Source organism: Mustela putorius, unplaced genomic scaffold (genome assembly GCF_011764305.1).
Source record: "Mustela putorius furo isolate JIRA1106 unplaced genomic scaffold, ASM1176430v1.1 tig00003858_pilon_pilon_pilon, whole genome shotgun sequence".
In the NCBI taxonomy this organism is placed as follows: Eukaryota; Metazoa; Chordata; class Mammalia; order Carnivora; family Mustelidae; genus Mustela; species Mustela putorius.
In genome coordinates this window covers 17,008,001-17,279,270 of record NW_025422010.1, presented here as the reverse complement: position 1 = coordinate 17,279,270, position 271,270 = coordinate 17,008,001, and the positions used below count along the sequence as shown (strand labels likewise).

The 271,270-nt window shown below is 41.8% G+C and overlaps 1 protein-coding gene, 1 long non-coding RNA gene and 1 pseudogene across 2 annotated transcripts; 2 read left to right on the top strand and 1 right to left on the bottom strand.

Annotated features, from left to right (window-relative positions):
* Positions 1-54,342: 54,342 nt before the first annotated feature.
* On the bottom strand, positions 54,343-247,950 carry COLEC12 (collectin subfamily member 12). Its single transcript, XM_004742808.2, has 10 exons — positions 247,710-247,950; positions 230,773-230,823; positions 96,519-96,641; positions 89,253-89,351; positions 87,032-88,078; positions 74,510-74,998; positions 73,420-73,556; positions 71,860-71,969; positions 65,952-66,097; positions 54,343-55,794 (listed from the first exon to the last, which is right to left on the bottom strand). The coding sequence occupies exons 1-10, from the start codon at positions 247,714-247,716 to the stop codon at positions 55,775-55,777; spliced, it is 2,229 nt and encodes a 742-aa protein (XP_004742865.1). The 5' UTR covers positions 247,717-247,950; the 3' UTR covers positions 54,343-55,774.
* LOC123387624 lies at positions 71,966-73,414 on the top strand. Its single transcript, XR_006602065.1, has 2 exons — positions 71,966-72,310; positions 73,117-73,414. It is a non-coding gene; the product is annotated as an uncharacterized LOC123387624 (long non-coding RNA).
* On the top strand, positions 167,875-169,255 carry LOC123387623 (annotated as a pseudogene).
* Positions 247,951-271,270: the final 23,320 nt, after the last annotated feature.

Below are 271,270 nucleotides of genomic sequence, written 5' to 3'. Positions count from 1 at the left end.
AAGCTGTATATAATGTGCCTCCAAATTGCCTGCCCCCCAAAAGGCATTTATGCACTGACTTCGAATCTCTAGTCATCAAAGGCTGACTTATAGGCCATTGCTGTTGTGTATGCAGGAGCATATAGAGTGTTCCCACAGGGTTTCTTGAAATAGCGCAATACTGGAGAAACCTTGAGGCAGAAAAAGAAGATGTATGATGCAGCCGAGGTGAATCACTGTGTGGAGCTGGCTGTCAGCAGTGACGAGAGTAAAAAGCAGGTCCAGGGGACAGGAGGCAGAACCAAGGATGTCCATATAAGGGAGAAAATGTGCTGAATTCTTAATCATACATAAGGGGAACCAAAATAAAACTATTTAGTTGGGTCTTAGCCAAGTTAAAAAAGTACATTAAATTATATAGATTTTAAAAACATAAATGATAACTCTTAGTAGAATCTAAGATAATATGTATACCCCCAGATCACTGGAGAAGATAATAAGAAAAAAAAAGTTCAAATTAACAAGAGTTAGAAGACTGGAACACTGCAAAATCTCATTCCTTCCCTTCCCTTCTCCTTCCCTCTGTCTCCTCTTCCTCCGTCTCCCCCTCTCCTGCTCCACCTCAAGCTCTCCTGTGTGTGTGTGTGTGTGTTTTAGATGGAGAAAGAATGAGCATATGTTTAAGTATATACACATGTATATCTAGTAAATTAAAAATTATGATGGTAGAGACAAAAATAGAGATACATAAAAGGAGGGATGGATCGAGCCTGAAGTTTATACAGTTTGGTCTTTAAGGATAATAACACAAAATTACAAATTTTGTAATTACAGAATTACAAATAAAAAATTAGATATGAAGTGAATATTTACTTGGAATGAGGGGGAAAAATAACAATCCATTACAGATGTCACAAAATCATGAAATTCAAAGTAAAATTAACTATCTAATAATCCCTCCATAATGCTTTCTCCTACATTTTTGAGGCAATAAATCTGACAACTTTTTAAATTTTGGAAATTTTTTATGAAACACAGGTTACCAAAACTGACAAAGAAATAAACATATAAATAGTGCTATTTCTGTTAAAGAAATTGAATGAATAAAAATCTATATAAAAACATTTCCTGAGAGCAAACTCCAGGTCTAGAGGGCTCCACTGGTAAATTTTATTATACAAGAAGTAATTTTATACCAAGATCTTTTAGAGAATGAACCATGAATAGATATTTACCAACTTGTTTTATGAGCCTAGCATAATTTTGATTTCAGTTTTAGAAGTACATTATAAGAAAATAAAATTACAGACTAATGCCCCTTATCAACTTAGATACAAAAGTCCCAAAAGAAAAAACTCAAATCCAGCAATATATCAAAAGGTGAGTGAGTACATCATTAGCAAGTAAGGAATATAAGTTTAGTTTAATATTATTATTAATATATTTCATATTTATATTTCATAAATATTTGAACTATATATTTGGTTTAATATTAGAAATATATCACCATGTTATCAGAATAAAGGAGAAACACAAAACAAACAGGGTTGCCAGGGGGAGAGGGGTAGGGAGAGGGTGGTTGGGTTATGGACATTGGGGAAGGTACATGCTATGGTGAGTGCTGTGAAGTGTGTAAACCTGGCAATTCACATACCTGTACTCCTGGGACTAATAATACATTATATGTTAATAAAAAATAAAAATTTAAAGAAGAATAAAGGAGAAAATATATAAGCATTTCAGTAGATACAGGAAAAATGATAAAACAACATCCATTCATAATTTTTTAAAAAATCCACAAACTAGGAATAAAAAGAAAATGTTCAGTCTGATAAAAGGTATTTAAAAAAATCTTCAGCTAGGAGCATCTGGGTGCTTCAGTGGATTAAAGCTTCTGCCTTCGGCTCAGGTCATGATCCCAGGGTCCTGGGATTGAGCAACACATCGGGCTCTCTGCTCAGCAGGGAGCCTGCTTCCCTCTCTCTCTCTGCCTACCTCTCTGTCTACTCGTGTTCAAATAAATAAATAAAATCTTTAAAAAAAAAGTCTTCAGCCAACATAATAATAGTAAAATATGGAAATCTTTGCCCCTAAAATCTGGAAGATAATGATGTTCAGAATCATCACTCTTATTCAACATTATAATGAAGGTCCTAGACAATGTATTAACACACACAAAAAAACAACGACAAAAGACAAGAATTCAAAAGGAAGAAATACAGGTGTCTTTATCTGCAAATGGCATGATTTTTTTAATGTAGGAAATTAAAAGGTATTAAAAAGTATATTAAAATGAATATTAGTACTAATAAGAGAGTTTAGCAAGATTATAGGATATAAGATCAATCTAGTTTTCTTTCTTTGTAATATTCTTAAAAGTTTGGAAAATAAAGTTTAAAAATACATTTTTAATAGCATAAACCCCATCAAATACCTAGGGATGAATTTAATAAAAAATGTAAAAATTTTAAAACATTGCTGAGAAAAAGAAGACATGAATAAATGAAAAGACAAATAATGTGGCTGGATTTGAAGATTCAGTACTGAAAAAGTATCAATTCTTTCCAAAATGGTCTTCCAAATTGATCAATTTAACCAGTTGTTGAATTGGTTCAGTAAAATCTTAATAAAAAATCCCAGCAAATATTTTGTAGAAATTGGTAAGCAGATTGTAAAAAAGACATCCAAAAGATTTAAAGTACCTAGGATAATCTTGAATTTAAAGTACCTAGGATAATGTTTATTTATTTGACCATGAGTAGGAACTACACGACCAGATTTGGAGATTTTCTATAAAACTATTGTAACGATGTCAATAAAATAATAAGGATAAAAAAAGTAGACCAGAGAAACAGAAGAGAGTCAAAAAATAGACTCAGACAGTTGGCCACTTGATTTTTGAGAAAGGTGTAAATGGAATTGGAAATGGAAGATTTTTAAGATTTTATTTGTTTGAGAGAGTGAGAGTAGGAGAAGGAGCAGAAGAAGAGGTAAAGAATCTCAGGCAGACTCCCTGACAAGCATGTGGCCCAAGGTAGGGCCTATTCCAGGACCCTGAGATCATGACTTGAGCCAAAACCAAGAGTCGGATGCATAACAGACTGAGCCACCCAGGTGCCGTGGAAAAGGAGGGCCTTTGAATGACTTGGAAATTAGGTGAAATAGAGAATAGAAAAACAATAGGAAAAAAAATCAGTGAAACTAAGAGTTGGTTTTTTTAAGAGATAAAATTGACAAACTCTTAGCTAGACTAAAAAGGCTCGACATCAAATTAATGAAAGAGAAGACATTGCAATTGATGTCAGAAATAAAAAGGATCATGAGACTTTAATGAACAGTTAGACACCAAGCCTGAGAACCTATAAGAAATGAGTGAATTGGGAGGCCTGGATGGCTCAGTAGGTTAAGCCTCTGCCTTCGGCTCAGGTCATGGTCTCAGGGTCCTGGGATCGAGCCCCGCATCAGGGCTCTCTGCTCAACAGGGAGCCTGCTGTCCTTCCTCTCTCTCTCTCTCTGCCTGCCTCTCTGCCTACTTGTGATCTCTGTCTATCAAATAAATAAAATCTTTAAAAAAGAATGAGTGACTTACTAGAAACATGAAACTTACCAAGAATGAATCATGAAGAAATAAAGTCTAATCAGACCTGTAACTAGGAAGGAGATTAAATCCATAATCAAAAAACCTCCCAATAAGCAAAAGCCCAGGACCAGATGGTTTTACTGGTGAATTTTACCAAACATTTAAAGAATTAATGCCAATCCTCAAATTCTTCCAAATAATTGAAGAGGAGGGAACGCTTCCAAATGAGACCAACATTACCTTGATACCAAAACCAGAGAAGATCCACAAGAAAGAAAACTAAAGGTCAATATCCTTAATGAAGATAGATACAAAAATCTGCCATAAAATACAAACCAAATTCAATAGCACTAAAATTATTATACACGATGACCAAGTGGAATTTATTCCTGGGATGCAAGGGTAGTTCAATACATGCAAATGAATAAATGTAATAAATATACCACCTTAATGGAATGAAGGATAACATCACATGATAATTTCAATAGATGCAGAAAAAACATTTGACAGTCAAAGATTCAATATCCTTTCATGATAAAAACGCTCAATAAATTAGGTATGGAAAGAATTTACCTCAACATAATAAAGGTCGTATATGTAAAACCCACAGTTATCATACCTAATGGTGAAAAGATGAGTGCTCTTCCTCTAAGCTCGGGAACAAGACAAAGATGCTGGCTTGGTCAGGAGCTCCTCCGTAGCTTGCCAGTTGTAATCTGAAACCGACCCCCACAGAAGGAGGGCAGAAAAGACTGAAGAAATAAGCAGGCCACTCCAGATTGGTAGGTGGCAGGTTTAATAGGCAAGGGAACTTCTATATGAAGTTTGATTTGGATGGCAGCAAGAAGAGTAGATCTCCATACTTGGCCACCAGATCTTAAAATTTATATAAAGGCCTTAACTGGGTTCATTCACATTTATCATCCAGATAGTCTTTTTTTTAATAATTAAAAAAATTTTTAATAAACCTATAATGTATTATTAGCCCCAGGGGTACAGGTCTGTGAATCACCAGGTTTATACATTTCACAGCCTCACCATAGCACATACCCTCCCCAATGTCCATAACCCAGCAACCCTATCCCTACCCACCGACCCCGCCGGCAACCCTCAGTTTATTTTGTGAGATTAAGAGTCTCTTATGGTTTGTTTCCCTCCCGATCCCATCTTGGTTCATTTTTTTCCTTCCCTACCCACCCCCCTGAATCCCCCACTCTGCCTCTCAAATTCCTCATATCAGGGAGATCATATGATAATTGTCTTTCTCTGATTGACTTATTTCGCTCAGCATAATACCCTCTAGTTCCATCCATGTCATTGCAAATGGCAAGAGTTCATAATATTCAATTGTATATATATTCTACCTCTTCTTTATCCATTCATCTGTTGATGGACATCTAGGTTCTTTCCATAGTTTGGCTATTGTGGACATTGCTGCTATAGACATTCGGGTGCACGTGCCTCTTTGGATCACTACATTTGTATCTTTAGGGTAAATACCCAGTAGTGCGATTGCTGGGTTATAGGGCAGTTCTATTTTCAACATTTTGAGGAACCTCCATGCTGTTTTCCAGAGTGGTTGCACCAGCTTGGAGGATTCCCCTTTCTCCATATCCTCTCCAATATCTGTTGTTTCCTGACTTGTTAATTTTAGCCATTGTGACTGGTGTGAGGTGGTATCTCATTGTGGTTTTGATTTGTATTTACGTGATGATGAGTGATGTGGAGCATTTTTTCATGTGTCTGTTGGCCATCTGGATGTCTTCTTTGCAGAAATGTCTGTTCATGTCCTCTGTCCATTTCTTGATTATGTTATTTGTTCTTTGGAGGTTGAGTTTGATAAGTTCTTTATAGATTTTGGATACTAGCCCTTTATCTGATATGTCATTTGCAAATATCTTCTCCCATTCTGTCAGTTGTCTTTTGATTTTTTTGACTGTTTCCTTTGCTGTGCAAAAGCTTTTGATCTTGATGAACTCCCAATAGTTCATTTTTGCCCTTGCTTCCTTTGCCTTTGGCGATGTTTTGGCTGTGACTGAGGAAGAAGAGATTGCTGCCTGTGTTCTCCTCAAGGATTTTGATGGATTCCTGTCTCACATTGAGGTGTTTCATCCATTTTGAGTCTATGTTTGTGTGTGGTGTAAGGAAATGGTCTAGTTTCATTTTTCTGCATGTGGCTGTCCAATTTTCCCAACACTATTTGTTGAAGAGACTGTCTTTTTTCCACTGGACTTTCTTTCCTGCTATGTCGAAGATTAGTTGGCCATAGAGTTGAGGGTCCACTTCTGGGCTCTCTATTCTGTTCCATTGATCTATGTGTTTGTTTTTGTGCCAGTACCATACTGTTTTGATGATGACAGCTTTGAAATAGAGCTTGAAGTCTGGAATGATGATGCCACCAACTTTGGCTTTCTTTTTCAACATTCCTCTGGCTATTCGAGGTCTTTTCTGGTTTTATATAAATTTTAGGATTATTTGTTCCATTTCTTTGAAAAATATGGATGGTATTTTGATAGGGATCGCATTAAATGTGTAGATTGCTTTAGGTAGCATAGACATTTTCACAATATTTGTTCTTCCCATCCATGAGCATGGAATGTTTTTCCATTTCTTTGTGTCTTCCTCAGTTTCTTTCATGAGTACATTATAGTTTTCTGAGTACAGATTCTTTGCCTCTTTGGTTAAGTTTATTCCTAGGTATATTATGGTTTGGGGTGCAATTGTAAATGGGATTGACTCCTTAATTTCTCTTCTTCTGTCTTGCTCTTGGTGTGTAGAAATGCAACTGATTTCTGCACATTGATTTTATATCCTGATACTTTACTGAATTCCTGTACAAGTTCTAGCAGATTCGTAGTGGAGTCTTTTGGTTTTCCACATAAAGTATCATATCATCTGCAAAGAGTGAGAGTTTAACTTCTTCTTTGCTGATTTGGATGCCTTTAATTTTTGTTGTTGTTGTTGTTGTCTGACTGCTGAGGCTAGGACTTCTAGTACTATGTTGAATAGCATTGGTGATAGTGGACATTCCTGCTGTGTTTCTGACCTTAGGGGAAAAGCTCTCTGTTTTTCCCCATTGAGAATGATATTTGCTGAGGGTTTTTCATAGGTGGCTTTGATGATATTGAGGAATGTACCCTCCATGCCTACACTGTGAAGAGTTTTGATTAGGAAAGGATGCTGTACTTTATCAAATGCTTTTTCACCATCTATTGAGAGTATCATATGGTTCTTGTTCTTTCTTTTATTAATGTATGGTATCACATTGTATCACATTGATTGATTTGTGTATGTTGAACCAACCATGCAGTCCAGGAATAAATCCTACTTGGTCGTGGTGAATAATCCTTTTAATGGGGTGCCTGGGTGGCTCAATGGGTTAAAGCCTCTGCCTTCGGCTCAGGTCGTGATCCCAGGGTCCTGGGATCGAGCCCCATGTCAGGCTCTCTGCTCAGCGGGGAGCCTCCTTCCTCCTCTTTCTCTCTCTTTTCCTGCCTCTCTGCCTACTTATGTTCTCTCTTTCTGTTAAATAAATTAATTAAAAAAATAATCCTTTTAATGTGCTGTTGGATCCTATTGGCTAGTATTTTGATGAGAATTTTCACATCTGCGTTCATCAAGGATATAGGTCTGTAATTTCCCTTTTTGATGAGGTCTTTGTCTGGTTTTGGGATCAAGGTAATGCTGCCCTCATAAAATGAGTTTGCTAGTTTTCCTTCCATTTATATTTTTTGGAACAGTTTCAGGAGAATAGGTATTAATTATTCTTTATTTTTTTAAAATATATTTTTAAATTTATTTATTTTCAGAAAAATAGTATTCATTATTTTTTCACCACACCCAGTGCTCCATGCAATCTGTGCCCTCTATAATACCCACCACCTGGTACCCCAACCTCCCACACCCCCGCCACTTCAAACCTATACTCCACAAATAAGTGAAACCATATGATAATTGACTCTCCCTGCTTGACTTATTTCACTCAGCATAATCTCTTCCAGTCCTGTCCATGTTGCTACAAAAGTTGGGTATTCATCCTTTCTGATGGAGGCATAATACTCCATAGTGTATATGGACCACATCTTCCTTATCCATTTGTCCGTTGAAGGGCATCTTGGTTCTTTCCATAGTTTGGTGACCATGGCCATTGCTGCTATAAACATTGGGGTACAGATGGCCGTTCTTTTCACGACATCTGTATCTTTGGGGTAAATACCCAGGACAGACACTTCTCCAATCAAGACATACAAATGGCTATCAGACACATGAAAAAATGTTCATCATCATCAATTATTCTTTAAATGTTTGGTAAAATTCTCCTGCAAAGCTGTCTGGCTCTGGGCTCTTGTTGGGAGATTTTTGATGACTGCTTCAATCTCCTTACTGGTTATGGGTCTGTTCAGGTTTTCTATTTCTTCCTGGTTCAGTTTTGGTAGTTTATATGTCTCTAGGAATGCATCCATTTTTTCCAGATTGTCAAATTTGCTGATGTGTAGTTGTTTATAATATGTTCTTATAATTGTTTGTATTTCTTTGGTGTTAGTTGTGATCTCTCCTCTATCATTCATGATTTTATTTATTTTGGTCCTTTTTCTTTTCTTTTTGATAAGTCTGGCCAGGGGTTTAACAATCTCATTAATTCTTTCAAAGAACCAGCTCCTACTTTCATTGATTTGTTCTACTGTTCTTTTGGTTTCTATTTTATTGATATCTGCTCTGATCTTTATTATTTATCCTCTCCTGCTGGGTTTAGGGTTTCTTTGATGTTCTTTCTCCAGCTACTCTAGATGTAGGGTGTGTACTAGAGACCTTTCTTGTTTCTTGAGAAAGGCTATCACTATATACTTTCTTCTCAGGACTGCTTTTGCTGTGTCCCACAGATTTTGAACAGTTGTGTTTTCATTATCATTTGTTTCCATGAATTTTTTCAATTCTTTAATTTCCTGATTGGCACATTCATTCTTTAGTAGGATGCTCTTTAGCCTCCATATATTTGAGTTCTTTCCAACTTTCCTCTTGTGATTGAATTCTAGCTTCTGAGCATTGTGGTCTGAAAATATTCAGGGAATGATCCCAGTCTTTTGGTACTGGTTAAGACTTGATTTGTGAACCAGGATGTGATCTATTCTGGAGAATGTTCCATGTGCACTAGAGAAGAATGTGAATTGTGTTGCTTTGGGATGGAATGTTCTGAATATATCTGAGATGTCCATCTAGTCCAGTATGCAATCTAAGACCTTTATTTCCTTTTTGATCTTTTGCTTGGATGATATGTCCATTTCAGTGAGGGGGGTGTTAAAGTCCCCTACTATTATTGTATTATTGTCGATGTGTTTCTTGGGTTTCATTATTAATTGGTTTATATAGTTGGCTGCTCCCATGTTAGGGGCAGAGACACTTAAAATTGTTAGATCTTCTTGTTGGACAGACCCTTTGAGTATGATATTGTGTCCTTCCTCATCTCTTATTATAGTCTTTAGCTTAAAATCTAATTTATGTGATATAAGGATTGCCACCCCAGCTTACTTTTGATGTCCATTAGCATGGTAAATGGTTTTCCACTCCCTCACTTTTAATCTGGAGGTGTCTTGGGTCTAAAATGAGTTTCTTAAAGATAGCATATTGATGGGTTTTGTTTTTGTAATCCATTCTGATACGCTGTGTCTTTTGATTGGGGCATTGAGCCCATTGACATTCAGGGTAACTATTGAAAGATATGAATTTACTGCCATTGTCTTGCCTGTAAGTTGACTGTTACTGTATATTGTCTCTGGTCCTTTCTGGTCTACTATTTTTGGCCTCACTCTTTGCTTAGAGGACCCCTTTCAATATTTCCTGTAGGACTGGTTTGGAGTTTGCAAATTCTTTTCATTTTCGTTTGTTCTGGAAGCTTTTTATCTCTCCTTCTATTTTCAATGATAGCCTAGCTGGATATAGTATTCTTGGCTGCATATTTTTCTCATTTAGTGCTCTGAATATATCATGCTAGTTCTTTCTGGCCTGCCAGGTCTCTGTGGAGAAGTCTGCTGCCAGTCTAATATTTTTACCATTGTATGTTACAGACTTCTTGTCTTGGGTTGCTTTTAGGATTTTCTCTTTGTCCCTAAGAGTTGTAAATTTTACTATTAGATGACAGGGTGTGGACCTATTCTTATTGATTTTGAGGGGGGTTCTCTGCAACTCCTGGATTTTGATGCTTGTTCCCTTTGCCATATTAGGGAAATTCTCTCCAATAATTCTCTGCAATATACCTTCTGCTCCCCTCTTTTCTTCTTCTGGAATCCCAATTATTCTAATGTTGTTTGTCTCTCTTTTGCTCATCTTCTTTATTCCCCATCACTTGGTCTTCTATATCAGTAATTCTCTCTTCTGCCTCATTTATCCTAGCAGTAGCAGCCTCCATTTTTTATTGCACTTCATTAATTCCTTTTTTAAATTTCAGCTTGGTTAGATTTTAGTTCTTTTATTTCTCCAGAAAGGGATTTTATTTCTCTAGGGTTTGTCTAATATCCTCCATGCCTTTTTTAAGCCCAGGTAGCACCTTGAGAATTGTCATTCTAAACTCTAGATCTGACATATTACCAATGTCTGTTTTGATTAGGTCCCTAGCCATTGGTACTGCCTCTTTTTTATAGTGAGTTTTTTTTTGCTTTGTCATTTTATCCAGATAAGAATGTATGAATGATAGGGGCGCCTGGGTGGCTCAGTCGGTTAAGCCGCTGCCTTCGGCTCAGGTCATGATCTCGGGGTCCTGGGATCGAGTCCCACATCGGGCTCTCTGCTCAGCGGGGAGCCTGCTTCCTCCTCTCTCTCTCTCTGCCTGCCTCTCTGCCTGCTTGTGATTTCTCTCTGTCAAATAAATAAATAAAATCTTAAAAAAAAAAAAAAGAATGTATGAATGATAGAATAAAGTACAAAAAGGGTGGCAAAGACCCCAGAAAAATGTACACTAACCAAATCAGAAGAGACCCCAAACTGGGGGTAAAAAGAAATTAAAAAATATATATATATATATTTTATATAATATATATATATTTATATATTAGACTGGTGACTAGAACAGAGCCACCCTCTTGATTTTGATTTTGATTTTGGTCTCTTAGAAGAAACTACCTCCCAAAATTTTAAAGAAAGAAAAACTTATATATATACAAAAATAAGGGTAAACATGACCAAAGGGTAGAATATGACTGTAAAGATGAGAATTTTAAAAAAAAATTCTAAAAAAGGAATTGATAAGACAGTTGGAAAAAGAAAGAAGAAAAAAAGGCAGGGGAGGGAGAGGAAAGAATGGGTTCAGGCTGGAAACTAGATCAAAGCCCTAGGCTAGATTTAGGGTATATTTTGATCTATTAGAAGAAATTGTACCCCAAAATTTTTTAGGAAAAAAAAACCCTATATGTATACAAAAAATAAGGTTAAATATGAGGAAGGATAAAATATGACTATAATAATGAAGGTTTAAAAAGATTTTTTAAAAATATTTATTTATTTATTTATTTGACATACAGAGATCACAAGTAGGCAGAGAGGCAGACAGAGAGAGGGAAGCAGGCTCCCCACTGAGCAGAGAGCCCGATGCAGGGCTTGATCCCAGGACCCTGGGATCATGACCTGAACCAAAGGCAGAGGCTTAACCCACTGAACCACCCAGGCACCCCTTAAAAGATTTTTTTAAAGAAAGGTGTTGTTAAGATAAGCTACTTAAAAAGTGTTAAAAGAGGAAAAGTTAAAAAAATAAGAATAAGAAAAAAATACAATTAAAAAAATTTAAAAATTTAATTTAACTTTGCAAGACTAAAGGATCATGGGGAGGAAGCCAGGAATTCCATTCACTGCTTTCCCCTATCTCTGGAGTTCCGCTGTTCTCATTGATCAGTCTGCTTGGTCTTGGCGGATGTTCTTGCTGATCTTTGGCGGAGGAGCCTATTGTAATGATTTTCAAGTGTCTTTGCCCCAGGTGGAATTGCACCGCCCTTGCCAGGGGCTGGGCTAAGTAATCTGCTCAATTTCACTCTGTGAATGTTATGTTTCCTGAATGCTTTCTGTAGAGCTCTGGAGGACAGGGAATGAAAATGACAGCCTCCCAATCTCCAGCCTGGAGGAGCCGAGAGCTCGGGGCCTCACTCCTCAGTGTGCCCTCAGAAAAAGGGGTCGATCTCTCCTGTCTCCCTGGTCTCCAGCTATGCTCTGGGCTCACCCAGCCTGTGACCGAGTGTTTTGGTCTCTGGTGCATGGCCCTGTTTGGAGTTTCCAAACCCAGCAGATTCCTGCCTCCAGAGGACAGTGAGTCTCCCTGGATCTGCCACTTGTGGGGTCCTTGCTCAAAGAGCCGTGGTCTGACTGTGCTGCGGATCACAGTTTAAGGTAACCCTGAGCTGAGAGCTCATTCCTGGGCTCTGTCTCTGTAGTTGGCTTCCCCACTCTGATACCTTCGAGCTCTGCTACCAGACACCCCCAATCTTTCAGAGGACCTTATGGGTCCTGAGACCACACTGTCCCTGAGAGGCCTCCACTTATGCTTAGCCTCTGGAGTGACGTCCTTCAGTGGAGCAGACTTCTAGAAGTTCTGGTTTTGTGCTCTGCTGCTCCACTGCTTGCCAGGAGCCGGCCCCTCTCCCTATGGTCTATCTTCCCATCACTTCAGATTCACTTCTCCACATGTCCTATATTTCAAAAAGTGGTTGATTTTCTGTTTCTAGAATTGCTGCTCTTCTTCTCTTCTATCTCCTGTTGAGTTTGTAGTGTTTGGAATTGTTTGATAACTATCTAGTTGAACTCCTGCTACCTGATGTCATTTCAGTCCACTATTCCTCTGCCATCTTGCCTCTTTCTGAACCTGAAAGGTTTATTTGTCCCTCCTATATGAGTGCAAATTAAACTTAGTTATCAGAAAAAAAAGTCTTTTCCACAAATCTTGCAGATGAAGGACTTTTACAGGAACACATTCTTTTTTATTTTTTTAAAGGTTTTATTTATTTATTTGACAGAGAGAGATCACAAGTAGGCAGAGAGGCAGGCAGAGAGGCAGGCAGAGGGAGGAGGAAGCAGGCTCCCTGCTGAGCAGAGAGCCCGATGTGGGACTCGATCCCAGGACCCTGAGATCATGACCTGAGCTGAAGGCAGCGGCTTAACCCACTGAGCCACCCAGGCGCCCCTACAGGAACACATTTTTTTGGTCAAAGCATCAGTTAATAATTGTAAATGACAAAGACTTAAAAATGGCCAAGGTTAAAGATCTGATGAGAGTCCATTTTAATGTAAGGAATTTTGGTTACTACTGTGATATGTATTTTAAAATTATGACTAATGACATTATATTAGGACCTAACAGATTTTTAGGAATTTCATACAAATAAGATAGAAACTTTAGTGTCACTTCTTATTTGACAGTACTTACCATGAGATTTAACATCTAAAAAGTTATAGTTGTAAAAACTTAGCTCTCTTAATGGAGAAGACTCTGTTTTCTTAAATATTCAAAGACCTGATAAAGGCAAAACACAGATTTTTTTTTTTTAGGCAGATTACATTAGAGATAAAGAAAAGCATTTTTACAGGTTCCTATTAAGAGCAGACCAAAAATCTAAGAAAACTTCGTCCTTTTAGTGGAGAGAAAACCAAATTCTAATTTTGTACCAGTGTACTTTTGGTATTGAAATTCTCTCTCTCTCTCTCTTCTTTAAAATTTTTAACTCTGTGGGCAGTGTTTTGGTTGTTTCCTGGGGTTTACTTTTCAAAGATTTACAACCTCAAGGAACAGAAAAATAATATATATTTTCTTCTAAGAGTTTGCCGGTAATTGCTATTTAAAATATTCCCTTATATTAGGGGTCAGTTGGCTTGGACGTGAGTCTATTTCCTCATCAATCACCACATCTTCCTCTTCCTTCTCATTACTTTCCCTGAGATTCTACCTCTTAGCATCTGAATCAGGCTTTATCCAAAGAATCTTGTGTAAAATAGTTTCCAACTTATTACCCTGGTCTCCTCCCAGCCTCAAAGCTAGCAGACCAGTAGACACTTGAACCTCCCTTCTCTAACTTTAGCTCTTCTAACTGTCTAACTTGAGCTTCAGCCTTTAGTTGGGCATGGTGGCCAGCCCACCGTGGCAGCCATGTTTCCCTTCTTTGCCACAGTGTGCTATGTTCGGTTTCTCAAACAAGCTCATTAAAGCAGCCAGTGTTTTTATGGTATTCCTGTACTCACATGGCAGTCCACAAGCATCAGATGCATAGGATACACCAGTTACAGAGAGGTCAGTGGCCAACTTGGGATTTTCCCTATGGATTCCTCTTTCCCAAGGCTTGTGTCTTTGGTTTCCTGGCTGGCTTACCAATTGTTGGTTCACAAGCTCCTTGGGAGCTTCCCATGTATGATCTGAAGTATATGTTTTCAAAATATATGGCAAAGTTACAGCAAACAAAATAATATGGCATTGGCATTATAACAGTCAGATAGGCCAACTGAACAGAATAGAGAGCCCCCAAATGAATCTATGCATATGTGGTTAACTGATCTTTAACAGGGATGCCCAAGATACATGATCCTGATGGGGGAAAGGATGATCTTTTCAATAAATAGCATTGGGAAAACTGGATATTCATATATAGAAGGATGAAACTGGTCCTTATCTCATACCATATACAAAAACTAACCAAAATGGATTAAAGACTTAAATGCCACAGCTAAAACTATAAAACAGCTAAAAGGAAGCATAAGGAAAAAGTTTCTTTAAAAAATATTGATTTATTTTTAATTTAGAAAGAGCATGGGGGAGGGAAGAAAGAACTTCTTGCTATTTGTGTGAGCAATGACTTTTTTGGATATGATTCCAAACCACTGGCAAGAAAAGCAAAAATAAATTAGGAGAGCATCAAACAAAAAAAGCTTCTGGACAGCAAAGGAAACAAAAGTAAAGAGCTTATGGAATAGCAGAAAGCATTTGCAAGCCATACATCTGATAAGGTGTCAATATTCAGGGTATATATGGAATTCAGCTCATCAGCAAAAACACAAAAACAATCCAGTTAAAAAAGTGGGCAAAGAACCTCAACAGCCATTTCTCCAAAGGAAGCATAAACATGGTTAGTAGGTACATGGAAAGGTGTTTTAACATCCCTAAGCATCCTTTCATCAGGAAAGTGCTAATCAAAACCTCAGTAGTGAGGGGCCTGGGTGGCTTAGTCTGTTAAGCATAACTTTTGATTTTAGCTCAGGTCATGATCTCAGGGTCATGAGGTCAAGCCTCATGTCAGGCTCCAGGCTCAGTGCAGAGTCTGCTTGAGATTCTCTTTCTCACTTTGTCCCTCCTCCCGCTTGTGCTCTCTATTTCTCTCTGACGTACATACATACATACATACATACATAAATTGTAAAACAACAACAATAACAACAACACAAAACCTCAGTGGGATATCCCCTCACACTCGTTAGAATGGCTGCTATCAAAGAGTCAAAAGATAACAAGTCTTGGTGAAGATGTGGAGAGGCAGGAATCTTTGTCCACTGTTGGGGTATGCAAAATGGTGCAGCCACTGTGGACAACAGTATGGCGGTACCTCAAAAAATTAAAAATAGAACTACCACATGATCCAAAATTCTACTGCTGGGTATTTATCTGAAGAAAACAAACACTAATTCTAAAAGATACGCACCTCTGTGTTCGTTGCAACATTATTTACAATGGTCAAGATATGTGTTCATCAATAGATAAGTGTTCACCAGTAGATGAATATAAAAGATGCCTGTGTGTGTACATACCCACATACATATGATGGAATATTACTCAGCCATTAAAAAGAATGAAACCTTGCTATTTATGACAATATGGATAGACCTAGAGGGTATTAAGCTAAGTGAAGTAAGATCAACAAAAAAAGACAAATACCCTGTGGTTTCACTTATATGTAGAATCTAAAAAAAAAAAAATTTAAAACAAAACAGAAATGGATTCATAGATACAGAGAACAGTCTGATGGTTGCCAGAGGGGAAGGGGTGGGAGAATGGAGGAAATATGGGAAAGGATGAAAAGGTACGAACTTCTAGTTATAGAATAAAGACAAGGGGATTCAATGTACAGCATAGGGAATATAGTTAATAATATGTAACAGATTTGTATGGTGACAGAAGGCAATTAGATCTATCATGATGATCACTTCATAATGTATCTAAATGTTGAATCACTGTGCAGTATACCTGAAAGGAATATCATATTGTATGTCAGCTACACAAAAACAAGAAAGACTTGTATACTTTATACAACTTTTGTCAATTATTCCTCAGGAACACTGGAAAAAATTAAAAATTACCCTACCAGATATCAGTTTATTATAGCCATAGAAATTAGATGCTGTAGTAATAGTTTAGGAAAAGATAGAGTAATGAAAGACTATATCCAGGAGCCTCCAAACAGACCCACATATAAGTAGAAACTTAATGTTTCGTTGTATCTCATTAATAAGATGCTGTGACTAACAGTGTGTATGGAAATGGGATAAATCATTCTGTGAGAATTGGTTATTCAGATGTGGAAAAAAATAAAAATGGATCCCTTTTATTATATAGAAAAATCCAGGTGAATTAAAGATATATTATAAAATGCAAAATAAAGTTATTTAGAAAATATCCTAAATGCCTTAGAGTTGGAAGAGATTTTTCAAAATACAAAAAACATAAACCATAAAGGAAGAATTGATAATGTTGGCTACTTTAAAATTAATTTCAGCTCATCAAAGACATCATAATAAAAATGGAAAGATGGAACTTAGAGTGGTAGAAGATATTTACAACTCATATCATGAACAATTAATGTCTAGCATGTATTGAAATCCTTAAAATCAATGAAAAAATGGCAAACAACCAAGTTAAAAATGGCAAAAGATGTAAACAGGAAATTCATAGAGAAGAGGAAACATGAAAAGCTGCTAACCTCACAAAGAATCAGGGAAATGCATAAAATAATGCTGTTATTATTTTCTGATCTGTCAGATTAGCATAAGTTAAAAAGCCTGATGAATTGTTGGTGAGTAAGTGGGGCTTGTATATTCAACCGATAGAAATGTAATCTGGTCCAACCACTTTGGAAAAGAACTTGACACTCTAGAAGGATCGAAGATGTAATACCTTTCAATCCAATAATTCCACCTGAGGTATAAATACAAAAGAATTTCCTACACATGTATACAAAGAGATGTGTATAATAATGTTTCTTGTACTGTTAGTGATGCTGCAAGACTAGAAATACCAAATGTCAATCAGTGAATTTAATAATTTCAATAAATTTAAATAAAATTTAAATAGTCAATGAGTGTGTAAGGCAGGAAAAATGAAGGAACTACATGTACTTGTTTCAGTGGGAATAAATCTCTTTCCCTAGTGGGAGTGATCATGTTTTATAATTTTCAATAGGAATATAATAGACAAAATGAGAAATACTGTGGAAGAAAGAAAGAAAGTTCTGTGCATCTCCAAGGAAAAAGCATTTTGTGGATGAAGGGTGTTTTTTGTTTTTTGTGTTTTTTTTGGTGGGGTTTTTTTTTTTTTTGGCCTTAAAATATGATCATTTAACTTGCTTTGCCTCTTTCTATCCATAATCCATTATCTTAAATTCCATTGGGTACTTTCTTTGAAGTAACTGGTTTTGACCACAAGAGGTCAGCATTTGCATGGAAATATTTCCCCTGTAGTCCTGTAGTGAAAAAACTGAGACCAAAAGAAGTGAACTTTTTGTATTTAGATGTATTCCTGCCCAAAGTGGATTCTGGTCCAGATCTTCAACTGCCTTAGTCAATGCAAATTTTAAGTAAGTTATTAGAGAGAATGATGGACTAGTGCTGCCTTAGAATACTTGATTCTTGTTAGTCCTGAGCATCTAGCAGTTTTAGGCTCACCTTGATGGTGTTTTTCTTTCAAGGAGTTCCTCTAGGGCCAGTTTAAAAAATAAGTGATATGTATCTGTACAGGAGCAATTACAAAGTTATGATTGTTGCATGAGGTTTTGTGATTTTCTCACTAGCATTGTTCTATTCACGAGTACCTCGTAGAGGAAAATGAACCACATTAAATCCTTCAGGGCTGGAGAAGGTCTCCGCAGCTTGCTGGATGTCTCTGCAGCTTGGTTAGACTTTCCGCTACAATGTGTCTTCACCCAATGCCAGCCGACTTCCTTCCACCCACTTTGTAAATGGAAAATAGCAAGGAGTTTCCTGTTTTGAAGTTAGACCTCCAGTAAATTGTCAGTGTCAATGGCAATGAATCATAGGGAATCTAGATAGCATTTTCATTGGAACACTTTCCCCACAGTGCTTAGCACACTGCCTTGTACTTGAATGTCTGCCCTAATGAAAACAGAAACCTGATCAATCCATTCCCAGCTAAAAATCCGTCAGTGACTCCAAATAGCTTTCAAGACCTGGTTGAATTAGCTCCACATTCAAAACTATTAATAATGTGGCCCTGACTAATCTGTCAGCCTTGTGCAAAAGGTACAATAGTCATATATATTCCTTAGAAATATATATGAATATTAGTACTTAGTTACTATATTATATATAAATATTAATACTTAGTTACAATATGCTGAGCATACTTATGATATTTTCTTTCATATTATATATATATGATCTCATTTATTCCTTTTTGAAATATTGTATGCAAATGAGGAAACCAAGACTGAGAACGTAAATCTTTACAACAGCTAAAGTTTGAACTGGAGTGTTTTTGACTCCAAAGTCATTATGACACTTCTCTCATCTTGCTTCTTCTCATAAGCACATACTCTGCAGTCAGACTGAGGTACTCTCAGTTCCTTTTATGTCTAATAACTTTTGCATAATCTTTACTTCCTCTAGAATGCCATTCTCCTCTCCTCCAACTAGTCAAATCCTTCTTGGGTTTAAAACTTAGTTTTATCACCTGCTGTGGTTGTCCCTCCTTGGTTTATTCAACTGTGTTGGTTGCATCTGCTCTGAGTTCCAGTGCTGAGTAGTTTTTCTAGAATGTGTGTGAGGGAGTGGGGCAGAGGATGGGGGATGTAATTTTGATGCATTATGCAGTGTGGAACTCCATTTTTAACTTGAATTACAACAAGAAAATGATTCTTCCTTCCAAACGGAGCAAAATAAATCCATCTCCTTTGACCCCAGAATATAGTTAGAGAGAGAGAAAAAAAAACTGAGGGAAACAGTAACTAAAGTTCCAACTCTGAACTCCCTAGTTAGAGGGCATAGAAGAACACAGGGCTAAGAGAATAGAAGATATTACCTGGGTTAACAAATCAAATGAGCAGCTGTATTTAAAGGCTAGACTTTGGGGCACCTGGGTGGCTCAGTGGGTTAAAGCCTCTGCCTTTGGCTCAGGTCATGATCCCCCACATTGGGCTCTCTGCTCAGCAGGAAGCCTGCTTCCTTCTCTTTCTCTGCCTGCCTCTCTGCCTACTTGTGATCTCTCTTTCTGTCAAATAAATAAATTAAATCTTTAAAAAAGAAAAAAAATAAAGGCTAGACTTGGAATGAACTTTGAGCTTTTGCAAATGTAAAGACCAAAAGGGCCTTGAAAGTAAGGAACAACAACCCCCACCCAAACTACTACAGGGAGAATCTGGGTGCTCAGAATGGGCAATTCTAGAGAAACAACATTCCTTTTTTAAATTCTTAAGGTAGCGTACTGCTATTTGAGCATGCTGTGTAGGAGCAGAAACTTTGATGGAGTCTTTCTTCAACATTCCCTTTTCATTTCTTCCTCAAAAATTGGAAGCTAGATTTTCCCATAGATTTCTAACATGAGCGTTGCTTTTCTTACTTATTTAGACTTTCTTATTGTGGTTTCTTCCTCTTTTCTCTTTGTGGGTTGAACCGTTTTCTAGTTGATGAGACTCTAGAAGTTTCCAGGCAAAATATGGTTCCATTTTCTTGAGAGGAAGGAATTCTTTAAAGAAATGGCCTTATTAGTTTATCATTTCAAGTATTTTCTTTTTATCACTCATTTAAAAAATGTTATGGGAAAGGGAAGTGCCAGATGACGCATTGAAATGCCTTTCCTCATTTAATTCCAGACACGGTCCCTATGATGCTATTATCCCCATTTCATAGAGGAGGGGATAGATTCCAATAGAGATTGAATAACCCAGTGGTAAGTGGGGGAAGCTGAGATTTGAATAACATTAAGTCCAATCAGCTATGCCCGAGTTTCCTACATTTGAATGAAGAATAAACTTTTTTAAAATTTATAGTATATTTTAATAGCTAGATGAGCTTCAGCAATGATTGACGCTCACTAGACCTCTGTCTTTCTTTTTTCTTTTTCTTTCATTCCCACTCCCTATTCCCCCCATAGCTCTATCTATGTCCCCTCTGGTAACCAATGGCTTGTTGTCCCTATTAAGAGTCTTTTTCTTGCTTTGTCTTTTTCTTCCTTTTTTTCCTCCTTTGCACATCTGTTTTGTTTCTTAAATCCACATATGAGTGAGTGCATATGGTATTTTTCTTTCTGTGACTGATTTCACCTAGTGTCATACTCTCTAGTTCCATCCATGTTAGATTTTATTCTTTTTTATGACAGAATACTATTCCATTGTGTATATCTACTACCTCTTTATCCATTCAGCAGTCAGTAGACACTTGTTCTGCTTCCATAATCTGGCTATTGTGAATAATGCTGCAATAAACATAGGCATGCATATATTCCTTTGAATTAGCGTTTTTGTTTTGTTTTGTTTTGGGGTAAATACCCAGTCGTGCAATTCCCAGATCACAGAATAATTCTATTTTTAATTTTTTGAGGAACCTTCATACTGTTTTCCACAGTGGCTGCACCAGTTTGCATTCCCACCAACAGTGCAAGAGGGTTCCTTTTTCTCCATATCCTTGCCAGTGCTTATTGTTTCTTGAGAATAAACTATTTTTTTAAGAAAAATATTTCTGCAGACACTTCATGTTGGCTAAAATTATTTCATGTTTCTTGAGTGAATAAACATAAAACTAGAAGTAAATATCTCATGCATATGGCATTTATATAACCACAGAACTAAAAACAAATGTATACATCTAATAGAATAAAAAATTCAGATAATATTGATAATGAACAATTAGTATAGTTTTTTTGCACTAAAAATGAGGCTTGCAGTATAAATGTAATATTGATTTTTACTGTGCAGGCTCTTTTCAGTTTGGTGTTTCTATATGCTGTGTGATGATTCTATTTTAACATTATTGTTTCTCTTCGAACTACTGTTAAAACCCAAGATTTTTGCAGAACATTGTGATATGATTTAGCCTTTACTTGACCTAAGTGATTATTTTGTTATGAAATTCACCTCTGTTCTTCTTTAGCTCATGACAATAAAAATAGGACTATGTTTTTGGAATATTCATTCTTTGAGGGTGGGTCCTCTGTCTGTCTTCCTTGTTGTATTCTTGCTGTGTAGAATAGAGTCTGGCACATAGTAGGTGCTCAAGAAATGTTTATCAAATAGAGGAGTTAATAAACAAAAAAAATACTTGAAGCTAATACATTATTAGGTCCTGAAATGCAGGTCCTGAAATCTCATGGTAATAGATAACCATCTAGATGATTCAAAATGTGCTTATATTGTGAGAGAAAATATTGAGTTATTTCTTGATTGGTTTCTGTGTTATCTCCAGCCCTTCTCTTTCTTCTTACTTCAGCCACTCAAGCAGGCACTTAGGGTTCTATTCCTATGACCTCACAGAGAGAGCTGATGGGTCAGAGAAGCAGAGACTATTTATAAGCTTTCTTGATTTTTGTTCCTTAAGCCTTCCAATGAAAGAACCAGTTTTGAGTATACTATTCTTCGGTGTAATAACTTTTCCTTCATTCGTACCTACAGATCTACTCTCCCTTTTCCTTCAACTTCATCAGTGCTCTTGGGGGCTGATCCTTACGAGCTACATGACTGGGCCCTCTTGACTTTTGGCTTCTTCAGTTTGGTCAGTGGGAGGCAGTGGCATGAGATCGGAGGGTCACACCTTAGTGGCTTCTTATTTGGACAGATGTCCTTCCTCCCATATAGCCCCCCACGTGTTGGTGTTTGGGTTCTGCGAAGGGTTGCAGAGTTGGGACAAAACCCCGGAGATGTGAGGTGAGGGGAGCAAGGAGACTTGAGGTGGTCTGGTTTCCTGGTGAAATGGTGGACTCAAGTTAGAAATAAGTTTAATTATAGAAAATTAAGCAGGAGGGGGTGCAAGATGGCGGGCAGAGTATGCGGGCCCAAGCTTACCCCCAGCCATGTTTACAACTAGTTACCCCTCACCTCTGAGTCAGTAAACCAGAGAGCAATTTGAAGACTAGCGGAACAAACTCCACAACTAAATGTAGAGAAGAAGTTGCACTGGAGAGGTTCGGAAGGACAGAAATGGTGGTTGGGAGCTGCCCACGGGAGGTAGGGAGTAGCAGGTGGGACAGGGGAAAGCACCAGGAAGCCCTTACAGGGAAAATGAATCTCCATAACATTGGCCTTGAAAACCAGAGGGGCTGAATTCCATGAGCTTGTTTAACCAGCAGACTTGGAGCCTGCTGGGGCTTAAAAAGTCACCTGAGGGGGCGCCTGGGTGGCTCAGTGGGTTAAGCCACTGCCTTTGGCTCGGGTCATGATCTCAGGGTCCTGAGATCGAGTCCCGCATCAGGCTCTCTGTTCGGCAGGGAGCCTGCTTCCCTCTCTCTCTGCCTGCCTCTGCGTCTACTTGTGATCTCTCTCTGTCAAATAAATAAATAAAATCTTTAAAAAAAAGTCACCTGAGGCTACAAGAACACTAATTCAAAGGGATTCATGCATCCCTGAGTTTATTGCAGCATTATTTACAACGGCCAAGATATGGAAGCAGCCCAAGTGTCCATTGATTGTTGAATGGATAAAGACATGGTATGTGTGTATATGCGCGCATGCGCGTGCGCACACACACGCACCCAGTGGAGTATTACTCAGCTCTGAAACAATGAAATCTTGCCATTTGTGATGACATGGATGGAATTAGAGGGTACCATGCTAAATGAAATAAGTCAGTCAGAGAAAGATAAATGCCGTGTGAACACAATGGTGTTGCAAACAAGCAAAGGGAAAAAAAATAGAGACACAGCAAGAAACAGACTCTTAACTACAGAGAACAAAATCATGGTTACCAGAGGAGAGAGGGGTAGGGGGATTGTGAAATAGGTGATGGGGATGGAGGAGTGCCATTCTCGTGATGAGCACGGGGTGATGCGTGGAACTACTGTTACTGTATTGTACATCTGCGACTAATACAACACTGTATGTTAACTAACTGGGATTAAAATGAAAACTTAAAAAGAAAAGTCAGCTGCCTCAGCATTGGGTATGCCAGGAGGGTGATTGGCAGCTGGGTTCCCACCCTTAAAGAGACAAAAAAAAAAAAAAAAAAGAGGGCGAGAGAAGATCAAGCAATATATTTTTTCCATACACAGTTTTGCAGACTGAGATTCATCCCCCCCCATGAAATATTTCTAAAAGGTTATCATTATGATAGAAACTCGAAAATTTTAAATTGTCATCATGAATTCAGCAGACCCCGGCTAAGAATTCACTTTGAGATACACTATGTTATGTTATGCTAAACTTTGGTTTATAAAATTCTAAAAGCTGGTTTCTGTGTATATGAATGAAAGTTGTGTTTAAAAGTTATACTCAGGGAGGCAACAGAATATAGTGGATAAGAATGAGGAATCTGGATTCAGAATCTAGCTCCGCCACTTATGAGCTATATGACTTTCGGAAGGTTGCTCGCGTCTTTCTGTGCCTCAGTTTCCTCATCTGTAAAAGAACACAAAACTTGGAAGATTAAATTAAATACTATGTGTAAGTAACTTAGAAAGGTACACACAGTAAGGCTCCCAATAAATGTTTTTATTATTACTATTTTTAAAAAAAATATTTGAGAGAGAACGAGAGAGCAGGAGAGGGGGAGGATCAGAGGGAGCCCGAAGTGGGACTCGATCCCAGGACTGTGGGATCATGACCTGAGCCAAAGGCGGTCGTTTAACCAACTGAGCCACCCAGGTGCCCAATTATTACAATTATTGTTGTTCCTAGGATTTCGGTATCACTCAAGGCTTCCTTGTCTCACAGATGTTTACTTACCACCAGCCCGGCAGTGCACAGCAACAGGTACTCGTGCAAAAAGGATTAAGAGATTTATCTGCTTCTAAGCAGAGGCTTGCCATTAACCAAAAAATCCATTTCTTCTTTTTCTTGGGTGTGCACCTACAGCTCTTATGTGCCCTTGCAGGTTGGCATAGAATGCAATAAGTTCTAGCCAACGGTTTGTGAGTGGAAGTGTCCATGTCACTTTTGAGCTAGGGTTTTTAAAAGGCAGGTGTGCCCTCTTCATACTTGTCCCCTTTAGTGTCTCTGTGTCGAAGGTGACAAGACTGGCGATGACACAGCCCCAATACGATGCAGCCTGAGTTCCTGAGTCGGCATGTGGAAGAGAGCTGCCAAACGACTAGGAATCTCCCTCCCACATTGAATTATGCGCAAGAAATAAACTTCTGTGTTCTTTAAGCCATTGTAGTCTTTTTAGAGGGGCTGTTTGTTAGAGCAACTAGGGTGATCCGAATTAATACGCAGTCAAACAGGTTGTTTGGTTGGATTCAGATTTTCAGAAGGAGGAGGGAAGGGAAGAGGCTAGAAAAATGGAAAGCCTTTGACATCTTGTTTTCTTTCCTTAAGGCAGACCCTTTCCAGGTCCTCCTGGTCTCCCCATTATGTCTCACCCTGGGCAGTATTCCCCCCCAACCTCTTCTCCATCATGTTCTTTGTCTTGCTCCCAGGCAGCAGCCTCCTCAACTCAACCATGAATGGCATCCACTAGGAGTGCTGGCCCCTTTTTAGATCTGGGTCATGCTTTGTGTGTCTTTCCCCATTAGTGTGATAAAGAGCTCTTCCTGACCTTCTGGTTCTTTTCCCAAATGATCCACTGGCAATTTGTACAGTGAAAAGTTGGCCTTCCAACAGTCCAGAAGTAATGTGACTTATTCATCGAAGGAATTTCACAAGATACAGGGCACTTACATTATTTCATTTTCATTAAATAAGTTGTATTATTATTTCTTGGAAACATTTTTAAATTCCAGGCGAGTTGTATATCTATCTCTCGAGACAAAACACCTTACTTTCAGTCGGCACTTTTCGCAGTGAAAGGCTGACACCTTCACTAAATGGCCGAAACAGGCAGTGTCCCATGGTATGTTATCACCATCCTCCAACCTAAATGATGGACTTGGCAGAGGTACTTCTCAGGACCCAGACCAACACCCTTTTAGCAAATCTGTGGGTACCCCTAGACCAGACCACCAGAGTGGGCACAAGTGAAGAATGGTTCTGAGCATGTTGCCCTAAATCAGATCTGACTGAGGGCTGCACAGGGAGGCCTGGTTTGGGTTGATTCCAGCATGGTCCTGTTCCAGGCTGTGTCTGGAGGCCTTCCCAGAGGGGAGGTGGGGGTGGTGTCTGGTTCTCTCCCTCCTCTAGGGCACTGCCAGTCTGCATCCTTGGCTTGAAAGGTGTAATAACACAACTAAAAACAAATCGTAGACACATTTCTACCTGGAGTTGCCAACTGTCCTGGATTGACCGTTCTCATCCAAAACGTAAGCCTGGATTTTAGAGAAAAATAAGCACTTCAGAAGCATTTGGAATTCTCCCTCAGTCTCCTTCTCTTAAAACTTTCAAAGCCTGAAACCGAAAGAAGGCAATTCTTCTTAAGTTGCTTTATGTAGATTCAAGCGCCAGCATCGAGAATATTTACTATCAGGACTTCATTTTACATTTTAAAATGATATTCCAACTCTGAAAAAATTATTCTTTTGGCGGGTTTTCAGGAAATAAATGTTTACCATGTGAGATTTTAGGGGAAAAAAAAAAGGAAGGGAAATTAGTCACTCAATACTTCAAGCATCCAGCAACTTCAAAATCCCTGGAAAAATCAACACAAAGCAGACCCCTTACAAATTTCTTCACTTTTCTGTTCTCTTAGGAATGCCAACCCCTCAGCTCTCTCGCAAACACAATTTGTGAACCAGGATTGGCCCAAACCAAACTGTGGTTTTTCATTCTCCTATCGCAATTGCACTCAAAGGGGTAATCACAGCTGCAGCTTCAAGTGAGTCCCCCAAAACTGGACAGAGTGAGGGTTTGGTGCCCACATATTTGTGTGACCTGCTCCGTCCGTGGAGGCTGTCCCGTTCTGGCCAGTCACTAGAGGAGGAGTGACCACCCACCGGGTAAGCGCTTATAGGATGAGACCATGTGTTCCCCAGCCCAGGGCTGCTCTCCGGGTTGGCAGGGTAGGTCGCCAAGGAAAAGTACAGACTTCAGTGCCAAAGAGCCTCACTCCTATCACGTCTCTGCCCGGAACCTACCACAGCAGAGAAGTTAATCAGCCATCTACCACCCGTTTACCAGCACAGTGGAAGAGAAGGATCGCAGGATCTCTGTGCTTGCTGGGAATGGACCACTGCCATGTGAGAACCCCTCTCAGGGTGGCCTTAACAGAAAGTGGCAATGGCAATTGTTCCAGTGGGCAGAGATACAAACCACATACTTGGAGGCTCACTTTATGAAAAGGGAGAAGCAGCTTGAGATACAGATGGCTATGAACTGGGTTACAAGGGTAAATTTCTTGGCTGCTTGGTCAGGTCAGGGCCCTGGCCCTGAAGGAACCAGATTGGAAGGTCCGTGATAAGATAATCTGGGGAACAGGGATGAGACTGTGGGCACAACCAAGTTTGTGTTGCTTTGGATCCTACCTTAATGCCCACCAGAGAACTTCTGCTGCAGGGGACGCTCTCAATAAATGAGCTAGACAAGGGGTCTTGTTTTGTGGCGGTGGGGAACCCATGATGAGCCTTGAGGACACCAGACCACCCACTGGGTGGCAGGGGGATTTCAGTTTCAGTTAGTCCATACTGAATTGACACCTGCCTTGCCCACGTGTCTCTGTGAGAACGACCATCCAAGGGCTCAGACAGTTCCTGATCTATAGTCGTGGCATCCTGCTTAACTCTGTCAAAATGGGTTCAGGACCAGAGAGCCACTGGTCTTACCAGGTGGTTGCTTAACCAGGAGCAGCTAGTCCAGTGGGACAGTGAAGATATTATTGAAGGCTTAGCCAGGGGCCTTGAGGGCAATAACCTGTGGGGCTGGAGTGCGGCTGTCTTAGTGTGTAGTATTTTCACTAAACCAGTGGCTCTATGTTCCCAAGACTTAGAATTAACAGAGACAGGAACCAAGGGGAGGAAGTAGGTGTGGAGCCTCTCAGTCCCTGCTTCTCAAGCTTGCAACTTCAGGCTCTGCCATATTAAAGTTCCTGGTTCCCACAAGGGAAACACTAGGCTGTGTGTGAACTTGGGTGGGTCATTTTAGTCTCTTCCTGTCAGTGGAAGAACTGACAAAAAAGAAGATTATTGCACTGGTGGGCCGAATTGACCTCAGTTACCATGAGGAGTGGGTTGCTCCAAAATAATAAGAGCATGGAGGAATTGACTAGAACCCAGAGGACTCGTTTAGGTGTGTCTTGGTGCTTCCATGGGGTAAAAGTAACTGGGCAACTTTGAAAGCTAGCTATGGCTTGATGAGGGCAAGGCAGCTCAGGGCTCAGGCTGAGGTGCTGGCTCATGGGCCCATCAGGCAGGCAGCCTCGGCTGTCTGGAGCACTGGCCAAGAGCCACAGAAACTAGAGTGGGTGGTACAGAAGGGAAATGAAGACTATCTTGAGATCTGCTTTCCAGGGAACTCAAGAGAGATCCCTAGCACCTGACAAAGGTTCTGAACCAAAGCCAGGAGGTCCTGTGTGGTTGACTCTATGAATCTTTGGCGACTATAGGATTGCACGACTGCTTTGCTTTCTGTCGTAAAGGAGCTCATGTTAATTCACGTTTGAGCCGTGCTTGGGGAGCTCGGGGCAATGTCAGTCTATTAGCACGTGGCACTCCCAGCCAGTTTCAGCAAGGTTCACTGACCGTCCGTGCCGCAGAACCAGGGTCTCGTGGTGAAGGCTCACACACAGCTTTGGAAACGCACCAAACCACCTCTGTGCTTGCCTCCCCGAGCCACTGTGTCCCCAGCAGGAACTCATTATTCCTTCAGCGTCAGAGCGAATGACAGAGAGAAATACAATCTTTCGAGCTTAACCATTTTCTTTCCCCAAGTCAAAAAGCCAAGTCGCACATGGCTACAATTTGGGTGCTGTGTCACTTTCCCACTTTATTGCCCCACACATAAACCAGTTGAATGTTTTGGTAACTGACTGACTGAATTTAGTTTTTCAATTATCCCGTGTACCTTACCCCAATAAATTATCAAAATAAACAGCAAGCGTAATATAATTACAACGTCGACAGTGGTCTGAGGCTTAGCAAAATGAAAAATTGCTCTCCCTCCACCCCTTCATTGGTCTCTCCTGGGATCGGCTGCTGGGAGATGAATTCTCCAACATGGGAGCTATCTTCTTGAAATGCAGTCATAGGCGTGGGTGAACTGGGAAGTGTTTTTGCCTAACCATGAAAGACTCTGGTTAAGGTCAACAATCTATTAACCTCTTAACGCTTTCCCCATCTTTCTCACATTCTCTTAGTTTTTGACATTTTGACGGTCTGGTTCAGTGACTCACTACCTTTTGGGTTCCAGCCCTTTCTCCCATTATAGAATTTTGGTGGCATGCATGAAGGGATTGAAATACTCAAAACAACAGGAAACAAGCCATATATTGGACGTGATCACTGCTAGGGGGAGTGCTTGCCGGTGGGGTCTGGGAAAGCCTTCACAATTCTATGACTTTCACCTGGCGGTTTTTCAGACCCATGTGTTTGTTTGAGATGACCTTTTCACGGTCTTGGTCTTTTGCTCACATGTTTAAGTTATCATAACATTTGCCTTTAGTATTGGATTGATTAAAAATCTGTATTTTACTGCCTGACTGTATGTTTCACATAGCAACCGTCTTACTTCTGTGTTTCCTCTTTTGAACAGCTCTGTAACATGAGATATTCTGGTTGTGCCAAAAAATTGAAATTTACAGTATTTGACTTCATATTAGCAGTGGGTTTGCAAGATGCCAATGTCCTTTCTATGACTCATCAGTTAGAACCACGGATCTAGCTAGTCGTGGTGATTTCTGTGAAGAAAACAGTATGTGTTACCGTTGTTAAGAGAAAATGATGCAAAACTTGGAAATAAAGTAGGATGAATTTCTATGCATAGGCAGATGGTTTCTCTCTGGCTGGAGAGATAACCCCAAAGATTGTAGCCTTATTGCTCTGAAGTGTAGTTTTTGTAGCTAACTTAGCATCTTCAATCTTTTAAAGAATAGACTGTGTTTTTTAAAGATTTGATTTATTTGAGACAGAGAGAGAGAGAGTCTAAGAGAGAGCGAGCATGAGCAGTGGGGGAGGAGCAGAGGGAGAGGGAGAAGCAGACTCCCTACTGAGCAAGGAGCCTGATACGGAACTCTATCCTAGGATGCTGCAATCATGACCCAGCACCCTAGACTCTATTTTTTTTTTTAAGATTTTATTTATTTGACAGAGAGAGAGAGATCACAAGTAGGCAGAGAGAGAGGGGGAAGCAGGCTCCCCACCAAGCAAAGAGCTTGATGTGGGGCTTGATCCCAGGACCCTGAGATCATGACTTGAGCTGAAGGCAGAGGCTTAACCCACTGAGCCACCCAGGCACCCTAGACTGTATTATTTATAACAGTTTTAGATTTATGGAAAAATTGAGAAGCTAGTGCTGAGGGTTCCCTTGTATCCTGTATGAACCCACTTTTCCTTATTTTTAACATCTTACGTTAATAATAAAATACATGTGTTATAAATAACAAACCAATATTATTACCTTATAATTCGGCAGACTCCATATTTGACTTCGATTCCCTTAGTTTTGACCAGATGTCTCTTTCTATCCCATGATCCCACCAGGATACCACATCCCATATAATGGTCAAGTCTCTGTAGGCGCTTCTCGGCTGCGGCAGTTGCTAGGTCGTTCATTATTTTTGATGATCTTGACAATTTTAAGGAGTCCTGATCCCGTATCTATGGGAATGCATCCAGTGTTTTTGCATGATTAGACTAGTTTTATAGGCTTGGGGAAAAGACCACAGAGATAAAGTGCCATTGTCATTACACCCTATCAAGGGTACATCCTATCAACGTTATATCAAAATGATATACAACTGCTAATGTTGGCCCAGAGCACCTGGCAGAGGTAGTGTTTGTCACGTGTCTCCACTGCACACATCTCTTTTCTTCCCCCTTTTAACTCTGTCCTCTCTGGAATGTAGTTCATGTACCATGGCATGTAGTCCATCCCTAGAGTCCCGAGTTTTGCTCTGCCTCCTTGAGGGTGGAGGGTCTCCATAAATTGTTTGGAATTCTTCTTCAGGGGGGTTTGTTTCTCCCCCGATTGCTAATTTATTGAAACATTTATTTATATCCTTTTTATAGGGACTCATGTCTCCTAGGCGCCAGTTTTTTGGGTTGTTAATGGGGTATTGTTTCTCCTGAACCCTCTCAGCTGACAGGAGGGAAATACATGTATGTATATTAACGTATACACACACGTATATTATATATGTGTGTATATGTACACACATGTCTGTGAATGTTTCTGTATGTAACCCTCTGTAACCATATGAAACTGAACATGAGTTCTTCTGGATGTCTCCAATTCCAACCACATGAGTCATTCTGGCCTCCTCCCCTGAATTCCCCGTAAATTCTCACTTCAAGAGTGGGAAGCCTGATTCCTACCACCCACCATCCATTCATTTAAGTGTTCAATTCTAAGATTCACGTAATGCAACATCAGAATTGTTAATCCATGCCCCCATGGGAAACCATTTCATCTGCTGGGGTACAGTGTTTACACCCAGCTCCTTCTGCCTTTAGTCTTACAGGTTCCACTCATTTCCAGTGACTTAGGTCAGTAACCCCACCCCTGACCCTCCTCCCCACCCTCCCTGTCCAGTGAGGTTGTTTCCCATGTTTGTCATACAGCCAGATTCTCAGGTCATGGCCAGCATTCCATCCTGGGATTCCCCCAAGCACCTCAATGATTTTTAAAACTTTTCCACACATTAGGATGCCCTCTTCATGCTAGAAAGCTTTATGGGCTTTGATAAATGTATAATGTTAAGTATCATACAGTTTTACTGTCTTAAAAAAATCCTCTGTACTCTACCTATCCATTCTTCTCTCTTCCCTTCCTCCTGGCAGCTGCTGATCTTTTTACTGTTTCCACAGTTCTGCCTTTTCCAGAATGTCCAATAATTGGAGTCCTATAGTATTTGACCTTTTACTTAGCAGTATGCATTTAAATTTCCTTCATGGTTTTTTTGTGGCTTGTTGCTCATTTCTTTTTGTCACTGACTAATATTCCATTGCACAATGTAGCACAGTTTGTTTATCCATTCACTTACTGAAGGACATCTTGGTTGCTTCTAGTTTTTGGCATTATGAACAAAGCTGCTATATTTCTGCTAGCAGTCCTTTTCTTCATTGCCTGTATGTATTCATTTCTTCTGTATGCCTTTCAGCCAGTTTTTCTGTCTTGCCAGAGCCCTCATTAACAACATGTGCCCACTGTATTATTTGCATGAGAATTATGTTTTTAATCTTTGGGCAGTCCTACATTGACATGCTCTTTTTATAAAATGCCTTTGGGAAGATGTATTCCTTCTGCAGCTTGGGGCACATTGCTGTATAACCCACCTCATTTCCATAAGTGTGACCCTTGATGTGGCCTTGGGTTGGGTGAGCACTTCTAAGGGTGAGCCGAGGCGAGCATTTCGGATGAGTGGTGCTGTTGTGGTTACACAACAGAATTTATTGAAAAAGTACTACTTTGTTAATGCTCCTTGAGAAGATTTTGAGTCTGTTGAGACTTTCATCAGGTCACGAGGGTCACCTGAATGGGTCAGTTAGTTGAGCATCCAACCCATGATTTCATGATTTCAGGTCAAAATCTCATGGGTCATAGGTTTGAGCCCCTTGTTGGTCTCCTTGTTCAGTAGAGTCTTCTTGTTCCTTTCTCTATGCCCACCCCCCACCTCCCCCAATCAGTCAATCAGTCAGTCAATCTTTATAAAAAAAAAAAAAAAGACTTCCATCAGGTCATGTTGAGGATGTTATTCATGTAAGGAACATGGCAAGTGAGGGGGATGGAAACAGCACTGGGTTCGAGGACTTCTCTGTTATTCAGCACCAAGTCCATTAACACCTAGAACCTCAGCTTCCTAATTGTTATAAGGTTGGAAACATGTAGCAACACAATGATGCTATGGTGGATAAAATATCCTAATCCATTGAGATGTTTGTTTAAAGTTAATGAAATTACGTGTGGGAAATACATTCTAAGCTCTATAAAAGTACGAGTTGTTACTGTCTAGTACAGTGGCTGGCAAACTTTTTCCTTGAAGGATCAGACAGGAACTATTTTCAGCTTTGCAGGCTACATGGTCTCGCTGCAACTATACAGCTCACTGTGACAGTTCAAAGGCAGCCATAGTTGGACAACACATAAACCAATGAGCATAGCTGTGTTCCAATAAAACTTTGTTTTTAAAAACAAACAGTGGGGGCGCCTTGGTGGCTCAGTGTGTTAAGCCTCTGCCTTCCGCTCAGGTCATGATCTCAGGGTCCTGGGATCGAGCCCCTCAGCGGGGAGTCTGCTTCCCACCCCCCATCCCCACCTGCCTCTCTGCCTACTTGTGATCTCTGTCAAATAAGTAAATCAAATCTTTAAACAAACAAACAGTGATCCGTATTTGGGCCATGGGCAGTAATATGCTGACTCCTTGTGTAGAATGAGTGTGGAAAGATAAAAACTGCTTTCTCCTCTTTTCCGTCCCAAATCTCTTCCAAATACAGTGCCGAGGAGGACATCCAATCATTTACTGAGGGTCTTGAGTCAGAGACTGCAAATTCTCTGGGTGGGTTGAGTTATTTGTCAGCCTCGCTCTTTAAAAACATGATTTCGTCCCTGCTTTCTACCCAGGGTCCCACCTTCTCTGTGGGTAGGTCTTACCCTGCTTCTGCGGGAACCGCCACACTCCTCTGTCCATGAATCTGCTCAGCTGCTCTCTGGGCCATATTATTAGGTGTCTGGGAGGATTGAAACCCTGTTATTTCTTTATCTGAGCCAGAGAACTGAAAGAAAGTGCCACAGGAAGGCAACACCAAGATCTTTGCCCCTTTAAAACTTGCAGTTATTCTGGGGCACCTGGGTGGCTCAGTGGGTTAAAGCCTCTGCCTTTGGCTCGGGTCATGATCCCAGGGTCCTGGGATCGGGCCCCACATCGGGCTCTCTGTTCCGTGGAGAGCCTGCTTCCTCCTCTCTCTCTGCCTGCCTCTCTGCCTACTTGTGATCTCTCTCTGTCAAATAAATAAATTAAAAAAATGTTAAAAAAAAACTTGCAGTTATTCTGTGAAGTAGGTTTTGGCGCACCTATTTCACATTTGACAAGTTCAAATTTTAGAGTGAGTTCACTTGACTTTTCGTATAGAAACATTTCTTCAGAAGTCATGACATCTCAGCCTCCACAAAGAGCAGAAAATTTCATGTTGTCAGCTCAACTCAATAAGTGCAAGTTCCCCCGTCCCCTCCTTCACTCCTTGTGTGTGTGTGAGGTGAGCAAAGTTTCTGGGGTGTTGGTGTATATGACATCATGGTGGGGAGGGGTTGACATCAGCCTCTGTCTCCTGTGTTTCCTGAGAAGTTTGTCTTTTCTAGTCTATGTGGTCTTCATGGTTTCCTATCATATATGTGACAATCACACGTTCCTCCCTCTTTGTGTCCCAAACCCTGGCTCCTTTGGGACTGTGGCTTGTGCTCATTTTCCTGTTCATGGAGGGGCTCACAGGAACCTTTTGCTCCTGGTTCTATGAGGTTTTCCTGTGGTTTACCTGACCTGGAAATTTCCTTAGTCATTGTCAGGCTGGCCTTCTGGGGCCATTTTGGACATGAGGCTTTTCTTCAAGACTTGAATTCTGAGCTACTCCTTGGGAAGCCAGACAATGGGCTCTTTGGCTCTGGACAACCTTTAAGGTTATCTGGGATTTCTCTCCAAGGTTTTAGGTCCGTGGAAGGGGCCACTGGACGGGGCACTTCTTAAGGACCTAAATGGATTGTAACCTTGCTTACTCTTCATCCTAAAATCATTGAGACTCCATCTTTGTTTTTCAAGTAGAGACAAATGTTGTAATGTCATCCTACATTTTTTCCTGTTCTTTAGTTCATAGTATACACTCTGCAGAATTCTCAAGGATCCTAGTTCAACATTTTCTGTCCCAAACATTTTCTCTTTCAAACCCCCTGCCTGCTGTAACAAAAAAGTTTTGTTTTCAAGATAATGTCTCTGCATGAGGCTCTAACAAGAATCCTTCAGAACTCACAGTTGAGCAATTACTTCTTTGAGTTTAGCACATTTGTCTTCCCTCTAAGAACAGTATGTATGCAGAACTGCTTTCATTTTGTTTGGTTTTTCCTAGAAACAAATATTATGAAAAGCTTAAGATCAGATTGAATACAGATTAGTATAGGATCCTGTTTCTTTGTCTAAATGGTTAAGGGAAGGGCACAAGGGAGGAGGAGGAGGAGAAACGTTGGGTAGTATCTCAAAATATCAACTGTGCATCCTCAGAGATGAGGAAGCAGAGGCCCCAAGAGGCCAGGCACTGGCCCAGGGCATACCAGAGAGATTGGAGGATGTGGAACTCCAAGACAGGTCAGTGGCCAGGCCTGCCTGATTTCAAAACAAATCTGAGGAAGGGGGACAGTTGTAAAAGGAAGGAGTTCTCCATTTTAGCAGGTCCAAATGCTGCAGAGAAGCCCAGAGAGGTAAGAATGAAGACAGAGGTTTTTCAAATGCGACCGAGGTTCAGATAACCATGGACAGGTTTGCTCTCTGCTGGATTTTGTCCCCCATCACAAGACTGCAGACTCTGAAGTCTTGATCCATTTGCTCCACTGAGGTATTGCTGACTGTTAAGAGCTCCCAAGGAGTGTACATCCTTAAAATATTTTTTTCTGGGTGTCCAGTGGGAGAAGGTTCTAAGCAAGGATATATTGTACTTGACCATTATATAAATGATATATGGATAGAGGAAGGTGCCAATTGAAGAACACGGGAAAAAGAAGGTGTTGAAGTGAGTGGAAAAAAGGGTTTAAGTGAGGATATGAGGGTTCCTCCAAATTCTGTCGGTGTCCCAAAATTCCTGCAAAAGAGAAGAGCCAAAAGGGCTGCCCCTCTGAAGACAGGCTAACAATGGCCATCCATGAAAGAATCCTTTTTTAGATTCTTTGTAAACTTTTCTAACTAAGTAGTGTCAGTTTGTAAGCCCTCCCTAGCTGTGCGCTAAGCATGTGGAGTCTTTGTTATCTTACCCTGGGAGGGCTGGCTGCTACCTGTATCTTGGAGGACAGATTTTAATTCTTTTTTTTTTTCTTTTTCTTTCTGGAACTGCTTCCTAAATGCCTTGTGACAGCCAGGTTCCCAAGGCAAATGGCCTCACAGAGCTCTGTTCCTTCTTGGACCTCAATGAGGTGCCTCACTCTACCTGTGCAGGTGGAGAGAGGCAGCCTCTGGGGGCTGGCTGACCTCTGTTGCTGTGACAGACCGTTGACTGCTTGTTTCCTTTCTCCTTGAAACAAACATTATGAAAAGCTGAAGTTCAGATTAAATAAAGATCAGTTAGGATTCTGATCTGGTTTTTTTTTTTTTAACTTTTTAAAATCTTCTCTTATTGTGGGAACTCTCAACATATTTTGCTGAGATGTAATTGACACATGATGTGTCAGTGTTAGGTGGATGACATCATGATTTAATATTGTAAAGTGATCACCACAGTAAGTGTAATTCATATGCATCTCCACCTCTTAACCTTCTTTAAGTGCACAGTATTGTTGTGCTTACAATATTGTTGCCTTTTGGCTTGATGTTGGCCAACAGACCTCTCAAGAACTTACTTCTCTTGCTTAAGTGAAACGTTATGCCTGTTGATTAGTAACTCCCTACTTCCCCCTCCTCCCATGTTCCTGTCTTAATTCAATTTGACTCCTATGTATCCAGCGCCTCTGATATACAGAGCACAGTGGCCAGTGACTATAGAAATGTGAAAGAGGGAAGTCCCAGCTCCCGCCTCAAGAAGTACCTATCACCTGTGGGGTAGGGAGGTAGACAAATATTCAGATAATTGGCACAAAGTCAGTACCTTAAGAGAGGAAAAAAGGGGCATGGCAGGTTAAATTATTTCCCACTGGGGTCTTCATGGGGGACCTAGCATGTGAGGAAGAATTTGTAAGGAGAGCCCAATTTCATTGGGTGGATGGATGTGTGGCTAAAAAGTAATCTACCTAGGGAAGTTCATCACACATATAGAAATTCTGGGGTTTTGCTCCTCTGTGGACCTCAGACCATCTAAAATTAGAAGCAGATCCCAGGGGGGCCTGGGTGGATCCTGATTAAGTATCCAACTCTTGATTTCAGCTCAGGTCATAATCTCAGGGTCCTGGGAGGGAGCCCCTCATTGGGCTCCCCTTTTAATGGGGAGTCTGCTTGAGGATTCTCTCTCTCTCTCTCCCTTTGTCCCTCCCCCACTCATGCAAGTGCTCTTTCTCTTTCTAAATAAATCTTAAAAAAAAAAAAGCAGCAGCAGATTCTGGTTTATTCCTCTGCCTTTTTTAGCAGGACTGCCTGGACTTCAATTATTGTATAAATTATTTTTTCCCAACTACCTCGAATATCAAAATAAACCAAAAATGCTTTCCTGGAAAGACAGAGAATTGGCCTTGAGAAAACGGATGAGTAATAGGTCTTGGAAGGGAAGAGAAGAGGGGCAGAACAGACTTTATAGGTATAAGAAAGAGGTGGTATTTTCTCCATAAGGTACTGAGGACCTCTTAATGCCACAGTGGACCATGAGTTAGAAAAAACAGGAATCTGTGCTACAGATGAGCATCAGGAGAGAGCAGATTTGAGGGACCAAAGCCGAGCTATAGTTGGCAGCTACGTGCTTCTGCCTCTTGACCTAACAACAGTCTCATCAACCAGTGGGTGCGTATGCGAAGTGCCAGTTGATGCATACATTGAGTTGTGAGGAGCTCAGGCCTGGACATTTGGGCTCTTTCTATAATCAGAGGTGGCCAGGTCCCTGGGAGCATAGCCACAGATGGAGGCACAAAGGAAATATCAGTGTGGCAGAGGGAAGCAAGTGAGGGCAGGATGATGGATGAGTACTAACAAGCAGAAGTACTCATATGGGCCAGATTCTGGGCACTAAAAGCCTTATCTGTATTTTCTAACTTAATCCCCACAAAAATGGAGGCAGTTGCTGATGACTTTGGAGAGTACTTTTTCCAGAGAGCAGGGGGAGAGGGAGCCAGGTCTATAAGGCATAAAGGAGTGGGAAGGTAGAGGGGAAGTGGAGGCTTCAGATCTAGGCCATTCTGAGAAGTGTGTCTTTAGTAGGAGATGAGGGAGATAGAATAGCAGTTTGAGAAAGAGAGTTACTTTTTATATTTTTACTTCCCTTAAAAACATTGGGGGGTGGTGGGATATGAGATAGATGGGGAGGAGGGGAAGGAGCAAGTATCAGGAGAGGCTGAAGATACTAGAGAAGGGTTTCTTGAATGGTGTATTCCCAGGGCTGCTGAGGTGATGTGCCTCCCTGGGGTGCAGTGAGTTGGTTCTGGGAACAGGTGTGAATGAAGTCAAGGACACAAGGAGATAGGAGGGCTGTGGCCCAGGTGGGAGGGACTTCTTCCTCAACAAAGAAGGAATGAAAAGGGGAAGGCACAGAGAAGTATTAAAATGGGCAGGAGGAAATTACTTGAAACCATGAAATTCCTAAAAGAAAACATAGGCTATAATGTTTGACATAAGGTGTAGACACATTTTTCTAGATATGTATCCCCAGGCAAAGGAAACAAAATTAAAAATAAACTATCAGGACTCTACCAAGGTAAAAAGTTTTTGCACAGCAAAGGAAACAAGCAACAAAGCAAAAAGTTAACCTAGTGAATTGGAGAAAATATTTGCAAATGATATATCTGATAAGGGATTAATATCTAAAATATGTAAAGAATTTATACACCTCACCACCAAAAAACCCCCAAAATTTGATTAAAAATGGGAAGAGACCTTGAATAAACTTTTTTTCCCAAAAATACTCACAGATGGCCAACAGACACATGAAAAGATGCTCAACACCACTGATCATCAGGGAAACGAAAATCAAAACCACATCACCTTACACCAGTCAGAATGGCCAGAATCAAAGACACAGGAAATAACAAGTGTTGGCAAGGATGCAGAGAAAAAGGAACTCTCATACACTGTTAATGCAAATGTAAATTGGCACGGCTCCTGCAAAAGACTGTATGGAGGTTCTGCTCAAAATTAAACATAGAATTACCATGTGATCCATGTAATTCTACTACTGGGTATTTACCCAAAGAAAATGAAGACACTAATTCAAAAAGATACATGTAGCCTATGTTTATTGCAGCACTGCTTACTTACAATGGTCAAAATATGGAAGTAATCCTAGTGTCCACCAATAGATGAATGGATAAAGAGGATAGGGTGAACATCTATAACACAAACACACAGTGGACTATTGCTCAGTCATAAAAAAGAATATCTTGACATTTGCAACAACATGGATGGGCATAGAAATTCTAAGTGAAGTAAGTCAGAGAAAGACAAATACCATATACTTTCACTCGCATGTGGAATTTAAGAAACAGAAAAAAAAATGAGAGGAGTAGTGGGCAGAGGGATGGGTGAAATCTATAAAGGAGATTTAAAAAATGGGCATGAAGTTTAAAGAGTGCAATTTGAATGGCCTCAACATTTAAAAAATTTTTTTAATTAACATGTAGTGTATTATTTGCCCCAGGGGTACAGGTCTGTGAATCACTAGGCTTACACATTTCACAGCACTCACCATAGCACATACTCTCCCCAATGTCCATCACCCAGCCACACTAGCCCTAGCCCTCAACCTCCCAGCAACCCTCAGTTTATTTCATGAGATTAAGAATCTCTTATGGTTTGTCCCCATCCCGATCCCATCTTGTTTTATTTTTTCCCTCTCTACTCCCAGCAACCCCCACACTGCCTCTCAAATTCCTCATATCAGGGAGATCATATGATAATTGTTTTTCTCTGATTGCCTTATTTCGCTTAGCATAATACCCTCTAGTTCCACCCATGTCATCACAAATGGCAAGATTTCGGGGGTTTTTGATGGCTACATAGTATTATTCCATTGTGTGTATGTGTGTCTGTGTGTGTGTGTGTAAACACACACACCTCATCTTCTTTATCCATTCATCTGTTGATGGACATCTAGGTTCTTTCCACAGTTTAGTATTGTGGACATTGTTGCTACAAACATTGGGGTGCACGTGTCCCTTTAGATCACGACGTTTGTATCTTTAAGGTAAATACCCAGTAGTACGATTGCTGGGTCATAGGATAGCTCTATTTTCAACTTTTTGAGGAACCTCCATACTGTTTTCCAGAGTGGCTGCACCAGCTTGCATTCCCACCAACAGTGTAGGAGGGTTCCCCTTTCTCCGCATCCTCGCCAGCATCTGTCATTTCCTGACTTGTTGATTTTAGCCATTCTGACTGGTGTGAGGTGGTAACTTATTGTGGTTTTGATTTATATTTCCCTGATGACGAGTGATATGGAGCACTTTTTCATGTGTCTGTTGGCCATTTGGATGTCTTCTTTGCAGAAATGTCTGTTCATGTCCTCTGCCCATTTCTTGATTAGGTTATTCTTTGGATGTTGAGTTTGGTAAGTTCTTTATAGATTTTGGATACTAGCCCTTTATCTGATATGTCATTTGCAAATATCTTCTCCCATTCTGTCAGTGTCTCTTGATTTTGTTGACTGTTTCCTTTGTTGTACAAAGTTTTTGATCTTGATGAAGTCCCAATAGTTCATTTTTGCCCTTGCTTTCCTTGCCTTTGGCCATGTTTCTAGGAAGAAGTTGCTGTGGCTGAGGTCAAAGAGGTTGCTGCCTGTGTTCTCCTCAAGGATTTTGATGGATTCCTGTCTCATATTGAGGTGTTTCATCCATTTTGAGTCTATGTTTGTGTGTGGTGTAAGGAAATGGTCCAGTTTCATTTTTCTGCATGTGGCTGTCCAATTTTCCCAACACTATTTGTTGAAGAGACTGTCTTTTTTCCACTGGACTTTCTTTCCTGCTATGTCGAAGATTAGTTGGCCATAGAGTTGATGGCCCACTTCTGGGCTCTCTATTCTTTTTTTTTTTTTAATTTATTTATTTAAAAAAAATTTTTTTAAAGATTTTATTTATTTATCAGAGAGAGAGAGAGGGAGAGAGAGCGAGCACAGGCAGACAGAATGGCAGGCAGAGGAAGAAGCAGGCTCCCTGCTGAGCAAGGAGCCTGATGTGGGACTCCATCCCAGGACGCTGGGATCATGACCTGAGCCGAAGGCAGCTGCTTAACCAACTGAGCCACCCAGGCGTCCCTGGGCTCTCTATTCTGTTCCATTGATCTATGTGTTTGTTTTTGTGCCAGTACCATACTGTCTTGATGATGACAGCTTTGTAATAGAGCTTGAAGTCTGGAATGGTGATGCCACCAACTTTGGCTTTCTTTTTCAACATTCCTCTGGCTTTCCGGGGTCTTTTCTGGTTCCATAAAATTTTTAGATTATTTGTTCCATTTCTTTGAAAAATATGGATGGTATTTTGATAGGGGTTGCATTAAGTTTGTAGATCGCTTTAGGTCACATAGACATTTTCGCAATATTTGTTCTTTCAATCCATGAGCATAGAACGTTTTTCCATTTCTTTGTGTCTTCCTCAATTTCTTTCATGAGTACATTATAGTTTTCTGAGTACAGATTCTTTGCCTCTTTGATTAGTTTTATTCCTAGGTATCTTATGGTTTTGGGTGTAATTGTAAATGGGATGAACTCCTTAATTTCTCTTTCTTCTGTCTTGTTGTTGGTGTATAGAAATGCAACTGATTTCTGTGCATTGATTTTATATCCTGACACTTTACTGAATTCCTGTACAAGTTCTAGCAGATTCGGAGTGGAGTCTTTCAGGTTTTCCACATAAAGTATCCTATCACCTGCAAAGAGTGATAGTTTGACTTCCTCTTTGCCAGTTTGGATGCCTTTTATTTCTTTTTGTTGTCTGAATGCTGAGACTAGGACTTCTAGCACTATATTGAATAACAGTGGTGATAATGTACATCCTTGCCATATTCCTGACCTTAGCGGAAAAGCTCTCAGTTTTTCCCCATTGAGAATATTTGCTGTGAATTTTTCATAGATGGCTTTTATGATATTGAGGTATGTGCCCTCCATCCCTACAGTTTGAAGGTTTTTTTTATTTTTTCCAGTTTGAAGAGTTTTGATTAAGAAAGGATGCTATACTTTGTCAAATTATTTTTTTGGCATCTATCAAGAGTATCATTTGGTTCTTGTTCTTTCTCTTATTAATGTATTGTTTCACATTGATTGATTTGCGGAGGTTGAACCACCCTTCTAGCCCAGGGATAAATCCCACTTAGTCATTGTGCATAATCCTTTTAATGTACTGTTAGATCCTATTGGCTAGTATTTTGGTGAGAATTTTTGCATCCATGTTCATCAAGGATATTGGTCTATAATTTTCCTTTTTGATGGAGTCTTTGGTTTGGGGATCAAGGTAATGCTGGTCTCATAAAATAAGTTTGGAAGTTTTCCTTCCATTTCTATTTTACAGGACAATAGGTATTAATTCATCTTTAAATGTTTGGTAGAATTCCCTGGGAAGTCATCTGGCCTTGGGCTCTTGTTTGTTGGGAGATTTTTTTTTTTAAAGATTTTATTTATTTATTTGACAGACAGAGATCACAAGTAGGCAGAGAGGCAGGCAGAGAGAGAGGGAGAAGGAGGCTCCCTGCTGAGCAAAGAACCTTACGTGGGGCTCTATCATGGACCCTGGGATCATGACCTGAGCTGAAGGCAGAGGCTTTAACCCACTGAGCCACCCAGGAGCCCCATGTTAGGAGATTTTTGATGACTCCTTCAATCTCCTTATTGGTTATGGGTCTGTTCAGGTTTTTCTATTTCTTCCTAGTTCAGTTTTGGTAGTTCATATGTCTCTAGGAATGCATCTGTTTCTTCCAGATTGTCAAAAATGTTGGTGTATAGTTGCTTATAATATGTTCTTATAATTGTTTGTATTTTTTTGGTGTTGGTTGTGATCTCTCCTCTTTCACTCATGATTTTATTAATTAGGGTCCTTCTTTTCTTTTTGTTAAAGTCTGGCCAGGGGTTTATCAATCTTAGTATTTCAAGGAACCAGCTCCTACTTTCATTGATTTGTTCTACTGTTCTTTTAGTTTCTATTTCATTGATTTCTCCTCTGATTTTTATTATTTCTCTTCTCCTGCTGGATTTAGACTTTCTTTGCTGTTCTTTCTCCAGTTTCTTTAGGTGTAGGGTTAGGTTGTGTACTTGTGACCTTTGTTGTTTCTTGAGAAAGGCTTGTATTGTTATGTACTTCCCTCTCAGGACCACCTTTGCTTGTCCCAAAGATTTTGGGTTTTCATTTTCATTTGTTTCCATGAATTTTTTTCAATTCTTCTTTAGTTTCCTGGTTGGCACATTCATTCTTTAGTAAGATGCTCTTTAGCCTCCATGTATTTGAGTTCTTTCCAACCTTCCTCTTGTGATTGAGTTCTAGCTTCAAAACGTTGTGGTCTGAAAATATGCAGGGAATGATCCCAATCTTTTGGTACTGGTTGAGACCTGATTTGTGACCCAGGATGTGATCTATTCTGGAAAATGTTCCATGTGCACTAGGGAAGAATGTGTGTTCTCTTGTTTTGGAATGGAATGTTCTGAATATATCTGTGATGTCCATCTGGTTCAGTGTGTCATTTAAAGCCTTTATTTCGGGGCACCTGGGTGGCTCAGTGGGTTAAGCCTCTGTTTTCAGCTCAGGTCATGATCTCGGGGCCCTGGGATTGAGTCCCGCATCAATCAGCTTTCCCCCCACCCCCGCCTGCCTCTCTGCCTACTTGTGATCTTTGTCAAATAAATAAATAAAATCTTAAAAAAAAATAAAAGCCTTTATTTCCTTATTCATCTTTTGCTTAGATGATCTGTCCATTTCAGTGGGGGGGGGTTAAAATCTCTTACTATTATTGTATTATTGTTGATGTGTTTCTTTGATTTTATTATTAATTGGTTTATATAATTGGTTGCTCCCATGTTAGGGGCATAGATATTTAAAATTGTTAGATCTTCTCATTAAACAGACCCTTTAAGTATGATATAATGTCCTTCCTCATCTCTTATAGTCTTTGGCTTAAAATCTAATTTACGTGATATAAGGATTGCCACCCCAGTAGTTGTTTGTCTCTCTTTTCTTTATTCTCTGTCATTTGGTCTTCTATATCACTAATTCTCTCCTCTGTCTCATTTATCCTAGCAGTAAGAACTTCCATTTTTTATTGTACCTCATTAATCGCTTTTTAAATTTTAATTTGGTTAGGTTTTCTTTGATTTCTCTGGAAAGGGATTTCCCTTCTCCAAAAAGTGATCTCTAGTATCTTCCATGCTTTTTTTGAGCCCAGCTAGCACCTTGATGATTGTCATTCTGAACTCTAGTTCTGACATATTACTAATGTCCATATTGATTCGGTCCCTAGCCATCAGTACTGCCTCTTGTTCTTTTTTTTGTGGTGAGTTTTTCCACCTTGTCATTTAATCCACATAGGAATAGACAAATGAGAGAACAAAATACTAAAAGGGTAGCAACGACCCAGAAAATATGCACTAACCAAATTGGAAGTGACCCAAAACCAGGGGTGAAAAAACAAAGAAAAAAATACGTATATATTAGACTGGTGAATAGCACAGAGCCACATGCTTGATTTGGGGTGTATTTTGGTCTGTTAGAAGAAACTACATCTCAAAATTCTACAGAAATGAAAACCTATATATATATATATCTACATACACACACACACAAATAAGTGTAAACATGATGAAGGGATGGAATATGAGTGTAAAGATGAAAATTAAAAGATTCTAAAAAAGGAATTGGTAAGATTAGACGTTAGCTGCAAAAAGAAAAAATAAAGAGCAAAGAATGTGATCAGGCTGGAGACTAGAACAAAGCTATGTGCTAGATTTAGGATATATTTTGATCTATTAGAAGAAACTGTATCCCAAAATTTTAAAGAAAAAAAAAACCCTGTATGTATTCAGAAAACAAGGTTAAATATAAGGAAGGATAAAATATGACTATAACAATGAAAATTATAAAAGGTTTTTAAAAATTGATAAGATAAAATAGTTTAAAACATTAAAATAGGGAAAATTTAAAAAATAGAATAAGAAAAAAATAAAATTTAAGAAATTTAACTTTGAAGGACTAAAGAATCATGGGGGAAAAAGCCATGAATTCTATATGTTGTTTACGTTTAGCTCTGGAGTTCCGCAGTTCTCATTGATCAGTGAACTTGGTCTTGGCTGGATGTTCTTGCTGATCTTTTGGGCGAGGGGCCCATTGCAGTGATTCTCAAATGTCTTTGCTGGAGGCAGAATTGCACTGCCCTTGCCAGGGGCCAGGCTAAGTAATCTGCTCTTGGGAGCTTTTGTTCCCTAAATGCTTTCTGTACAGTTTTGGAGGATGGAAATGAAAATGGCGGCCTCCCAATCTCCTGCCCCATAGGAGCAAAGAGCTCAGGGACCCACTCCTCAGTGCGCCCTCAGAGAAAAACAGTTAATCCCTCCCATCTCTCTGGTCTCTGGCCATACTGTGAGCTCACGCAGCCTGTGACCAGGCATTTCTATCTCTGGCACACGACCCCATTGAGAGTCTCTAAACTCAGAAGATTTCTGCCATGCTGATCCTCCCTGAGGAAGAAGGTGAGTCTCCCCAGATCTGCCACTTGTGGGGTCCCTGCTCAAAGAGCAGTGGTCCAACTGTGCCCGACTGTGGATCACAGTTTAAGGTAACCCTGAGCTGAGAGTCCCCTCCTCAGCTCCGTTTCTGTAATTGGCTTCCCTGCTCTAATACCTGGGAGCTCTGCCACGCTCAGACACCCCTGGTCTTTCTGTGACTCTGCAGGTCCTGAGACCAATCTGTCCCCGTGAGGGCTCCACCCCTGCTTAGCCTCTGGGGTGATGTCCCTCAGTGGAGCATGCTTGTAAAAGTTCCAGTTTTGTGCTCTGCTGCTCTCACACTTACCAGGAGCTGATGCCTCCCTCTGCAGTCTATCTTCCCATATGTCGCCTTGGAGTCACTTCTCCACACATCCTACCTTCCGGAAAGTGGTCAATTTTCTATTCCTAGGATTGCTGCTCTTCTCTTCTATCTTCTGTTGAGTTTGTACGTGTTTAGAATGGTTTGATAACTATCTAGCTGGACTTCTAGGACCTGATGATATTTAGGTCTACTCCTCCACCATCTTACTCCTCTCCAGATCTGGCCTCAACATTTTTAATAAAGTGGGACAAAGAGTCATTTACTAAGAATGAAGGAGGCATGGAGAATGTTTGGGGCTGGATTGTATCCCCCAGAATTCATATACTGAACTCTTAACCCCTAATACCTCAGAAGGTTACTCTATTAGGAGATAGAGGTAATTAAGGTACAATAAGGTCATTAAGGTGGACCTTCATATGACCATGTCCTTCTAAGAAAAGGAGGTGAGGATGCAAACACACACAGAGGAGAGATCATGTGGGCTCCCCACAAGAAGATGGCCATCTGCAACCCAGGGAGAGATGACTTGGGAGAAACCTGTCAACAGCTCCATCTAGCCTCCAGAACAATGAGAAAATTCATTGCTGGTGCTTACACCACCCAATGGTACTTTGTTGTGGCTGCCCAGCAGATGAGTACAGGGAAGAATGGAAGACTCGGACATGTAGGAAACATTTCTAACAGCCAGGGCAGGGAGTACCGTAACGAGTGAAGACGAAGGTGGAAGGAATGATTGCTGAGGGGTGATTTGTGTATAAGTGAGTTCAGATGCTGCTATGGGTAGGCATGGGATTGCTCAGCTGGGCTTCATGTGTGAGTCTGTGTGTGTGTTTGTGTGTGTCTGTGTGTGGTATATATACAAACACACTGGTATATATCAGGTTTCCAGTCATCTTCCATTTGTAAAGATGTGATACGAACATGTTTAATTTAGGAACTTGTCTGGTGATCAATGCACACATAGGATAAGTGATTAATCTGAAAGCTTTGGAAAGTATTACAGTAGGGCTCTGAGATCCTAGCTCAAAGGAAAAAACAAAACAAAAACCCACAAAAAAACAAAAAACACCCCAAATGAAAACAGGGTGCACTAAGTATCTTCTCCTTCCCCAGCTCTCAACCACTTCTTCTGCTCTGTTCTATTTCTACCTGCTTGGCTTCACATTCAGCCTTCCCTTGGGAAAGGCAGATCCTCAAAGAAAACCACCATATGATGATACATAATGTGAAGAATCTTTGTTTCCTGGTGATCTTTGGGGGGTTGTCTGACCTTGGGAGAGGATAAATAAGCCACTGGCTTTGCTTCTCTGCTCCTGAGAACTGTCTTGGGGACTTTTCTCTTCCCTGCCAGCCCCCCGAGACCCTCCCAGGGCTGGCTTTAAGTGTAGGGAGTGGCCGTGGAGCAACTATGCAGGACTGAGCTCTCCTTGAGGGTTCAGGGTTTGCGTGATGTCAGTCTTGCCACTGAAAAGGGAATCCAAATGATCAAATGTGATTTTGTGGGGTCAGTAGGGGAGTCTTTTAAAGTTCTTCTTTTTTTTTCTTTTCAGGACACATCTCCAGATTTTTTTTTTTTTAAAGATTTTATTTATTTATTTGACAGAGAGAGATCACAAGTAGGCAGAGAGAGAGGAGGAAGCAGGCTCCCTGCCGAGCAGAGAGCCTGATGCGGGACTCGATCCCAGGACCCTGAGATCATGACCTGAGCCGAAGGCAGCGGCTTAACCCACTGAGCCACCCAGGCGCCCTCACATTCACAGATTTTAGCAAAAGTCTTTGTCAGATCTCCTGTTCTGATATTTTGCTCATCAAGCATGTTTCATTTATAGGTAAAGTACAGGATTTTTAGGGCTGTGAAACTTCTGTATGATCCTGTGATGATGGACACCTGTCTTTGCACATTCTATGGATTTCGACAAGTACATAACACAAAGAGTAACCTTAATATGAACTATGGGCCTTAGTTAAAATAATGTATCCATATCGGTTCATCATCTGTAACAAAGGTACTACTACACCAAAACAAGATGGGAGGGAGAGGGCGCAGTTTCTGTACTTTCTGATACATTTCTCTATAAATCTGTAACTGCTCCATAAAAGTAAGACCTGTAAAAATAAGGGGAAAAAAAATCAAGGTTCATGTATAAATGTCACCCCCTCCTTTTTATTCCCTATCTCCAGATTCTTCCCCACAATAACTGAGTCCAGCTTTGGAGACATGCTTCTTTGGGTGAAATGTCCACTTTCTAGCCTTTTAACTAAGTTTTGTCTTGTCCCTCCTTACCCCTTCCCCCTCTTCTTGTATTAATGGCTTTTGGGGTGGTTATTGGGGTTGGTTATTCTGGTTCAGACCCCTGTGGAGAGATTTTGGAATCTTGCCTGAAGGCTGAGGTCTGCTTTGTATCAACAGCCTGAGACGAGTGTCCCTCAGGGTGGATGATGGGTCTCTGTAAGCAGGGGAAGGGCACTTCAGGGGGGTAGGATGTCTGCAAGGTGCTCTTGCAGTCAAATGCTCTACCAAAGAGCTATACCCCCTGCAAGGTGCTCTTGGATGGGAGGTTTTAAAGGTGATGCCTGGAGGCAAGCTGGAAGTAGAGAGGGAGAAGTCCAGGTGAGACTTCTTTACTCTGGAATCTTCTGTGGACAGTCAGCTCTGGTCATCTAGCCATTGGTTCCTCTTTGTGACTATTTGCCTCTTATTGTGCTCTGGACTTTAGTTCAAAGACTTTCTCAGAGCTCCTAACCTAGAGAATGAAAGGACGGGATTTGATCCATACTTGGGTATGAGTGTCAAAGGGGCAACACTCCCCTTCCTATTGTGATGAAGCAGGTACCCATGTGGGCCCTACGAGAATGTGAAGCTTAGGAACATATAAGGCTGTGGCATCTGGGACATTATCTTACTGATCTTGAGGTATTGATTTATTTTCTTATGAGAAGTGGTCTTTTCTTACATAATCTCTTATGTTAAGAGATTATATATTAAGTACAAGATTCTTTCTCAGAAATCACAAAGAGGCTGGACCAGAAAGGATGAGACCCTAGAGTTCATTCATACACAGTAGAGGTGACAGCAGAAGATCAACCTTGCCTGCCTTTCATAGATGCCAAGTGCCTTCCCATGGGGGTTTTATGTTGCTGGGACCAGCCTACCCCTACACATCTCCTCCTGGAGCTACCTGCATTTGGATAACAGGCTGGGTTCTGGGCTTCTCCTGCTCTGGTCTCCCTATGTACCTGTTGTTTCAGAGTAACAGGTCAGTGAGCTGAGTTACAGGGGAGGAAAATTGTCCCCTTAGGAGGAAGGAAGCAGCCATCCCAAAAGCCAGGGCCAGTTGGCCAAGGCACTAGTTCTTACTGTAGACTGTGAAAAATGCAATGCATGTGATCTTGTTGCCTGTGAGAGAAACAGAAAAAGGTAATTTCTGGAGGGTCTGTAACTTCCAAACACTATAGTTATGGAGCTGAAAAGTAAGCAAAAATGATTTGAGGCAGATGAGGTTTTCATGCCCTCAGGAAGGTATGTGCCATGCAGCCAGCTTCTCCGGATCTAGGATAATCTAAAACTTGGGTGTGGGGAGCAAGTGAAGGACTGCAGTGGACTTGGAGGGCAGGGCTTCTTCCACTGAAAGAACTCTTTCAAGTGGACTCTGGATTGAAAACTAATAGCTTTCTCCTAGCCAACCCTCAATCTCGGTCTTTTTCTCTCTCTCTCTATATTTCTATCTATATTTATCTTTCTCTTATATATCTCTTATTTATATCTTATATATCTCTTATTTATATTTATATTTCTCTTTCTATCTATATCTATCTATCTATAGCTAGCTATCTTTCTACCCATCTGCACATCCATCATCTAATTTTTCTGTGTTTTTTTTTTTTTCCTTTTCGAGAAATGTCAGGGTCTGTATGAAGGTGCTATTCACTATTCCTTGTGCCTGTTGATTCAGGACTCTTGGTACATTTCACTCTGTGAAGCTGTAGATACAAAGTTGAATCAGGTGAAGTTCCAGTAGGAAATGATTACTGCTTTGCAGTGTCTATTAAGTGGCACCTTATACAACCTGAAATCCAGACTATTTTATAAAATGGGTCTCAAACTATACCTTTGGAGAAAAAAACCAGCTTCTTTTCACATGGTATTATTCAAATGAAGGCATAGCAAATAGTTATTTAGGAACAAGTAATTGCCACCATCAAAAACAAGGTAATATGAGTATGACAACACATATAAGCATTGTCTATGCTGATTTGATTAAGCAAGAGAAAAATGATTATTCATTTTGCTATCTGTGAACATCCTGGTAGAATTGGGAAACATGGTTGGAGCTTGGAAATATTGGGGGGGTAAATAATAGTTTTTTGTTTGTTTGTTTGTTTGTTTGTGAGAGAGAAAGAAAGACAGTGAGTGGCAGGGAGGGGAGGGGAGGAGAGGGAGAGAGAATCTTAAGCAGGCTCCATGCCCAGTGTGGAACCGAACATGGGCTCGATCCCACAACTTTGAGGATCAAAGTTCAACTGTGCTGAAATCAGGTGGCTTAACCAATTGAGCCACCCAGGTGTCCCCAGAATTACAGATTTTTAAAGACATGTTTGCTATGGGGACTCTTACTTTTCACAGATCTGAGCAGGAGTTCCCCTAGCTTCAGGCTTCTGTGCCATTCCTCTTGCATCCTTTCCCCCTCAGATCTCCGTCAGTACAATCTGGGGCTGCTTAGTGCAGCTGAGTTCAGCCAGCCCTGCCCTTATCCCTTGTGACCTTCAGCTTCCCTTTAGTTGACCTTTTGGAGTTTAAAGTTTCAGGAGAGATACTTTCAGGGGGATTTGTGTAGGAGCAAAAAGACATGTTCCTATAGATCATGAGCAAGTAGGTAGAGCCTGTGAAGAAACTGCTTATGATGAGGCCAGAACCTTCACATACATGCTTCCATCCATCTCTCTATCCATGGAGGCATGTATCCATTCATCCACTCATGCACGCCATTCATCTACCATCTGTGCACCTGCCCACCGATGCATCCATCTGTGCTTCAATCCTTCCATCTATCCATTATCCATCTGCCCCTATAGCAAAGGGAGAACACAAATTCCCTGATTTTGGAGATATTTAAATTGATTTTTCTGCCTTTTGAGTAGCTATGACTCAATGCATAAGACATTAAAGATTAGTGTACTGTATCAAAATTTTTAACTTTTTTTTAAACAGTGAACTTCGGAAGAAACCTCATATACGAGATAAATACATAGCCATCTGAAAAGGCATCTGGATCTCTGCTACACAAATACCCTCCTCTCAACTACTGTGGCACCTTCACAAGATCCTTTAGCTACCTGGAGCACAGCTTACACACTGCTATGCTTTGGTATAAAACAAAGTATTGACGGTGTGGTTTCAGCAATTGATCTTGGGGCGATAAGGGAAGGGAGAGGTCACTGGGAGGTAGAGATTTTGGAGGAAGTGTTTTGAAAGAGGGGTTGTGCCTTGAAAGGGAAGTCACATTTTGATCCATGAAGAGAAAGTGGGGAACACACTGCTTGGCAGGGTAGAGGCATCGAGGTGGAGATGGGGTAGAGGAAGAAAGGTTATCAGTCAGGGTCCAATGAGGAAAAGATGGCGCAGTAAAGCTGAGTAATTGAGAGTGTATTAAAGGGGTAATTGACAAAGCTACAGCAGGTTTGGAGAAGATAATAAAGGATAGTGTGGAATCTTGAAGTTGGTACAGCTTTGAACAATTATGGGGGAGGGTGTGTGTGTGTGTGTGTGTGTGTGTGTGTGTGTGTGTGTGTTGGTGTTGGTGTTGGTGTTGTAAGAGGAATTTGTCACTTCTGGACCCAGAGAGAGAGCTGGACCACCTAACAGGATGTGTGGCCTTTAGCTGAGGGATGCAGGGAGAAGTTCAGCAAGTAGGTCAGGGAAATAAATCGCCCACTTTGCTCTTTCTCTCCTGCCATTTCATTGACCAAACCAATTGGAAACCAGAAACCAATGAAACCCATAAAGATTTACCTCCCAAAGCCCAGGAGAATGGTGGAGAAGGGATCTGGAGGGACAGACCAAAAATAGCCATATATAGAGTAATTGGGTTAGAACCCAAGGACCTATTATCAGTTAGCTCTTGCTTCAGTAATGCTGTGTAATAAACAACCCCCAAATCTCAATGGAACATACGTTTCATGGGTCTGTGGGTTGGCCAGGTAGCTCTGCTGAAGGCTCTGAAGGTTGAGGTGGCTTTTCTACTCACTGTGGGTATGTCTTAGTTGGGGCCATTTTGTTCCATGTGTGTTCTCTCTATAGCCCAGGCTGCCGGGGCAGCAGATACCCAGGGGAGGCTTGTCAGGCCTGGCGTGGCTCCTGCTCCATGGCACAGGAATTGATTTTATTTAAAAAAAATATTTCATTTATTTATTTGACAGAGATAGAGAGCACAAGCAGGTGGAGCGGCAGGCAGAGGGAGAGGGAGAAGCAAGCTCCCTGCTGAGGGAGGAGCTGGACGAGGGGCATGATCCCAGGACCCCGGGGTCATGACCTGAGCTGAAGGTAGCCGCTTAACCCACAGAGCCACCCAGGTGCTCCAGGAATTGATTCTAAGACACCTATAATTCCCTGTAGTTTCCAGCCATGATTCGGTGGGTCACGGCAATGGGTGACATGTAAAGAGTAAAGTAAACTCTGGCACCAAAGATTAGAAGACTGGCCAAAGGACAGTTCTCCATACCTGGTCAAGAAGACTAAATCGAGATCCTTTGGTTATGCCCATTTAAAAAAAAATTATATATATATATATATATATATATATATATACACATACACATACATATATATATACACATACATACATATATATATATTTAAGAGAGCGAGGGCTCATGAGTAGGAAGGAGGGGCAGAAAGAGAGGAAGAAGCAGGCTCCCTACTGAGCAGGGAGCCCGAAGTGGGGCTCTATCCCAGGACCCTGAGATCATGACCTGAGCCAAAGGCAGAGGCTTAACCAACTGAGCCACCCAGGCCCTAAAGTTGGTTTGCTTAAGCTTGCTTTTTTTCTGGACTTTTGCCCAACTGGGCATGCTATGTACTTACTTGAACAAGAATATCTAGGAGGCGAGCAAAATCTTTTCAATATCTCCTTTGTGATTTATAGAATAAATATGATACCATTCCATTAAGGGATTATTCCTAGGAAAATGGAACTATTGTATACAGCAACATCTCAAAAACACTGGGAAGTCCACCTGTACTTGTAAAATTGTTGAGTATAATAGCAAGAGAAGAGATCCTTGATCACACTGCCATTTAGAAAAAGTTTCTAAAGCTTTTCCCAGACTCAGGGCCATACTTTGGTAAAAGGATGAAACTGTTTTATCATCTGATTTTTTTCAGTCTATCTTCTTCCATTTATGTTGATGGAATGACATGTATAATATACTTAGATCCAATATATGGATGTATAATAAGCAATTATGAGTAACATGAATTCCTTTATTTCTCTTGCTTGACTTCTCCCACTCTTTGGTGCTTTTATGATTTTATAACTGACTGGCCACATTCACTTTCCTCTCTTCTAATTCAGTCGTTTTTTGGTCTTGCAACTAATCTGTATACCTCTAACCAGGGAAGGAGTTTTATTGTTTCATCCAGCACACTTGTGCATAGTGTTTGGCGTGGAAAGAGGAATCAGCTCTACTTTCAAGGTGCGTTTGTTGGGAAAGGAATCAGGCAAGAAGTGATGCTTGGGCTGAGTCTTAAAGAAGGTTCTTTCCAGGAAAAAAAGATGAGGAAGGAGTCAGTTGAAGTGTGGGGGTGAGAAAGAGCGTGGGGTAAGTGCAGCTGGCTTGGAAGGCTGTTTGGGTGCCTGTGGAAGGAGGGTGGGGTTGCAGCCAGAGGAAGGCTGGAGGTGTGAGTGGGAACTCGTGATTCTCTGTAATGTGCTAGGCTGAGGATTTGGGGTAGGATGGACTTGGATTTTGAATTAAGAATGAGGATCCGGATCAGATTTGCATTTTTGAAGGCTACTGTGACAGCAATATGGGCAACAACAGGTCTTCCAAGTAGTCCCTGTTTTCTAATTTCTAAAGTAGGGACAAGGGGCCCCTGAGAGGTTCCATCGGTTAAACCATGGACTCTTGATTTCAGCTTGGGTCATGATCTCAGGGTTGTGAGATCGAGCCCCCATCAGGCTCCATGCTCAGAGGGGTTCCTGCTTGAGATTCTCAATCTCCCTCTCACCCCACTTGTACTCTCTGTCTCAAATAAATAAATCCTTTAAAAAGATAAAGGGCAATAGGTTTTGTATGAAGATTAGAGGAGATAATGTAGGTGAAAATGCCAAACATATTTAAACTGATATTCTTCTTGTGTGACTTCTTTGAGTCATGAATGAGTTAATATGCTTACTTTTTCAAGAAGAGACCAGCTTTGTCATCTGAGGCAAAAAGGATATGCTCGGTATTGTTACCTGACTTATATAGCTTCCTACTTCCTTAAACATCTGGGTTTTAAAATAGGAGTGGCTATTACTGTTTGTTGTCTGATTTAGCTTAAATTTTAGCTCCTTCAAATTGGAAGGGTGGTGGGGGAACAGACGAATATTTGTAAGAGAAGCAGAAAGGGTTTCCCCTCCCCCCCCTCCTGGTGTGGATTCATCCTTTACAAGAGCCAGTAAGGAAGAAAAAATTCCCTTCTCTCAGCATGTAGGAAATCACGTGCCTGAAGACATCATAGTTCATTAAATCTCTCCTCCCAAAAGAGCATCAGCTGTGAGTAGGTGAACAGAAGCCTGGTGTGTAAATAGCTAAATGCACAGAGAAGCATGTGAGGCATCTTATAATGTGAGATACTCAGATCTGATTTTATTCAGGGTGGTATTAAGAAGGTCCTTGGTTTCTAAAGAACATTAGATCATTTTCAGAGCTCAGATCTGAATCCTGTCTCACTGGTGATGGTGTGACCGAGAAAATGATGTCATCTCTTCTGATCCTCCCCTTTTCTGTCAGTGGGGAGGGTTGAAAAGCCTGCTTCATAAGGCTGCTGGGAGGAGGACATGAAATTGTCTGACTCAAGCACTTGCTGTAGTGCTTGACAACGAGAGCACTGTAAGTTCAGGGCTAGGACAGGAACAGTCCCAGCTGTGGGAAACACCTATTCCCTTCTCATGGGGGCAGAAGACATTTAAGTTGCTTTTAGGCATGAATCTTAATTACTTAAACAGGAAAAGGACAAACAGGCGATTTGGTTTAGTCTCTGAAAGGTCTTGAGGGATTGGGTTTCATCTATGAATGGTCTTGAGCCTGACTAAGTACTAGAATCCAATGCTTGCCTTGTATCATGGGGCCCAGATGCCAGTGGGTCCTGTCCACCTGACCAGGCTACATGGACTGGGCATCAGGGCATAAAGGTGCTGAGGAGATGGCCACTTGGGGCTGCAGAGATGGGAGATGGCATGGATGGTGACCAGGGGTAAGACAACATAGTCCACACAGCTACAGGTGTGAAAGTCAAACTCTGTCTTTATTCTTTTACCATTTTATTTGGGATACGTAGCAGCATTGCCTGGGAAGCTCCTTGGAAGGGGAGGAGAGGAATTCTGTTGGATAGAAATCTTACCTTTGAGAATCAATGATATCTAATGCCTATTTTCAGCACATTTCTTGTTAAACTTTTCAATGGCAAGTCAAGGAATAGGAGGAGGATGGACTCAGAGGAAAGGTTCCTTGCAGTCGTTCAATGTAGTGGCCAAAAGTTGACTCTTGCATTTCATTATGCATGTGCCTTGGAGTTATGCTTTTGGGAAGGTGAATTAAGAAAACACAAACTTTCCAGATAGCGTATAGCTTTCCCCATCTTTCTTGTATCTCTGTCCTTGGTTGACAGGATGCTATACTTTCCTGACAATCATTAGCAACTCTATTATGAGTCTGATACCACACACATTCATACCGTAGCCACAAAACAAGGCTTTCTAGGTGCTCTGTCTTTTCCAACAGATACCTTTCTACCACCCCTAACGTCCACCAAAATGAAGCAGAAGCACATCCTGAGTTGACCACTTCCTCCGGGCCCAGCCAGGCACACAAGAATGCTGGCTGGTGATGGACTCGATACACAGCCCACCTGACTGAGCCATGTATATGTTCAGGCTTGACCGTACCCTGGAAAAATCTGAAAGGATATTTGTAGACATTTCAAGTGATTGACTCTTCTGAGGAAATGCTACATTAAAAAATATATACACATATATATTTAATATTTTTTTAAAACCACAATTGAAAAAAAATTTTTTGCCATTGGGTAGAATTAAATCTGACAAGAAACCCTAGGAGTTTTTTTTATTAGTACCATTATTGTTTTCTTTGGCTCCATGTATTATATTGGTTAAAGGACAAAAAAAAAAAAAAGGAAGAAAAGGAAAAAATTGTAAAAAGGCAAATATTTTGTACAAAAATACAAAGTTTTAAAAGCTCTTTAAGTATATTTCATATTATCACTAAGAGTTGGCCTATATATCTGTATGTCTGCATATTTTTCTTATGTCTGGGATTTTAGAAATGTAAGGTACTGTTCACACAATACAGTTTAAGTTCTTAGAGCTCAACAACCAATGATAGCCTTTTTTCTGATTGGAGCAATCCATACTTTGGAAGATGTGATTTGCATAATTATACAGTTACTGGCTGAGAAACATCTATGTGATTCAGTCCATTTGCATACTGAAAATCAATATATCATACTGGGGGAACATTTCGGTTCTGAAGTCCTTGAGTAAAGGAGGATGGTAGAGATAACCAGCCGTCAATCTTTTCAGAAACTGGTTTTCAGTGCTTTTTTTCCCAATCTGGAGAGAAGGTGATACAATCAGAAAGCAGTATCCTTTCCCTTTGAGAACCATCCAGAAGTTAGCTCATGTTATTACATCATAGTCCATTATAATGCAGATGATAGTACTAAAAGAGAGGAAAAATAATGGGCATTTAGTTTTTCTTAAAGAACACCATTAATGTACAATTCAAAAAAAAAGGAACATGTATTTTTATAGGAAAAATTAAAAAATACAACATTCAGTTATTTTTTCAAAGAAATGCCTGTAAGGTCATATTCAGATTAACTAAAAGGTAAATTTCCTTTTGAAGAAGCCTATTCTGGGCTCCACTCAAATCCCAAGTGGCCAAACAAGGCAAACAAATGACAAGTCTGGGTGACTTCTCACCCTCTACTTTAATTTCTTTTTCTTTTTTTTTTAAAAAGATTTTATTTATTTACTTGAGAGAGAGACAGTGAGAGAGCGCATGAACGAGAAGGTCAGAGAGAGAAGCAGACTCCCCATGGAGCTGGGAGTCCGATGCGGGACTCGATCCCAGGACTCCAGGATCATGACCCGAGCCGAAGGCAGTCGTCCAACCGACTGAGCCACCCAGGCGTCCCTCTTTTTTTTTTTTTTTTTTTTTAAATGAGGTATAGCTGACACACCACATATTAGTATGTTTCAGGTGTACAATATGATTTGGTAATTGTTTACATTCTGAAATGATCACCACAGCAAGTCTAGTTAACACCTGTCCTCACATTTAGTTAGAAAAAGAATTTTTCTTTTAACTTCTTCAAGTTTTAATTTTAATTCCAGCTAACACAGAGTGTTATATTAATTTCAGGTGTATAATACAGTGATTCAACAATCCCTGGTGCTCATCATGATAAGTGCACTCCTTAACCTCCATCACCTATTTTAAATGCCCATCCCCCCCAGCCTACCTCCCTTCTGGTGGCCATCAGTTTGTTCTCTATAGTTAAGAGTCCATTCCTTGGTTTGTCTTTCTCTCTTTTTCCATGTGTTCATTTGTTTTGTTTCTTAAAATCCACATGTGTGTAATCATATGGTATTTGTCTTTCTCTTCATGATTTTGCTTACCATAATACCCTCTAGCTCCATCCACGATATTGCAAATGTCCAGATTTCATTCTTTTTTGTTGAATAGTATTCCATTGTATACATATAATACATCTTCTTTATCCATTCATCTATTAATGGAGGGTTGGGCTGCCTTTCATTTTTTTCTTTTTTAAAGATTTTTATTTATTTATTTGACAGAGATCACAAGTAGGCAGAGAGGCAGGCAGAGAGAGAGAGGAGGAAGCAGGCTCCCCGATGAGCAAAGAGCCTGATGCGGGGCTCGATCCCAAGACCCTGGGATCATGACCTGAGCCGAAGGCAGAGGCTTTAACCCACTGAGCCACCCAGGCGTCCCCCTTTCATTTTTTCTAAAGTTTCCTTTGCTGTGTAGGAGCTTTTTAGTTTGATATAGTTCCAATTGTTTATTTTTGCCTTTGTTGCCTTTGCTTTTGGTGTCAGATGAAAAAAATCATCACCAAGACTGATGGTCAAGGGGCGTACTGCTTATGTTTTCCTCTAGGGATTTTATGGTTTCAGGTCTTAAGTCTTTAATCCATTTTGAGTTAATTTTTGTGTATGATGTACACTTCATGATTTTGCATATGGCTCCAGTCTGCCTAACACTAGTCATTGAAGATACTGTTCTTTTGCTGTTATGTATTCTTGGCTCCTTTGTCAGTTAATTGACCAGATATGTATGGGCTTATTTTTCTATTCTGGTCCATGATCTGTTCCACAATCTACATGTCTGTTTTTATGCCAGTACTATACTGTTCTGTTCTCATTACTGTGCCTTTATAATAGAGTTTGAAATCACATTTCAAAATGCTTCTAGCTTTTTTATTCTTAAGATGGCTTTGGCTCTTTGGGGTCTTTTGTGGTTTCATACAGATTTTAGGATTGTTCTATTTCTATGAAGAATCTCTATGGAATTTTTTTTTAATTTTTTATTTTTTATAAACATATATTTTTATCCCCAGGGGTACAGGTCTGTGAATCACCAGGTTTACACACTTCGCAGCACTCACCAAAGCACATACCCTCCCCAATGTCCATAATCCCACCCCCTTCTCCCAAACCCCCTCCCCCCAGCAACCCTACACTGTTGGTGGGAATGCAAGCTGGTGCAGCCACTCTGGAAAACAGCATGGAGGTTCCTCAAAATGTTGAAAATAGAACTGCCCTATGACCCAGCAATTGCACTACTGGGTATTTACCCTAAAGATACAAACGTAGTGATCCAAAGGGGCACGTGCACCCGAATGTTTATAGCAGCAATGTCCACAATCGCCAAACTATGGAAAGAACTTAGATGTCCATCAACAGATGAATGGATCTCTATGGAATTTTGATAGGGATAGGACTGAATTGCTTTGGCTAGTATGGACAGTTTAAAAATATCCTTCCAATCCATGAGCATGGACTATCTTTGCATTTATTTATGTCATCTTCAATTTCTTTCATCAATGTCTCATAAGGTTTCAATGTACAGATCTTTCACTCCTTGGTTAATTTATTCCTAGGTATTTTCTTTGACGCAATTGTGAGTGGAGATGTTTTCTTAATTTGTCTTAGCATTCGTAATTAGCGTATGGAAATGTAACAGATATTGGTATACTGGTTTTTTATCCTGCAACTTTACTGAATATATTTACTAGTTCTAATGGGTGTTTTGTTTGTTTGTTTAGTGGAATCTTTAGGATCTTCTATATATAAAATCATGCCATTTGTGAATAGTGACAGTTTTACTTCTTCCTTTCTAATTTGGATGCCTTTTCTTTTTTCCCTCTAATGTCTCTGGTTAGGACTCCACCCCACCCCATACACTTGAAAACACTTTTATCTTCATAAAAAAATATGTTAGTTGAATGGGATTTTTAAAAATTTAAATTCAACATATAGTATATCATTAGTACATACAGTACAACATAAAGCCAACATATAGTACCTTATTAGTTTTTGGTATAGTGTTCAAAGATTCATTAGTTGCATATAACACCCAGTACTCATCATATCACATGCCTTCCTTAATGCTTTTGTTCAATGTAATACTACATTGAACAAAAATGGCAAGAATGGGCACATCCTTGTCTTGTTTCTGATCTTAGACAGAAAGTTTTCAGCTTTTCACCATCGAGTATGATGTCAGCTATCGGCTTATCTTCTAAGACCTTTATTATGTTGAGGCCTCTCTATTCACTTTGTTGAGAGTTATTTTATTCTAAATGGAGGCTGAATTTTGTCAAATGCTTTTCTGTATCTATTGAGGTATTATTTTGATCCTTCATTTTGTGAATGTATCCCACTGATTGATATATGGATATTGAACCATCCCTGCCTCCTTGCAATAAATCCCACTTCTCATGGTGTATTATCCTTTCAACATATTGTTGAATTCAGTTTGCTGATATTTTGTTGAGGATTTTTGCATCTATGTTCATCAGAGATATTGGCCTGTAATTTTCTTGTGGCATACTTCTCTGGTTTTGGTATTGAGATAATGATGGCTTTGTAAAATTAGTTTAGAAGTAGTCTCTCTTCTCTTTTTTCGAAAAGTTTGAGAAGGATAGTATTAATTCTTTGCATTGTTTGATAGTATAAAATCAGATTTTATACTGGTGATAGAATGCACCAGTAAAGCCCTCTGGCTGTGGACTTGTTTGTTGGGAAGTTTTTGATTACTGATTTAATCTCCTTACTACTAATCTGTCTGTTCATGTATTCTCTTTTCTTTGTTATTCAGTCTTGGTAGGTTTATGTTTCTAGGAATTTATCCATTTCTTCTAGCTTGTCAAATTTCCTGTCAATAATTGTTCAGAATAGTCTCCTATGATCTTTGTATTTCTGTGGTATTAGTTGTAATATCTCTACTTTCATTTCTGATTTTACTTAAAATTGAGTCTGCTCTCTCTTTTTCTTGGTGAGTCTAGCTATAGTTTTGTCAGTTTTATCCTTTTTAAAGAACCAGCTCTTATTTTCATTGAGCTTTTATGGTGTCTTAGTCGGCATTGCATTCCCTTCTGCTCTTGTTTTTGTTATTTCCTACCTTCTGCTAACTTTGGACTTCATTTTCTAGTTCTTTGAGATGTAAACGTAGGTTACTTATCTGAGCTTTTCTTGTCTATGGAGGTGGGTATTTATTGCTATGAAGTCTCTTAGAACTGCTTTTGCAGCATCCTGTAAGTTTTGGTATGTTGTATTTCCATTTTCATTTGTCTCAAGGAATTTTTTGATCTCTTCTTTGATCTACTGGTTTATTTAGTAGCATGTTGTTTAATCTTCACATATTGGTGAATTTTCCAGTTTTCCTTTTGTAATTGATTTCTACTTTTATATCACTGTGGTCAGAAAAGATGTTTGGTAGGATTTCAGTCTTCTTAAATTTAATTTAACTTGTCTTGTGGCCTAATATATGTACATTCTCAAATGCTTCATGTACATTTGAGAAGAATATGTTTTCTGTTGATTTTTTTTTTTTTAGATTTTATTTATTTATTTGACAGAGAGGTCACAAGTAGGCAGAGAGGCAGGCAGAGAGAGAGAGGGGGAAGCAGGCTCCCCACTGAGCAGAGAGTCCAATGCGGGGCTTGATCCCAGGATCCTGAGATCACGACCTGAGCCGAAGGCAGAGGCTTAACCCACTGAGCTACCCAGGCGCCCCTTCTGTTGATTTTTGATGGAGTGTTTGGTATATCTGTTCAGTCTATATGGTCTAATACATTGTTTAAGGCTGATGTTTCCTCATTGATTTTCTGTCTGGGTGATCTAGCCATTGAGGTAAGTTGGGTAATAAAGTCCCCTGCTATTGCTGTCTATTTGGTCTGTTAAATCTTTGTTTCATATATTTAGGTGCTCCTATATTGGGTTCATAAATATTTATAAATGTTATAGCCTCTTGTTGGACTGACCCCTTTATTATTATGTAATGTCTCTTATATAGTCTTTGTTTAAACTCTGTTTTGTCTGATATAAAATAGCTATCCCCTCTTTCTTTTGGTTTCTGTTTGCTTGGTATATCTTTTTCCATTCCTTCATTTTCAGCCTGTGTGTATCTTTATGTATGAAGTGAGTCTTTTGTTGGCAGCATATGCATGGGTCTTGTTTTCTTATCCATTTGGCTACTTCATGTAGCTGATTTTGAGGAAAATTTAATTCATTTATTTAATTTATTTCATTCACTTAAAGCAACAGTTGATAGGTGTATACTTAGTCATTTAAAAAACTGCTTTTTGGTTGTTTTATAGTTCCTTTCTATTCATTTCTTTTGCTCTCTTATTTTGTGACTTGATGACTTGCTTTAGTGGTATGCTTAGATTCTTTTTATCTTCTGTGTATCAACTACAGGTTTTACTTTATTGTTACCATGAAGCTTACATGTAACTACTTATATTTATAACTGTCTATTTTAACTTGAAAACAACTTAAGTTTGCATTCTAAAGCTCTACATCTTTACTCCCATTTCCCACATTTTGTTTTTGATGTCACATTTCATCTTGTATATTCCTAATTTTTGTAGTTATAGTTATTTTTACTACTTTGTCTTTTAACCTTCTACCAGATTTATAAGAGCTTAATCCACCACTTTTACTATTTATCCTTACCAGTAAGATTTATACTTTTGTATGTTTTCTTGTCACTAATTAGCACTTTTTTTTTTAAGCTTAAAGATGTCCCTTTGACATTTCTTGTAAGGCTAGTTTAGTGGTGATGAACTCCTTTGGCTTTTGATTATCTGGGAAACTGTGTTTCAATTATGAATGATAAGGCTTATGGGGTTTCCCTTGCAAATACCAGTTTTCTTTTCTCTTGATTTCCAACCACCAGATTTTTACTTAAATTCTGGTTAGTTATCATATATGGTAAAATTGGTTTCAGGTGTAGAACTTAGTGATTCATCACTTACCTGTAATACCCACTGCTCATCACAAGTGCCCTCTTAATACTCATTACCCACTTAGCCCATAGATTCTCATTATCTTTTAATTGTTATGTGTCTTGGTGTAGATATCCTTGGCTCCATCTTGTTAGAGGCTCTGTGTGCTTCTTGGGCCTGGATGTCTGTTTCCTTCCTTAGATTAGGGAAGTTTTCGAGTAAGTATTCTGCCCTTTTCTCTCTTCTGGGATCCCTATAATGTGCATGTTATTATGCTTGATGATGTTACAGAATGCCCTTTAACTTACTCTAATTTTTATTCTTTTTTCTTTTTGCTGTTCAGCTTGGCCACTTTCCATTACCCTGTCTTCCAGACTGCTGATCTGTTCTTCTGCATCCTCTAATCTGCTTGATTCCCTCGAGTGTATTCTTTGTTACTGAAATCTTTCCATCCAGCTGGTTCTTTTTGTATTTTCTATCTCTTTGTTGACATTCTGAGTTCATACATTCTTTTCTCAAGTGCAGAGAGTACCTTTATGACCATTGCCTTGAATTCTTTATCAGCCATATTGTTTATGTCCATTCATTTAGCTTTTTATTGTGATTTTATCTTGTTCTTTTATTTGGGACATATCCCTATGGCTCCTCATTTTGTCTGTTTGTTTCTATGTATTAGGTCAGTCAGCTTCAATTCCTGGTTTGAAAGTAGTAGCCTTGTGTAAAAGAGGTCCTGTGATGTGCTATCATGCAATCCCCCTGGTCAACAGAACCAGGTGCTCCAAGGGCATCCCCTGTGTGGGCTGCATGTGTCCTCCTGTTGTGGCTGAGCTAACTGCCTTCAGCACAACCAGCTATGATGACCCACTTTGCCTGCTGTGGGTGCACCAGGCAGGGTTTGCTCCCTATGGTGTTGAGAGGCCTGTCAGCAGCCACCATGAGTTCACGAATGGGTGGGGCCAGCAGTCAGGCTAGCTGCCTGCATCAGAGCAGGCCCACCAAAGGATAGGCTTGTTCCCTGTGCAGCTGGCTGTAGGAATATCCCCTCATCTTCCCAGGGCAGGAGTCACTTTGGAGTAGTGGTATCCAGGCCAGGGTTGCCTCCCAGGTGTGGCAGGGTAGGACCTGCTCTGGAGGGATGCTTGCTGAGATGGGTGGGTGTGCTGGTTGGGAGGCAGGGGGTCTGGAGAATGCCAGGGCAGAGCATGTAAGGTAGATGGAGAGTGTTAGCACTGGCTCCCCTTCGCTTGCTACCCTTGGCTTGCCTTGGCTATCTAGGCTGGGAAAAAGAAATGGTGCCCACCAGTACTTTGTCCCTAGAGAAATCTTCAGATCCCTGCCCTTCCAGCACATGTTCTAAGGTAAGTCCCAGGTGTTTTTTTTTTTTTTTAAAGATTTTATTTATTTATTTGACAGAGAGAAATCACAAGTAGATGGAGAGGCAGGCAGAGAGAGAGAGAGGGAAGCGGGCTCCCCGCTGAGCAGAGAGCCCGATGCGGGACTCGATCCCAAGACCCTGAGATCATGACCTGAGCTGAAGGCAGCGGCTTAACCCACTGAGCCACCCAGGTGCCCCAGTCCCAGGTGTTTTTCACTACTGCTTCTGTGCTGTGTCTTGGGTAGAGTTACGTATGCTGACATTTTAAGGGTAGGGACGCAGTTTCCCTTTGCTCTCCAGGTGCCTGGCGTGGGGTTCTATCCTCTCGCCTCACCATGCTTGTGATGTCCCTCCCATTTTCTGTTAATCACAGTGGGGGTTTGGTTTCCAACCACACCTCTGTCCCTCCCTTCTCTTAGGATGTGACCTCCTCTGTGTGATTAGCTATGGGAGGTCTGTTCTGCCAGTTTTCAGTTAGTCACATGGAGGTAGATGCTCTCTTGGGTGTCTTTGCCACAAGGTGAACTCAGGATCCTCCTATTCCATCATCTTCCCCAGTATTCCAGTGAGCAGCCTGATGGCCATTACCGTGAGCACTTTATCAGGGAAGTTACTTATCTCCACTTTATGAAGGGCTCCCCCCTTGCTGCCGAAGTTTTATCTTGCTCTTTTGTTTGGAACATTTTCCTCCGTTTCTTCATTTTCCTTGACTATCTGCTGGTTTCAATGCATTAGATGAGACCACCTCTCCCAGTCTTAAGGAGCGGCCGTGTGTAGGAGATGAACCTTACCGTTCAAACCCACTCTAGCTCTTGGTTGTCTCTCAAACTTTCTGATTGTCCAAGCAGACTATTTTATTTTATTTTATTTTTTATTTTTTAAAGATTTTATTTATTTATTTGACAGACAGAGATCACAAGTAGGCAGAGAGGCAGGCAGAGAGAGAGAGAGGGAAGCAGGCTTCCTGCAGAGCAGGGAGCCCGATGCGGGGCTCGATCCCAGGACCCTGAGATCATGACCCAAGCAGAAGGCAGCAGCCCAAACCACTGAGCCACCCAGGCGCCCCATATTTTTAATAGCTCCCCATAGTTGAGGGTGTGCCAAGGTCAGTGTCCCAAAGGAGAAGATCACAGTCAGCACCTAGATGCAGGCTGATTGGAAGTCAGACCTTCAGGCAGCAGTGTTTAAAGACTACAAATAGATAAAGTCCTGTGGGACCACATGTGTAAGCTCTGAAGGCCACCAGGGCCAGATGATCTGGAGGGGTCATTTGCAGAAATACCTGTGGGCACAGGGAGAGCACAGAGATGGCATCCCCCAGCCTCTGTTCCCGAGGAAGGCCTCAGATGTATGCCAACCTGATAGGTCCCCTAGCCCACCAGACACATGCAAGAGCTCCTCTCCAGGAGATGCTGGTGCTCTGGAGCACAGCAGAGAGAGCGCATAGAGATAGTGATTGTCCTCCAGACCTCTGGAAATGATTACATTCAGGCCTTACAGGTGTCCTTCATCACAAGCCTGTACCTCAGGCTGCAGTCTGCAGTCATGGTGATAAGCAGACAGGTGTCCTTCACAGAAAGTGGAGCTCCTGGTTCTGTTACCTCTTGCTGTGTCCTGGAGGGGGGTGGTAGCTGTGTAAGAACTCTTTCTCTGCTGGTTACAGTCCTGCGGGATCCATGAGTATAAGACTCACAGGCCACTGGAATCAAGCCATGTAGAGATGGCCCCTGGTGACAGCTGCAAACACGGGTGCACTGGACAAGGGTCTAAGCTCCTTTCTGGGAGATGCCAGTGAGCTTAAGTGAGTCTGAAGGATAGTGTGCAAGGGCTGCAGCCACTACCCTCCGTTCCCGAGGAACACACCCACAGGCCCCTAGATGTGGTCTAAACTGGAGGCCGCCCCTTAGGCCAAAGCCCCTGGACAGGAAACTAAGCTGCTGTTGCTTCTGCAAGCAGAGACTGCATGTGTGAATGGTTGTGGGGGGGGAGGTGGGAGAGAGAGAAAATCCGCAAGCAGACTCCCCGCTGAGTGCAGAGCCCACTGTGAGGCTCAAATCAGGACCCTGAACTCATGACCTGAGCTGAAATCAAGAGTTAGACGCCTGACTGTTGAATGGATGTATGGAGAATCTGTGCCCCGGTTACTACCAACAATAGTTTGAGAAAATGTATTTGAGGTTTTTTTGTTTGCCACTACCACTTTCATAAAGGTTTTATGAGACATAATTCACATATAAAATTCATCCACCTAAGGTATACAGTTCAGTGGTTTTTAGTATATTCACAAATTTGTACAATTTAGAAGTACCTAATTTTAGAACATTTCATCACTCCACAAAAAATTCATACTTATTGGGATTCACTCCCCATTTCCGCCTACTCCTACCATAAATGTTTAAATCTAGTCCTGATGAAGAAAACAAAGATGTCCCATTCTGAAAAGGGTCATGTATTATGTGAAGCTTTAGATAAGGATCTTTTAAAATAAAAAATAGATACATCCAAAAGCTTCTTCGGCTTACAGGCTTTTCAGGGGTATAGACCATCTCCTTCCATTATCTAGCATAGCCCCTGGCCCAGATTAGACACTCAATAAATACACGTGGACTTGAACGGTTGGCCGCCTAAAATCTCCGTGTGTGGAATCTACAAAAGAGGCACGACACTGGTACCAAATTTGTTAACTGACAATATTACAAGCTAATGACCTAGAACAGTTAGTCTAATACCTCCTGTACGTTTGAGGCACATTTATTAACTTATTTAAGCTCTCACAACAACCTCATGAAGAGGATACTGTTACTATTTCCCTGGGGTTTACAACCTTCCCCTCTAACAAGCGGCCTAACCAGGACTAGAACCCCATTGCAGAGCCTGCATTCAAAGCCCTTACCCTCCGTATATGTCACCCTTGAACAGGAGGTAGGCTCTGCAGCCCACTCTCAGATCCCCGCTCCTGCTTACCTGTCTCTCTGTCCTTTTCGCAAATGAAGTTATTGATGTCTTCACACTGGAAGTCATTCCACTGCCCAGCATAAATCAGCCCAGCACAGTCTTCTCCCGGCCCGTGGCCATGACCCCAGTTATCTGGCTGTCCAGCTTTCCAATTTCTTTTAATAAAACAGAAATTGAGTGTTATTTGCAAGTCACACCACAGTTTTCTTTACCCAAGAGCAGCAGAGAAATGTAACAAACAAAACTGCATCCTGTCATTTGCACTGTTTAAGGAGTGTTCTTATTCAGGGGTGCCTGGGTGGCTCAGTGGGTTAAAGCCTCTGCCTTCAGCTCAGGTCATGATCCTGGGGTCCTGGGATTGAGCCCCACATCGGGCTCTCTGCTCAGCAGGGAGCCTGCTTCCTCCTCTCTCTCTGCCTACTTCTGATCTCTGTCTGCCAAATAAATAAATAAGATCTTAAAAAAAAAAAAAAAAGAAGTGTTCTTATTCAGAATAAAAAGCAGCTGTTTTGCAGGGTAGTGGGTAACAGCATCTCCCTGAAGGCTTGTTATCTTTGCCACAGAGAAATCAACTCACTGAGCTGCTGCATCAGAATGCTGAGGGAGTGAATCCTTCTGGCAACATGGTTAGATGAGTAACCTTCCAGTGTGTGTGTGTGTGTGTGTGTGTGTGTGCATGTATGTGTGACTATACATGCACTCAATGGACATGATACACACACTCTCTCACTCACAAGAGAACCAGGGGGATTCTTGCACATTTTGATACCTTGCCCGTGACCAGTTAGAGTGTCAGGCAGGGAAAGTGATGGACTGTTGATATACATTTCTGAGAATTTACACCCACCAACCCTGGGTTATGACAGCCTGCTTTAGATAGAAATAATAATTTAATCTTACTGAAAATGACTGATCCATTTCCCTGCCTTTTTTGGGAGGGAAATGCTCAAAAACAAGTTTTCTTTAGGATGCGTTCACTTGGGGGCTTGTTAACTTGGATGCTGCAGCTCAAAACACCACTTTGCCTGAGTCTGCACTTCTCAATTCTGTTTCTACACAATACATTAGATGTGCTTCTAGGACTCAAAACTTGAAAGCTGAATTTTCTATAAGAAGCAGGTTCTTGCATAAAAGCTTGTGGTTACTGCCTGAGAAGACAAGCTTGCCTCATGTGGAGGGTCTGAAAAAACATGTGCGGCGGAAGGTTCTTCCCATAAACAATTACTCATTGTCCTGTCAGCCATAGGGTGTCCTACGGTCACCTGAGGACACAGCCCCTATTGCCCTATGTCATTTTTTTCTTTATCTATATCATATCTGTATCTATATCTATATCTATCTATATATAATGTATTATTTGCCCCAGGGGTAGAGGTCTGTGAATTGTCAGGCTTATACCATTCACAGCACTCACCATAGCACATACCCTCCCCAATGTCCATAACCCAGCCACCCTATCCCTACCCCCTAACCCCCAGCAACCCTCAGTTTATTTCATGAGATTAAGAGTCTCTTATGGTTTGTCTCCATTCTGATCCCATCTTGTTTCATTTTTTTCCCTCCCTAACCCATGACTCCCACCCTACCTCTCAAATTTCTCATATCAGAGAGATCACATGATAATTGTCTTTCTCTGATTGACTTATTTTGCTCAGCATAATACCCTCTAGTTCCAGCCACGTTATTGCAAATGGCAAGATTTTAGGTTTTTTGATAGCCACATAGTATTCCATTGTGTGTGTGTATATATGTGTGTATGTATGTATGTATGTGTGTGTGTGTGTGTGTGTGTGTGTGTGTGTATACCTCATCTTCTTTATCCACTCATCTGTTGATGAACATCTAGGTTCTTTCCATAGTTTGGCTATTGTGGACATTGCTGCTATAAACATTCAGGTGCACGTGCCCCTTTGGATCACTACCTTTGTATCTTTAAGGTAAAGACCCTGTAGTGCAATTACTGGGTCATAGGGTAGCCCTATTTTCAACTCTTTGAAGAACCTCCATACTGTTTTCCTGAGTGGCTGCACCAGTTTGCATTCCCACCAACAGTGTAGGAGGGTTCCCCTTTCTCCATATCCTCTCCAACATCTGTCGTTTCCTGACTTGTTAATTTTAGCCATTGTGACTGGTGTGAGGTGATATCTCACTGTGGTTTTGAGTTCTGTTTCCCTGATGCTGAGTGATGTGGAGCACTTTTTCATGTGTCTGTTGGCCATCTGGATGTTGTCTTTGCAGAAATGTCTGTTCATGTCCTCTGCCCATTTCTTTTAAGCTTTTTTTTTTTTTTTAAAGATTTTATTTATTTATTTGTCAGAGACAGAGGGAGAGAGAGCGAGCGAGCACAGGCAGAAAAAGAGGCAGGCAGAGGCAGAGGGAGAAGCAGGCTCCCTGCCGAGCAAGGAGCCCGATGTGGGACTCGATCCCAGGACCGAAGGCAGCTGCCCAACCAACTGAGCCACCCAGGCGTCCCCTCTGCCCATTTCTTGATTGGGTTATTTGTTCTTTGGATGTTGAGTTTGGTAAGTTCTTTATAGATTTTGGATACTAGCCCTTTAGCTGATACGTCATTTGCAGATATCTTCTCCCATTCTGTCTGTTGTCTTTTGGTTTTGTTGACTATTTCCTTTGCTGTGCAAAAGCTTTTGATCTTGATGAAGGTTGAAGCAGTCATCAAAAATCTCCCAACAAACAAAAGCCCAGGGCCAGACTGCTTCCCAGGGGAATTCTACCAAACATTTAAAGAAGATTTAATAACTATTCTCCTGAAACTGTACCAGAAAGCAGGAATGGAAGGAATAGTTCCAAACTCATTTTATGAGGCCAGCATTACCTTGATCCCCAAACCAAAGGCCCCATCAAAAAGAAGAATCATGACCAATATCCTTGACGAACACGAATGCAAAAATTCTCACCAAAATACTAGCCAATAGGATCCAACAGTACATTAAAAGGATTATTCACCACAACCAAGTGGGATTTATTACTGGGCTGCAAGGTTGGTTCAACATCCACAAATCAATCAATGTAATAACACTACATTAATAAAGAAAGAACAAGGACTATGCCCTACATCTTTTGACAGGAGTATCAGGTACGACCAGAGGGTAGTGGGAAAGGATGGGTAAAATTTACAGTTAAAGGGTGAGAAGATGAGGTAGAATTGTCTCCCCCACACTAAATATATACATATTGTGATTTTTAAAAAATGAAAAGTAATCTAGTGACAAATAGATAATCTAGATGAAACCATCAACTGAAGAGAGTAAAAAAGGGATGATACTTAGGAGGGAGCAAGAGTGAGAAATGAGAGCGAGAATGAGAAATACTCATTCACACATTCAGTCCAGCAGATCTCCCCAGAGCACCTACTATGTGCTAGGATGAAGCTACATGACGGCAACCCTGCAGTGCAGGGAGAAGACAGAATTCCAGCCTTCATGGAACTTACGTCATCGACAAGAAACAAGTGAATTAAAAATCTCCATGAATTAAAAATCGCCATGGTGATGCCAGCGAGAAATGAGGTTGGACGGAAAAAGAGGTTACTTTCACGGCTGCTTTTCTGTGTGTATTTCCATTAACCTTGTGGGACCCCTTTGGCCATGTCAACAATGCCTGAGCTGCTGGATCCTGCTGATGGACGTTTGCCTAATCCCTGCCAGCAACGCAGGGGGTTTGATTCCAATTTTGTTTACAGAATTTGAGATCTGTGATTCCTGAATGTATAATGATGGGACATCTGATAGTCTTTATCTCACTTTACTAGGAAGTTGTATAAATAGGACTTTTGGAGAGAAGACCTGCTTAGTATTATTCCCTTGCGTATCCTTCCATTTAAATAGATAAATGGGATTTAGAGAAGAGACCAAAAGATAACTGACTGATAAGAGAGGAGGTGGCAATCTTGTCTAAGACCAGTTTTATCTTTTTCCTTTAATAACGTCCGTCTTCCATCTCTACCGCTGACCTTTCCAACAGTTTTGAGTCTCCTGAGGTATTTAATTGTGCTGTGCTGGGTGTTCTTCTTTGACCGCCAGCTAACCCCCCGAGTGCCAGGGTGTGCTATAGCTCCCTCTCCCAAAGGACAGGTGCAGAGGGGGCACACAGGATATGTAGTTGGCCCAGCAGGAAGATAACCATTTGCCTTGGGAGAACTGCGAGGCTCACCCCAAGCAGACTGAAAACCTTCCAGTGTTCCATCTTGATGTTTAGTCACTGTTCTGTAAAGAAATGGCCTTACTCTGGTTTCTGCCTCTAATCTTGCTTGTCATATGGAAGATTTGTATCCCTGTGCCCAGATACATGCACACAGAAACATTTTTTTGTTTTTATTATTTGACAGAGAGAGAGATCGTAAGTAAGCAGAGAGGAAGGCAGAGAGAGGGGGAAGCAGACTCCCTGTTGAGAAGCGAGCCTGATGTGGGGCTTGATCCCAGGACCCTGAGATCATGACCTGAGCTGAAGGCAGAGCCTTTAACCCACTGAGCCACCCAGGCACCCCTGGAAGCATTTTTTTAAGACTTATTTAGGGGTGCCTGGTGTTTCATTCGGTTAATCATCTGCCTTTGGCTCAGATCATAATCCCAAGGTCCTGGGATAGAGCCCTGAGTTGGCAGGGGATACCTTGGCTCAGTAGGGAGTCTGCTTCTCCCTCTCCTTTTGCCCCCACTCCCATGCTCTTTCTCTCTCAAAGAAATTTTAAAAAGATGTATTTATTTTTTAGAGAGCACACGTGAGTGAGCAGGGGACAGAGCGGGGAGAGAGAATCTCAAGCAGACTTTCCTTGGAGCTCAAGCTCACTTGGGGCTGGACCTCACACCCTAAAATTGTGGCCTGAGCTGAAATCTCAAGAGTTGGATGCTTAACCTGCTAAGTCAACCAGGCGCCCCCACAGAAACATTTTAGACACTCACTCTGGCTTCTCCACCACCTCTGGCCCTGGCTCCCTGTCCTTGTCCACAACAGGACAGGCCAAGCCTCAGTACTCCCGACACAGTCTTAGCCTGAGGCACCTCACGGTTTCCTCCCCATGCCGTGATAGTGGCTGCCTCCAAACCTCCAAACCATGTCGCCCTCATGCCTGCTTGAGCCTCTGCAGGGTCTGCCTTCTCTTCTCCAGCAAAGGAAAGGCTGGTTATTTAGAGGTGAGTTTTCATAAATTCTGCTGCATGTGGTACCATGTGTGGCACATTTTCACATTCATTAGAGGCAAAACAGGAGTTGGAAGAAGTGAAATTCAAATTGGTACAATTCAGCCATCTCCTGGCCCTGGGGTCGTATTAAGGAAGGAGTGGAGAGGACAGCCCTAGCGGTTGAAAAGAGGGGCCCAGAAGTCTCCATGAGCCTGGGAGCCTGTGCAGGTATTGTAAAAGGTTTCCATTCTTTGTTGCTGCCTTTATAGAATTCAGGTCACACCACACTAACAAGGACTTCTCAAACACATAGAGGATGATTATCTCCCACACACCACATCTTTGTTCCTGGTGCATCTGTCACAAACTTGTAGTTCATAAATCACACTCTGGCCAGAAGCCCAGCTGGGGTCAGGGCCACTGACAATGTTGTTATCCTGAAGCGAGCTCCCGGCCCTTGAAGAGGGGCGAGCTCTCATCGTGCCTGGTGTAGTCTTATCCTTCACAGCAGCAATGGAAGAGAACACCTCACCACAGTTACCCTACTGCGAGATGTTACGAGTCTCTGATTTTTTTTTTCCATAGGAATGAAAAAAAATTCATGCCATGAAAAGAAAAAAAACAAAAAACAAACCCAAAAAGTAGTTTATAGCATACTGATTCTCAACCACACATGGAAATACACAACGGGTAGCAGACACAGGGTGTTTAAAGAAGAGATTGCAAGGGGCCAGAGAAGGGGTGAGAACCAGAGAACAGCCTGGAAGGCTCTGAACACTCACTTATACTCTGGAGATGTCCCATCCAGCCACTTCCATTCGTTTTCATGCTCTGAGTCTGTGAGGCCAATCCAGTGGCTCGCTCTCCCTACCATCTGCTTCTTTATCCATTGCTGAAACACAAATCAGTGGCAGTGTGTCATTATTGGGGTGGGGGGGAGAAACAGGTATCTGGAGGAATGCCCCCTTCCTTGCAACATTTGGGGAAAAGAAAGAACGTTTATTTTATTTATTTTTTAAGATTTTATTTATTTATTTGACAGAGATCACAAGTAGACAGAGAGGCAGGCAGAGAGAGAGAGAGAGAAGCAGGCCCCCCGCCGAGCAGAAAGCCCGATGCAGGGCTCGATCCCAGGACTCTGGAATCATGACCTGAGCTGAAGGCAGAGGACTTAACCCATTGAGCCACCCAGGCACCCCAAGAAAGGACGTTTAAAAGAGAAGGTGTGTTACGGTGTGTACATGCTTCTGCTTTTTTTTTTCTAATTGCACCTGGTTTTTTTTTTTTTTTTGCAGTGGTTGGGGGCTTGGACACGTTTTCCTCCTATAGGTTTGTAAATGATATTTAAGGGATGCTCCTCTTCTTCTAAATCACCCAGACAACTTAATGAATCCCACCAGGCTCCATTCCTTTCTATCACCTGTCGCTCCAGTGTTCTGATGACACAAACAGCCATGGCGTTATCGAGCGCTTCCTCGGGCCAGCTCCCATGGCCACGTGCCACAAACCTTTCTGTAAGCTTCCCAGCAACCAAGGTAGTGAGCAGCTGAGCTGAGACGGAACCCAAGTCTGCATATTCTAAAACCCAGGCCTCTGACTGGATGCCCAGCCCCAGTTAGTGCAGGAAACATCCGTTGTCAGGGCTGCGTCTGCTGAAGATACTTAGGGAAAAGGAAGGAGGTCACTGGAACAGTGTGGCACCAGAGAGCACTGGCATTGTTGCTAGAGGGACCTCAGTTTCAGTCTCAGCTCTGCATTTACTTGTCATCCTATGAATAAAGCCATTAAACCTTATGGGGCCTCAGTTTTCTTATCTGTAAAAGGGGGATAATAATACACAGGTTCTGGGCTTGCTGTGAGGTTTAACGGAGAGATGCCTTGTACAGTGCCCGGCCCATGGTAGGGGCCTAGGGAGTGGTCACCAGCGTGATCATGAGGGAGCTCGGCCCTGGGGCCTTCTCTGCTGCTGAGGCCACACACCTCATCCCCTGCACCCACCCCTACATAGTGCTCACGCCCCTTGGCTTCTCTCTCCACAGGTGTCTGGTGCCAGCCAGCGGACTTCTCTTCCATATTACAGCTCTTCTGGGAGAAGCCACTGGGAGGAGCCATCCTCTCCAGGCTTAATACAGCAGTATCTTCCAGGTGGAAGCAAGAGGACGTTAATTCCCATGCCACGAATGCTCTTGTCACTGGATAAAGCCCAAATCGCCAGAATGCGGCCTTCTGTGTTTATGTGACTTACGGATTTTTGATACTTTTGAATCCCCAGATAAGCATGCAATTTCCAGATGTAAACAATCCTTAAATGATAGTTTTCTCCAAGCATACTGCAAACATACCTGTTCCTCTCTTGTGTTTATGAAAACGAGATGTGAAGACTTGTCTTCGCAGAAGAGTTTTGCATCCTCAAAAATTTCTTTCTCAACCGAAAAATAATAGCATTTGTCCGTGAAGTTCTTCCAGTGAGGGGGGCAGCCTAGGAGCACAGACGTTTAAAATATTAATTAAAAAAACCAACACACATACAAAACACTACGCCCTTCTTCAGTTATATTTAAGAGGCCGTGGCTCTGGCCTTGCTTCCCTCCAAGGCCAGGAGCAGTTCGCGCGTCCATGTGTGCGCCTGCCCGTGCTGGACAGGCTGGGAGCAGACGCTAGTGGGGAGGAGGGCGGCAGGCCGCAGAGGACACAGTAGTAAGAACTACAGAGCCTGGAAAGTTACGGACACTGGGACTTAGTTCCTCTGCGTCTGGATTAGTCTTTAGAATGACAGAACAGAAACAACAAAAGGCTGAGCATCCACAGATGTGCCACATCAGTCTGGAGTCCTATGGAACCCATCGATAGAGGGGAGAACCCACAACCAAAACGGGGCTTGTGGAAAAAAACGAAGACGACCAGAGTCGTGCTTAAGGAAATCAAGTGGAATTGGGTGTGATTCAAAGGAGACAAAAATAGGCTTAGTCACTAACCAGACATTGAGGGTTTTGCCAAATTATCCAAATTTGGTAATTGAATTTAAAAAGGTAGAAGCACCAGAACACCCTCTCAAAACCAGGCAGTCTGGGCTTTAGTGACAGAAAGTTCCATCTACACGGTTACTGAGGGGCATACGATGAGAACAAGACTGGCTGGGGGGAGCCAGCCTCAGACTTGCATGGAGGGGATGCATTTGTCCCCAAGGGCCTGACTCGTCTAAATAAACAAGTGTGATAGAACATGATGGCGTTTACAGAGAAGCACAAAGTGCCCAAGAGACCCCACCAGGGGCAGAGGTCTGTGAGAGCGGCCAAGGCCATGTGCTGCCCTCACAGAGCCTTCAAAGCCAAGCAAAGTGGGGCACGGGGGCACACGGGGCTGCATGCTGGGGCTGGCCATAAGTGCACAGAGCCCCCCTGACCCCGGGTGTGAGGGAAGTCTCAGACTTACCATTAGCCTCAGGTGTGGGGGTTGGCTCGTTCTGCAGGGCTAGGGGCATCGCTGCCCCCGATGGGCCTGGGGGGCCGGGGGGACCCTTTGGGCCCGGCATGCCAGGCACCCCAGGCAAGCCTGGCAGCCCCCGTGGTCCAGGCACCCCTGGCTCTCCCACGGTGCCCTGCAGTCCCTGGAAGCCAGGAGGGCCCTGAGGGCCAGGGGGTCCATCCTTGCCGGTTGGGCCAGGGGGGCCTGGGTCCCCACTGGGGCCCTGAGGGCCAGGCTTCCCGGGGGATCCACGGGAGCCTTTGGGGCCCTGCAGGCCCTTGGAGCCTTTGCCGCCACGTTCTCCAGGGGGGCCGGCGGGCCCAATTGGGCCCCTCTCACCGGCGGGGCCAGGTGGACCAGGCTCCCCCTTCTCTCCTTTCTGTCCTTTGTTGCCAGTGGGACCAGGGGGTCCCTGCTGTCCTCTGTCACCTTTTGGACCCCTGGGGCCAGGAGGACCTAAAATATAAAAAAGCATACGTGGTGTGAACATGAAATCCACTGTGAGTAGTGGTGAAGAATTTATCTTCTTAAAAACTCTCCAACTAAAAAAATAGATTTTTTCTGAAGTATATACATTAAGGAGGGCTACTTGTTTCACCATACTGTTGTTGACGGTTTTTTTGTTTGTTTTGTTTTGTTTTTTTTTTTAATGGAAAGTTTTCTTTACTAAGTTCACCCTTTCTGATCCAAGCATTTAGAATATCTCTTAATGGCACACAGCCCTCTGGTGTCCACAGATGTCTTTTTCCCGCCGACCCCACAGCAGTGATCACACCATTAACCTGGGTTCCCTTAGTCGTCTGGCACTTTTCTGTCACCAGCAGAAAAACTGTGCAGGTTGGGATTGGGGGATTCCCTCCCACAGATTTCCCCTTCTTTTCATTAATTTGACAAATATTTATTTATTTTGGGGGGTACATTATTATCATCTTCATTTTTTTCCCTTTATTTTTTATAAACATATAATGCATTTTTATCCCCAGGGGTACAGGTCTGTGAATCGCCAGGTTTACACACTTCACAGCACTCACCATAGCACATACCCTCCCCAATGTCCATAACCTCACCCCCCTCTCCCAACCCCCACCCCCCAGCAGCCCTCAGTTTGTTTTGTGAGATTAAGAGTCACTTATGGTTTGTCTCCCTCCCAATCCCATCTTGTTTCAATGTGACTAATATTTATTAACAACCTGCTATATGCCAAGTGCTGTGCAAGGGGCTATGGGAACAAAGTTGAAGAAAGATGCCATCAAATGTTGAGAGGCACCAGCCTGCTAACTCCCTCAGCACACCAGGTGCCAGCCTCTTCTCTGTCCTGTCACTGCTGGCCCTTTTGTCTCCTCCACTGTGCTGCTGAGCATCCCTCACTCTTGGCTCAGAGGGTCTTGGTGGGAAAGGGCTCGACGGGCTGAGCTGAGAAGAGTGTCCTCTCTCCCAGCTTGTTAGTCTAATAATGCAAACAGGGAAGGTGGGCTAGAGAAAAAAAACAGGTGACCATCAAGTTGAGCAGGCAAGGGAAAAAAAGGACATCCTTTATTCCCAAAGGAAGAACGCAACTATCTGCTTTTCCCTTATCATCCTAGAGAAGGTCACGTAACCTGAGATTGTTTTTCCTGTAAGTTCTCAGGGGCAACAGGGAACTGCACGCAAATACACCACAACCAGGATTTATAGAGTGAATGAGTTTTCAGGGTACTTTCACATACATTATGTCACCTGACCTTCATCTATGACTTTTGATTCCCAGAGCACATGTGAGGATAGGTAGAGCCAGAGACGCCAAACTTCTTACTCAACACTAGCTCGTCAAGACAGATACACCCAGGAGGATGAGACGTGGACAGTCACAGTCTAGCTGTGGAGCTGGCCCAGGAATTCCTTCTTATGTGGAAACAACTGGACCTGGGAGGACCCCATTCTCAAATATTCTACTCTCCAGAATTCTTGAGTTTCTGAAATCTCACGGTTCTACAGGAGTTAAGTGAAAGAGATCAATACTCATTCTTTCCATAGAAGTAGAAAGCCTTTCAGGCTGGCTGGGCAGAAGTGCTGGGGAGATGAAGCGTGCGTGGGGCTCCCACCCTATGTTTTTCTTGATCCCTCTTACCCAGTCGTCCCCCACCAGCTGGACAAGACAGAACAGTGACGTAGGCCTTCCTGCCTCCGTAGGGCGATCTCTCTGACCCATTCCCCTTTCTAAGCCTCAGTGGACATCCACTGTACCCTCACACTATCCATGGCCCCAACTAGTCCACCCATCTCTGTTCTCCCTTAGCAAGAACCTTGGCGCTGGACTCAGCTTTCCTTATTTAAGGCTTATTTCCTTATTTAAGGCTACCCATGATGTCGTCCTTGGATTTATTGGCATTCTACTGAGCTGTAACAGAGTTTATGCTAATGGTTCGGACTGGTTTCAGTGTGTCCCTTTCTAGGGTTATCTGCTTCATAAGCAAGAGACTTGAGAAGACTTTGTGATGAAAAATTTTCTCTCTGAACCCAACTCACTGACTTCTGTCCCCCAGTTCCTGTTGGCGCTTCTCAATCGTCAGCTCTCCTGGTCCTTATCTCATAGTCAGGTGGTCCCCCTTTCTCTGGGATGTCTTGCCAGCACCTGCAACCTGGCGTGTCTAAAACGGACCTTATCCTCACTTTACTGTTACACCTTTCATGACGTCATCACAACCATCTCTTCCGTCACTCATCACGACCCAGTGTGGGTGCTAACCTCTTAACTGCTCTTCCTACCTTTGATTCCTCTCCCTTGACTCCACTCCACATGTTTCCTACATTTGTCCTTCTTACTCAATGATCTGATCTCCACTTGCTCTAGAATATTCAGCCCCCACTACTTGGTCACCCGGTGTTAAATCAAGGCTTTCACGGCCTGGTCTTGCATGTGTTTACTCCATCCTCCTCTGCCCTTCTGCAGCTCAGCTCTTACAATTTCCTCTGCCTACATCCATCTGGAAAATTCCGGTCCGCCTACCATACAATCCTCCCAGGTGGAAGTGGTTCCTTTTTCTCTCAACTTTTAGTTCTTGTCTGTTCTTTGAGGGCACTTCCCCAACTAGCAGCTAGCAATGTCTCATGCATACTCGTTTTTCAGACAGGGTTTGCCAAATGAATGTGCGTCACAGATCCAAAGACCTAGCGCACTAATGCCAACATTTTGGGTCCCAGGAGAGACCAAAAGGGAGAGGTTTCTGGAGGAAAATGGCCTGACTGGTATCCCTCACCTTATTCTAAGAAGCATAGCTCCACTCAGTCTACATCTCAGGATGACCCTGGCTGCTACTATGAAATGACCCTGGGGAGACTGGTCTCTCTTGACTCTACTCACGTTTAAGAATTGATCCAATGGTCTCTGCATCTACAATCCGAGGGTTTTTTCTTTTTCTTTTTTAAACTGAAGAGGCTCATTAAGTGTATTAGTAAAGATAAGGAAGGTGGATTTTCACTGCCAAATCTATCTTCTGTGAAAAAGGATCTTAGTTCCTTTGTGTAGTCGAGAAATAGCAGCCTAGAGATTAACAGTGGGAAGGTGGCGCATGCATTCCTACATAATGGTTGTAGCATTGTGGAAGTTCTAGTGGAACGATACTGACAACGGGCCAAAAAAAAAAAAAAATTCTAATTTGTTAGAATAATAGCAAAAATAAAAGTACCTTTTCTTCTCACCTATTTCTGTTTAATGTTCTACGTTCAGCCTTATGGAATCTAAATAATGGAGAAGGTCTGTTGGGAAATTCAAGGGTTTTAGAGATTCTTTATCCTTATTCTTTTTATGGGTTTTGCCAACAATCAGTGTTTCTCAATGGCTCACAACTGGGTTTGTTACTATACTTGCAGGTGATGGGAAAGGAGTTTACCTGTGTGCTTGGAAGAGAGACTGTTCAGGGGTCTGTCTACCTAATGGGACAGACCAATGTGACAGGGAGTTCTGTTTCTCCCAGAACACCTTCCACTGGTTTCTGACAGACCTCCAAAGACACACGGTTCTCTCTTCCTCTCCTGATATGAATCCAAGACCTACCTCATCTAGGATGACCACTTTTCATTAATCTTATTTCTTTCTGGGGTTGGGTAGTTTATGGTATATAGCTATTTCCTTCTGAAGTGCTGCTCAAATGTCCCTACTCACTCCACACAAAAGTACTGGCTTATTTTAAGAATGGCACCAACCATGGATCCCACAGCCAGTGCAAAGTATCGGCAGATGCTAACTTCTAGATCTTGGGGAAGAAAGAAAAAGATGTCAAAAGATGATGCAAGTTGTTGCCTTTGATAAATCTTACTTGCGAGGCATTTGCCAGCTGGGTAAGCATAAAAACTGATTTTTTAAATTAATTAATTAATTAATTAATTATTGCATGAAGCACTACATCAATCACAAATCAGTTATCTGACTGTTTTAATTAGTTTGAATACTCATCACTGTGGATAACCTCCTGGCAAGCACCGTGTTACTGACTTCTTCATCCACAGCTGCCCCAGCCTTGGGAAAATCGTCTTGGTGCTAGAGCAGGAAGCTGGCCTTCCAATGCTGAGCTAAATAAAAACATATTCTATGTGTCCCCCATATGTAAGAGGATTCAGTTGATACTTACATATTCAGTAAGACCATACTTTGCTCATTAAGACCTAGATGTTTCCTACTTATTTCTTTTTAAAAATTCTTGAGAAAAAAGAGCTAAAACCACTCGAAAAGCCAGTACTGGACATCCAGAAAAACAGATTATTAATGCTCATAAAAGAGATTATTAATGGGTATATCTTCCTCTAGGACACAGGATGGTAGTATCGCTTGTTAGCATCTGGATGATCCCAGACTTTGAGGTCTTACATGCACCTTTTATTGGGCAGCTGTTGAAGTGAAAATAAAATGAAATAAAAGACAAGCCACCCCTAGTGCCTTAAAACCAAAACAGTGAGATAAATAACACAAGAGTATTTCTAAGCATGCATAGTAATGACTTGTCCTCAGAGTTGAGAATGTGTTAGCTCCCAGGTGGAGGCATGTGTGATGGCTCTCTCAAAAGCAAATTTGAGAGTTGCTTTCAAGGCCAAGCGAGTGGCTCCCTGGTTCCCATTCTGAAATGCCAGGATACACACTGCGGTACTGGCAAAGCCAGCCCAAGCTCCCGAAATGTCTGAGTCTGACTTAGACCAGGCCGGGGAGCAGCCTGTATTTCACTGCTGGCAAGGCCTCCCCGTGTTCCTCTCCTTCCAGAGCAGGGAGCCTGAGACACCGGAATCCTCCAAACAAGCTGTTAGAAGAGGACAGATGATTTTTAAATCGCTGCGCTGTTTCTGTTTTGGACACCAAACTGTGGACCTTGGGGAGGGCCCAGCCCTGTGTCCTACCCTTGAGATAAGTTTCCAATTTATTTGCCAACAAGACAGAAAGTAGAGAAACCGCTTTGATTCTTACTGCCGTCCAAAGTTTTGGAGACTTGATTTTAGAACCTCTAGCTACCGGTAAGTTTGGAAGCTAGAGAAAATTAGTAATATAATTGGAGACATTCTGCTTCTCATTTAAAAAATCTAAATTAATCAAACATTTACTAAATACCTACATTATGAAAAAGTCATCCTGTTTCACTGAGGTACTTTCAAAGCCCTTATTTCACTAGGAAATGGACAGGATATTATTTGGCAATCATTTTGAAAATTAATTCAATTCTTAACCTCACGTTTAAGAGCCTTGTGGAAATCCCCAGAGGCTCTTTCTCCACAAACACACCCTTGTCCACAGGGTATATTTAAACCACCATTTCTCACCCCCTGGCAACAGTCTGCTTCTATGCCTTCCAGTGCCTGCTCTGAAGGGTCCTCAGATAAACGGGTTTGTTTGAGGAAGCGTGGCAAGAGTGGACAGGGTTGGCAACAAGAGAAACTGAGGCCTCCTGCCTGAGCCTTTCAGTCCTCCTAGCAGCTCAAATGTCAGTCTCTTACTTAACCTCTACCAATTGCTCTCCTGAAAATAAAGTCTCCCACATTTCAACTTCTCAACATGCCGTCTGTTCTCTTTCATTATCACACGGCAGCGGGGGGTCATGTGGAAGCACGGCTTTGGGAACTAGAAAGATCCAAGGTTAAGCACTGACAATTTACTAGCTCCTTGACCTTGGAAAAGTTACTCGGGCTCTCTGTGCCATGGTTCCCAGCCCTGCAAATGGAGACTGCTGGTAATTCCTACCTTAAAGAGATGTAACAATGAAAGCAGACCCCTGAACCCAGGGCTCAGCAGTATGCCTGGCATATTGAAAACACGGGACTGAAAAATGAGTTGAAGCTGGCTGTCAGCACCACCTGAGTCTGAGTCCTCTCCAGGGCTGGGCCGCAGGCTACCAGCAGTAAGCACTGTTAGACCCAAATCGAGGTTGACCTGCTTCTGTACAATTTTATTCCTTGGGCACATGAAGCTGTTGTCTTCCACTGTGATGTAGCGGCTGCGGCTGCAGAAGAGGGGAAATCTTGCAGAGGTGCTGAACTTACACTTGGGTATGAATATTAGCCCACCACCTGCTAGGCACTGCACTAAAATCTTTATTTACATTATCTCCTTAAGTTCTCATCACTTGAAAGGGTAGATGCAGATGAGGATGAGGAACTTGTGGTTTGTGTTTGGGTCTGTCCCATTCCAGAATTCTTGTTCTCACTTACTGAATCTGATGCCTCTCTCAGAAGAGCAGGGGAAGGGGGCCCTCTGCCTGGGCGAGGAGGGGGCAACTTCACATTCTCCGCATTATGCATTATGACATACGAAGTCCTCCATATACATAATGAGCTTAAAAATATTTATAGTATTTGTACCAAAAAATAAGGCATTCTTAGTAAGGTTTGTTTTGTTTTGTTGGTTTACAGGTACAGAGATAACTGTTGCTGGGATTCAACATGGAGCTTAAAGTCTATTTCCACATTACCACCTAGTTTAGTGCAAGCCGTCAGCTTCCGCTTCTATTTTGCAATGAGGCCAGTGTCTCTTGTGAGCCATCCCGTAGGCATGAGGGTTCATGAAGTGCGAGTCAAAAGGATGTCCCAGAAAGCATGAGAGCACTCTGAACCTTGCAGAGGCAAGGCCAGCATAATCCAAAGTGAATCCAATCCTGGCTCCTCCCTCCTGCTTTGTCCTGTCTCTCCCTCTTCCTCGGGGAAGAGATCTGCTTGGAGGAAAAGGCGAGAGGGAGCAAGGAAGTGCACTGGGAAATGGAGCCCTGCCCCCAGTCTCTTGTTCTCTGGGAACACCTCATGGACAATCCTGTTCTATAGGAAGTTGAACAGACGGAACAGAAGGGGGCAACTAGAGATGTTTCTGAGGTCAATTCACAAAAAGCACAGGTAATGAAAAGACCAAGGATGAAAGTTTCAGGAGAAGGCAAATGAGAAAAGGAAAATAGCATTCAGAAGCCAGGATCTCCAGTGTTTTAGAAACAGAGTCAGAAACCTCCTCCTCGTAGACATGTTCCACTTAATATGTCTAAATGGGCCTCTCTTCCGGAACCTCCCCAGACCTCCCCAGTCTGTCCTTCCTTGAGCCTACGTGCTCAAGCTAAAAACCGAGAAGACGTTCTGCTCCTCTCTTTCCCTCACCCTCCACTATCGATCCACCATCAGCCTTGTCCAATCACATACATCAGCCCCTGACCCTGTGTTCCATTTCTGTCCACACCCCTCCACAAGCACCAAGGCTTTTTAACTGAAGATTTAGACCCTGGCTTTCAATTAGGTAATGTTTCCACTATTGTGATTATTTTTATTCACTAATATTGAGTGTGGATGCACTGAGCACTTGATGTTCCATTTCTGTGTTCCATTTCTGTCCACACCCCTCCACAAGCACCACAAGCAAGCCAAGGCTGCTCCTCTGGGCTAAGAACACGTTGGGTAGGAAACTCCAGGATCCTGAGCACCAAATGGGGTCAAGAACAGGTTGATGTGAACTCTGAATACTCCTATCCCCTTCCATCTGTAGGTTCTTCCCCTTGGGGAGCATAGCTGGTTAAAGCCAGTCAGGGTCCTGATGGCCAAGGAAGGACAAGCCTGCCCTTGGGTCTGCCTATAACACTCCTGAGGAGACCCATTTCTCTTACCTCCAAGTCACCCATAACTGTCCCAGAGCCCCGCACTGGACCCTTGTCGCCCTGCTTGCTCCCTGTAATCTATCTTTCTTCCACCTCACTCCCCTCCCCACACCCAGAATGACCTTTTAAAAATGTAAATCAGATCATGTCCCCACCATGCCTAAAACTTCCCTGCCGAACTTAGAATGAAATCCCAGCTCCCTGCCCTCACAGACTCCAGGGGCACCTGAGGACGGAGAAGAAGGGCATGTACTTTTGGTGATCCAAGATGGGGTTAACAGCATGGGCCCTGGCACCAGAAAGCCTGGGCTCAGATCCTGTTTAGCTGCTGCCATCTCTGTGAATTTGAGCAAGTTCCTTAAACACCTCTCCAAACCTTAGTTTCATCTATAAACTGGTGATAATCTTGTAAGTACCATCTTACTTGGGATGCCCAGGTGGCTCAGTTGGTTAACCGTCACGATCTCAGTGTTGTGAGACTGAGCTCCACGGTGGGCTCCGTGCTGGGCATGAAGCCTGCTTCAGATTCTCTCTCTTTCATGCCTTTCACCAAACCCCTCCCTGCCCCTGGCTCACACACACTCTCTAAAAAAAGAAAGAAAATCGAGGCACGTGGGTGGCTCAGTGGGTTAAAGCCTCTGCCTTCACTCAGGTCATGATCTCAGGGTCCTGGGATCAAGCCCCACATCAGGCTCTCTGCTCATCAGGGAGCCTGCTTCCCCCTCTCTCTCTACCTGCCTCTCTGCCTACTTGTGATATCTATCTGTCAAATAAATAAATAAAATCTTTAAAAAAATTAAAAAAGAAAGAAAATAAATAAGTACCTGTCTTACAGAGTTTGAATCAAGTTCTCAGTGCATCCACACTCAATATTAGTGAATAAAAATAATCACAATAGTGGAAACATTACCTAATTGAAAGCCAGGGTCTAAATCTTCAGTTAAAAGCTTTTCGTACACTTCCTTAGCTGCCAAGCAACACTGTCTACACACTAAATATGTTAGAAGTTTACTTGTAGAAGGCAAGCTAGCAACTGGATGGAATAATAAAACTGTAAAACTTATAGCTAGAAAATATCCAGAGTACTGCAACAGGATTTTCTAAGGTTTCACAGTGCCAAGAGAAATTGAGAAAGCTCTTAGTTTATGTGGTTGCCCAACTACAGAGATCTGCCCTTCTTTTGAATTTAGGTTGAGAAAGAATAGGAAAAAACTAAAGCAATCACTGGAGAACTTTGATTATCTGAAAGCCTGCCCCTTATTCAGAGTAGGACTCATACCCACGATGTCTGTCTACTCTGGAGCTGAGACACCAATATTGCTCAGGGAAGCCACTGTATTTACAGGCAACACCAATTTTTATAAGGAACATCACATAAAACCAAAATTTGTTTTCTATTCATGAATACCCACTAGTCCTGTTTCAGCCTCCTCAGATGTCACATGAAATTTCTTCCGCGTAATAGTCTTTTTTTTTTTTTAAGATTATTTATTTATTTATTTGACAGACGGAGATCACAAGTAGGCAGAGAGAGGAGGAAGCAGACTCCCTGCTAAGCAGGGAGCCCGATGCGATGCGGGGCTCGATCCCAGGACCCTGGGATCGTGACCTGAGCCAAAGGCAGAGGCTTTAATCCACTGAGCCACCTAGGCGCCCCCCACATGATAGTCTTTAAATACCTGTAGATAGCTGCCCTGTCTCCACTAAAACAGTGTCTCCTACAGGTTAACGTTTCCGGGTCTTGCAATCCTTCCCCAACCACATTTAGACTCCATAATCCTGGGTGTATTTTTCTCGAGCATGCTGGTCTGTCACTGACCCTTTGAAAGAGGTCCCTCAAAGTACACACTATCCTGCAGGGGTAGTCTTGCCATACTGAACAGCGTAAGGTATCACCTACTATCATTTTCATTGATATAATCAAAGATCACATTAGATTCACTGCCAGACACAGTGACTTGCTTACAGTCGATTAAAACCACCATGCTTTTCATGCACATGTTCTTCCATCAACATCTGTCTGTCTGGCCTTTTCCAACCTCAAGCGGGATTTTACAATTCCCTATCTCTTCCATTTTGTTGGAAGCTCTTAACTATTCTAGCCTCTCCAGGTCATTTTGGATTATGATTCTAGCATCCATGGGCTAGTAAATGTAGTTTCATGTCACACAAGTAGTGGATTATCAGGTTATCTATATCCTCATGCTAGTCACTGATAAAGCTGTTGAATGGGGCTCTGCCTTCTGCCATCCAGACCTGCTGCCAGCCCCCCAGGGGCTCACTGAACTGCCATTCTTTATGCACATTCTGTGGAAGACACACCCTAGGGTCACCCCCAATGAGTCATGCCCTTGTATCATTTCTTCCCCTTGAGTGTGCAACCTGTGACTTGCTTCTAACCAACAGAACATGGCAAAGGTGATGGCATGTCACTCCCCTGACTTCCATTAGATGAGATTACATTACATAACACTGTCTCAGAAGACTGGAATGAGAGACTCCCCTGCCGGTTTTGAAGAAGCTGTGGTGTGGTTGGATGGTCACATGACAAGGGGCTGCAGGTGACCTCTAGGCCAGTACCCCTTCTTGCCCCCAAAAGACTCCAAGAACCTCAGTCTCACATTTGCAAGGACATGAATACTGTCAAGCACCCAAGGGAGCACAGAAACGGAATTTCCCCAGTCAAGCCTCTGATGAAACCTCAGTCCCTCAATGACAGGGGCAGAGGCCCCAAGCCTTACCCAGACACCTGATCTACAGATACTATGAGATAAGAAATGGGTATTGTCCCTTGCTGCTGAGTTTGCACTTTGTTACATAGCATAGAAAACCAACATCACCAATAAATTCACCCAACTGCGCTGTAATTCAGTAACTACTTTCTCCATCTTGTTCTAGACAGCATCAATGACAAATGTCTTCGTAAAATCCAGATATGCTATTTTTTTATTCTTCTAGTTTTTAAAAAAATTTTATTTATTTATTTGAGAGAGAATGAGTGAGAGAGAGCATGAGAGAGTAGAAGACCAGAGGGAGAAGCAGACTCTCCAAAGAGCTGGGAGCCCGATGCGGGACTCGATCCTGGAAGTCTGGGATCATGACCTGAGCCAAAGGCAGTCGCTCAACCAACTGAGCCACAGAGGTGCCCTTATTCTTCTAGTTTAAACAATCTAGCAACTCTGTTAATATGCAGAAATAAGATTATTTCTGCCTTCTTTTTAGTGAACTCACTCTGATGATTGCTGCTTTCCCAAAAGCTCACAAATTATCCTCTTAACAACCTCTTTTCAGCCTTGAAGACCAATTCCCCATTCTACACAATGTGGCTATGCATCCATTTCCTCTTTTTGAACATCAGGATTTCTTTGCTTACAGGCAATCTCCTGATACTCTAAAATTCTCCTGATTTTAAGCTACCTGAGGGCAAAGACCATCTGGGCCTCTCTGCATGCCCCAGAGTGCTTAGTACATCATCTTTCACATAGTACTTTCAACATAAAAGCAGTGAAAATAGTTCATGACTGAAAAATGCTATTAATATATGGTTGCCCCAAATCTTCAGAAGGAGAGTTAATTTGAGCCAAGAATCTTCAATTTACATGGGTGACCTGGATCGGAGTAAAACTCAGATTTTACACACAGGTCACATTCTTTCTGTCCTCTGTGGCTTTACGGTTACTGTGATGGCCAACCATCCATCTGCTCGTCACACTTAGAAACGGGAATCCCTGTGACCTACACAAATTAATCCTGCTTTCAAAGGAGCCCGATTTATAATGACATTGAAAGAGCAAGGCGCTGAGAAAGTCCAAATTCAGCAAATAGTTAATGGACTGCCTTTGAGTGCTGTCCACAAAGTCACAGTTAAAACTCTTTTCAAGATGTGGAGCTTAATCTACCTGCCCCTTGAGTGTGGGTTGGACTTAATGACATTTTTAAAGAGCAGGATATGATGGAAGTGATAGTATGTGACTTCTGAAGCTCGGTCATAAAAAGCATGTGGCTTTTTCTTGTGCTTTCTCCTGGGTCACCTCCTCGGCAGTCAGCCAGCTGCCATACTGTGAGAACACTTAAGCAACTTCCCATCGCCAGGATCGAATATCTCTTGCCAACAGCCAGTAGGGAACTAAGGCCTCCTGCCAAGAGCCATGTGAATGAGTTATCTTGGAAGGAGGTCCTCAGTCGCAATTAAGAGTTCAAGATGACTGCAGCCCTGGCCAATATCTTGACACAACCTTACAAGAGATACCGAGCCAGAATCACCCAGCTAAGCCACTCCTGAATTCCTGATCCACACAAACTGTGAGATGGCAACTGTTCGCTGTTTTTAAGTTGCTGACTTTTAGGGTGATTTGTTATATACCAATCAGTAACTAAAACGAGTACACTCAGAATTTTCACTTACCTTGTAGTATTGTAAAGTTCTTGATGAGCTGACCATGCTTGGAGTCTACCAGCTTCATTTCTTCCATAATCACTGATAAGTTGGCTACTTCAGTGTCTAACCTTGACCTCATCATATCTTGCTGCATCCTGAGAGAAACAGAATCCAAACGGATGTTGGCCAGTGTGTTATTCAAGGAGGTCAGATCATCTGTGTGTTTGGTCAGTGTATCAGTGCACGTGGTCCTGACTTCATTCAGATTGCTGGTCAGCGTCCGCAGGTAGTGGGCAGTGTAACTGATGTTGCTAATGATGTTCACTATATCCGTCTCAAAGAGCTGGAAGCGTTCCTCCAGCTGGCTGAACTTGATGGCCGTCCTGTTCTCCGCATCCTTGTGTACGTCCTGCAGGTCTTTCAGGTTCTGCTCGTTGGCTTGGGAGGCTGTGGTGATGTTGTCCATCTGCCCCGTGAATGAATTGAGCTGGCTGTTCATATCCTCCAGGGTGTCGTTGTTAGCTTTGGCCAAAGCAGAGTTATTGGCAGCCAGTGTCTGTAAGTTCTGCACTTTCTCCTTCAGCCAATCAGTGTCCTTCTTGGCTTGAAGGAAAACCTGCTGCAGATTTTGGAAGTCATTCTTGATTCGCTGGATGGCCTGGCTCGTGTCATCCACAGACCGCTGCAGATTGGTGATGAGGTTCCTCTGCTGCACCTGGGTCAGGTTCAGGTTGTTGAGGTTCATAACGACCACGTTATGAGAGTACATTTGGCTCTGCAGGTTGCCCTGCAGCACGCTGGTGTCTTGCTGCAGATTTGTGACATACCCATTATACGCCTGGAGGGTTTTGTTCACAGTGGTGATGAGGAAAGAGTTATTCTCCAAAGTTTCTTTCAGTTGACTCTGCCTGTCCACCAGGGCATCCCCACTTGCCTGTAACTTCTCCAGAGTGTCTTTGTTCTTGCTGGTTTTCTCTGTGATCTCACGTAGCTGCTGACGAAGATCCAGTATGTCTGATCTGAAGGTAGAGAGTTCTGAGTTGGTGCTCACAGCTTTCTTCCCAGTTTGGTCCCCTGGAATAAGACATATTTATTACTTAGACTAGTGGTATGGAGAAATGCTCAGGTGGAGTCAAAGATCCCAAAGAGGGGCACCTGGGTGGCTCAGTCATTAAGCTTCTGCCTTCAGCTAAGGTCATGATCCTGTGGTCCTGGGATCAAGTCCTACATCAGGCTCCCTGCTCAGCGGGAAGCCTGCTTCTCCCTCTCCCACTCCCCCTGGGTGTTGCCCCTCTCTCTGTCTCTCTCTCAAATAAATAAATAAAATCTTTAAAAAAAAAAAAACCAAAAACCAAAAAGAGAACCATAAAGATCCAAAAGACACTTAACTGTTATGAACTGTGTGTCAAAAATAAAATTTGTGGTCTATGCAGAGTGTTTTGCATTAGTAAAACCCACGTATCTATTCAAGGTGGGTCCTGGGAAGTTGGGAAGGGTGCTAACTTCCTAAGCACTTTTCTCAAAGAAGGAGGGGGATTTTATCAGATTTTAGAGCACTGGGCAGGGTGTCAAGAAGGAAATAACTTACTGTTTATTAAATTTACCATTAATCCCTTCCTAAAAAAATGAAAATAAAAATCAAAGTATAGAAATATGTTGGAATCTTTTAATTTTTTAAATTGATTTCTGTAGCTCTTCTATGCAGCTTAGAATATTTCAAGTACAAATTTACTGAACATTTTATAAAGGATATTTTTTTGTTTTTTTCTCTTATTATTTTTTATTGAGATGAAAATTATAGCATATATACAAATTTTAAACTTTAAAAATTACCCTAGGTTCACATCTCAGCTGTTCTTCTTCCTGGTTAAGTCACCATTTTCTCCTGTATAAATTAAGGATGACAATACCAATATCCACCTTGCAAATACTTAGAAACTTTCTCTGTAGGTTTGCTCTAAAGAGCTTTTACTAAAATCTATGTGTGGTCCTTTTTGATCAGGATTGATCTTCAGATTTTAATTGGCACACAGAGTGGTTTTTTGGAGAAGAACTCCAAAATTGCTCCTTAAGGTTAAAATGTAGAAGCCTTTAAATAAAATCATGAGTAAAGACTCAGCACACAGCACAAAAATTTACATCCTTCTGGGTGAATGTGAATTTACAGCAGTATAGTTCTAAAGAGTGGCGGTCATTTAAGATGGAATTAGAGGATTCAGTTTAATGATTCATTCTTATTGCAGATTACCTAATTTTTTCAGGTCGCTTTCCACTGCTGTAAGCTTGTCATCATAGGTCTGGCGAGATGTCTCCATGCCACCCGTAACATTGTCCATTTTTTCTACAACTAAGATTTAAGAATTAAGGATTAGTACACACACCTGCTCACATTTTATTTTTCCAGTTTTAATGAAAAAAAACATTTCATTAGGGAATAAAAGAAAAGATTGAAACAAAAAGTATAAATGAAATAAAATATGGGGGAAACGCGATTCTTGAAAAATAATTTACTCGTTACAAAACCCAGTGGTAGGTTATTTTGTTGAGAATTGTGTGTTTTAAAGATTTATTTATTTGACAGAGATCACAAGTAGGAAGAGAGGCGGGGGGTGGGGGGCGGGGCAGGCAGGCTTCCCACTGAGCAGAGACCCTGATGCGGGGCTCCATCCCAGGACCCTGGGATCATGAATCAGAGCCAAAGACAGAGGCTTTAACCCACTGAGCCACCTAGGTGCCCTGAGAATTGTATGTTCTTAACTGTACTTAGGATTCTGTAATGCCTTGGATGTGTTAGATGTTATCTGGAGCTCGGCTTTAATTTTTATGTATTATATAAATCCTCAATCTGTATTGTTTTCTAAAGTAGTTTTCATAGATGGAGGTATACCACTGTGATCATTTACAAAGTTTTATCACTCATCACACTCCCTACCATTCCTGGAAGGTGGTATACATTTATGTGGAAGAAAAGTCTGTAGTAAAGAATACGTAGCTACTTCAATAAATAGTCTTTGTAATAGGAAGGGAAAGAAAGTCAAGAGCATTTGCCACTCTCTTTCATGAGGCCTTGAAAAGTCTGCTTTTCCTCGGTGACAAGCCAATCTGTCCTTTGTCATTTCCCAAGAAGAATCCCTACATGGATTTCCAGACAATTATTCATGAAGAAGACTTTTTTTTTTTTTTTTTTAGCATTTTCTTGATTGTACACGGAAAGAGTGACACGGTGTTAAATAAAAGCTTCTGCTCTTATTTGTTCTCAGACGGCAGCTCTTTATGGGTGTGAATACAAGTTTCTTTCTAAAATATTGCGTAAGAGCATGTTTCTCCCAAAGTGACTCCTGCGACATCCAACCTCTAGCAACTCAAGATCAAGTCTGTCTTGGTATCGATGGCTTTCTGAAAAGAAGAACTTCATTTTTTTTTTTTAAGCATGAAATCTATTTTGTATATTAATTGTGAGGTAACAGAGCCAATTTATTTTTATTCTTCAAGTGTTCCATCCATGCGTGATTGTATGAGAAGATTCTTCTGGCTCCTTTCAGGAAGCAGAAGTATGCTCCCATGTGTCTGTATGACCCAAAGTGAACCAGCCCCCTGGCTTCTAGCACCTTCCCTGGGGAAGCTTGTCCTGCTGTCCCCCTCACGCTTCTAGAGTGTGGCTATAATGAAATGGGTACAAGGCACCAAATGCTCTTTCTCACCCAAGCCCTTCCACGTGCTCTTCTTTCTACCTAGAACGTTCTTCCCTGGACTCATTGCCAAGTTAAGCCCTACTTGCTCTTTGAGACTCAGCTCATCACCTTCTGTGGGAAATCTTTGCTGCGGTGTATCTTTCAGAAATTCTCTTGGCAAGCAGTCCTTTCTCTGCCATAGGACTTACTTCACTGTGTGGTCCTGGCTTGTTTACTATTAGATCCTTGAAGGCAGGAAAATTTGCATTCAGTTTGATCTGTAGCTCTTAGTGTGGCACTTAGTAGGTGTTCAACACATATTTGTTTATTATGCTATTTATTTAAATTGGTGAGAATCTGCCCCTTGGCTACTGAGGCCTGTGAAAAACTGGCTGAGCTAGAGGTCCTGCAAACAGATTTACAAATCAGCCCTCCCCACCCCCACACCCCAAGAAGAACAACAGCCAGCTGAATTATGAGTCCTTTTTTTTTAAAGTGACTATATAGACAAGAGGGGTATTGTTATAATAATCTATATCTTAGGACTGTTAGATAGTCATGCATATTTGTAAATCCCCCCAAACTCTGAGGAACACAATGTTTCATCTGTAATTTTGCAAAGTTAAACTTTAAAAAAAAAAAAGCATAAAATGTTGATGAGTTAAGATTCAGTTTTGATTCTCAAATCAAAACACATGGCTCAGTCTGTCCTCAAACCACACACAGTATCTTAAGTCCTGCCCATTTTTTCCCGGAAGCCGAAGAAACTTCTAAATATGCTGACAGGCAGTCATTTTCTACCCTCTCTAATTTTCCTTCCATTTTAGTTTTAAAAAACACAGAACTGTCATGGACAGAGAATTCAGGTTTGTGTAAAGGCAATAAATACATTTGTTAAAAACAGAATGAAAATCTGTTAGGTTTCTCTTTGGTGCAGCAAGGAAGCTATTGGCTTGGCCACAGGGGCTAATGATCTGGTTACATGCACTGGGGCGTGTGTGTCTGCATTTTAAAAATAGGATCTGTGTCTAAAGCTGCAAACTTCAGGGCTGCAAAGCTGGCAGCTTGCTACTGCATAAAAAACACCAGGCTGATGGGCATCCAGAACAACACCTGCTGTAATAGCACACAGCATTTTTGTTGGTTTTTACTCTTAACCTATCAGCACAAGTTGTCAATCAGGAAAACAGTGACAGAGCCATCCTCCCTTACCCTAGAAACTCCTAGTCTATTGATGCAGATCTCGGTCTGTAGATCCTTCTGATATGAGGAAGATGCACATTAAACGGAAAAGTTCCTAGCAGTCTGTTTTTTTCATGGGCTCCCCTTTATTCTTTCTTTTTTTTTTTAAATTGTGTTATGTTAGTCACCATACCGTACATCATTAGTTTTTGATGTACGTGCTCCATGATTTGATGTACGTGCTCCATGTAGTGCTCCATGATTCATTGTTTGCATACGACACCCAGTGCTCCATGCCATTGGTGCCTCCTTAATACCCACCAACAGGCTCACCCATCCCCCACACCCCCTAGCAACTGTTTCGTCAGTTTTTCTTCAGAACATTACTGCTTCGGAAATCATACCCAAGGAGTTGGCCCTCTTCAAGTACCCAAAGCCTAATCCTCGTGGATAATCTGACAATCATACCTTTTCTATAAAAGCCTTTTGGTACCGTCCCTTGGCCTGGGCCATGAACCTCCTTCTCCCTTGTCATGATTCCACCCGTCCTTCAGGGTCCACTCCACTCTCACCACCCCAACGTGCTAAGCCTTCCCTGACAATTGGGTTTTATACCACACTAATAATAACAGCAATAACAGCCTCTGTTTACCAAGTGCCTACTCTTTGAAAGGTACACTGCACCATCACCAAAGTTAATCCTTAAAACTGCTGTTTTACAGATGAAGATACTGAGGCTCAGAGATGTTCAGTAACTTGCCCAGGGTTACACAGCTTGTAAAGGACCAAGTGAGATGGCAGTCCAGGAAATCTAATTCCAAAATGAATGCTTTCTCTAGAATTCCACATTATCTTGTATTTAGTACTTCATTTTCCTAAATATGGTCATCTCTCATGAGAGACATAGTCCATGCTCCAGGCCCTGAGGACAAGGAACAAGGGCAGGGCGAAGAGCTCCTGCCTAGTGCTCATGCGTCTCTGTCCCAGATGGCAGTATTGAGGGGGGAAACCTGTCCCTGCGTGGGGACCTGGGAGTTCCGGAAATACCAGCTGCACTGCCCTGGAATGCAATCAAGGCATTTCCACCTTGAATGCTATTTCGGGTCTCACTACAAAAGTACAGAAGATCTGGCTGTTGGGTGTTATGCTGGCTTCTCACAGGAGCCCCCCAGTGTGACTTGATGCCCATGTGGAAAGCCTACCGAACCAGCTGTCTCTGCTACTTTAGCAGAGCTTAGCAGCAAGGTAGACATTCAATGACTAGGAATGTTGAGTTAAAGGAGATTTGTCTTGAGAAAGATTCAGATTTCTTTCTTCTCTATCCTAATTCCCTTGAGATGGATGCCTGCTGATTTTCCTGTTCCGGAATGTTCTGGAGGAAACATGACCCACTGAACTTAGGAGATGGCGTCTGCCATGGCAGCTCCATGACGGAAGGAGAAGAGCCCAAGGCAGAGAATGCCCCAAGCTGGAATTATCCAAGAACATACTTTCTGTACAGCAGCTGATGAGCCTCTAGGGTCACAGTCACTGTACAGCCCTGTGGGGGTGACTCAGCAGTTCCCCGCCTTATGCAGCAAATTCTCCAGAAGGAACTTTAGTTATATCTTAACTCGTGGTTGTGTAAGTGACATAAAAGGAGAAGTAAAAAAACTATTCTAAGGAAAACAGTATGGAGTTGCCTTTGCCAACTTTGATACATAAAGCACTTTCTATTGTACTTCCTAACTTCTCCTTCAGAGAAAGATCTCCTTTGAATATTCTTTTTCTTCTTTTTTGAAATGGAAAGAGTTTCTCTAGACTTCAAAGGGAGATGTGGGAAAGGAGAAACCAGGTCTTATCTTTCTGCCCCTTCCCCTGTGGGGTTGCTAGACTCTTATCAGCAAGAAAGAAGACCTGCTGTACAAGAGAAAACACATCTGGAAAATACCCACATTTTAGTTCATTCAGACTATGCTTGGGAACCAAAACTGCATGTGGTTATTATTTTGTATTTGTTAGTAGATGCCTGAGGGATGGGGGCCCCTTCAGGAGGGAAAAGGAGTAAGACCATCTCCTTGCATCCACTCCTACTTGCTCCCTCAGCACCTCCCTGCTTCATCCTGGGTGGATTACACCCGCAGAGAGCAGGCCATGCTGATCTTTAGGATTTTAGACTTCCAGGTAGGGCTCTGAGTGGTAGCAATGCCTTAAATGCAGAATGGTTTACAGGTCCCTGGGCACTGACTTATTCTTTACAGAAGTCAGCCCTGATCTACAATCCATCCATTCATCCATCCATCCATCCATCCATCCTCCCTCTCATTAATTTATCCAGTAACTTTAACTGGTGCCTAATGAGTACCATGAGTCTAGGTGTTAGTGGAAGATATGACAAACTAAAGATAGGAGTCTCTTGTTTTCATGGAGTTTAGAGTTTGGGTGGTGGGACAGACAAGCCCACTGGCCATCATGACTGAGTATGACAGGGGCTAAGTGTAAATAAGGGAATGCTTTGGGAACAAACAGGAGGGCCTAACTCAGCCTTTGGGGCTTCTTATGGGATAAATGTCCGAGACATGAAAGGAAAGGAGTCCTTTTAGGTGGAGAGCTGAAAAAAAGTGTTCTCAGCAAATGGGCCAGCACGTGCACAAGATGCCCGAGCTGAGATGGGCTTTCCAATGTCATAAAAATGGAGGAAATATTTGGAATAACTTTAAAAACATACCAAGGGGGAAAATCCCCTCTGCTTTGGAACTGCTGTACAATTCTAAAGGCACAAAGATTCTAGATCTTATTTCTCTGCAGAGAGAAAAGTTATAAAATACCATATGGTAATATGCTCTTTAAACCTTTGTCAACTTTCTTCCAGTAGTTGTTTGCTTTCATGATATCACACAGTAGTGAGCCCTAAAGGTACTTATTAAATGGCTATTTGAGCTCAAGACCCTCCTTTATCTGGGTTCTCTGGGAAACGTGGAGAAGTAAGTAGTGTTCTAAATAACCTGGTAAAGGAGGAGAGCCAGTCTGACTCACCCAGGATATAACAGACCCCACCTTTCCCCACTAGACTCCCTACCCCACCCCTTGTCCTGCCTTGCCACAATTTAATAACCTTTCGTAATGCTTACTTTGTTAGTCTTAGGTTGGATTAACTAATCATAAATGGATAAAATGACCTGGTAAGTTTCTAGATTTCCACTGCTCAAATTCATCAGTCAACACCCTAGAGGATGCACGCAATTTTCCATGCATTTGGCCTCAGAAATGGGACTTTCAAGCTTCAACTATACAAAGTATTTTTAACATTTTGCCATTCTGCTCTATAGCTGTATAAATGCAGTTATGAAGAAGCAAGAAACACAGAAACATGGCCACTATCTCCGAGAACCAACTACTGGACAGGTTCAATGACATCGTCTTTGCTGATTCCAAACTCCTTGAAAAGTGGTATTACTGTCATTGTAAGAAATAGGAAACTCAAAGAGGGTATGATTCATACCCAGGTTACACAGCCATGTGGAGGACTTAGCGTGATGCCCAGCATGTCAGCAAACATTGAATAAACTCTCCCAATTGTTTTACAAATAGAGGAATCGAGAGTTAGCTTGGACCATCTGGCTCCAAAGCCCATTCTCATTTTAATACATGGGGTTTCCTCAGGAAGCCTCTAGACACTTGGGGAGAGGCAAGAGGAGTTATAGGTTGGAGGGAATTCACTTCTCTCCCCAGGGAGGAGTGTCTATGAGCCAAGAAACAGAGAAGGGAATACGGGGGAATTCTCCACTGTTAACCTGTCAGTTCTGAGGGAAGGCAGCCGGGATAGGGGTTGAGTGAAGGTTTTGAAGATTAGCAGCCCCCATGCCTGCCTCTTGCTGAAACCAGACGACACATCTGTGTCATGTATCTTTGATGGGAAGGCTTCCATGACTGTTTTCTATAAAAAGGTTTATGCAGCTCGTGATTCTGAATCATGACACCTTCTACCTGTGGTGTCTGGGAAGGGTGGGGTGGTGGGGCGGGGAGGGGAAGAAGGAAATCCACTTTGTCTGCAAGTCTGAAGGATTTAGGTAAAAATCTTCCACTGACCTTAAACAAGACATTCTGAAAGAATACCTAACATCCCATAAAGTATTATTGGGGTGGCGGTGCTCCCTCTATGTTTAACTTCTACAGGGCAATATTTTTACGGAGCTATATAAACAACAGTGGTCACGGTAAATGTGCTGAAGAAAAAAAGGGGAAAAAAAGGGAAAAAAAGGAAAATAGCTGCCCAGTCCCTGGGGTGAAGTAAGTCGTATCTCTGGAGATCTTGTGTTTGGCTTACCCTCTGTCAGTATAATTTTCCTGTGTGCTGACTCCAGGGTTTCCACAGGACCTCTTAGAGATAAGATGAAAAAAGATTGAGGAAGAGGGTGGAGCTAGAAACAGGTAGGAAAACACAACAATGAGGAAAAAGCTTTATAACTCATAGAGGACCTTTAGGATTGTGGAAATGCTTCAAAAGGACTCAGATCCCACAACTACACGAAGCGCAAGACACAAAGTTTATGATGTCGCTTCCTTTTGCGTTTGAGTTGTATTAATGACATACTTCATACTTGCAAACATGTTTTTTTTTTAATGTTTAAATTAATAAAGGGAAATGTGCCATTTGGAAAGAAAAAGGAGAGAGTACTTACCTTTGTATCCCAAAATGGCTACTGTGATTGTTAGCAAGGCACACAAAACATATAATAATATGATAGAAAACTTCAGTGCCCAGTTATTTTTACATTTGGTACACTGCGTTCCTTCCTGAATACCTGTAAGAGAAGTCAAATTTTAATAACAGTAACCAGAGATATCATTTCCAAAAGTATCTTTCTGCATGTTGCCCCGAATACTATGATGGAGACTCATTTTCCCATATGCCTTCCCATAGGATGAGTGGTATTTTAAACATACCATTTTAGCAACATAAGCACTTTAAATATCACCATTATGTTGGTGTAGTTTAATGTCGCTGTATTTAATAATGACTTGGAAATGGCATGTGACTTTGTGTCAGAATAATTTCAAATCCATTATCATTAGCGTTTCAATAAAAATCTCTACATGATCAAAGATTTTAAACACCCAAATTGACTTGTTTCAGCTCTTATTGGACCTATAGCAATTCAAACACAACCAACCAGAAAAACTGGACTGTCCCTTGATGTCTGTTTCAGCAGTATGCTTGAGCTAGTTCCTACTGGCTTACAAGAACCAACTGTTACATTTGTAGGAATTTGGGGAGCTGGTTGTCAAATTGCTGGAAACCTAAAATCAGTTCCGGAGAGAACTGGAAATGGGCGACTACCACATACTGTGATCCCGCCCCCATCCACACTGTTTTACAATGTCCCTGGCTGTAATGCTCTATAACCTATAGCAGAAAATAGAGGTAATTTTATGATTAAAATGCTCAGTATATAATATTTTTGGATATCATATGTATATAGAAAACAGATACTGACCCTTACTTAAATTATCATAGTGATTTGAATAACAATTAGGAAACTAAAAAAAAGGACATTTTTGATGAGAGGAGGTAAATTTTGACTGCTCACTATTCAACTTTTTGAAAAACATTCTAGCCTAAGTGGTAAACCACTATCACTTCCACAAGCGACTCCAGAAACTAACCTATAAAAAGGGAACTTTCCGTCACACTGATTAGAAACACAGAAGACAGAGACTGTGGACATTTTAATGTGAAAATCACATTGTAAGGAATATCGGGAGATCCCTTATTTTCCTATGTACATTTTACTAATAGCGTCTCACAGGAGCAACAGCACATAAAGGACTGATCTCCTATAATTGTGCTCAATAACTTTTGATGGGTAAATCGTGAGGATTAAGCCACAGCGAAAGTTCCCCCCTTTCAGTTTATAATTTTACGCATGGTGCCCTTCTTCGGTGAAAAGAGTTCTTCAGCTGTGTTTAATGCAATATGATGAGAGAAACAGCAAAGAACAATGACTCCAATTTAATTTTCAGGGTTTAACCAATCTCTCTGGTGTTCTGAGCTACAAACTCAAGGGGAGGGGGTTCACTCCATCTGTTCCATGATTTAGAGCAGTGGTTCTCAAACTCTGGGGTGCATCAGACTTGTCAGAACACAGCCTTTCTACCTCAAGAAAGACATCTGGGAAGGTGCCTAAGAATTTGGATTTCTAACAAGTTCCCAGGGCATGCGGACATTGCTGCTCTGGCCGCCATGCTTGAGAACAGTACTTCTCAAACTGCAAAGTGCTTACAGAACACACTGTGAAATGCAAATTTCTGATTTAGTAGGTCTGAGACAGAAGCTAAGATTCTGCATTTCTCCCAAGGTCCAGAAGATGCCTAATTAGAGAAACACATTTTGAAGAGCTAAAGCTTATTGAGAAGATGGTCATGCTGGATCAAACTTGGGTTAGCCAGCCCTCTGAAGGTAAAGCTGTAAAATCTGACTCAAACAGACCAAGAGTAAATCAAGTTCTCTGGATTGGTTTTCCCATTTCTTTTACTCTATTTCCTTTCCGTCCCCCTTTAACTGCCCTTTGGATGTCTCAGCACCACCTCCCTATCCAATACCACCCCCACCAAACCAGAACTCCAACTTCCACCCTAAATACTACCATTATCCCAATCCCCCACTCCAAGACACCTTCGAGTTTTCTCTTATATTCTTTAATTCACTCAGTTGCCAGGCCCTGCTAATCTTCCCGTGAGACATTTTTATCACAGTCATCTCCTCCGTAGGTTAATCTGGTACTGTCTATGCTCTACCAGATTCTGAGCCAGGTGCTTTCCATACGGCATCTTTATTCACGAGCACCCTTCAAGGAGTCATGGCAGTGACAGCTGCAATGATATCCCACAGACACCATAGGCAGGATTCAAACTTGGATCTGACTGACTTTAAGCACCATGCTCTCTCCGCTCTGCCATGGTGACTCTCTCTGGTTGTCCCTTCCTTTCTACTTCACTACCATGGTCCTCAGTGAGAACTTTTCATCTCAGTGGGAGCTTCGTCTTCCACTTCCACTGGAATCTAGCCTCACCCTGTACTCAGACACTGCTATCCTCACGACAGTGCCAAAGAGAAAAAAACAAAACACTTTAACAACTCCTCCTTAAATAATGAACACACACACACACACACACACACCCATCAGCTCTTAGACTCTCTATAATCCGGCAGCTTAAAATGAAACAAAGACCCCTTATGTCAGTCAGAGCGAAACTATTTTTGGAACTGGGATTGGGGGGAAGTATAAGTAGACCCACAAACATGCCACATCTCCTGTCCAGAACCCAGAAACTTGCTTTGATGACAACGGTAAGCACAGAAGGATGATAGACACAGCGACATTAGACTGAACTCCCTTGGAAAAGACTGGCTGACACTTTTGTGGTTGATGTGGGGGCGGGGGTTGGTTACCTTCCTTTTGGATTTTAGGACGGTAGGTGGGTGAATTATTTATGTCTCTCTAGGGCGATTTCTTGCATTCCATTAGAAGAGCCTCAGAAGATTTGGTCACAGGGGAGGTTAGGGTAGATAAGAGAATCTCGGGTGAGAAAGCTGCTTGGAGGTCATCTGGTCAAGTGTCATTGTGTTATTGATGGGGAAAGTGAGGTCAGTGAGGCAAAGCAAATCCCAAGCCACGCGTCTGCCCTCTCAGGGTGAAGGTCCTTCCCTTCTGCTCTGCCGTGTGTGCTGCTATTGGGTTTGCCGCTGGACCTCCTGGGCATGATGTCTTCATGCAGATTGGTCGAGGACAGTTGCACTGGTTCATATTCTGAAGAGCAGGGTCACTTCCTCGCGATGTGCCTTTCTCGCTGCTGACTGTATCAAGCATTTAATCAATATCAGATGGCACCGCCTGGCCTTCCTTTCCACTTGACACACGTTCTGTGTCTTGTTTCTTCTCTCCCCAGAGACTTATTTTTAATAAGAATTCTGTTTTATCTTTCCCTCTCTGCCCTCCGCTGGGAGGACATCTGGCCAAACATACAGATGCCTACTACAAAGAGACCCTGCTGGCTCACGAAGCTGGGGGACCCCCTCCTCCGTGAACCTAGATGGTCACAAAAAAACATTCGAGAGAGATATCCCCCTGTTCCCCGCCTTTGTACTGTTTGTTTTCTCAGCATTACTTTCCAGAGACTGGGGGCTTTGTTCCTGTGGGCTGGGGTGGGGTGGTGGGAAGGGCAAGGGAATCAACCTGCAGGCTGCTGTGGATAAGACATTCCCGCGCAGGAAGTGAAGCAGCCTTGCCCCTTACCGGGAGAATTCATGTATCAAAAAACCTGGCCCGAATAGCACATTTGCAATTCAGCACGCCACAGACGGAACGCGCCTGAAGGATCCCTGCTTCTGCATTGGTTATCCCTCTCAAACACTCTCCCGTTGAACTTGAGTCTTGGCTCATGTTTTAAATGTATTTTCTAGTGTCCAAGTATTTATTATGCAAAAAGAAAAAGAAAAAAGGAAAAAGAAAGTCTGGGGGCCCAGTGAAATCAGAATCACTCTGGTTAACTCCTTGGGTATTCCACGGAAGTTCAGAATAGGCTGACAATTCGGTCCCCAGGGCTCAAACTCCGGGTTCCTCGGGTTGCCCTGTTTCCAATAACACATGTTTAGAGTAAGAAGAGTGGGGGCCGGGTGGGGCCACTGATCAGGGGGCAGCGGTTAGCTGGTTGGAGAGAATAATTGAAATACTGTAGGAATGACAGTGCAAAGGGCCAGAAGAATTCAACAGCAGAGAATTCCTTTCTGCTGTGGTTCTCCATAAAAAGCCCTCCCAAGTGCTGCGGTCCAGGCTCCAATCCAGTCTGTTTTTCCAATCTTTTTGGAGAACAAAAGTGTCTCTTTCCTTCACTATCGTATTTTTCGGCCATCACCGAAGGATCGCTTGTCTTTTGATATGGACTCATGCTGATCCGTCCCCTTTCCTGTCAGGGGAAGCCTGGCACGGTGGGCAAGTGTGGGACACTCCTGGTCTGGCTGAATTATCACAAATGTCTACAGAGCTCAGTGGTGTTGCCGTAAAGATCATGTTACTGGAGAGAAGCTTCAAAAAGCTGGTGGGTTGCAAAATCCAGAAAACCACAGGTTTTGATCTGAGATTTGCAGTGACCTTTTCATGTGGTTTTTTTATAGTTATTAATCTATTGCCTGGTGGCATATATTCCCATAAGCCCACGAGAATGATTTGGCTCTAACAGTAAAACTGATGATTCAAATGAATTCCTATAATTAAAATGCCCTTAAAGGCAACAACATAGTAAGAGTTAACAACCTGGTTAGTTATTTGGATGTTATGTAATATCACTAGAACAAAAGTTAAATACATAAAATACTTTAACCCACAAATAATTAATTTTTCCTTATTATAAAGGCCATTTGCTAAATGACAGAATATGGATTTAGTTAGCAACAATTTTTTTTTATTAATCAGCAATTTAGTTGCCCAAATATTAATCTCAGCGGTGGACACCTCATTAGGCCAAGTTTCCTAAACGATGTGGAGAAGTATGAAAACAGAAGCAGGACAAGACCGAGGAATGAAATAACCTTCTGCACAAAATAAATGAAGCCTCATTGCATCCCTGTATTCATAAAAGTGTCCTCAAACCAGAAAAATTATTTGGAAGAGAGTTTTAGGAGTCTGAAATCTTCAGCACTCATTCTGAGCTTATATTAATAACTTGCACAGTCAACAAGGGTATAGTTTTTTTTCATTAAAACATTTATACATGGCAGTCAGTTCTGGTTTGATATTTAATGTTTAAAGAAGAGTATGTAGTATTTGTTTACGATTTATCATTTATACCCTGCCTACTGAAAAGAATTATAGGCAAAAGCCAGATACAATGAGCCGCTCAGAATATACATACAGAGTCTCCCAGAATATATAGTGTCTCAACAGAACACCATGATTTTTGGTTTTTATAAGAAGAAATCCTTTATTATATGAACTGTACACAAATGCTTTGAATTCTGAGGGAAGGAATCCTTGGTCCTCGGGGAGCTCAAGCATCACATCTCCAGCAGTTGTCTCTCCTCGCTGGCCCCCTTCCTCTTGGCTCTGTTCCTACTCATTTTATTCTAGGGACACAGCGTGAACTGTCAACAATCCTGATGATATATTTCAGCAGCTCTGACTGCTTCATTATCTGGTACTACCAAACAATGTCCTTCTGTGATTAGGCACTGAGTCTTTTAATGGAAAGGACTTACGAAAATGCAGCCCCAGCTCTGGCCATCAGAGTCTGTTGTATAGCTGAGCTGGACACGGACACTGCGCAGGTATCTGAGGAAGGCCACTGGACGTTTGCTTAGTGGGTGAGAGTCTGCCGCGAATGCAAGGGGAACTGCTGGGGATGGCTGCTGGTCCTGAGGCCCTGAGAGGTGCCAGGCATCTTCTCCTGGTTACTTACAATGCCTTCAACGATTCTGCAAAGTAGGAAAGCTGGCCCTAATTTTGGGAAGGTGCCCGTGAAAGAGGTTGACTCTCCAAGCCAGTAAGTGTCTGAGCTGTAAGATGAACTTGGGGGGTTATCACATGCTGCTTCTCCAAGCTTACTGACTTCCAGAAATGGAAAGCAAAACAAAGCAAGATTAAGGATGCCTAACAATGAGTGCTGTGAAGTGTGTAAACCTGGCGATTCACAGACCTGTACCCCTGGGGATAAAAATATATGTTTATAAAAAATAAAAAATTAAAAAAAAAAGGATGCCTAACAAGATAAACCATAGAAAGCTGACAGGTTAGGCTTCTAGAAGTATTCTGTCAAAATAAAGGGGTGCAGAAACACCTTTTCAAACATGGATAGAAGATGCCTTTCTCAGAAATGAGCAGTAAAATTCAGTCTCCAGTAAGTTAACTATTACAGGCCTGGGGCTTCTACAGGCTGTAATTTCTGACTATTCTGTGGTGACATACTGAGCAGCAAGTTAATTCCACACTAAATGCTCATTATCTCTGTTAGAGGTCAGGATTGTCTTGGAGGTTGGCTGGTAAGGTCTCTTAGCCCTTTATGAGAATCATCCCCCAATGGCGATGGAATTTTTGGAATGGGGTAGGCTGGGAAGAGAAGATAGTTTTATAATTTCAAGGCAAACTGTGAGACATGCAGGGGGCTTGCATGGCTTAAGTCCAAAACCAAAACAAGTTTGTTGTTCCTACTGAGGATTCTTCCGAGCTTCTAATACGTGATATAGTAGCCACAAAAGCCAGTGTCCAATGGCTCATTCATCTGTGGATGGTGGTCCTTACCTCCAGAAGTTGGGTGAGATAAGACAGTGGAAAGAAGGCAATGAAAGAAGGATTTATTAAATGGCGATTAAAAACATTAATTTATCTCTAGCCTCTTATACCCCCTCAAACAAAAAATTCTGCCTGGAGTACACTGGCAAAAACCTCTTACAACACCAGCTTGAGCCCATGTTTCAGAAAACCATGGTCAATCTCCACTGCCACAGTAAGGTCCAGGTGGCTCACAGCAGATTCCAAGATGCACAGCAGCTGGCATCCTCTAACTACGCAGGTTCAAAGAACCTCAGCACTAGGAAGAAAATCGGCTGTCATCTTGGCCAACATCCATCTTACAGTGAGGAAACTACAGTCCAGTGAACTTCACGGTCTTCCCCGCTCACACATGAGCCAGGCCTGGCTTTCGGCTTCCCGGTTCCTGATTCTCCTCTGGAAATCTAATTTAGTTCCTGAACCCTGCCCACTTTACCATGCTTCTTTCTTGGTCCATCCCATTATTCATGTATTCAAGAAATAAGTATGGAGGGGTGCCTGGATGGCTCAGTTGGTTAAGTGTCTGCCTTCAGCTCAAGTTCTGGTCCCAGGGTTTTGGAATTAAGTCCCGCATGGGGCTCCCTACTTGGAAGGGAGTCTGCTTTTCTCTCTCCCTTTGCTGCTCCCTCTGCCAAAAACAAATAAATTTTTTTTAAAAAGGAAAGAAATAAATATGGAGCACCTATTATGTACAAAGCACTCGGTATAACGTTCAGCAAAACGGACAATAATCTTGGTCCCTGTGGAACTTACACTCCAGTAGGAGGCTATGGTAGAGTACCAGGAGGTGATAAAACACTTTGGAGAACAATAAAGCCAGAAATAGGCAAAGAGCATGTGGGAGGGGTGGTGGATAGCAGTTTTAAAACAGTGGTCGGAGGAGGCTTCAGAGAGTAAATCAGAAGCAAAAGCTTGGGGGAGTGTGGGAAAGAGCCCCAGGACACCCACGCGGAGCTCACACTGCACCCTCCAAAGGTCTGCTTAGTCCTTCCCCAGGTCTTGAGATTTGCCCTCCTTCTCCCCACAACAGTTTTCCTCCCCATGAAATGACTTCTTTTGAAACCTTCGCTCACCCATCTCCTCCTCAATGAATCCTGTCCTAACATCAGCCTCGTCCCAAGCCCAGCTGCGCCTGAACCCTTTAGTACCTGTGTGATTCACACCGGATAAAGCTAGGTATGTGTGTGAGTGTGCGTGCGCGCGCGCGAGCGTGTGTGTGTGTTTTAAAGGCTGTCTGCATGGCCACTGCATTGCAGTGGTGTGGGAATTTTATTTCTCTGCACTATTGCTTTTGCATTTCTCTAAACACACCAGGGAGTTCTCTAGAGCTCTACATGTCAAGCAGTTTAACGAGTCCATGACTGCAGTGACATAGATCCCAGCAGGGGTAATCATAGGCTCTGTCACTCCCTCAAGGACTGTGTCACACACACGTTGGAAGCAGCATGCCTCCACCAGCTCTCGGATGCCTGGAACTCACGACCTTCCTTCCCACCTTTGGGTCCAGCTTTCTAGGTGACGAGGGACATGCCCATCTGTCTTGTTGTCCGGGGGTAGGCGTACTGGGAGAGCATTCAGCTCTGAGGCCCGACAGTCAAAATGCAGACACTCGCGGGGAACCCCTGCCCTCCCAAATGATCAGGTACCCACTGCCTGAAGGGAAGAGTTTTCTGTTCACCTCAGGACGTGGGGAGTGTAATAGGGTTTACTATCCCCGGGAACGCAAGGCATTCTTTAGACCCTGGCCCAGCCCACAGCGAACCCCAAGATCTAAAGCAGGAGGACAGCATTTCTCCACTTTCTGTCCTTTAGCACTTGTAAAACTAAATCCGACAGGGCCAAGATGACAAATGTAAACCCACAATTCAACACCTGCCTTGAATGCTCCTGCTTTAAAAAGTGTTCTTTTGGGGGCAGCTGAGGAGCTAATACCAGGATGAGGGGAACCCTGCTGAGCTGGCGGTTAAGGGGGCAAGTCGCAGTTAATGATAGTGTGTTCGCTGTTTATCACCGAAACAGTGTTGGGACATGTGGAAATTATGTGTGGGGCAGGTGCTGGCAGAAAGAGGAGACTAATCTACCTCTCTCACATACCTACTTGGTCTCTTAAACCAACAGAACTAGTGTTTTGATGGGGGAAAAAAGGGCCTCCATGTAAATGAAAATATCAATCAGCCTGACAGACATTCCTCATTCCTTTGTGAATAGGTGTTTTTTACTTTCTTCAAGCGAAGACTATAGTTGAGGACACTTAAATTAAGGGAAAAGGGAGCCAAGACGGAGCAACAGATTTTACTGTCGGTGTTTTAAAGTAATTATCTGCTCTGCACTGAATGTAGCCTCAGTTCTCAACTGTGATGAGAAATGGGTCAATCAGCTTGAAATGACCCACATGAGGAAAGGCTGGCAAATAAATAATGAGGGAAGCAGGAGGGGTCTATTTTAGGGACAATGGCCCAGCAGGGAGAGGAGTGAGGTCCCCAGGTTCCGTGAAGAGCCCCCTGTTCACCAGCTTCTTATTCATACTTGTTATTAAGTCTGGACAAAGGACGGAGAGAGCAAGAAATGTTTCCATGGGGCAGGCAGCTACGGTTGTGGAGGCCAAAGGAATATAAAAATGGAAACCTGATACACAACAAGAAGGCATGTGACCGAATTAAAATGGAATAGAAAGTAAATGGGAAAAGGTATGCTTATTAAAATTTTCCATGACTTCGTAAAAAATTCATAGAGGACAGAGTTAAATTTAGAAAATGATCTAAAACTGAAATAACTAGATAAAAATGGGTAAATGCACATATTTGTATAGACACACACACCCGCAAACAAAGTGATTTCCTTGACAGTGAGAGAGGTTTAAAAAATAGATTTCTAAGTCACGACTCAAATTCACAGTTTCCCAGATTCCTCAGGGATGTGCTGGGACCAAGTGATGCCGACGAGTAAGAACCAAGTGTTTGTATCTCTTCGCAACTCCATGGTCAGTGACTTTCCATTGGCAGCTTGGAACTGGTCATGCCAGGAGTATTTACACCAAAGAAATCAGCACATGCTACAAAAATCAGGGCTTTTGCCTCCTGGAGGCCCACCTCTCAACCTGTTGCAACTGACCCACCCCATTTAAACAAATCAAACAGCTCCGTCCAAATGGCATAATCGCAAGAGAAGTTCAGGGTTACTGGACAGGGTGAAGGCTATGCTGGACCTTTGTCATTTCTTTTCTCTCCCTAAGGGTTACAGAGATCATATGTGCATTCTTAATAGTGCTATTTGTGCACATTAGATGTTTTGGAATTCAAAAGTTCCAGGGACACTTAATATACTTCAAATTCACATCTCTGTGGGGTGTGATCATCTTAGATTCCTGGTGAAACTGACAACGTTCGGGGCTCAGGTCCCATGTGTCTGTTAACGTCATACCACAGATATAGGTTTGACTTAACTCTGACCAATCACCCTGGAAGTGAATTTCCCTCTTGCTTGGGGGATGATGTACAGAGTACTGGCCTGATCTGTTACCTGCATGAAGTTAGTATGGCAAAGTTACGAACACAGATGAATCAGCCTAAGGACAGGCAGTGGTGGAGAACACACGCAGATTCAGAGGAAGGAATCACCATGGCGGAAGGGATTTCAAGTGAGAAGCCTCAGTCTGGAAGATATTCTCTTTACCTCCTACATTCATGCAGGGATTAAAACTCCAGCTGTCAGACAGAAAAAATTCAAGAGTCCAAAGGAGCACAAGACCTTGGTACATTCATGAAATGTACAAATTTCTGACAGCAGCAACCAGACCTGGAGACAGAAACGGGAAAACATCAGAAATATACCAGTGGAGTTGCCAACAGTGGAGGCAAAATACCTTTTGAACTTGACCTCTTGTAGCAGAAAACTGCACAGTCTGGTCCAGGCCACATTAGCTCTGGTCTATTATTCATTGGAGATAAGAGATGCAGGAGATAAATACACAATTTCACCAATATGAATTTCTTAGTTGATATAATCACTTAATTCTATTTCATGCTCAAAGAAATGCATCTTATTGCTAAATGGCCAAACAGCTTCTAATTCGATCTGTAAACTGGGGAAACAGGTGGAAAGAAAAGGCTTAGGACAAGCTCTTAACAATGCTGCTCACCCCACACCTAGATCAGGGTTTTCTCCTTTACCCCAGTAAATATGGAATTTGAAACCTGTATCAGAACCACCCAGTCAGGAGTCATTCATGTATTTCATTTCTAATTTGTAGCATATATTCATTTACATTAATTCCTCCTAAGATGTGTGAGTTCATTGCTTTTTATTTTCTTAAAATATCTTGTGGTTCCTTCCAGTTAAGAAGTACTTGTCTTTTTCTTTCTTTTTTTAAGATTTTGTTTATTTGAGAGAGGGGGAGCACAAGTGCATGTGCATAAGCAGAGGGAGCGGCAAAGGGAAAGGGAGAAGCAGGCTCCCCACTGAGCAGGCTCCATCCCAGGACTCCAGATCATGACCTGAGCCAAAGGCAGATGCTTAACGGACTGAGCCACCCAGGTACCCCAAGAACTGTTTGTCTGGATTGGCTACTTCACAATGGGATGCCAGGCATGGATGCAGCTCAGCAGACCAAGGACACACACCCCTTCTAGAGCAGGGTCTAAGCAGGGCTTTTCCTTCCTGGGCCAGCAAAACTTCCCCAGGAAGTCTTGGAAGTGTTGGAAATGCTCTCATCCTATTGCTGACAGGTGGGCAGTGTGATCTTGCAATTGAAACAGTGCTGTTTCATTCCTCTCACAACATGCATGGCCCTCAAGAGGCACTAAAAAAGAAGGATTTGGTCATTGACAAAGCATCCATTCCTAAATGAGGAATCAAATCAAGTCTGGACTTAATAACCCCAGCTACTACACAATGCTCCTTCCTGCCAGAAAGTAGTTGTGTTATGGCAGCAAAGCTAGTAAAGACAACCAACCACCTGTAAATACAGTCCACCGGTTGCCCTGAAACAATCTGTCACTTTATACAGCACTTAGGGGAGACAACACCTAATAAACAACACCTAGTAAAGCACAGGAACATATACTCCAGTAAAAGGAAAAATCCCACTTACAACTGTGGTTATGACAGTGCTTATAAAATTAGAAGCACTAATTTACTAGGGTATACAGAGCCCCCAATGACTATGTGATTGTAGATTTACTCAATTCTATCTATAGGACTACGAACGAGAAGTAAATCTTCTCGGCTTTGAGCTTGGTGGGAAGATCCGACAATTTCCACACTTGCTCACTGCCCAGACGGACATCACGAGTGGCACCAACCACCTGTGAGAAATGTTCACTCCAGTGGGGCCAGGAGAGTCAGGGCCTCAGGGAGGGCTCTTTCTTTCAAAGGCTTCAGCTGTACAGGCCTCAGGGAGGATGGAAAGGCTCTCAGAGCAGGGGAAAAGAAATACCCACCCCCATTTTTTTTCTTTTTCTTTTCTTTTTTAGGAGAGCAAAGATTTGTGATTATCTAGAAATAACATAAGAAAGGGGAGAGCTGTGGCAACAGGGAAAGGAAAATAAGCCACAACAGGCCTTGGGAAGGACACCATAAGGAAGGCTGCCACCACTGAGTGCTCTGTGGCCCAGCCACCTGGGAGACTCTGAGGGGGAAGGTCTGTGCCTCACGCCCTGGGACACAAAGATGACAGAGATCATTTCTGTTGATAATGAACAGTGGGTTCTCGAGAGTAAAGGGAAAACAAACCAGTGCATGAAACAAGTAGTGTAACATTACTTGGGACATCAAGGGCACAACGAAGCAAGTCTGTTAGGTAAAGAAAGGAACACCAGTCTCGCTCCTGCTGTTACAGCGTGGGGACTTTCTCCCAAATGGCCAGTACCAAGGCTTGAGATCTAGCAGCATACCTGTCCTCAGAGCAGGGCGAGACGTCGGCTTCCACGCAGCTCCCTCCCGCTCCACCCCACTGACCCATGGCCACGTGGCCTCAGGTGGCCCCCAACCTGGGACCCAAACATGGTGGCTCAGCACAGACGCCAGACGCCACCCATCGGGGGTGCTATGTCAAGACAATGAAGGTATTCTCTCTTGGTAGATGCAACTCAGAGTCCTGCCTCAACCTCAATGCCTCTCCCTCCTCCTTCCCTCATGAAACAACAAAATTGAAGAGACCAAACCGACTTGGCTTATTTTTCCTGCACTATCCCATTTCGAGTAAGTCAAGCACCATGGTTCTGAGTCCCTGTGCCCCTGCTGGGAGAGGTGTTCATGCAGAAGTGGGTATAAAACAGTTTCCCAGCTGCATCATTCTGGAGGGTGCACCCGACACCGGGTGAGGCAAGGGTGTACCTCAAGCCACTTTCTGCCAAGGAGACATGGAAATGTACTGATTGCTCACACAGAGGAGATCCAGGTTTTGGTCTGATCTTTTAGCAAACAGGTTAAACCTCCTCCCATCGGTCCAGGAAACACAGAGGACAGCTCAGTAGCAAAAGATACTGAATGCCTCTGAGAGACTGGTATCGTTAAAATAATTGGACAAGGAGGTCGTCAGACTGAGGTGGCTCACTCGTCCTGGTGGCCCACAGGAGCAAACCAAAACCTAAGTCTGTAAATGCCTCTAGGTTACAGAATCGACATCTAAGGACAGCCAGTCACACAACAGGCAACAACTAGCCGAAGCATTAGCTAATCAATTGATGTCCTTTCCTTGCTGCTGGGCACCTTCTCCACAGAAGTCTCTCCCCTGGCTCCTGTCGTTGGAGCGTTTCTAACTACTGCTGATTTGTCGCTGTCCTGATTTGAATAGATGTCTGCTTCAGCCCTCAAAAAAATTTTTTTTAAAAGATTTTATTTATTTATTTGACACACACAGAGAGATGACAAGTAGGCAGAGAGGCAGGCAGAGAGAGAGGAGGAAGCAGGCTCCCTGCTGAGCAGAGAGCGCAACAACAGACTCGATCCCAGGACCCCGAGATCATGACCTGAGCCGAAGGCAGAGGCTCAACCCCCTGAGCCACCCAGGTGCCCCAGTCCTCAAAATTCTTAATATGCCCCAGTTTATCTTCTAACAGTATATAGTCAGGTTAGAGAGGAACAGAGGCTAGGGCTCCCCTGTGGCCAGGACAAAAACTGAAATGTTGCCCGTGCTGGCAGACAGAAACACAGACTGAACCTGTAGCAAGTATCCTTGTCATAGTTCTCCTCTTAAAATTTTCATCTTGATAAACAATGTGAAATTTCTATGCAACTGAAGAACAAAATACATAGACCTCTGTTTCATAATTTGTATGGCGGATCTTCTCTACTTCTAAAATATGAGCTTATTGCATTTGATCATGTTTCTATCATATTTGATCATAGCCCTAACTTCTTCCCCACCACAGTGATAAACGGGGGAGGGGGGCCTGCGGACGCTTCTGACCCTGATGTGAGAGGCAGACGTCGCTTCCGTCAGTTGACACTAAACAGCGGGGGAAGGGGCAGTGGGGACATATGGAAGCAGATTCAGACAGGACCAGAACTATTTCCTTAGCCGCAATGATGAAGGGTTTTTTACCAGTTCCTTTAGTGAGGAAGAACTGGAACCTGATATCAAAACCCACTGTATGTCCTTTATAGTTTATTGTATATAATTACGTACCATAAACTGTGCGGGCTTTGCATTCCAGGGCGTGGGATCAGTCATTCTCAACAAATCCTTTTGTTGACTTCTCTAAGTCCTGGCTAGGAACCCCTGGAAGGCTTCTCTGAGCTGGGCCCCATGGACTAATGTGTCCCCAGGATGCACTGAATCCCACCTTGAGGTACTCTGCAGATGCACACCCTGCGTCTGGAACCCAAATGTGTCTGCAGGTGCCAGCATGGCTTCAGAAACGTCTCTTTCCAGCACCGACTGTTGCAAAGTCACTAGGCTTCCCTGTTAAGTTGTTCTCTTTGTTCGCCTCTGCAGCTGGGACCTCATCCTGTATGTGAGCCCTGTTCCACGAAGGACCAGAGGGGATGGTGGGGGAAGGGTTCTTCCAAACACTTAAGGCCTAGGTTGTTGTTTTAAACGATTTGGCTCATGAGCATGTCTGTAAAGCATTGCTAAAATTGGAGGTGTTTCAAAGGCAATGAGGAGCATATGAGAATAAGTGATCTAATACAGCCGGGGAATTCCTAGCAGTTTAGTCACTGAGCAAAAGGAGGCAAAACAGACCCTGTGTGACAGCACACCTGATGCCCTCAAAAATACATTCCATGTCTTCTAAGAGACTACGACTTCTCTTTCTGTCTTGGAAACCCTACAAGTAACGTTTGTTAAATAGAGATATTACAGATTCTTAATATTAGGAAGCTAGGCCCCTTCTTCAAAATGTGTACATTGTCCCCTGGTTGCATATAGGTTAATGCACTAGCATATCCAAGGTTGCAGATATGGCTTGCAGTTGTGATGAAGCCATTCTAGGAAGAAGCAGCTAGAAAGTCATGACCTCTCCCCAGAAAAATGCACTCAGACATATATTTGGACTTTACTTCAGGAGGTCTCTGGGCTCTAGAAGCTCAGAATCTGTATTGCCTAGCCACTCACAGGAATATCAGGATATCATAATCCTCTCCCAAAGGAATTTACAGGGGCTAGTGAGTTCTTGGTCACAAAGGGAGCAAGTCCATTGACAAACATCTCCTTTGTCATCCTTGCGTTCCATTGGTTGCCCTGGTTGCCTGGCCAAGGTAGTATTTATCTGTGAGTCCCTGGGCCAATAACTAATGCAAATGGAACTCACATCACGAATCACAAGTGTAGACCACAGGCGTCTATGCAGCAACTTTAGTAGCATCCTCAAGACAATCCAATGCGGAGAGGCAGCAAAGGATGGAATCCTCCCGAGGGAGGAGGCTGGACGCAGATACAGGGGAAGCTGGGGAAAGTTCATCTGTTGTTAAAATCAATAAGGACGATGTTGACAGTGGAGGCCCAGATGTCCTGTTAAGTAATGTCCCAGTTAAACAGACTCAAAAAGTTGGCAAATATCCTTGTGGGAACCAACAGCAGGGGCAGCAGCTGTAGTGAATGAATCAGAAGTGTGCTTTCTACACATCTGCTTCAACTTGATCATGCCCCTCGTCTACTCAAGCTCTTCTGGTAGCTTCTCTTCTCACCGAGACACGGCGCTGAGGCCCATGAAGCCCCATCCAGTCCACCCTCCCCTGACCTCTCGAACCCATCTGCTCTGCCCTCTGCTCCTTCAGCTCCAGCCACACTGGTCTCTTCACCGCACCCTGGATACACCAGACACGCTGCTAGAGGGCCTTCACACCTGCCTTTTCCTCTGTCTAGGACTCTTTCTCCTGGATATCCTCATAGCTTCCTGCGCCTTCCTCCACGCCACCATTTTCTGAAAAAGCATTTACTCAAATACCGTCTTGTCAGAGAGACTCTCCCTGATCATTCTTTTGAAAATGACAACACTACTCTCCTCCACTTCCCAACCCTGTTTTGTTTCTCTCCATGGCACTAAGCACCATTTATCACATTATTTATTTTACTTCTCTTCTGTCTTTCCTCAAAAAGAACATAGGTTTCACAAGGGCAGAGAACTCTGTCAGTTGCCACTCGCCACTGTATCCCCAGGGGCTAGAACATGGCCGGCCTGGTGCCCAGCCCACGGGGCTGTTGAGAAGATTAAATGAGTTACTACATGTAAGACACCTCACACCACAGAGCATGTGATAGGAATTAAAGAAAGGTTGGCTATTATTCTGAATTCTGTTTTAAACTTCACGACAACCTAATGAGTAGTTACTACCATGCCATTTTACAGATCAGGAGACTGAAGTTCAGAATAACTCCCCTGAGGTGACATATTAGTAGTTGGCGGAACCAGGATTCAGACCCAGATCTGACATTCAGTTCTGTGCACTCATTCCCCTCTCTTTGCTTTCTAAGTCCTGGGATAGCAGAGGGGGCAGAGAACCATTCGTTCCGGAACAAGCCCAATCCCTCAGAAGGCTCCAACCCCAGGGTTTTGGGGGGCAGGGAATAGAGTTTCCAGGATCCAGAGACCTTAGTGCTACGTGAATCTGAAATGGCATGTGGCATTCTGTTTACTTCCTCACTTCACCAAAAAAATGTAATCGAGCCTGCCAATTAAAAAATGTTTTCATGACCCCAGAAAATCCATGTATTGAAGACATTTACTTTAAACAGTCATTCTACCATAACAGGAAAAAGAGGTAGAGCAGAGGCCTTTATTATAACAGCTGCTTTCATACCCCAAACAAGGTTTGGCTGTTTTTGGCAGGTTGTACTGTACTCGTGTTGGCAAGAAGCGGATGGACTGCGTGAGTTTCCTTTCAAAAGATCATTTTGCTTCCTCAGAGAAACCCATGACTGGACTATCTAGTGTGAATTGCAGATGTTTGTTCCTCCTTTGCTCCTCGGTCCCCTCCTGGGGCTTCCAGCCTGCCGAGGCCTAAATGGGGCACGAGCCTGTAGAGCAGAAAGAGTGTGGGCTTTGGAATGGTGAAGGTCTTGGTTAGAATCCAGTGTTTCCTTTCTTAGCAGTGCAGCTCTCGGAGACGTGGTGTCCCCAGCCACAGGGCTGTATGAGGACTAAGTAGGGCAGACGCTCCTCCTAGCTAATTACCAGGTACCCCTGGCAGCGATTATTGCAACGTAGTTATTACTGTGACTTTAGGTGGCTAGAGGCTTGAGTCCCCATTTCTTCTGAGGGTTCTCCTGAGAGATTCCATTGTACAAAATGCACACAGCAGAGGAAGTAAAATCCAACTCCTTTCCTGGGGGCTTTTTAGAGTCGCTGTTTAGAGTGACTTATTTGCATCCCCACTTCAAACCTACAAGGTGGGCGAGAAATGACACAAGGATAGATATCAGGACCTCCCCTTGCCCCCACAAGGATCACTGCTCTTGAGTTCCAAAAGGGGAGGAAGAGGCAGAGATAGAAGGGGACCTGATGATCCTGATGATGGCCTGGAGGGTAGGGCTTCACTGGATTTTAAACTGGAAATCATACAGGAAGTAAAGGGCTCCTGGCTCCCAGAACCAGGGCTGTGCTGGGCTGAGCCTCTTGCGACACCGAGTACACAGCACACAGCCGAAACCATTTCAATGCTAATGGCTTCCAGATGGCAGGAGAGCAACCAGCACACGATGCACTCAGCACAAGTGAGCCCAAGGGATCTGATGCCCATCAGTCCTGCTCGTGGCCCAAACTCATAAGAACCCATGTAAGTCAGAACTGGACCCCCAGCAAACTTGGAAGCCCTAGCTGGACAGCACCCGCTGCCGTATCCCAGTAAGTTACAGACTCCTGTGTTCCACAGAGTATCAGTCAGCACAGAAGCCACCTCCCTCCAACCTCCAGGAATGCCTGCTCCCCAGCATCCAAGTCTGAGACCCGAACACAGCATAGGTCTTGCTGCGCAAAGGAAATGAGCTTCGCCAAGTATTTGGGAGATGTGTGCTGGGCTGGGTTTTTGGACCCACACTGGAGAGGAGGGAATCTTTGGCTACTGCTGGCAGTTTTGAAGACCTATTTTTGACTTCAAAGGCCTTTAATCCTCTGTCTATTCAGAGCCTGAACTTGGAGCATTTGCCTTTCAAAGAAAGACGGGGGGGGGGGGGGGGGCAGTGAGCGGCACTGGGAACTTCCAGCCCTGAGCCCCCCCTGAGCTGGGCACATTTAAGTCCTTCTCCTGAGTTCCAACCTGGCAATGAGTGGGGTTGGGAAAAAGTAGGTGGGGGGTGGCTATGCTCCTTCCCCAATGAGATGGCGATGGGCAGGGGTGGGGGGGTGGGGAGGGGAGTTTAATTCATATGTCAAAAAATCCCATAGTCTAGTACCTGTTCAACCAGAAGGAAAGACCCTGTACAATTTCAGCCTCAACCCCGTATCTAGGGTTGATAGTCCACATATTTAATCAGTGCTCTGGCATGGGCACTGATCAGTCAGAAGGGATATACCATGGTGCTCCCCCTGCTGAACGCCAGCCCTGCCTACGTCCTGACAGAGACGTTTTAAAAATACCACGGCAATTACTTGTGGGTGGAATATCCCGGAGCAGCCCACACACTTTCCACTGTTGACACAGAGCTCTCACTGCCTGGAGCCTTTCCTGGAGGGCACTCCGCTCCATGGAAGCCCGGCCACACAGTGCTGATGGGACATTAGAAGATGAACTCCATGCCCCAGCTGTGAATGAAAAACAAGTTCTGTTACAAAAGTAGGCAGATGAATGGCTATTTTAAGTTGTTTCACTGTTTTGGGAAAGTGGCTCCAAGGACAGGTGCCAGGCCTTGAAGAATATTCTTCCATTCCTGTCAAACTGTGTAAAAACCCTAAGAGTACCGCTTTGCGAACCCAAAGACTATGCAGCCACCACAGATCCTTCAGCAGAAGACCAACATGGAGTCCTGAAGGGCATGGCTCGAGAGGGAGAAAGAATGAAGCAAAGAGCACCCAGTCCCCACCCTCCAGAAACTTACAATCCAAGTCTTTGCAATTTTTGTCATAGTTTTAGATAACTAGCTCCTTCCACGTAGCAGCCGGTACTGCTCTCTGTGGGGAAATTCTGAGTGCCGTATTTTGTTTTGTCCTTTCAAGACTCTTCCGACACGGTGTGTTTCTTCCCAGTCTATTCTCCCTTCTCGTCTCACTCCTAGAATGCTACCTCTCAGTTCTCACCTTTCTTTTCCTTCTTCCCCCATAGCCAGCTCTCTGCAGCAGACCCTTTGATTCTTAGCAGTTCCATGTCCTTCTTCTGGTTCTTTCTTTCCGACAGTGCCTTCCAGAACCTTCCCCCAGGACTGCCTGGAAGAACTCTGAGTGCCCCTGACTGAGGAGGGAGTGGGGCAAGGTGGAAATGTGCAGGATGGTTTCCACCACCATGCCCACATCAGCCCAGAGCTGCCCAGACTAGTCATTCTTTTTCACAACATAGATCCTCACTGGGAGAAAAAGTTAGAACATGCAACCCAAAAATTTTGGAAAAGGAAAAAAAAAAAAAAGAAAAAAAAGGGGGTTGGAATTGGAGAGGAAAAGGAAGAAATGAAAGGAATAAAGAGCAGAAGAGAAAGACTCAACTTCAGAGTGATCACATTGAACTCAGGTCAAAGTTCAAAATACTAAAACTGTTTCTAATGTTCCACTAAGTAGCAACCTCTCAGTGCCTCTGACAAGTGATTTAAGAGAAGTGGTCTGTTCCCAAGGGGGCCCATGAATCTCCATGCATGATGGTTCGATCAAGAGAGTCTGGAGTCCCACAGTTGGGAAGGTGGCAAAGCAAAGGTCAGAAGGACAAGGGAGGAGTTCATTCATCAACCCTGACAGGCGGGCATGCCCAGGATGGCGCAAAGGACAGGAGCCATCTGGTAGCTTTGCTTGCAAGACCCGATTAAGAAAGTACCAGCCCAGAAACCACAAAGGAGAAGACGAAGCTGTATTTCCGGAAGAAAAAGCAAAGATTTCTACCCAAAGCTGAGGTAAGAGCTTTATTTATTTTTTTTCCAATGATGAAGAAAGAATCCTACTTCCCTCTGATTTGAATTATTTTTAGCATACATGCCTCAGCTTTGATGCCCAACACGTCTGGCCATGTCTCTCTTCCCCTGCCTGAAATTTTTCAGTAGCTTCCCAGTGCCTAGAGTATAAAATACAACCTCCACTGCATGGCTCCTAAAGGCCTTCATGAAGGGACCTCCGCCCAACACTTCCTGTCTTCTTCCTGCATTCTTAGCTCAGACTTCAGAGGACTCGGGCCTTCCAGAATACACTAACACCGTCTCCTGCTTTTCCCTCTGCTTGGAACACCTTCTCCTGTTTGCCTCCCTGCCTGTCTGCCTGCCCAAATTTTACTCATCCTCTCTAACCCATCTCAAAACTCCAGCTCCTCTGGGAATCCTGACTTCTACAGGGTTCCCTCTCCTGGCACTTGAATGCCATCCCATTACATTAATTATCTTTTACTGTAATCCAGACTAGAACTGTACCTTCCATCTTCTTGCAACCAGTGCCTCGCACACAGCAATTTCCCCAGATGTGTTCAGACTACTCAGATGATCATTTGTTTGCATTCTATATGTATACATATCTCTCTCTCTCTCTCTCTCTCACACACACACACACAGACACACACACACAATGTCATCACCTTATCACCTCCTGGGTCTCTAGGATTGTGGGATCTAGGTTAGGACACTGGTTAAAAGTTAGGGCCCCAAGGTTGAGATGGACGTGAAGAAAGAGTGAGTCATACATCAGAAATCAAGTTAGAAGCCTAGAAATGAATGGCTTCAAGTGCTTAGATGTTTCCCATCCACAGGCCTCAGCTTTCCACTCAGGCAGAATATATGTATGTTTGCAGAGAGAGGGTGGCTAGAGCAAAGTGAGTGAGAGCAGAGAGAGGGGTACAGGGTCTTGTGCAGAGTCTCTCTCCTGGTCCCTTTCCAGGCTTCTAGGCAGTGGTTCCAGCCCCTGGCTAGTGGTTCCATACAAAGAGTCATATATTATTTCCACCCATTTAAATTTCATTTTTAATTAGCCCTTTCCCAAAGAACCACAAAATGTCCAAGGTGCTGAGGTAAGCAGTTGAGACGTTTATAAGTGTCAAAGCCGGTGGAGCCAGACTCAGAGAAAGGCAGGTAAATGCAAGGGGCCCCTTGCATTCCAAAACATGTGCAGAAAAGTGCAGAAGTCAGTATTTATGGATGGAGGAATTTTTGAAATAGTCTATTGCACGGAGACATAATTCTGCTCCAAGACCTCAATTTTCACTAAGTCTGGCATGGAACGGACAAGCAAAGAACCATCTAGATACTTGAACTCAAAAGTTCTGTAGTTCTGAAATTTGGTCTAGTTTGTGTTCCACTAAAATTGTTTGCCTCTCATCAGGAAAATAATTTCTGGATTAGCAAATGTCAAGAATGGGCATGTTAAACAAGCATACCAGGTCTGTGATCTTCTAGAGATCTTAAAAAAAAAAAACTAAACAAGAAGGGGGTGGGATTATGGACATTGGGGAGGGTATGTGATTTGGTGAGTGCTGTGAAGTGTGTAAACCTGGTGATTCACAGACCTGTACCCCTGGGGATAAAAATATATGTTTATTAAATAAGGAAAAAAAAATGGCTTTTTAGGGAAAATATACTAAAAATTCTGAAACTTGAAAAAAAACAACAACAACAACAACAACAACAACAACAAAACAAGGCAAAAAGCCACTGCCACCCCAGGGGAGATAGGAGCTTTGCTAGGAATTAGCAATACACTGCTATAATAATCTGTAACATGCTCATGCTGAAGTTGGGAGTAGTGTAGTCACAATACAACCAGGTAGGCAGCAGGTTAAACAGGCGTTGCAGATAGCCAGAAGATGAAATATTATTTCTAGGGCAAAATGTATCTTTAAAATGATCAAACATCTGCTTTACAAATCACCCTTCCTGTTCCAAATTAGGAACCACCTGTATAAATCACTCAGACACACTGATGAAAAATAAATCCCCCTCTTCTTTCTACTTTTCATGCACAGAGTCAGGGATATAGGATCAATTAGTTTCTCCAGGGTATGGTCTGTTGTACTACTTTACATAGCACGTTGCTCAAAGGCAGGTAGAATGTCTCCTAAGCATTCTGCATTCCATCACAGTGGAGCAGGTTTTCCTAACTTAGCCAATGCATGCTATGCACAAACAGGACTCAGAAAGACTGAAAGCCTGCAACTCTGGGGTGAACCCAACACAGTGAAATTCAACATCCTTAGCAGGATGGTGTAGGGGGGAAAGGCATGGCACACATTTCCATCCTGACACCCCAATTATTAGTGCTTTGCCCTTCTAAGCACCAGCTTCCTCATCTATAACATGGCCATCCTTATGTGCACATCACAGAATTTTTGGACAGATTAAGTGAAACCGTGCATTTACAATGATTATGGTCAATGTGGTACATATTGGGTCAAAACATCACAGTTGCTTCTTCTTCTTTCCTTGTAAAATGCAACTACCTTTTTAGGGTGTCTGTTTGCTCACAGAGGGCACACTTTTTCTCCATGTAGCACGTTCTACAAGCCAGTCCCCACATAAGAAGTCTATGGTTTTCTAGTACCGCCTGTGGGAAAGTCCAGCTAATTCTGGAGTCCACGACTGAGAAACTCATTGTGGCGGCACACCTAAGCCACATCCTCTGACCTTGCCTTTATCAGTAAAAGTGATTTTTTAATTAAAAAAAAAAAAGATTGTCAAAATATAAGATGGAGGTAATGGCTGAGAAGGTAGCATGAGGAGGAGAAAACTAGGAGTCTTTTTTTTTTTTTTAAGATTTTATTTATTTATTTGACAGAGAGAGAGAGAGATCACAAGTAGACAGAGAAACAGGCAGAGGGAAGGGGAGAAACAGGCTCCCCACTGAGCAGAGAGGCCAACGCGGGGCTCGATAACCCAGAACCCTTAGATCATGACCTGAGCCGAAGGCAGAGGCTTAACCCACTGAGCCACCCAGGCAGCCCGACTAGGAGTCTTTTTTAGGTGAACAGCAAATTCACAATTTGCGAGTGCTCTCCTGCAGCGAATGTGAAGAATACAGTGCGGCAGAGGCAGAGAGAGGGAGAGAGGGGCGGTATCTCAGGAGGGGGATGATGCACCCCGCCTCCTGACTCCCCAGATGTCTTGTCATAACATCCAGAGAGAAAAAATATCTACTAGAAACACGATAAAACGTGAAACAGAAACACCATGAGCTCACCTAGCTCAGCTGTGAAACTTAAGTTATGATTATACTGGTTTTGTATCAACGTAAAATAATTCAAGATGAAAGCCTAAAAGCCAAATAAGAAGTACTAGTTCCAGCGTAAGGAGAGACCTGCCAGTCCGACAAAAGGTTGCAGCTTCTCCTCCACCCTAACCACCCTCCCCATTCCTTCTCTACACTCAAACCATGCAGCCAGCAATGCCTCTGACTGGTAAAAATGAGAAATAGCGGTACTCAGCCTCCATTGCCTTTGACGTACCCCAGAAGCCTGGACAAATCTTGACCCCAGGTCAGTGAAGTCCAGGGGACTCCAACATTTAGCCAAGGTTGAGAACAACTGCTCCAGAAGGCTGGTCCCCCTTCAACCCAGGGGATGGTACCAGAGAGACTTGGGAGCCTGCTCAAAGGGCAGTGACCAGGATAGTGACATAAGGACAACTGGCAAGGGACATGGAGATGAAGAGAGGACACTCAGGGAGGTATAATCAACACTTAAAATACCTGAAGCCCTGTCAAGTGTCAGAGGAAATTGTTTTGCTCTCCCTGCATGGCTACTAAAGGATGGGAACTAGAGGGGAAAGGGTTTCAGCTCCATCTCAGGAAGAACTTTCTTAAGAAAACTCTTTAAAGACGAGGAGACCTTGAGGGAACTCACAACCTACAGCCGAACGCGTGCAAGCACAGACCCCACTGGCGGGAGGCCCCACTGGGCAGAGATCCATAAGGGGGAATCAGGCACTGGGTGGGGAATTGGACTGAACCCTTCTCAGGTTGGTTCCACTCTGTGATTCCTGGGGCTCGATGCGAGTGATGGACAAAACTGCAAACTTTCCCCAACAAAGAAAACATGTTTGTTCTAACTCAGGAAAACAAATCTATCATAAACCTTGCCAAACAGAGAAACAAGAGTGGGCTGGGATGGCAGAATAAAGGCATGATGACTGGTAAAGGCATGACGACCGAAATGCTCCAAAGTTCTTTCCACAATATCGTACAGTTCATTAGAACAATTCAAAATGCAGCAGTGAAAGGCTGCTATGCTGCATGGCCTCGCCGGCCGCTCTCCGGGAGCTATCTGCTGATTTAAGAAGGCAGACACTCTGGAGGAGCCCCCTGCTGTTTATATGGTTGTCCAAGTTAATTATCCCTATATTTGCAGATGAAGTGAATGGTAATCTGTTTATCTAGGTCAAATATTTGGAGCTGCCTCTGTCCCTTGATAGTTGTACAAAAATACATAGTGTTGTCCTCTTGGGCATTATAAGAAAAGATCAGGTTAAAAAAATAGCATCCACTTCTTTATAGGTTTAACATAGTAAGCCCCTATTTGTGAAGTAGCCTAATTAGACCTAACTCTAAACAATGAATTTATAATGGGATTAAAAAAAAAAAGAAGAAAGAAAGAAAGAAATTAATTTTGAATTCATGCCATATTTTTGTCTTGAGTTTATGGATGTTTCCCCATAGAGATAATGAAAAACTGACCTCTGGCCTCTGTAACCATTCCTAAGAGTAGTAACTTCCACTGCATAAGGAAAAATAAATGCACGGCACTACCACAGACAGCTGATAAGGTGCTGGTATTGGTTACCAGAACACAGAAGGGTGCTGGAGTGGAGGCAGAAACTTTATATGTCGCAAGGTATGTGGGAAGGATGTGATTTAAGACGCAAACTAAAATCTCTGGAAGACTAGGTGTTTCCTAAAGGCATCTACCAGCTGTCCTTTATGGTCAATTTCATTTTGGATCAAGTCAGTCAGAGTGAGCTGGGGACAGAGTTAGGGTGGGTATGTCCACCTTTGATAAACTTACAACAGGAAATCTGCCGTGGTTGGGGTGGGGAGAAGGCCAGGCTTGGTTTGGTCCTACAGGAAGGAACCTTCAGAGGACTGAGGGTCACTGAGCAGCCAAAGTTACAAGCTCCCATCCAACCACGTCCCTTTGAGCTACTTTTCTGTACTAACTACATCCAGTGTACCTAACATCATTACACGCAAGGCATCTAATCAATGTGGGCATGCAGCAGTGACAGGAAGATGAAGACATGCTTGCTGCCCTCTTGGAGTCTCAGAAGGATGATGCTGTAAGACCTCCATCCTCAAAGTGCTGTCTGCACCAGCAACACCAGCATCACCTGGAAGCTTTGTAGAACCTCAGGACTCTCCCCAGACCTGTTGAATCAGACTCTCATCTTAGCAAGATCTTTAGGTGATTCATTTGCCTCATTACAGTTGAGGAGCACTTTAGTAAGAGACCTTAGAGTTAATACCCTCTCATGTAAACATTAAAAAAAAATTAAGATTTTTTTTTTTAGAGCAGTTTTCGGTTTGCAGCAAAATTGAGGGGAAGCTACAGAGATTTCCCATGTACTTCCTGCATCCCCCTCAACTTGTACAGCCTCCCCCATTATCCCCACCCCCTACCCACCAGAGTGGCACACTTGTTACAGGTGACGTACCTACGTGAACACATCATAATGGCCCAAAGTCCGCAGTTCACATGAGAGTTCATTCCTGATGTGGAAAATTCTGTGGGTTTAGACAAATGTATAATGATGTGTATCTACCTTTATGGCATTACATGGAGAGTTTATTGCCCTGAAAAACGCTGTGCTCCATGTGTTCATCCCTCCCTCCCTCACAACCCCTGACAACCTCTGACATTTTTACTGTCTCCACAGTTTTGCCTTTTCTAGAATGTCACATAGTTGTATTCATACTGTATGTAGCCTTTTCATCCTGGCTTCCTTCACTTAATAGTATATATTTATGTCTCTTCCATGTGTTTTCATGGCTTGATAGCTCCTTTCTTTTTAGTGCTCAATTATACTCCATAATCTAGATGCCTACAGTTTATCCATTCATCTACTGAAGGACATCTTGGTTGCTTACAAGTTTTGTCAATGATGAATAAAGCTGCTACAAACATCTGTGCACAGGTTTTACGTGGACATAAGTTATCATCTCCTTTGGGTAAATGCCAAAGTTTATGATTGCTGGATTGTACAGTAAGAGTATATTTAGTTTTTGCAAGAACGACCTTTCATTTCTTAGCTACAAAGGTGAGGCCCAGAGAAGTTCAATGACTTGTCCAAATTCAAGCCATAAATTCATGGCAGCCAGGTCTACAACAAACATTTTGTGATGTTTCATCAGGAAGCATATGCTCTTAGATATGAAGAATGGATATGGGAACTAGGGAGACCTGAATTTGGAAGGTCTGTGCCTCAGTTTCCTCATCTATGGACACTAACATGCTAATATTTCCCATAATTATGTGTGGTTATGAAGATTTAACAAAATAACACACCTGCAGGAGCTCAAGGTATACAAAAACTGTAATTCCTGAAAAGTTTTTGTTCCTACTGGCACCTTGTAGGGGCACAGAGCCTCTGGAAGGGGTCAGGTGCACACCTGACTGAGGCCTGAGGGGCTCTCCACGTGGTGAGGAGTTTTGTTGAGCCAGAATGGAGAACTACTTCATCTGCTGAAAGGTGGGGTGCCATACTGCTGTCCATGTTCTCTAGACTGTTGTCCAAGCTTTATATAGATCCCTGGATGTTTCCAGTCCTGTTTTCTAACACAGTGACATGCTCGCTTTTGGCAGCTTAATTGGTAGAGCTGTCAGCACAGCTGCCTTTTATTGCCAATAAACTTGGGTCTCTCTGAGCTGTGGTCTTAATTATTTGTTATTTCTTTTTCCAAGGGGGATAACGTACGCCCTTCTTTAAGATGGCCTTTTCTTGCATCAGGACAAGAAACTGAAGAATGCACTGAGGAATTTAGCATATGGCAGTAACTGAGAGTCACTAGGAGAAAAAGCAATAAACTAGCAGAAACTGGAGTGGCCTTATATCGGTCTTTTTCCTTTTCTTACTCCTCTCGTGCCCCTTTCTCATCCACCCAACTCCCAAAACCCATGCTTAATGGCAAGAGACAGAGAAACATCTGCTTCTGGTCTAAGCCTCATGATAAAATTTCCACCAGCATAATACCGTGATTTCCCTCTCCCCACTTAAGAAAGGGTTGAAGGCTTTTATGCAGTAGTGCAATCCCCCAGTGATGTTTTTCTATGCCGCATTTGAGAACTGATCAATCTCTCATAGCACCTCTGATTCAGATACAACCGTAGATGACTGTATTTCTACTTAAAAATAAAAAAATGTACCCTAAGAAAATTGAGAAACTCTGTTGACAGTATTTACAGACATAGGCAAAAATGGTTTTGATGAGTGTAATCACTGTGCAAATCGTGTAATTTTAAAATGCTTCAGCATCTCGTTGGAGTGTCACTGTTTTCCTTTACATGTGACAAAACTAATGTCATATAAGCAGAATGCTGCTGAGTTTACTTTTTACCCTACCTACCAGTGATCAGCTCTAACACTGGGGATCTACGGGAATCGAAGGAAGATATAATCCATGTGGGAACACACAGGTATGTTTTCAGCCAATAGTTTCGGTATCTTCCCTACAAAACAGTTTACCAGATTTGCTGCTAGGCAGAGAGACAGACATGAGCTTCACCTTCTTCATGTGTACCTTCTTGCCAAGGGGCTAGTGAACCATGTAACGGTCTCAGTTGGACAGCCGGAGGGATAATAAACAAAAAGAACTTGGTAATAAGCCATCTACATAATTAGTCCATGAAAAAAAAAATCAAGCTGAAGTGGTAACTTTTAAGGCTGTGAGTAGCACTCAGCTTCCACAATAGCAAGACCCAGTAAACTACTTATTATACTATTTTATTATACTCAAATACCACCTCATTTTAAATGGAAGCCTTGTAAAATTGAACTAGATTGATGTCTTAGCCAGAGTTATCCGTATAATCTCCAACTAAATCTGCCTAATTGGGTCATCGGCAATGGCTCTCTTGGCCATTAGTCTTAATTAGCATGGCGCCATCCATACTACGCATGCTCCTGTGGCTTCCAAGTAGGAGCTCGCATCAATCACTCACCTCTTTATGAAGAGATTCACTCAAAGTTTTTGTATGTAGGTGGGTCTCCTCAAATGCCAAGCACACATGCAGTGATGTTTGTAAATCTTGGCTTTAGTTTGCTGAAACTATCTGATTAACTCCTGTGGCCACCCAATGTCTGAGAGCTAGTGTATCACACAGAGATGGAATAAATAGAGATAACAGTGGAGAAATAATGGAGGGTTCCATTATTCTCCTCATTCCTGGCAATGACAGGCTACCAACTCATTAAGGTAACATTAAAGCCAGGTTTTGTCACAAAATCTGATTCCTTGGGACACTTGAAGAGGAGTAGACACATCAGTAATTACAATAACTGATTTTGCTTATAAAATTCTCACCTACCATTGCTCCCTTTCTTTCAGGCCAAGGAACCGCTGGGAAAGCATACGCCTTTCCTCCCAAACCAGGGTTTGCTTTGTACTTTCAACATGGGAAGAAGTTTATCTTTGGAGTCCTCCTGCCCCTACCTCTTTCTCCTGAATGCCATCTACCTGCCCCTGGTATCCTCCTGTGCCTGTCAGCCAGTGAAATTTCCTCACATGCTGCTCTCCTCCTGAATTCCCCTGGATTCTGAGTACCTCCTCCTTCTACAACAAATACTTCTTCCTCTCCTGGAGAGTGTGTAAACCAGGTGTTAGAAGGAAAGCAACCTGTTTACATTATTCACAATTTACTGTGAAGCTAGAACGACTCACCTCAACTCTCCCAAGGACGTTAAGCTTACTGACGATACTGAATTTATTATGATAGACTTTCAATCAATGTAACTTTGAAAAGGAAGCTGTTTTAGGCAGAATTAGGAGATGATGTTTGAAAAGCAAGAAGCACATATCCATTTCACACACACATAGCCAAGCTGTAGGATACAATTTTAAAAAATGAGATTGTGTTGTATATGCTAAAAGAGAAGCTCTTCAAGTTACTGTAACAGCAAGTCCCTTTGGAAATTCTTTAATCCAACGACCAGGACAAAAATAAGGTCATCCCTAGTTTTCTCTCACTGATTCAGAATAATCATCCATCCCCTCTGCTCCCTCTCCTCCCTGAGAGAATCAAGCTCACTCAAATGCCACCCACAGACTTAAGCCTGAAGAACAGAGCTGAAAACTTGGCATGGCCCTTCTGAAAAATTGCTAATCCCTGAGCCTGGCCAATGGATGTGGAAATCTCATCGGTAGTCAAAATCACCCTCACAGTTCAGGCCGCAAATGCAAATCCATTTTCTGCCATGGTACCCACAGATCTCATCTATTACTTTCTGTTGATTGGCTTTTGTTCTAACTGAAAGGCCAAAGAGAAGATCCTGATGGAATTTTTTTTTTTTAACTTTAAAAGCACAAATAAATAAAAACATGGAGCAAACACACTGCCAGACTCTTTTTTCACAGGACACCACATCAACCTGAGGCCTTTCCCAGGCCCCATGAGTGCTTTGCCCAGCAGGGGGCTACACTACTCCCAATCACATGTGCACTTCCCAAGAGCAGGAGGCCTCAGATGCCCCCAAAATCTGGGAAGGGAAGCCGGTCCTGCTCCACAAACGCTGGTTTGCTACCGAAGCAGAGATGGCGTACACGCCTGTCCTTCTAAGAGCTATTTCTGGAAAAAGAGGCCAGATGAGAACCTTAAAACAGAATCTTTCAAAGCAAAAATGACCCTCTGGGACCCAGACATTTTCAAGATGTTCCATTAACTATTTCAAGGCACTAAGGATCACTTTGCAAATGACCCTTTTCTGTACTTCAAGATGAAAAGGTAACAAAAGCAAAGACCCCTTTGGTGCATGTGTTATAATCCCTAAGACTTCAGAAGGCCCTGTGTTCCTAATACCCTAGTTACGGTATAGTAGCACAAGGACAGTCTTCTCCCACCACAGTGGTGGCTCAGACATCATCTCCATGGCAGCAAACTGGTGTCTGTCAGGAAGGAACCATGCAGATGGCTGTGGGCAGTTGTGCACTGACAGGGAGCTGATTCCACTCTTCTTTCTCTCTTCCTTCCTTTCCTATCTTTCGTGTATGAATTTCCAGCTACTGCCAAGTCATTTCTAAAGAGTGGGCTTTTCCAAACCAGTCTCGGGTTTGGCTGCCAGAGGGTCTTACTTCCACTGACTTAACATGAACTCCATCTTCAACAACTTGGGAGGCTGGAGAGAAGAAAGCTCTTCAGATGTGCAGCAACCTTCACCTTGTAGACTTCCCAATGTTTTGAACTGAAAATGACTCAGGAGATGATATATTCTCTCATTTTTAGGAGTCAGTACCCAACTGGATGCTAACTGGAAAGGGGTGAGTGGTACTGTATGCCCAAACAGAGAAGAGAATCGGAAAACACATTCCGGAATGCTTTACCTGGATTGATTTGGGGACGGGCTGCTCTTGGGTATCGTTGGCAAGTAACTGCATCGAAAGAGTCTCAATTTTTGAGTGAATAAACAACAAGTTATGAGTTAATGGGTCTGACTGCCATACTGAGATCTGGGATTTCCCCCTGGAAACAAACTGGGGATATATGGTGCTGTCTTGGGATCATCTCTTTGAGTGTCTATGACTCTCTGGTTATGAGAACCCTGGTTGATCGGGAAGGAGATCCTGTCCTTTGGGATGCCAGTTTACAATTTAGTGCATTATGTCAGCGGTGGTATTGATGCCTGAATTTTACTTCCTATCTTTGTATTTTCGGGGGGAACCAAGAGAAAACATTCTATATCCACAAATTCTCTGCTGCACACCAAAGCAACTAGACACAAGTTGGCTTTTCAGAAGTTCAATGCAAAAGTAGGCAGGAGACAGAAAGAGTTTACTTTTACTTAAGCAGAGTACTCGGAAAAGCAATTATTACAATATACAGAGTTCAAGTTCATCTTTATAGCTACCACAAGTACCTTCAGGAAGATTTGGTCATTTGGTATCAATAGATAAGATTGTTTAAAGTTTCTACAATATCTGTACAACTAATCTTACATTATACAGAGAACAAGCGCGTCCACACAATCATACATGGCAATGCATGGTATGTTTGGTAAACAGAAGGCTGGTAGAACAGACCCTTGGATTGTCTCTGGCCAGTGCACACCTGGGATCACCCATGGACTACAGGAACTAGGAAGTGCTTGTCTTTCCATAACAGACGTCTCACATTCCTGCCTAAGGAGTTGATATTTTTTTCCGAGTTAACTGCAGGGTGCCTTCCCTACTTACAGTGTATGGAATTTTTTCCATTTGGCCGTACTGTAGCCTGGTGGCTGCGGAGCGTGGTTATCATACCCTACCTACAATTTGTTCTTCCTTTGAGTAAGTCAGGTGTGTCTTGGAAGAGAGAAAAACAAGTGTACTAAAATCAAAAGAGTCAAGTTATGATCCTTGTTCTCCTACCCCACGTGCATGCCAAACTACGCAAGTCTTCAGTTTTCTCATATGTGTTATGGGATAATCATACCAGTCCTCTTCAAAGTTCTGTGTAATTCGAATTAGATACTGGGTGGGAAGGATCAAAATATCTTTTATAAATTGTACAGTGTTGCATAAATATGTGGAACTTGTTTTTTAGGTGTAGTGGAATTTACACTCTTAGTTTAGATGCTATTTGGTGCATGCCACAGGCCTCCTGAGACGAAAACAAAACACACACACCCACAGTCTGTTGGACCTACATTTATGTTTCACATAATTGACTCAGCTGCTGAGGAAAAGGGCCTAATGTCAAAAGATGCTCAGCCCACAGCTTTCTTTGTATAATGTAAGGACTTATTTATGCTCCCACCTTCAACTTAGAGTTCACAGCAAGACACGTGCTATCAGGTCAGGGAACTCTACTTAGCAACTCAGCCCTAATTCCAGGTCAGCTGGAACTGAGCCATGGATTACACCATTAGTCCGGGATGACCAATTACTTTCCTTCCATGATTAAACATCTTTGGAAAAGATTTTTCTGTTGCATAACCCAAGGTTCACACTCTTTTGTTCTTGAGGTCTTTGACGATGAATAGAAGCTTAAGTTCACTGCTTGCTGTCCAATACTTTTTAAGATCCTGTTGTAATAAATAATATTCATGGATGATTGCCCAAAAGATATGAAGAACTTCTTTTCCTTTATACATCGCAAATCATATCCGTACATCAAGCCAAACGATCACAAAGCAGCAGGCTTAGGCTGAACTGCTATGGCCCTGTGCAGAGCGGCTTTTACTGAATTACACTTTGGCAATGTGCCATTGGCTTAACACTGAGGGACATTACAAGAAACAGTTCTATAAAAATTGCTAGTGTAAGAATATGGTTGAAGATATTTCCACTGTATCCCTCCATGGAGCCTTCGATAAGAATCAATGGATGAATTTCCCTTAGGTCCTAGTTCCAGCAAAAGCCCGTTTCTCTGGCTTTTTTCATTAGTTCGGGTTTCTTTTTTTGCTGTGGCATTTAGGAAGTACAGAGCGAAAATCTTTTTAAGATTTTCCTGAGAGAGAGAGAGTGAACATGTGCATCTGTGAGCAGGGGGACAGGCAGAGAGGGAGAGAGAATCTTCATCATGACCTGAACTGAAATCAAGAGTCAGACACTTAACCAAATGAGCCACCCAGGCGCCCCACAGTGTCAAATTTCTGTCCTACCTGTAACAACTAATTATACATAAACCATATAGGAACAACTAACTTTCATGCTCTTTTCCCTCCTCATAGTTCATACTTCCTACAATTCAATTTCTTCTTTATGTATTTTATTATGTGTGTTTCTGTAAACTCTCCGGATTTTCTGGAGAACAAATGTGTATTTAACTCATGGTCCCTGCATAAGGCTCTTTCTGATCCCAACCTGCCTCTCTAGCCTCCCAGCCTTGTATTTTGCCATCTTCCACCATGACTCTGTAACCAATCACACTGACCTTCATCATGCCTTGATTATGCCGTGTCCTTTTATGCTGCTCTGCATCTGCCCATGCAGATTCCTCTGCCTGGAATACCCTTAGCTGAGTGAAATCCTGGCAGAACTCAGAATTCTGGTCTCTGTTCCTATACAGCTTTTCATCTGTGCCTCCAGTGTAGCTTTTACATTCTATTCTGGCACACCATGTATACACCTGTGTCGTTTACTAGGTGATAAACTCCTTGAAGGCAGGGCCATTTGCATATATCTTTGTATCTCCAGTGCCTATCCAGGTATACAATAGGTGTGCAACATATGTTTGTAAAACTAATGGTTAATGAATACTGCTGTTGCAACACCAGCACTGGGACCTCTGGGACGCTTGTTACCAAGATTGATAACAAGTTGCTTTGCAATATTCACATGGGCGTGATGGTGGTGGCTGCTGGAGGTACAGGTGATGGTGTCTTCCATCAGTCCTTCCTCAGAGCAGACCCCAAACCTCAAACTCTCTTCTGGAGGCAGGAATACAGGGATGCTTTTTTCCCCCCACAACACTTGCCTATGGATTTGCTACATGGTCAAATTCCAGCTGTGTGGCATTGATGAGGCTAATACCACAACAACAATGAAATGAAGCCAAAAACATAAAAATCTTCACCAGGTTCTGCTTTGTGATTTCATATGACAGAGAAGAGAGGCTCAGAAAATGGGAAGCAGTCTGGTATACTGGGTTCCACCTAGAGGGTGTAAATGTCCAGATGAATGCTAAGGAAAGTTAACCCAGAAAGCAAATTAGTCAATCAATTTTCAAACAATGGGATGGAAATGATGCTACCAGAGCCTCCCTTGTTCTTCCAGTGCCAGTATCATTTCTCTTTCGTTCAAGAGTCCAAAATATCCATGGGATGGTGAGATGGAACATGAAAACAGCGTCACAGTGTTTGCAGAAGAAGGTTACACCAGAACATGTTCACAGAGCTTTGCAGAGCAATGTTTTAACATGCCTTGGAGGTTCTTCCTTGGAGGTTTCCCATCTTTGCCTTTTGCGTGGTCTTTGTTTTCCTGGAAACCTTACAGTAAAACGAATAGGACAACTACTGTTTCAACAGGAAGACCACTACATCCAACACCTCCACTCTACAAATGGGCAAGCAGATACACTGAGTTACCCAACACTACACAATGAACTGGCAAAAGAACCAATGCTTGATACTCAGTCCCTGTCCTTCCCAGGACATCAGTATCATACCAGCTGGCTCTTGGTCGTCCTCAAACAAAAATTAAGTACAAAAAAGTAGAAGCACCTGGGAGAATAAACCAGTTCACTTGTTTCTACCAACTCAGTTAAAACAAAAAACAAAAAGCAAAAAACAAAACCCTGTATTAAAGGGCTAACAGACTCAGCTAAAAGGTTTGAGCAAGTGGTTAATGTGTACAGGGACAGGGACACGATTGCTAAGAAATGTTACATTTTCAAGCTTGGCATCTGGGACTCATTCTGCAAACACTGGGTTGGGGGGGTGGTGAGCGGAGGGGGGCAGGCGTGTGCAGAGCCTAGCATCTGCTGACCCAAGTGCTGGAAGAAGGAAAGGAGGTGAATGAAAGAGAAGAGTGGAAAAGTGCAGCAGAAAACTAGGTCTCAGACCTCCTGCTCTGTTGATGAATGTGTTATGTATGTCACTTGGCAACTGGCACAGGGTGTGCATCAGCAAAAAGACACTCAGGGTTTCTGCAGTTGAGCTGGGAAGACACAAGGCCCTACGAATGGTTTACAATTCAGTTGGAAGGGCCCTACGGAAGACAAGAGTTTGGTGCCTTCTGGTTCCAATGCTGGCACAACACCCCAGTTCTAGGGCAGGGGGGCGCATGTGTCTACAATCCTGGGGCACACACAGCGCAAGGGAAAGGCTCATGTGTGGATGGACCGATTCAAACAAGCATGGAAAGGGCACTAGACATTTTGGAGTTTCTGATGGCCTTTTTCAAACAATAAAAATGTGGATCATAATCCTTCCCAGAAAAATGTGAGGTTAAAAGTTTAATCTGAGTTCACAGCACACACATTCCAAGGGGGCACTGTACTTGGGGAAATTACTCACCTAGAGTTTATATAAGTTCCGAGGCGATTAGAGTCAGCCGACAAATTGGAGCCAGTACACGTTTACATTTAAGGCTTAAAATGTAGAGTCCTCTTATGGAAAGAAAGAATGGAGGGGGGGAGGAAGTCACCCACCACCCAATGTTTCTTGTTAAGGGACCAGACCCCATTAAGTGTCAGTCCATCATCTCAAAGAGTGTGGAAGATGCCAACACACGATCCCTCTCTGTCCCTCTTGAAAAGCAAACGTCACATCTGCTTGCTATCAGCATTTATCTCACAGCGTGTGTCTGACTCATTTGGAAAACTCAAAGCACATGTTTATTCCTGCTGAGGAACCGGCCATTACTGTGCAATTTACAGGTCTTCTGCAACCCAGACCGCACCGTGCTGAAGGGAGAACTGCCAGGGAGACGGGCTGGTCACTCAGTGCTTCTCAGTTTGATCACTTTGCTTCCAGTTTTCTGAGTGGAGAGGGCACTGTCCCGGTCCTCTGGAGAGCTGTCCTTCACTTCCCAGCCTGGGTCACAACTGACTGTCCCTCTTAGCCAATCTGAGGGGGTGAGGATCCCAGAGCAAGCATGTTTGGGAAAGAGTGGCAGCAGGTAACCAACGAGAAGAACATGGCTTGTTAGTTCCTGGCAACAAGTGGCATTTGTGCAGCAACTCAAAAAGTCTTGGTCACAAAATGAAATCCATCCCTGCTGTCTTCGGGATGGCTCCTAGCGATAGCAATACAATTCTCACCCTGGGCTTCTCTCCACCACCTAATCTGATTTCAAGTGGCTTCTCTAACAACACTGAGGGTGAATGCAACGTGAACCTGCCTTAGTGGGCCTTCATAAAGCCACACTCCTGGCTGAAGAGTGAAAGTTCATTAGACTTAGTGCTTGATCTTTTTTTTTTCTTTTTTTTCTCTATTCTGCCAAAATTCACTGCAAAGCCATGGCAGTTCAATGTAAGCGCCTCTGTAGGAGTTAGAAAAAGGTGCCTTTTAGGCAGATCAGGCCTTCTGGAAAACTTTCTGCAGAGCAAAACCTACAAAACCTAATACAGCGGTCCTGACAAGAGCTCCCGGGCCTTTTCTTACCAGAAACCTTGAAAAGTGATAGAAACTCAAGGTTTGTTTGCCTTCACGGGTAAAGACCATACTGGGATGATGAAATGCAAAAGGCCAAAGGTTCAAATCAAAACCTATCATATATACCTCTATGTGTGTTCTCTGGATGCTGAGTCCCACCCACAGAGGGGAGATGGTGAGGTGCACTCAGTGGTCCTCCATGACCAGATGAGCTTAAAACTCACCTTTCCCGAGAACCAGCTCCTAGACGGAACCTGGTTCTCTGGTCAATTTGTGTCCACTTTCTTAAGTTGCTTCCTTAGTTCTGCATCCCTCTGGAAAGAGAGGGACATCTCCCGTCCTCCTCATTTGTATATATCCTCTCACTTCTCGTCAGTGGCCTCTATCATCCCTTGGTTTGTAGGAGGGTCTGTCCCTGGAGGCCACGCCTACCTCGGAACAGACCACCAACCTTAGACCGTCAACTTAGTAGGTACCATTTCTTAGAGCAAGGGGTTCCAAGCATTTGAACATATAACTCCCGAATTCCTGACTTTATTTATTCTTCACTAACTTATAAATTATCTACACAGGCTATCATCATGACTTAATAGTTCAGGGCACAAAATACACTTAGCATGTGATCTATCATAATAATTATACATGTACATTTTTATCCATATCCTCCAGTGACATCTTAATAACTTTGAAGGTTTTCCGGCCAACTGCTTGGCAAACACATCAGACTGTCACTGTTTCTACCCTGTAAGACTGTCACCCTGTAATGTGATTGGCAAATCATTTTCAGGAAGAATGATGGAAAAGTTTCCTGTGCCATTTTTGTCTGATTTTCTTGGGGATGTACTGTTAAACAGTGCTATCTTTAATCCCTGGTTCCTTTATAAGAGCTTTTTAAAGCCACATATCCATTTGTGGAGGCTAAGACTAGGAAATACAACTGTTAAATCCATTTAACTAGGTACCAGTAACCAAGCGTGGGGGTACTCTCTGACTTTGATTTTGAGTACTTGAAGACAGAAGTCTAAAGATTGGCTCACTCTTTCACTTAGGGTTCATACCATGTCACCCAACCAGGAAAAAGTGCAGAAGGTTTTGGGGCCACCAGAAACATGAGAGTTTCACAGTTGACTCCTCATCTTCATTACTTCTGGTTCAGAGCACTTTCTAGCAAGAGAAGGAAAGTTATAGATACTCTGTGTCCAAACGTTTCAAATGCCTCCTAAGGGAAGCAGGTAAGGTATATGACCTAACTTTCTAGGCTGAAAAAACAAAGCAGGGTCTGTCTTCATTCGTCTTTTCTCCATGGGCACTTTCAAAACGCATGGGAACTGTGAGACAGTGGCGATGGGCATGCTGTTCCTCCTTCCACCAACCCCCACTGCCTCTCCCTCAGCAATAATAATGCCTACAGTCCTAACACTTTCTGGAAATTGATTTTGTCACCCCATTCTAAGTTTGAAAAATCAGAGCTGCTCTATACATTTTCAGTCTCAAGGGTCATGATTTCTAGTTTTTGAGGAATGTTGCTACTTTATCCAAGAAAAGCAACCACCAACAAGATGAAAGGAAGTAGCCACAAATTCCCCCTTTCCACCCACTTCTATGGTAAAAACACAAGATCAGCGTATTTCTCCCATGTTGCCAGTGAAGACTTTTTTTTTTTTTTTAAGATTTTATTTATTTATTTGACAGAGAGAAATCACAAGTAGTCGGAGAGGTAGGCAGAGAGAGAGAGAGGGAAGCAGGCTCCCTGCTGATCAGAGAGCCCGATGCGGGACTCGATCCCAGGACCCTGAGATCATGACCTGAGCCGAAGGCAGCGGCTTAACCCACTGAGCCACCCAGGCGCCCCTGAAGACTTTTCTTCATTGCTTGAAAACTGGCCCTTCTGACCCAGGTCTCCTCTGTGGGCATGAGCCTTTCTCGGAGGGAGAAGCAGCTCTCTGCAGTCAGCAGGCCTGGTCTAGGGAAGAGGACCTGCGGGAAAGGGTCGGCAGCTGACTTAGCCCAGTCAGTTGCAGGAAAATTCCACAGACGGGAAAAGCAGATTTAAACTGTGGAAGAGTCAGAGGAGCTAGTTAACCATAACTATAAGTTAGCGTCCACACTGAACTATCTGACTCAGGGGTGTCCACAATGAAATTCAATGAGGTCAGTAATTAGCTGAAGAATGAAAAGAAAACTGACATTGAAGCCAACTGAAGCCATCTCTGGAATCTCCACGCTTTTCTGGTGGAGAAGCTCACAGCTCGGTCCTCAAGTTCCACATGCTGCCTCTTTTCGCACTACCTGGCAGTGTTTATATACCAAATTCTAAGTGCCCGTGGACTTAAATAATACAAGAAGAAAAAAAGGAACTAAAAGCTGATCTATCTGTAGTATGCAGATCTAAACCTTAACCTAAACATATCCAAATTCCTCTGATCTTGTTAAGATCAATTTAAGACAACAGAGCAGGTTCAAATAATGCCAAGCATTTGGGGGCCACCCATGCATACCAGGCTACTTTATCAGCAGCCTAAGACATGATTTACAAAAAACAAAACCAACCAAATAAACCAACAAAAAACAACACAAAAGAGACCCAAACCCAAAATGTCATCCCAGAGAATGCACAAAGGAGTCTGAGGTTGAGGACTTTTTCCACCCTGTCTCAGGACTGAATTTCAGATGACTAGGGTGGGGACCACCAGCGACAGTGGCCTGTGGTATGTGGCAGGGAAGTGGGCGGGGAGAGCACTTCTCACTCCCGGGTCTGTGCCCCTGCATGGTCTGTTCCTGCTAGTTGGAGTCCTTTCTTGTCAAACTTTCCCAAATGACAGGCCATGCTCTGCCATCCATGTCCTGTCATTCACTAGTTTATTTGTCCATTTAGCAAATATTTATTGAATTCCTCCTAAGGGTCAGGCCCTGGGGATATACACATGAATGGAACACACACGGCCCCTACCTTCATTGGACGCTTTCTCTAAGTCTCTCTGGCAGGTTGTTTGCTTGAGCTGTAATCCTGGTTAAAATGTAGATGCTGTGAGGCAGAGCCAGACTTGGCTATTACTCGTTGTTAGTTAAGCAGGGGTCTGAAATTTGGACTGATGCTGAGTGCCTGGAAGGAAGCGCTGGGACAGATGTGTGGTGAGGACTGTGGCGGAGCACTTGGGAAATTAATTTTCATCTGGTTCACAGTTTGCTTGGGACCAGCTCAACCTACAACAGACCCCAGTTCTTGGCTCAACCCTCAGACAACCCTTGTTAAAAGGGTGTACATGGGGGGCAGTGACTGGAGAGGCTGTATTTATTCAGAGCCTAAAAAAGTCCCCTGACACAGTTTTAGCTAAACTTTCAGCTTTCTCTTTGTATAAAAGTTAACCCTTTTCATCTCCATTTGCATCCCCAGCGCAGGGCTCTTGGGAGTGCTCAGGAGGAGTAAAACTGCAAAAAGACAGTGGCAAGTGTTTATGCAGAAGCTGGAAAAGGCCTAGATAAACTCTCCATTGGATCATCTCTAGGTCCTGGATAACAAAGCACTGACGTGCTCTAAAAGTAGAGTGACTTTGAGTCTAAATTATGCCAATTGAGTGTTCAACAGTTTCTAGAGTAAGTAGATCCTTTTAATCTGTCATAAGTTCATGCACTTAAAATGACCAATAATGTATACTTAAACATATAATAAAACTTACGGGAAAAGAGAGTCCAGGGCGTGCAGGGGAAATGAGCTATTACTCCTCTGGCATGGAAAGGCCATTGTGTTTCATGTACGATTTGACCATGCTTCAGGAAAGCAATTTTGGCTTTAAATGGCACATTTCCTTTCTTCTTTATTAGGCTTCCAGAAGGGTTATTTCACCCCAGGTACTTTCTTATACTGAGTAATATTTCAGCTGTTTCGTGCAAACCCAGAGATCTTGCAGCAATCTCAGTAATACTTGGTATGTCACTAATGGTCAACAACTGGCAGACTGTGGTTCTGGAATCCTGAGCTGCATACTTGAATCTGTGATGGATGTTTACAACTCGGAATGTGTCTTCAATCATCACAGAAATGCCTGAGCACATGGCTGTTGGTTGCGCAATGCAAGACGTGACTGACCGCATTTCTTAAGATGGGCATCTGTGCCATTGTTTATTATTGTTCTAGTAACATTTACTATTTTTGAGGGCTTGTTGTTCTGTTTTAAGAAATAATGATTTGAGTGTTGCTGTTTTCTTTTTTCCCAAAGAAGTAGCCTTAACCTTCTTTCCCCGAGTTTTGGAGCAAGGCAGCATCTGGGAACATATGGTTTCAGCTTCCTGAAAAATAAACTTTCCTTCCTTATTTTGTTAAGATGCATTCTTTATTCCTAGAGAAACCAAAACCATATTAGTTAATGGAATTTTATTTCCTTGGAACTTATCTGCATGGGAACATCAATCTCATTAGAGCCTCTGGAAGCAGGAGATAATGGAATGTAGACTGTCTTGCACATTAATGTCTCCTGATCATGAAGCAGCAATTCTCACTGAGGAACTGCATGTGCTTTTTTCTGATACTATCTGCACCCAGGCTTGCTTCCACCTTCTTAGTATTTAGGTATCTGAAATTAGTTATTCATGAGTGAAATAAAATATTTTTATTTGCATTATAGTTCTTCAGATCTGGAACCAGCTCATACCAGCTGGCCTTTTAAATAATTCCTCTGTAAAATCTCCAGTAATTTTGCCACTCAAAGCAATGCAGTTACCTTTGGCTTCATTACAGAGATGCAACATCTATTCCAAGGGAAACAGACCAGGTTTTCAAAAAGCTGAACAGTCCTTGGCTCCTTAGCTGCCCATGAAAGTTCAATTATTATCAACAGAAAAGATACTTTCTAATTGTCACCAAGAACTTAGTGTTCTATGATCTTCTTGGACCAAAAGTCTCCAGGTGTCATGGGCAGGGCCAGTGCCAGCACCAGATTAGATTCACTATGCATCCTCTTGGCATCTCAATGTTGCTTATGAAGCTGGGCTGGCTTATCCTTTAGAGATACTCTACAAAGCACCTCAGGGGAATATGCTCAAATACTTGCTTCAGTATAATTCCTGTGGCATGGCACTGGCCACGTCATATTCCATGAGGCTTCATAGCAGGCTTCAAACCCCCTTTCTTCAGGGTTCAGGGACAGGAAGGCTAAAAAACTAGTGGTGCTACATGATGACCTGGAACTCAGAGGACCCAAGAGTGCCTGCAAAGGATGAGTGGCTTCTGTAGGAGTTAACACTTGGCTTTGCCAAAGACCTCCAACATAAGACAGCAGGAAGAACCATCCACTGGAAAGCACAATTAATACACTCTTGAGTCCAACTGTAGTTTTACCATGGTTTATGGTTTCTTCATTCATACAGTGAAGGTTGGGCACTCAATAACCTTCAGGACTCCTTCAAGTTCATTGTATGATTTTGTAATTCCATTCTACTCAGAATTATATCTTAGCAGACCATGGCAGAGCAAAGCTGCAATGTAACTGTATGGAAGAGGGGACTTAGGATACCTGGCCAGATAACACAAAGATGAACCAGAATTGAGGAAAAGAAGATGCCCATGTCTTGTCTACTGCAACTGGGAATCTGGTGGTGATCTAAAAGATCCAGATGTTCCCCCTTCACATAATAAAGGTCTTAGCAGTAGTTGAATTAGGGCTCTCTCCATGGCTGATACAATTTCATTCCCACCCCTCATTCCCCACCATGGGCAGCAGTGAAACTCTGCTCCTTTTGGGTTTGTGTACGTGGAAGCCTCTTCGTGGGTCAGGTGTGTACACAAAAAGGAGGAAAAAGTGTTTAAACAGCCATGGCCTGAGTTACCAACTGCGGGGGGGGGGCGGTGTCTAAAGTGTTTTCTAGTGCTGGTGCTTCTAACAATGAGCCTTCCGTATTTGCTTCTTTAAGGGTTAAGTTATTCTGAGCTGAGTCCGAGATGGCAGAGGAGTAGGAGACCTTGATTTCATCTGGTTCCAGGAATTCAGGTAGCTAGCTATAAAATCATTCTGATGACCTGCAAACTCAACCAGAGATCTAAAAAATAATAGCTGCAACTTTACAAATAGAAAAGCAACCACTTTCTATAAGAACAGAAGGACAAGACAGAAAAACTCACCTAAAGAAAAGACAAGAGGGAGCACCAACTGCCAAGGACCTAATAGACACGGATATTTGTAAGATGTCAGAACTGGAGTTCAGAATAATGATTATAAAGATACTAGCTGGGCTTGGAAAAAGCATAGAAGACAGTAGAGAATCCCTTTCTGGAGAAATAAAAGACCTAAAATCTAATCAAGTTGAAATTAAAAAGCTATTAATGAGATGCAATAAAAAAACAGAGGCTCTAACAGCTAGGATAAATGAGGCAGAAGAGAGAATTAGTGATATAGAAGACCAAATAATGGAGAATAAAGAAGATGAGAAAAAGAGAGATAAACACTACTGGATTGGGAGGGGAGAATTCGAGAGATAAGTGATACCATAAGATGAAACAATGTTAGAATAATTGGGATTCCAGAAGAAGAAGAAAGAGAGAAAGGGCAGAAGGTATACTGAAGCAAATTATAGTGGAGAACTTCCCTAATCTGGGGAAGGAAACAGGCATTCAAGTCCAGGAGGCACCTGAAATCAATAAAAATAGGTTAATACCTCCAACATGTAATAGCGAAACTTGCAAATCTCAGAGACAAAGAGAAAATCCTGAAAGCAGCTTGAGACAAGGGGTCTGTAACCTACAAGAGTAGAAACGTCAGACTGGCAGAAGACTTATCCACAGAGATCTGGTAGGCCACAAAGTACTGGCATGATATATTCAGGTTACTAAAAGAGAAAAATTTGTAGCCAAGAATACTTTATCCATCAGGGATATCATTCAAAATAGAAGGAGAGATTAAAAGCTTCTAGGACAAACAGAAACTAAAAGAATTTATGATCACTAAACCAGCCCTGCAAGAAATATTAAAGGGGATCCTTAAAGCAAAAAGAAAGCCAAAAAGTAACACAAAAAGGAATGGAGACAATATACAGAAACAGTGACTTTACAGGTGATACAATGGCACTAAATTCATATCTTTCAATAGTTACTCCAAGTGCAAACAGGATAAATGCCCCAATCAAAACACACAGGTTATCAGATTGGATAAAAATGTGAGACCCGTTGATATACTGTCTGCAAGAGACTCATTTTAGACCCAAAGACACCTCCAGACCTAAAATGAGGGGGTGGAAAACCATTTATCATGCTAATGGACATCAAAAGAAAGCTCGGTGACAATCCTTATATCAGACAAATTAGATTTTAAACCAAAGACTGTAATAAGAGATGAGGAAGGACATGATATCATACTTAAAGTGTCTATCCAGAGGTGTCTGGGTAGCTCAGTAGGCTAAAGCCTCTGCCTTCAGCTCAGGTCATGATCCCAGGGTCCTGGGATCGAGCCCTGAGTCAGGCTCTCTGCTCACCAGGAAGCCTGCTTCCTCCTCTCTCTCTGCCTGCCTCTCTGCCTGCTTGTGATCTTTGTCAAATAAATAAATTCAATCTTTAAAAAAAAAAAAAAAAAGGTCTCTCCAACAAGAAGATCTAACAACTGTGAATATTTATGCCCCTAACATGTGAGCAGCCAATTATGTAAACCGATTAATAACAAAATTAAAGAAACACATTGATACTAATATAATAACTGTAGGGGACTTTAACACCCCCCTCAGCACAACTGACAGATCATCTAAGCCGAAGATCAACAAAGAAATAAGGGCTTTGAATGACACACTGGACCAGATGAACTTCATAGATATATTCAGAGCATTCTACCCTAAAGCAACAGAATACACATTCTTTTCCAGTACACTTGGAACATTCTCCAAAATAGACCACATACTGAGTCACAAATCAGATCTCAACTAGTACCAAAAGATTGGGATTGGGGTGCCTGGGTGGCTCAGCTGTTAAGTAGCTGCCTTCAGCTCAGGTTATGACCCCAGGGTCCTGGGATGGAGCAATGTCCACAATAGCCAAATTATGGCAAGAACCTAGATGTCCATCAACAGATGAATGGATAAAGAAGATGTGGTGTATGTGTATATATACATATGTATGTACATATACACAATGGAATACTACTCAGCCACCAAAAGAAATTAAATCTTGCCATTTGCAACAAAGTAGATGGAACTAGAGGGTATTATGCTAAGGGAAATAAGTTAATCAGAGAAAGACAATTATCGTATGATCTCACTCATATGTGGAATTTAAGAAACAAAACAGAGAATCATAGGGGAAAAGAGGAAAAAATAAAACAAGACAAATCAGAAAGGGAGACAAATCATAAGAGACTCTTAATCTTAGCAAACAAACTGAGAGTTGCTGGAGGAGAGAGGGGAGGGAGAATAGGGTAACTGGGTAACTGGATGGACATTAAGGAGGGCACATGATGTAATGAGCACTGGGTGTTATATAAGACTGATGAATCACTGACCTCTACCTCTGAAAACCAATAATATAGTTTATGTTAATTAATTGAATTTAAATTTAAAAATATATTTAAAAAGGGGTTAAGTTACTCTGCCCTCCAAAAGGGCTTTTCAATTTCCCCTCTGTAGCCTTAACATTCAGAATGTTAATGCTGAGAGGACTTTTAGATACTTGGTTCTTAAGAACTAGACTCTAAGAAACAAAGACTAACAGCTTTGTGTAACCAGCTCATGAAAGACCGTGAAGTAAGAAGTGTAAACCAGACCAACTGGGATGAAGTCAGGACAGAATGGATTCAAATGGGACCAAAGCACCATTGGTTAAAGGTGACGAAATTCTCAGTGAGACAGAACTGGCAATTGATAGCAAAACTCACTTCATTCCATTCCACCATTATGGTTTGTGGTGTGTACACAACAAGTTAAATAAAGTCTTTACTTATCAAAGGGTGTGTTTTTAATCACTCCCAAGAAATTCCTTTGTTGTCTTCATACAGACCCTGGGTTAAACAACAACAGTAATAACACTTCAGAGGTTGTTATAGAGATACATCTTGGGTGGACACAAATGCTTGTAAAGACAAGATTCTGATGCCCAGAGTGGGGAAAATCCAGATTAGGAGCAACCATTTGCCAAACTTTCCAATATACAGCAGACAGATAGCCCTGGGTGTGCTAATACCACAACTACACACTTATAAAAATACACAAAAGAAGAGAGTGTTAAGCAAAGATTATTATTATTATTATTATTTACCTTCAGTGACTCTTTGCTGTTCAACTGTCCTAAAATGACAGCTTTGAATGAAAACCATGAATCTAATTTCTCTTGGAAATTTCAATCCAAAAGATAAATGGAGACAAAGAAATTAAAAAGTTGTATTTCCATTAGCTAACCAAAGTGAAGAGCTGAAAAAATTATGCAGTTTGGGTAAAAATAAAAGACAAATTATCCTTTTAAATCTATAATGTCTAGACTCTGTCCAGGGCCAAGTTTGCCAGATCCCTGGACAGCCTTCTGATTCCTCTGAAGCAAAGCAAACGTGGAAAATTGATGGTTACATTTTGTTCTCACAAACCTATGATACTAAAAAAAAGGGGGGGGGGGTTGGAATAGGTTTCCCTTTCCTGCTATGGAATTGGAAGAACCTTAAGATCCAACCCAGAGTATCTTCCTTTTTTCTCCCAAATGTTTTCCTAGTTGGTTTTTAATTTACTTTAGGTAAAATAATAATAGCAAAATCATCTGAAAATTAAGCGTGAAATGAAAACCGATGCTTTTATCTGCACACATGGCAGCACTGATGTGCTAATACAATACAGTCATGAATGCACCCCTAGATGAATTTAGGTGACTTCTAATCCCACGAAATCTGTTTATTTCGCTGAACGGGAATGATTTCTGTGGCTTTGTTTATTAGTGATTATTTTTCAAAGCTTGGGAAAATATAGCAAAAAAAAAAAAAAAGCAAATGATAATACAAGATCATTCCTCTGTGAGTTATTTACAAGGCACTAAAATAAACTGAAATTTACTCTAACAATACGGGATCCCAAAATGCCTTTCATATGTTTAAAGATATTATCAGTGTGATAGAAATTTATGGGGAACTGGTTTATGGTGTTGTAAACTAAGGCTTTTTTGACTAAGTCATGAACTTGTGTTACTGAATAAAACAAAATATCCAAAGGACAGGATGGCGCCACAACTTAATTTAAAGTAGGACTAGGGATGTGGCCGAAAAAAATTGAATGAAAAATTAGCCATTCCAACACAGGACTTTCAACCAGGATGATCCATTCATGGTCATATGACTGTTGGCCAATACAAATGAATCACAGATATGCAACAATGGGAACTTCTGGTTCACCTTCCCATTGTTCTCTTACCCCACACCATCCTATTCTCCTCTGGCTACATCTTCTAGGTTTTTGACCTTTGTCTTTGCCTCCCTCTCTGGTGCCCTGCTTGCTCCTTGTCTTGCATGTGACACCAGCTTGGCACTCAGTGGCACTGGTCTGTACCCCTCCTTGGTTCATATTTCCCTTGTGTCTTTGGGTGGTCACCTCCCCACTCAGTGCTGGGCTCTCTAGATGCCAATTTCAGCTGTGGCCATCTGGTCAATACCCTGAGCAGAATGACTCCAGACCACCAGGAGAGACAACTAGACCATGTGAGTTAACAGTGGACATGCAATATTAAGGTGCCTTTACCCCTCAGGTAGCTCCTCCTGTGATGATACCACTTTAGGTAGGCTACATTTTGACAGAAAGGTATTTTGTTCTTTGATTTCACAGCTGCTTCTCTGAACAGGCACAAGTACAAAGGCCAAGAATTAGACCAAGCTGGTTGAGAGAAGCACAGGGGCAGGAAAGTGAGGCTGACCTGCAGCCTCTGCATCAGTATTGAGGTGGAACCTTCAAGAAATGTTCATCCCAACCCCATTTTAAAAGAGCTTCCTGGGAAGCCTGGGTGGCTCAACTGGTTGTGTCCAACTCTTGATTTCGGCTGAGGTCATGATCTCATGGTTCTGGGATGGAGCCCCATGTTGGGCTTCACACTCAGTGGGGAGTCTGCTTGAGGTTTCTTTCTCTCCCTCTCCCTCCACCCCTCCCCCACTCTCTCTATATATAATACATAAATAACATAAATAAATATATTAAAAAAATTTTTTTTATTTGTCAGAGAGAGAGCGAGCGAGAGCGAGCACATGCAAGGGGAGAGGCAGGCAGAGCAGGGAGAGGGAGAAGCAGGCTCCTGGCCGAGCAAGGAGCCCCATGTGGGACCCCATCCCAGGACTCTGGGATCATGACCTGAGCCAAAGGCAGTGGATTAGCCAACTGAGCCACCCAGGTGTCCCTACATAGATAAATCTTTAAAAAAAAAAAAAGTTTTCCTTGTGATGCCTCAAGGGACATAAAGTATGACAAACCTCAGAGAATGAAAAGGTGTGGGGAAGTCTTAGTTAAAAAGTAAGTGGCTCAGTCGGTGAAGCATCTGACTTCTGCTCATGTCATGATCTCAGGGTCCTGGGATCAAGCGCTGTGTTGGACTCCCTGGTCCATGAGGAGTCTGCTTCTCCTTCTGTCCCTCCCCTCTGCTCATTCTTGCTCGCTCTCTGTCTCTCTCTCAAATAAATAGATAAAATATATTTTTTAAAAAGTTAGTGCATTAGCTATGGTTCTCCAGAGAAACAGAACCAAGAAGATGTACATACGTATAGAAAAAAATTTATTATAAGGAATTGGCTTGTGCAATTATGGAGGTTGAGAAATCCCAAGATTTGCAGTTGGCAAGCTATAGACCCAGGAGCTAATGGTGTAAGCTAGACTACAAGCCAGTTGAGACCCAAGAAATACCAGTATTTCAGTTCAGTCCAAAGTCAGGAAGAGACCAAGGTTCCAGTTCAAGGAAGTCAGACAGCAGGACCCATTTACTCTCAAGAGAGTCAGCCTCAGTCTTTTTGTTCTATTCAGGTCTATACTAATTGTAGATGGCCACCCATATCCAGGAGGGCAATCTGCTTTACTCAGGTCACTGATTTAAATGTTAATCTCATCCAGAAACACCCTCATAAATACACCTGGAATAAATATTTGACCAAATGTCTGGGTACCCCATGGCCCAGGCAAGTAGATACACAAAATTAACCATCACAGGGAGTAATGTTAGAGATTATAGAAGCCATGAGACTGCAAGGTGTCAATCCTGGCTTCACATCAGAGACACTTGGGGACTTTAAAAATAGCTGCCTGGGCGTCATACCAGGCCAATAATCAGAATCTCTGTTGGGTGGAATCTGACATAATTTAAAAAAAAAACTCCCCAGTGATCTGATGTGTAGTCAGAATCTCAAAGCTCTGGACTAAAAAGGAAGGAAAACAATAAGTGGCTGGACAAATGATGAACAGATGGAATCCAATTGCTGGTGCTAGCCTAGGAGATGAATTTTCAGTAGGGAGTATGCAAGAGGTTAAATCATTTCTTTGGCTTTCAGCTTAAGAGGATTTTTTTCAAAGATTTTATTTATTTATTTGACAGACAGAGATCACAAGTAGGCAGAGAAGCAGGCAGAAAGTGAGGAGGAAGCAGGCTCGCTGCTGACTGGAGAGCCCCATGCAGGGCTCAATCCCAGGACCCTGGGATCATGACCTGAGCTGAAGGCAGAGGCTTTAACCCACTGAGCCACTCAGGTACCCCAAGAGGATTTTTTTAGCATGGTGTGGGAAAAGTGTCCTGGAAAGAGTATGGGCTTCAGGGTCTGAAAGACTTAGGTTCATTTCTAGTTCTACCACACAGCTATTTAACCTCTTGCAAACTACCTTTCCCCCCAATTTCCTAACTGGTAAACTAGGGATAATGATGGCTGAGATGATACTCTTAGAAGGTCAGCACAATGCCTGGCCCTGAGAGGATACCAGCAAAGGTCATTCTCTTCCTCTAAACTCAGCAGGGATCAAGTATTATTAAAACTTGAGAACCAAAAACGTGACTATCATACATGTAATCCCATCTGTGTTTTCAATAAATAAATAATACATCACATACCACATCTCCTTTAGCCATCTTTCTTTTCAATCACTATCTTGTACCAAACTCCTGTGGTTTATAAACAGAAAAAAAGATGTCAGATTTTGAACTTGAAAAAGAATGAATGCGGGATTAAACCTGAATTATTCATAGCTGTCTCAAAGCTGAAACTCTCCAAGGAATTCAAGTATTGCCAAGTACTGGGGGAAAAGAAAAAGGGGGAAAGTGAAAGGGAAGAAAAAGATTAAGATGATTTAAATAAAATTTCAGGGACAGAAAATGGGTCTAAACACTGTAATCTGTACAGAGCTGCCACAATTTATCTCACATTAAAATAGAGTTTGAAAAAAAAAAAAATAAATAAAATAGAGTTTGAAATGCCTAACTCAGAAATGATTGTGTTCAACAGTTATTACCAGTTTTTTAAGCTTAAATGGAGTCAATGATTTTTCAAAACCAAAAGAACATTATTTGGATATTCTGTCAACAGACAAATGTTTTAAGTTCTTAAAGAAATGTCTCCTTTCAGGGTGCCTGACTCACTCGGTCAGTAGAGCATGCGACTCTTGGTCTTGGGGTTGTTTGAAACTCACATTGGGTATAGAGATTACTTAAAAATAAAATCTTACAAAAAAAAAAAAAAAAGAAAAAGTAAAAGATATGTCTCCTTTCCCCAGAATGCAAGTATTCCTACAAACAGTAGCAATGAGTTTTTTTTACTTAGGATTTTGTACGTACTTATTTACTTAAAGAATTAGTCTACTGTATTGTGGGCACAACTTATATGGTAATTCTAGAACACATTAACATGGTGGGATCTCTAATTTGATCCTATAGGTATTTATTAATTTCCTACTGTAGGAATAGGACTCCCCTCTACATTTATACATGAAAACCACACCTATATGAATATGTTTTACCTAACTGAGAACTGAGGTCAAATTGCATGGGATTTACTAGGTATGGACATGCAAAAGAAGCAGTAAGGTCATTTCTGTCCTGGTTAAGCTAAAAAGCTGAGTGAGGCATGTGGTGGGACAAAAACGTGAGCAAAACTGGCTTTACACCCTGGCTCTGCCAACTACTAAACTGTGTGATCTGGAACAAGTTACTTAATTTCTCCAAACTTCAGTTCTCAATCTGCAAATCAGGCTTAATAACACCCTCCCTGTGCTATTATTTTAAGGATTAAGTGAAATTATGCATAAAGTGACAACCATGAGGTAGACACTTTTCCTTTCACATAAATCCAAGAAAGAAATGTTTTCCACGGGTGGGTCAGGGTCCTTCTGGTTTGTGAGGTGGTGCTGCACACTCATACAATATTGAGCTCGAAAACCAAGCTGACTAAAAATGAGAGCTCCAGAACTTCCAACTTCCAGGAAGACGAAGTGGACGCCATTTCCTCCCATTTCTCCCACTAAGTAAGTCTAAAGCCCTACACATCAGATATTAAATAAATATAAGGCTCTGAAAGGGGAAGAGAAGAAGGCAGACTAGTTAGAAGATCTCAGGATACATGGAACACCACAGTGGTGAGTTGTACTTAACTCTTTGGATGTCAAACACCCCAGGAAACCTGCTTTCTCAAGGAAAGGGACAGATTCACAAGGTAGTAAACTTTTAAATCAATAAACACTGTACTCCAGCCAAACACCACACACAAAAAACTGTGGCCAAGCTTCCACCTCTGCCAGCAAAACCCAGGTGGGGAGCTTAGACTTCCACATCTGTGAGGCTGTACTAGGGTGTCCAAATATCTCCACTAGGGTCGTCTCAGAGAATGCCCAGTTGAGAGTCCGGACTTTCATTATGTCCTACTGATAATGAGGCTGCCGTGCCTGCATGTGTCAAAGGGGAACCTCCACCCCTGCTTAGCACTAATGCTTAACAATGAGCAATGATAATAATGAGCGATAATGACACCCCTCACGTGTCAATCAACAGAGGTCCAATGGAGGACCTGCAGATCTGCCTCCACTGAAATGGCAATAAGGCAATGTCCACCCCTTCCCCTGCCAAAGCCCCAAGAAAGCTTAAAACACAGGATTTCCATAAGATCCAGAGTCTCATAAACTAATATGAAAATATCCCAGGTTCAAGTAAAATCACTTGTCATACCAACAAATAGAAAAATCCCAAATTCAGTAAAAAATGACAACTGTAGATGCCAGTACTGAGATGACAAGAGATTTTAGGATTGCTGAGCAAAGATTTTAAAACAGCCATGATAACTGCCTCTATGAACAATTACAAATACATTTGAAACATGAAAAAAGTTAAAAACTTAGAAAAGAAATACAAAGTTTTAGTGAAAAAGCAGATTATCTAAAGAATGAAATGGAAACTTCAACAACACATTTACACATAATATATAATATATAAAATATACATATATATAATATACACGTGTGTGTGTATGTGTGTGTGTATATATATATATATATATATAACTAAAATACAAAGCTCATTGGAGGGGCTCCACAGCAGAATGGAGGGAACAGAGGAAAGAAATAAGGAAATGGAAGACACGAGAGTAAAAATTACCCAATCTTAATATAGAGAAAATAGACTAAAAAGAAAATTAACAGAATCTCAGGAACCTGTTAGGAAATCTAACATTCATGTCATCAGAGTCCTAGAATGAAAAGCGGAAGAGGGAGGAGCTGGAAAAGTATTTGAAGAAATAATGGCTGTGGAAACTTCTCAAATTTGGCAAGAGACATAAACCTACAAGTTTAGAAGAATCCCACACAGGAGAACGCCAAAGAAATCCATGCCAACACACATCATCATTAAACTTCTAAAAACAAAAAGCAAAGAAAATATTTTGAAAGCAGGAAGAAAAAAACAACGTGTTACCTACAGGGTGAAAGCAATTCAAACAGTGGCTTTCTCTTCAGAGAATATGGCAGTGGGAACGAGATTTTTCAAGTGCTGAAAGAAAACAACAGTGAAAGCACAATCCTGTACCTCACAAAAACATACTCCAGGAAGGAAGGGAGAAATGAAGACATTCTCAGAGGAAGGAAAACCAAGAAAAGTTGTGGTTAGCAGACCTACTCTCAAAGGATAGCTAAAGAAAGTTCTCGAAACAGAAGAGAAGATGTTATGGAATGTCAAGAAAGGAGACAGTACACAACAATAGGGATAAATTCAACAGACTTCTCCTTTGGAGTTTTCTAAAATATGTTTGATGGGGAAGCAAAATTAACAAAACTGTTTGATTTGGTTCCAAATGTGTGTGGATAAACTATTTAAGACAAGTGTATTATAAATGGAGGGAGGTAAAGGGAAGTAAGGTTGCTATACCTCAGCTGACTAGGTAAGAAGGAAACAGCAGTAGGCTCTGATAAGCTATGTAGATACATAATGTAATATCTAGAGCAGCCTCTAGGAGAAAGCTATCCAAAGAGATACACTCCAAAACACTATGGATAAATCAAAATGGAATTCTAAAAAATGTTCAGCTACCCACAGGAAGGCAAAAAAACCAAAACAGAACAAAACAACAACAAAAAACCCACAAAAAAACAGAGATGTAAAAAACAGAGATAGGGGCACCTGGGTGGCTCAGTGGGTTAAAGCCTCTGCCTTCGGCTCAGGTCATAATCCCAGGATCCTGGGATCAAGCCCCGCATCAGACTCTCTGCTTGGAGGGGAGCCTGCCTCCTCCTCTCTCTCTCTGCCTACTTGTGATCTCTGCTAAATAAATAAATAATAAAAAATCTTAAAACAAAACAAAACAAAAAAACCCCAGAGAGATCAATGACCGAAAGCCCTAACATATTAATGATATGATAATGATATTAATAAATACTTTAAGTGCAAACAGTCTAAATTAACCAATTAAAAGACAGAGAAGAGCAGAACAGATTTAAAAATGTGACTCAAGTATGTATGCATTGTCTACAATAAACTTATTTCAAAACAGCAATACAGGAAGGTTGAAATTATGAGGATGAGAGAAGATATAGCAGGCAAACATTAATCAAAGGAAAGCAGGAGTGGTTATATCAATATCAGATAAGTTAGACTTACAAGAAAATGACCAGAGACAGAGAGGGACACTATAAAATAACAAGGCCACTCCAAGAAGACACAGGAATCCTAAATTTATGTGCACAAAACACCAGAACTGCAGAATAGGTGAAGCAAAAACTGATAAAATTGAAAAGAGAGAGGTCTTGGGTGGTTCAGTCACTAAGCATCTGTCTTTGGCTCAGGTCATGGTCCCAGGGTCCTGGGATCTAGCCCCACATAGGACTCCCTGCTCGGCCGGAAGCCTGCTTCTCCCTCTCCCACTCCCTCTGCTTGTGTTTCAACTCTCATTGTGTCTGTGTCAAATAAATAATAAAATCTTTTTTAAAAATTGAAAGGAGAAATAAACAACTTTAGAATTACAGTTAAGGAATTCAACACCATTCTTTCAAAAATTGGTTGAAATTGATTTTCAACAGCAAATCAGGAGGACATAGAAGAACTCAATGCCATCAAAAACGAACAGGATCTAATTATAATTTATAGAACACCCCATCCAACAACTGTAGGATACGCATTCTTTTTTTTTTCTTTTTAAGATTTTATTTATCTGACAGACAGAGATCACAAGTAGGTGGAGAGGCAGGCAGAGAGAGAGAGACAGGAGTTAGCAGGCTCCCCATTGAGTAGAGACACCGATGCAGGGCTAGATCCCAGGACCCTGGGATCATGACCTGAGCCGAAGGCAGAGGCTTTAACCCACTGAGCCACCCAGGTGCACTAGGATACGCATTCTTTACAACTGCACACAGCATATATACCAAGACAAACCAAACCCTGAGCTTTTATGAAACAGCATCATCAATTTAAAAGAGTTGAAATCATTTATTCTTCTTCTACCCACTGTGGGATTATGGACTTTGGGGAGGGTATTTGATTGGGTGAGTGCTGTGAAGTGTGTAAACCTGGTGATTCACAGACCTGTACCCCTGGGGATAAAAATATATGTTTATAAAAAATAAAAAATTAAAATAAAAGAGTTGAAATCATACCAAGTGTGTTCTCTAATCACCATGGACTCAAACTAGAAATCAGTAACAAAAAGATAACAGTAAACTTTCCAAATACTGACACTAAATAACAACCTGATAATGAATCCATGGGTCAAAAAGGAAATCTCAAGGAAATAAATACACTGAACTGATGAAAATGAAAATACAACATATCAGCATTTGTGGGGCACGGCTAAATCAGTGCTGAGAGGGGAAATATATAGCACTAAATGCATACATTATAAGAGAAGTCTCAAATCAATAATCTCCCTGCTCAAGAACCAAAAAGAAACAAAATAAACCCAAAGAATGCAGATGGAAGGAAATAATAAAGATAAGAGCAGAAACCAATGAAAATTAAAATGCAAAAACAGTAGAGAAAACAGGAAATCAAAGAACTGGTTCTTTGCAAAGATAATAAAATTGACAAATCCTCTGTAGGCCTGACAAAGGAAAAAGTATGTAAAGTACCATTATCAGAAAATCAGGAGGGAAAAAAGGACATCATTATAAACCCTATAGACACCAAAAAGATAGTAAAGGAATATTACTACATGAATACCTTTTGACAACTTCTATCAAATGAACAAATTCCTCAAAAACCTCCACAAACTAAAACAACTCACCCAACATGAAATAATTTAATAGGCCTGTATGTATTAAGAAAAATGAATTCATAATTGAAAAACTCCCAAAAGGGAGTAGAATTGAAATAGCTAAAACACTTTTGAAGGGTGCCTGGGTGGCTCAGTGGGTTAAGCCTCTGCTTTGGCTCAGGTCATGATCTCAGGGTCCTGGGATAGAGCCCCTCATCACACTGTCTGCTCAGCAGGGAACCTGCTTCCCCCTCTCTCTCTGCCTGCATGTGATCTCTCTTTCTTTGTCAAATAAATAAATAAAATCTTAAGAAAAAAAAAAACCTACAGTAATAAAGACTGTAGTGTATAGGCAATTAAGAACAGAGAACCTAAAAAAAAAAAAAAAAGAATAGAGAACCCAGAAACAGACTCCCACAAACATGACCAACTGATTTTTGGTAAAGGTACAAAAGCCATTCAACAGAGGAAAGATAGCATTTTCAACAAATGGTGCTGGAGTTACTGGACAACGATAGGCAATTCTCATATCTTATATAAAACTGAAATGCATCACAGACTTAAATATAAACAAAAAACTTACAGACAAAAAAAATAGAAGAATATCTTTAGGATCTCCAGCTAGGCAAGTAAAAAGACAAGCTACAGAGAGGGAGAAAACATATGCAAACCATACTTTCAAAGAATTCGTACAGACTATGTAATGAACTTTCAAAAACTCAAACTAAAAAGCAAATAATTCAATTGGAATACAGGCAGAAGACACAAAGAGACATTTTGCCAAAAAGATAGATAGATGGTAAGTAAGCACATGAAAAGATATCCAACATCATCAGCCATTAGAGTAATGTAAATTAAAGCCACAATGATATACCACTACACACCCATCAGAATAGCTAAAATAAAAAACAGTGATACTACCAAATGGTGGTGAGGATGTGGAATGTAAATGAGGAACATAAAACAATGCAGCTACTCTGAAAAAAAACTTTGATAGTTTCTTAACTACATATGCAAATACTATAGGATCCTAGGGATTTATCCCAGAAAAATATGTTCATACAGATCAGTAAATAAATGTTTATAGAAGTTTTATTCATAATCCAAACTGGAAACCCAGATATCCTTCAACGAATGAATGACTAGCCCATGGAATACTACTCACCAATAAAAAGGGACGAAGTATTGATACATGCAATAATCTTAATGAGGCTATAGAGAATTATACTTAGTTGGGGACTAGGGGTAGAGCCAACCATGAAAGGTTTATATTGCATAATTCTATTTACACATTTCTTGAAATGACAAAACTACAGAAATGGACAACTGATTAGTGGTTGCCTGGGGCTAAGAGAAGATGGAACAGAGGTAAGTTATTAAAGCTATCTATATAAGGGAAACATATGGGAACCTTGTGACAATGGACATTTTCTGTTTCTTGACTCTACTAATGCCAATATTCTGGTTGTGATATTGTCCTACAGTTCTTGCAAGATGTTACAACTGGGGGAAACTGGGTAAAGAATATACAGGATTATTCTGTATTATTTCTTACAACTGCATAAGAACTCACAATGATTTCAAAACAAATTTTAATTTAAAAACTTAATGCTCCAGAGGTGACTTGCAAACTGGTAAAGAAAGCAAGCCAAAGCAAAACAAAACAAGCAAAAACCAAACTCTCCTGCAAACACTGACCCTTAAAGATAGAAGTGCTTTTAATTATCAACTAGTCTGACTTTTTAATCTGAAGATAAGAAATGGAGGCCTAGAGAAATGGATTAGCAGAGCTTTTCTGGATAAATATGCAGTAACATGGAGGTTTATTCAGTTGTCTGTCATAGTGACATATGAACCTAATTAAACCGTAATTCACATCTGTCTTTCTTCAACTACTCAATACTCTGGTGTTGAATATGTTAGGCTTAAAGTAAGTTGGACTGAAGAAAAATAAATAAGAAATGATAATCGACAGCACTAGTTCCTGGTCAGGCTACTGATTTTCACCATCCTCAAATGAGTTATCATCATGCTATTAGATGTGGGTGAAATATTTGTAGGATGGAGAGATGACTTTTTAAAACTCTTTCTACATTCTCCAGTTGCTTTTCTTTTTTTTTTCTTCCCCTTAAAAAACCCAAAGGTCCAACAGATCAAGTTTCCAAACTGACATGTGACATGCATTGAACAAAAAATTAGTTTGAGAATTGTTTCATCAAAAAGCAAAAGCAAACTGAAAATAATAAAGACCAGCCAGGCACATCCAGGCAAGTACTTATCACATGCTGGTTACTGCAAGTGATTCAAACATTAAACAGAACTGGCTTAAATGAGATTATCTGATGTGGAAGAAAAGAAGGAAAAAAAAGGTGAAGAAGGTCAGAGGTTGAAAAAGAGATGTAATGAGTCACCGTCATAATACCTTTGAGTTACAGTCTCTAACTGCTCTCTCAACATTTTACTTAAGAATTTCACAAGTCATTGAAAGTGGCTTCTGTACCTCCTCTCTGGTAGGGAATCTCTTCTGTTACGGGCAGGGAGAAAACTGCAAATTTCTATCCACACGATGAAGCGTTGAGTCTCATCCATGCCCTACATGCCCATGCATGCTCATGCCCTCATGATAAGTCCAGGTGTGCCTCCTCAGTATCAACTTTTCCCATTCTCTCTCACTCCCTGCTTCTGTGCTGTCCCACAGCTGGAACACTGTTCACATACTTCTCTTGAATACGTCATGGGGAAGTACCAGCTCTATCGAGAAGACCGAAGTCCTTAATTAGAGGGTAGGTCTCTTAAAGTTTTTAAATAATCATCATAATAATAAAATTAAAATTAGAAAACTCATTTTGCCCTACATTCTGAACAGCACAAGATAAAGTCTGGTAAACTAATTGGGGAATTACAGAAAAAGAAGAATGGTGGAAAAGGGTTTTCTAGGTGGAGGGTCCAGCATGTGCAAAGTCATGGAAGTGTGGGAAAGCATGTCAGGTTTGAAGAACTGCAGTAACTAGAATAGTTCATTAATTTGACACATATTTGTTGAACAGTGGGTCAGTCATTGTTTGTAGGGTTACAGTGGTGACCAACAGACAAGGTCCCTTTTCCATGAACTTGCTTCTGAGAGAGTATGGGGGTGGGTAAGAGATGCACAATAAACAAAGTAACACAAAAATATGAAATAGTACTCAAAAAATATCAGAGACTCAAAAGTGACTACTTTTAGATTGGGTCCTTCAGAAGTCAGGAGGTGAACAGGTCTACTAGATAGAAAATAAGGAAATATCGGTCTTAACAACATGTTAGACCAGATGGACCTAACAGATAGACATAGAACATTCCCTCTGAAAGCAACAGAAAACACACTCTTCTCAAGTGCACATGGAACACCCACCAGGATAGATCATATCTTCTCTATCTATCTATCTACCAGGATAGATCTATCATATCTATTATATGATAGATATCATATCATTATCTTCAGATAGATCATGAAACAAGTGTTAGTGAATTTAAGAAGAACTGAAATAATATCAAGCACCTTTTCTGACCACAGGAGCATGAAATTAGAAATTAACTACAAGAAAACTGGAAAATTCACAAATAATTCACAAACAATATGCTACTGAACAACCAATGCATTGAAGACAAAATTAAAAAAAAATACCTTGAGACAAATAAAAATGGAAATGCAACATACCAAACTGTATGAGATACAGTAAAAGCAGTTCTAAGAAGGGCATTCATAGTAATGAATGCTACCTCAAAAACAAGTAAAATCTCAAATAAACAACCTAATTTCATATCTCAAGGAGCTAGATAAAGAAAAACAAAGTACAAAGTTGGTATAATAAAGGAAATAAAGATCAGAGCAGAAATAAATAAAATGGGGACTTAAAAGATAATAGAATACATCAATGAAACTAAGAGCTGGTTCTTTGAAAATATATAATTGACAAACCTTTAGTTAGACTCACCAAGAAAAAAAAGAGAGAGGACTAAAATATGTGAAAACAGAAATGAAGAAGACATTACAACTCCTACCACAGTAATACGAGGATTGTAAGAGACTACTATGGATGACTATACACGAACAAATTACAACCTAGAAGAAATGACTAAATTCCTAGAAACATAGAACTTACATAGAACTTACTAAGACAGAATCATGAAGAAACAGAAAATTTGAACAGACTGATTACCAGTAAGGAAATTGAGTCAATAATCAAAAACCTCCCAACAAACAAAACCCAGAAGCAGACATCATTACTGAATTCTACCAAACATCTGAAGATGAATTAATACCAAGCCTTCTTCAACTCTTCCAAAAAATAGAGAAGAGAACACTTCCAAACTTATTTTAGAAGGCCAGGATTATCCTAATACCAAAACCAGAAAAGGAGGGCATGTGCACATGCACACACACACACCCCAAAAAAGAAAAGAAAAGAAGGAAAATTACATATCAATATCCCTAGTGAACATAAATATAAAAATCTTCAATAAAATATTAGCATAATTGAATTCAACAATATATCAAAAGGATCATACACCACGATTAAGTCATTAAGTAATATGTATTCCAGGATGAATGACGGTTAACATCCACAAAAATCAATCACTGTGACACACCAAATGATAAAATGAAGGATAAAAATCCTATGATCATCTTACTAGATACAGAAAAGGATTTAAAAAAAATTCAACAAAAAAGCGCCTCTCAACAATAAGTATAGAGGGAATGTACCTCAGTATAATAAAGGCCACATATGATAAAGGTCACATATGATATGGCCACAGCTAATGTTATACTCAATGCTAAAACTCTGTAAGCTTTTCCTCAAAGATTGGGAATAAGACAAGGATCTCCTCGCTGACCACTTTATTCAATATTGGAAATCCCAGCCAGGGCAATTAGGCAAGAAGAGGAAATAAAAAGCAAGCTAGAGGGATGCCTGGGTGGCTCAGTGGGTTAAAGCCTCTGCCTTCGGCTCAGGTCATGATCCCAGGGTCCTGGGATTGAGCCCCCGCATCAGGTTCTCTGCTCAGCAGGGAGCCTGCTTCCCCCTCTCTCTCTGCCTATTTGTGATCTCTCCGTCAAATAAATAAATAAAATCTTAAAAAAAAAAAAAAGCATCCAAGTTAGGAAGGAAGAATTAAACTCATTATTTGCAGATGATGTGATGTTATATATAGAAAACACTAAAAACTCCACAAAAAAGTGTTAGAACTAATGAATGAATTCAGCAAAGTTGCAGGATACAAAACCAATATACAAAAGTCTATTCCATTTCCATACAGTAATAATAAACTACCAGAAAAAATTAAGTACACAATCCCATTTACAATGGCATCAAAATGAATAAAATACTTGGGAATAAATTTAACCAAGGAGATGAAAGAGCTGTACACTGAAAACTCTAAGACATTAATGAAATGAATTAATGGACATAAATTAAATATTGTGTTCACTGATCCAAGGAATATTGTTAAAATTTCCATATAATCAATCAGTCAATCAATAAAATGTCCATCCTACCCAAAGCAATCTACAGAGTCAATGCAATCCCCCATCAAAATTCTAATGGCATTGTTCACAGAAATAGAACAAACAGTTACAAAATTTGTGTGGTCACAAAAGACCCAAATAGCCAAAGCAATCTTGAGAAAGAACAACAAAGCTGAAAGCATGATGCTCCCTGATTTCAAACTATATTATGAAGTCACAGTAATCAAAACAGTATGGTACTGACATAAAACAGTCACAATGATCAATATAAGAGAATAGAGAAAGCTGAAAAAACTTGCACGTATGTGGTCAATTATGACAAAGAAACAAAGAATATACAATGGGAAATGGACAGTCTCTTCAATACATAATTAGGATGGATGGATGACTGAGCAAACTGAACAGCCATATGTAAAAGAATGACTGGACAGTATCTTACACCATACACAAAAATTAACTCAAAATAGTTTAAAAATGTGAATGGAAGATCCAAAACCATAAAAATCCTAGAAGAAAAGATAGGTATAAGGTCCTTGACAAAGGTCTTGTTTTTTTAAATCTGACACCAAAAGCAAAAGTAAACAAATAAGACCACATCAAACTAAAAGCTCTTGCACAGTAAAGTATCAACAAAATAAAAATATCCAAAATATCCAAATATCCAAAATATCCAAAATGAACTCCTATAACTCATTAGCAAAGCAAACAAAAAAATATAACTCACTAGCAAAACAAAATAAAAATGTCCAAAATATATGGAGAACTCCTATAATTGACAAGTGAAACACAAGAAAAAAACTAAAAAAATCTGATTAAAAAACAGGCAGAGGATCTAAACAGGTATTTTCACAAAGAAGATATACAGATGGCCAGCAGATGCCATGAATAAAATACAAATCGAAACTGCAAGATAAAACACCCACACCTATTAAAATGGCTATTATCAGAAAGACAAGAAATAATGAGTGTTGATGAGGATGTGGAGAAAAGAGACCCCTGTGCACTGCTGTTGGGAATGTAAATTGGTGCAGCCACTATGGAAAACAGTATGGACTTTCCTAAGAAAATTAATAATAGAACTACCATATAATCCGGAAATTCTATTTCTGAGTAGTTACATTATTATTCAGCCATAAAAAAGAATGAACCTTGCCATTTGCAACAACATGGATGAATCTGGAGGGCAGTATGCTCACTGTAAGAAGTCAGAGAAAGATAAATACCATATGATCTTATTTACTTATGGAAGCTAAGAAACAAAAACAAAAAAACAAAGAAATCAAGCTCCTGGAATCAGAGAATAGACTGGTAATTGCCAGAGGCAGGGAGTGGAGGTGGGAGAAATGGGTAACAGGTGTCAAGAGGTACAAAATTCTATCCAAAAAACAAATACATCATGGACATGTAACGAACAGTATGGTGACTATAGTTAACAATAATGTATGGCATATTTGAAAGTTGTTAAGAGAGTAAATCTTAAAAATTCTCATCATAATAAAAAATATGTAACTACCTTAGGTGATAGATGTAAAGTACTTCATTTGTAGTGATCATTTCCCAATATATACAAATATCAAATCATTAAGTTGTACATCTATAACTAATATAATGTCATATGTCAATTATACCTTTTAAAAAGTCCTGAAATAATAATTTAGTTTTTTAGAAGATTTTATTTATTTATTTGAGAGAGAGAGAGCATGAGCAAGGGGAGAGGCAGAGGGAGAGTGAGAAGAGTCCCTGTGGAGCAAGGAGTCCCAAGGTGGGCTCGATCCCAGGACCCTGGGATCATGACCTGAGTCAAAGGCAGATGCCCAACCAACTGAGCCACCCAGGTGCCCCAATAATAATAATAATAATTTGAAAACGAGTCAGGTCTAAATGATAAGGAGCTAGTCATACCAAGATTACCGGCAAGAGGGAGTAGCTACTGCAAAGATCCCAATGCAGGTAGAAGCTTGAGAGAAAGATGGCTACTTGTAGCAGTGGGGTAGAATGTGGAACCAGGAAATGTGTCCTGTACATATGAACAACTGTCAGCAATATTGCCTATATCTAAATGGAAAAATGGAAATGTTTATTAACATTGTTTCAGCTGAACAAATAATGAAATAATTTATATCCTAGTCTCTATGACGACTACACAAGTATGGGCTATATTGGATCTAGACAAATATTCACCAACATATGTTCAGACCTGGGTTCCAAACTCCCTCTTGTCTTCTGCCTTCCCCTATCTTCAAACATGGCCACAGCTGAATCATGTTCCCAAGGCCACTGACAACATATCTATCTGGTGACATGAGCAGAGACCTGTCTTGCTCTTCCTTCTGGCCAGGAGGAGATCATGGTGGGAAACGGACATGGTAGAGGGACTGAGATGGTAGAGCTAAGTCATTACTATAAGCCTCAGAAGCATGATTAACAGAGAAATTTCACTCCTAAGGCCTGTTGCTGTCAGCAAATTCCAAGAAACACTGGTCATTACTATAGCAACTGATTTCACATGCATCACGAGAAATCATAACAGTATTAGCTTTTCCTGGAAACAAAGTTGAAACTGCCTACGATTAGAGTGTTCCCCATTTCCTCTAATGATGCCGGCGCTGCCCCCAATTTTCGTGCCTTTCTCTAACCACTGTGGAATATTCAGTCCTCTAGGGCCTCCTCCATTTTTGTCCCTGAAGAGGCTGGTCCTGGTCTTTACAACTAAGCCATTTGTATACTGTTCTAAGCTTTAAAAGGCCAAGAAACTGGGTATATAAGCGTAGGGAAGTGAGGATCCAAGAAGCAAAAATGATAGGATTCAGAATTTAACGTTCTGGGCTTGAGCACCAGCTCCAGCAGTCAGCCATATGACCCATGAGCAGTTTACTTAAACTCTCTGTACCTCCATTTCCTCATCTGAAAAGTGGTGCTACCAACAATACCTCTCAGGAGATTGGCATGTGGAATAAAGAAGATAGTAAGTGTGAAAATACTCTGTAAGTATAAGAACTGTGCAAACACCAAGTATTTGCCTGAGGCAAAAGATCTTTCTTCACTTCAGGAAATTAACATCCAAAATGACAAAATTTATTAAAAGTCCTTATTATAGCCGTTGGCTTCTACCTATATCAAGGAATTCAACGAAGCCGTCCGTAAAAAGAGGATGAAAAGCTAACCTAATTCTGGTCCTGCCTCTACCACCATGAGTAGCCATTCAGAGCATCTGCTTCCTCATTTACAAAATGAAGATAATAATACCCAAGCACAGATATAGGGATCAGATCACAGATAACTTAAAATTCTTTGGAAAATATCCAGCAAGTGCAAGGATATACATTTCAATATCCTAATATACACTACACATATCTTAGGGGATTACCAAATTATAATTTGAGTTTGAAGTCAAAATTTTTTTTCATCAAAAGATCAACAACCTTCATTGAGAACTCTGAAATGAGCCACAGATGAGTAAGTACCCATTTTTTTTTCAAAAAAATATTTTAAATTCATTTTAGAGAGAGAGAGAGAGAGAGAGTGAGAGAGGGAACACAAGCAAGGGGAGTGGGGAGGGAGTAGCAGTCTCCCTGCTGAGCAGGCAGCCTATGGGTCGGGGGGCTTGATCCCACAGCCCAAGGCAGCTGCTTAACGACTGAGGCCCAGGCCCCCCAAATATCTACCTTTTTAAGGCAGGTACAGAATGAGATAAAAATAATCTCCTTTTGGTCGATGTGCAAAATGCCCTGTGGTAGACTAGAGATAACCACAAATTCCTTATTATTCCTCCAGTTGAGAGGTGAAGTGTCTGCTCTCTCTCCTGGAATCTGCAGGGTTGGGTGTGGGTGTCTCTGTGAAAACTTAACCAACGTAACCAATATGGCAGAAAGAATGCGGTGCCATGCCAATTTCCAGGCTAAGCCTTAGGCTAGCACTTTCTGACTCCTGAAGACTTAGTTTTGGAGTCCTGAGCTACCATGCAGGAAGCCTACCCTGAGACTGCCGTTCTGTGAGAAAACTCTCACTAGTCACTAGGAGAGACCATATGAGGAGAGAGAGAGCTGCCTGGCCACCCCAAGTTTTGGAATTCTCAGCCATTCCTATCATCCCAGCTGAAACCCCAGGATGGTGCTACAGAGGCAAGCTGTACCAAGTCCTGGACGCACAGATCAGAGATAAAAGAATAATAAATTGTTTCATGCCACTAAGTTTTGGAGCGGTGTATTTCACAGCAAATGATAACTGGAAAATCATGCAAACATGAAACGATAAAATATTTGGTGGTAATTTATGAGTGTGTGTGTCACTAAAATGAAATTTCAGCCCCACAGTTGATTCAGTCCTAGAACAGGAAAACATTTTCCTATGGCCAGCCGCCAATGAGTGTCTGAGAAATTATGGCAAACTGGAATGATTCCTCAGTATTTCCAAGTACACAAAAAGTGGAAAAGCCTCATTAAGTTTGGTAAAGCAACAAAACCTATATAAGCTAAATCTCTTCTGCAGAAATCCAAAAGGAAAAAAAAGAAGCCTAAAAGTCTAATAAAAGCCCTCAAAAAGGTTTTGGGTAAGGGGAAGAAGGCTCTGGATTCCCCCCAAGGTGGAGGTTAAACTTGATATCGGACAGTAAGTTAGGACTGTATAAATACTGTACCACTCATTCAAAATCATGTTAGACCACTACAGGCAAATCACTCAGAACACATTTGACAGATAATTGAGCAACTCCACAAACGCCAAATAAGAAAGATTCTGACAAATATGCTAAACTCATTTGTATTGCATATATTTTTTTAATTTTTTGTACATTATATTGTTTTAACATTTCAAAAACCCTTTCTAGCTAAGGAGACTGCTGCCCCTCCTGGGCCAGTCAATTCTTGGAGATGCAGAGGGCCCAGCTGGGAGCATGCCTTTGAGAGGCAAACTAACCAAAATCCAGAGCCAGATCTCCTCAATCTGTTCTCTTAACCCAGGACTAGATATCCCTCTGCCTTAATCATCCTAACCCCAGGTTCGGAACTAGAGACCATCTCCATCGTCCAAATCCCTTGGAGGTTATTACAACTAGCCAATCCTGTTTCTTCTGTCCTGTCTTTCCTTTCCCTCAGGCCCCCAAATAAAGGCCATGCCATATCCAACATGGTTATTCTCAGAACATCACTCAAAGGGGTTACATGTTCAAAGATTTAGCTGAGGTCAAGGGCACCGGGGGGAATCAAGGACGGGTGAGATTATACTAGTTTAATGACCATGAAATTATAGAGAGGTTTTTCTTTGCACCAAGACCTAGCAACCTTCTGACTGGTGTACTGATGTCAGTGAGGCCTGGTCTGGGAATGCAGAAATGCATTACAGTCAGAAAAGCACCACAGAAACTGTGAAGGACAAGCCATGCCACTGTCCTTACAAAGGAGAACAGTTGAGAGACAGAACAGAAACTCAGCTGTGTAATTCCGAAGGTCAGTTTCTCAAGTCATCTAGCAGAAAAAGTTACATGGATTGCCAAGTACCTACTTCAATTAGTTCCTATAAATAAAATATCTGAATGGCTGCATAGTTTTAAAAAGTGTACATGGGGCACCTGGGTGGCTCAGGTCATGATCTCAAGGTCACAAGGTCGAACCCACATGGGGCTGTGCACTCTGTGGGGAGCCTACTTGAGATTCTCTCTCCCTCTCCCTTTGCCCCTACTCCCCTGTTCACACTCTAAAATAAAACAAAATAAAATAAAATAAAATAAAATAAAAAGTGTACACACAGCTTTGAGTTGCTCAGGGCTGCCTATCTTCTAAAAATGAAGCCTGTCTCTATTGCTGAGTTATGAAAACTACATATTAAGTTTAAGGATATACTTTACTAGAAATACATGATAAAATTGAACCCTCTTGTCTGGTGATAGAAGCCAAATGTTTTATTAACAACCCATGCTAGTAGACAGCAAATGACAAAAAAGTGTATAAACGTATGTCTCAATTCTACCATGAACTGTTCTATTATTTTCTCTACTATCAACAGAAATCAGATTTTGTATCTTCTGAACGTCCCCAGAAGTGTCTTCTTTCTTCTATAGTGTAAACAAATTAACTGAGGTCTTTCTTTTACAGATCCCCTATGTTCATGATTGTTCATCTCCTGCCAGAAGGTTGATGAAGCAGGAGGCAAACATGGACAAACAGGAGGCAAACCCAAAGGAATGTAGGAGAAATTTGGAGGTGTAATTAAAAGAATTACATGTCTGGCTTCCCGTGCCTTTAATTTAGGAAGTCAGTGGCTTCATCATGTACTTCACAGCATGAGTAATACACAGAATGCCTGTGTGGGAGCCACGGTTCAGAGGACCCTGCCACCCAGACTGAGGCCAAGTGGCACTCTCTTCACTTGATCGAAATACTTAAGTGATTCCAACAACTGACTACTGATGGTAACCTTAGCTAGACATTTCTGCCGTTGGGATCTTTCTACTAGCTTCAAATGGCCGCCAAGCTGCCATTTAAGCATTTTTTAAAAATATTTTAAATTTAAATATTTTAATTTAAAATATTTTAAAATTTAATTTAAACTAATTTAAAATTTAAAATATTTTAATTTTTTTAAAAATATATTTATTTATTTGTCAGAGAGAAGGAGAGAGAGAGAGTACACACAAGCAGGCAGAGAGGCAGGCAGAGGCGGAGAGAGAAGCAGGATCCCTGCCGAGCAAGGAGCCCATGCGGGACTAGATCCCAGGACTCTGGGATCATGACCTGAGCCGAAGGCAGCGGCTTAACCCACTGAGCCACACAGGCGTCCCCTATTTAAGCATTTTTAAATATTGCCAACTCATTTCCTAGATGAGGGGCCAAGAAAGGGTTCCATGCATGTAATGGGTCATGCCAGCTGGACTGGAGTTGAAGTTCACACTCATCATGTCCGTTTCTGGATATCAGGCTCCAGGACAGGCCAGATGACCGTGGTTGAACCACTAGATTATTGTCTCCTTTTCCATATGGTCTCATGAGTTTTTCAGTTGATCCAGCCAACCAGCTGTTGCCTGAACAGGGCTGTGAGTATAAAGGCCTTTCAGACTGTCATGCCGGTCTAGCCCTATCAGATTAGCAGGTCACTAGGATTAGTGGTCTTCTTGCTAGGCCTTTGTGGAGTCAGTAGATAAACCCATAGGAACACCTAGGATTAGGGGTAATACTATGTTACTCCACATAATACTATACTATTTGGTAACAGTGGATAGCTAATTTGGGGCCGTTTTTGTTTTTAAAACTGGAAAATATGTTTATCAACAGCAACCCAAAGCTATTCCTTTATTTCTGATAGCTTCTTCCAGTGTCCTAGATGATGACGTCCTCTTTTTCCCAGGTCTTCAGTTCAATTTCTTAATCATCATTCTACTCCTAACTCTCTCAAAGTCAAATGTTTGAGTATAACTTTTAGGCCACTCAATTTGCTGATTCACGTATGTGTGTGTTTAACATCGACTAAATGTTTGCTAAGTGCCAGACCATGTGTTAAGAATTAAGACACACAAATGCATACTCATTTTAAGAAGAATTCAAAAAATGAGAAATATATAAGATAAAATGTGAAAGTACCCTTTATCTTTTTTGAATTTACTCTCTCTTTAGAGATAATTACTGTTAACTGTATTTTCCATATCTTCAAAAAAATCCACAGATATGTACATACACATGCATATAGTCTACGCATCACATTCTAAGCATATGCCCATGGAAGTATTGGAGTATATGTGTGTTCATGAACAATTTTAGATATGGTATTCATGAACTTAAAATGTATGTATTATTAAAAATGATAATAAATGTTCTTTTAAAATTCCCACTCTGATCTTTTTGTTTATACAAATTTCTCAGAGTCTGCAGAAGGAAGACACCATTGGACTCACAGCCAACAAGCCCAGAGACGTTTGCTCTGTGAATATTCTTTTCACTCACTGATTCAAAAAATACTTATTGGGCCTAGACCATCTTCCAAACACTGTGCCAACCAGGAGTATGAAAATGAAGGTGTAGCCTTTCCCTCAAATCCAGAATACACAGAATTAAAATGAACATATGTACTATTTTTCCAAGTAAAGTTCTTATTTTTTAAGAAAATAACCTCAAAAATCCTCCTTTGGGCTATAAATAGTTATTCTTTAATTGTACCACCAGGTGTTATAATGATAGTTGTTCAAATATTAGCCTTCCCAGGTAACAAGACATGGCAACTGATTAGTAGTGCTTGTCTCCCCAAAAGAGCCTTAAGAAGTATGCAGGAGCACTGGGGGTTATACGTAAACAATGACTAATGGAACCCTACGTCAGAAACTAATGATGACTAGCATAACATAATAAAAAAATAAATTAAAAAAAAAGTAACGTTTTAGGTATGAGAAGTTTGAGAAACTTTGGGCAGATTTCATATCATACTGGTCACACATGCATAGGGCTGGCCTGATAGTAGGGATAGTTTAGGAGCACTCTGTTTTTCCTTTGCTTATAACTGAGGTTGGCCCAGTCGGAATGTGTTGATGTGGTCCCTGATTCGGGGATCAGGAAAGAAGTGACCTAGAGACCCATCTCTCCTCCCTAGGAGACAATGATGCAGGTTGAGAGAGCCAAAGAGTTCATCTGATTTCTTGCTCCTCTTTCCAGATGGGAAGGAAAAGACAGTGATTTGGGGATGTGCTACAGATGGACTTTTATAGCTGCCACTGAACTCAGTTTTAAGAACAACATCTTCTAGTGAGAGAAAAAAATTACACAACAAATGTCCCTGATCACTTTTCTATGTAGAGGGAAAGCCTAGTTATAAATCACATCCAGTACTTAAATCATGGCATGACCCACGAATGACCTTCTGCCTTCTCAGTCCAGCCAGCCTGGTGACTCCCCCTGACCACTGTGACCATGGCAGCTGGATTACAGCAGGGATGGAGGCTGCAGTGGGACTTACGTAACCCACAGGCCTGTCTCTGCCCCGGCCCTCTGCTCACATTAACACGAAGCAGTATATAATTTAGAAAGGGGGAAATGCGATCATAGCTTTTGCCCCCACACTGCTATGAAATTCCAGGCTTTTATGTGCAGGAAGCTCCTTGTTGATCTTGGCATCCCCATGGGTTAAAAATCTTGTTTAAATGTTGCAGCCTTAGAATAGTCTTTGAGGTTTTTCTATGTTGTTTTATAAAAGGCTTCTGCCTGATTATTTACAGATGCTTTCTCTGAGAAAGCTGAAAATAGTCTCACTATGAATACTAAAATTTGGACCCAGGCTTCCCTTACATTTTTATGGTGAACAGTCGAGCCCAAAGATTGGGCTGCTCACTTGGCTTTTAAATGGGTTTCTGTCAGTGTCTCTGCCATGGAGGTGTCTGTTGACTTGACCTCAGTCTGTCAATGGAGTCATCATCAATGTACTCATGTGACAAATAATTGCTGAGCCCTACTACGTGTCAGGTCTTATGCCAGGGCCTGAGGGCAAACGGAGGAAAACCAAGGCTCTGGCTTTGAGGAGCTCACTCTAAGGAGAGGAAGGAAGTATGAGAAATGCTGTCACAAATGTTGGGGTCCCCTCACAGGGGACAGGGAAGTGCAGGTAAACAGGGAGGCCTGCTCAGTTACTCAATCGCTTTCCCACCTTCACTTGGCTCCGTTAGTTGTTAATAAACTAGGTAGGATCAGGAGTGGTGTTCTTCTCTCTGGTTTTCCCTTCGTCAGAGTTGAATCAAGCCTCTGCCTCTGGGAGGACCTGATCCATAATATTTCATACTAAGAGAGACCCATTCTTGTTCTTCAAGATGTCTGGAGAAAAACTTGGTAGAATCTTCGTAAATGTGTCCACAGCATTCCCAAGCATAGGCAGACAGCACTTCAGTCTCCATAACCATAACCTATGAGCTGTCACTGAAGTTACCCTCTTCTGCACCAGGCATGCTGGAAAGCCTGGTATCTGTCCATACTTAGAGTCATGCCATGACCGGCTCCTTTGCAGGCTAAGCAGTTCTGCCCACCCACCCCATCCCCCGCTCCAGGCTCGCTCACCTCCTTTCAATGTGTTCAGTGTCAGGTCCTGGACTCACTCCAAACCCTCCTTATCCCTTCTCAGTTACAAAACCCAGAACTGGGCCAGGAAAGGAGTGTGCCGGGCCAAAGACTTTCCTTCCCAATTCCCGCAAATTCCTGAGAGTCTCTACAGGCTGGTTAAATGAATCTCTTTTTACAGGATAACCAGGGGAGACTCTGGGATGACAACACTAGGGGAAGAGGTTGAGGAGAGTAAAATATCGCCCTTACAGGTTTAATTAGGGACACATGGCCTCCATGTTCTTCAACATTACTGCTCCTGGCACCATGAACTTCTCTCTGGAGTCATCAGGACATGTGGGTGAATATTGGAGAAGTGCTTTTGGATCAACAGGAGTGCCATAAATCACCATTACTGAGTTAAAGACTTCTCCATGTGATTTACAACTTGCAGTAATAATGACCTGGTGAGTTTAAGAACTCACCACTCCATCTCTTATAGACTCTTCTTAAAGAAAAATGAACCAATCTAAGCTGAGAACAATCATATAATCACATCCCATCTTGACATGGCATTTTTTATTTTCTAAAGTACTTTCCCACAAAGAACCTCACCTAATTCTCACAATAACCTTGTGCAATGAATCTTAAATGCACTAACATAGCTAAGGAAAGAGAGGCACGGAAGTTCTCAGTGGCTCACTCAAGATGACACAGAAAGTAGCAAGGTAGGACTGAAAATGGAGGTTGGCCTCACCAATCTCTTTAATTCTAACCACTATTTGCAAAATATACCACAGCTGACTGAGCAGTTGAGGCCCTCGGAACAACAAAAATGCCGGATTACCTCGGTGCCGATCAGCGGAAAACCAAAGAGGAGGAGAAGGACGACAAGCCTATCCGAGCTCTGGATGAGGGGGATATTGCCTTGCTGAAAACTTACGGTCAAAGCACTTACTCTAGGCAGATAAAGCAGGTTGAAGATGACATTCAACAACTTCTCAAGAAAATTAATGAGCTCCCTGGTATTAAAGAGTCTGATACTGGCCTGGCCCCACCAGCACTCTGGGATTTGGCTGCAGATAAGCAAACACTGCAGAGTGAACAGCCTTTGCAGGTTGCAAGGTGTACGAAGGTAATCAATGCTGACTCGGAGGACCCAAAGTACATTATCAATGTGAAGCAGTTTGCCAAGTTTGTGGTGGACCTCAGAGATCAGGTAGCACCTACCGACATTGAAGAAGGGATGAGAGTTGGGTGGACAGAAATAAGTATCAGATTCACATTCCGCTGCCTCCCAAGATTGACCCAACAGTCACCATGATGCAGGTGGAAGAAAAACCTGATGTCACTTACAGTGATGTGGGTGGCTGTAAGGAACAGATTGAGAAACTTCGAGAAGTAGTTGAAACCCCATTACTTCATCCAGAAAGATTTGTTAACCTTGGCATTGAGCCTCCCAAGGGTGTGCTGCTCTTTGGGCCACCTGGTATAGGCAAGACCCTCTGTGCTCGGGCAGTTGCTAACAGGACTGATGCTTGCTTCATTCGAGTTACTGGATCTGAACTTGTACAGAAGTACGTTGGTGAGGGGGCTCGAATGGTTCGTGAGCTCTTTGAAATGGCCAGAACGAAAAAAGCCTGCCTCATCTTCTTTGATGAAATTGATGCTATTGGAGGGGCTCATTTTGATGATGGTGCTGGAGGAGACAACGAAGTGCAGAAAACAATGCTGGAACTGATCAATCAGCTGGACGGTTTTGATCCTTGAGGTAACATTAAAGTGCTGATGGCCACTAACAGACCAGACACCCTGGATCCAGCACTCATGAGGCCAGGGAGACTGGACAGAAAGATTGAATTCAGCTTACCTGATCTAGAGGGTCGGACTCACATTTTTAAGATTCATGCTCGTTCAATGAGTGTCGAAAGAGATATCAGATTTGAATTGTTAGCATGACTGTGTCCAAATAGCACTGGTGCGGAGATTAGAAGCGTCTGCACAGAAGCTGGCATGTTTGCCATCAGAGCATGGCGAAAAATTGCTACCGAGAAGGATTTCTTGGAGGCTGTAAATAAGGTCATTAAGTCTTACGCCAAATTCAGTGCTACTTCCCGCTATATGACATACAACTGATCCTGAAGGCTTTCATGAAAACTTCCTTTCACTGGAATCCTAACTTTATTAAATAGCCTTGTTAATAACAAGGAAACACACAAAAATAAAGCATTTCAAATTGTATGTTTTTTTTAGATGTCTTTGTAGTACAATAAAAAGTGGTATCTGATGTCGTCAGGGAGAAAAAAAAATATATATATATATATACCACAGCTTATATGGCAAGTTTTCATATCCATTATCTTACTGGTCCTCAAAATATTCCTAGGATGCAAATAAGGAACCAGCAATAACAAAAACTGTGCAGAAGATGATTGTGAAGAAGCTTCAAATGGATCCGAATGACTAACGGATGATATCAGCAGAAAACTGGGCATTGCCTACTGCAGCCTTCCAGATTACCTGAACCTATGAGGTCTTTGCACATTTCGTGGTCTTTGGGCTACTTTACAACTTGTAAGTTGCAGATGACTGAGAGGAATGTATGTCATTCTTACCCATAGACATGCACATGAATTCTGTCCACTGGAAGTGCAATTGATTTTCCTCTCTCTTCAGAAGAACCCAATCTTGCATCTACTAACCCAATCCTAATCGCCTACATACGCACCTGCCCTTTGGGTTCTCCTTTGCCCTGGCTGCAAGATTACTGTTCTTTCATTAAAGAATGAATCAAATAAATCCTTGACACATTGGGCTCCTGGGTGGCTCAGTGGGTTAAACCTCTGCCTTCAACTCAGGTCATGATCTCAGGGTCCTGGGATCAACCCCCACATTGGGCTCTCTGCTCAGCAGGGAGCCTGCTTCCCTCTCTCTCTTCCTGCCTCTCTGACTACTTGTGATCTCTCTCTCTCTGTCAAATAAATAAATAAAATCTTTAAAAAAAATCCTTGACACCTGTTTATTTGACATGTATAACATATAAGAGTCATGATTTTCTGTTTTAAAATAATCATCCTTTAACAACAGCTAACATTTCTTGAGCACGTACTAGAAGCCCTTACTAAGGTCTTTACATACATTTAATTCTCACAACCATCACAAGGCAGGCACTCATTACCTCTGTTCTCTAGATGAGAAAGTAGAGGTTTAGAGAAATTTGATAACTGGCACAAGGTCCCATAGTCACTAGAGAGGGAATCACTTGTGTCTGAGGCCACTGCTGTTGATATTTCCTTGGGGTCTGCAATATCTGGAATGAAATAATTAGGGCAGCCATGTGACCCTGACAGAGGTGGGCACGTGAGGGCCTCTGGAGCAGTTGTGGGAGGCAGTCTGCAGTTCGTGCACCCTGAAGTTAAAATCATTCTCATCTTGGATGTTGACCAACATCCTACGGATAGATGATTTGGGATGTACTCCATGTTATCTGTCTCCCACACAGCATGAGCGGGGGGAAGAGAGTGTCCTGGATACAGCACTGGCCCCACAGTGAGAAGGGGTGCATTCTTGCCTTAGCTCAACTACTGAAAAACAGGGTTATCCCAGACAAGACACTTAACTTTTCTGGTTAGTCTGAGTTGATGAAGATCAGATGGAGAGACAAGAAGGACATATTCAGCTATGCCCGCAATGCTAACAAAGACAATGTACACAGAGCAACGTAAATGGGTCCCTGCCCTTTCCGTTGCTGAATGTGGGCCTCTGAGGAGGGGGAAAGTCCTCATTTAAAGCAGCAAGAATTACAGGTCACCCAATATACACAGGTGGAAGAGTTCTACATCTTGCCCCTGTGGACAGGGCTGTCCTTGGGTGACCTCCATAGGCTGATCCTTTTAGAGGTTTCTTTAGTGAATCCCTGGGGAGTGACTCTGGGATGCAGTGCTCTTGGAAGAAAGTGAAATTCTGTGTCTGGACTACAAAGATGGAGGCTTATCTGTGTAATTACTAATCTCTAGAGGAAAAAGAACTTTTCTTATTCATACCTTTGAATCTGCCCAATCATTGGCACAGCTCATAACTAACCCTCAAATGTACACTGAATATAACTGAAAGCAAGTCCATTAACTAGTTAAATAATTCCTGCAACAAACACTTATTGGACATCTTATCACATGCTTGGCATTATCCCAAATAAGGAGAGGCCAAACCTATCCCACCACATTCATGTGCAGGTGGGATGTGCTCTCTGGATTCCACTCTCCCCTCTGGCTGTCTTTGGGGAGGTATTCTTTACCCCCTTCAAAGTTGCCTTTGGTATTAAATTATCATCTTTTATAAAATGCACAATTCTGGGTGCATGGATGGCTCAGTCAGTTAAGCATCTGCCTTTAGCTCAGGTCGTGATCCTGGGTCCTGGGATCAAGTCCTGCAATGGTCTCCCAGGGAGCTTGCTTCTCCTTCTGCCTCTGTCTTCCTTTCTCTGTCTTTCAAGAACAAATAAATAAAATCTTATAAAAAATGCACAGTTCTACACAAACTGTTATTTGCCCTCATGGAATTCCTACTTAATGACATTTTCCCAATAAATATTGACTAAATGTTGGCCATGGGTTATGCCTTGTTCTATGTGTTGGATTAAAACAGAGAAACAGGGGTGCCTGGGTGGCTCAGTTGGTTAGGTGACTGCCTTCAGCTCAGGTCATGATCCTGGAGTTGCAGGATCGAGTCCCACCTCAGGTTCCCTGCTCAGCAGGGAGTATGCTTCTCCCTCTGACCCTCTCCCCTCTCATGCTCTCTCACTTTCCTCAAGTAAATAAATAAAATTTAAAAAACAAACAAACAAACAAAAAAAACAAAAAACAGAGAAACAGAGGAAGTCTTTGCTCCCATGGAGTTTATGTGCAATTTAGGATGAGACGGAGTGGTTAGAGGAGACAGATGAAACTCAAAGAACCTTTTAAAAATACAACCAATTTGTAAAGAGAGAAGTAAAATTGTCTCTATTTGCAGATGCAATGATACCATATATAGAAAACCCTAAGGACTACACCAAAATATGGTTATAAATAATCAACAACTTGAGTAGTTGCAGGATACAAAAATCAATATATAAAAATCAGCGACATTTCTATGCATTAACAATGAACTATCAGGAAAAAAATTAAGAAAACAATCCCACTTAAAACTGCATTAAAAAAATAAATAAAACAACCTAGGGATAAATCGAACCAAGGAGATGAAAGATCTGTACACTGAAAACTATAAGACATTAATGAAAAACTGAAAAGATGTTCTGTGTTCATGGATTTAAAGAATGTTAAAATGTCCACACTACCAAAGCAATCTACAAAGTCAATGCAATCCCCATCAAAGTTCCAATGGAATTTTCACAGAAATGGAGGAAGCAATACTAAAATCTGCATGGAGCCACAAAGATCCTGAAGAGCCAGAGCAATCTTGAGAAAGAAGAACAAAGCTGGAGGAACCATGCCCCCCGATTTCAAACTATGTTATGAAGCCACAGTAATCAAAATTGTATGGTATTGGCATAAAAACAGCCACACTGATCAGTGGAACAGAATAGACAGCCTAGAAACAGACCCACGATCATATGGTCAACTTATGATAAAGGACAATAATAGTGGTCTTCAATAAATGGCATTGGGAAAACCTGGACAGCCACATGCAAAAGAATGAAACCCTATCTTACACCACATACAAAAATAAACTCAAAATGGATTAAAGACTTGCATATAAGACCTGAAATCACAAGACCCCTAGAAGAAAACATAAGATGTAAGCTCATTGACATTGGTCTTAGCAATGATATTTTAGATTTGACACCAGAAGCGAAGGCAAGGAAAGTAAAAATGAAGAAGTAGGACTACATAAAACTAAAAAACTCCTGCACAGCAAAGGAAATCATTGACAAAATGAAAAGGAAACTACAAAATGGGGGGAAATATTTTTAATTGGGATGGGGTTTTTTTAAATTGAATTGGATGAGTTTCTTGTGTATTTTGGATATTAGTCCTTTACTGGATATGTGGTTTGCAAACTTTATACCAGGAAACTTTAAAAATTAGAACTCTTGAATTTCAGAAATAAAATCTTAAAAAACCTAAGCAATACAAATTTATACATTTTATCTCTCTCCAGATCAAGTTAAATGATGGCAAAAAAGGTTGATTTTCATATGATTCTATGGTATCTCCCATTTTCAAAGAAAACAGAAATCAGAACTTTTTATTAAAAATAGTGCTTCAAAACAGTTTACTTCAAGTTACTCAGTGAGTAACTGACCAAATGGTCAGAACACATGCCATGATTGCTAACTAATCTCTTTTTTAAAAAAATCGTGTTTTTAAAAAATTTTTTATTTTTTATAAACATATATTTTTATCCCCAGGGGTACAGGTCTGTGAATCGCCAGGTTTACACACTTCACAGCACTCACCAAAGCACATACCCTCCCCAATGTCCATAACCCCACCCCCCTTCTCCAACCCCCCCCCTCCAGCAACCCTCAGTTTGTTTTTTGTGAGATTAAGAGTCACTTATGCTAACTAATCTCTTATTATGGCTAAAAAAGTGACTGATTAGAAATTAAATCCAGGGGGCCTGGGTGGCTCAGTGGGTTAAGCCTCTGCCTTCAGCTCAGGTCATGATCTCAGGGTCCTGGAATCAGGTCCCGCATCAGGCTCTCTGCTCAGCAAGGAGCCTGCTTCCCCTCTTCTCTCTCTCTGCCTGCCTCTCTGCCTACTTGTGATCTCTGTTTGTCAAATAAATAAATAAAATCTTTAAAAAAAAAGGAATTAAACCCAATTGATACATACAGCCATATGTCTGCTGGAGCTCATTTGAAAGGAATTACTTTAAATAAAGTATTATTTCCCAAATGAATCAGCATTGCATTTAATTAGGTAACTAAAGGCTCTATCTTTTTTTGAGACTTAAATTAAAAATTATAAGCCAATATAATTTGGTACAATAGTAATTAAAACACTAAACTATATAAAAACATAATGGCTTTCCGTTAAGATTTCATTAACTTAAGTGTTTTTCTCCCTTTGGATTAAATTACATCAGGCCAAAATGAACTTGCCCCCAAGCAAATTTTATAAAGAACGAATATAACATTTACTAGGAAATACAAACACAGTAAAGGAATTTTTTTAAAGATATTTTTTAACCAGATGGAAGGCTTTTATTTTAAAAATGTAAAAGGTTATAAAAGCCTCCTTTTGGGGGGGCAATCATAATGTTTTTAACAGGCCAAAGTGAATATTCTTAACATACAAGTTTAACTTTTAATTCTTTAAAATGCAGTGGGGAGTGATTTTTCCTTAACAGTAAGAAGGAAAATCCCTCTGAGATCGTGAAGCTGTAGAATTTGAGACTAAAAATTTGCTAACATCAAGACACAGTTAACCATCTCTTTGTGTGTTTGTGCTTTCTTAATGAAAGCATTTTGTCTCCCCACTAGTAAGGATGCAGATTTCAAAGTAGCTAAACTACTGTTAGACCAATGTGTACCACACCAGACAACCTCTATACTTGGCTGATTTGATTGTGAACAACACAAGCGAACAAAGCTATGTTCTTACGTGATTCATTACTAACACAGGCTAGCTGAGAAACTGCACCAGAGAGAAAGGGAAGGTAGGACTGTGATGGTGGAGGTCAATTTGAGCATCTAATTCCAAGCTATGTGAATAATGAAATCATAGCGAACAACCAAGCCAGGAGAAGCCCTACAATCTGTGCGAGATCCCCTACCACCCCCATCTGTCTCGTCTAGCACCCTTTACTTGTTATTTATTTATTTATTTATTTATTTATTTATTTATTTTTGGTGAGATGATTTTTATCTGCATTCCATAGACAAGGCATGCTTATAAATGTATAAAAAGTTTTACATGTATAAATAAACTTATAAATTCATAAAGGTCTGTTTAAACTAGAAGTTTCATTCCAGTAAAAGAATTATAAACTATGCAAATCTTTTATTTAAAATGATGCGAGGGGCGCCTGGCTGGCTCATGAAGTAGAGCATGTAACTCCTGAACACAGAGTCTTGAGTTCAGGCCCCACATTGGGCATGGAGCCTACTTTAAAAAAAAAAATGAGGTGATAAATTATAATTAATGTGTAAGTAAAATAATGGCACTAAGTTCAGATATGAAAATTCTCCAAGTTCCTGAGTGTGAATAGTATCAAACCTTTCCTTTCTATTGATGCTTCTGGCTGAGAATGGAAGGAGCGATGGAGGCTTGAAGTAATTGAAAAATTCTTCACCTGGTTTCTTGTGACGATGTGTGGAGGGCGACATCATTTTCTCTAGAGTCTCAAGGTAAAATGTCTCTGGTTTGAAATGAGAATTGATCTGCTGCTCGGCTAACCATGGCTCGAATACTGCCAAAAAGCTCTGATGGAAGATTTGCCATCAAATGGCACTTCTTGCCATCTGAGGTTTTGAAAAGAGCCCAAGATTGGGAACTTTGACATCAGCCCAAACTATCCATGTCTGTTTCATGTTCTCGCTGGTGAGTTTGGTTGTTCCTCCTTTGCCAAGGATCCTTCCTATTGCCCTGGACACAGGGTCTCCCTTTACGGGCTTCACCTCTGTAATTTTAAAAGACTCTAGAAAGAAGTCATTCAATGAGGGCCAGTGCCTCCTCCACAGGAAACCCCAAGAAGAAAGGCTTTCACAAATCAGCTGCTTCTGTCAGAGTCCAAACATCCTTGGTTTCTTTACAGGTCCTGATTTCTACATTCCTCGATTTCAGGGTAAAGCGTATCTGAAGTCCCAAATGTTCTACGATGGGAGTAACTCTCTTCATTCAATTCTCTTTTATTTATTTTTTAAGATTTTATTTATTTATTTGACAGAGAGAGAGATCACAAGTAGGCAGAGAGGCAGGCAGAGAGAGAGAGGGAAGCAGGCTCCCTGCTGAGCAGAGAGCCAGATGTGGGACTCGATCCCAGGACCCTGAGATCATGAACTGAGCTGAAGGCAGCGGCTTAACCCACTGAGCCACCCAGGCGCCCTTCAGTTCTCATTTAATGGCATGTGGCTGCTGGCTGGAACTGGGATTTTCCCTGTTTCTTCTTGCTCACCCAGGAATTCAGGGCCATGGGGGCGTGGCAAAAAGGGCTTCACAGGCACGGCCTCCGCCGTGCCCACAGACCATGTCCTTATGTCCCCTGGCCCCAGACAGCCTACCTTTTTCCCCACTGGCCAGCTGGCCTGCTGGGTGAGCTGGGTGAAGCCATCCTCAGCCTGCTGCTCTGTGCTTCCATCCCTAGAAATCTACAGCCCACAAGTGCTTCTGGCCCTTATTGCTCTTACTTTAATTCACAGTTCTTATCACTGCCTGGCATTACAGGTTTATTGTTTGTTCATTTGTTTTCTATCTCTCCCAGTAGAAAGTGAACTGCCTCAGGGTTGGCTGTTGTTTGCTCACTGCTGCATCCCCAGCTCCTAGAACAGGGCCTGGCACAAGGCAGATGCTCAATAAATAAATCCTTTAGAGAATTACAGACTCTGGACCTAGATAACTCTGCTTATTAATTATCCCTATTTTGAAAACTTCTATTTTTCAGAGCTCTTTCCTAATTACCTAATTATTTATTAATGAATATATTGTTTATAGCACATTTGAAAGATAATGTTCCTTTTTCAATTATACGTTACATTCGAAAATTAGAGTGAATGGAAAATCTCTTAGGTTTTATTTGTACAGAGTAAACTACTAAGAATATGAGTGTGAATAGATTAAGCTAAATTTATTAATCCAAGTAAGCATATAAAAAGTAGAAACTTAAAGATTTTTTAAAACTTAAATTCAAAACTTCTTTAAATTAAAAAGATTTTTAATAGTTGACTTAAAATTATTTTGAACCTACCTCCATATCACCACGGAAAACGATTATCATACACAAATCCAACTAAAGAACTGAATACTCTAAAAGAGAGGGAAAACTTTTACTGCATAGTCACTGTCATGTGGAAGAATGTTTTTAGGACTCCAAATGGAGAACGAGTAATAAAACTAGTGTTCCTGGCAAAGCAAATATGCTTTGTTAACCCAAAGGACCCAAATTTTAAAAATATAGAATGATCCCTTGATGATACCCTTCATCATCTTTGCACATTAATGGTTATCCACTTTGTACTTAAGAGGGTAGCAAAATACAGGAACCATGATTGCATTATGTGGCCTCTTATAGCTGGTCAACACATTTTATCTTGACTGGCCTACTGTGTAGGATTTGGATCAGGTCCTTCCTACTTTTTTTTTTAATATTTTATTTATTTATTTGACAGGCAGAGATCACAAGTAGGCAGAGAGGCAGGCAGAGAGAGAGAGAAGCAGGCCCCCCACTGAGCAGAGAGCCTGATGTGGGGCTCGATATTAGGACTCAGGGATCATGACCTGGAGTGAAGGCAGAGGCTTTAACCCACTGAGCCACCCAGGTGCCCCTCCTTCCTACTTTATATCTCATCTCATAACACACTGAAGATTCTTCAGGACAAGAATCATGCCTTATTCATGTTTATTTCATGAGGCACTTTGGAGAGTGCCTGACACACAGCTGGTGTTCAATAAAATCATAACTGAATGAATGAATGACCCATGGGATGTGGAGGAGGGAGGACAGAGGAAAGCAGCACTGAGGTATCTAGCTTGGGTAAGTCAATGAAAGTGGTTAGAACTCATGAAGAGAAGTACATCGGGAACGAGTTAATGAGTCTGACTTTGGACGTGTTGAGTTTGACATCCTACCACATATCTGGTTTGGAGATCTCCAGTAAGTAGCTGGGAAAACCAGGCCACAGCTCAGTGTACCAGGGCTCCTTCTCTCACATTCACTGATCCTTGGTTCCTTCCAACACACATTGGCAGCAGCAACAGCTGTAGTACTGATAATGATGATGATAATTGCTAACACTTACTGAACCACTGCCATGTACCAGGCACTGTGATATGTAATTTATATATATGATCTTATCTAACAATTACAGAAAGCCAATGAGGAAGATACCAGTTTTATCTAGGGAAGTTAAATAACTTGTCTGTGGTAGGTCACAAGCCTATACTCCTAATCATTTTACTAAAATCCAAACCAATCCAAGAAACCTTGAAGAGTGTAAGAGCCATCCTTAACTCCAAACATGTATCTTTTTTTTTCTATTTTTAAAGATTTTATTTATTTATTTGCCAGAGAGAGAGAGAGCACAAACAGAGGAAATGACAGGCAGAGGGAGAGAAAGAAGCAGGCTCCCGTTGAACAGAGAGCCTGAAGTGGGACTTGATCCCAGGACCCTGGGACCTGAGCCACCCAGGTGCCCCCATGTATCTTTTCTATATGTCCATCTAGACAAAATCATGGGATAAAAACCACTGGCCAATGGGAAAAGTGGGAAAAGGGGTATGGGGCATAATCCTCAAAAACCTTACCACTGACATATTTTTTTTAAAAAGATAAGGTCCTATGAAAAGGTTAGCACAGTTTTATACATGTTAAAGAAACACATGTTAAGAAATATATAAATACAACAGCAAACATGGCCATTTTCAGACTCAGGTCTGAAAATGTTTCCACAGTGAACCTGGACTTGACTATGTCCATTCACTAACCTCATTAATTTATTCATTCATTTACTAACAAATATTTGTTCAGTTCCAGATACTCTGTTAAGTGCTGGCATCTACATTAAAGCCAGTTAAAAATGTTTAAGGCCATTAAAACAATGTTATCACTGGCAAAAAAAAAAAAATAATAATAATGATAATAGCAAGAGTTTACAAAATACAGCAAACAAGCAACAGGGTATGTGGACATTCCTACTACAAAGGGAGCCTGGTTTCAACTTCTAATCTGGCTACAAAACCTCATTTAACCTGGCTGGGTCTATTATATAAAACTTATATAAAAGTTAAGGGGTAAAATTACAGCCAGTTCTGCTATATTGCTACTTTGAAAATACAAACTCTTTCCAAACCATTTGATATATTAGAAAACAATTGGAGCATAACATGAATTTCACTTTTTTGCTAATACACAGTTTCTTCTGCGACAAACACTAAGCGAACGCAGAAAACGCCATCCAACTGAACTGAGCCATTCTGGAATACACAAAATGCGCATGTGCACGCACATGCGCACACACATTAAGCACCTCCCCGCTACCTCAGTTCACCACGTGTTGTGAGCCACATCCATCCACATGTGATGTTATAATTTTCCATCTGATATCAGACAACCGTCCTTCCACCCCTTCACAAAAACTCACAAGCCACAACCCTTCCGGTATCAACCTCCTCTGGCAAACTCTTCAACATAAAGTGCCATGTTTACTGTTATATTTATATATCTCTTAACATGTGTTTCTTTAACATGTATAAAACTGTGCTGACCTTTTCATAGGACCTTATCTTTTTTTTTAAAAATATGTCAGTGGTAAGGCTTTTAAGGGTTGTGCCCCATGCCCCTTATCCCACTTTTCCCATTGGCCAGTGGTTTTTATCTCATGATTTTGTAGAGTGCGATGGTTTCTACAAAGGCAGTATGTTGCATGATGGCAGAACTGACTATACTCAGATCATGCTCAAATTTAATGTCAGTTCTGCATAACTTCTTTATGTCATTCCTATTGTTTACCTCTGATAGTCCTTTTAAATCAATCTTAACATGCTGAATCACATCAATAGGAGGCTGCAAATAAAAAGCAGCATTTGTTTAAGCCTGAACTTGCTTTTTTTTTTTTTTTTCAATAAGGGAAAAAAGGACCAGGTCATATCATTTAAATGACCACATACTGTCCACTTTGCTACTCCCTCAGGGAAAGCACCTATTTCCTTGCATTTGAAAATTCAGCACTTTAGAAAGGCTATCCCTTAAACAAACCATAAGAGACTCTTAATCATAGGAAATAAACCAAGGGCTGCTGGAGGGGAGCGGGAGAATGAATGGAGTAACTGGACATTGGATGGACATTAAGGAGGGCACATGATGTAATGAGCAGTGGATATTCTATAAGAGTGACGAATCATTGACCTTGACCTCAGAAACCAATAATACATTATATGTTAATTAGTTGAATTTAATTTTTTTTTAAATGGAAAGAAAGAAAGGAAGGAATGAAGGGAAAGGAAAGGGAAGGAAGGGGCGGGAAGGGAAGGGAAGGCTGTCTCTTGGCTTCCTATACCAACCAAGGATGCTTGGGGGCTTTGTTGAAGGCAGGACTGGTATGGACTCAAGAAACCTAATATAGTCTGAAGGTTACTGGCATGCTCTATCAGTTTTTTTGGAGACTCCTGTGGTAACTAAATCCCTGGTTTCTTGCAAAATTCTGGCATCCCCAGGAGGACCTGAAGTCAGGTTACTGCTCAGCCCAGAAGACCATCACTGTAGCAGTCACCACTTACAGAAGACAACAGAAGCCTTTAGAGGTCTGCTCTGACCATCCCTTCCTGAATCCGGGTCTGCCCTGTTTATTAAAAGGATGGAGAAGAGATTTGCCTGCGGCAGGTGGTAATATTCTAAATCCAGTTATGAGGAAAGAGAAGAAAGAAAGGTTTAGAACTCTGCAAAATCTACCACAAAAATCAAACTCACACCCCAAGAGGGAGTCATTACAGCAAATACATGAGGCCATCATCATTATTACTCTTACTATAACACTACTAAAATATTGTCCATAAATCATGAAGCCATTCTCATTGGCTGAGAAAAAGGAATAGCAATTATTAGAATATATGTTTTCCACTGATAATGCAAAACTGTGAAAGAATGTGCCAACAACTGAAAAGTGGTTAAAGCATAGTATGAAAATGCAAGAAATAAAAAGATACATAGTGCTTAAAATTGCAGATATTTAAACCAATAATAGCTGATAATGACCCAGAAAGATACATGGAGTACATGGGGTGTTCATGACAAATCCCCCTAATGGGGGCTGTCTTGCTTTCATCATCAACCTGGCACCAGATCTAACTTGGGGTCTAAGTTTCTATCCCCCATGTCTCTGCATTGTCAGAGCAGCCACATCTGGTCCACTCTTCCTCCACAAGGCCTCTCCTGACCATGCTCTCTCACAACGGGTCTTTATCATGGTCCTGATCAGCTCAGGCTGTCACTACCACCTGCCAAGTGTGATGCAACAGACTGTCAAAATCAAACCCCTATATCTGACCCCTTCTCTCTCATCACATCCCTACTCACACTGCCATCAAAATGATCATCCCAAAGCTGCTATTTGAAGTTCACTCTCTTTTGCAATCACACAATTTTCCTTTTCCTTGCTACCTTTTCCTTGGAGGCCCCTTCAGATGGGCTTTGATGGCAACATCACCTTCACTGCACCCCACTTATCTGGTCTAAACCATTCTTTTCCTGCTTCAACTCCCAACCTGGCCATCCCCACATCCCCCACGTGAGCCCAAACACTTGCCATTCACGGAAGTGTGCTACACGGCCCCTGCTCCAGGCCAGGGCTCATCCTCTCTGCTTAGCTCATAACACGAGTCCAATCTTCTTGGCCTCTTATCTCACTGACTTCCCTGATTCAGTTTTTGGGTGTTGATTTAGTACTTATTCCTGATATTATGATCCTCTTATCCTTCCCTAGTTGAATTCTGAGTTTCTTAAAGATTGTAGCACCTAGCACACTCTCAACTCTCTTGCACATAATGAACATGTTATAAACACTCACAAAATGTAACTAAGCTGAACGTCTAATAGAGAAAGGATGAGAAGGTAAATTCATAGATATGTATGTCTGACATATATTTGAAGTCTCTTGTTATACATATCTTCTCCTGAATATCCAGAGGTAGACAAAACACTCAGAATTTTGCCTGCTTGATAAAAAATCCTTCTGGATCTCTAAAATCCGAGTATTGCATTAGAATGAGTAAGCCGCTACACATAAGTTAAAGACACTCCATTTGTTTTCCAAATGCAAAAAGTGTCAAAATACAACGTCTATTACTCTGATGGGTCAGGCTAAAGAATTTCCTGGAATTTTGCACTCTTGTTTCTGAGAACACACAACAGAAATTTGGACTGAAATCTAGACTCCTCAACTCCTCCTCCTAGCAAATGTCCAAAAAAGACTCTGTGTTTCTGGCAGTCAGATATTCTTAATAACTCTTCACCTCTCCCCTTTGGTTTTCCTTGTGTCTGTGTTGTCTCTGGAGAAAATTTAAGTCAGAATCTGTGACTAATGGGTATAGGATATCAACCAGACTATTGCTTCAAAACGAGCTCCAGCTAGCCCTCAAGTCTTTGTCATAACACTGCCTTTTGGTCAACTTACTGCACTGTGAAAGATGCCTACTTAGTGATGAAAATGTTGGTTAAATAGGCCCTGCTCTGCCAGGGGACTAGCTAGAGAAAAGGGACTTATTTTGCATGTAACAAAGGAAAAAAGACAAGGTGACTTTCCGGAACTTAGATCTGAGGCCTTCCACTGTACATGTAGTTTGGTACAGATATGACGCAGATCTCCTCTGTGTTCAGCTGGGATTTTCAGGCCTGACCGCCAGCCTATCCAGGAGTCACCTGAGTCAAAAAAGTTACAACCAGAGATAGCTCTCCCAATGAAGCATGCTATTTTGCTCTGAACAGCCACAGAAGAATTTTGTACTGTTCTTTGATGATCTTACATGTGTTCATCTTTCCTATACAAACAGACGGCTTCGTTCCTGAGCCCAAGGTCCATACTTCGTTGTTTCATTTGTATTCCTCACGTAGCTGCCTGAGTCATCAATGTCGAAATATCTAGTGCATGCTCATTAAATATCTTCAATTAATTGTGCTATAAAAAGTTGCATAGTACTTGTGCATTTCAGAGATCTCTAGTTCATACCTAGAAATGCGCACACATTTACAGGACCCAGGAGCTTCAGAGACGAGGAGCAATTCTCTGAGAAGCATAAAACTGGAGAGGTTGAGGGCAGTGAAGGAAGGAAGGCAGTAGTCACGGAGGAGAAATTACAGAAATTAGAGGAGGCTCCTTTGCCCAAACCAGGGCCTCTCTTAGCAGGACTCTATATTTTCAGAGAACAGCCCCATTAAATATTGATGATTGGACTCTGAAAGGCCCAGAATTAAATTCCAATCCTGTTTTAATTTTATGGGCTGTGCAACATCAAGACCGAGGAAGAACATCTGGGCCACTGGGCCACATGCACGTGCTCACAGCTGGAAGAGATCAGAGATGACCCAAGTTAAATTAGCTTCAGGGTGGCCACCTGCACCACATTTTCATTTCTCTAAAATTCTTTCCCCTGCCCATTTTGACCTGTCCCATGATTCTCCACTTACACCAAATTTTTTTTTTTTTAAGTCTATTTCCATAGTCTCTTTTCTCTCAGCCTCTCAAGTTGGTTTTCAGTGCGTTGGTGGTGCGTGTGCACACACATGGAATGAGGAATTCGTAGTCATTTGCTTAGTTGATAGCTGGTGGAGTTATCTCTCTTTAGTATATTCCTATGCACAATTAGAAAGGACAGGAAATGACTCCAGGGCTAAAAGTTTTATTCTGATTCGGGTAAGTGGCTTGAGTCAACCCAGATGGTGATACTTCATGTCACAGCATGTGAGTTAAAAGAAAAGTCTTTGGAGAAATCATAGGAATGACACGAGCTTGCATTGACTGAGCCCCTACCAGATGCCAGGCACTTTTTTAAGCTCTTTTTCATCTATTAATTCATTTAATGGACTGTTTGAGCTACAAAAGTGGGTAAAAAAATAAATCTTTAAATTCCTCTGGCAACTAATAAAAAAGGCTAAGGAAAGCAGAATTTAAAGGTTTGACCTGTCATCCCAGAGCACACATATTTCTGAAGAAATATACTTTTTAGAAATTTATAGTCTACATACATATGTTACATGTATATAGTCGATTATAATTCAGCTTTGAACTCTTGGATATATTTTGAGTTTAACTTTCAAAAAAATTATAAAAGGGATAAGATGACATATGTGCTAGATTGAAATGTAAAAGCTATATTCTTAAATAAATGTAAAAAAGAAATTAATTTGGCCACAGAGATACTGTTGGATCTAAAAAAGTGGACATGAGTGATTTCAGATGTTGTAAAGTCAGAGTGCCAGGATAAACCTCATTCTCTTACAACCCGGACTGACAAATGAATTAATAATTTACTTCTCTTAATTCTTTTCTTCTAAGTTGATAGCTTTTAGCCTCAAATTTGAGTGGGTACTTTATCATGGAGCTAAAATTCATTCTAACTTCTAGATACCCAATATTTCTGCCAACTATTTATTATTTTTAAACATATTAAAATCTTGAGTGAACCTGCGTCATTTTAACTTTCAGTACTTTGAAAATTTACACATCAAGTTGAGCTGTGCTTTATTAAAAAAGGAGACACAGTGGAAGATCCAAAATTCTCATTCCATAAAAGCCCAAGCGCCCCTCTTCTACAAACTTTCAATGAATCTCTCCAAATAGTCACAGAAAGAATAAAACAACAGACCTGAAGTTCAGGGACAAGGCCATGATTATGGGAAGTTACAGAAGCAACTGGCAGGGAAGAATAATAAATAAAGGAAGCAGGAATTATAATTTTGAGTAGGAACTGGCTGCCCTTAACATGCCTTGTCTATCTGGGAAACTTTTTCCAGATTCAACTCAAACTTCTCTACCTTCCTCTGATGGGGCCCTTGCTCTGGGAATCAAGTGCACTTCACCATGCTTTGTATGTCCGTCTGCAATGGCACATTCCTTACTGTTCTATAATTATTTGTTTCCATGTCTACCTTTTCCCCAAAATCATGAACAACTTAAGAGATTTTTTATTTCCTTCATATGCACTTTCCATATGCTTATACCAACCAAAATGGTATTTCATCTTCAGTGCTTAATAGTATTTGTTGTATAAATGAATGAATGAATGAATAAGCAAATGGATGGAAATTAAGTAATTTCCTGGTAATCAGGCTAGGAAGGAAGAGAAAACCCAGAGCACAGAGAAGAATCAGGCCCTAATAGTCACAACAACTCAAATTTTCTAAACCTCACAGTCTCCAGAGTATGAACATTTTTCATTTTTCCAATTTTATCACTCTACCTCTCTCTACCTACCTACCTAACAATGTTTATAGAGATATAATCACATACCATCTATTTGGAGAATAGCACATGCAGTAATAATAACTAGAAAATGATACATTTTAATAGACATCTAAATTACATCTAAATAGAATTTTATGTAAAAGCATTTTCAATATGTTCACGCATTGGATTCTTCCAATGTTTCTTTCTTTTTTTTTTTGGACCGACAGAGACCACAAGTAGGCAGAGAGGCAGGCAGAGAGAGGAAGGGAAGCAGGCTCCGTGCTGAGCAGATCTGGAGCCTAATGCGGGGCTTGATCCCAGGACCCTGGGATCATGACCTGAGCTGAAGGCAAAGGCTTTAATCCACTGAGCCACCCAGGCGTCCCCCAACATTTCTTTGAGTTACATACCATAAAATTTTATGATCTCCTTCGTACATATCAGATACCTGAATCTTGGAAAGGTTAAACTACTCACGATTACAGAAAATTCTGGGAAATAGTGGGTTAGATCAAGTCAAACAGGCTCTGCAATGGGGCTGTAGAGTGCCACACATCAAAGTGCTATGCACACTTTAACAGGGTTATGCACATTGCACATCTCTGCAGAAGGCCAAGCTATGCAACTTTTCCTACACCAAGGGCATTTTTTCAAAGGCCACCTTTGAAGAGTGAAGGACCAGACTTCAGGAAACAATGGACTTAATCATTTAGTGCTCACATGGAAGAATTTATCACAGCAGATAACACCAGGTATATAAAGGCGAACAAAAAGCAGACACAGTCCTTGTTCTCTACAGTGAATAGACCGTAGTTTAAGGCATCATGAGAATGAACATAGAAGACACTGTCCACAAGCCTACATTAACCAAAGGCGTGTCTAGACTACTTCAAGTTCATATTTTCCTTTTGTCAGTGAATGTGCACCAATAAAAACTCACTTTGGGACAAATAAGAATATTTTTATTTATGTAGTTGTAGTTAAACCCAAATTATCAGCAAACAAATAATATCTTTTGATCTACATAATTGGGCAAATGTTTAAATATCTCATCAGATTCAGAAGAGGAATTTCTTTCAGTCAATACATTTGAAAACCAGGAATGCTCCTTATCCGGATTTGTAAGAAGAAAATACATTGGGGGATCAGAAGGACAGTTAATCCACAGACACTTATTGAGCACCTACTTTGTATTAGGTACTGGGGATAAGGATGAACAAGACAAAAATCTCTCCCCTCAAATTGTAGAGAGTCTATAGGACAGACAAGTGTAACAAACACTATTACTCAACACAAGGAATGCCATAATAAAAGAATGGAATGAGGGCACTGGAGCACCAAAGAGGGGACCCCCAAATCTGTGGGAGGTGGGGAAGAGGCAGCAAAGGGACCGAGAAATGTAATGCTTAAATTGAGTCTTGAACTACTAGTGGTTAAATGTCTAGAATCTCTTCCAACATTATCATCCTGATTTCTGTTACCACTTCCTTCTCTTAAAGAAGTTCTGTAATCTAATAAAAAATATCGCCTCTGATGACCATCATTAGGAAATGGAAGTGTTACACTCAGGGATTCTGAGCCTGTGTGCTGGTGTTGTACTCCTCAGTGCTGGGAATGTCTAAGGAGTCAGTCAGAGAATGATACAAGGAGGGAGGAAGAGGTTACCAAATGTGAAATGTAGGCTGGCATTTCCTCTCCTCCATATTCATACTGGCTCAATGATCTTCCATCACCACAATATTTCCTACAAAGATGGATTATACATTCAAGTCCTCAATTATGACGTCTACACAGAGCACATCTGTATCTTAATCTGCAGCCCTGACTTCTCTCCTGAGCTCAGGATGGATTCAATTCTTTGTGCTTATTTCTACTTGGAGACCTTGCCATCACACCTCACCCTATTTACCTCAAACTAGGTAACAGCAGCAGATTTCCTCACAAATGTTCCTGATTCCAATCTTTCCTTTCTTTTAGTCCATTTATATGCTGCAACTAGGCTAATGCTCTTAAAACAGAGAGTGCAGTATGTGTTTCAATATGTGATAGCATCCAGACTTTCTAAGCTGACCTAAAACAACCTCCCTGTCCTACTCAGGACAGGTCACTGGTATACGGGATAGGGGCAGAGGCAGGAAGCTTGCCTCTGGTACTTGACTGCCATGACCTTGGGCAAATAACAGCCTGGCAGGACTAAGTGAAAAACCCATGCCAATGTATGGCTCCAGCACATAGTTCCCTGAGCAAAGAAGGCTTACTTACTAAGTTTTGTGTGTTCCTACTCTTTGTTCTTTGCATATCCTGTTTCTCCAATGTGAGTTCAAGTCTCATCTTGCTTGTGAAAATTTCTCCAAGTACTCTGGCCCAAAGTGACTTCTGTTTTCTCCCAAACTCTTGGGATTTTCCTGCTAGCTCCTCCATAAAATCCTAGGCCATCTCTTGGAAAGCTAGAAATGACTGTAAGAGTTCATTTGGTCCAGTCATCTGCTAGGAGGAGAGACATCTCTTTTTACTGATGAACCAAGGCTGTTTCATATATAATCTTGAGTATTTGCTAATGTTCTGTATGTGTGTTAATGTGAAATATATATACAGTATATGAAAAATACATATTCTCTATGTGCATAGTCTCTTTCCAACTACTGCATAAACTCTTCAAGAACAAATATTTCTCTAATTTTACCTATAGTATCTAAATAAAATATGTACTTGATGAGTATTTAACTGACTATAAGTATCTTCAGATTAGAGTTAAATTATTGATTACAATCTCCAAATCTGGAAAAATGGAGGCTGCATCGATTTTTCATGACTGAAAGAAACCATAGGTCAAATCTGGAAGAAACTCAATTAGCTTGTATCCGACTTTCAAGTCTTTTGGTTAGTAAAATAAAACCACTCCTTTTATTTAAGTATCCTCTTGGGCCTTCTATTGAAATGGTGGTTAAGAATAGTTGGCTCTGGAAGTGTGGCTCTCCTTAGGTTTTCATGGGAATGTGTGTCCGTTCCTGAAACCTGGGGTATTTTTGGCTCCAAATATGTGCTTGTGTTCCCTTATGCTAATGGTGCAGGGTGAGACAAGGAAACAATGGAAATGAAGCATGAGGCTGGAGCATAAGAATAGGATTAGAGAAGGTGAAGAAGAAAGGAGAGTGCTCACCAAACTTTGTGCTCAAACATCCTTATCAGAAACAAAGTAATAAGAAAGTGTCCTTCAGTATATGTATTTTACTTATAACTTATATATACTTATATATGTCCATATCAAATAGTATTACAGCTTAAATGTCTTTTTCTTTTTTCAGATAAAAATCAAGCAAACATGTTTACACTACACTTTGGAGACCAATGGGGGAAAGTTTAGACTCCTTAGCTAAGAGCTGGTCCAGTGCAAAGGCTGTGGTGGGTGAAAATGCTGACATAATTGAAACAATATGCCATGTGCACAGCCAATAAAGCCATGTTCCCACTTCAGCTTCAGCTGTCCTTCTAGAGCACTCTCTGTGCAAAGAGCCTCAGGACTGCCCTGGCCCACATCCACTTCAGCTCCAGCCATCCCACCATGGCAGCCTCAACATGGTGTGCACCACCAACCCTCAGCCCACACCAGCCATAGTTCCAACCAGCCAGCCAAATTCACCAAGTACACAATGTCTACATAAGGGCTAACCATACACAAGACCATCCCTTCAAGTTTAGAAGTAGCCGTCCTGCCTAAATCATACACACACACATAGAAAGTCAGGCAAAATGGGGAAACAGAGGAATATGCTCCAAAAGAAAGAATAAGACAAAAACCTGAGAAAAAGAACTAAATGAAATAGAGATAAGCAATACACCTGATAAAGTCTTTGAAGTTATGCTCATAAAGATACTCACCAGGCTGGGGGCGCCTGGGTGGCTCAGTCATTAAGTGTCTGCCTTCAGCTCAGGTCATGATCCCAGGGTCTGGGATCAAGCCCAGCATCAGGCTGCCTACTCACCGAGGCGCCTGCTTCTCCCTTTCCCACTCTCCCTGCTTGTGTTTCCTCTCTCTCTCTGTCAAATAAATAAATAAATTCTTTAAAAAAAAAAATAAATAAAGATACTCACCAGGCTGGAGAGAAAAGTAGAAGAACTTAGTGAAAACTTCAACAAATGGAAAATATTTAAAAAAATAATAACAAAGCCACCCAGATAGAAGACATGAGCCCATATTTGCACTGCAGTTAAACATAAAACATCAGTAGTAGTCTTGACATAAAATTAATTTATTTTTGAGGCATGATATTCCCAGAAGTGGTTTGCAGTCCTGACACTCTCAACTTTTTCTAGAGTAACATTTTTTTGGTTGTTTCTTTGCACTGTTTGGTTTGGTTTGGTTGGGGGAAGCAGGAGATGGGATAGAGCTGAGAAAGAAAAGGCTAAAATAGAAGTATAGGTATGAAAAACAAGAAAATTAACCTCCAATGTAAAAACAACTTCTATTTGAAAAATTATGTCTCTCTATGTAAATGAGATAGACGTATGCTATTTCCACATTGCCTTAAAGCAAGAAATTTCGAGTTGTCATAAACAATATCCTGAAATCATCTCACTGGGTCTCATACCCACGGCAACCGTAGTTCTCTAAGCTGTACACAAGATCTGACAGAAGAGAACACACACACAGTGTTTTTCTCCGTCTTGGAAAATACTTTCTCTTTGATCTCTTATGTTTTACTTTGTCCATTTAAGCTATTTGTACTCATTAAGATACTTTTTCTTGCATATTACTTTAAAACAGAGGTCAAATATGACTCGCTGCCCTCTCCTTATGACAGTCATGGTTTGTTTCTTCCAGCTGAAAATGTTTTTCCCACATGGTGTTTGCCTTCAGAGGGGGAATATATAATAAAGTCATCAAACCTGACAGAGCCAACAATTTTCACATGGAGAACAGAACACCGGGGAACGCGTGCCAGAGAGTGCATGAACACGCACTTGTTCTTCCAAATGGCACCAAGGGTGTCTGAGCAGATTCCAGCCAGTGCGGGATTCAGAGCACCCTGGAATAAACATTACCAGCTTCTCCTAGGTTAAAGCTACCTTTTCTCAGCCTTGCTCCTTTTAGCTTGCTGATGTTGTCTATATTGTAATATAAGCTCTTGTTCATCTGAATGCCAATTATTCACGTTTGTCAAAGTTCTGATAGGGATGGACTGACATTTAACTTTTTTTTTAACAGAGTAATTTGGTTGAGATATAATCACATACCATATAATTCACTCATTTTAAGAGTTCACGGGGTTTTAGTATATTTCAGAGTTGTGCAACTATCATTGTAAGCAACTTGAGGACATTTTCATCACCCCAGAAAGAAACCAAATACCCCCCAACAGTCCTCCAGCTCCTGTGCCCACCCTGCTCTTAACAACCACTCTACTTTGTTGTTATAGATTTGCCAGTTCTGACATTTCATACGAATAGGATCGTTTTGTGTAGGATTTCTTTTGTTGAGCATAATATAGTCAAGGTTCATCTATGGTGAAGCATGTACCACTATTTCCTTTTAATAATGGAATTCCATTTTAAGGATTATACTACATTTTATTTATCCATTTATCAGTTGATAACATTTGAGTTGTTTCTACTTTTTGGCTACTGTGAATAATGCTACTATATACATTTGTGTGCAAGTTTTATGTGGACATGTTTTAATATCTAAGAGTAGAATTGCTGGGCCACACGAAAACTTTATGTCCAATTTTTTTTTCCTTTTGTTGTTGTTGTTGTTGTTGTTTTTTGTTTGTTTGTTTCAGAAGTAGAATTTAATGATTCCTCACTGGCATCTAACACCCACTGCTGGGGCGCCTGGGTGGCTCAGTGGGTTAAGGCTCTGCCTTCAGTTCAGGTTATGATCCCAGTGTCCTAGGATCGAGCCCCGCATCAGGCTCTCTGCTCGGTGGGGCCTGCTTCTCCCTCTCCCTCTCCCTCTCTCTCTGTCTACTTGTGAATTCTTTCTGTCAAATAAATGAATAAAATCTTCAAAAAAAAAAAAAAAAGAAAGAAAAATTAACACCCACTGCTCATCACAACAAGTGTCCTCCTTAATGCCCATCACCCATTTAACCCATCCCCCCACCCCTCCACCCCTCTAGCAACCCTCAGGTTGGCCTCTACAGTTAAAGAGTTTGTTTTATGTTTTGCCTCCCTCTTTTTGTTTTTCCTCCATGCTCTTCTGTTTCAAAAACATTATGTCCACTCTTCTGAAGAACTGTCAGATTATTCTGACATTTATCTTTTATCCGTGCAAATATATTTTTTTTAAGATTTTATTTATTTGACACAGAGAGAGCACAAGTAGGCAGAGAGGCAGGTGGAGGCGTGTGGAAAGCAGGCTCTCCACTGAGCAGAGAGCCCAACTCAGGGCTCGATCTTAGGACCCTGAGACCATGACCTGAGCCAAAGGCAGAGGTTTAACCCACTGAGCTACCCAGGCATCTCTATGTAAACAAGTTTTGTAACTAATTCAAATGTGAAGTGCAGGGGCACCTGGGTGGCTCATTTGATTGAGCGGCTCAGGTCATGACCCTGGAGTCCTGGGATCCAGTCCCACATCAGGCTCCCAGCTCTGTGGGGAGTCTGCTTCTCCCTCTGACCTCCCCTCTCATACTCTCTCATTCTGTCTCCCTTTCTCTCTCAAATAAATAAATTAAATCTGTTTAAAAAAAAAGTGTGAAGTGCAAAATGAAAAAAAGGAATATTCTGTTGCTTTTATAAAATAATTTCCAAACCTTTCAACACTATAGGATTACTCGCATGAAATATTTACTGTGTTAATTGCAAATTATTTTCTTATTAGAGCAAGTCCATTGATCTTAACATACATTGCAACATTTTGTCAGCCATTCATTTGTATTATTAAGCACCCCTAAAAACAATAAAAAGCCATTTATTTCATTCACATTTTCCATGTCTCCCTAATCATTATGAATTATTTTACCCATTTTTCTTCAGAATATAAGGGCCTGGAATGCATAACCACATTAATGGGCTTCTGAAAATAAAGAATGCATTAATCTTTGACAGTTTGCCTGGAATGACATGTACCACATTCATAGTTTGTTTTTAAAGATTTATTTTTTTAAAAAAATATTTTATTTGTTTATTTGTTTATTTGACAGACAGAGATCACAAGTAGGCAGAGAGGCAGGCATAGAGAGAGGGGGAGAAGCAGGCTCCCTGCTGAGCAGAAAGCCCGATATGGGGCTTCATCCCAGGACCCTGAGACCATGACCTGAGCTAAAGGCAGAGGCCTAACCCACTGAACCACCCAGGTACCCCAAGAGTCATTCATTTATTTTAGAGATCTTATTTATTCATTTGACAAAGACAGAGAGCACAAGCAGGGGGAGCAGCAGGTGGCGGGTGGGGGGGCGGAGCAGGGAACATGAGGTAGGGCTGGATCCCAGGACCCTGGGATCATGACCCAAGCTGAAGGCAGGTGCTTAACCAAATAAGCCATCCAGGCACCCCTTGATTTATTTATTTATTTTAGAGACAGAGAGAGGGAGCAACAACATAGAGAGAAAGTGTACGTGCACAGAGAGGCAGGGGGAGAATGATAGAATCTCAAGCAGACTCCCCCCTGAGTGGGGACCTAATGCAGGGCTTGATTCCAAGACCCTGAAACATAACCTGAGCCAAAATCAAGAGTAAGATGTTCAACTGACTGAGCCACCCAAGCACCCCCATAATTATTCTTTTATTATTTTTTTCATTGTATTGGTTTTTCTTGATTTTTAAAAAGATTTTATTTATTTACTTATTCGACAGAGAGGTAGAGAGAGAGCACAAATAAGCAGGGCAGCAGACAGAGGGAGAGGGAGAAGTGGGCTCTTTAGGGAGCAGGGAGCCTGATACAGGGCTTGATCCCAGGATGCTAGGATCATGACCTAAGCCAAAGGAAGACACTTAACCAACTGAGCCACCCAGGCACCCTCGTAGTTATTCTTTTTTTTTTTTTTAAGATTTTATTTATTTATTTGACAGACAGAGATCACAAGTAGGCAGAGAGAGAGGAGGAAGCAGACTCCCTGCCAAGCAGAGAGCCCGACGCGGGGCTTGATCCCAGGACCCTGAGATCATGACCTGAGCCTAAGGCAGAGGCTTTAACCCACTGAGCAACCCAGGCGCCCCCCTCATAGTTATTCTTGATTATACTGGTTTTTCTTCTCATATTCAAGATGCTGACTCTTTATGGGCCCCTCTAGTTCATGTGACTTAATGACGTAGTCATGAGTCGTAATTCCTCCTGGGAATTACAGGGGCTTAAAACATATGAAAACATGTTGAATCCCTCCTTTTGAAAGACTGTTCACGCTGTGCAGATAACACATGCATTCAAGCTTTCTCCTTAGCTTATGGCCTTTGTTAACCAACAAAAATTATATCTTTTAGTAAATCCTCTTTTTCTATTCATAAGTTGGGATCAGCCACAGTTATACCATCTAAGAGATATTTGTATCAGTGGCACCTTCCCACATGGGGACAGACCCTGCTCCTCTGAGTAGGCTCTGACTTCATCAGAGGGCGATCAGGTCTCCCCTTAACTCTCTATGGGGCAGTATGAACCTTCTCCACTTCTCATGGAGGTAGAGGCAAAGCAGAGTAGCCTACCATTTCTGGAAATTCACCCATAGTTCTTGCCTGGCGTGCTGAATGGAGGCCACCCAGTCTGTCTTCTTGAATAGAATTTGACGACTTCGCCAGACCAAGTAAAACAGATCCACCACAGAAGCACTCCAGGAAAAACAGCAGAGCGTAACCTCGGCGTGCTGTGAGTCTGGTGTACTGTACTGCTCTCGATGACCACTGTCAAAAGTAGGAGGGGTAACCCCAGCTTCTCTTCTCTTCTCTAAGACTACCTGATAACATTACAAAGAAGCAGTTTCTAGCCCTTGGATCCCTTACTAATAGGTAGTAAACATACAGGGACAACTATAAATGCAGGTCCTGTCATCTCTGGTTTTATTAAATATAAAGCTACTCATCATTTTCCCCCCTCTAGCAAAATACAACAATAATATAATCCTATGGGAAGAAAAACTCTAACCTTGATTTTTCATAATTATCAAGTATCTTAGAACTCTCTTTAAAAAATGCCAATAGTCGGGGTGTCTAGGTGGTGGCTCAGTCTGTTAAGTTTCTGACTCTTCATCTCAGCTCAGGTCTTGATCTCAGAATGGTGAGTTCAAGCCCCACATTCGGCATGGAGTCTACTTAAAAAAAAACAAAAACAAAAACAAAATCCAACAGTCAAGGTAAATGGCAATGGGAAAGCACAGAAATCTGACTTTGGGGAACAGTACGCATGAAACTATGTATCTAAAAAGTTCAAAGCAGAATGCAGCACTACTCTAACTGAAAAACAGTAATTCTGCTGCTTTCGAATACCCAAGTGGTGGCCACAGAGTGTCTTTCTCTAAAGGCCTGTCTGGATCGATGCCTTTTGTCTCTCTTAAAAGTATTACTTTGTGCAGTAATCTTTATTTTAACCACTTTGTCATCATCGTGGGATAAACACAATAGAGTTTCCCAAATGAATCTGGGAGGTTGGGGTTGTCTAGATAAAACATGACTGACTGTTTGGCAAACAATTGCTCACAAAGGGCCTGATCCTGTAATCTTTGTGTTGGCAGAACACTGCTGTAGTACAATTCGGTTTGGCAAACCTTGTATAAAAATAGGACCCTTGACTTAAGATACAGTGTAAACAGGCTGACTTCCTAAAACCTTCAATGGGTATGTGGTGAATGAATACTTGGGCGCAGACTCTTCTTTGTAAAACCAAATTTACTTGAAAGGTAATGTTTCTCTGCTCTCTGTTTTTCATGGTATGTGGGTAGTCCAACCCCCACACCCTCTACCAAACACTTCACAGTCATTGTCCAAATTCCTGTAGCATTCAAAGGGGAGAGGGTATTCAACTACTGAGGGACTTTCAATAATATGAGATGTCTGTGAGGCTAACTGCATTGTCCGTGACTAAAAATATGTATAAATTAGAACAACTAAGTAAATGAAAATGGTTAATAGGAATTCGTGGGGAGGAATCTTTTTAACTGATTCTATTTCCATTATACAAGTACAAACGTCCTTTCTGACTTAGATTTTAAAAGGTTTAAAAAATTACTGTCCTGTACATAAACTTAATGAAAATAAAGCACTGCCTTTTGTTACAGTGTACAAAGGGATAAATTCTATGGTTTCTTTTAAAAGTAATTTTCATTGAAGGACTATTGTAATACTGAGTATATGCACAAATAATAAAAAGAATTGGTGGCTAGATATACAAAACAAGGTCATTTTTCTGATCCCACAGAAATGGCACCTGGAATGGGAAGAAAATAAATACTGTTTACTTGAATTCATGCCTTTCACTGAAATCATACTGAAGACTATACACAGCTGACCTGTGAATAATGCAGAGTTAGGGACACTGACGAGCCACGCAGTAAAAAATCTGCATATAATTTTTGACCCCACGAAGACTTAACTACTTGGCCAGAAGCCTTATAGATAACATAAACAGTTGATTACCACTATCATGTATGTTTCATGTACTATATGCTGTATCCTCATAATAAAGGAAGCTAGAGAAAAGAAAACTATTCAGAAAATCATAAGGAAGAGAAAATTCATTTATAGTGCTATACTCTAAAAAAATCTGTGTGTCAGTGGACCCACGCAGTGTAAACCCAGGTTGTTCAAGGAGCAACTGTATTAACATTTCCTTAAAAAATATAGAACATATATCTTCTTGAAAACAATGATTATCCCTTGGGGATGGAATGTTACAACAGACTTCTACATTCAAAAACATACATTTCTAAATGCATCAAAAAAAACCCGCTATGAGTTAAAAAATAACTCTGGTGTGAGAGATTTTCTCTGAGGCTGGGTTGAGGAAAAATATGTTGTTCTCACTGTTGTTTACAGTCTAAATAGAGAAACATCAAACGTATCAGAACTTGTCTTGAAGGAGACCTGCAGGGTCTTGGAGACCCAGAAGTACTATTAGCTGCCTTATGGACCATTGTAATGAAGCTTCCTCAACAAACTCACACAGGGGTTCCCGTATTGAGATGCTTTTCTAGAATGTGGGTAAAATCATTGTGCAGTCATGGAGAGGCACCCCTCAGATGTCCCTTCAAGATAGAACCTGCTCTGACCGCCAGCCATTGCACCTCTGGGATCTGCAACAGTGTTCCTGCTGAGGCCACCATGTTGTGGGTCTGCTTTCAGTCACTGACCAAGCATAGTAGGGACACTAGATCAAGGCTGCTTCCGGACACGGAACACTTCTAACAGGCAGCCTCTGCTCTCAGGCTTCCCATCAGTTTGGCTGAGGCCCTTTCTACCTGCACTGTAGTCTGAGGCCTCTACCCAATCCTTCCTTCCTCCTCTCTTCTCACAAGATTCAGACCTGTATAGTCTGAAGGCTCTCTCTGGTTACTTTGGCTTCCTCACTCCATTATCCTTCACAGACATTTCTGCTAATCAACGTCTCACACTTTTCTTCTGTCTTGGTGTCTGCCTTCCAGAAGACTCAAACAAATCTAGACATCTCTGGCCCCAACTTACATTCTTGTGGGGAAAATGGGATGCTGAGGTAGCCCTGGGATACCGGTAGCATACACACAGATCTTTAGGTGAGAATGTCCGGGCCACGTTATCCAAACACTGTGTGTTCTCCCGCTCAGACCTGGCTTCCCCTCTCTACTATAAAGCAATTCATAGAACCTTGATATGAACTCTGGCTTAGGTATAGCCAAGAAACGTTCTTCACTTTAAAAAAAAATTATATCCCCAGAAATTACATAACATTTTGAAAATAATATTGCTATTGAGAATATTACTAAAAAACTTTCATTATTTCTTATGATTTAAAAAACTTTCACTTAAGTTTCATTTTTCTCTTTTTATTCTCATGTCAAGTATGTATGCTAGGTAAATCATTTATTAATAGAATATTTAGGACACTTGGGTGGCTCAGTCAGTTAACAGTCTGACTCTTGATTTTGGCTCAGGTCATGATCTCAGGATTGTGGGACTGAGCCCTGCACTGGGCTCTATACTAGGAGTGGAATCTTCTTGAGATTCTCTCCCTCTGCCTTACATCCCTCTCTTAAAAAAAAAAAAAAAAAAAAAAAAAAAAAGATACGAAAAGAAAAGAAAAAAGAATATTTAATGAAAAAAAAATAGACACAGATTGCCTTCACTTGCATTAGGAAACATTTATATTACTTACAGGGACAATGTTGACACTGAACAAAATATTAATTAAATTACAAGAACTTTCTCTTATTTTCATTGTGACAAAACACACAAAAGCTACCATCTTAACCTTACTTTGAATACAGTTCAGTAGTGTTAAGTACATTCATATTGTTGATCAACCAATTTCCAGAACTCTTTTCATCTTGCAAAACTGAAACTCTGAACCCGTTAAACAGCAACTGCCCACTGCCCCCTCTCCCCAACCCTGAGAAACCATCATTCTGCTCTTTGTCTCTGTGATTCTGACTACTCCAGGGTAACTCTCATATAAGTGACATATGCAGTAGTCATCCTTTTGTGACTGGCTTATTTCATTTAGCATAATATTCTCAAGGTTCACCCCATGTTGTAGCCTGTGAAGGAGTTGTTAAAAAAAAAAAAATCCTTCATTGGCTTCCAGGTACACCATACCTTTCTGGTTCTGTTTCTGTCCCTAAATCATCTTTTTGGTCCATCTGACTGGATCATCTTCTTCCATCCACCTCTTTAGAGTGGACACTCTCTGGAGTTCTGTCCTTGGCCCCCTCATCCTCCCTGTACACGATCATATCCACTTTTTATGGTTTTCACTGTCACATATGTTCTGGTCACTTCCTCTCCTGTGGACTTCAGACTCACACCTGACTGACCACTGGACACTTCAACCTCGGTACCAGAGGACTTGGGGTAGGCTAATAATGGCCCCCAAAGAGATCAAATCCAAATTCCTAGATCCTGTAAATGTTACCTTATTTGGAAAAAGAGTCTTTGCAGAGATTGAGGAATCTAAGAGGAGATCATCCTGGATTACCTGGGTGTGCCCAAAATACAATCACAAATGTTCTTATAAGGGAGAGGCAGAGACAAATTTGACAAATGCACAGAGAAGAAGGCAAAGTGACTGCAGAGGCAGATGGACTTAATGGGGCCAAAACCCATGGAGTGCCAGCAACCACGAGAAGCTAGAAGATGTAAGCAACAGATTCCCTCCAAGAGTTTCTGAAAGGAACCAACCAGCTGACATCTTTATATTGGTTTGGTGAAAACGGGTTTTGGACTTCTGGCCCCCCAAACGATAAAAGGATACATTTCTGTTCTTTTAAGCAATGAAATGTACAATACTTTGTCTTGGCAACCACAGGAAGTAGATAGAGGGACGCATGAATTTCCTAGAACAACTGTAACAGAGTACCACAAACTGCAGGATTTAACACCACAGAAATGTGTTCTTTCACAGTTCTGGAGCCTAGAAGTCCAAGGGCCAGGGTTTTGCAGGGTTGATGTCTTCCGAGGGCTATGACAGAGAATCTTCTCCATGCCTTTCCTAGGCTCTGGTGGTTTGCTGGCAACTGCTGGTGTTCCCTGGCTTCGGATGCATGTCCCTGATCTCTGCTTTCATCTTTACATGGTATTCTCCTGCTGTGGATGCCCTCTGTGTCCAGACTGCTCCTCTTTGTAAGGTCACCAGTCATCCTGGATTAGGGCCCACCCTAATGACTTCATTTTAACTTAACCTACAAAGACCCTGGTTCCAAATAAGGTCATTAACCACCGGTACTGGGAGGTTAGCACTTCAGTCTCTTTTGGGGGACACAATTCAACTCATAACTTGTCTATTCTCTGGATCCTCAAAATTCATGTCCCTCCCATATGCAAAATACACTGACCTCATCACTACATCCCCCAAAGTCTTCATCATTCCAGCATCAACTCAAAAGTCCCAACTCTTGGGGCACCTGGGTGGCTCAGTGGGTTGAGCCGCTGCCTTCGGCTCAGGTCATGATCTTGGGGTCCTGAGATCGAGTCCCGCATCGGGCTCTCTGCTCGGCAGGGAGCCTGCTTCCCTCTCTCTCTCTCTCTGCCTGCCTCTCCATCTACTTGTGATTTCTCTCTGTCAAATAAATAAATAAAATCTTAAAAAAAAAAAAAGTCCCAACTCTCATCATCTAAATCATCCAAATCGGCTACGAGTGACACTTGGGATAAGATTCGTCCTGGAGCAAAATTCCTCTACAGTTGTGAAACTGGACAGCTGGTAAGCTCCTTCCAAAATACAACACTGGAACAGGCATAGGATACATATTCCTGTTCCAAAAAGGCGCTAATTGGAAGGGATAAAGGGGGACTATGTTATCCCAAGGAAGTCAGAAAAGTAGCAAGGAAAATTCCACAAGATTTTAAGGCTCGGCAATAATCCTCTTTGGCTTGATGCTCTGTTCTCCAGGCCCACCAGGAGGGCAGACCCATCCCCTTAGTCCCAGGTTGCAGTTCACCCCCCGAAACAAGGAGGTAGCCCTGACACCCCAGATCTGTGCCCTCAGGGACCATGGTGATGGTATCAGCCCTGTTGAGCTCTGAATTGCCTTCAGGGTCATTCTTTCCATTTCTTAAAGGATAACAGACATTCGTGGTCAAACAGCTCCACTGATCCATTTCCTCCCTATAGAATCCTAGAGATCTGACAGCCGTCCCTCATTTCACCCATCTCTGTCCCCTTTAGCCCACACTGACAACATTTCTGCCGAGATGGTTGACACCCCTGATGTTATCTGCACAGTACACACTTTCTTGTTTTTTTCTGTAATATAGACAGGCTAAAAATTTTTCAAATCTTCAGGTCCTGTTTCTTTCATGCTTAACATTTCCTTCTCCAACGGATCTCTGTCCTCTCACAGTTTGCTATAAGCAGCAACGAGACACTAGGTCATGGTTTCAATGCTTTCTCAGAAATCTCCTCAGCTCCAAGTTCTACTTTCCGTCCAACAGAACACAGTCAGCCAAGTTCTCTCCCACTTCATTACAAAGATCGCCTTTCCTCCAGTTTCAAATAACATGTTCCTCATTTCTATCTGAGAAGCTCACAAGAAGCAACTTTAGCATTCATGTTTCTAGCAACAATATGTTCACGAGGATTTATGTATTCTCTAAGAAGATGGAGGCTCTCTCTCCAGCTCTCCTATTCTGAGTCCTCACCAGAATCACCTGTAACATCCATGTTTCTACCAAAGTCTCTCCAAGGCAATCTTTCTCTAGCAAGCACCACAGACCTCCTCCAGCCTCTACCCATTATCCAATCCCAAAGACACTTCCACATTTTTAAGGATTTGTTACCACAGCACCACATTTCCTAAAGTCTGTATTAGTTTCCTAGGGCTGCTGCCATTACAAAGTACCATAAACTGGGTGGTTTAAGCTACAGAAACTTATTCCCTCACAGTTCTGGAGGCTGAAAGTCCAAAATCAAAGTATCCACAGAACTGGTGCCTTCTGAGGGCTGTGACGGAGAATCTCCTCTGTGCCTACCCTAGCATCCAGTGGTTTTCCGGCAGTCTTTGGCATTCCTTGGCTTCTAAGCCAAGACAGAAGCTTCTGTCTTCTTTGTCACATGATGTTCTTGTGTGCATGTCCTTTATGTCCAAATCTCCCCTCTTTAGAAGGACACCCATCATATTGGATTAGAGCCCACCCTAATGATATCTCAGCTTGATCATCTACAAAGACCCCATTTCCAAATCAAGTCATAGCCACAGATAGTAAGAGTTAGGACTTCAACATTTTGGGGGACAACATAATTCAACCCATGAGTACCCCCAATTCAGCATATACAAAATATAATTTATCCTCCTTCTGAAAAACATATTGATCTTCCTGTACTCCATTCGTGAGATGGCAACACCACCACCACCGGTCCGTTCAGAAGTCTTGGAGTTATCCCTGATGCTTTGCTTTCCCTCTGAACTCCATGCTGAATCCTACTTATTTTACCACCTAAGTATGTATGTATGTATTTTTAATTTCAATTATATTTTATTTAACCCAACATGTCCCAAATATTATCATTTCAATATATAAACAGGTTTTTGGATGAAATTACTCTTTTTTCCTACTTATTTATTTCCAGTATAATGAACATATAGTGTTATGTCAGTTTCAGGTGTACACATAGTGAGCCAACAAGTCTATATATTAGTGCTCATTATGATAAGTGTACTCTTATTCCCCATCATCTACCTCACCCATCCTTTTACCTTCCTTCCCTCTGGTAACCATCAGTTTGTCCTCTATAGTTGAGAGTCTGGTCTTTTTGGTCTCTTTTTTCCTTTGTTCATTCATTTGTTTCTTAAATTCCACATCTGAGTGAAATCATATGGTACTTGTCATTCTCTGCCTTATTTCACTTAGCATTATATTTTCTAGCTCCATCTGTGTTGTTGCAAATAGCAAGATTTCATTCTTTTTTATGGCTGAATAATATTCCATCACACACACACATCACATCTTCCTTATCCATTCATCAACTGATGGACACTAGGGCTGTTTCCATAGCTTGGCTATTGTAAATAATGCTGCTATAACCATAGGGATGCATGTATCCCTTTGAATTACTGTTTTTGTATTCTTTGTATATAGCCAAGAGTGCAATTGCTGGATGATGAGGTAATCCTATTTTTAACTTTCCAAGGAACTTCCATACTGTTTTCCACATTGGCTGCACCAGTTTGCATTCCCACCAACAGTGTATAAGGGCTCCTTTTTTCCCAAACCCTCGCCAACACCTGTTGTTTCTGGTTGATTTTAGCCATTCTGACAGGTGTGAGGTGATATCTCATTGTGGTTTTGATGTGCATTTTCCTGAGGATGAATTATATTGAGAGTTTTTTCATGTGTCTGTTGGCCATCTGGATGTCTTCTTTGGAGAAATGTCTACTCATGTCTTCTGCCCATTTTTAAATTGGATTCTTTGTGTTTTGGGTGTTGAGTTACATAAGGTCATTATATATTTTGGATATTAACAACCCCTTACCAGATATATCATTTGAAAATATCTTCTCCTATTCAGTACCTTGTCTTTTTGTTTTGTTGACCATTTCCTCTGCTGTGCAGAGTCACTTTTTTTTTTTATCTGCGTAAGTATTTATTGATTTTATCAGCATCTCTCACTCTCTCCAGCTAAAGCCTTTAGGTTTAAAGAGTTTAGGTGCTTATCAAATGGGCTACTGCAACAGACTCTTAACTGATTTCCTACCCTCTAGTCTTGCACTTCTCACATTTGCCCTCCTATCTTCCGAGCTTCTTGACTACATTTGCTGTATCTCATTCATCCTGGAATCCCACTGGCCTCACACAGAACCCATAGAAGACATTCATGTAGAAGACACTCATAGAGCAAATGATGACCAGTGAACTCATTCAAGAAATTGCATTATATACACAACACTGAATCTATACCATTCAGGTCTTCCTTGGGATTTAGAGATAAATTCTCCTATTGAAACAAATGTTATGATAGTATTTCTGGGAGGGGGATTTTGCCAACACTTTGAAAGAGGGTACATCCTAAGTATTAGTTAAGATGGTGTTTTATACACCATTAGTTGAAAAGATAGTTACTTCATAAAGGAAAATATCACCTTGGCCTCTGTCCCTCACAGTGTCTTGCTCTCCCTTCAGCATCTGTGATATCTGTCCGTAGCTCTGATTAGACCCTTCATTACCTACTGCCTGACACTTAATTTTTTTAAGATTATGTTTTCTCTGACACCTAAGCTGCTTGAGAAAAAGAACAATGTTGCATATTTTTTAATCCCCCCACTATGCATGGTCTAGTGGTAAACAGAAGAGATGTTGGTATTAATCATCAGTCACGCAGACTGTGTTAGAAAAAGAAGATCAACATTGCACACTACAGTTTCATATATATTATATGTTATATATATATTTATATGTATTATAGATATATATATTTGGAAATCCTGTGTTTCCAGGTGTTGGCTTTGGCAGGATTCTGTGGGAGTGCAGAGATCAGCTGATACTACCCCTGACAAAACCAAAAATTTTCCCAGTCTAAGCCAGAACCCAATATATAAATGAAATATTGGGTCATTTATATATTGGGTCCTGGCTTAGACTGGGAAAATTTTTGGTTTTATATATATACATTTATATGTATATATATGAAATATATATGTATATATATGGAATCATGTATGTGAAATATATATACATATGTACATATATGATTGAGATTAGAGCTTGGGTTCTGAAAACAGACAGACTTGGGTTTCACATTTCTTCCACCTACTAGCCTATAACAATGGGTAATTTATACAACCTCTTGAAGCCTCAGCTTCCTTATCAATAAAATGGAAACCCTCCCCCCTTCATTATCTCCTCTATAGGACTATAGTAAGGATTTGCTCTGACAAGGCATACAAAGTATAGCACAGAGCCTGGTACATGTAAGCACTCATGGAATCATGGTTATCAGCATCATTATTATTATTTTGGATTCCTTTAAGTTCTAGAAACTTCCTCTTCGGCAGCAGTGTCCTCCTTCCCCACACCACCACCATCAAAGAACATTTCTGAAGAATTTTGGAAATCCTGTGTTTCCAGGTGTTGGCTCTGGCAGGATTCTGTGGGAGTGCAGAGATCAGCTGATACTATGCCTGACAAAACCAAAAATTTTCCCAGTCTAAGCCAGGATCCAAAGATTGGATCTCCAGGGCTGACCTACAGGTTTGTTTGTATTTTAAATTACTGTGTTCTGTCAATATGGCTTTTTGCTTTGTCCTTTTCTTCCATTGAACTTCACATCTGTTTCTCCTGACACACAAGCACCCAAAGGCCTTGGAACCAAACACTTCTAGTAAGATCACAAGGCTGCTTTAGAGAAGGTAAGGACACTGCCTTCGTCCCACCAAACAGTGCCACTCAGGGACCCACGGGAATTTGAAGCTAATATTCTACAAGGTAAAAGAATGTATTCAAAACACATCACCCTAAAAACCAGGAGGAAACTAGAGGGTTTACATTGCATACTGCCAAATCCATCTTCTGATACACAATGAACTTCTGAACAACAAAGAGAGGTCTCTGAGATTTGGTGGTTTACTGCCCACATTCCCCAAACACTCCAACTTCCCCTACTTAAAAGTGATGGTGAAGGGGCACCTGAGTGGCTCAGTAGGTTAAAGCCTCTGCCTTCGGCACAGGTCATGATCTCGGGGTCCTGGGATTGAGCCCCGCGTCCTGCTCTCTGCTCGGCGGGGAACCTGCTTCCCTCTCTCTCTATGCCTGCTGCTCTGCCTACTTGAGATCTCTCTGTGTCAAATAAATAAAAGCTTAAAAAAAAGTGATGGTGAATTTAGCAAGCGAGAATTCTGAATCACTCTCATATGATCAGTGTCACCATGCTCATTCTGGAGATCAGCAAGGACACAAGTATAGGATCTATTCCTAGCCAGGTTGGAGAGGTCTACAATTTGGGAATTAATCAAGAAAGGAAAGAAGAGGCGAAAAGAAAAGAAAAAGAGAAAAGAGGAAGAGGAAAATGATCAGCCCCCATCTCCCCATCCCCTGACACACATGAACAGCACAGGCTAAACACCTGAACATTCCTGACCTCACTCCGTCCCTTACACCTACATCAGCAAGCCCAGTCAGCTCTGTCTCTAAAACACACCCCAAACCCTAGCACTTCTCTAGGACTACCACTCCCGTCAAGGACACCACTACTTTCCACCTGGTCTCCTAACACAACTTCTCACGTCTCCCTGCTTCCACACTTGCCTCCCCACGCCCCATACCCCCACCCACTTTTCCATAAAGGAATCAGAGTGGCTTATAATATGAGCGGCAAGTCAGACCAGGACACTAGCTGAACCCTACAAAGGCTTTTCCAAGACTCCAAAATCCTAAGAACAGATGCCAGGTTGGGGCACCTGGGTGCCTCAGCGGGTTAAAGAACAGATGCCAGGTCTTAAGATATTTTAGGCCATAAGTGACTCTTAATCTTACAAAACAAACTGAGGGTTGCTGGGGGAAGGGGGGTTGGGAGAAGGGGGTGGGATTATGGACATTGGTGAGGGTATGTGCTTTGGTGAGTGCTGTGAAGTGTGTAAACCAGGTGATTCACAGACCTGTACCGCTGGGGATAAAAATATATGTTTATAAAAAATAAAAAATTAAAAAGAAAGTTATCTACTCTTAAAAAAAAAAAAAGATCTTTTAGGCTCTCCCACTTCTTGACCTCATCTCCTCTACCTCCCTTCATTTTATTCTAGCAACATCTGGCTGAATTTTGTTCCTAGGACACTCCAGGCTGTATCCACCTCAAGGTCTTCTTATTTGCCATACCCTCAGGCTATAATGCTTCCCCCAAATCACAGCAACCATCCACCTTCACCTCTGTGGTTCCAACATCACCTCCTCCAAGGGACTTTCTTTAGTCATCCTGTCCAAAACAACCTCTCATCTCCCTAGTCCTCCATCCTGCTTTTTCTCCATAGCACCTGTCACTATTTGAATTATTTTCTCATTAGATTATTACTTATCCCCTCAACCTGGTTGAAGACAGGAACTTTCTGTTTTCCACTGTATTCCCAGAGCCTAAAACAGAGTCTGACATGTAACAGATATTCAATAATACCTCAAATAAATAGATGTAGAATCACTGAGATTGGCCTGAAACAGTTTCCTATACTCAGGATTCTTAATTTTATTTCCAAAGAGATGAATGAGGGGCGCCTGGGTGGTTCAGTGGGTTAAAGCCTCTGCCTTCAGCTCAGGTCATGATCTCAGGGTCCTGGGATAGAGCCCCACATCACATTGGTATCTCTGCTCAGTGGGGAGCCTGCATCCTCCTCTCTCTCTCTGCCTCTGCCTACTTGTGATTTCTGTCTGTCAAATAAATAAATAAAATCTTAAAAAAAAAGAGAGAGAGAGAGATGAAGGATATATGTTGGCTGGAATCATACTTGAAGATCACTAATGTTCCTGATCTCCCTGATGTCCAAGCACCCCGATCACCCCCACAAGCAGGGCCACCTTCTAGGATCACAGACCATACATCATCATTCGGATGGTACCTCTGAGCCAGACAGAAACAAGGTGAAAAATCACCGTTGCCCATTCCATGACTCTGTGGTAGCTAAATGGAAAACTACACTGAAAGAGAAACAGAAATGAAAGGCACCATGATGCTCTAATGTTATTCTAAACAAGAAAGCTCAACCGATTTTAAATGACACAATACTTAAGTATATCAGGCATACCCAGGCAGGGTGTGAAATCGGACCATATGTCAGCCCTCAGGTGGGATTATAAAGCACGTGGCTGACGGCTGACTGGTTTAAGAGGTCCTTGCCATACATTATAAAGAGCATTTTACTACTTTTCTGAATTGAACTTAGCCACGGAATTGAAAGAAACCATCTGACTCCCACATTTACCCTGTCTCACAGAGGTGGGGCATGACAGCATTAAAATCCAACAGACACCCTGTAGCTGTACCCCATCCAAATCCTCAGTGTGGAACTACACTATTGGTGCTATGTTCTGTTTAAATCTTAATGAAGGGGCGCCTGGGTGGCTCAGTTCGTTAAGCGGCTGCCTTCGGCTCGGGTCATGATCCCAGCATCCTGGGATCGAGTCCTGCATCAGTCTCCTTGCTCAGCGGGGAGTCTACGTCTCTCTTTCCCTCTGCCTGCTTGTGCTCTCTCTGTCAAATAAATAAATAAAATTTTAAAAAAAAATCTTAATGAAATAAGACATCACTTATTTCCATCTTGCACTCTGCTTAGTCCTATAACCCTCATACAAAACACAAGCCCCTTCCTGGTCAGGGAACACTGGGGAATTTGGACCAAGAGTGTGCCGTGAGCAACTTATGTTCATAAGCCAGGCCCACACAGATGAAACACTCTGCACAAAGAGAGAAAAGCTGCCCAAAAACCTCCTCTGGAGAAATACTCAATATTGGCCAGACTTTCCCTCCAGTGCCGGAAACAGCAGAATGACTTCTAAGTTACCAGTGATCTGTTCTCCACATCACTGGAGCCTTCCCACACCTCAGCTCAAGAAGGTCACTGACCCACATCGGGTTAAATGCTCTCACAGCTTACTGGAAGCCCTCTGATGGCTGATGCAGTGTTTTGAGAATAAACTATGTAATCTTCATGATTTCCAAAAGGCACATTTTCTCCTTCAACAAAGAGCAGATTCTGACCAAACTGTGGGCTGTGGGCAGTGGTAACCCCTTGGCTGCTCACCTTTTGGATTCTGGAGAGATCCCACAGGAGAATGAAAGGCTGGGAGAAGGCAAGTGGAAAGCCGATAAAATACAGGTGGTAGGTGAGAGCTATCCAGATAGGGCCACACAAGGCACAATTCTGAGACCACAGCTCCCTCTCTCTGCTCAAGTGGTCGGCCCTGCCGCTTCTCTGTAGGTGAGCCTGGGAGCACCTTCTGGTTCTTAAACATCTCCCTGCTTTTTAGGCAGCATTTTCATGGGCATTTTGTTCAGAAGGTTTTTTTGCCCAAGTCCCTGGGAGTTTTTCCTTGGCAAGGATCGGGAAAGCTAGGTGACTGCTCTCCCTTAATGAGCCTTAATTAGATTATGTTTGACAGCATGGCCTACGCAGGGAGGCACGCCAATGTGTAGACAGGGAGGGCCTTGCCCTGTAAATTAATAGGCCTGACTGGGATCATGGAAGCTCACTGCGTCAACGCTAGCGGAGCCCCCAAGCCAACAGTCCTTGTCCTGCTGACACAGCTGCACCAGCGTACCCAGTCACTGGAGCGCCAAAGGATATTCAGTTACAGTGAAGAAATCATAACAAAGACAGGAAACAGATCAGCACACTCTGGATTTAACACCCTCCCTGGGGAACTCGGCTGATTTCTAGGCTGCAGATGTTTTTAACTCTGCCTTGAAGAACGTCCATGTCACATGCTGAAGCTGATGGAACCGAATACAGTAGTCAAGCAAAGCTCACATATTCAGAGAGGGGACCGAAACTACGTTGGTGAGAATTCCTCATCTCTGAAACAGAGGTGGGACAACTGCTAAAATCCATAAACTCCATGGGTGGATCTGCTGAGCTGTCAGGAAATGCCCGCCAAGCCCAGCGTTGATGTAAAATGAGGTGTAAGTGAAGCCGACTGGACCCTTCCATGGAGATCCTGCCGGTCCCCACGGTCGTGGCGTTTCTCAGCTGCTCTCTCTTGTGCTTCTCAGCACTCCACACCAAGTGCAGTAGAATGAAAACAAGCCTTCTTCATTCAGCCTTTCTCAATAACACTGCCAACAAAAACGGGATCTTTGACTCTTTGGAGCTTATGATGAAGGGGATGGCATATCTTACAGGCAGGATATAGGTCATTTTTCAAAAGTTACAGTAAGTTTGAAGAACTGGAAGTTTATCTTTTTAAATTCTTCCGACTGAGTTACATAAATATGTCTAAGGCTGCATGAAGATGTGGTTTGCCAGAGGTACTGTGTTTTCTTTATGGCAAAGGGACCAGCTGTACCATGCCAGGAAAGAGTTCACACAAGAGAAGGACTATGGATGTTAGATAAACCTCAAGCCCAAGAACTGGAAAAAGGGAAACCTGTTCAGCTCACTTGTGATTTTTTTTTTCTGGTCTCAATTGCAGTTATTTTATTCTTCTAAGTTTCCTTATCTATAAAATGAGTAATTTTTACGAATGCTTTCAGAGGACCCTATCAAGACTAAACACTGCATCAGTAATTTCCTAACTTACCCTTGAAACATCCTGCTAAGGACATAGTTTTGTTTCTCATGTTATAAAAGCAATGATCATTTTAACTGCTACCGAATGGAATTTCGTGATTGAGCAGACAGGGATTTCTGGCCATGTAGAGCAATTCTCCTTTCTCCACCTGAGCTTGCAGACTTATTCCGACGACTGAGAAGATGTGAGGGTGGCGGGGAATGAGAGAGGGGAGAGGCTGTTGGAAGTATCTGGGCTGACCCTCTCTGCAGCACAGACTGACTTCCACCAGTGGAAGGCAGTTCAGGACAGAAGAGCTGGTAGTGACTCATGGGGTGGCCGGGACGACTGTTGGACAGTTCCACCTGTGAAAAAGCCTGTCCTTATTTTGGACTTCTCTCACCCATATTCCTGTCCAAAGAATTTCTGAGCAAAGATTCTCTCCCCAGACGATCACTCCCTACGACGTCTCTTTTCTCGAGGAAGCCATTTCTCCGAATTTCCTCTCTGCTCCACCAAGTCTCCTGGGGGTTCTCACTTCCAGCAGTGGGAACTCAGAGTTCTTACTTGCTAATGAAATAACTGGTGGATATATCGAGCTGGATCCCCCAGATTCTGATGAGCATCTTGGATGGAGTAAGGACTTAGGGACTTAGGGATTTAGGTGTGAGCAGAGAAAGTCTTATCCTAAGATGTGAAGGTGCCAACGAATTGTCTCTGCCCTGTCAGTTTGCTATAAGTCTGGAAGGTCATTGGTGGGGTCTTCTTCACACAGGGCCCTATCACCAAGGTCTCCTTTTGAATGAATGACCACCCAGAAAAATGAGCATCACAGTGCCTGGTACATATGTGCGGGATGAATTTATAAGTGAAATCATAAATCAGACAGCTTTTCTCACTAGGAGAACCTGAAAGGATGAAGGGACTGGATGCCCAGAAGAGACAGGCCAGCACTCTGGTATGTGAAACCTGAGTGTAGGTAAGAGGAACATGTGCAATAGTTCTGTCCACCTTAAAACTCTGCTCAGGCCAGGTCAGGAGATCCCAAACCGGCTTCCTGGGCACACCTAGGGCAGCAAGTCTCGCCTATGTGTAGAACACCTCTGTTTATTCTTTTCTCCACCTTCCAGAAGCTTCATGGAAGTGGAGCCAGGGCCAGGATATAATTTCCTGACCCTCCCATGCCTCTCAGCTATGAGGTAAGAGACTACAGGACAGAAAATGGATGCTGAGGAGCTTCTCAAAGGGGATCATTGCTCGTAAAGTAGGCCCTAAAATCAACCAGGAAATCTAACAAAACTCATGTGTTCAACATACAAATTAGTTAACTGAATCATGGTCTCTCTCTTAATTATCTTGTTTTTCAGTAAACCATAATGACCTTCTGGTACTTCCCAGAGGGAATGCCCAGAGGTTCTTCCTTTAAAGTGGACCAGTGATGAGTGGTGATTGATTAACCCTCCAAACCTTCACTTAAGAACTCATCAGCAGAACGAAGAAAATAGACTGAGCTATTTTGATTTGGCAGTGAGCTCAAGGAAACAACACCAGTAAAACAGTTAAGAACGTTTTTGACAAGAGACATCATTTACACATACGTGGAATCCCTCTGCTGTCAACTGAGAATAAAATCCTGATGGGCTCCCACCTATTTTTATCCTTCTTTTTCCATGGTCGCTTGGGATGGGTCACAGGAGAGATCAGGATTCTTCATTTACTATATGCCCTAAGGTTTTATGGACTTTGTCTCACCTTTTGAATCCATTTCCCCAACACTGCCCCAAGTTTCATTTTACGCATCAGCGATTGCCTCAGCCAAAGGGGAAGAAGTTTTCTTCCCATTGGAGTAGAATTCAGGAATTTATCTGTCTTAAGGTCTGGAGTCAAGCTAAATTATGTTACCTGGGGATGTTGCCAAAACATAGGTCTGTTCTCTGTTTTGAATCATGAAACCACCAGTGGTAACCTTATGTCCAGATATTTGAGGTTAAAAACACCAGTACATCATGTGTGTTTTACAGATGAGGGCTGCCAAGTATGTTATGCCTTCAACATAGCGTTCTTGGTAATCTGAAAGCCGACCTTCAACAACAAAAAAGGCAGGCGGGAAGCACAGGGCCAACCCGGTTAATGGTGAAGAAATCTCCACACATACTCGTTGAAAGACCAACCTCCCCCAACATTTCCCCAGTAGTTTGCCATAGACACACACACACACACACACACACACACACACACACGTATATGCCATCCTCTTCCTTTCTTGGCCTGCGGTGTCCACTGATCACTCCCCTGGCTTCTACTACAGAGAGGGCCAGCACATTCCTGGGAGAGTCAGTGAGGGCACCGTATTCACTTATCACAGGACTCTGTTTTAATGTCTTCATGGTCATGTTTCTATTTGTGAAAGCTTTTTCTTATTTTGTTGGTTAGCTGATGAATTCATCTTGCGGGAAGGTTGCTTGGTCAGGGCCCTTCTGCGGAAAGCTGACTCACCCTTACTTTCAGTCAAGGGGCAAATGGATTCCTGATCTTTCTTCAGTGATTAAACAACAACAACAACAACAACAACAACAAAAAAAAAAACACAGGGGCACCTGGGTGGCTCAGTGGGTTAAAGCCTCTGCCTTTGGCTCAGGTCATGATCCTGGGATCCTGGAATCGAGCCCTACATCGGCCTCTCCGCTCAGCAGAAAGCCTGCTTCCTCCTCTCTCTGTCTCTGCCTGTCTTTCTGCCCACTTGTGATCTCTGCCTGTCAGATAAATAAATGAAATCTTCAAAAAATAAAACAGAACAAAACAAAAAACAAAATAAAAAAACCAAAAAACTTGCTAATAATCTGAATCTACCCAAAGGATATTTAAACTTTTTTTCTTTACCGGTAGTTCAAAAAAAAACAAAGTCTTAAAAATCATCTATAACAGCACTGCCCAACAGAAATATAATAAAAGCCACACATGTAACTTAAAATTTCCTAGGAGCCACATTAAAAAAAGTAAAAAGAAACAGGTGAGGTTATTTTTAACACTATATGTTATTTAACCCAACAGATCCCACGTAATTTCAACATGTAATTTATATAAAAATTATATTTTACGTTCTTTTGTTCAAATTCAGTTTCCAAATCTGGGTGGGTTTTAGACTCACAGCACTTGTCAATGTAAACTAGCCACATTTTTGAGGGTCCAAGAGCCACCCCCAGCTCCTGGCTACCACCCTGGCAAGCTCCCATAGAACAGCACCGTCCTGCACTTTACTGACTTAGGGAAAGGAGAACAGGCATGTTAACCAGGTCGTCTTCTCCACGTGGTGGGGAATTAAAGTGTACTGTAATGTACAGATACTGAGATGTAAACAAAACACCATACCTAAAACCATTCTCGGGTCATTTCAGTTCTATCCTCTTTAGTTACTACAAATCACCAAGGCGCTATATAGCAAATTAACTCAAGATGTTTTTCTCCTTCCCGTTTGGGGTAAAGGAAATAAGGGTACTCAGCAGTGAAGGAGTGGCATAGCCACTTGGAAATACAGTCTGCAGGTCCTCAGAAGGTTAAACACAGAACTGCATAAACATGACTCAGCCGCTGTGTTCCTAGGCACATACTGGAGAACACTGAAAACATACGTCCACACCAAAACCCTGCACATCCAGGATCACAGCACTCTTCGTAGAGCCAAGAAGCAGAAACAAGCCAAATGCCCATCAAAGGATGAATGAATAAATGGAGCAGACCCACACACCGGAGTATTACTCGGCAAGAAACAGGAAAGACGTCATCACACGCACTACGACACAGATGGAACCTGAAGACACGGTGCTTAGTGAAATAAGCCAGAGAGAGGACTGCATATTGTACAATTCCGTTTCTATGAAACCTCCAGGACAGGAAAATCCACAGAGTCAGAAGTCAGCCAAGGACTTCGATGGGATAGAGGGAGTTGGAGGCAAGTGGGGAGTGATCGCTAATAGGTACAAGGTTTCTTTCTGGGGTGATGAAAATATCCTAATATCAATTGTGGTGATCACTGCACAGCTGAATACACTCAAAGCTAGCCAACTGTATACTTTAAATTGGTGAGTTGTGGGATATGTGAATTTATCTCAATAACGCTGTTACTAAAACAAACGAAACGCAAGAAGACTGCCACTTGATGTCTGAGGCGCCGGGACACCACACGCATTTTCTCCAGCGCTCATGCAAGACTGTGCATGGGACCAGACGTACAGGGATACAGAGGTATCCTACCAGTACAAACCATGGTTGAAATACTTAAGGATGTTTCTTTTATGCAAAGGCGGCAAAGAAGAGCAGCTCAAGTTACTTTCTCCCTCACCAGAGTAGTAAGAGAAGCAAAATGCAGTATCTCAGAATGAAGACTTCAAAGAGCCCGCTCTTTCCACAGGACGAGGGGAGTGGGGTCTGAGGGTCCAGTGGCACGTTCTGCAGAAGCACAGGCAGGAGCTGCAACCCCGCTGTCCTCTTGGGCAGCTCAGCCCGAACTCAACACCCCCTACTCCTCAGGCTGGGTTTCCCGAATGAGCTTCCAAACTCAGAGCCAGCCTTCAGCGTCAAGCCATTTGCTTACCTGTGGCCGAGTACCACCCTCGCAGACTGCTCATGTCACACTTCTCTTACCTTGTTTTATTTTAGGCTTGGTTTGTTGCTGTTTGGTCGTCCCTCCAAACCAAGTTTCCAAGACCTCACCGGCACACCCCTGAAGTCACAGCAGCTTAGTAAAAAGTGTTTCTTATTTGCACCTGACTATTCATGGTTGCATTTAATTAAGACATCTGGCAATAACCCACCAAACCAAAAGATCCATTCGAATCATGAACGTTGTAAACCACACACAAAGAAAAATAATTAGTTGCCCATTTGACTCAATGCAATGACAGGTGGCCGCCTGGGTCCTAAGCAACCAAGTGCCAGGATTCCTCTGCTCTACGGGGTGGGGACCGGGTTGTGTGGCCACTTCCCTAGCTGTCCTCTGAACCTGATGTTATCTGAGCCTGATATTATCAGGGACCGCAGTAAGAGTCAGCAGACATCTTGGAGTCACAGATGACAGCGGCTCTCTCCCGTCATTCCCATCATCACTCGTACAGTATCAGCCTGTCCCCTGGTGACGGCTTACAGCTCTGATCCTTCACTGCCTCTTCCTTCTGCTGGTTTGACACTGCGGGCTGACATTCCATAAGTCACTCCCAATACTCCTCAAGAACATTTTTGCTACATGGATGGCTCTGTTAAAACACTTACAGAAACGGGTTTTTTTTTTTAAGATTTATGTATTTCAGAGAGAGAGAGAGCAAGCAGGCATAATCAGGAGGATGACAGGGACAAAGAATCTCAAGCCAGCTCTGTGCTGAGCATGGAGCCTGACATGGGGCTCAATCTAGGACCCTGAAACCATGACCTGAGTTGAAATCAACAGTCGGATGCTTCACTGACTATGCCACCTGGGCGCCCCTCAGAGATTTTTTTTTTTTAAAGATTTTATTTATTTGACAGAAAGAGAGACCACTAGTAGGCAGAACAGCAGGCAGAGAGATTGGGGGGAAGCAGGCTCCCTGATGAGCAGAGCCCCAATGTGGGGCTCGATCCCAGGACCCTGAGATCATGACCTGAGCCGAAGGCAGAGGCTTAACCCACTGAGCCACCCAGGTGCCCCAGAGATGGGTTATTTTAACTGAGTCAAGTCTAAATTCTTCTGCCTAATTTTCAGCTCCCTCACCAGGCTCCATACACACCCACATCACACCCTAATGGCAACCCCAGCTCTGAGTAGGAAGACTGCTTCCCTCTCTGCACGCCTTTTCTCCCAGCCCCACATGCACCTGAGCTAACTCCTGCTTCTCCAAACCCAGAGCCCAGGATGGCTGCAATGGCTTTCCTCTCTCTTTCCCAATTTCCTCTGGACTCACCTTCACCATAGAGAGGTACCTATACACGCTCTTGGCATTGTTTGCTATTATTACCTATGAGTAACATGGGCATTCTTTTTTTTTTTTTAATTTTTTATTTTTTATAAACATGTATTTTTATCCCCAGGGGTACAATGGAATACTATGCAGCCATCAAAAGAAATGAAATCTTGCCATTTGCGACAACGTGGATGGAACTAGAGCGTATCATGCTTAGCGAAATAACGTGGGCCTTCTTAACTCGCTTGTAACTTCCTGACCGCAGGGACCAAGCCTTCTTACTCTGAATCCTCCCAGGCATCCAGCACCTGTTGGGAGTCTAAGCAATGCAACGTCTTACGATTATCCCTGGATACTGGATTCCAGAGGTGGAGCTGCACCTCTGCTTGTGGGTGTATGTATGTTTCCCTGTGGGGCACCGGCCCTAGTCCATCTCCCCAACAAAGACAGGAATGTAATGCTCCTTGATTCTCTGGCAACATCCTCATTCTGTCTCAACCTTGAGGCTCTCCTACTTATGGCCAGGAGATGTCCTCATGTTAATGCCCTTCCACTCAAACAAATCATCCTTCTCTGTTCCTTTCTCTGATCACACTTCTTCCCCCACCCTCTGTAGAATTAGTAACTTCAGAATGGGGGTCCTCTATCTGTCCTCTATTTCCTTGCAAATATCTTTCAAACTGCAGTATGACTATGTTGATTTTTTTTTCCTCCCTGTTAGACCATGAGGACCATAAATAATGATGCCGTGTCTTAGCAATACAACCCCAGACTCCAGCACAGGGTTAGGAGATAATAGTTTCATAACAGATATTCTAGGATTTTATTCCATGAGCTCTCACAGAGGACCCAAGACTCATGAAACTTCCTATTCCTAGTCAAAGTTACCTCTCTTCCCAGAACTTGGTTGAGACTTTCTTCCAGCATGCAGGGGCGGGGTAGGGGGCACAACAGCCCCAGGGTCCCGGGAAGCAACTCACCAGGGAAGGGCTCTAGAGACCACTGTTACCCTAGGGAGCTCCATCTAAAGGCAGTTTCTCCTCAGATGACAGTCTCCCTTAAGGCCCTCTACAGATAGATGACCCCTTCTCACCTGCTTTCTAGAAACAAAGGGGAGATAGGAATAGACTTCAGGAAAACTGTTAATTATGGAAAGTTTGTGTTTCACACTCTCCTGAGTTCCTGCCTGATATCCTGACACCCTTCTTTTCCAATCCTAGGTGCCTTCAATCCAAAGCTCTTCGAGCCTTTCCTATCTCTGAAAGACGAGTCTCTTATAAGCAACAGCTTTCAGGATTTCAGTGAGATTTGAGGAAGAAAGCAGTCAGATTAAACAGTCCACCCCAAAGTGCAGGGGACGATCAGAAGCCTCCATCCTTTCTGAAACACTTCCTGGTGAACTTGTATCTCAGAGCTCTGCATTCTTCATTAAGTTTAATAGAAATAAAGTAAATTCAGAGGAAGCCAAAGGACCCTCCCTGGGTCTTTCTAAAGAAGCAGCAGACATCTGGTCGCTCCGTGGTTAGAGATGTTCAGATGATCAGGGTTTCACTCAGTCTTCCCCCTCTGACACGGACCCTCTCTGACCTCTTCCTCCCCAATGTCAGCTCAAATTCGTCTTCTCCCTTCTCAGACTTAGCCCCTGTTGTCTTTTACTTTTCCTGGATCTGAGTCTGTGCTGTAACTGACTGTTGGACGTGGGGTCTGGGCCTCTGCCTTCCCTGAAGTCAATTTTAGAAAATGTTCTTTGTCCATACAGAGGTGCCTTCGGGGAGAGGTCCACCAGATTGTGAGCTTTGGGAAGATTTAAGACAACACCCAGAGTACAAGGCATGTCCTAAGTATACAAAATACCTTGCTCTTCCTTTCTCAAATATTTGTTGAGCTGAGGAACTGTCCTAGGTACAGTAACGAGCAAAACAGGCACAATTTCCGTCCTCACTGAACTTACACTATGGCTTAAAAAAAATTTTTAAAAAGATATTACAAGGAATCAAGGGTTTGCTCACTCCCTTCTGCCTATTATCCCTGCCCTTGAGGACTAAATAAGATCACCACATACCCCCAATTCCAAAGCCCGCAGCACACTCTGCCACCTGCCTTTCTCCCCAAGCCCATGTCTTTCCCCTTCTCATCCTTCCTTTAGCACCCCAGAACTTCAAATTCTTCAGCTCTCTCCAACTGTGGGCTCAGCAAATGGGAAAAAAAAATGACGACCGAGACTTTCAGTTTATCAGGATCCACCTTTTCTAGGTAATTGTAATTAAAATGGAAATAAAGGTTAATACTCTTTTTTGTTTTCTTCTTCCCTTCATTCTAAATGCTGACTTATTGCAAATTTTGAAAGTGAGATTAACTATATACAAAGAGGCAGAGAGGGAAGGAATCAATTTAATAATGTCCCAGCTGGGAAAAGGACTAGCTCACAAGCTTTTAAAATATAAGCAGTCCCACTTTATAGAACCACAATCTCAGATGAAGGAACAAAAGCTGGCAAAGCACAGAAGACCACCCAGTTTTTTGTTTGTTTGTTTGTTTGTTTGTTTTTTGTTTTTTGTTTTTTTTGGTGGATTCTAATACTTGGTCATTAACCTGAGAAGGTACGAAGGTCACAGCTCCCACTGGGCCATCTTCTCAATAAGGAGCATGGCTAAAATGATTTTTTTCCTTTGTTGATAACTCATGGATTTATGTTTTCATGCAATGTGTCTTTCATTAACATGAGAAGAAAAATTTCATAATATGATAAATATAAACAGATCACTGAATTGGGAGAAACTGCAAGTTTTCTTGGGATTATTAATGGAAATGTTATGCTTTTTGTTAAATTTGCAGACATGTGTATTTGAATAATTATCCATGGATTTTATGAACCTGGGAGGGACGAAACTATTCCATGACTGAGTGTAGAAATCTAGAATAAAGTGAGTTTCAAAACATGTAAGCCTAGAAAATGTTTCAAAATTTCTAAAGTTACATGAAAGGAACATATAACCAAATGGAAAATCAATAATCATGAGATCACTAATATTTCAAACAAAACTAATGAGAAGAAAGTTTTCCATCTGCCAATTTTTGCCAACTAACTTTTGTGTCAGAGAACTGGGAAAATATAACTAAAGTGAGGGCACAAAAATATTTATTCTGAATTGAAGTTAAGTGAAAGAAAAAGTAAAAAATAATATCATGTATTTAAAATCACATGTAAGGGCAGAACAGAACTTTGGAGGACACTATAGCTACTAATCCACTGCATGGCCTGAAGAGTCTTCAAAATCACCTACTCTACCCTCTTCATTTTGCAGAAGAGCTTCTTTGAGACCCAGAGCATTTACATCCTTTTGCAAAATTCACATAGTTAGTTAATATGGATGAAAAAAAGACTACAATTCTGAAATGGTGAAGACCACATTCTTCTAATTCTAGATCTTCTAGATCTTTTCAAATACCCAGTCATGCATGCACACACACACATACACACAGGTAGGGGGGTGTGCACATGTAGACAGAGAGGAAGAGGGAGAGGGAGGATGGGAGAGATGGCGCAAAAGAACTACTAGACTTGGGGCACCTGGGTGGCTCAGTGGGTTAAGGCCTCTGCTTTCGGCTCAGGTCATGATCTCAGGGTCCTGGGATCGAGCCCTGCATGGGGCTCTCTGTTCAGCAGGGAGCCTGCTTCCCTTCCTTTCTCTGCCTGCCTCTCTGCCTACTTGTGATCTATCTGTCAAATAAATAAATAAATAAATAATCTTAAAAAAAAAAAAGAACTACTGGACTCAGTAATTTTCAAAAAAAATCTAATTTTCTTTGTCTTTCTCCTTTGATTAGTAGGGAGCATCTGCAGAATACCTTCTAAGGTATTTTGCCAAGTACCTCACTTACACGAAATAACCCTCAGAATGCCACTGTAGCATAGGTAGTATTGTCATCCCTCTTGCATAAAAAAGCAAATGAAGGCTTAGTGGTGTCAATTTATGAGTTTAAGGTCACTCGGGCTCCCCGAAATCCTTACTGGACAGTCTTCACTGTTTATAGGAGGTACCTTTTGGTCTACCAAAATGTGCAAAAGTGCAACCAAGAGAGAAGGCTTCCAAACCAAATTATTCAGTTCCACACTCTCAGAATTGCATTTTAAATGAACAGAGCTGCTGTCAATAAGCAGACTGGATTCACATGGCAGCAGTTTGGAAACAGCTGTTATCAATGGTGCGTACACCATACGGAGACAGGAATTACCTTCCAACCTTCTTTCATGGGCTTCTATCAAATGGATTCGTACACCTCATCCTGAACCTTTCCTGTGGGGCAAAGGAAGGGGACTCTGCATATGCCTTCTTCACTTGCACAGACGGACAGGGATGCGCATCAAGGAGAGCTCCCAACCTTCTCCGGAGACCTCTGAAGTTTTGCCAATACCGAACTTACAACAACACTGGAGGGAGAAAGAAGAGGCGGCTCACATTCCATCTGGCATGTGGTGCCCTCTATTGTGCCTTTTGAAATTCTGCTGGTGGGTGGGGAAACAATTTGTAGTCTTGGCTGATATTTCTCTTTTATGCAAATGTGCCAATGCTGGAAAACTCTGCTTCTCATTAAATTTGAAATTCCCGAAGGCAAAGCCTATGTCTCCCCTCTTTATTGTGCACGATGCTCAGCATGTTATGGATAGTTAATAAATGTCACATCATTTTCATATTGCATTGACTTAGAATGACATTTTCCCATGAACACTGCTTGCTTTAATTTCTCAGCAAATCTCATAAAGTGCATATATTTTGTAAGAAAAGAGTACTGTGTGAGGCCCCTCTTCCTTGCCTGAATCTCTTCCCCGAACTCTCATTAACGCTTCAGTCACCTTTTCTCTGGGCCAAGGGACAACCCCCCTCCTCCCCCCTGAACCCTGTTTCCCAACTGTTTTACTCTTTTTTCACTCCCACTTGCAGGATTTATGCACGGATCTCTGACACCCAGTTCATATCATTTCCATCACAAAATGGCACCTCTCCAGTCTATCTTTACCTTATGAGTCTTTGGGGGGACCCTTTGAGGAGATTTATGAATGAGGCCATTACCAGTATGGAGATTTCTAAAAGCAGTTTTTGTTTTCATGAGGATTATGATACTTCTTATGTTCTGAGAAACTGAAAAAAAAATGAATTATAAACATTGATGATGATTAATAGTCAGGAAAAGGACCTTGTTTTATTCACCTTTGTACCACAATTCACAGCACATGGAGGGCAGTCAGTGAATGTTCCTCAGAATGAGACGGATTCCCAACTCCCCTCAACGGTTTCAAAAACAATTCAACGGTAAGACTTCTGTGTAAAATGTGAGGTAGAGCCATCACTACATCTTTATGGTACTCCTCAAATGGTCCCAGTAAAGGACCAAATGGCGATAAGGAGAATATCCTCTTACAAGTACAAAATGAAGGAAAGTCCCAAGGGGAAGAGTATGCTTGTACCTCACTTACACTACTTTGAATGCCTGAGCTCAGGTTCAAGACTCAATCTAAAATGTCCACAATAATTTTACGTATGCATTTCACAGAACAAAAGAACAAAAAGAATGTGACAGAAAGGTTATTTCAAAATATCAGAGAACAGAGGCATCTTTAGGCATTTGGAGTAAAACTGGAGTCTAAATTTCTGCCAGAACTTTTGCCGACTTCTAGCTCCATACTCCTGTTTTTCCTGACAAGTCTCTAGTCCTTTATCTTCATCAGAAAGAAACTGATCTGTGTATGGAAATATTTATACCAAAAAAAAAAAAAAGAAAAGAAAAGAAAAGAAAAAACCTATCCTAGAATATGAAAAGAGAAGCTTGTTTCAATCAGGGCCAAATGTCAACTTTCAAAAACTTATAAAAAGGATGAAAATGAAAAACATCGGAAGAAGCACAAAGTGTTTATAGTTATGACTCAGAACAGGACACCAATTTCACAATGTTTCCTGTGGCAAGAGTTGTATTCACTGAAAATATGAGAGTTGTAGTCTTCAGCGTTCAGCACCTTGTAGCTCCATTTATTACAAAATTATAATTCACTTAAAAGTAAACTTGTACTGTTACGCTGAAAAGAAATATTTTAAAAAAGTGTTTAATTTCTACCAAAAGAAAAAGTAAACTTGTAATCACTTTGTGAGTAAACTGAATTTTTTCCTGTGTTATATACAACATGATAATTTTGTAAGTGGAACAGAGTATAAGTAATAATGGAGCAGATTATAATGAAATCACATTATTATTTAATAATAACCATTGTCTAAATTAACATTAAATTATAGATGTAACCATATAGTATATTTATTATGTGATATTAGATATTACAGATATTAAGTTACACATAACAATAGTGATCAGAGTACTTACTTCCTCACTGTTCATTCTACTCCAAATGATTAGATAAGCCAACCAGAGCCAGCCCATTCGTTTGTCCATAATGTATTTAGGAAAAGACTGTGACTCAACGTTGGCCAATGACTTGTGACAGAGAGTCTACCAAAGGCCTGGCATAGCTTCCTTGCTTCCGAAAAGGCACTGGAACAAAGACTTGTTCACCCACTGGAAATGCTGCAGCCGCCTTGTGACCGTTCCTGTCACTTTCTATGATACAAACTCTTATGTGGTTCTCTGTAAGTGTGAGGCAGATCACACTCATTCGGTTCTCACAACTCCCCTACAGATAGATACTTGAACTACCCCTATCTTTTTTTAACCACCCCTAACTTTTGATGAGGACGATGAGGCACTGAGTGGTCAACCCCCCCCCATGCTATCTCTCCACTAAGTGACAAAGCTGGAAATAAAACCCAGAGGACATTCTCCCAGCCATGAGGATGCTAGGGCACCCCCTCCATGAAAATTGCTCTCAGCCACCGCCCCCCCTCGCAGTGTGTGTTACTTTCCTTAAAACACATTCTTTGCTTGGTGGCTGCCAAGTCTTTCATTATTTTTAAAAAGACCTGCAAGAAAATTGATTCCTTTGATATTCCCTAAATAAAGTTATGGCACTGGTAAGTCGGAGTGAGGGCAGTGAGGTTTTGAGGGAGGGAGGACAGAAGGTGGGATCAGAGAGCGCCAAGTGGGATGCTGGTTCCTGGGGAAGGGAAGGGGGAGGGGCATGGGCAGGAAGAGAAGGAAAAAGAAGGGAAGGGAAGAGAAGAGAAGGGAGAGGAGGGGAGGGGAAAGGAGGGGAGGGGAGAAGAGGGGAGGGGAGGGGAGGGGAGTGAAGCGAAGCCAAGTGCGAGTTGTCTACAGTTAAACGGCCACCACAGTTCAGTGCAGACCTGCTATATTACTTAACAAATTTTAGAATTCCTCTGCCCTGCAAGGAAGGTTTTCTTGCTATTCCCATTTCATAGCTAAGCAAAGTGAGGCTTAGAGAGTTTGGAGATTTGCTGGTAAGGGGCAAAGCCAGCACGTAAACCAGACTGTCCGAAGCTAAAGCCCCACCAGTGCCCTGAAGAGCAAGGGGCACCGGCAGAAAACGTGAGGCAGGACAAGAGCCACCCTAGTTCACAACCGAGCTGAGGGCCGTGGCTTCCCTCAAAACCCATGACTCTCAGACATCATTCCCTTTCCCAGGCCACCAAATGAACAACTCAAGCCTTTCAAGGAAAGTTGCAGAGTTCGTCTGTTTTAAGTTACTAGGAGTTGCTACCAAAAGGAATCACTCTTTCCCACCCTACCCCTAACAACTAAGCACTGGAAACAGCCTAATGCCTTCATGCTGTCTGAACAGAAAAATGGCTGAGTAGATCTTTTTTTTTCCCTTCGTTTTTCTAAAAATAAAAACAAACCACATTCAGCTTCAACCCAATTGTAGGAAAAACAAATTATTCTCCCTCCCCACACTCTTACCAGGATTCAGAACAGAATACAAACCAGGAAAGGGTGGGGAGGAATTCGACTTAAAATGGTTGGAAAATACCAGGCTCAAGCATTCAATCTATACATACCGTGAGTTATGAAACATAAACCCATGTATAAACAGCTGCGGACTGAAGCCACATACACCTATGATCGTTTGTTTTCCCACCAAAATCTTGAGATGCCCTGAGAATGGACGCCTCTGTGTCAGCCATGGACAGAGTAGAAAGATAAGTGGGTGCTGGAGTCAGATGAACTCAAATGTTGGCCAGACCACTCCACCATGGGCTTCAACCCTCCTCACTTGTAAACTGCAGGTAATTTCCACCTGAGAAACTAAATGAACTAACTGAGAGGGAAACTTCCTAGCACGCAGTAGATATCCGAGAAACGACTCTTAATGGTTTCTTATGGGAAAATGGTTTTTAAAAGATCAGAATCTCATGGGACCACCGTGTGGAACAAATTTTTTTTTTTTTTTTTTTTTAACACTGCTGAGCAAAAAACACTAGGTGGGGAGGACCTGGCCTAACCAGTGAGTTCTTGATGAGAGCAGAAGTGAAAACCTGGAAAAACACTGCGGGCAAGAGAGGTCATGAATATTATCTCTAATGATAAAAATTAGGAAATCTTTTTAGTTATTTAAAAGGAAGTGACAGCTACCAAATTCCCTTTCTTGGGTCTCGGAAACCCTACCTGCCTGACTGGAAGCAGAGGGTAGGGGGGCTGTGGGAGTTCTACAAATCCCCTCCACAGTGATTCTTTTATTTCTTTTTTAAAGATTTTATTTATTTACTTATTTGAGAGAGAGAGAGCACACACAAGCAGGGGGAGCAGCAGGCAGAGGGAGAAGCAGACTCCCTGCAGACTCCCACTGAGCAGAGAGCCTGGTGTGGGGCTCAATCCCAGGACTCTGGGATAAGGACCTGAGCTGAAGGCAGACACTTAACTGAGTTGCCCAGGTGGCCCCAGCTTCAAGGTGATTCTGACTGAGAAGCTCTTTTTTGTCTACTTTTCCACAAGCCATTTGACACCAAGTTCTTCTAAAATAAAAAATATCAACTTCATTAGGACTTAAAAAGCCACATAAATAAAACCCTGCCAGTAAGTGATGCAAATGGCTTGAACATTTCCAAGAAATCCCACAGGGATACTTCAGACTCCTGTTTCCTGCCCTAACTTGTCTCTCTGCCCAGGGTCAGTTCTTCGCCTATTCCTAAACCATTTCCATTCACAGATGCTTGAAAAAGGTGCTTCTGAAAGGCCAGTCCCATGCTGAGCTTATTTAATCTCTCCCCCAAGGAAATGATGGAAATTCCTGGCATTCCTATCAGGGAAAGGGGGTGAGCTCTGCTGGTGTCAGTCTTGAAAGGTCCTGGTGATAGGGAGGTAGGGGAGGGAGATGACTTCAAAGCAGGGCCTTCTTCAAACCCAAACATGAAGCTTCTAGAAGAGCCCTGGGAGAGAAGAGACAGGCAGCCTGGTCCCTAAGCCCAAACAATGAGAAGTTGAGGCATCCAAGTGTTCATCTTGGGCAGCTCCTCAAAGAGAGTTTGGTATCCTCTCAGTGAACTCTTTCACTCCTCCACACCAAAAGCAGAAGCCCACCGTGTACCTCAGACAGAACTGGACTTCCTGACAGAAGTCCGTGTGGCCTTTCACACTTTTAGACATTAAGCTCCTCTAAAACTCTTGGCAGGAAACAGCTCGGTGGTTTAATGGCAGTTGCCAAGGTTTTTTCATCGATATCATTAGAGGATGGTCTGGAGGATGGCAGAGGTAAGAAGGAGGCTAGGGGTCGTTCTAGAGCAGGGCTGGGCTCTGTACAGACTTCAGAGCCTGCTTCCACATGTCCAGCACTGTCCAGATAGTCTTGCTAATTTGAAATGATCATTCAAGGGAAAACGGGAAAAGAAAAAGCACAGCGTGTTTGAAACAACGGGTATAGGGAGGCCTGTGAAGTCGCAGGTGAACAGAACTATTTAAGGGCACACAATGGTGAACACACTTAGAAAAAGGCATCTGATACCCCTTTGGGAACTGTAACCCCTAAATAATTTTTCAGTAGTTCTCTCAGAATTTTCCCACTTACTTTTTTACACAAGACTTGAGTTCTCCTTAAAAAAGAGAATGCTTCAACTTTTTGTTACTGTTCCACAGTTGGCAATTTTTCAGATCCTTTTCTCTCGTCACTATTAATACTCCTGGCTACGGAGCCCCAAGGAAGTGTCACAGTTTTGTCAAATCCAAACAATGGATGTTTCCAGCTGCTCCCCAGTTGGTCACTTGCAACCCTTAAATCTACCCATGATTTTCACAGGTGGAGACATGGATTTCTTGCTCCTCTACCATTCCAGCTTTGGACATCTTATTATTACACCAGATCAGATTCCAAAGATAACTCAAGACAACCCAACGCAACCAAGGAAACAAAGTAGGTCTAGGTGCTCTTTTGCCCCAGCACAGAAAGAAGGAAAAGCAGGCTCTAGAGGGAGGGGCCCAAAACATCCAGCATGGTGCTTACTATTAGACACCCACACCACTCACCGGGAAGCTGGGGCACAGAGCTTCTGTCGCTAGGTCTTCTCGCCTCTCGGTAGTATTTAGCAGTACAGCAAGAGGTATGACAGAACAAGAATTCATGAGGCTGCTGGATATCAGAAGGTTCCAGGTGTCTACTAAATCCTAGGCTCTACGTTCAAGCAGCAGGACCAGAAGCCCCAAGAAGGAACTTTTAAAATAATGGTCAACAGTTACGGGATGTTCCTAGTGTGCAAGGCACTGTGCTAATGAACTCAGCATCCCATTTAATTCCACAGCTTCATGGAGCTGGCCTATTATGACCCAAACTTTACAAATGAGGAAGCAGATTTCACAATAATGCACCTGAGGTCACACAGTTGGGGAGTCTGGGAACTCAAATCCAAAGCCATACACCTAGTTCTAGTGCCCATACACCTAACCACTGCCCCCCACTGCCTCCAGGAAAGATAAAAAGCAGCCAACAAACAGGAAAGATAACACCTGGCCTGCTGGCCTCATGGAGTTGTTGCGAAAGAAAAATATGTTTGTCCTTTGGAAAGATAAATGTGATATACAAATGTGAGCTGGATTTGCTATGATCATTTCTACACATGTTCTGGGGCTCATTCCTCTTCCCACACTTCTCCCCTTCTCCTATGGAATTCTGATGCACTTATCCCTTGGAAAGGAAATGACATTCTTTGTTGCTTCTACTCTGTATCATCTTAATGAAGAAGAATTTAAGAAAACAAAACTTGAATGCATTTGTGTTAACCATATGACTAATCAGAAGGTTTTAGAAGACATTCTTGGATCAACTTACCATAAATTCTAAACTTTATAAATTTATATTTACCCCTTATAATATGAATTAATTCTCCTTCCTTTTCTGCTCACTATAATAACAAAGATACCAGAGCCATATGGACACTTGCAAAGAAAAGAGTAACTGAGAAATATGTAGAAAAATATCACTGTACTCTATATTGTATTCTATCTATATAAGATACAAATTAATATACAGTGCCTTGTGTTCCAAAGAATGAACTCTGCAAATCGTAACTATAGTTACATCCCAAATTAATTAGCTCTGCATACTGAGACTGAGAAATGCTGGCCCTGAGAGCCTGATTAAAGCTTGAAGATGCTTCCTTCATTAACCTTTCAGAGTTTCCCCTCAGTGAAGTTTCTGTCAGAGAAACAAGTCGCAAACCCATCAGATTTAAGTCTGTCACCCACCGCAGACACATATCTGAAATTCTGGGAAAGGGGCTTACAAGCATGACATATAAACAGACTGAAGAAAAACAGTCATTTTTACATTACTATATATATTATATATATATATATATATAGTATATATTTATATATACTTATATACAAACAGTTTATATATAGTCATTATTATATTATTATATAATTATTACATATTATAGAAACAGTCATTATTATAATGAAAAAATTCATCATTGTGACTGAAATGCAGTAATAATTTCCCAAATGAATAGGGAATGACTGTCCTAAAATAATACCATGCCACACCTGATTCCAGGTTAAGATCACCCATTCTGCTCTTTACTGTAATTTTGTACCAAATTTGCAAAAGCACAGTATTATTACACAAATAGTCCCAACTTCATGTAGCAAATGCTTCTGAATAACAATTTACAACAAACTGTGGGTTTTGGAAGGGAGAGGTGCGGGGGATGGGTGAGCCTGGGGGTGGCTATTAAGGAGGGCACAGATTGCATGGAGCACTGGATATGGTGCGTAAACAATGAATCTTGGAACACTGAAAAATGAAAAAACAAAAAAACAAAAAATCAAATACCTTTGGAAACAAGCCACCAAGTAACAATTTGCTAGAATAGTGAGCAGTCCCTTTGCCCTGTGAATAACGAACCCCTGGTTCACCAGTAGTCTAATTTCAGTTATGCAGATCATAAACAAGACATACCTAAAATTAGACAATAACTAAATCCTGTATGTTACCCTAGTCTACTTCACCAAAAGTAAAAGTCGGTATTACCACATTGAAAAGTAAGTCCTACCTTTGCATCTCTTCAGGAATGAGTTTTCAGACCTGACACGCTTTGATATTTGGCAGTGGTTGTAGCAAAATGTCCGGAGAGTGACAAAAGCCCCTCATCTCAGAAGCGGGATAACAGCACCTTTGCTTCTATAGCGCTGTACTTTCAAAGCACTGGTCCGCCTGGTATCTCTCTCAGTCTCACCACAGGCCTGTGAGGTAAACTTACATCCCGTCAGGGGTCACTCTGCCCATGGCACAGATGCAGCATCTGAGGCCTACAGCATGTAAATGATGGGTTTCAAGCCATAAGAGTAAGTGTGTGTGGGGGGGTCATACAGGGCTGTGGGGTCTCTGGATTCCTCCCACCTACACCACCTTACCTCGACTCTGTCTTCCTGTAATGGTTAAAGTTGAACCATATCTGGAGGAATGACTTCCTGGGTTCTGCAGCATTCAGTGACCAGCTTTGACTACTTCTTACTACTGAAAACTCATTTACCTTCAATAAAATCAGAACCAGAGTCCTGGGGCTTGCAAAAATGAGGCTCCATGATGGGGCTGCAGTCCACTTTAGGGTTCTAGAATTGCAGGGACCCTTCTAGGATATGAGAAATCACCTCAGCCCCATTGTGGGACCCTTCCCCAAGACTAGCTTGCCTGAGGGGTAGAAAACCCAGCGTCCAGCTGAGCAAGGACTGAGTCTATCTGGGCCTCACCTTACTTATCTATAAAATGAAAGGCTGCTTTAAATAATCTCAAAGGCTCTTCCATCTCCAAAATTCTGCTCTACCCCTCGGCTGGATATCCATCACTTTGACTAAAGACTCACCCCAAGAACTCTCAATGCTGGGACACCTCTCTCATAACCCTTTCCAAGATGCCCCACATTAATTTCACCCTCATCATCCACCCGCACCACCTGCTCTCTCTCCCTGCCTCTCTGCTCACGGTCTCTAGGACTGGTAAGTTGTTACCGTGTGTCTTCTAAGTCATCGGTTTATGATTTCCACACATAATTAAATAAATTAATAATAATTAAATCTTCCAGCAACTATTATTTGTGTGTATTTTTCACCAAATCCCCACCCATGTAGCTAGTCACGGAGTCATGAAATTTTAAATAAAATTACTCTCAAGGTCACTTTTTTTTTTTTAAAGATTTTATTAATTCATTTGAGAGACAGACAAAGATAGAGCACACAAGCATGGGGAGAGGGAAAGGGAGAGGCAGACTTCCCAGCAGGTTGGGAGCCCAACATGGGGTTTGATCCCAGGACCTGGAGATCATGACTGGAACTGAAGGCAGATGCCCAACCGCCTGATCCACCCAGCCATCCGGTCACTTTTTGTTTTTGAAGATTTTATTTATTTATTTGACAGACAGACATCACAAGTAGGCAGAGAGGCAGGCAGAGAGAGAGGAAGAAGCAGGCTCCCTGCTGAGCAGAAGCTGGATGTGGGGCTCCATCCCAGGACCCTGGGATCACAACAGAGCCGAAGGCAGAGGCTTTAACACACTGAGCCACCCAGGCACCCCCAGTCACTCTTCTTAAAGAAACTTTCCCTCATGGTTCTTCATATTTCAACTAATGTCCAAATAAATATCTGCAACCTACTGATTTCCAAAATAGGCATGTCAATATTGATTTTGCCTTCTTTGACAAGTTTGATTTCCCTCTTTATTTCCACCTTCTTTTTTTTTTTTTTTAACATTTATTTATTTGCTAGAGAGAGAGCATGAGAGCACAAAGCAGGGAGAGCAGCAGGCAGGGGGAGAAGCAGGCTCCCCGCTGAGCAAGGAGCCTCATGCAGGACTTGATCCCAGGACCCTGGGATCATGACCTGAGCCCAAGGCAGACACTTAACGGACTGAGCCACCCAGGCGCCCCTATTTCTACCTTTGCATTTTGGTCTGTTCTTTCTTTCCCTTTTTAATTCCCGGGTTCATCTTGGCTCCTGCTATCATGTTGAGTGAGCCCACCCTAGCAGGGCAACACAGGGCACCAGTCCAGAAACAGGTAACGTGCAGATAAAGGACACTGGCGAGAAAGTGCTGAGCATCTCTGCCAGCACATGAATGGAGGAGCTGTCGGCTTGATGCCACTGCATTCCCACTGTAAAGCCCTACTTCTGCACAGAAAGAGATGCAGAAGTATATCCAGAAGGAAGAATGCTAAAGCAATGAGGGAGCCAAGCAGCTGGGGACTATTAACTTAAATCAAAGTCCAGCCAGGAGTTGTTTTTTTTGTTTTGTTTTGTTTTAAACAACAGGAAGTAGATTCATTCTCTTTTACATTCTCTCTCTCTCTCTCTCACACACACACACACACACACACTCACTCACTCATTCTTTTCTCCTCCATCCTTCTTCTTTTCCGCTTGCCAAGGCACAGGAACAAGCCGGATGGAACAAGCCCAGTTCCCTCGAGCTGTCTCTGGAACCTGCCGTGTTCACTGGCAGCCCAGTGCAGAGCACGAGACGCGCGGTAGGAGAGAGACTCGCACGGTGTGCAGCAGCCTCAGAGACGGAGGACCGTGTTTCAGTTCCCTCCGGCCGCCGTAATAGATTTCCACACACGTGGTGGCCTAAAACAACACAAAGCTCTCCTCTCACAGTTTGAGGGGCCAGAAGTCTGAAATCGACTCCAGTCAGCTGAAATCAAGATGTTGGCAGGGCTGTGCTCCCTCCTGAGGCTCGGACCAGAAAATCCATTTCTTTGCCTTTTTTGGCTTCTAGTGACCACCTGTAGTCCTTGGCCTGTGGCCCCTTCCCCACCGTCAGAGCACATCACTGGAGTGATGTGCTCCCACCTGCCCTCCACCTTCTCCTCAGTCATTTAACATCCCTCTCCCTCCCTCTTACGAGCACACTCCCATGGAGCTCAGAGCCCAACCAGGTAGCCCAGGACAATCTCTCCATCTCAAGGTCTTCAATTTAATCCCATCAGCAAAGCACCTTTTGCCATCGAAGGTAACGTGCAAATTCCAGAGATCCGGACATACATGTGTCTGGGGGGCACTTTCCAGGCTACCACAGGGCACCTCTGTCTGCCTGGTTTCCTGGAGAAAGTCTTCCTCTCACTTATCCACTAAGTTCACTTATCCGCTAAGTTATGGACATGAGACGAGAAAAGAGGGCAAAAATGTTTTCCAAATATCAAAACAGAGAAATGTTGTGTATTTTTGCTTCTGTCCTGTCACAGAGTTATCTTGCCCATTGTTCCACATATTAAACCATCCGGTTTGTATTCAGAGAACCCCAAGAGCATCCCGTTGCTTTCCACGCCTGGGCACAGCTCCTGTTCCATTACCATCAGGGTTACGAGAAATCATCCTCTGTTACACAGAAACTCCATTTCCAACCAAAACTGGACCTCAGAACATATATTCACGTGCCTGTTACCACAACCCAGATCAGGCATGGAGAAGGAAAAGAGCTTTGCTAGAACTCACCAAACCTCTTGTAACCGAAGGACTGCACCTCCTCCTCTTCTGCAAAGTCGTCTGTGGGAGAAGAAAAGACACGGGTTAACCCTGGGAAGGCAGAGAAGCACGCGGTGGGTGAGGGATCCCACGGCTTCAATCTCCATCCTCTCTACCTTCCCCTCACCTCACACTTGTCCTTCTGCTCCTGGAGCATGCCATGCTTTCTGAGAAAGACCACAGAGTCCCCTCACTGGCTGTTCCCTCCGGCTGGAATGCTCTTCCTCCTGTTTTGAGGAGACTCCTTCTAATTCAGGTCTTGGCTGAAGTGTGACATCTCTGGGATGCCTTTCTGGATCACAATCTGGCCATCCCTGTCATACCACCCTGTTTTAATATTATTCTCTGATACTATCCTTGAGTGTGTATGTTGTGTGTGTGTGTGTGTGTGTGTGTGTGTGTGGTGTTATCATGCATTCTGTGAGCACACACCTTTTTTGTTTTGTTTCATGAACAAATCCCCCATGCCTGCCACAAAGCGGGGGCGAAATAAACTTTGTCGAACGATGACTGGATAACCAGCTGTCCAGAGGGTTACATTATCGTCACAGAACTGAGTGAGCCTAAAGCCCTCCCTCTCAGATGCCAGGATCCGGGGTCACGTCTAAATGTGGCATCTCAGGAGCACAGCATGGCTTCTGCAGTGACAACGGAATCTTTCCCCACTTCCTTGCCATTGGATAACTGGGACCTACAGATGGTTTCCCAGTAAATACATTTCAAAACACAACCTTGTTCTGGGAATTCCTAAATGAAGGCCCCTCTGGAAACAAAAGTAATAGGTCATCAAAGCTTTCTACCAAAAGGTGGGAATCGACCACCACCCCCCCAACCCCCACCAAGACAAAGGCAATGTGATTCCTTATCACAATGATAAGGAACCCATTTTACAGTTCTTCCAAGGGTTGGGTCTCGTGATTTCTCAGGCAACTTCTGACAACAAGTAAAGGTGTCAAGGTGAGGACTTTCCAGGGAACCCAAATCAGCTTCTCTTGAGCCGGTCACCATGACATGCCAGCACTCAGCTCTCCCCCTGCAAGCGGTTCAATTCAAAAGCACTTATTTGGACCAGAGACCACCAAGCAGAGGGGCTTCAGAAATGAGTGAAACCCGGTTCCTTCCCTCAAGAAGCTGACAGGCTTTCAAGGGGGGAAATAAAGCCTCTGTGATCCTCTTTTTCAGACCCCAAATGGGATGCAGGACGTGGATCTATCTGAACCTTCAAATGTCGTGAGAAAACCCAAGATGTAGGACATCGACAACGCAATGCAGTGGGCCTTGGGGCACTACTGTGTAATGAGGTGCTCTGAAAACCCAAGGGAGAGAGCAACTGCTTCCAGCAGAGACATGAGAAGTGTGATAGCTCTGTATTTTATCATCGTTTCCTTACTCAGAGAACAGGGAAGAGATCTTGCTGGGAATCTAAAAGGCCAGGTCTTCATAATTAAAGCAGTCTCCTTATGTCAAAGATTAATGCTTTAGTTCTTTCTACATGTTAGAACATGCTTGCCACCCAGAGAACAGCACCTTTCTCAGTCACTCAGTGACTGGTTATTTCTACAAATACACGTTAAGCTCCTCTGGGCCAGCTTTACTAAGTAATCCCATCATATTAATGGCTGAGTAGCTTGGTCTAGTCTCGATTAATGAGAAACCCTTATCTGCTGCTTCTGCTTAGAAATCCATGCATTTATTATTCACTCATTCAATAAACAACATGCTTGGATCCTAGTGGAGTGGATAAGACAGGAGCACAGGGAATGGTACCACCCAGATGTCAGCCTCCCCTGCCAACTCCAGCCTCCCCTCCATCCTGTCCCATCTGCAGAAGGATCTACTCACACACAGATGTTGCAAAGGAGGCATCACTGAGGATGTCACAGTGGAAACAAAAGAGTGATTTATGCTGTACCCCTCACAGCAAATAGCTTAAAATTTCCCATTAGACATTTCTGTTCTCCCCCGGCCAAAGCTTCTTTTCAGCAGGCCTACCATTAGTTTGTTTGTTTGTTTTCTTTTTCCTCTCTGATCTTTTTCCCATGCAGCATTTAGTCTGACTGACTCCTGTCTCCTTCCTGAAATTTCCCTGGGAACTTCAGATGTCTCATATTTTTGTTATTAAAGCAATTCAGCTCTGTCTCCAAATTAACATACTCAAACTCATTCAGGGGTTCAAGAAAACAAAGTCCTTCCAGGTGACCCCTAATAAGACTCAAGGATCTCCTGGTTCTTGTCTTAAGCCTCATCCCAAAAGGGGATCAGGAATTCTTACAGCAGCTACTAAAAGAATATAAAGTTTTATCTCAACCAACTCTACAACTAGAAAATCATGAACTCTGAGGGGTTTACGTCAAGTACCACAGATCACATCTCACTTGGATGATCAGGGAAGTTCTCACAGAGAAGCATCTTAAGTGAGTCTTCTTAATGTTTTCCCTTTGGAGGGACAGAGAGAATTTGGGAAACACGGCATACTATACCCCTTTCTTGGCAATTCATCGTGGTTTTTAAACTATTAGAGATCTGAGAAGTGCTAATAGAAAGAGGAAAAAAACTTGTTTAATTTTGTTTCACTCCATGTTTTCAACAGCTAATCTTAGAATCCTTTTCTCATATCCTTAAAGCCTGGGTGCAGTCGGTCAGGTAATACTTACCCACAGTTCATTAGGGCCCCCAGGGCCCACGGCCACGTTTTCCCAGCTGTGCAGCCAACAAACAAACCATTCATGCTGGTGACGGAGCCAGAGAAAGAGAAAGAGGCCAGAGCCGATGGCTCTGTGGCTGTGTGGGCAACCCACATCAAGCTACACAAGCCCCAGGAGAGAAGATGAGAGGTCAAGTGTTCCTAACTACGGAACATTTTAGAGGGCAGAACACTACAATGGGGCCCACAGTGGCAGACAGATGGTTTGAGGATGACAGATAAGGCTGACATGGTGTGCAGTGTTTTATTCTGTTCTCAAAACCTTTCCTCACACCCTAGAGGCCCAAGCTAAGTGCACCCAGACTGTCTTTACAGGATGGAGGGCCTGTGGATGTGAAAATCTCAGTGAGTTAAGTGAAGACGTTCAGTCGGTTTGAGGACTGAGTATGTGATGCCCTACAGTTAGAATTTACCTCTTCTTCCCATACACTCCCTTTGCATCCATCTGACAGTACTTTCCTTCATCTGCCCCATATTCCAGTTCTGGTTTTCATGCCACCACACAGAAAACAGGAAACTTGCCATGTTGTACCCTCAGCAGCTAGTGCATTTGTAGCATGTTACAGATACCCAGTAGTTGTTGAGAATTAAGTAGATTAGAGTTATACTTGTGTCTATCTCTACTACCAGCTAATGAATTCCTGAAGGAAAGAGCGTAAATCTTTTTCTTTTTGAATATCCACCATGTTTATGGAAAATGAGAGAACTAATAATTAGTTAATACCTCCTATATATCAGGTACTTCCTCTTCACGATGCTTCTGTTTTACAGATGAGAAAACTGAACCTCGAGGCAGGTATATAACTTGACTCCAGGTCTCACAACTTATGAGTAGACAGACCAAGACTAAGACCCAGATAGTCACTGACCATGATAGTCACTGACCTCACAGACCCAAGAAACCGACCCCTGTGCTAGCAGCAGCAAAGCTAAGATGCAATGCTTTCCACCACAGAATCCTGAAAAGGCTAAGGAATCTGGAGCACAGGTCACTCTTGAAGGAGAATCAAGGCAAGGCTAAAATAGGAGGATGCGATGAACATATATGAAAGAAGCAGCTGACTATAACCAGAAAGATAACAGATGGTGGCAAGGATGTACAGAAATCAGAAGCCTCCTACACTATGGTGACAATGTGAAATGGTGCAGTCACTTTGGAACACGGTCTGACTGTTCTTCAAAAGGTGAAGCAAAGAGACACTGTATGATGCAGCCATTCTGCTCTAGGCATACACCCAAGAGACACGACAACCCAAGAGACACGACAATGTCTACACAAAACCTTGCACACAAACGTCCGTAGCGGTTATTAGTCGTAACAGAGAAAAGTGGAAACAACCTGAATGTCCACGAAACGATGAAGGGATAAATTAGCATAGAGACATACAATGGAGTATGACTGAGCTATAAAAAGGAAGGAAACACTGACACACACCACAACGTGGATGGCCTTGAAAACATCATGCAAAGTGGAAGAAGCCAGTCATGACAGATTGCATAGTGTACAACTCCATTTCTATGAAATGAAATGTCTACACGAGACAAATTCATGGAGTTGGAAAGCAGCTCAAAGGCTGCCCAGGGCTGGAGGGTGAAAATGGGGAGTGAATGCTAATGGGTATGGGATTTCTTTTGGGGGTGACAGAAATATTCTAAAATTTATTGTAATGATAGTTTCAAAGCCTGTGAATATACCAAACTAAAACAAAGCAAAACAACCCCACTGACTTACACAGTTTAAATAGTTTGTGTGGTATGCAGGGGGAAAAAAAAAAAGCAGCTGGACTTCCCAAGTCCCCCTGCCAAGCTAGGTAACTGGCCCTCCCTGACTACAGTAGAAGGTCTAAGGTTTGTTATTCAGAGAAGTTAAAAACAAAAGGTCACTTGTCTCGAGGACACCAGGAACAGCTGAGATGAGGGGACTGTTGTGGAATCGGGGGAAAGGTGAAAGTTTACACACTGAATGTCCAGACACACGGTCCTCCTCTCCCACTCAGTCAGCCAGTGTGGACCCTTCAGGCCAAAGACGGGAAGGTTCTTCCTGGGAAATCTGACCAGTTAAGAGGAAAACAAACGAATGTTTCTGATTCTGGGAGGTCCCCGGTGGAACAGCCCAGCCAGTTCAGCTTAGAGTGACAGTCATAGTTCACAAATCCCACGGAAACAGAGAGGTTCTAATTAACCCTTATAATAACCTGCTCCCACAGATGAGAAGACACCACACATCTGACACAGCCTCTAACATGAAAAGACAAAGAGGAAAATAAAGAAATCAGATAAAGAAATCTGGAGGAAATACAGGTGACATGATAAAATTTTCAAGAAAAATATTCTACCATTAAAATCCTTAGAGAGGTGAGAGAAGATAACATATCCATAAAATTAGAACAGGATGCTATAACAAAGAAAGAACCACAGAGAAAAAGAAAAAGCTCTGGGAAATTAAAAGTATGATCACAAAAATAAAAACCTAATAGAAGAGCTGGGAAATAGGGTTGACATATTCTGAGAGTAGGAAGAAAAAAGCAAGTAAATGGAAAAGAGCAAAGATGTGGCGCCTGGGTGGCTCAGTGGGTGAAAGCCTCTGCCTTCAGCTCCGGTCATGATCCCAGGGTCATGCTTCCTCCTCTCTCTGCCTGCTTCTCTGCCTACTTGTGATCTCTGTCTGTCAAATGAATAAATAAAATCTTTTAAAAAAAAAAAAGGAGCAAAGACCAAAAATAATTGTTTAGAGAATCCATTCAGTGGGTCCAATATTCAAGTAACAGGTGTTTTGGGTAAAAGAATATTTCTTTGATGGTAGAGAACCATCAGAAGGAGAACTTAACAGTAATTTTCAGTACTGAAGGATAGGAGTCTTTAGAGAGAAAGGGCCTATTACTTCCCAGCACAAAGGAAAGAGATCTGTTCCAAAGCACATCACTACAACATTTCAGAACATCGAGGACAAAAAGAAAATCCTGAAAGCTTCCAGACAGGGGAAAAGGGGGGGGGGGTTACCTAAAGGAAAAAAAAAAAGAAAAAATTTAAAAAGTTACCTCACTTCTCAACAACAAAGCTAAAAGAAAATAGATCAATGCCCTCAAAATTCTAAGGCTAAATTATTTCCTACATAGAAATCTCTCAAATGAATAAATAGGTAATATAAAGATTTCTTCAAACCCACAGATCCCTCTAAAACGTACCTCTCATGCATACTTTCCTCAAGACATTATTGGAGAATGCATTCCACTAAAATAAGGAACAAAGCCAGAAAGACGTGTGTGTGTGTGTGTGTGTGTGTGTGTCCCCCGTATACATGCACACTATACACCCTAACCTAACCCTAACCCTGAGGAAGTCAGAAGGCTCCAAGGAAGATTTCTTCAAAAAGATGGAAATGAGAGAACATCTACTACAGGTGAACACCTGCGTAGAGATCCGGGAAACTGGAAGAGATTCGGGATGGATGATGACATGTATATATCTAGGAAGCTAAGCAAACAAAATAACTCTAGAAGAAGAGAAGTTATGCAAGAAAGAAATAGGAGTCAGCAGTGAACACTAAATATTGCTTTAATCAAGACGGTGATGTGACTATATCGAGATGATGGAGAGCAACAGAAGGCGTCCATGAGGGTGTTGGGTGGAGATGAAGAGTGAAAGGACTAAATCCTTATCAGATATAAAGGGAAGTCAATATATAATGCCTAAACTCAAAATAATGGTAGTAATGAGGAGGAGGAGGAGGAAGAGGAGGAGGAAGAGTGCCATAAGCATGGGACTTAAAGAAAAGGCTCTGTGGCAGAAGGTCTGCATAAAGGACTACCAGTAATTCTTTTCATCCCTCCACGTGCAAGTCCACTTCCACTCTCTTGAATCTGGGAGGGCCCTACAACTTGCTTTGGCTGATGGAATTTGCCAGAAGTGGCAATGGGTGACCTCAGGAACCGAGCCTGAGATGCCCTTCAGTTTCTGTTTTCACCCTCCTGGAAGGCAGCTACGGTGGGCAAAGTCCGACTACCATGCAGGACTGGGGGCTCCCCCAGAAGAGAAGATCTCTGGAGGACGAGAGCCGATGACTGGAAGGAAGCCGTTCCAGCCACCCCTGCTGATGCCCAGCCGTGGGGGTGAGGCCGGCCAGCCTGGCCAACCCCTCAGGAAGCAGAGGCCAGCCCAAATTGTAGAATCTTGAACAAATAAACAACAGTTGTTTTAAGCTGCAGGGTTTGGGGAAGGTTTGTTAGGCATTAGTAGATAACCGCAAGAAAAGTAAATGCCAAAAGAAAATGCTAAAAATGTTCTGAAGAGGCTGCCTCTCGGGACTCGAAAATGATGAAATGAAGGTGGGCCGGGCCGGCAACTGCCATTTTTCATAACAAATCTCATTCATAATAAATATTAGTCAACTCCTCGAACTATGTACATGTCTGACTATGATTAAAAAAAAAAAAAAGCAAACAAAAAACAAGGGAATGTGGATGGAAGATAAAAGGCAGGTAGACAACAATGAAAGTGCTCGGGTCCTACAATCGCCGATGGCCAGAGAAGGTGCAGAGGACCCAAGACCACCCCGCTGCAAAGAGCCAGCGTGAGGAGTTCAACCTGCAGCAACAGAATACAAAGTCTGGACTTGCAGCCATCAATCCCTGGTACACCGCAGGTCCTGACAAAGGCCAGACTGAACAGAACGAGTTCAGACATTTTTTTAGGAGCCAGGCTGAAGGACTGGGGACAGAGGCCAGGCCGAGTTCAGAGTTCTTTCCAAGGTGGGTTCGGTGATGCTGTCCAGATTACACAGCCATCAGTGACTCTGTGCTCTTTCTACCTCAGTGCAGTCCCAGTTCTTATAAACCCATCACTGTTAGAACAAAACGGCATAGTCCCATCGGGGTGTGGGTAAAATGTTTAACTGCTTCCAAACCAACTGGTGAACGTGCTCTGCTGGGAGCATTCCTGCTAGCTCTTCCCATGTGTTCCTACCACCAATACCTACTGTAGCACTGCTGGGTGGTGAGGAGAAGAGAAAGTGCCCTTGCACTCCTGGGGCCAAATGCCCCTGAGTCTACTACAGTCACCCTTCATTGGCCAGTGCTGCATGGAGAAGCTTTCATGGAGTTAGTGGTCTGGGAAACTGTGGCCTCCACAGAGTGTCACCTAGGTTACTAAGTATTTTGGACAGCCCCTGGGACACTGCTGTGGTGTTTGGGAAGACTTTTCTCCTAAAGCTAGAGTGATATACTGGTAAAGCTTGGGCTTTGGAATTCTAAGACCTGAGTTGGAACTCCGGCTCAACTCGTGACCCCAGCTGAAATCAAGAGTCGGATGCCCAACTTACTGAGCCACCCAGGTGCCCCAGTGATTGAGTTTCAAAAGACACAAAGTTGCCGTCTGAAGGGAGCATCCGGGGAGGTAAACAGCAGGGAATTTTGGTTAGCAAGGGTAATATGCAGGGTGGGTTCAATATGGTCTATAGCTAACTGGCACTGAAGTATCCAGTTGATAATAAAAAAAAAAAAAATGTGTCTTAATGAATTTGAGCTACAAAAACTGAAGACATACACTCTTTTTTTTAAAATTTTTTTATTTTTTATAAACATATATTTTTATCCCCAGGGGTACAGGTCTGTGAATCGCCAGGTTTACACACTTCACAGCACTCACCAAAGCACATACCCTCCCCAATGTCCATAACCCCAAGGACATACACTCTTTAACCTTGATTTAACCCTAAGAACCAAACTGGTACTACCTGCCATGGCTTCAAAGCTTTCTAAATATAAAACCTTATGTGACCCCTTGTATAGTTTGCTTTACCCTACTAGCAATTTTGGGCCCCACTTGTTAAGTATTCTGCAAGAGCTCAATGCAGTGTAGTAAAATACAGAGGTTCAGGATAATTTTGATGGGGTAATTAGATCTGCCTTCCAGGCTTCTCCCCTACCCTACCCTAAATGGATAAAAGGAATTTGTAGCCATTTAAATACTTTTAGATTATTCCAAATATAACAGAAGATTTATTTCAATTACCCAGCTGCTTTTCAAATGTTATGTTTTTCCACAATGGGATCACTTTTTGGTTCAGTGGTATAAGTGTTTTTTGTTGTTGTTTGCTTTTTGCTTTTAGTCAGTATTATAGACACAAACTGACCCCAATTTCTGGCACAACTTATAATTCTGATGCTTGTAAAAACAGCAGATACTTACTTGTAGGGTAAAGAGAGCTACAATACCATTTTCCTTCTTTACAGTCCAACAAAATTGAAGTGGTTGTGTGTATTTTGTTACTTTTACCACTAAATTGGTAGTGGGGGCTAAACCAGATTTCCCCCAGGAGCCAGCTTCAACAACTTAAAAAGTAAGAAACAAATATGATACTCAAAACCTTGATCCCCACATCTACCCATCGTGGGTAACTACAGGGAGAAGGACATGCTTCCCTTTCTTTTAGGAGGGAACCCCCTCATCCAGTCACATTGGTAGGGTGAATAATAAGAAAGTCTGGAGGAAGACTAATCACTGCCTCAAATTTTGTAAGGGCTCTGGAAGCCCTCAAATACACGGGTCATTTGTCAAGGAAAACTAATGCTGTCCATTTCTCTGGAGGCATGCAAAAATAACTGGTCTTGGCTAACTCCCCCAGTAAATACATAAGTAAATACATACATACAGGCAGACAGACAAACATAAAGGACGCATCTGTTTTGTTAGAAATCCCATAACTTAGGTTATCTGAACAATTATGCCAAAGCAATATAATGTAATTAATTACAAATGATAGACCAACATTAAGCTTAGGAGACAAAGTCTGAGAAAACTTCAATTTTCTCTCATCTCCCATACTGAGATGTCATACTGCAAGGTTGTGCAGTGGCCCAAAGCACCATTTGCCTCTTCAATTACAATTAGAATAATGCAATCTGAAATATGAACTCTCATTCAAGATAATGAATCAAGTTGCATTATCCCTCCAAAGGAAAATATCCCTGACTGCAGGCAGGTTGCCCTCTCCTCCCATGCCCTCTGGCAACATTTATCGGAATCTCAACTAGGGCACTTTTCACATCTTACCTTAGATTACAGTTGTTTACGCATAAGCCTTACACTGCCCACCAGACTGCAAGCTCCTTGAGGACAGGCTATATAGGTACTAAATATTGAATATGTCTCAGTATTATGCTAAACATTGTATATATTTAATATAAAGAATATTTGAATACATTTAAATATATTAAAGAATAAGTGAAAGTTAGGATTTGGTGGCCCAAAAAAGTAAAAAAAATACAAATACGACAGCTTAATGGGAGATCAATACTAGCAGTGAAATAGACATGATCTCATACAGTTTTAAAAAATATATACATACCTGTCTTAATAGTTCCTTTTTTTATACATATATATGAAATATAAATATATTTATAAAGATTTTATTTATTTGACAGAGAGAGACACAGTAAGAGATGGAACACAGGTAAGGGGAGTGGGAGAGGGAGAAGAAGGCTTCCCGCTGAGCAGGGAGCCCAATGTGGGGCTCAATCCCAGGACCCTAGGATCCTGACCTGAGCCAAAGACAGTCTCTTAATGACTGAGTCACCCAGGTGCCCCGTCTTAATAGTTCCTTAGAGACAAATTTGTTTTATGTTTTGATTCTTTTATGTCATATTGGTACTGGATAAAACTGCACTGCATTTGAGATACAAATTTTTAAAATATTATGTCATTATCAGTAGGCACCTGAACAAAGGTGCTCCAGGAAAATTAGTGCTCATGAGCAAATCAAATGTATTTACAAATATTAAATCAATTTTCTACGACTATCATAAATGAGAAAAATCATATGATTTCACTAGAATTGCAAATTCACTGTAAATATGGTCCCTGCATTTTCAGTAGGACTGGTTTGTGTGTGGGAGGGTGGGGGGTGGGTTTTTTTAATTAACATTACATTAAAATGATGACAAGAACACGAGAGAGAGCCGCTGGAGGTGGACAAACATGAACACTGTTCCTATAGAAAGCACAGCTCCCTCCTATCCCTGAGGTCAGTTTTAACACATTCATAATTTGAAAATTACTTTCCTTTCAAAACTGAGCTCTGTTCTTCATGGTATAAACTGTATCACTTGATTAACTTAAATGGTTCAGAACTGGCAATTATATTACTGCCTAGAGGAAGCAGCAGGTTACAATTACACAGTATTACAAAAACTAAAATGTCCTGAATTTTCCTTACCTATTGGACACCATTCTAAAGAACTGATCTATCCTAACCTATTGAATCCTCCAAAAAAACAAACTAACAAAATGGCATTGGGCAGATGCTATTACTGTTCCCCCTTTGACAGATAAGGAAACCAGGCCCCTCAGGGAAGGTTAGGTAATTTGCATATGGCCACCAGGCTCTCCGGTTTCACAGTCCAGACTCCTTGTCACCACATTAGAATTCTCAGGTTCAACTCCTGGGATCACTATGTATGATGACATTCTATGAAATGTTGTATTTTAAAGTATGTATTTTGCATTATAAGACAGGACTATTTTGCCGGTGAATGATAAGTTGTTATATAAGTATCTGTGAGTTTCCTAACATTTCTAGGTCTTAAGGAAGTGACTAAGACTCAAAGAAGTGTAACTGCTTCCACGAAAGCCAAAGACAAGTTAGGCAGAATGTCAAATGTCCAATCTCTCGTGCTAGTGACTACGACCTCATGTGATACAGATTTGTAATCCCAAACCATTCAGGAAGCATAAAGGAGTCATATTTAATAAATCCCAGTCCAATAAATTTACTTAATTTTAAAAATTCCTTCCATGTGGAAAAACACATTTCCTTTATATTCTAATGAGTACTGATTGAGTACGCATGATAAATTCAGGGATTAGTTCTTTGGCATCTTAAATTTGGGACTACTTTCTGTTAACATTGGCTCTCACTGCCATATAATTACCAAGGTCCCCTACGTAAGCAATCAGCAAGACCCTTTCAAGGTCCTCTATTGGTTTGGGCTCTTCAAATAACACCCGCTGACACAGAAATCAAATCACTGCTTGATTGAAAGTTACCTCCCTCAAGCTCTGTTGGTGTGGTCAGAAACTGTGTTGTCAGCAGTAAAGAATGCAATACTTTCTATGAAGAAACATCTATCCTCCCCTAGCCCTTGCTCAAAATGTTTATTACTGTCTCCACTCCTACTGTTTTATTTTTATTGGTTTTTTTAACTGATCACCTACTGGTGGTTAAAGTCTGTTCTTGAAAATGGCACTTCGGACAACGTTCCATTTTCTCCTGGCAAACCTGTCAGCAGGACTGTGGTGTAGAGGCTGTTTTCAGAGCTGCTGGCTTCAGTGGGCCATTCACATTCAGTCAGTCAGTCATAAGCAAAACCTCCTAAAGATAAACTCTCCACACCACAACGACCCTGGAATCTTCTTTATCTTTGCAGAGCTCCTGTCTAAAGAGGATCCTCTCATGGCTGGTTGAAGAGCACATCAGTTTCTTCAGACCTTTGACGCCAAATGATTACATGTCTGAGTCCAGATGATAGGACCTTCTCTGTGTTGCTACTTAGTAACTACTGGAACGCAGCACACAGTAGGTACTCAGCAAAGATGTGTTGATTGAGTGGAATGTTAGGGTTTGGCTAAGAAGTCTAAGCAAGAGGGGTAACATGCGGCTTCTGGAGTCAGACTGCCTGAATCAGTTAAAACTGCCTGGAATACCAGTTTTGCCACTGACTTGCTGGATGCCCCTACAAGAAACTATACCTCTTTAAGCCTAAGTTTTCCCATCTGAAAAATGGAGAAAATAAGAACACTTGGCTTGGCGGGTGTTCAGTAAATGTTAGCTATTATTAGAGAGAAAAATAATAAGTGGGCATGTAGGTGGCCATCAGTCACACCTAACAAGTTGCTGGTAAGCATAAACCATGGTTCTGATCAAGCTCGTCCCTGGCATTTATCTTCCAGCTCATGACCCTGTTCTGGGCCATAGACAGGAACTCTGGAAGCTGAGACCGTAAGCCTGGGCCTTTGGAATGGCAGAAGATGGAGAGGACAGAATAAGCCTGGCAGAGCTGACCCGTGGTGGGGGTAGACTCTCTTCGTAGATGTGTATCTCTCAGGCCTAGAATGCTGTCCCCCGACCTGGCCGTCCAATTCTTCCCACTCTGATTCACCAGCTGAACTTCCAAAAGCACCACAGATACAGACACCGCCAACGGGAAGGCTGTGCTCTGCCACGGCTCTGGGCTTCCTCTCCCAGGACCCCACCCCTGCTTCCCAACATGGGCAGACATGTGTCAGATTTGCCCCCTGAGAGACTACTCACAAGCTGTGTTCACCCCAGGCAAAATATGCTTTTCTTCTAACACAAAATTTAAATGTCTATTTTCCCATCTGAAAACTTGGAGGGCCATTTAACTTACTTTGGCAACAGCTGCATCAACTGTCTTAAAATACTATTTTAATGAGAATAAGTGTTAATTCAGAAAATTAGGCACCTGGTTTGCTATAGCTTGAGAACTATCATCTGCCAGCTTTTCCCAGTCATACCTTATCAGTGGATGAGCTGCATGGTTAAGGAGCGGGGGGAGGGTAAGCAGGGCACAGTCTTGGGAAATTGAGGAGGAGACCACAGGAAAGATCTATACTTAGCAATAATTAAGCCTCAGATTAAGAATGTTAAGCATCCCCAAACTAATGAAAAGTCAAAAGTATAATTAGATTGCAAATTCACCTTCCAAAGGAAGGGTAGTCCCAGTTCCAATCAGTGAAGGGAAAAAGGCCTCATTTTGTTTCCAGTTCCTTTCATAAAACATAATGCTTTCAGTGCAGTCAGCCCTTACACAATTGTTTACATATCCCAGTTAAGGACAAGAAATCTTAGAGACAGTGGTAAGGCAAGGAGTCTGTGAGTCCAGAAAAACAACCGGCAGTAGACTGCTTACCAGAGCATTTTTAAAGTATTATTGCCAACAGTATTTTAGAAATGTTTATATACAAGCACACAAAAATAAGCAGCTGAATACTATGTTTTGATGGCACCAACCTCCTCCCTGTGTTAAATTAGAACGGTGGTTTGGACCTCTGTGGTCCCATGTGCTGGTCGTTGTTTTTGGCCATCTCTTAGGCAACAAGTGCTGCTGCTTTAAAACTCACCAATATTCCCAACTTTAAGAACTAGAAATGTGATTTAATATTAACACACCTAACTTTGGAGGAGTCAGATTCCTTCAAAATGAAAGTGAATATTTATCCAAAACCATGAGATTAATGGTGCGGTCTAGCTAATTGAAAATGAAACTGGAAATTAAAACCAATTTCATGTTTTAATCGGTTTGGAAGACTGCAAGTATTGCAGCAATGAGGCAAGTAATTTTCTTCTGGAAAATATATAATGATGTCATTATTTTGGTACCTATGATTCCAGAGATGGAGGAAATAAGACCGAGACAAATATTTGCTGAATGCAACAGATAGGTGGCGCTGTGACTCCTGGCGGATATGGAATGACACTCCAAAAGCCAGGGTTATTACCCAGGCCATGAAACATAGGAATTATAAAGTCAAACAGAAAGTCAAACCTTATAAAGGTGTCTGACTCGTAAAAAAGCTAAATTTTTCTGAAAGAAAAATTTCTGTAACTTCTAACATGTCCACTAATTTTCTATTTGTCTAAAAAAAGTTTTAAGTTAATACTTTAAGCATTTGCAAGGCTTGTCATTGGCCTCTATCATTTAGGGAAATTAAATTCTAATGAAATGTTGGCTTTCTTAAGTATAACGAGTTAATAACTATGCAACATAATCACAAATCCAAGGAAGCTTTGCGTTGGTTAACTAATGGCAAAATGTCAAGATAATTCCACTTGGTAAAGGCGTCCTTCCTCTCTGGCTAGAAATACTCTGTGCTTGGCTTCAGAAGGCTTGTGTCCAATTTCTTGGATCCACCCCCTTCCTGGCTGCTGTACCAGATGCGGGTTACTTGGCTACTCGATTGTCTGAGATTTACTTTTCTTCTGGTCTACCAGAAGTTGTCATAGCTGGTGTCCTAGCTCTTTCCAAGCAATACAAGGAAACTGGCAAAGTTTGTCTTCAGTGCCTACCACACTCCTGGTTGCCAGTTCCTGTTTGTTCTACACTCAGTTTCCACATCTATAATATGAGTTCAAATACCTACCTCATAGTATCGTTGAGAAGATTAATTGACAGAGTGCTTTGTAGAGGATATAGCACCATGGCTGGCACTTAGTAGATTCTATAAAATTATTACTGTCTCCTTCCCTTCCCATTTTACTAAACAGACAAATGAATGTAAATTATATGGCAACAGTTGGTAAGCAAACTTCTTCCAGAATATTTCCTTTTAAAAGAGGACTTCAAAGTGAGTAGTCTACCGTGGGATTCACAGGTCCCTTATTAGCCCTCCCCCACTGGGATAGAAGGTATGTGGGGGCTTTAGGCAGTGCCTGGATCATAGAGGGTAAGCAATGAGCCAGGGGGTCTGCAAGTTGATCCAGAATGCAGAGTAAATCTCACAAATATACGTTTAGGACTTTCAGGCGTGTCTTTCTTTAATAACACTGAAAAATACCCAAACAGCAAAAAACGGTCATTTACCCAGTCAAAAAGCATAACAAGATTTTCAGGGCTCAAGAACCAACTCAGGAACTGAGGGAGTGAGCAGTTCGCTTATCTTTTCCAACAGTTCAAAGACTACTGGCCTCAGTGACCAGCAATGAGAGGATTAACTTCTGGCTAAAATGACGGTAACTGAGCCCCAAAGTAATGTGTAGCCTGTGAACTCTTTCCTTGCTGGGAGGATCCTTTAATCAGTGCTAGCCAAGGAAAGAGTTTCCTAAAATGTAAATGAGAGAAGAGAAACAGAGGAAAAAGAAGAAACATCCCCCACTGCATTTCGAAATTCCCTAGCCAGAAAAGTGTATCCTATCTTTTGTTTCTCTTCTGGGGACGGCCACTTTTCACCTGGAATTCAGTCCCTGCCATTCCTAGGGTCTCCTTGATGAGGAAACTAATACCTTGGAAGGGCACCTAATTGGTAGGACATTATCACTCGGGATAGTTTAGCGAGGACTTCCTTTCAGAGAAACCCAGAGGGAAAAGTTACTTTCCAAGAGTGTAGGGCTCCCCGGGCACCTCCCTCGGACAGCAACCCTGGCAAGTCAAAGCGATCGCATGGCCCGGTCTCTGGCGGCTGGAAATGTGGTCACCGCGGTCGGACGGCACTTCACACCCAGCCCCCTCGCTCAGGCCCGGCCCGCGCGGTATCTGAAACGTGTTATCCTAGTACAAGACCAGAGACTCGAGTCTTGTGTAAACACCACGTCGGCCCATCCCCAAAAGATTCACTTTGATGCCTCTGTTGTAATTATTTATCTCGCATGTAAATCAGAATTCTGCTAACCAATCTTCATGTTTCTAATAAACAGAAAGCTGCCCCGCAAAGTCCTTCTCCTTGTGATTCAGTTTAAAGGTACGGTAACATCCTACACTTCCCTAAGCCGGCCTGCAGAGGACACAGCTCCGGAGACGACCAGCGGGATGATTTGTGTCACCTCTGAACACACGTGGGGACACCGGCTCCACAGGCGGGCACGTGGAAGGGACGCGGAACGAAGAGCAGTTATTTTCCAATCGGTGGGTCCGATGGAGAAAGATGCCAAACGCACTTTCTGAGCCAGCTGAACTCCGCGGGCACCTAATCATTGCCAGATGTGGGGAGGACGCACTGAGAACATCCCCGAGTCCAGGAGGAAACAACCCAGCCGGCAGCACGTCGACTTCTCGGATGGGGAAACGGCACCAGCCAGGAGGAGAGGTCCCGGAACAGAGAGTGGAGCGCCGCAGAGCGGAAAACTGACTCGGGGGAATGAGGATGCCTCCCCTCTCTTCGGCATGTTTTTTCAATTAAAAAGTTGGGAACTGGAATCCGTAAACAACGACTTAGGGCTCCAAACTACTTTGCAGAGACACGATGGGGAGGGGATTACTTGCACGCTCCAACACCCCGAACATCTAGGTCTCCTGCCGTGCCCAACTCCGGAACCGAGGAGCGTCCCACGGGTGCACGCACGAACCCCGCGCCGCGCTCCTCTGGCCCTCTGCCCGGAGAAAGTTAAGCGCAGGCTTGCACCTCCGCCCCCTCCCGCGCGCCCCGAAGCCCGCCCTGCCGGCCCGCAGCCCCGCGCAGCCCGCCGCCGTCCTACCTTTCATGGTGACCGAGGAGACGCACGGCCAGTCAAGGAGCTCCGCGCTGCCGAGAAAATTCGCGCTGAACAGCCGGTCACTGCGCGCCCATGGCAGCCGCGCCGCGCGTCGGACGTCTGCGCTCTAGCCCTCCCTCGCCGCCTGCACCGCCGGCCTGCGCTCCCAGCTCGGCGCTCTGTGCCGCGGGGCTGCCGCGCGCGCCGCTCACCCCGGGCGGGAGGCGCCGCTCCCGCCAGCGCCCCTCCCCCTGGCCCGCCGGGGCGCGCGGGCGGCCGCGCCCACGCCCCCTCGCGCCCTCTCGCGCCCGCCCCGCCCTCGGGCCCGCGCTCGCCCCTGCCGGGCGGCTCTCTCGCCCAGTCTCTCCTCCGCGCGGTGCCTCGCCCCAGGGCTCCCTTTGCCTCGTCGGATCCGCGGTGGAACGAAGCTGGAAGAAAGCGTCTCCCGGGCGGTCAAATGTTCACCCGTGTTGTGCGCGACGGTGCTGTTGCTGGGCTTGTTTCTAGACCCCAAAGTATCTAGAACGTGCGGTGAGAGAGTTGAGGAGCAACAGCGTCACGGCGGTGGCGGAGTAAGCTTGTCCCTTCCCCAAACGTCTCTGGTAGGCATGGAGAGGGTCAGAAGATTAAACCAAAGCGAGAACGTCCTAGGTATTCCAAGATTTCAGGTGCGCTTGTTCACGCCGGAAGGGAAAACGGGACACAGGCGAGCGCGCTCACTGTCACCCGGGGAGAGCTGTTGCTAATTCCGCAATCACCATGAGATGCTCTCCTTACAGAACTCAGAGCAGCATTACAACTCTTAGACCGCCAAAAGAGAGATCAAAAACCCACTACTCTCCCCTCGGTTGGAATAAGTCACCCTTCTACCCACTGCCCCTGAAATTGATCTGAAATTGATCATATTGAAGGGGGCGAGACTATTGAGTGGCTTCTTAGAAAGTTCCTTTCATTGTGGCCCATCATGTAGTCCCAGTGTGGGGTTCCCCCCCCCTTTAGAAATCCCTAATCGGACCCATTTGTTGCTTTATTGCTTTAAAACATAAACTAAGTGTGAGTGGAGCTGTGGAGAGGGAGGTGCTGCGCGACTTCTTCCACAACGATGAAATGAAAAATGACCATATGCTTACTAGCACACCAAAAGCACTACAATTCTGCCTGGGCGGTGGTTGCAGCTTTTCAGATTTCCTCTCCTGAGGATTTGGTAGCACGTTGTAAACAACCCATTGATTAATTCTAAACAGGGAATTCTGCTCTAGAAAAACGTAGTGCCCAAAAAGGAATACATTCTAAATATTTTAGACTCTCCATTCCAGAAGCCTTCTTTCGAACATCAGGGAGACACTTTTACATGACTAGCAGAGAAAAAGACAAAAAACAGCACTTTAAGGGTTGATTAAACTACAGGGTCCCTAGGGACTTGCTCCATCCACCTCTCAACAAGGTACCTGCCTTGTCTTGCAGGGCAAGTAAGGGTTGCTAAAGAGAACCCAGATTATGCTGGGGTAGAGTAAATCCATCAGTTTCTGTGCATAATAATTTCTCCAGCTGAAAAATGGAGAGGATTTTGGCTCCAGCATTTGAGTTATAAAATTGTTTTAAAAACATAAATTATAGCTATGACAGCAAAAACAGTCAGTAAAAGAATATATAGATTAACTGGATTTCATTAAAATTTAAAACTTGTGCATCAAAGCACATTGTCAACAGTGTGAAGAGACCACCCACAGAATGGGATAAAATATTTGTAAATCATATATCTTGTAAGGGATTAATATCCAGAATATATAAAGAATGCTTGCAACTCAACAACAAAAAACAACCCACTTCAAAAATGGGCAAAGTACTCAAATAGACATTCTCTGAAGATTTACAAATGGCCAATAAGCATGGAAAAATGTTCAACATCTTTAATCACTAGGGAAATGCAAATCAAAACTACCACGAGATACCATTTTGTACCCACTAAGATGAATATTATAAAAATAAAAATATTTGTTAAAAAGCAGAAAACAACAAATGTTGGCAAAGATGTGAAGAATCAGAACCTTGTGCATTGATGGTAAGAATGCAAAATGATATAACCACTATGGAAAACAACATGGTGCTTCCTTAAAAAGAATGAAACATGGAATTAACATATGATCTAACAGTAGTACTTCTGGATATATGCCCAAAAGAACTGGAAGCAAGGACTCAAATAGATATTTGTAGACCCAGGTGCACAGCAGTATTATTCAAAATGGCCAAAAGGTAGAAGTGATCAAAGTGTCCATCGATGGATGAATGGATAAACAAAATGTGGTACATACTAATGATGGAATATTATTCAGCCCTAAAAAAGGAAGGAAATTCTGAAACACGCTATACAGCATGAATGAACTGAGAGCATTATGCTAAGTGAAAAAAGCCACTACAAAAAGACAAATACTGTATGATTCCTTTTCTAAGAGTTGCCTGGAGTAACGAAGCATAAAGACAGGAAATAGAATGGAGGTTGCCAGGGGTTAGGAGGAAGAGTGAATGGAGAGTTGGTGTTTAATTGTTACAGAATTTCAGGTTTGCAAAAGGAAGGGTTCTGGAGATGGGTAGTGGTAATGTTTGAGTGATAATGTGAATGCACTTAATGCCACTGAACTACACACTTAAAAATGGTTAGGATGGTAAGTTTTATTTGTATTTTACCATACATTTTCTTCTATTGATTTACTTATTTATTTATTTATTCTCTTATTAACATATAATGTATTGTTTGCTTCAGGGGTGCAGGTCTGTGAATCATCAGTCGTATACAATTCACAGCACTCACCATAGCACATACCCTCCCCAATGTCCATCATCCAGCCACCCCATCCCTCTCCCTCCCCCCACCCCCAGCAACCCTCGGTTTGTTTCCTGAGATTGAGTCCCTTATGGTGTGTCTCCCTCCTGATCCCATCTTGTTTCATTTTCCCCTCCCTACCACTCTGAACCCCCATCCTGCCCCTCATATTCCTCATATCAGAGAGATCATATGATAATTGTCTTTCTCTGATTGACTTATTTCGCTTAACATAATACCCTCTAGTTCCATCCACATCGTTGCAAATGGCAAAAAAAAAAAAAAAAAGACCTTTTTTTTGGTGGCTGCATAATATTCCTCTGTGTGTGTGTGTGTGTGTGTGTGTGTACCACATCTTTATCCATTCATCTGTTGATGGACATCTAGGCTCTTTCCATAGTTTGGCAATTGTGAACATTGCTGTTGTAAACATTTGGGTGCAAGTGCCCCTCAGATCACTGCATTTGTATCTTTAGGGTAAAGACCCAGTAGTGCTATTGCTGGGTCTAGGGTACCTCTATTTTTAACTTGTTGAGGAACCACTTTTCCAGAGTGGTTGCACCAGCTTGCATTCCCACCAACAGTATAGGAGCGTTCCCCTTTCTCTGCATCCTCACCAGCATCTGTCATTTCCTGACTTGTTAATTTTAGCCATTCTGTCTGGTGTGAGGTGGTATCTCATTGTGGTTTTGATTTGTATTTCCCTGATATCGAGTGATGTGGAGCACTTTTTCATGTGTCTGTTGGCCATCTGGATGTCTTCTTTGCAGAAATGTCTGTTCATGTCCTCTACCCATTTCTTGATTGGATTATTTATTCTTTGGGTGTTGAGTTTGGTAAGTTCTTTATGGATTTTGGATACTAGCCCTTTAACTGATATGTCATTTATGAATATCTTCTCCCATTCTGTTAGTTGTCTTTTGGTTTTGTTGACTGTTTCCTTTGATGTGCAGAAGCTTTTGATCTTGATGAAGTACAAATAGTTCATTTTTGCCCTTATTTCCCTTGCCTTTGGTGAAGTTTCTGGGAAGAAGTTGCTGTGACTGAGGTCAAAGAGGTTGCTGCCTGTGTTCTCCGCAAGGATTTTGATGGATTCCTGTCTCACATTACCACACATTTTCTATATTTATATTTTGTTAGAAAAATTTCTAACAAATTATGAGATTTAAAAAATCCCACAAAACCCAAAATCTATGATGTTTGTTATAATGAAACAAACTTGTGATGAAAAAGCAGGCTTGGCAATTCTTTAGAGGACAGTTTTAAGGAGCATTCCTGGATGATCACCTCCTTCAGCACAAAAAGGTCAGAACTTCTTGGGTATGTCCCATAAGTCCCCTGCGTGCCACCTCCTCTGAGTCCCACTCGGGGGGTTCATAGGATGAGGGCTGTGGACACATACAGATCATCAGCCAACCAAAATTTCTCTGGTCAAGATCTATGAGAGAAGTTGAGGATTGAACTGGGGCTTGGGAGGAGAAGGGGACAGTACAGGAGAGGAGGGAGGATGGTGTGATTAGGAAGGACTGAATCACACCAGTGAAGACGCTTTGAAATCCTTAGCAGAAATGGGCTACAGGGCTTCCAGGTCATGCTCAGGCCTCCCCACCTCCAGCAGCAGCAACTGTAACCTGCATTCACATTATAAACCTGGAGAAGGCATCATGTCATTTAATCCTCAGCCCAACCTTGTGCTAAGTATCTCCTTTTTAGGAATGACAAAGCCCTATCACACTTGCCTTCTCTCCTTCCCTTAGCTGTTCTCACCAAGCTCTGCTTCCACCTTCAGAACATGTCTCACACGTCTCCACTTCTCCCCATCACCCAGGCAAAGACCACTATGCCCATCTGGAATTCAGCAAGAACCCTCCAGGCTGGCCTCCCCATGCTCTCTGCTGCCTCTTCTCTGCTCCAGGTTCCAAAACCCAGCAGGCTGAGAGGCAAGAAGAGAGATGGGAAACTCTATAGTTTCCCCAGCCTAGGACCTAAAATTTAGAGAGGTTCTGGGCCATGATATGAGAATGGGGAACACAGGTTGAACACAAAGGGCTCCTTAAGTGAAGGAGAAGCTGAGAGGGTAGGGAGACCAAGGCAGGACAGAACATTGGAGGGGAAGGAGTGGTAGTCAGTTTGCACAGAGATCAGTCCAATACCTCGATCTCTGACCATCTCTGTTTCCTCTCTGGCGGGCAGCCAGTACCTTCCAGCAACAGTCTGTGCTACCACCACTTCCCATTTACCCACTCATTTCTCTTCTGTCCTTATGCAGTCCCTTTTGTTCCATTTCAGCCAAGCTATTTAGTGTCTCCCCAAACATCATGTTTATTGTACTTATGAAGTCTTGAGCCTAGCATTCCGCCCCCAGAAACATCCTCCTTTCTCTGTTGTATCAGTACACTTCATTGTGTCTGCTTTGAAAAACAACTCTCCATTTAGAATTGAACCCTTTTGTCCAGGAAGGAAGACCTGCATGATTATTAATAATTGGCACTGTGCTACACACTGTGGAGAATACGAATTAGGGCCAGACAGTCCCGCATCCAGGAGTCTGTTAGGTGAGGCAAGGCATTCCAGAAAGGAGCCACTGTAAAGACAGAAAGTGGGAGATGGCCAGTGTCATAACAGATACAGAAAAAAGGCCACAGAAGGAAAGAAGGTAGCAGGGAAAGCTGGGAGCTGAAGGTAAACTGAGATTCAAATGAGCATGAAAAATCTTGTCTCCCTCCAAACCAGTGGCTTGAACAATGGCATCTGAGAACCACCTATATCAGAATCACTCAGGGGTGTTTTTATAAAGTGGACATGGTTGAACTTCACCTCAGACTCCTGAATCAGAAGGTTTCAGGATGAGGCTTGGGGTAATTCCATTTTCTAGCACTCCCCAGCTGATTTTTGTGCTCACTGAACTTGGAGAATCATCACGGTAGAGCTTCTTGATGGGTATGACCATGAGCATCTTTAGAGGAAGACCAGGTCTTCTTCACTTTTGTTAACAACAGCTTCTAGCAATTAACAACCCAAGGAAATACTGAATAAATGGAAAGGGGATTAGTAATGGAAGAAGATGCCCCAAAAATGCAGAGCAGGGAAAGCAAAATGTATGAAACAACCCTTGGGATAGAACTTCTGTGGATGACATGTGCTCTGAAAACCAAGCCTTTGGGTATGATGGGAGAATAAACTTATTTTTTGAGAAGAATATTGGCTTATATGGTTTGGTCTTCTGAGTCCCTTCATATTCTCTCCCATACTTGACAAAGAATAGACTTTGTTTTCCCAGACTAGCCATTGTGCTATTGAGCAAGCCCACTAAAATGTTAGGATCCTATAAAGAACTAATGGTGCTCTATGGACATCAGGTGCTCTGTCTCCATCCTCGGAGATGGGATTTTTCTTGAGATCTGCATGAAAAGTTTTGTTTGTTTTGTTTTGTTTTTGTTTGTTTGTTTGTTTGTTTTGTTTTTGTTTTTTTTTTTGTTTGTTTTTGGTTTTGGGTTTTTTTTTTTTTTTTTGGATAAAGAAATAGGTTTTAAGTCCTTAAAAGCTTAGGTTTCTGTCAGTGAGTGTTTCTGTTTCTTTAGTGTTTAAACAAACAGCCTTTTGAAAGAGACCTCTGACTGAGAGCTCCTTCACCTGTTTTGTCCAAAAAACAAAAAAACAAAAAACACTATTTTATTCCATTTGATGTTGCACAATTCAGAGGATCAGTCTGAGATTGTTCTAGCCCTCTACAAATCACTGAGATTCTCAGGATGGTACTGGACCCTCTTTCCAAGGGCCTTAGAAAACAGAAATGTGGCCCTTGAGTCTCATTTTGGAGACCAGAGTGCATCTCGAGGTAAACAGCAATTCCCTCCTCATGACCTGAGAGCTATCAGGTGGATGACCAGGAGCTCCATTCCAATCCCGAAATGTTGGTGATTGCTCTATCAAGCTTCAGAAATATTACACCTGGACATTTCAGATCGACCTGTTTTTAAAAAATAAAATAAAATATGAGTTTGTTTTTGCTTTCAATGCATATCTTTTGTAGTGACATAGATGAGAGGGATTTACTTTGGTTTCCTGTTTCATTTGGCTTTGTCATTCATTTGCTTTGGAGATGAAACATGTTGATGTGAGCAAAGCCACCCTCTGGTGACCAGTGGAATTGGACTCTAAGGCCGGTTCTGTGAGATGTGGATGTCTGATGGAGGGCAGGACCCTGACTTTTCTGGATGTGAGAATCCTCACCGTAAAATGACTGATTTTAGACTAGGTCATTTCCAAGGTCACTTTTGGTTCAAAAACTCTAACATGAAATACATACAAACACTATTGAATACAAAATAAACACACAGAAAATGTGAAAGTTAGAAATTCAGATACATTTTGGATGCATGATATATATATATGTATTTTTAAAATATGTCTGAATTTCCAACTTTCACATTGTTCAGCTATAAATATATATGTCAGTGATCATACGTATATACGTATGTACATATATGTACACATGCACATTTGTAGCTGGATCACTTTTTGAAATATGGATTACCTCAGAGGTACATCGTTGTCCATATGTTCACACTGATATTCCCAGGGCATAGTCAGCATTCAGTAAATGTCTGTTGAATGAATAGATGAATGAGTATTCAAATGCAACTGAAATAGAAGCAAAAGCTAGAGGAGCTAATTTATCTGTTCATCAGTTTCACCTAACTTTAAAGTGAACCCTTTCATGGACATCTTTGGCTCAGTCCATTGGACATTTGCCTTCAGCTCAGGTCATGATCTCTGGGTCATGAGATGGAGCCCCGTATCTGGCTCTGCACTGGGTGTGGAGCCTCCTTGTGATCCTCTCTCTCCTTCTCCCTCTGCCACCTCCAATAAATAAAATAAAATAAAATATTTCACATATTTCCTATCACTTAGGAGAAGCTCATCAAATTGTAGTAATTTTCCTCATAATTATTCAATATATTTATTATCTCCCATTTTTGTTTTTTTAAGGTAAACCAGAAGACCGAATTGAACAAAGGCAAAATAATCTTCAATTATTTTATATGAAATAACAATTTGGCTGGGTAGAGAAGAGCCTAGTAAAATTAATATAAAATCTGAATGATGGAATATCCCTAAGGAGATGGTTTTATCTTTAAGATCAAACAAGTACAAAAATAGTGGAAATCTTGAGGAGAACTACCTTAAGGGATAGATTAAATTGTTTATGATTCATATGTACATTGTTACTAAGTATGGTCTGCTCAAGATATTTGAACATAGAGAATTTGTTCTCTAAAGTAATTTAAACATTAACTTTGTGACTATTGTTTATACTATAATTTGATTAATAATGGTGAAAAGGTAAACTTGCATTAAGCTTTTGTCAAAATTGTTACAAATTCCAAATAAGTATATCAAGATTGGTGAGGTTTCACAGTATGGTCTTATTCCTGTGTGGTGTTATCTGTTGATATTACAGTCTTTCAAGATTGGCAAAATTTTATTTTATTCCTTCTTATAAATAACTAGCCATTTTCATTGGCGTTTTTGACCACACTACATTTTTTATTCAAGATTAAAACCCAGTCATTCTTTCCATTTCAGTTATTTACATCTTTCATTGAAGCAATACATCATACATTGAGCTTAAATTTTTTTTTATCTTGAATGTGCTTTCTTAGCACATAATAGTGCATATCAATATTCTGAAAGATTTGCTTAAAAAGAGCAGCAGAAGTGCAAATAACTTTATGGGATCTTTTATTTGCAAAGACTTTTTGCCGAACTGGAAAAATGTTCTTCGCTGATTGCTCCTGTGTTGTGAATTCTTGGATCGCCCATTAAGTTGATTTGTTCTATAGATGTTAAAAGTTGTAGATTTCCAATCACATACAATCGAAATATTTAGTATCCATATAGTAGAAGCTGAAGTCAAAAGGGTTCTACGACTTTTCTAAGTCCAAGACAATGGAGAATAAGGCTCCATTAAGATTCTGATAGAATGTGTTCAAAATAAGCTCATCTCAAATTGAATATGATTTTCCAATAACTGTAGTTTCACTGAATGAAAAACTTAAGACTGAAAAAGAAAAAGAATAAGAGTTCTTTTTTAAGATTTATTTTTTATTTTTAATTTTGACAGAGAGAAATCACAAGTAGATGGAGAGGCAGGCCGAGAGAGAGAGGGAAGCAGGCTCCCTGCTGAGCAGAGAGCCCGACACGGGACTCGATCCCAGGACCTGAGATCATGACCTGAGCCGAAGGCAGCGGCTTAACCCACTGAGCCACCCAGGCACCCAAGAATAAGAATTTTTAAACTAAACCTACAATGCTGCAAGAACATGGGAATGTGGACAGCTTAAAAGATAATCCTTACCTTTTACTTAATATCTTCTATGGAGAAAGTAGAGCTCATAGAATCTTTATAGATTTTAATAAGATTCTAGAATCCCAGATTTTAATGTGCTGTAAGGAAAATGCTCACAAGTCAGACCCCAGGGTTATGGTCCCAGCGCAAACCATAGCTAATTCTCTGGGGCCTCATGACTCTCTCAGAGTCCTTGTGCATGCTCTGGGCAGCCCATTTCCCCATTTTCCTAGCAGCTTCTCCTAACCTTCTCAAGAACCCTGCTAGACACCCACCTTCTTATTCTCAGCAGATGGCCTTGTCTCCTTCTCTACAAAAAATCAGAGGTTATCTGGCAGGAATCCCCTCAAGTTCCTGTGGTCTCCCTTGCCCCTATCCCTCTAAACTTATCTTTCCTAGCACCTGGCCTCACACTTCCCCTAATTACCACAGGAAGAGGCACCTTATCTGGTGTGCCGGCCTCAACTCCCAGCTGGGTTCTCAAACCCCACCTCTTCCTGCTCTCATGTGCCCCCCTCATCTATCATTTCTCTCTCTCTCTCTCTCTACCTGTAGATTGTTCCTTTACTTCCTAAACTCTTTCTCTTCGTCAGAGGCAAGCCTCTGAAGTCATCGACACCTACAGCGTCCATTTCCAGGACCTGTTCCCTCTTCAGAGTGGCCACGTATCTGCAGCCACACGGTGGCGCTGGCCCTGACATAACAAAGGTCATTCGAGCCATTCAAAGAGCCAACTCCAGGGGGCACTTCGCACGCCATTCTTAATTCATTTAACTTCTCTTCTATTGACATTTAACTTCTTGAACGTTTCTTTTCCCTCTGATAGGTGTCGACAAGTCTCTGATTCACTCACTAAGTCTACTCTACTCTTGGTTTTCAATGTGGCTCCTCCCTATCTACCTTGCTTCAGAAATCAGGACACTCCTAAGGATCTTGCTATCTGCTCTGCCTTGAAGACTTCAGTAGCTATTTCTGATGACCTCTGTTTCCTGCCTCGACTTTTCTGAGTTCCAGACACAAATTTCCAATTGCTTACCAAATATTTCAAAATCTTTTCCTTTCATGTAGAATTCCAAATTCACTGGCATGAAATTCATTGTAGTTGCTTGTATGATTTCCTTTTTTTTTTTTTTTTTTTTTTTTTTTTTTTTTTAGATTTTATTTATTTCTGAGATAGAGCAGGGGTACAGGCGAGGGAGAGGGAGACGCAGACTCCCTGCTGAGCAAGGAGTCAACAAGGGGACTCAATCCCAGGACTCTGGGATCATGAGCTGAGCTGAAGGCATATGCTTAACCCACTGAGCCACTAAGGCATCCCACTTGTATGATTTTCTAAAAACATCCCTGGAATAGGATTATATGTTCATACCTTTACTGTGGTCTCATGGCGGGTGGAGTATACTTCTCTGCCTCCTGATTTTGGACTTGTCCACTTCGGTCATATTTGAAGCAACTTGAAGTATACCTATGCTCTTGGGCTTGTCTTCCCACTCTGAATATCTGATATGAGAGGAAATGACCCAGATATCCGTTGTCCCTCAGCCTGAGCCCCCAGATGGGAAGGTGAGGCCAACCACATACTCTAGCAAAGGACCTGAAGAGTCAGTAAGACTTGACTCTGGACATAGGGGGGCCTGCATGGAGACTTCTGAAATTTATTACACAGGTGGCAATGAGCACAGAAAATAAAGATGAATTCCCATTCAAATAAGCCTGTAAACCAATATTCTCAAAACATGTGAAGAAAACAAATGTGATAAAGTATAAAGTGTTAGCAACTATTACCATAACAATGTTGTACAACAAAACTCAGTAGCTTAAAAACATGACCACTTAGTCTCAAGTACTTGGGGTTGCTGGCAGGCTGCCACTTGGCTGGGCTTGGCTGGACTCTAGGTTCTAAGAACCAGCTTCTGGGCTCCAGGTACCCTTTTAGTTTTAGGTCTGCTCCATGTGTCTCTCATCCCTCTGGGACCAAAGGTACTTAGGGCTGTGGTTGGCTTCTATTTTCCATTCAGAAGCCTAGGCTAAGGGACAATCCATACCTGGTTCATGGTCCTCTCATGATAGATCATCAGAGAGCAAGAGGGTAAGTGCAAGAGCACAGGTATATTTCAAGTTACTTCAGATATGGCCCAAACCAGTCATATGGACAAGCCTATACCCAGTCCTTGAGCCAGAGGATGACTTGGACCAGGTACTGGTTGTAAGCTTTATTTGTGTCTCCCAATCTCTCTAGCTATAAAGCTCGTATCAGGTGGGGCTCAAGTGGCAGGATAGTTGGACCTATTTTCAGTTTCCATTCATGCAGGAATTAAAACCAGACCCTGGTTTCTAAGGGTGAGACTGGCTCACTTTTTCTATCTTGCCCAAGTTCTTTTAGTCCTCATTACCCGACAAGACATAAACTCCACCTCCACCTGCTTCCAAACACTGAGCCCAGGAGGCCACAGCTTCAGTTCTGCTTAACATTTTATATTCTTTTCTAAATCTGGTCCAATGTTGTATTTATCTTACTTTTGAGGTAGCAATGCCTTTTCAAGTTTCTCTAGGTATATTCTTTCCATCACTGCTCTGTGTTTGGAGTGGGGAAACGGTGCTTTGAAACATGAACTCACAATGCTATCTTGACCAGAATTTTCCTAGAGATTTCTACTCGCACGTTCATCAAGCACTTATACCACATACACTCAAAACAGATTCCACTCACCACTTTCCCGCAAAACCACTATTTTCTGTAATCCCACTTCTGATTAATTCTACACCATTCATCCTTTTGCTCAAGTCAGAATCTTCATTCATTCTTTTCTTTTCACCTTCTGTATCTGCTCCCAGTCTGACTACCAACTCCTGCACATGCCAGCCCTCAATCCCATCTGTGAAGTCAGCTCACTAAAATGCACACCTTATTCTATTACTCCATAGCCAGAAATCTCTTAGTTAGCTTGAGGATAAAGTCCAGACTCCTTAGCACAGCGTAGTGTGAAGGACAGGCTTGATTCCCTCCAAGCCTCAGCTCTAGCTACTAATCTATTCACAGTTCCTTGACTCTGGCAACTCTTTCTGGCTCCGTGGTTCTTTTCATGACCTTTGCAATGACAGAAATTCCTTTTCCTGGACCACTAGCCCAAGCCAAGCATCCTCCACTCCCCCTTCCTTCCCTCTCCCCTGCTCATCTGGCGAATCATTAAGACCCAGGAACCTCCTGTTCTGAAAACAACTTCCACAAACCCCTCACCCCCAGAATTGACTGATCCTTTTCACCTTCAAGGAATCGGATGTTACGTCTCAGTGATAGAACCAATCAACTAATTGGTGTGTGTTTGCATACATTTGTTTTCCCAAACAGAAGAATGCTGTAACCTTCTTGAAAACAGATATTTTATTTTTCAATGTCTAACACCAAATCTGACATAGAGCATGCAACCAACAAATGCTTGTTGAATCCTTAGGATTAAACACAGGTGAGCCTTTTTTTTTTTTTTAAACTAGGTTTTCTGGTTACTCATTAGTAGTTGAGGAAATAGACTGCATGACCCCCAAGAGTTCTTTGAGGCTCATCTCACTGCCATTGGGATGCCTTGAATGTACATTTTAACTATAATTCACATGAAAATTACTATTTATAGATGACATCAGTAAATCTTTGATGTTTCGGGCCTCAAAAGATGATGGCAGTGAAATTGATGGTTGCTTTAATAAATGCTTCTAGTTTATCCTGGGTTTGGGGGGATTTTTTGATGTATTGTTTTAGACTAAAAACAAAATGTAAAGGAAGACTGTCAGGTAAAAGGCATTCTACTCCAAGTATATATTGTACACCATTACTTTTGATTCTTTAATGTAGTATTTATATTTTTTATTCAAAGTATTTGATTATCATTTTATTTCAGTGGGGCTCTCTTATTTGCAATTGTTTGGATTTTATATTATTGTTTTAAGGATGTAAAAATCTATTCAATGGATACATTAGCTAATGTGGTACTAAGTCATTTTAGAAGTCAGAATTTTCATTTCAATCTCTGCCTGGCTTAGCTGCCCCAAACTTTTACGTCCTCACTGAAAATTTCAAACACCCGTACATGGCATGAAATTCATTAAGTAAACTAAAAGTTTGATTCAGGTCACACCTGACCAACTAAAATTTCCCTTTTTTTTTTTTTAATTAATTCAGCAAACATTCATGCAACGTCTATTGGGAATCAAGCGCTGGTAAAGTAATAGTGACAAAATAGAGTGGTTTCTATCCTCAAAGATCTTAGCAATTGTTGGGGGAGAGAAGCAACTAAATAAGCAAGAAAAATATGATGTGTAATACTGATGAGTTAAGGAGCTTTCCAGTGTAACAGAATCCAACTCCAATTGCATTAACAATAAAGGAAATTTATTTTTAAAGATTTATTTATTAATTTGATAAAGCGAAAGAGAGCATGCATGTAAGCACAAGCAGAGGGAGGGGCAGGGAAGAGAGAATCTCAAGCAGACTCCCGCTGAGCATGGAGCCCAGCTTGAGGCCCGACCTCTAGCCCCTGAGCTGAAATCAAGAGTTGGAGACTTAGCCAACTGAGACATCCAGGAGACCCAGCTACAAAAGAAATTTATATATGCCTGTGCCTTCAGAAGTATGCTGGCTTCAGCAAAGTTTGATCCAGGCAGCCCAAAGCATGTGACCAGACCCAGCACTTCTTTCTCTTCATTTCTTAGCATTGACTCCATGATATGGGCTCCTTGGTCATCAGAACTCACTTATGATTCCCAGATGGCTTCAAGGAAGTCTGAAGCTACAGGCTACATCCTCAACTACTGTGGGGAAGAAGGAATCTGTGTCCCAGCATTCCCTGCCTATGAGCAAAAGTCCCAAGATTTCTTCTGATTGGACCAGCCTAGCACCTGTGCCTACACTGAACCAATCACTATGAGCAACTGGAGGGGATGTGTTTGTTAACTGAGTGAGAGTGCCCCATGTGTTTTACCCGGGGGGCCCAGGAATGGAGACTGTGTAGTTAAACTGAAAGTTGCCATGAAGTTGGAAGAGGGGGTGGACATTGGGAAGGTACTGCAAGTGTGGTGACAGGAAAAGTATGGAGTACTCTGGGAGGTAAGATAGCACAGTAGTTAGGAACAAGGGCTCTGAAGTCATGTTGCCTGTGTTTGAATGCCTGTTCTGCCAACTTACTTTCCTGCCCTATACTCAGCTTTCTCAAGTACAAAATAGAGATTATAATAGTACCACTCAGGATAGTTTGAGGAATAATTCAGATAATGAATATAGAGAGCCTAACACAATGCATGGCACTCTTAGCAGTTATTTTTGTACGAAAGACACCTAAGCTAGTTTGTAGGAGTCAGGGAAGGCTTCCAGGAGGAAGCAGCATTGACACCAACTCCTAAAGGAAAAGGAAAAGTCATCTAATGAAAAAGGAGGATTGGTTTTTAAGAGAGAGTATACTGGCCCTTCAATTTTTTGCCCTAAATGGAACTTGTACAAACTCAGAAGGAAGCATTTCTCATGTCTCATTTTCTACATGAAATGCATAATGATTCTACCAGACATCTAATTTCTATAATGAACAGAGAGGACTAGCTTTTGAGAAGGGGAACAATGTGAAAATGGAGCTTAATGATAGGAAATTTGAAAATAATTTGTTTGTGCAAATTATGTTGGAATTTAGCTTTTTAAAATGGTATGTGTATATGAAAAAGTTCTTTAGGTTTTGATTTACCAAATATCCAAAGGTTTGGTAATTTATAGCAAGAGGGGTTAGAAAAGAAAGAGGGCAGGAGGAGGGAGTTTCACAGTTAACTCTTCATAGGCCTTTGAAGCTAGTGAGAGGTTGGACCCATGAGACCTAAGACCCAGTTTGGAGAATCCATGATTTATTAATCAAGAGTCAGAGAGTACCAAATAACTACAAAGCAAATTTATATAAAGGAAATGAGACATCTTCCAGGGAAAAAGAAACCCCAAACCATTAATCATCCAAGTCAGTGAGAACAGACTGGCCTTCAGCTACTCCATTCCCTCCCATATTCAGACCTCTCCTGAATTGTGTCTATAGTTACCACCAACAAGCTGTAGGAGGCAGCCAGAATTCATCAACCCTCATTCAGTCACTTCTTTAGGCAAGGCACTCTGTTAAATATGGGAAGTTCAAAAATGTAACAAACATACACCCTCCTAGGCACTTGCCTTCTGGGAGTAAGGATATATAGCTAATATTTATTGATCACATAACACTGCTATTTTGTGAGTACAATTGTAACTATTATTCCTATTTCATAGATGAGGAAACTGAGTCCCTGAAAAATTAAATAGCTTGTTCAAGGCCCCCCAGGTGATCAGGGCCAGAACCAGGACTCAAACTCATGGCTGTCTGACCTTGGAGGGTTTACTTTTAACCCCATCTATGTTGTCTGAACCACAGGATTCACTTTGGAGTTTATAAGAAGCAGGTGTAGCATGTTCTAGGGGAAATGGACAGGCAGGGGACAGGATGAGGATGGGTGAACTCCCGGTGGCTGGCATGGGTTGTTTTGACCATTTTCCCTCTATTCTCAAAGGTGATTGAGATCTCTTAGATTCTTCATGGCCAATACCCTTATTTTCTCTTTCCAAAGAATAGTACTGAAAATTGTGCTGCTCAATAGGAGTGCTTTATTGGTCTTTTTTTTTTTCCCCGCTACTTCTTGTGTGGGTTTTTTTTTTTTTTTATCGTGTTACGTTAGTCACCATACAATACATCATAGTTTTTGATGTAGTGTTCCAAGATTCATTGTTTACATATAACTCCCAGTGCTCCCTGCAATCTGTGCCCTCCTTAATACCCACCACCAGGCTCACCCATCCCCTCAGCCTTCCCAAAACTCTCAGTTTGTTTCTCGGGGTCCACAATTTCTTATGGTTCATCTCCCCCTCTGATTTTCCCTCTTCATTTTTCCCTTCCTTCTCCTATAGATGCACTGACATTTTTCTAATAATAAAATCTAAAATCTAAAATCCAAATTCCAATTGCTTTTATTGCTAGGCCCGAATGACATTTTAGTTATACGTTAGGTATAAAACTATAACTTAATAGAGTATAGTAATATAAGTTTCACGAATTCATGTGCATTATTTCCAATTTTAACTCACATGTGTGTGGGGGAAGCTTGGCTGTCTCAGTTACTAGAGCATGTGACTCTTGATTCCCCCATTGAGTTTGAGCCCCACATTGGGTGTAGGGATTACTCAAAAATAAAATCTTAAAAAAAATTCAAAGAATCTCTGTGTCAGAGAGAGGGAGCAAGGGACAGAGAGACAGACATTCTCACTGGAATGTTTTTAAGTCTGAAAATTTTTTGAATATTTTGAGCACAAAACAGCCCTTTCCCCCCCCCTTAATTTCTTTATTCATATTTTTATGAATTAGTAAAATTTGTTGTTACTAAAAACCATTTGAAACATTTTTCAACCACTTCAACAGTATTTTATAATCTTCTTGATAAAGCAAAATTGCACCGGTTCTTAAGGAAACATGCCAACCAAGAACTATCTCAAGAATGTGTAAATAATCTTATTTCTTCACCTCCTTTAAGGAATAAAGATTCATTTAGTTGAAATCCCCTTTGGCAACCATTTATTGAGTTTCTGGATCTTCCATTATAATTACTTGATCTCTGTGGTTGGTCCTAGCATACAGAGGTAGGTCACAATTTTGTGTGTTTGCTAAACACTTATAGAGATTATGGGGTAGCTCTGTCAAAACCATTAAAGTTCAAAAACTAGTGGGTCAGCTGGGTGGCTCAGCTGAACATCTGACTCTGAGTTTGGCTCAGGTCATGATCTCAGGGTCCAGAGATCAAGCCCCATATCAGACTCCACACCCAGCGGGGAGTCTCTTGGAGATTTTCTCCTTCTCCTGCCACCCCTCCCCCTCTCTATTTCTCAAAAATAAATTTTAAAAATATATCTTTTTTAAAAAGTGTAACAACTAGTATCCACTATTCGATTGGCTATCTTTCCACAAAGTTGCTATTAGAATAAAACTATTTATTGACCTTGTCTTCCAGTATGGTCAGGAAGCAAGTCCTTCACATATAAACATATCTTTCTTTGGTGTTGGATTGACAGTAGACTATGTGCCTTACTACAACAAGTTGGGTCTCCAAGACATGGTATTTCTATCATGTTGCAGACCCTTAGCTGAAGAAAAGAGTGTCTGGTAAACATGGGCCAAAAGTTGGTGGCCCATCTAGAAGGGTTTGTGGCACAACTAAGTCACAGAACAGCTGTTTGGTATCACTAGCTGAGGGATCAGACCACAAGCTCTGGAGTCATGAATGCCTGAATTTCAATCTCAGTTAAGACACTGATCAGTGGAGTAACATTGGGAAAGTCGTTAAACCACCCCAAGAATCTCACATTCCTCAAGCATAAAGTCAGAGCAATACTAGGTCCTTGCAGAAGTGTCAGAGGGTTAAATAAGATAATACATGTAAAGTACTTAAAACATAGCAAGCTCTCAGTAAGTACCAGTTACTATTGATCATCAGTTTTTCAGATGCTTTTAAAAGTCCCTCATTTTTGTGATTAACTGAACTGCCTCTGTCTATAATGTTGACTAGTTCATCTTTTCAACAAATGGTGGTAGGAGAACTAGATAGCTAAATGCAAAAGAATGAAACTGGACAACTTTCTTACACCATACACAAAAATAAACTCAAAATGAATTAAGAACCTAAATGTGAGACCTAAAGCCATAAAAATTCTAGAAGAGAGTACAGACCGTAATTTCTCTGACATTGGCCATCACAGTATTTTTCTAGATATGTCTCCTGAGGCAAGGGAAACAAAAGCAAAAATGAACTATTGGGACTACATCAAAATAAAAAGGTTGCACAGCAAATGAAACAATCATCAAAACTAAAAGACAACTTACTGAATGGGATATTTTCAAATGACATGCCTGATAAAGGGTTAGTGTCCAAAATATAGAAAAAACTTATACAACTCAGCACACAAAAAAACCCCAAATAATCCATTTTAAAAATAGCCAGAAGACATGAACAGACTTTTCTCCAAAGAAGACATCCAGATGGCCAGCAGGTACATGAAAAGATGCTCAACATCACTGATCATCAGGGAAATCAAATCAAAATCACAATGAGGTATCACTTCACACCTGTGAGAATGGCTAGTATCCACAACACAAGAAACAGTAGGTATTGGTGAGGGTGTGGACTTGTGCACTGTTGGTGGGAATGAAAACTGGGACAGCCACTGTGGAAAACAGTATGCAGGTTCCTGGAAAAATTAAAAATAGAATTACTATATAATTCAGTAATTCCACTGCTGGATATTTACATGAAGAATAAAACACTAATTCAAAAAGATACGTGCACCCCTATATTTATAATAGCATTATTTACATTAGCCAAGCTATGGAAGCAGCCCAAGTATCCATCCATAGATGAATGGATAAAGAGGTGATATATGTATATATACATATACACACACACACATACATACACACACACACACACACACAATGGAATATTACTCAGCTATAAAAAAGAATGAAATCTTGCCATTTGCAATGACATGGATGGAGCTAGAGAGTATAATGCTAAGTGAAATAAGTCAGAGAAAGACAAATATCATATAATTGCATTCATCTGGAATTTAAGAAACAAAACAAATGAACATCAACAGAAAAAGACAAACCAAAAAGTGGACTCTTAGCTGTAAAGAACAAACTGATAGTTACCAGAGGGGAGGTGGGTAGAGGGGATCAGTGAAACAGGTGAAGGAGATTAAGAGTACACTTATCTGGGCACCTGGGTGGCACAGTTGGTTAAAGCATTTGACTCTTGGTTTTGCCTCAGGTCATGATCTTGGGGTCCTGGGATCAAGCCCCGTGTCAAGCACCATGTTGGGCTCTGAGCTAAGCATGGAGTCTGCTTGTCCCTCTCCCTCTGCTCTGCCCCACCCACTCTCTCAAATAAGTAGAATAAATTCTTAAAAAAAAAAAAAGGACACTTAACCTAATGAGTACTGAGAAATATATGGAACTGTCGAATCACTATATTGTACACCTGAAACTAATGTGACACTGTACGTTAACTGTACTGGAATTAAAATTAAAAAAAAGAATGTTGGCTAATTCAATTATCTTCTCTCCACTGAATTCTTCTGTCTTATCTAACATCGTGTGCTCCTTAAGAATTTGAAATCCCTGATTGTTTACAATTATCGATGGCATTGGTCTCTCTCTCAAGGTTCCCACACCCCAGACTCAGAGGATGTGAGCCTCATGATTGTCCAAACTAACCAGGTCTGTTCTTTGCACCCACACTGACATTTTACTCAAAAGCTACCACTTCCCTGATTCTTGAAGACCCAGGTCAAACCAACCTCTAAGTTTAGTTTCTACTCTAGGTGAAAATTTTGAGGAGTTTCCCCTTGGGCCAGTAGTTTGCTCCAAAATCCAGGTCTCTGTCTGGAGGCTCTGGTTTCTGATCAGCTCTTCATTCCTTAAAGGGCCAGCCTTACCCCCTAGCCTCTGAGCTCCTTTGGCTGACTATTAACTTACTCATGACAGGCCCTGGCTGGAGAAATTGTAGAGGGAATCCATGCTTGGACAGACTTTGTGATACTTTTCAGTGCTGATAGCCCAGACCTGTCTGGTTTTTGGTGTTTTTTTTTTTTTTTAAAGATTTTATTTATTTATTTGACAGAGATCACAATCAGGCAGAGAGGCAGGCAGAGAGAGAGGAGGAAGCAGGCTCCCTGCCAAGCAGAGAGCCTGATGTGGGACTCAATCCCATGACCCTGGAATCATGACCCGAGCCGAAGGCAGAGGTTTTAACCCACTGAGCCACACGGGCACCCCAACCCATCTGGTTTTATGACCCACTCCTTCCCCGTGACAGTCAGCTTATTTTGGATTCTGCACCAAATGCTTAGAAATGCAAACCAACTTTCACTGAACCCCTGGCATTCTCAGGTGAGTTCCTTGACCTGATGTCAAATCCCCCCACCACCTCATGACCTTGGTCCTGCATACATCCTGCTTTGTTGCTCAAATGTCAGACTGGAGCAGCCTTGGCAATACAAATCTTCACAGTTGGAGTCACCATGTATCAAAGAGACAAAAACATGCATCATATTGTGAAAAACACCCAAATGCAAGATTAGAAATACTGATACCGACTTTTTGGATTCAAGAAATTTCAGGGGTGCATGGGTGGCTCAGTCGGTTAAGTGTCCAAATTTGATTTCAGCTTAGGGTCATGAGATCAAGTCCCGTGTTGGGCTCTGTCCTCAGCACAGAGTCTGCTTGAGTTTCTCTCCCTCTGCCCCTCTTGTGCTCTCTCTGTCTTTCTTTCTCTCTAAAATAGGTAAATAAATCTTAAAAAAAAAAAAAAAAAAAGAGGCTGTCTTTTTTCCATTGGACATTCTTTCTTGCTTTGTCAAAGATTAGTTGACCATAGAGTTGAGGGTCTATTTCTGGGCTCTCTATTCTGTTCCATTGATCTATGTGTCTGTTTTTGTGCCAATTCCATGCTGTCTTGATGATGACAGCTTTGTATTAGAGCTTGAAGTCTGGAATTGTGATGCCACCAACGTTGGCTTTCTTTTTCAATATTCCTTTGGCTATTCGAGGTCTTTTCTGGTTCCATATACATTTTGGGACTATTTATTCCATTATTTTGAAAAAGATGGATGGTACTTTGATAGGAATTGCATTAAATGTATAGATTGCTTTAGGTAGCATAGACATTTTCACAATATTTATTCTTCCAATCTAGGAGCATGGAACATTTTTCCATTTCTTTGTGTCTTCCTCAATTTCTTTCATGAGTACTTTATAGTTTTCTAAGTATAGATTCTTAGCCTTTTTGGCTAGGTTTATTCCTAGGTATCTTATGGTTTTTGGTGCAATTGTAAATGGGATTGACTCCTTAATTTCTCTTTCTTCTGTCTTGTTGTTGGTGTAGAGAAATGCAACCGGTTTCTGTGCATTGATTTTATATCCTGACACTTTACTGAATTCCTGTACAAGTTCTAGCAGTTTTGGAGTGGAGTCTTTTGGGTTTTCCACATATAGTATCATATCATCTGCGAAGAGTGATAGTTTGACTTCTTCTTTGCTGATTTGGATGCCTTTAATTTCCTTTTGTTGTCTGATTGCTGAGGCTAGGACTTCTAGTACTATGTTGAATAGCAGTGTTGATAATGGACATCCCTGCTGTGTTCCTGATGTTAACAGAAAAGCTTTCAGTTTTTCCTCATTGAGAATGATATTTGCAGTGGGTTTTTCATAGATGGCTTTGATAATATTGAGGTATGTACCCTCTATCGCTACACTTTGAAGAGTTTTGATCCGGAAGGGACACTGTACTTTGTCAAATGCTTTTTCAGCATCTATTGAGAGTATCATATGGTTCTTGTTCTTTCTTTTATTAATGTGTTGTATCACATTGATTGATTTGCAGATGTTGAACCAACCTTGCAGCCCTGGAATAAGTGCCACTTGGTCATGGTGAATAATACTTTTAACGTACTGTTGAATCCTATTGGCTAGTATTTTGGTGAGAATTTTTGCATCTGTGTTCATCAAGGATATTGGTCTGTAATTCTCTTTTTTGATGGGATCCTTGTCTGGTTTGGGGATCAAGGTGATGCTGGCCTCATAAAATGAGTTTGGAAGTTTTCCTTCCATTTCTATTTTTTAGAACAGTTTCAGGAGAATAGGAATTAGTTCTTCTTTAAATGTTTGGTAGAATTCCCCCAGGAAGCTGTCTGGCCCTGGGCTTTTGTTTGTTTGGAGATTTTGGATGACTGTTTCAATCTCCTTACTGGTTATGGGTCTGTTCAGGCTTTCTATTTCTTCCTGGTTCAGTTGTGGTAGTTTATATGTCTCTAGGAATGCATCCATTTCTTCCAGATTGTCAAATTTGTTGGCGTAGAGGTGCTCATAGTATGTTCTTATAATTGTATTTCTTTGGTGTTAGTTGTGATCTCTCCTCTTTCATTCATGATTTTATTTATTTGGGTCCTTTCTCTTTTCTTTTTGATAAGTCTGGCCAGGGGTTTATCAATCTTATTAATTCTTTCAAAGAACCAGCTCCTAGTTTCGTTGATTTGTCCTATTGATTTTTGGTTTCTATTTCATTAATTTCTGTTCTGATCTTTATGATTTCTCTTCTCCTGCTTGGTTTAGGGTTTCTTTCTTGTTCTTTCTCTAGCTCCTTTAGGTGTAGGGTTAGGTTGTGTACCTGAGACCTTTCTTGTTTCTTGAGAAAGGCTTATATTGCTATATATTTTCCTCTCAGGACTGCCTTTGTTGTGTCCCACAGATTTTTGAACTGTTGTGTTTTCATTATCATTTGTTTCCATGAATTTTTTCAATTCTTCTTTAATTTCCTGGTTGACCCATTCCTTCTTTAGAAGGATGCTATTTAGTCTCCATGTATTTGGGTTCTTTCCAAATTTCCTCTTGTGATTGAGTTCTAGCTTCAGAGCATTGTGGTCTGAAAATAAGCAGAGAATGATCCCAATCTTCTGATACTGGTTGAGACAGCCTCTTCAATAAATGGTGTTGGGAAAATTGGAGAGCTACATGCAGAAAAATGAAATTGGAACATTTCCTTACACCACACATGAAAATAAACTCAAAATGGATGAACGACCTCAATGTGAGAAAGAAATCCATCAAAATCCTTGAGGAGAACACAGGCAGCACCCTCTTTGACCTCAGCCATAGCAGCATCTTCCTAGGAACATCGCCAAAGGCAAGGGAAGCAAGGGCAAAAATGAACTATTGGGATTTTATCAAGATCAAAAGCTTTTGCACAGCAAAGGAAACAGTTAACAAAACCAAAAGACAACTGACAGAATGGGAGAAGATATTTGCAAACAACATATCAGATAAAGGGCTAGTGTCCAAAATCTATAAAGAACTTAGCAAACTCAACACCCAAAGAACAAATAATCCAATCAAGAAATGGGCAGAAGACATGAACAGACATTTCTGCAAAGAAGACATCCAGATGGCCAACAGACACATGAAGAAGTGCTCCATATCACTCGGCATCAGGGAAATACAAATCAAAACCACAATGAGATACCACCTCACACCAGTCAGAATGGCTAAAATCAACAAGTCAGGAAATGACAGATGCTGGCAAGAATGCAGAGAAAGGGGAACCCTCCTACACTGTTGGTGGGAATGCAAGCTGATGCAACCACTCTGGAAAACAGCATGGAGGTTCCTCAAAATGTTGAAAATAGAACTGCTCTATGACCCAGCAATTGCGCTACTGGATATTTACCTTAAAGATACAAACATAGTGATCTGAAGGGGCACGTGCACCCGAATGTTTATAACAGCAATGTCTACAATAGCC

Excerpts from the sequence above, each read along its gene's own strand:
- COLEC12 (XM_004742808.2), bottom strand. Across the intron at positions 89,352-96,518 it reads AGCCATTTTGGGATACAAAG|TTGTAGAAAAAATGGACAAT; the intron begins GTAAGTACTCTC and ends CTTAAATCTTAG. Across the intron at positions 88,079-89,252 it reads AAGCGACCTGAAAAAATTAG|GGGACCAAACTGGGAAGAAA; the intron begins GTAATCTGCAAT and ends GTCTTATTCCAG.